At 39.1% G+C, this 288,358-nt stretch overlaps 1 protein-coding gene across 1 annotated transcript; it reads left to right on the top strand.

The window, feature by feature from the left end:
• Positions 1-57,041: 57,041 nt before the first annotated feature.
• Positions 57,042-281,234, top strand: fuss (SKI family transcriptional corepressor fussel). The gene is made up of 11 exons (XM_090389915.1): positions 57,042-57,053; positions 57,305-58,927; positions 110,207-110,246; positions 144,206-144,304; positions 165,593-165,652; positions 186,485-186,559; positions 212,067-212,141; positions 269,787-269,852; positions 271,656-271,699; positions 272,536-272,578; positions 281,143-281,234. Exons 1-11 carry the CDS (start codon positions 57,042-57,044, stop codon positions 281,232-281,234), a joined length of 2,229 nt encoding a protein of 742 aa, XP_090246041.1.
• Positions 281,235-288,358: the final 7,124 nt, after the last annotated feature.

Below are 288,358 nucleotides of genomic sequence, written 5' to 3'. Positions count from 1 at the left end.
AGTGAAAGAACTCTATAAACACGAACAATAAGCGCTATGTGAAAAGAATTCCCTACAATGGCTTTCCTGGATTCACCATTGTGTTTTTTTATTGTTTGTTATTTATTTATTTATTTTATTATTTATTATTTTATGTATTGATTTTTACTTTGTTATGTATTTTCAATCTGTTTTGATCTCTTGCAATTCCAAAGAATGTAATCAACTGGAATTTGCATAATATACACCCTTTTAGCCGAACAAGGCTGTTCCAGTGGTGCCCACTTATGTGGAAATAAAATGATATTAATAATAAAAAATATCTTTGGGCCCTTTCAAGAAGCTCGAAGTCTTTTTCAGGTGAGGTCTCCATACTTGAACACAGAATTCCAAATGTGGTCTTACAATTGCCTTATAGAGTAGGATTATGATCTCCCTATCTCTAGAGGATAGAGTTCGATAAATCATCGATAGGGCACCATGGGCTTTCCTGGCTTCCTGTTTACACTGTTCAGAAAACTTCTGACAATGTAAACAAGAAGTCAAACTTCTAATGAAGAGATGTGTCTACCTAATAAACAGAAAAAAAATCCAGATATCCTGTAGCATCCAAATGTTACTCCACGCATATTGATCCCGTTAACGGGATCAATACGCACCACGAAAACACTCCCCACGCAGTTGTATTGCCACTACCAGTCTGCACTGATGACACCTATCAGTCATCAATGCAGACTGGTAATCTTGCATTATGGGTCCAGGGGCTCACGCTATTTTTTTCCATATTTCGGTCCTCCCATCAGCGTGAAACAGCAGAACCAGGATTCCTTTGGCCAAACCAGGCAATGTTTTTCCAATTCTCCACTGTCCAGTGTTGCTGTTCCCGAGCTCACTGTAACCGCGTCTTCTTCTAATTCTGCTTCTTTTTTTTTTTTTTTTTTCCCTTGACAGGAACCCGTTTCGGTCTTCAGCTGCGAATCGGGTTCAACTTCTGTCCTGCGATACCCCATCCGTGGCAAGATACAGGGAGTTGTGCGTTCTGAAATACCTCTTGCGTTACCAATGTTGTATTGGGTTGTTATTTGGTTAACTGTAGCTTTTCTATTATCAGCGACCGTTAGCCTCTTGCAGCAATCAGTTTCTTCGGACAACAGGATCGTTTTGGGCTGACTGTTATTTGTCTAGTAGGCCAATCCCGATGCAATCAAGACGCAGTACGTAAAACCCCAGCATGGATGTACTTTCCCATAACCATACTGACGCTTCTGGCGCCGACTACCATTCCACGTTTAAGATCATTAAAATCATTCACCTTTCCCAGTCGCGTACTGAATTCAGAACATACCGGGTCCCTTTATAACCGCCCATCCGTTTTATATCGCATGGAACAAATATATGATATTCTTCATAGCAAAGTGATGATGAAGGAGCGCTCCATTTCATGGAAACAGTAGGTGTACCTGATAAAGTGGCCATTCAACGTACCACGTGATGATATTCTTATGCAGCTAATAGAAATAAACATTAAGAGCGTTTTCAATCTGTATATTTTCCGGTATGACCTATTATTTTTTTTTCCTACTTAACTCTTAAAATTGTAATCACTGACCCAATTTCTGTCTAAAATACCTGAGATAAATCAACGTCCGCTATCTTTTGTAATGAGAAATGGGGATAATGGATTTTTACGCAGAAACTATTTTTGTTCTTTATTATCTTAACAAATCTTAAATCAACATTCGCCTTAATTGTTAATTCAGGTAAAAATTCAATTTTTTCCATACCTCTGCGCGTTTCAGTTGCGCATGGGTGTATACGCATAAGACGGGAAACATCTGATAATATGTGAAATTTTACAGATGATTCATATTTTCCTACTGGCAAAAAAATAAAAATCAATAACATGTCCACACAGCAACATCTAACAAGCTAATGCACGACTTTGAATAATGACAGTTTAATTCAATATGAACGAAATTATTCCAGGAAAATAGAAACTTCAAGTACAGATTGACGTACTTGAATGAATTTATGCATCCATTGATGGGAAATGATCGATTTAAATACCATTATCAACTGTTTTTAAAAGGCAGGATTTGGAGATTCCTTACTCCAAGAAAATACTGGTTGTGCCATAGTAGACTATGGGATGTGCTGATGATCACATTTTACGCGCGCCAGTATCCTATTAAAGATCCTTCTTATCGAAACGGAAAAGTTCAGACACTGCAGAAAACAAACAAGATCAAAGAACATTACCTGCAAATAGGTGACTAAACACATCTCTTCCTAAAATGCAGCATACTACTTTTAACCAACCATTTCGAGGCGTTTAAGGTCTTGAATAGATTGAGTAAGTTCAGTGTTAATAGCATTCTTCCTCTTGCCGGGACTACACACATGAGGCGGAATAAATTCAAATTGAGGAAGAATGGTTGCAGGATAGATGTGCGGAAGTTTGCCTTCCGCTAGCAGACGGTTAATTGTTGGAACAGGCTTCCATGTGTTGTTGTGGAAGTAGATGGTATAAATAAATTCAAGGAAGAACTGGACAAATTCTTGGAGGGTATGGATGGATGAAGTGAGCAAGTTTTTTTTTTTTTTTTTTCTGGCTGATGCTATATAAGCTTGCTTTTTTTCCTCATTTTCCACTACTATTCATACGTAACAACAAGAATCAATCACTGAATCTATCCAGGCAAATACAACAGAAAGGCAATTAGGGTGACACCTGAAAAATATAAAGAAATCAAGCTGATATTCCAAAACTTTAGGAGCATAGGCAATAAACTGAATTCTCTAGAAACAATTCTTTCTGGCTAAATCAAAATCGTTGCACGTGTTGAAACCTGGCTTACCCGAAAATTACAACTAGAGAAAATTCAGTCTCATTCATTCAACAAATATCTTCTGTCTTCTGCCAATACACGATACATTAGTACTATACTTACACCTTTCGTATTTATCATAAAAAGTTAGAAACCAAGCAAAAAGGAAGTAAGGTCGAAAGCTAACGCTCTCGATAACATAGTTTTCACTAGAAGTAGTTATAATTAGAATAATCAGAATTGATAGTTATGATTTAGAGGATATTTTTATTATAATACTTCATTTCCATATGACTTAAACATTAAGTTTAATTATGAAAATATCTCAAAATTAGATAAAAAAATGTATCTAAAAAATAGAGGAAAGTTGGTGGGGGAAAGGTAGGAAGCGAGTATTCAAGTTCCATAGATTTTAACCAAGTTAACTAGGAAATGTAAATGGCACCGCACGTTTAATCTCATTAAAGACATTGAAGATAAACTAATTTCATTTAAACTAAGTGCACAGCCGATTTCGAGCAATGCAACGCTAGCAACTGTTGGGAGACGTCATTTTATACGGTCATCAATTTTAGCAAGTTTGACTATGTAAAACTATTTGCCTAAAGAAGTATTGGTCTGTTTAATTGGTCTGACTTTTTTAAAGCGTGTTTCTCCTTTGTTCATCTTGTTAGCTTAAAATTTTACAAATACTCTTTAAAATAATTAGATTGTAATTTTAGAAACTAAATTATAATTAGAAATCCAATTAGATTTATTCTCTTTATCTGCATAAAGAGCTATTAGGATAAATATGATTTCGTAATTAAAATATTTCTATGGTGTGCTCGGAAAATCCCATTCTCCCCCATAAAAATGAAATAAGATAGATGTGAATAAAGAGAAAAATCTCTAACGGCAGTTACTCGATGAGTTGCTCATCGAGTAACGCATATGCATAATATATATATATATATATATATATATGTGTGTGTGTGGGCCTAATGTCTTCACCACGTCCGACCGTTTGTTTGTCAGCATATAACAATTCGACTCCCTGTAGACGGATTTTGATGAAATTTCATATTTAGTTATTTTAGAAAGATTTCTAGATTGTCTAGATTGTCAAGATTGTCTAGCTATCCTAAATTTCATTAATATCGGACAAATAGACACTCATAACTCAAACGTGGTTTTAACGCAGTACTTTTCTCTTTTGACAGTCCATAGACGCTTCGTGTTATGTAACACTTGTGAACGTGGTGTTGCTTGTAAAGTAGTAAAGTAGAGAAGAAGAAGAGGAGACTTAAAAAACTATATAGGAGAAGAGTAATAAACACAATTAATTTAATAGTTTATACAGTCGTAATTAAATAGTGTTAGAGTGTATATAGTGATCGTGCTGAAATAAAAGCTGGCTTAAAATGAAAGAAAAGTGATCAAAACTGCAATTCGACTCCCTGTTGCAGAGACGAAACTACAAATTCCAATCAACCACAAGATAACTGAATGCCACCTCACCTATGCTTAAAAACATACTACTACCACAACCATCCTCCACAACTATTTGGGCGTCCCCACGGCAGCAAACTTGACAGTAGTTCCTCAACTGCAAAACTGCCTCCCATAACACTGGTCAGCAGCAATTTGCGAAATAATTTCAACAGATTCGCATTGTGTCCAAATATCCGATATGTTCAAAACCTCAGATATGTGCTTAAAAAGTTCTCATTACCCTCACTTTTCAAATATCGTAGGTTAATGACCGAAAACTAAGACCTGTAGTTTCTTTAATCATCTTTTCCATCTATTTTACCTATTTATTTATTTTTTATCTTTTTTTTTCTAGAATATTTGGTGGATTTATAGAATACTCGGGAAATTTCTACAACATTCGGGAGCTTTCTATAACATTCCTGAATGTTCCGAAATATTCTAGAAAATTGTTGCGCACGGAAGAAAGGTCGGGATGTTTCTGGAAGGTTCTAGGGCTTTCGACGGAGTTCCCTAGAAACATTGTGAGCCTTCTAGAAACATCTCTACCAGTTTATATGCGAGTGGGTTCCGAACCAAGCAAGCATTTTCGTATTTCAAAAAGTGTATGTGTTTCAGAGAGCGATTGGTGAACAAAGTGAACAAGTGTTTTAGTGAATTAGTGCTTGTAAAACAGTGTTGCGTGCATAAGCGTAAATCGTGAACTGAGTTTAAATTAAAAATAAAAATCTACAATTTCTTAATTGTGTTCTTATGTGCGCGTACCTCAACCGTACATGAAATATGCGGCGTTCTTGCCGAAATAAATAAGCCTGATGGCTTTTGCTACATTTGCGGAGAAGTGGTATTAAAATCGCAGCGGAAGCCACTGTCACAACTTTTGAGAAAAGCCTATGAACTCTATTTTGGATGTAACGTCGAAGATCAAGATAAAGGCTCCAAAGATTTCCTGTGCCTCGTGTTCAAGGACATTAACAGGCTGGCTAAAAGATAGTCATAAATCGATGCCTTTTGCCGCTCCGGTAATGCGGCAGGAACCTCGAGACCACAAAAACGATCGTTACTTTTGCATGACCAATATTTCTGGTTTTTCTGGGAAATCCAAACATAAAGTAGAGTATCCCAACATACTTTCTGCACTAAGACCGGTTCCTCAGATGATACAGCGCCAGCGCCAAAGCCAGCAGAAACTTATGGAGTTGACTCTGATGCAGAACCCAGAATGAGTACAGATACAGACTTTTCAACTCTTGACACTGCAAAGTCGCATCTACTCACTCACTCACTCAGGCAGAATTGAACGATTTGGTCAGAGATTTAGACCTCTCCAAAACCAAGGCTGAATTACTAGGATTACAGCTTCAGCACTGGAATCTTCTTGAAAAGGGTGTCGAGATGTCTTTTTATAGAAAGAAACAATATAACATAACGACCTATTACTCCATGGATGGTGCTTTGGTTTATTGTAACAATGTCAAGGAATTAATGAAAGAGTTACATCTGGAGCACGTCCTCAAGCAGTGGAGGCTTTTCATTGATTCATCCAAGGTCAGTTTGAATGCAGTTTTACTCCATAATGGAAATAAGTATCCATCTATACCATTGGCCCATGTAGTTCGCATGAAGGAAACGTACCAGAACCTACAGGTTCTTTTGCAAAAAAATATGCTATCAAGAATACAAATCGAATATCTGCTGACTGGGTTGCAAGATGGATACACTAAATACGCTAAATGTACTGCTGCTTTTTATGCGAGTGGGACAGCCGAGAGAAGGATGCCACTACAGGGTAAAAAAATGGCCAGACCATTCAGAAACTACGCCAGGCTAGAAAAATGTAGCACATCCTCCATTGGTGGATAAGTAAAAAATCTATTTACCTCCATTGCACATCAAGCTAGGTTTGATAAAAATATTTTGAAAGCGATAGACAAAAAGAGAAGGATTTTCCTGTTTGAGGCAAAGGTTTCCTGGAATCAGTAAGGCCATGATAAAAGAAGAAATTTTTGTGGGTCCTCAAATCAAACTGCTGTTCCAAGATGAAGAATTCACTAAAGAATTAAATATTACAGGAATAAAAGCATGAAAGGCATTCGAAAACGCCTGCCAGAATATTTTATGCAATGAGAAATCGCAAAATTACAGTGAAATTGTAGATGAGATAATTTTAGCGTATAGACAGTTGGGGTGCAACTTGTCGTTAAAGATTGGTTTCCTACATTCCCATTTCAAAATTTTTTTCCTGAAAACTTGGGAGCGGTCTCCGATGAACACAGTGAAAGATTTCACCAAGATATTTCTCAGATGACAAAAAGACACCAGGGAAAATGGTGTCAAAATATGTTGGCAGACTACAGTCGGAATCTCGTACGGGAGACACCAATGGACGATTATAAAAGGCAAAAAACGACGAAATTATTTTGTAGAGCAAATTTCGTTTTGTTATCAAATAAACATTCTTATAAATAGAATAAGGTTAATAGACCCATTGTTCAATATTTAGTACTGTATAATATCGGTGTAAATACACCATAGTTTAACTACATACGTAGTGTAACGGCATCGTTTAGATTTTATCTCATATTGTGGCTACCTTCACAACGAGATACCAGGCATTGCACTACTTCAAATAAATAACGCTTCTCTAGTAGAGAAGACTACTGTTATTTATTCTCAGTGGGCACCACCACCCAGACGCATTTCGGAGCTTGTTGGCTCACTCATCAGTGGGTGGACACGATGGCGTTACACTACGTATGTAGTTAAACTTATGGGTAATTATGGTGTATTTACACTGATATTCTATAGTTCATTTCAACTATATAATATCGGTGTAATGTATTATGCCTTTAGCATTTAGTCTTCAAAAAATTAGTACTGTATGTAATAGTTTCTTCAAATGTAATAATAATAAAATTCTTTATTCGCAAAATTTCTTTCTCACTTTCTTGGCGCTACTAAGAAAAAACGCGTACCGTTCTTTCAAAAGTGTGATCAAATAGCACAATACACAATTTTTAAAGTTGTGACAATATTATTTTTTCTGATTACTTCGCATCATGCAAATATGGAAATATTTCATTTGAATGCAGAAAAGAAAGAAATTGAATAGAAATTTCTACACTGGAAGCGATTCTCCAAGTAGCAACTGATTACAAATTGACTTGCTTGGAATATTTTAACTTTGCTATTAAAAAAAGTCTATACAAAGCAGCACTAACAGTTAAAATTTGGATTATGTATTGTTCTTTTATGTAAAATGTATTTTGACTATCTAGATTAAGAATTTTATGTTACTGAGATTAAATGATTGATAAGTTTACGTAAACCGAAAACAAAATTACAGATTTTTTTATGCATTGTTATCATTCTTCATTAGACGATGTTTTGTCTCGATTTTTCTTTTCCAAAATGCGTTTTTTATCGATTTTTTCACCTTCAGAATTCGTTTTGTCCCAATAATCCCTGAAAATCTGATCACACTCTACTCATTCCCATCGCCAAAAGGTGATTAACAAAATTGAATAAAAGTGATTATTCAATTAAGCAAACTCTTTGCCAATTTATTTCAGTAGTCTACGACACCTTATCCAAATACAGGCAAATTACACGAGATCCTGCTTTCCGCTACTCCTTTAAGGTATTTTTATTTGTGTAACCCCGCCCCCTCGCTTCCCGGATCTTGCATCTCCTACCAGTGAATATATACCTCCATCCTTCATTTATTTATCCCATTCAAGACTTTACATTGCTCCTCTGGTAACATCCTATATGTCTAGTTTTAGCCCTTCAACGTCCTCTGAATCCTCTTTAGAAGCTCTTGTCATTCTTTAGCTGCCACTACCAGACCTGAATACAATATTCCAAATGCTACTTTGCTGGATTTGAAATATTTTATTCTTGTAAGGGTCATATAAATCATAGACAACGCCCCATGTGTCTTCCTAGCCGCCTGTAAGAATACAGGGTAAATTTCGTGTTCCATGGTAAATTTCATATATCATATCAATGTATTTTATCTTTTAGAACATGAACGACATTTAAAAATGACAACAGAAGAACACGAAAAATTAAAAAATGGAAGGACCTAACAAAATATCAAAAGACATGATAGTCGTATAAAGCAATCAGAGATTACCAGGGAATTCATTATGCGTTTGAAATTAATTTCCGGCTAATTTATAATCGCCTTTATAAGACAAAGTATATGTGCATGTTTCGCAGCACACATTTTCCTGCAATCAGAGGGATATTATATATATATGATAGACGAATGACTGATGACCAACTGAGTCCTGTATCTCGATTATACACTCTGTTAGCCAGCCTGGTGCTAATTCTCTTTTGCTTTTGTTAATCCCCTTCCCTCAGCCCTATGGCCATGAAGAGTAATAGTACCCATCTACATGATATGACCAAATGTATTCGAACACACATATAGGCTATATACATATGATACACAATATGTTGTTCTACGATACAAAATATACTGTGGGGCAACCTCTTTGGCCTGTATGATAGCCTCAACAGACCTCAACCTTCCAGGCAACACCTACTAACTTCCAAATGGTGTTGGCTGAAATTCACTTCCAGCCCTCCTGCAATTCCAGCCGATTTGGAAGAAGGCCATTTTGGCTGCAGTCACTTCCCTCGCGCCAATTCATCCTGCAGACATTCGATGTGATTCAGGTCGTAGCCCTGAGCAAGGAGAGTCCCATTTTTCGAAAGCATGATTCACGCGATGTGTGATTTGTAATGTACTCGTGTTGTCAGTATTTCAGAAACAAGGCCCGTTTCTGGAATGCTCACACACATGCGCTCCAGAAGGAAACACCCTCTGGAAATCTTCATAAGCAAACACTTCCATCAGAACGAAACATTGCGTAGAGAAATTCGTCACTACATAGCACCTTCTGCCAGTGTTCAGAGTCCATGAAAGCTGCGAACGATATCACTCCAAACATTATTTCTCATTGGTGATCGTAATATCGGACTTATAAGCAGTTTCCGTCCCACTGAATCTAAGACTATAGGGTTCTTTACGAATGGATGATGTACTGACGGGTGTTCTTGAAGCCCCATAGGATCTGCTCCGATGTTTTCCTGCATAGGACAACAGTGAGGCGGAATGTCTTTATGGTCCATCAAACGTGTTCAATGTGTTTGTAAGGACATTTTTTTTTTCCATTGAAATGCTTACGATGTTCCATCTTTGAATAACATCCACCACAGTAAATTTTGATAGGTTCAGACGAGTCGTAGTTGCCCTCACAGAAAGGTTATTGACGTGCCATCTATCAACAACCGTGTAAGTCCCGATCCTCCACCCATACTAGTCTCAGAAGTATTGTTGCTGTACAGGCAGATCCACAAGATTTATACTTGTATGGCTAGCCGAACACGCAAATCCGAATGACTTGCAACGAAGTTAAACTAAATTCATGGAGGGGCAATAAAGCGTTTCCGTCGCTTCTTCGCATCATTTGGCCTTGCTAATTAATACTAATTCACTCATCCTGCATTCGTTCATACATACAAGTAACACCAGACGGTCACCGTTACCAGTTGGTTACCGTGATATGGTGAAAACATTGGTTGTGTACTTAGGTATATCATGTATATATCCACGGTAGCCGAGAAGTAAAACGCGAGGGTGAAGTATTTTACGCGTTTCAGTTGACTGTAGTTCTAACCTACCCGACTACTAAAGACGGTGTTGTTCTCGTATTCTCTCTATCTTATTAACTCCTCTGACCCTATGTGGTCGTGCCGGAGTGTAAATAGAAAACCTACATTTTATTTTCAGGTCCTTTAATCGTTCTATCTTTTACATTCTTTGTGTTCTATTCTTATCTCTTCCTCCCATCCGTACATGAAATCAGAGGAAAAAGAAGAAACTCTGTACTGAAAGTACTAATACATCAGTTTAATTTTCACAGTTTGTAGACGAAAAGCTTCAGAAACAGAACTCAAATGATGCTGCGAAAGGATGAAGTTCAGAAATGAATGCGGCTCTTAAAGGGAATGGCAGTCATCTCTCTCTCTCTCTCTCTCTCTCTCTCTCTCTCTCTCTCTCTCTCTCTCTCTCTCTCTCTCTCTCCCAGACAAACCCACTAGTACTGCACTTTATCACTGCCTCGCCGTTGAGCGTTCTATTATAAGCTTCTGCTCGCCTCCACGTTACTGAACTTCCCTTTGACTGCCCTGTGATCATTACTGGTCCATAGTTGTGTATTGAAAACTGCAACATTATAAACAACTGATGTGAATGACTAAACTTGTCACTCCCAGTGCAATTTCCCTTTGATAGGAATGGTAGATACATCTAATTGAAGATATATTCGTCATTCTGCCTATGACTGTTATTTTGTTAAACGGACACCAATGTGTTCATTTGCCAACGGAATTGTCTTGAATGTTAATCTCCTATATAAGGAAATCTGGGAGCTCAAGGACTGTGCAAGGGCTTTATTTCCGCCAATTGTTGTTTGACAAACAAGACACTACATTCCAGTATGCTTAATAAACAGACTCCATAAAATTCTATCCGTAGCGACTGAATACACGTTTCCAAATTTCTGAGAAGTGTTTTGTTGTGATCCTCATTAAATCAAACACCACTGTGAGAAAACAGAATATAATGTAGGTAACGTTAACATATTCTTGTCGTTAGCTGGTTCGTTGTTTAGAATTAGAGTCAAGGCAGCTAAAAATATGAGGCTTTGGTATATATATATATATACTGACTAAATTGCTTCTATTCCTGTAGTAATTTTACCTTTTTTCAAGAATGAAATGAAAAAAGTTTATAGGGGGGATATGCAACCCACACCCGAGTAATTCCACCAAGGTGTAAGGTGAGGTAAACGTGCAACCCTCGCCCGAGTAATTTCGCCAAGTCGTGAAAAAAAAATCTCCACCCTCCCCTTCCTCAATATCACTTTCTTTTTGTTGATAAACGAAAGTTCACATAGGTAATTACAGTATGTACATATTCTGCTAATCAATTCTCCATATACAATATTTGACACTGACAAACCTCTCAAGTTAAAAGAACATGTTCCCGGGTAATACCCTACAATACTTCTGCAGCTTTGGAATAAAGTCACATAAATTTAATAATGACAGGATTTACAGACGACAAATACTTAATGATAACTATCGGTAAGACAGCTTATTGGATCTGATAGGTTGCATCCTGAACTCTAGTGCTCCCGTAACTCTAAAATGACAAAATCGTTTCGACTGTCGACTGCACAAAACAATAACAACTTATGCTATCCCTTCATCCCACCTTCATCTCACATATTGTGTACCTACCCACCGATGAGATTCCAATTAGTCAAAACTCGGGTCTGGGCAGTGGCACTGCAGGAGTGCCTTTTGTTTTGAATAGTGCAATACCAAATTAACTCGTGGCGCAGTGAATCCACATCGGTGCACTAAGTGGCAAAACCATATCCGTGTAGAGAAAGCAGCTACGCTCAACGTGTACAATAGGATACATAGCGTTATACCATCCTATTATGGCCATTGTTAATAGATCTGTTTTCCGAACATTGTGCATCCCTCTAGCCAGCATGATGTTCGGCGACGAAACGAGAGTTATAAAACTGATTTAATAATAATATAATTACACCTTCAAGTCTAGAAATAAAAAAATAAAAAAAATGAGGATGCGTCATTATCCTCCACAAGAATAGGATGAAAAAGAATGAGGGTTTACGATTCTGCCAAGCATGGAATTTACCATGCAGTGTAAATCAGCGGCTGGGAAGGCAAACTGTGTCCTGTCTATGATATACAAAGTATATACATACAAGACCATCGCAAACAGGGAAAAGGATGTCATTATCCCTCTTATGTAACACGATGGTGAGATCGCATTTAGAATACTTCGTTCAGGTCTACAGGCCACTCTTGAAAATTACACAGAAACTATAGAAAGAGTTCAGAGACGGGCAACAAGATTGGTAAGGGATATATATTTTCACTAACAGAAGAGAGAAGAACCAGGGGGAAAATACAAAATTTCAGGGCGTAACAGAAGGCTGGATCCCATGAAATTTACTTCTGCGCAGCGCTATTGTTGATTACTGGAATGAATTCCAGTAATCATTTCATTCTAGGCAATTCATTCTAGTTAGTAACAAGTGATAGAGGTTGACAGTTTGAAAGCGGTAATGAATAGGCACTATTCGGCGTCGGGGAAGATAGGAATTTTTTTTTTTTTTTTTTTTTTTGTTTTTTGCCAGATGCAGAAAAGCCCGGTTCCTTGCATTAGTTAGCCATTATAATACTAACAGTATGAAATCATGCATATGAATAATAATTTTTTTCTCTAATTCTGAAGCCCTCTCAGTGACAAACAAAGCGTTGCCTAAATCTTTTCAGCTGTCAATAGTCTATCTGCCACTCGGACACGGATTTGATAGCAAGAATGAACTCATCACATAATTATTGTACAACTCTATTTAGAATGCCTGGAATATTATCACATCGGATTTTAGCGTTTCTCACGTCACTGACGAGATTCGAACTCCAGTCTTTTCCAGCCGGTGTGGGAAGGATGGTGATTATAACCACTGTGCTACTCGAGCGTTCGAAGGTAACACTTGAATAATAATAATTATTATTATTATTATTTTAACTGTTCTCGGATGTCACCCAAATCCTGTGTGTGTGTGTGTGTGTGTGTGTGTGTGTGTGTGTGTGTGTGTGTGTGTGTGTGTGTGTGTGTGTGTGTGTGTGTGTGTGTGTGTGTGTGCGTAGAAGTGTTTGTTCGTGAGCTGATCTGCATGTGGTGCTGGCTGAAAAATCCTCTTTAACATTTGGCAAATTCGATGGGATAACTCAACACTGGGCATTGTCAAAAGAAGATTCCTACCTGATGTAACCTACGCTGCTATTAAGTCTATACAGTCTTGGTTAACCCCTTCACTTGAAAAGTCATACCTAATTACCAGACACGGATCCATGAATGAAAAATTACACCATCTGGGTCTCCACCCAACAGATCTCTGCCATTGTGGAGCCAAAGAGAACTGTTTTCACGTACTATTCGAGTGCATTACGTATGCGGATCTGAGACACAACCTTGTCAGCTGTACACAGATCTCTGGCGAGCATCTAGAGCTCTTCCTACAGAACCCTAGCAACCTCCCTGCACTGCAAACCTACTCAGCTGAAGTCTTTAAACGCAGACGAAGGTTTAACAGGCCCCCAGTGGCCAACATCGATGACCCAGCAGTGAACTGAAACCGACCATGTATTTCCCCCCCCCCTCCCGTCATGCTACATGGGCTGTACAGCTTGTTTCTGCGGCCTGTGTGTAGGACGGAAAACACCATCTCCCTTTTTTTTTTCTTTTTTTCCCCCTTCCCATCTACCTAACGCGATCTTCAGTGTGGCTGTCACATGTTTTTTTTTTTTTTTTTTTCCATCTCTTTTCTTTTTTGGGTTCTTTAGTCTTGCTGTCACATTGTGTTTTTTTAATTATTATTTTATTTCTTTTTAATTTTTATTTATTTATTTTTAATTTTTTTTATTTTCTTTTAATTCTTTTTAATTTTTATTTATTTATTTTTAATTTTTTTTATTTTCTTTTAATTCTTTTTAATTTTTATTTATGTGTTTTATTTATTATTTTTTATTATTTTTTTTGTTGTTGTTGTTTCGCGTTCTACAGTGATATCACTTTTTTTTTTTTTTTTTTTTTTTGCACCACGGGAAATTAATTTTTTTTTTTTTTTTTTTTTTTAATCCTCTGGAGTGGGCCCCAAGAGGAATGGCAACATCAGGTGGGTCAGAGTCTGGTATTTAGACAATACATGTTCCATTGCGACTGGCCCACCTTCCCGTGGTGTGGACAAGTACCCAGAATCATCTGTCCAGGTGACTGGGCGCCTCCGTAGCCAGGAGGGCAGGAACAGCAGTGTGTAGCACACGCTTCTTGATTAGACCGGGGTCCCGTGACCACCAAATACGGAGGATGCGGAAAGGTCAGGGAATGACCACCGCATATCCCCGGAGCAATATGGCCTTAGTTGCTAATGCTCCTAAAAACCATATAACAACAACCAGGTGACTGATGCTTCTGGGCAGCCAAGTGATCAGACACAACAACAGAACAAACACATAATACTGTACGCACAAACCTACGTCACACACATATCTGGCCCATTTGTAGTGATACTGTTCTTCACAGAGATACGAGGCGGAGTTGAACTAACGTTCTAAGAGCCGCCCCTTACAAAAACACATGTCCACACATCATTATTTATATGATGCAATCATCAGAATTTTTTGAATCTGTGTCGCAGCTTCAGTCACAGACTCGTCAAAATGAGAGTTAGACAGTTTGGACAAATCAGCATTTAGAGTATTCAAATATGTCCCAATTAATACTATTAGTTAAGAAGCGAACGAAATCAGGCACACGGATATTGGAAACTGAGGGACGAGAAGGTATGAAGACCGAGAAAGAAATTGCTCGATGGTCACTAGTTGTCCAGTTAGGATGTCTGCACGGTGGTATCGGCACCGTCCTCCCCACACCGTGTGGAAAAGGACAGAGTTCGAATCCCGTCGATGACGCGAGGAACTTTAATGGGCTTTTTTCACTCCGTGGCTGAGTTAGTCGGTTTCAGACGTAGAAAGGATTTTTCGTCCAGCAAAACAGGCAAATCGATCAGAGAACACACGCAATTTACAGAAACAAATACCGGTAAATGTATTCAATTACGGGTAACAACAACAAGAAGAAGAAGAAGAAGAAGAAGAAGAAGAAGAAGAAGAAGAAAGATTCCTCTCCCGTCAGGAGAGGAATCTTTCAGGGAGATACCCTGAGTCCATTGTGGTTCTGTCTAGCACTTAACCCACTATCCACCATGCTCAACTGTCGCAAGTACGGATATAACCTCAAAGAAGGAAGGGAGAACCTGTACACCCTCACCCACCTGATGTACATGGATGACATCAAACTCTACGCGGGAACCGAGAAGCACCTCCAGCAACTACTCCAGATCACCGAAGAATTCAACAATGATATTAGGATGGAATTTGGTCTAGACAAATGCAATACCCACGGATTGTGACCGGAAAAATTAGTCAACCGAAACTAACATCTGCAGACTGGTAAACAGATCGAAGCCATGACAGAGGGAGAGGCCTACAAATACTTGGGGATGATGCAGGCTCAGCAGTTACAGCACAAGGAAATTAAGGCCTGCCTGATCCAAAAATACCATCAGAGACTCAGAAGCCTGCTGAAAGCAAAGTTGAACGAAGGGAAACAGCTAAAGCCATAAACACCTATGCAGTCCCAGTGCTAACATACTCCTTCGGGGTCACAGACTGGACTAACATCGAGCTGGAGGATATCATGAGAAAGACAAGGACAATGATGACCAAGAACCGCCAACACCACCCGAAATCTGCCGTGGAGAGACTGACAATTACCCGGGAAGAAGGAGGAAGGGGCCTGATAGACTTCACTGAGCAACAGAAGACAGCGATAGTTAACCTGAAGGATTACTTCAAGAAACACACTCCACCAGGCCATAAGGAAGATAGACAAGCAGTATACCCCACTCAACCAAAGGAGGAGGTCCCCCCCCCCAAAGCTAGAAAGATGGGCAGAAAAGACATTGCATGGCAGAAACTAGAATGATCTCCATCAAGATCACATAGATAAAATTGCTTTCAATGCATGCCTCACGAGCGGGACGCTCTTCCCCGAGACTGAAGGATTCATGCTCGCCATCCAAGACTAGGTAATCAAAACCAGGAACTGTAGAAAATACATCTCCAAGGTGCCCGAAGTGTTCGATGACAAATGTCGACGATGCCACCTGGCCTCAGAAACGATCCAACACGTCACCACCGGATGCAGGGTGATCACTCAGACTGAATACACTAATAGACACGACCATGTAGCCAGGATAATACATCAGAAGCTAGCAAGGAAATGCCAGTTGATCGAAGAAAGTGTATCGTACTACAAGTACGCACCCCAGGCAGTACTAGAGACCCACAAGCTGTACTGGATCGCCATAATAACGGAAAGGACAATCCCGCACAACAGACCGGACATAACTTGTGGACAAGAAAGAAAAGGCTAACTCTCTGATTGACATAGCGGTACCCAACACTGGCAACCTGCAGAAAACCCATGGGGAAAAAATCAAGAAGTACACAAACCTAAGACAGGAGATCAAAGAGATGTGGCATATGCAACAAGTAACGACCATCCCGATCATCGTGACAACAACAGGTATGGTGCCAAAGACCCTACATAACAGCCTAACAGCTATAGGTCTCCCAGCGAACACCTACAAGGAACTCCAGAAAGTCGCAATCCTGAATCGACCAACAGTAACACCAGACATCATAACAACAAACACCATGAGTACTTGGTAGCAATACCCGTCAGGAGGTGGAATCCCCAATAAGAGAGAAATAATATAAGATCAATAATAATAATAATAATAATAATAACATCCAATTAAGCTATACAGTCTGATCGTTGATAGCTAGATTACTGAAGGAATCTGAGAAAGTGATATCAATGTTTGATTCGCCGGAGACGCTGGAGACCGTAGTAAACTGTTGAGGTCTGTTAAAAATCTTCATTTTATTATTAATAATAAATTCTTCCAGTAACTGTCCCCGAGCCTCAGAGCGTGCACTAAACCAAAACTTAGACTTGGCGTTTACATCCGCTGAAATAGGAACATTATGAGGACCCAGAAAATTCAATGTGGATTTTATTTAAGTCTTCAAATTTATACATTTCACGGCATAAAATTCTGCTCCCTGTGCCTGAAATTGGCTAACTACAGTCACGATTAAATTGAATCCGCCTTCTTTCAGGTTGAATTAGAGGCCGCAAGACAGCACAAAAATTAACAAATGCCCTGGACTAGACTTATTGGAGGTAAAGGTTGTTACGAAATTTGCTTCAGCCTCCCCAACCAACTACTTCACTGTCTTGTCCATGGGGCGTTCCCCACCCTATAGAAACAAGTAAACAGGTGTACCCATACAAACAGGTATTTTAAAAAACCCAGAGAAGCTACCTACCGAACTCAGATCTTATCGGTCGAGAATTCTACTAACTGTGCTGAGTAAGCTCCTGGGGAGACTGGTATTGTGCCAGCTACTTGACCACTATCAGACAGCAGCTCTACATTCTGACAATTTAGCTTCAGGCCAAGCCACTGAAATGAAGACGCAATGCAACAATTAATAAGTGCAACGAATAAATACAGCAAAATTACATGCAAGCCATTTCTGTACATTTTGTTGATGCCTTTGACACCCTGCGATGGCCCAGCATTCTCGAAAGTTACGCCAAGTTGATGTGCCAATTAATCTGTACAATACTATCCGCAGCTATCCTGATAATAGAAATGTAATAGTTTGTACCAGGTACCGAGATACGTTCAGAACATTGGAAAAATGTTGTCCACGGGTGCTCGTGATGGGTCCATTCTTTTGGACTATAGTGCTTAACGAGCTCATGAACAAGGACTTAATCCTTGCAGATGATCTTGTTATCATTATGAGGGCGAGACCCGTGCGGGGCTAGAAAACCAGACAAACCTCATCCTTCAAACACTACCACAGTGGGCACTACTCCACAAATTAAAAATGTCTCCAGAAAAAACTAACACAATTCTGCTGAAAGGCTCACTTAAAAGATCGCCTGTCCAAAAATCACAAAAATCTCAGGTACTGTTATCAAAATGGTTCCGGAATTAAAATACCCTGGCATCATTTTTGATAGTAAGCTCTCTTCCTAATTTTCTAGCTAAGAAAATTAGGAATTATGCAGCCATAATCTCCAGGATCATTAGATCTGACTGGGCACTTAAAAAGAAAACACTTACTCTGATCTATAAAACTGTTTTCATTCCAGTCATCTTACGGATCTGGAATCTGGTATAACACAACTGCAATAGACATAATTAAAAGAAAACTAGAGTATACAGGGAAACATCCTACTGGCCATAACCAGAGCTTGCTGTACGGTATCTCTGCCCGGCAAGCCATGGCAGGTACTCTCCCTCTGGATTTGGATATATTACGCCGAGATCTTTATTATAGACTTAGAAAAGCTAAACCCATTAAACATCTGGGTATCACCTTAGACTTGGCAGTTAACCCAAAGAGAGAAAGAAAAAGAACTGCTACTCAGCTCACATGGCAGTGGCAAACAAACTGGGAACAGTCCATAAAGGGAGAGGTGACAAGGCAGTTCATACCTAATGTGGCTATGTTTCCCACAAATCAACTCCCTGGCTTGCCCAGGACTGTATATGACATTCCTATTAACATGTTATGAGTCCTTCAAGGCCAAGTTGACTAGCTTTGGCTTATCTGATGATCCACACTGCGCTTATGGTGCACCTGAAGATTGGAAATACTTGCTATACGAGTGTCCAATCTATGACGACCCCACAAAGCCTATTTATCTTAAGGATTGGACTGCTCCATGTAAATCAAGAACACCTCTTTATCACTGAAGAGGAATACTATAAAGCTCTCACACAGTATGCCCAAACTATATTTGAAACAAGAAGGCAGAACTTTAGACAAAATACAAATGCCACCCTCCCAGCCATCTGGAACCACTATACTACAAGATATACTATACTATACTATACTATACTATACTATACTATACTACAAAACCTTAAGGCTGATCCGTTCCCAGTCTTGACATTAACAATAAAAAAATAAACCATGCTTGACTCTTGGAAGCCCTGTTTAGTGTGAATGCTGCTTGTCCAACCTTAGCCTGGAAAAAAAAAAAAAAAAAATTGTGTGCTGTCTATATTCGGAGTGCCGTGACAAATGGAGATATGTGTTAACTGAACGAGAATGTCCAATTAAGTGTTTAAAGTATTAATTGTGTAACCCGAATATATGTCCATTTAAAAAATAAAATCTTTCCTTGCAGGCTAAGATGTGTAATTACAGAATGAATGAATATGGATTGAAATGGTATTGCTATAGAATTTAATGAATATGGATTGAAATGGTATTGCTATTGAATTTAATGAATATGGATTGAATTCTTATTGAATTGAATGAATATAGATTGAATTCGTATTGAATTGAATGAATATAGATTGAATTCGTATTGAATTGAATGAATATAGATTGAATTCGTATTGAAATGAATGAATATAGATTGAATTTGTTCATTGTAGAATGAATGAACGAATGAATTGGTCATGTGTGTAAACTTTGTGATGACCAAGTGAATGCTATGTGTCCCGTCTACGGGACACATAGCATTCACTTGGTCATCACAAAGATGACCACGATTAAAAACGTATTAAAAAACGAAAAAACGATTAAAAAACGATGACCAAGATTAAAAACGTCAGATTAAAAAACATATCTGACGTTTTATACGTTTTTATTCAGGTGCTGTTTGCTCTGAGTGAAAACGGTAGTGAGGTGACGAGCAAATGATAAACGAGTGCAACTGTATCAGTGTTACGGTTACTTGTGCATCTGAATATATGTTTTAAAAAAATGTGCCTTGCATATATATAGGAATGACAGGTGTGCGCCAGACTGGTGTGGATATATTGTGTTCTCGTGGCAATCAGGTGCTCCACCCGAATATGACTACGATTGGGAGACAACCTATCTCGGAAGCGCAACTGTCCTGCTAACGCCATGCTGCTTCCTTCTCTTAGGCAGAATGGTGTGGGATGCTGACACTGGTTTCAACTGGCCTGACTAGTGTGGTATATCTCATTTTGACTGAGAAATCAAAATGGTAACCTGTACCCCAGCTTAGAGCACTCTGACGCTACGATTTTAACCCCTCCTTCTTTCCCCAGGGCCATGCCCACCTTCCCCCTTAACTTTCTCCTGGTGGGCTCTGGGCTCTACCATCCTTAACGCTTTTTCTGCTCTTAACAGCTCCCCCCCTGTGGAGAGGCGGGTTGCCTTTACGGGGATGCCCCTCTGTCCCTTTATCTTCTAATTCTTGATGGAAGTATTTTTACCATTCACCCTCTTCACCCAAACAAATTTCGCCTGAAGAACTGGCAGAAACCATCCAAATCGCCATAACCAAGGCATCTTATAGGTCGGCAAGTAAGAAGAGAGTTTGCACCAGACCCTGTGCTTGGTGGACAACAGAACTGACCAGTCTAAGGAGAGATGTCCGCAGAGCGCGAAAACAATATCAGACACACAGAGACTGGCCAGCTCCTGATGTCACAAGGCTCTATAGAGACTACACAAATAAGAAAAATACATATACCAGGGAAATAGCAAAAAGCAAGAAAGAGACCTGGTCCTACTTTGTAAATGAATCAGGTAAAACGAATCCATGGGGATTACTATACAAGTTAGCACGAGGCAAGACTCTCGTAACTGACGTCTTTGGAACAATCAAATCCGGTCAGCAGGAATCCTCTAACTGGGCTGACTCAATCAACGCGATTCTCAAAAAACTCTTTCCTGATGATAACCCCCTGGAAGACCTTCCAGAACACAGTACAATCAGAAGAGACATTGAAAAATACCAAACGTCTGTGCAAGCTGACCCATTGACAAAACTGGAACTTGAAGCAGTTCTTAAGAAGATTAACATCAAAAAATGCCCAGGACTGGACATGGTGGAATATGCTTTTACCATCACACTACATAAAATTAAACCTGAGCTCCTGCTACTCTTACACAACAAATGTCTCACTCTTGTTTCCCACAAATCTGGAAGACTGCACTACTCCGTCTCATCGCCAAGCCCAATAAACCAATTACAGAGCCGAGATCCTTCAGACTCATAGCACTTCTGGCCAACATGGGAAAAATCCTAGAACGGTTAATATCTCTGCGCATTACAAATCTGTTTCTTTCTCAGAATCTGATCTCGCCTGCACAATATGGATTTACCCCAGGTAGGTCCTGTGAGGAGGCCCTCTCAGACCTGGTCCTGCATCTGGAGATGTCTAATTACAAATACGAAATGACCATGTTCATTGATTTTGAGGGAGCCTTCGACAACGTGTGGTGGGAAAGCGCCCTGGAACGTCTGAGATCAGCAGAATGCCCCCACAATCTCTATTGGCTAATCCGAAACTACTTTTCAGAGCGATCGATCATCGTAAAATCTAAATACCAACAGATCCATAGGCCTGTTTACATGGGGTGTCCACAGGGATCGGTTCTGGGACCCCTGGTCTGGAATATGGTGCTTCAAAACTGGCTACACAAATCATTTGAACATACTAAAGTCATTGCATTTGCCGATGATTTGACTGTCATCATCTCAGGTCATTCAAGATCGGTCCTTGAACTGAGAGCGCAGAAATTCCTTGATAGTCTCACCTCCTGGGTGGCAACCAACAAACTTCAGATTAATCCCACCAAACCAAAGATGATGATTTTCAAAACCAAACTTGATATAAGAAGGCCCCCCCAGGTCAAAATTAATGGTATCCAGCTACCCCTGGTCGTGCAGGCCAGGGTCTTGGGCGTGATCACAGACCACAGGCTTTCATTCCTACCTCACCTACAACACCTTCGTGAAAAAACCAGGAAGTTTACAGCCTCAATCATTAGAATTTCAAGAAATTAATGGGGCCTGTCTAGGAGGACCCTGATACCTTACTATAAAGTGGTATTCCTTCCCATAGTCTCATTCGCGGCCGGAGCTTGGTTCCACAGAGTGGTAATCGTCAAAATGAAGCTAAAACTCAACTCAATCCAGAGGGCTATGCTACTAGCAACACATCGCATCTGCCGAACGATGTCCACTGCGGCAATTCAGGTTATTGCTGGGACTCTGCCTTTAGACCATTATATAATATTTAGAGGATTATGCTTCAGGCTCAAAAAAGGAATACCTACCTCCATCATGGATATAGACCTATCCCTGAATGATGACAATAAAAGGAAAAAGCTCAATGCTTTAAAGAGCTAATAAATGTCTGGCAAACAAGGTGGGACAATTCAACTGTTGGCACTGTAACCAGAAATTTCCTACCGGATGTCTCCTTTGTGATGTCGAAGAAGGTTGCTCATGGTTTACAATTAGTCTGGAAACATCGTATCTTATTACTGGGTATGGATCCCTTAACGAAAAACTCCACCAGCTAGGCTTGTTAAACAATTACCTCTGTTTCTGTGGAGCAAAAGAAAATTGGCAACATCTTCTCCGCGAATGTGCCTGCTATGAAGACATTAGGAATGAGCTGCGAAATGAAGTCCCATCCTTCAGCATAAATCAAGTTGACCAACTTGTTCTGACCCCACATCACTTGTCTGCACTCCAGACTTTTGAAGCTGCTGCCTTTGCCAGAAGGAAAGATATGCTTACAACTAATGCGGTAGCAACATAACCTCAAGCACCAATCAAAGATCAACCTATTGACCTTTTTGGCATATTATTATTCTATTTTATTTTTATTAAATAGAATATTTAATTTATTTTTAATTTATAATTTTTCCTTTCCTCACCTCTCTTTTTTTTTCCATCTTCCCTCTTTTCTTTTCTTTTTTTTTCCCTTCTTTTTTTTTGCCCTTTTTTCTTTTTTTAAATATTTTTTTTATTAATTTTTTTTTTCTTCTCTCAAAACCTGCACCACGGGTGAATGTTTTTTTTTTTTTTTTCTGAAGTCCCTCTAGAATGGGCCCCCCAGAGGATCCTGGTCCGCCTGTGGCAACACCAGGTGGGTCAGAGTATCTTTTGAGACGTTACGTGATATACTGGGACTGGCCCACCTTACCGTGGTGTGGACGAGTACCCAGAATCCCAGAAGCACCAGGTGACTGATGCTTCTGGGTAGCCAAGAGGCCAGAACAGAACAACAGAACACACACATAATACACACAAACCTACGTCGCACACACATATCTGGCCCGTTTGTAGTGATACTGTTCTTCATAAAGATACGAGGCGGAGTTGAACGAATGTTCCAGGTGCCGCCCTTTACACATGTCCATGGCATATAAAATGGACAGCTTAATCCATGGCTGAAGTGACAATGGAGCCATCTAGTTTTGACAGAGGTAGGAGCAGAGATGGGCAAAAGTTGCGGCCAATAGCTTTGGCAAGAGACCAGAATGCTCGGCTACCATTAGAGCAAGAAGCAAGTTTTCTACTCTTGGCCTGTTCAAAATCTCGTTTGGACGCCTTTCTCATGCGTTATACTTGCAACTTAAACTGCCAATCAAAATGGCTCATCCTTGTCTATCTTTCTATCTTCGTTTCAAAGCGTTGTTGAGGGCGATTAATTAAATCGTTTCGTAAGCCGAATATGACAGAATCAGTGACAGCGGGTATAGAATAACATTTATCGTTTTTTTTTATTATTATTTGAAAAATTTCCCTTCATATGATTTCAGATTATAACAAATATAACCAGTGATCTTTTGAATTATATTCAGTGAATTCTGTATATACTGTAGTTAACTTTTTTCTACAAAAGCCACTAAGCAGGATTCTGTGATATTTCAAGTATTCGTTAGTGGGTTCGGAGTAATCGGTTCACTATGGTCAATTCGCCTGTTTAATCGATGAAACATATCTGCAACATTATCAATTGAGCATACAACATGACATGTTTGAGAAAGAGGTAGATATCCAAATTTACATCAGATAAGCCAATTGCCATACTCGACTCATCATTGGTAATACCCATTCTAGATTATGCATCAGCTATTTGTAATCTACATCTCTCCACATCACTGGAGATGTAAAAGGAGATTAATTGACCTTTGTTACAGGAACAAGATCCACATACCACACACCAAAGATTATGAAGATATACTTTGTATGTCTTCAAACTCGACGACAGAAAGTTTCGTTCAAGTATACAGCGAGCTAATTATGGACGATAGTTCCTTAATTCGCATGATGTGGGAAGCGAATTCCATGCAACTTGATTATAATTTTTCTTGTTTGTACTCTGGCACGATCACCAGATCAGTGGAGTTTACAATAAATCATTAATTCAACGTTAATCGTATTTAGCAGTCATGGGCTTGAACCCCGGTCCACTAAAAGAGCGCATGTTACTGCACTCCATCTCCTGATCACTCGGTTACGTCAAACTAATATTATTCTAAAATTGAACATTTTTAATATATCTCTTGTATGCTTATATTTTAAAACTTTCAACTTCGGGGTCACTGTTAAATTCTGTTAATCCCTATTTACTATGTTTATATATATTATATTCTTATAAACACATTGCTTATTTATCATCGTACTTTTCTGGACTTCACACAGTAATACTTTGTATATATATATGCATGTATGTAAAGAGTTAAAGCAGTTAATGGTGGCCGATTACTAGCGCCATCGACAAAAATAAACAAACAAACCGAAGTTTTCGGGGATACGATACATATGAAAGATACGAAATCCAGGTATGAAGAAAACTACCTCCAGAACACCCATGAGGAATAAATCAGGCAGTACACGAACCGAATACTGGAGTTCAAAGAGATGTGGCATATTGAACAAGTAACGATCATCCCGATCATTGTGTCAATGATCGGGATGATTGACACTTAGTAGCAAGTCTCCCAGAGACACCAAAAGAAGTCCAGAAGTCTAGATAATAACCAACCTGTGTACTTGGTAGCAATACCCGTCACGGGGTGGAACCCCCCCCCCCCCAATCAGGGAGAAATAATATCTCCCTGATTCGGGGGGAGGATTCCACCCCGTGACGGGTATTGCTACCAAGTACACAGGTTGGTTATTATCTAGACTTCTGGACTTCTTTTGGTGTCTCTGGGAGACTTGCTACTAAGTGTCAATCATCCCGATCATTGACGCAATGATCGGGATGATCGTTACTTGTTCAATATGCCACATCTCTTTGAACTCCAGTATTCGGTTCGTGTACTGCCTGATTTATTCCTCATGGGTGTTCTGGAGGTAGCCAGTGTTGAGCACCGCTATGTCAATCAGATAAGTAGCCTTTTCCTTCTTGTCGACAAGGGCTATGTCCAGTATCTGTTGTGTAGGATTCTCTTGTCCGTTATTATGGTGCGGTCCAGTATATCTTGTGAGTTGGGGTCTCCAGTACTGCCTGGGGTTCGTACTTGTAATACCATACATTTTCTTTGATCAAGTGGTGTTTCTTTGCTAGATTCTGATGTATTATCCTGGCTACCCGGTCGTGCTACGCGTGTACTGTCTGGGTAATCACCTTGCACCCCGTGCTGATATGTTAGATCGTTTCTGAAGCCAGGTCGTCGACATGTGTCATCTGACATTCCGGGCTCCTTGGCGATGTATTTTCTATAGTTTCTTGTGTTGATTACCTGGTCTTGGATAGCTAGCATGAATCGTTCAGTCAGGGGCAAGAGCGCCTCGCTCATGCACCATGCATTGGAATCAATTTTATCTGTGTGCTCTTGATGGAGGTCATTGTAGTGGCTGCCATAGACTGTCTTCTTTACCCATCTTTCTAGCTTCGTTTGTGCTGTCGTTCGTTTGGCGGGACGGAACTCCTCGCTTAGGTTGAGTGGAGTAAACCGCTTGTCTATCTTCCTTATGGCGTGGTAAAATGCTGCTGTGTTTTAATGAAAGTAATCCTTCGGGAAACTTTAGGTTAGCTATCGCTGTTTTGTGTTGCTCGATGAGGTGTTTCAGGCCCTTCCCCCTCTCTTTCCGAGCTATTGTCAGTCTCTGCACGGTTGACTTCGGATGATGGCAGCTCTTGTCAGCATTGTCCTTGTCTTTCTCATGATATCCTCCAGTTCTATGTTAGTCCAATCTATGATCCAGAAGGAGTATGTTAGCACTGGGACTGCATAGGTGTTTATGGCTTTGACTGTATTCCCTCCACTCAGCTTTCCTTTCAGCAGGCTTCTGGGTGTCTGGTGGTATTTTTCGGCCAGGCAGGCCTTGATTTCCTTGTGCTGTACTGCTGAGCCTATATGAACCCCAGCTATTTGTAGGTCTCTCCCTCTGTCATGGCTTCGATGTCTTTACCAGTCTACAGCTGGTAGTTTTGGCCGACTAATTTCCCTTGATGCAATCCGTGGGTCTTGCAATTGTCTGGACCAAATTTCATCCTGATATCATTGTTGCTGAATTCTTCGGTGATTCGCAGTAGTTGCTGGAGTTGCTTCTCTGGTGCCGCGTACAGCTTGATATCATCCATATACATCAAATGGGTGAGGGTGTACAGGTTTTTCCTTCCTTCTTTGAGGTTATATCCATACTTGCTGCTGTTGAGCATGGTGGATAACGAGTTGAGTGCTAGACAAAACCACAGTGGGCTCAGGGCATCTTCCTGAAAGATTCCTCTCCTGATGGTGACCGGTCTGATTGTGATGTTCTCGACCTTAATGGTGGTATTCCGTTTCGCCATCGTTGCTTCTAGGAAGTTTGTCACTGTCGGTTTGACTCTGTAGATCTTTAGCTATGTGTGTGTGTTGTGCCTTTTGTAGCTATGGGGCACGGAGTCGAAGGCCTTGCGGTAATCGATGTAGGCCGTGTACAGGTTGCAGCGCTTCTTGTAGGCTTGCTCTATAACTGTGCCATCTATGGTTAAAAGCTCCTAGCATCCTTTACTCATCCGCTTGCATCCTTTCTGCTGTTCGGCCAGCTCCTTGTGCACTTCGTGATTCTACAGGGTTCAAGCTCCTTTTTCTGGCAGTTCTTATCTTCGTTAGGGCCTCGGGCGCCTTAACCTGGACTTTAAAACCTCAAGCTTGAACTTGAATTGTTTACTATGCTATGCATATTCCTCTTTTCTAATTATTATTGTTATTACTTACTTTTTTATCTTCTTAAGGTTCTTCCAACCTGCAAATGAACAAACGGGGGGGGGGAAGGTAATTGGTTTGTTATTCTCTAAATTGACTAGCGGATAGTTTTAGCAGATACCGCTTTACACAATAAATGTAAATGTAAAATGCTGTTCGGCCATTATGTTCTGGCTCTCCAAGTGGTCTGATATCTTCTTGGTTATGCAGCTGGTCAGGATCTTGTACATCCTTAGGAGACAGGTGATTAGCCTGTATTTCGCCTGGTTTCTTGTATCTTGGTCTTTAGGGGTTTCAGCTATGTGATTCCTTGAGTGAGAAGCTTCGAGATTGTCTCTGGGTGCCTTATCATCGGGTGAACTACTCTGCTAGGTGCTTGTGTGTGTGTGTGCAAGTGAGCTTCTTGTACCAGTAGTTGTGGACGATATCTATTCCTGGGGTTCGCCAGTTGTGGGGTTCCTGATCGACTGTTTTACTTCTTCCTCCCGAATTTACCACTCTCTCATATCTTGTACGTCCTTGGTTTTCTTCCGTTCTAGTTCTATCCAGGGGGCTCGGCTGTTATGCCTTACTTCAGTGCTCCATATGTTGCCCCCCCAGAACTCCTCGATCGTCTTCCGCTCGGGTGGTCCGTTTCCGCCTTTTCTGTCTTCTCCGAGACTTCTGTAGAAGGCTCTTTGGTCCTCATCGAAGATTAGGTTGTTTATTTTCCTCTGGGCGTTCTCTTTATTATTATTATTATTAACTTTTTTATTTTGATATCCAATTCTTTCAGTTCGTTTAACAGCCTACCTGAAGGTTGTACATTTATGGAGTTATATAACATAAATCATTTACAAAGAAGTGGTAGAATGGCCTTCTATCTGGTACGTAAATAAAAGGAACTGTTTACAGTTTTCCAATTAAACAAGGTGTTATATATATACAATTAAATATATGAATCTCATGTATTTCCATATACACCTGCTTATAGTGGAATTAACTCGTCACGATTCTGACATTTTATAAACACAGAACACTCGTAACACTTAGAAATAATGTATAAATAGATAATGAATATGCGTAATTCAAAGGTTCGAAGTTTCTTTTATTTTATAAATAAAATAATACATCTGAATATAAGTACTAAGGATTTCACAAATTTATATCGCCCATTGCTTCCAAAATTAATCTTGGTGTCGCTTTATTAACATTCTAGAAAAGATTGACGTATCGAGCATGCATAATATTAAGCAGAAACACTCTGATTTGATTTTTAAAACAATGTCGAATTCCTGAGTATGCTAATATTCAGTAAGAAAATTTTTAAATTAAAAATTTGGCTAAGGAGCTGCATTTCTTATAGAAACATGTGAATCTCATAAGGGAGCACAGTCTATTTATGAAACCGTAAAATTGAATACATAAACTTTTCTATTCCTATTCTGTTTATTTTGTCTGCGCTAAGGAAATGTTTCGTAGGTTTAATAATTCATTAGTGGAATAATTACCGCAGTTTGCCGCTTTATTAGTTTTTATTCCTAGACAATATTTTGTCACACTAGATGCAGACACTTTGACTGATTTGCATATATTTTAAGCTTTGGTTCACGTGTAGAGAAATAAAAAGTGCCTCTATTATGATGTAAATAGCTGATTTCGTTTACATTTGATTACATTTGTAGAAATATAAATACATATTTATGATGTTTAAATACATTTACGTAAACCAACTGACAATTTTCAATAAAATGTCCATCCATTTGAAGATAACTGCAATATTACAAATAAATAAATAAATCACAGAACATAAACGAAATCACTTTCTTTTTATTAAAAGTAAAAGTTTTCTACTGTCGATGTAAGATTCAGTAGCAAGTAAAATTCGAAAGAGTGATACCACCACAACCAGAAATCAATAACAGCAACATGAACCTATTATAGAGAAGTGTTAGGTTATTTTACTTGACATTATCGGAGATACTGAGATTCGAGACAGACCAAACTATAGTCCAATCAATTTATTAAAAGAACTCTCAAGACCACAAAATGGAATAAGGGATATCGGTTAACAATGGTTTAAAAAATCTACAAAGCTCAGCAGTCAACAAAAATAAGACAAGGGTCTTTTTTTTTTTTTTTTTTTTTTTTTTTTTTTTAAATCTTAACTCTAAATCTTTCTAGTGATGTGCTAGATAGGCAAAGATCATTATTATTATTTCTTCTTGATCGGATCCCGTGGTACCAGTACCCGTCCCGTGACGAGTACTAGTACCAAGTATATAGTGCGGTTGTTTTGTTCCAAACTGAAACTGTTCTGTCCGGCTATTTTTACTATTGGTCGAGGAACTCTATGACTGTCCTACAGGTGTTCAGGATTGTGACTTTTTGGAGTTACTTTTAGGTGTTCTCTGGTAGGCCTATTATTGCTAAGCTCTTGTGTGTAGGGGGCTTTGGCACGATGCACGTGGTTGACAAGGTGACTGGGATGATCGTTACTTGTTCCATCTACCACATCCTATCTTAGATGTGTGTACTTCCTGATCTTTTCCTCGTAGTTTTCCTTGAGGTTGCTAGTGTTGGCACCGCTATGTCGATCAGATAGGTAGCCTTTTCTTTCTTGTGGACGAGGGTTATGTCCGTCTGTTGTGCTCGATCACCTTGTTTGTTATTATGGCGCGGTCCCAGTACAGCTTGTAGGTTGGGGTCTCTAGCACAGCCTGGGGCTCATACTTGTAATACGGTACACTTTCTTTGATCAATTATTATTTCCTAGCTAGTTTCTGATGTATTATCCTGGCGATCTGGTCGTGTCTATGAGTGTTCTCCATCTGGGTGATCATTCTGCATCCTGGTGATGTGCTGGATTGTTTCTGGGCCAGATGATATGGTCGACGTGTGTCGTTTGTCACTCCGGGGTCCTTGGCGATGTATTTCCAGTAGTTCCTCGTGTTAATTGCCTGTCTTGGATGGCGAACATGAATCCTTCGTTCTCAGGAAAGAACCTCCCGTTCGTGAGCCAGATGTCAAACTAGTTTATCCAAAGTCGCCGCCTTGATTCTCTCCTGGCTTCTACTGTACATATATTATAACTGGACACGGCTCTATAAATCATAAGTCGACTGCCTTTGGGAATCATCAATAACCCCTACTGTACATGTGGAGAAATTGAAGATTGGGACCATCTTCTTTATAATGGCCCAATTTATGACGATCTTCCAGGAACACTGTACACCAGACTCCAACACATACCTCAAGGACAGGAGCACCTGTTAATTTCTGACGAACAATATTACAAATTATTAACGAAGTACGCACAGAACCTCTTTTCTAGGCGCAGGACTCTGTTGTTGTTGTTGTTTTGGTTTTTAGGAGCATTAGCAACTAAGGCCATATTGCTCCAGGATATGCGGCGGTCATTCCTTAACCTTTCCGCATCCTCCGTATTTGGTGGTGACGGGCTCGAACCCCGGTCTAATCAAGAAGCGTGTGCTACGCACTGCTGCTCCTTCCCACCTGGCTACGGAGGCGCCACCGCGCAGGACTCTACAAACAACTCAAGCTACGGATACAAACCTGTAAGGAACTTGCTCAAACTTGAAATAAAAAATCTGTATTCGACCGTTTTACCAGCATCGACTTGCTAACCCTGGAACATCCAGGGTAGGATTACCTGCTAACTTTCCACATAGTTGGTAGGTTCCAGTGGTCTTGAACACTCCGCCGCAAAATATAAGTCACACTCAGCACTCTCGCTGAGTGACTTTTCTACCCTTCTGGAGTTATCCACTCCCCCCTTTTCTCCTGGTGGGGCATACGCGCCACTGTCAATTTAGGGAAGGCCCTCACCTACATTGCCCTTATTCTTACTTTCATCCCCCATCTTCTTCCGTACACCCTGTACTGCCGCACTCTACCTTATTTTTTATTTATTTTTTTTTATATTTTTATTATTGTTCTTTATTTTATTTTTTATTATTTAATTTATTTTTATTTTAATTTTTTTATTTTTTTATTTATTTTTTATTTATTTCATTATATATATTTTTCTATTATTACTATTATTATTATTTTTTATTATTATTTATTATTATTTTTTATTTATTTTTTTTTTAATTGGTCTCCGTTCAGAAAGCTCAGGCGACCCTGACGGGGACCTGCCAGAGAATAATGGGCAGCCTGGCTACCTCCTAGTGGTGTGTGCGGGCAACGTGGGGTCCCATCAGGGATCCCGCGGCCAAATTCCAGGACACACAACAGAACCCAACACAATACTACACATTCAACACACTACACTTTTTCTGACATTTACAGTGTTCTGTATTTCTTCACAGTGTACATATGGCGCAAACGTGGGAAACCACAGGTGGCGCCCGACCCTAACACTATGCACACTATATCGAGAGCCATGTCCTCTCCCCCTCCCCACCCATACTTTTCGCCTGGTGGGACCTACCACCCTAATTCTGTGTCTGCAGCTTAACAGTACCCCCAGCAGAAGATTGGCTGCTTCTGCAGGGGTGACTCGCTATCGCCTTCTTCCTATTTCCAGGTTGGAAGTCTTCCTATCATCCACCTCTTGTGCCTTCCCCCTTTTGTTCCAAACTCAAACTGTCACTTCCATGCACCTTTTAAGCATTTTTCCTTCGCTTTTACCCCTTTCCTCTTCCATTTCTTCCCGTTTCGTCTATCTTGTTTTTTTTTTTTTTTTTAATTTTTTTATCGGACCCTCCCTGACAAGCTCAGGCGATGTCCAGGGCTCGCCCCCTGCCCAGAATACTCATACGTATACTTACCTACTGCCCTGGTCCACCTTCCGGAGGTAGTAACGGCAATAGGGAGGACTTGATTTTCAAGAGTCCACGGATAAGAGGCCAGGTGAACATAACAACACTACACTACACAAACCCAACACTTACACGTACACAATGTGGCCTTTACAGTGAACTGTATGCATCACAGAGATACTACGCGGAGTTGGGGAAGACCCCAGGAGCAGCAAGATAATTAACAATATAGTATGTCACTATGTAGCGAGCCATGCGTTAGGTCATCTAATCTATGCAGTCTTGATGGAAGTCATTGTAGTGTCTACCATGGAGTGCCTTCTTCGCCCATATTTCTGTTTTTGTGTTTTCACCAAACAGATGGCTAATAGGTCATAAAAAATTATTCGAATAAAAAAATAACTTTTATTTTGATAATATTAAAAAATATAAGAAAATGATAAATGAAAAAAAGATCAAGTAGAAATCGAATTGGCGAATCTCTTCCATAAAGAAGGTGGAATAATGTTCAAAGATCTATAAATTTCAGTTCCATAGCTAGACCAGACAAGGTTCTGTAAAGAGTATTATTAAGTGGAAGCACACTGTGAGAACAAACAAAAAAAAAAAAACATACATGATGATATTCTCTGAAGTATGAGTAGTAATGAAAGATCAAGTAGAACGTCAAACCAACTAAATGTAGAAGAGACTCGTCACCTTTTATTTCCTCGAGTGAACAATACTGCTGAAAATAAACTGTAGATTTTAAGCTATCAAGAGGGCGACTTGCATTATCCTAAAATATGGCTGTAAACACTTATTACCGTACGATTATAGATATCACTTGGCTCCAACTTTCAGTCTTCGTGTGAAGACTCAAAGATATTATCAGTTATAATGATTTATGCACCAACATCGAGCCATGATGATGAAGAGGTTGAAGAAATGTAAACCGAAATTGAGAGTCTTCTAGATGAGAAAACCAACTACACTATAATTATGGGGGACTTCAATGCTAAAGTTGGAAAAAGAAAAAAACAGTGCAGAAAGGGGTACTATACGAAATTTTGGAATTAGTGAAAGAAATGAAAGAGGTGAGAGACTTGTGGAATTTGCAGAATCTTGAGGATTGTCAGTAATGAACACTTTTTTCAAGAAAAGGGTGAACAGGAAGTGGACATGGAAGAGTCCAAATGAATTAACTACTAAAGAAATCGACTTCATCCTCACTAACAGAAGATATATCGTGAATGATGTCACCGTCCTGAACAAGGTAAATGTTGGAAGTGATCACAGAATTGTAAGATGCACACCTGATATAGATGTAAGAAAAGAAAGGAAAAACTGACAAGAGTAAATAATACGAAGGTCTTTGAGATAACAGAAGAGGAGAAAAGGCAGTATGTACTGGAACTTAAGAATAAGTTTGAGCTTCTGCAGACTGCTCAAGACAAGAAACCTGTAGGTAAAAAGAAATCCAAAGAAGAAAAAATTAGTCAAGAAACACTTGTCATAATGAACCGAAGGCGACAAATGAAAAGCAAGATAAACACTGACAAAGAGAAAATTGAGAATACTGAGTTATGCAAAGCCATTAGAAAGAGACTCAGAGAGGGCATAAGAAAATTTAACACAAGAAAAGTAGAACAAGCATTAAGGGAAAACAAAGGACTTAAATCAGCAGCCATGAGCAGTAACACAGAAAGACAAATGATACTGAAACTGAAGAATAGCGATGGTGTACTTATAAATAGCAGGAAGGCATAATTCAAATAACAGAAGACTACTATAGAGAATTATACAAGGAACGATGGAATGATTCCAGCAGTGAGGAAGATGGATCGAAAATTAGTAACAGGTATGACATACCCGATATTCTTCCTGATGAGGTAGAACATGCGTTGAAGAAAATGAAGAATCAGAAAGCACCGGAAAAGATGAAGTCACTGTAGAGTTGTTAAAATTGGGAGGAAGAGACATGACACAAAAACTGGCAAGACTCTTCACAAAATGCATTAGAAAAGGTGTGACGCCTAAAGAGTGGAATAATGCAATCATAGTTTTGCGGCATAAGAAAGGAGATAAATCGGAAATTATAGACCAATTAGCTTGTTATCCCACATCTACAAGTTGTTCACAAAGGTCATTACTAACAGATTAGAAAGAATACTTGATGAGAATCAACCGAAACAGCAAGCTGGCTTTAGGACAGGATTCTCAACTATGGATCACCTTCACGCAATATCAACAACTAATGGAGAAACAAATGAATAAAAAACACCATTATGCCTGGCATTTGTAGATTACGAAAAGGCATTTGACTCCATACAGCATAAGGCAATGTTTCGGGCACTGGAAAGACAAGGCATAGATGCCCCATATATTATGATTTTGAAGAAAATATATGAGAATGCTACCTCCTTTATTAGACTAGACAAAGACAGTAGGAAATTTAAAATTGAGAAAGGAGTTCGACAAGGAGACACAATATCTCCGAAATTGTTTACAGTTGCCCTTAGAAAGCGTTCAGAAGATTAGACTGGTCAAAGAAAGGAGTCAATGTGAATGGAGAGTAACTAAACCATTTCCGATTTGCAGATGACATTGTGGCCATAAGCCACGATCCCAAAGAGTTAGAGGAAAATCTTAATCAGTTATGCACAGTTAGTAAGGATTTTGGACTAAAGATGAATATGGCTAAAACAAAAGTAATGATGAACAAGTATGCCACAGAAAGGTATATAATGATTGAAGGAGCAGTAATTGAAAAGGCGGAGTCATATACTTATCTGGGACAAGTTATTAGCTGTAATAATGATAAATGGCTGGAAGTCAAGAGAAGAATAAATTTTGGATGGATAGCATTCAGGAAATATAGTCATACTGAAGAGCAATATCCCAGTTTGTCTGAAACGTAAAATAATGAACCGATGTATACTCCCCACCATGACTTATGGAAGTGAAACTTGGGCACTCACCAAAAGAATGGAAGAGAAGCTCAGAACTACACAGCAAAGAATGGAACGAATTATATTGGGAATCAGACTGTTAGATAAGAAGAGAAACACATGGATTAGGCAGCAAACTCAAGTAAAGAACATTCTTATCAAAACTAAAGAACTAAAATGGTCTTGGGCAGGACACATAGCTCGAAGACATGATGACAGACGGACTAAGAAAATAACAGAATGGTATTCAAAAGGAACTAGAAGAAAGCCTGGAAGAGAACGATGGAGATGGATAGATGAAATTTATGAGTTTGCGGGTAGTAGACAGATGAAATTTATGAGTTTGCGGGTAGTAAATGGATGGCCATTGCACAAAACAGAAGGAACTGTAAAGTTGCTGGAGAGGCCTTCATCCTGCAGTGGATTGAAAATGGTTGATTATGATGATGATGATTATCAGTTATTTGGTATACCATCGCTCCAATCGCCCAATTACATGCAGGATCGTAGCCGAATGGTCAATGAAAGCACAGAGATTATTTGAATTCCCGTGACGGTAATAATCATGTTTTGTATGATTTTCGTAGTTTACAGACAGAGACTATCTGTAAACCACGAAAAATTATTCAAAATTTGTAGTAGTGTAACTGCAGGTCTGGTACCCTGCAAGATTTTAAAAAGGGGTTCTCCTTCTCTTTAAAAGCCACACGATATAGTAATCACGAATAACTATGCATAGAATGCGGAATTATGATCGCCAATGCGGAATTATGATCGCCAATGCGGAATATGATCACTTTTGATGGGTACGCAGATGTCCTGTACTTTTCGATATGTAGCTATTCACGAACGCCGAACTCTGTGGGCAAAATAAACTGTCATTTATGTAAAAAAAAAAAAAGAAAAAAAAAAAAAAAAAGAGAATCAGGAACACCGCTACCCTTAAAATGTCTCAGTTATGATTTATTAATTTCACATGTATCTCTGGACAGCGAGGGAGTATCCATCGAACATATGAAGAGAAATGTGTTAATGGTGAAGCCACTAATCAGCATTAAGGATTAATATGCGAAGGAACTTGAACAAAACCATGCTTATTCTGAATAATGCAATTTAACATCCATTTAACTTGGAGGATCTAACTGATAATATCCGTGTTGCTTTTTCACAATTGATGGACCATTGTGCGATTGCCACGTTCAAGGCTTACTGCCGTCACTGCCCTGTATGAGTACAGCCGGATGAATGAATAAAAACGCTGACAACAAAAAACCGAGTTAGAAAATAGAAGCCTTATTTTACTGTAGAACCGGGCAAGACGGGGCGTTTTTATTTGCAAAAAGGGAGCGTTCTCAAGTTTGACTGTTCTTGAATAAGTAGAGGCGCCTTTTTAGTGAAAAAAATATTCGCAACTAGGTAGGTGTCCAGGCGGCGTTTTCTCTGCTGCGTCATTCGGCGGACTTTCATCATATACACAAAGATAGACTTATGGAATATTTTGATAGAGAACAGTTGATCACATAGGTAACAAAATATCCATGCTTATTTGAATGGGATGAATCCACCAATTCCATAGTATTCGCAGCTGCTGCCATCGTCGCACGAGCAATAATCATACAATTAATTTCACATCTAATTCACAGCTGCATTAAACAAACTGTTGGAGATGGAAACATTATTCATGTATATCCGTTTTGTCCGCCGTGTTATTCCCCAATCTGGCCTATTCAGTGTTTATTTCTAGTAGTTTTTTTCATACCACGTGAAGGCACCTCAGGTGCATCAGAAAATGACACTTTCTTTTTTCTTTCGATACGTTCCAGCGTTTTTCATTTGCCTCTCTGAAAATAGCTTAAGCTAACAGAACGCCGGCACAGACAGTGGCGTAGGTAGGAATAGTAGGAATAGAATAAAAATCTCACTACAGGCCCATTCCAGACCAATATAAAGTGTTAGCGTGGAATGGAGGGGGCGGGGTTATTCTTTAGACGTATGCATTTTCACACCTTGCCCTCCCCATTGTTACTTCACTTGATACTGATGATGAAAATAAATCGAAAATACGTGATATAATGAATAATAGTACTATTTCAATGAAAAAATGTTCCGCTGTGTCATACTTTCTAAGAACACATTCCTGTCATAAATAAATGACTATTTGTAGTTTATAATTTGTTCAAATGACTAATGAGCATTACTTACTTCCTTAAATCATTTAATTAAGAAGTAAATCTTCCTAAGGAGCATTAGGAAACTTGAGGTTCCCTAAGAAAATCGAAGCTCTATTAGCCCATCAAGGTGTTACAAAAGACATTTCTTTATTTATTACTATTTTAGAACAGCTGTCGATACAAAAGTTATCTAATATTGTAAGTGAATTCTTTGCCAGTTCCATATACAGAGTTACAGCTCCACTTGGCCTGGTCAAGTGAACTGAATGCTTGCCTACTATGGATTATCTCACGTCATCCGCAGCACAGGGTGAATCTCACGCAACTGCCGTGGCAACACTGACGTCATTTATTAAACAGAAAGACAACAAATAGAAAGAAGATTAGCTTGTACAGTAATAAAATGCAGAACGGATGGCATGTCTGTGCTTAAGAACAATTAATCTACTTATTGCCTACAGATAAAAACAGAATTAGACCTAAGGCTGAAACAAACCACCTTATCTTTATGACTAGTAACAGAATAGCAAACTGACTATGGAATAACAGCAGAAATCTAGCAGTCGATTATCATTCTATGTATTGAAAAACAAATGAGGTTTCAAAAAAAAAAAAAAAAAAGGGACTTCTGTGTAGCAAATACTAAATATAAGGGCAATGCCATGGACCATTGCACGTACCTACTATATTTGTTCTTTTGAAAATCTGTGGACCACAGAAATTTTTCGGGGAAAAAACACTGTATACGGCGTGTAGCGCCATGTTCGCTATTAATATTACTATTGAGTAACGATAAATAGTTATATTAAATAATCATACAGCCAAACTCGGTTAAAGCAACATAGAAAATAACGACAACTCGGCTATAACATCATAATTAAGTCAGTTAAGAAAAATCTCCATATAAATTGTGCCATTTTTCCTTGTTTATAAAGTCATTTCAAAATTGCATTTGTGTGGCTACAACGTCAAACTTTCCAGCGAACTGATCACCAAATATGTGTTCACCGTACAACTTGATTCCCTTTTCAGGCGCGTTAGCATATATGCATAATGCACCTATTGTCTTTACCACGTCCATCCGTCCACATGTAACGACTGGACTTCCAGTGAACAGATTTTCATGAAATTTTATATTTGGACCTTTTGAAAAGATTTGTGGAGCCATTCCAAAGTTTATCAAAATCGAACCAATAGAAATATGACAATTATTATTTCTTTCTTCGTCCGTTCGCATATAATAACTCCACTCCCAGTGGATGGATTTTCATAAATTTTATATTTGAGCCTTTTAGAAATATTTGTCAACCCTTCCCAAATTTTAACCAATAGAAATCCGGCCAATAGAAATCCGGCAATTATTATTTATTTTTTAATACATATTACATAGGCTATCCATATTCCGTCTATTGTAGCTGATGTGCTAGATACTATGTTTGTTGACGCGCGCTGATTGGATGAACGAATGGGCATTGTGGCGAATGCGCAGAAACAAAATGTTCCCGGTTTGCGCATAAAAGTCGTCGCTTTTTGCTCATTTTTTTGTTATAAACCGTGAATAATTACTATTTGTAATTATTCATGATTTCTCTGTAAACAATGTCTCAATATGAAAGTGCACTTACTCTAATAAATTTACAATATCTTAAGTTTATTATTCGAGAGTAAACTCTCGAGCATTTATTATAACCCACTTGAGAAAAATTGTTTTCGTTTTGAATTCCAATCAGGTGGCATAGCTCTTTTGCAATTATAGTGTATACACCATACAGTAGGTGGTAGATGAGTTCCATCAACCGGTGAAATACCACCACTTTGCTTATTGGAGGCTTGAAGTGGTGAAACCCTTGTTTAGTCTCTAGAGCAAAGTTTCTGGCATTCCCCTCCCCCCATACTTCTCTTTCAACCCATGAACGGTACTAAGTACTATAGGTTTTGATACCTTTCGTGTTTAGGGTTTTCATTAAAAAAAAAAAGTGTTTTTACAATGGACGGCAGGCAAAAAGTTGTGTTGAAAATAAAATGAAAGTTGAGAAATAGAAAATGGGAAGAAAAAAATGTTCTTGCTAATGAATTTAAGTTATCAAACACAATTGTGTACAAAATTTGGAATTCAAAACAAAAAAATTACTGAGTCATGTGAAAATAATTTTAGCAAAATGAAAAGCATACGTAAGTACAGACATTCTCTGATGTCGACAGCAGAATGCTAGGGTTTAAGAAGCAAAGGAATGAAAAATCCTAGTAAGTGGCCCACTTTTGGTGATTAAAGCAGAACATTTTGCTAAATTATTTGGAATTGGAAACTTGTGTGTTCTGGCTTGATAGATCGATTTAATGTACGTATGTGAATAGGGTGGGCAATGCCTACGAACGTGAAACATTATTTTGTGTAATTGGAGTCATAACTATGTGTGAGGTGTATGCATTCTGTATCTGTCAATCAGATTTTATTATTAAATTTCTACTAATTAGAATGTAATTTCTTTAAAAAATGTCAACCTCTGTTATAACGATGTAAGACGCTATAACGTAAAGAATATTGCCGACCCCTCAACGACGCTATAACCGAGTTTGACATTTTGCGATCGTGGATCCTGTGTAGTTGTTCTTTCTCCAACTTTCTTCTTCCAAGTATAATATAAACATGGGAAGAAGAAAGGTAGCTACACGCAATCATATAAAATTAAAATAATACCAAAATATTCCGTTATTCGTAAACTCCATACCTGTCAGCTTTTAGAAATCGAAACCAGTAAAGCTTTTAATACAGACAGATCCGTCTTCCAGCAGAATATTTCGATAGTTATCTACCAAATTAAAATTAACCATAAGTAATTATTGTGTGCCATATGATACATCGTGAAGATTATGCATGTCTGAAAGTGTATTTAAAAATAATTTTCTTGTTTTTATGATAAAACCAATTTTTTTTTCAAGATTGTTCAATTATACACAAACACACACGTGAATTTTTAGTTCCAGGATCTTTGCCGTTGACAGAAGGAGACTTGCCAATATTTGCAATTCTATAACTAGAATGCATGTTTGCCAACATGCATTCTAGTTATAAGATCTCCGAATTTAAGTTCCTCAAATATGTTAATGATTGTGAATATCATCAGTTATATATAATAAGATCTTTATTGTACAGTTCACCGGTACACGCAGGTACCACGACCATACAATACCCTTCACGGCACCATGCCAGAGGTACTGCTGGCTTCAGGTGTCTCTCATAAAGAACAGATCTATGCAAGCCAAGGAAATTATACCGCTCCAAGTGAGAACGTGTGTTGTTAACAGTGAACATTGCGTCATTTTTGGATCTGAGCAGAGAACGGTCTAATCATCACCATGGATGAAAGATGTATGTATCCCGTTAGTCAATCTAGAAATCAGGAGTCAGGAAGCGCATTTATCCATCACTGCCAAAAGAAATTCATGTAAGTGCATCATAAAATCACGATCACAATTTTTGTGATGCTGATCGCACCCACACACTTCATTCATTGGGCCGTACGGTTACAGGAAACAAGTGTCTACCTTCTGAAGAAGAAATTCCTCCAAGCTTTAGATAAATTTAAAAGCGCTTCTTCAACGGCAATGTGGTAGAAGCGCTACTCCATAATGCTGCACAAATGAAAAAAAAAAAAAAAAAAAAAAATTAAGGAATACCAATTTGAGCTCATCCCACAACCTCCATACTCACCGGACCTCGCACCAAGTGACTTCTGGTTATTTATGACAACAGTAGGACATTTCCAAGACTATCAACAGCACATAATACCATTTACCAGTGGGCTAAGCACAGCCCCCAAGGACGCTTCGCTCGCTGCATCTTTCACAACTTGGGGAACCCTCCCGGGTAGCAAACAGTGGTTATAATTACCGTCCTTCCACACCGGCTGTAGAAGGTCTGAGTTTGAAACTCATCGCGAGGAAGTGACCTTTCTCAAATTTTTTTCACGACATGGTAGAGTTAGTCGGTCTCGAGCGAGAGTTGTATGGTGTTATCTGCCAGAAACTCGGGGTTTACGTCTAGCAAACAGGCGAGACTGACGCCTCACAACCTTAATTGCTTTGTCGTTTAACACACATACAACTTGGCTTCGATTATTAGGAATAATAAATGTCCTGCGCTTTCGGATAAATAATTTTTCCGGTTAATCGAATAATGATACATTTTGAAATGTACACATTTATTATACTGTATTAAAATAAATGTGTACCACACATTTATTTTACAGTATTTATTTTTATTATTTTTAATATATTTATTTTATTACAGTATAAATGTATTATATTGTATTAAAATAAATGTGTAAGAGACATTAAAATAGCAGAGACAGGAGCTTCGAAATGATCCCACATTGCGACACTCCAGCTGTAATCACAAATGGAGAAAGAGAGGTCGGAAGGGGTGTAGGTTAAGCGTCAATGCAACCAGACCATGCGGGGTCGCTGTATTATCTGTAACTATATGTGTTCTTCAATCGGTTTGCCTATTTTCTAGACCAAAAACAAAACTTGAATTAGGGTTAAAAGCTATGCGATCCTCGCCTGAGACCGAATACTATGCTGCGATATAAAATAAAGTCTATCAAATATCTTGTCTTGAAAAATTCGGATCTTGACCCTTTACTCACAGCGTAAAAGGACCGCGTTCATAGACACTACTACCGCGATAGAAATTCATACAGAAGATATATATATATATATATATATACAATATATACATAAGAGAGTATGGCTCCAAAACAGAGTATAACTGACATTAAAATTAAACAAGTTAGTTAATATTAGCTACATTTCAGGAGAGTTAGCAGTAAAAATTTATGATTTATAACGAAAAAAGAGCAAAAAGCAACGTCATTAATGAGTGAAAGGAGATTTCTTTTCTAATATCCAGGGCTTTAACTTCAACGTACGGTATATGGCTAGCCTATGTGATATACTGTATATGAAAAAAAAGGAAATAACAATTGCAGGTTTCTGATGGTCCGATTTTAATTAAATTGGGGAAGGGTCAACAAATCATTCTTAAAGAGCGAAATATGGATTACGAAAATTCATCTACTGAAAGTAGAGTCGTACATGCAGAAGAACAGACAAAGAAATAATAAACTGCCAGATTTTTATTGGCCTGATATTAATGAAGTGTGGAATTGTTGACAAATTTTTCTAAAAGAGACAAATGTAAAATTTAATGAAACTCATCTACTAGGAATTATTCAATTCGGACGGACGAATCAAAATAGTGAAGATAATAGGCACTTTACGCATATATGCTAAAGTGCCAAAAAACAGATGGATTAAAAATAAAAATTTGTACATCATTTCAATCATGTTATTATATTAAGATGCCTAAGCCTCAGATTTATAGTTCTTGCGAAACCTACAGGATAAAGAAATATGCTAAATTACATTAAATCTTCTGTGAAAGGTGAGGGACTCTGTCGTTCCTCAATAAAACTAAATTTTTGTTGTGTCCTCTCCAGGACTTGAATGTTGGCAGTGCCATCCGGGAACCAAACAGGTACTCAGTATTCCAGTATAGGAAGAACCAGAGTAACACAGGTAACGGAGTATAGGTACAGTCTTAAACAGAACTGAAAATCTGTGAATAAAGCCTGGTATTTTGTAGGCTGATCTGGAAATTTGTGCATTGAGAACACTGAAAGAAGCGCTACTAATGAAGAGAATTCCTAAATTGTTTAGAAATTCGATACAGAGCAAAGTTATTTATTTCAAATATACTATAGTTTTACATTTAGCAATATTTAACTCTAAACTGTTATCGGACGACCAGTCAAACAGCAACTGAGCAGCATAATTCAGACTAGCAAGGTCGTTAGAAGAACGAATAACTGAAACAAGTTTTACGTTGTTGGCATATGCCAATAGTAAGACGAAAGGGTCCATAAAACGCAAAGGGCGAAACCCTGAGGAACATCCCTTTCCAGAGAAAATACCTCCGGACTAAATCCATTGGAAAAGACTTGCAAAATTCTATTAGCTATATAAATAAATTCTTAAACCAACTTCATAAACGGTTTATAAGACCACAGGATTTATTTCATTTTTTAATTTAAATATCATGTATGACTGAGTCGAAAGTTGGTGACAAGCCATCGTAAATCACGCTGACCTGTCCTTCCCCCATCTAGGTTCTTTAACGTGTACTGCCAAAATGTGTCAAGATTAGTAAAAAATTATTAAAGGGGTGATTTTTTAACTACGAATGCATCAAAATTGTTTGCGATAGAATTAAGCTGTAAAATAGATTAGAATAAATATAGGATTTCAGACATTGTTTGGAATCCTTTTTCCACGTAAGGGAGTTACATATAGGCCGACTTGAACCATACAAGATAAGTGCCACTAGTTACTGACTGATTAAAAATTTGTACCAAGTGTGAAGCTACACTGAAATCGATTTTTCCGAAATAGCTGGAGAACACCATAGGTCTCCGAGCTTGCTCCTTTAATGTGGCTAAAGTTTGCATCATCTCTGATTCAGTGACAACAAGGTATCTTGCCTTACCTCTAAGGATTCATTAGATCTCGCGTAGGTGACCCTATCCTATCAAAATCAGGTGATAATCAGCAAAAGCATTACAAATGCTATCAGGATCCGTAATAATTTTGTCATCGACCTTTACTGAAGATATTTGATTGCACTGTTTTATTTTTTGCGATAGGTATCGGTGAAATTTCAAAATGGTAGAAGGTCGTGGTATTGCAGTGCGCTGTTTTTTTAATATTGCTTGTGCAGCTGTATTTACAGAACTATCCTAAGGGCAACGGTTGAACTCGCCTGCAGCGTGTATCTGGAATGACGGCATGAAATTTTGCCGATAAGCATCTTTACTGTAGCGACGAGCCTGTTGATGAGAGTAGGCGAGCTGTGTATCTGCAAGGCTAGAGCGTTGTAGTTGTTGTTGTTGTTGTGCTGCGCTGAAGAGAAAGTTTGTGCATGTGAATGGTCCATTTGAGATCCCAGAATTCTAATGGAAAGATGGGCTTTATTGTAACTAGACAAGCCGATGCTAAAACTTTGCATATTAAAGAGATGGGTAGACAATCATTTGACTGAAGTTAACTATTGTTGCTCCCGTCGTCGACATACTGCAGTTGACTGGCTGTCTATCTAAGGTCAAGATGGTTGCTGAACCATCATTTGGGGTTAAACAGTAACCACCCTCCTCAGTGGGTAATAGAATGAATGCAAAATTGTGTCAAGTACAAGCAGGAACGGTCCCAGGATTTTCTAAAGGGAAAGGGGGCTAAAGCAGTGTTTCGGGAAATCATTAAGCTCTAATCAACACGTAGCAGTAAAAATAAATCTTTATTATTTTTCATAAGGAGAATGGGGGCTACAGCAGCTTTAGCCCCTACCTGGAATTTCCCCAAGTATACCATATTCTTAATACTAAATATGAACATATCTTGAGCCGCCTAACGGTGGGCTTTGCCTTTAACCCACGTCGAAAAATTCGACGTCCTTATCCGTAAAACAGAAAACGGAAAACCATCGGCAAAATCATGAAGGACATATAATTTATTTATATGTCCTTCATGATATTACGAACCCCCAGGGAAATGAGAAAACGGTCGTTATATCGGAAGGGCGTTATATCGATTGTTATTAAAATAGCATTAGGTTAATGAGAAATTGGCAGGGGCCAACCACATAGGACGTTATAAGATGTGGGACGTTAAAAAGGGAGTCACCATAAAGAGCTCCGACTGTATTTACATCAAGTACATAATGGGATATTATCACATAACAATACGCAGTTTAAAGATGTAAGTACATACATTGTAATACAATAATAGTTATTTGCGGAAATCTAACAGGAAAATTTTACACATATGTATTATTATCATAATGTTTTATATGATAATAATACAAATTTTCTGAAAGGGAAAATGCAAAGAAATTTCCATACAGGATTTCATTTGTTGTACGAGTTAGAATAAGTGCCAAGGCAGCAATCTAGAAGTCTGCATACCGTGTCTGAAAATTGCGTGAATGCTATTGTCGGTTTGCTGTTTCACGGAATGAAAAACCCGAGTTTCAGAAGGGAGAAAGAATCACGAAAACCTCTCTCAAAACTGACTATCTCAGTCACAGAGTGAAAAGTCCATACCGGTTACTTCGTTCTCGAAGGAAAGTATATCTTATCTTCGGCCGGCGAGAAGAATCGAACCAAAGCCATTTCCACACTGTGTATGACTGAGTGCAGAAGAGCAGTGACGCTATTCACAAAATTACACGCGAGGGTGAACTGGTAATGCCGTTGGTACTGTGTGCGTGCATATAATACTCATATAATCTGTACGAAGATTTAGATATAAAAGATTTCGTAATTCATCAGTTGATGGGTTATACACTATATCCGTATACTGATCATGTTTTATTTTATCCAAAAACTCATATGTGTTCAGTAGATTAGTACAGCTAATGCCAACAGTAAAAATTGCACGAAGCTTTTATCAACAGTATTACTTTATTTGGACTAAATTCTGTTCATTGAACATCTAATTAAAACTTCGTCGTGAATCGTGTATAATAAATATTGGGAGATAAGTAAAATCACACAGCCCAGCCAGTGATTTCACTTATCTATAGTCATTTAATTGACGGATCATTTTCTCATCCGAGGTCTGGAAATTCAGGTCTAAGAAAGACTACAAACGAACTAAAATGTAAAGGAACTCCCATGCTCAATGAGAACCCCCCCCCCTCTCTCTCTGAAGTACCACAGGTGGGGGTCCTTTCGGAGATCATCTTCAGTGCGATTTTAATGCCATTTTTTTGCTAACAAGCAAGTAATGGCAAGTAATGGTATTAAAATCTGAGAAGTATGCTGGCAAGCTAAAGTTCTATGCAGCATACGTCTCAGCCTTTGATCTGCAAATCAGCCTAAATATTATACAGAAAGCTCTACGGTCAAATTCAACACTATCACCAGTCAATTCCCACATCTGAGTCCGTGGATCACTCAGAAATATTGTTTTAAGGGGGGGGGGGCTCGTACTTTCCACATTGGAAACTTTTAAAAGCATCAACACATTACAGTACAATTATATAATATATAAAAAACAAATTTCTTGGTGGGTTTTAGCTCCCCTCATTTCCCCATGCGTTCGAATATACCTGGGTATTATAAAGAAAGCGTTTCTTTAAACAGCATACAGAAAAATTAAGGGCTAAATTCTGCTCCCTGAGATGGGCAGCCAAACAGCAACCACTTCACATGAAGAACCCATCTATCCACAGGAAACGTTGTAACCAAAGTAGTGTATTTTAAAATGGGCCAACTAAAACTTGTAGCCTGCCCACCCCCGCAATAGAAAAGACAGAATTTTCCAAAGTTTTTAATACAGGAAGACTACACTCTTAACTGTTATACACCGCAAAGATGGCTTACGCATTAATCTCAGAGCTTAAAATAGGGAGGAAATGTCTCTGGAGGATCCCCAAGCCGTTCCGAAGATGTAGACTTGCCTCCAATCCTGATATAATATGTTAAAAATATAATATAATATTTAATATGTATATATAATATAATATTTAATATGTATATATAATATAATATTTAATATGTATATATCATATCATATATATAGTATATAATATATCATATCACCGCTATATCACAATATACATATTATATCACATACACTCAGTGATCACAGAATTGTGACTAATACCGTGTGGGATCACCGTTCGCAAGGATAACAGCCATTATTCGCCTACGCATTGACTTTCCACTAGATGTCTGAAGACGTCCATAGGGATCCATAAGCCTCACTTCCCGTTCCAAAACACCCCATAGGTGTTTCAACTGGACTGAGATTAGGAGAATTTGGAGGCCAATCAAGATAGTGAAACCTTCACTGTGTTCCTGGAACCATTCGTACAGATTCGGTCAGACGACACGGTGCATGTAGTTCGGATGCAGTAATCTTAAGACAAAATGAATAAAACGAGTGATCTATCAGGCTTTGAAAAAGGTCTTATTCTTATCGTGGGTACACGTTTAGCAAGAGCCACGATTGAAGAAGTGAAAGGCGTAACTTGTTTCTAAAACTATCCATCTCAAAGGTTTTTAATGACTGGAAAGCAAGTGGTTCTTCCACATCACAAAGGCGTAAATGTGGAAGAAAACAATATTTCAAGAGCGAAGCCGTCGTACTCTAAAGAGGACTACGTTAAAATAAGACATCTAGTGTGCAGAAAATAACACCTAAATTCAACCAAGCCCAGAACTGTGCTATTTCATGCACAAAAAATCGAAGAAATTGGATATTAGCAGTCGCCTGCCTATTCGAAAGCCAATCGTTTCAGAGAAAACAGAAAAATCCGCTTGCAGTGGTGCCATGAACGTCGTGATTCGACAGTGGAACAATGAAACAAAAAATGTAGTCAGACGAATCATGTAGGCAGAGAGTGTGACGAGAACCTCACGAAGCGATGCAACCTGCTTACCTTGTTAAGACAACCCAAGAATCTGGAGGTGGTATCATGGTATGAGAAATATTTTGTTGACACGGACTGGGTCCGTTGATCTGCTGCATCCTGTAATGTTATACTTTTATCTCGAAAGTAATGGCTAATCCATGGATGACAATGCAACAGCGCATCGTGCCAGAATCGTGCAAGAATGGTTCGGAGAACATGACACGGATTTCCACCATATTCCCTGGCACCATATTCACCTAATCTCAATACTACTGAGAAAGAGTGGGATATGCTAGAGAGAGAGAGAGGGATATTTGGGAACGAAGTCCTCTTCCTTCAACTTTGCCGCAGCTACGCGATATTTTGCTGGAAGAATGTTTACAATTAAAATAAATGAACTAAAACACCTATAGAATCCACGCCGCGCTGTTCTGTTATTAGAAACAAAGCCGGCCCGATTCAATATTGAATAAAATGGTGTTCTTTCCAGGACCTATCGAATGGGCGCACCGCTCGGTGAATTTAACTGACCACCCGGCTAAAATTTAAGCGGTACCGTATGGTACTGCTAACTGATCTCGATCAATATTAACTCGAACATACTATGCGAAGTATTAAACTTTCCCACCCGGCTACTTTATAATGCCACCCAGCTGGAAAAATTTTCTGGGGAGAACACTGAAAAGGTTCCTATTTTTTTGGAAGCCGAGTGGGTAAAGTACCTGCCCGGCAACCCAAAGGTCGCGGGTTCGATTCTCGCCTCGGGCTTGGATCAAAGTACTGCAAAAACCTTGGGAGGTGCAATATGGCCACAGAAGCCGATGCGCCAATAACTACCAAATCATATTTTTTTGGAAGGTGTATATATATCGTAGTCGTCCATTTGTTTGGAAAGGTCTGGGTTCGATTCCAGTCGATAACTGAATGAATATCTGAAGCCCTTTTCAACTGAGGCTGTAGTTAGCCGATCTCAAGCAGAGAGAGTAGGGTTCCCTTCCCTGCGTGAGTTATTCTCGGTTTTTTGGCGGGCACAACATGCGAATTGATCCATGAACACCCGCTTCTACTCTCATGAGCGGTAAGCTCTGGTGCAGTTAAAATAAATGAATTTTTTTTTTTACTGCAATATGTTACGGTGATGCTGTAGGCAGACTCATGACCAGTGGCGTATTATCATGAGCTTGGACCTGTGTAATTAATTTCTTTTCCATGTAACTTTCTCTTTTCCTTTTGGATCCCCGTCAGATTAGGGTCCTGGTGCAACTGCATCACAGAACGATACACTACTGCCCACGAATGATATTCAGGTCCCTGGCCACTTTAAGCTTAAAGAAACCTAGTAGTCAGAGCTGAAACCGCGGTCACGCATTAAAGTTGACCTCGGTTCCAGCTCATATGACTGCTAAATACCGAAATGACCGTATTCTTGTCGAAATGATTAGTTGTAACCTCCTCTAAAATATGTAGTCGCACTACGCAATATAAATTTATTCCTGTATTTTTATTTATTTATTTATTTTTTTATATATCAACTTCGATTGATGAAGCTCAGTAGTCGTGAGTGCGATACAACGATCCACCTTAAAAGACATTGTCTGCCAAGACATTTTCTTCTGTGACAACTGTGTGACTTATTCTGACAAGTGTCGACCTAAACCGTTTTATCTTTATTCACGATAACGACATGTTCCATGCATGGGTGAATTTTTGATGGAGATAGGCCCTCCGTTGCAACAAACTAAATAACACTGCGTTGCGCTAGCTTGGACGTACTTATCACTGTTTACGCCACATTGTCTCTGCTGCGAATAAATCACTCCCCGAGAGCACAGTTCAGCCAACGTGACCTATCATTTAACGAAAACATTAGTATTACGGCATAATTTAAACTTAGCAAACGAAATTGATAATTTTTTTATCCCTATTTTATGTTACACTTGTTGGGAAAACGCATAATCTAAAGGCTTTTTAGGAAATCTCTATTTCATTTGACTCATCCTCATCTTAATTAATAATAATGAATAACAGAGTTACTTATTATTAGACGCATTAACATATATGGGTAAATCATCTGTCTTCACTGTGTTCGTCTGTTTGTCTGTCCGTCCGTACAAATATATACCTAGACTCTTATTGGATGGATTTTCATAAAATTTTACATTTAACTTTTTTTATAGATATTTTCCAAACAATCTCAAAAAATTCTTTAAAATCGGACCAACAGAAAAATCGACAATTATTATTTATTTTTTATATACATATCGCACAAGCTATCAATATACCGATATACTGCTGCTGAAGCAGTGGCAGTGGATATTCTGTTTGTTGTCATGAGCTGACTGGAGGAACGAATGAGCAATGTGGCGGATGCGCAGAAACGAAATGTTCTCGTTTCGCCCATAAAAGTCGTTTCTTTTCTTTTTTTTTTCTCTCTAAGTTTACCAAATATATAAAAAATGAATTATTACTATTTTCTTATTATATTAACCACAGAAAAAACGTTAAATACATGATATATTTCAATTGTTATTAAAATCCTGTAAGAAATAAGTAAAATTGTTTAATTTATTAAATCACAGAGCCTGAAATACGTGTTACATTTCACGCGTTGTTGACTACAAAACATGGAGTGAATATTACACAAATGTGAAGTGAAATGAAAATAATTAATTATATATATTTTTGGCTAATCAATTAGTAATTAATTAGTAATAATATAATTAGTTATCCACTTTTCGCTTCTCTTAATCTCAGAAAAAGAAAAAAATAATTTATATAAGAAATAAATAATAACGCACTGCTTACATAAAGTAACTTGTTGCTTAAAATTTAGAGTACGCAATAAGCAAATAGTACTGAGTGAAACTACAGTCTAGCAATTGTTACAGCACGCAGTATTACACTGTCTGCACCTATAGTTTATCAAACTGTTGAACACAAATGTAGGTTTAATACTGTTACACACGTGAACACTGGACAAATATGCAAAAACAAACCTGTGTTTTAGTAATAATGTGAGTTATAATCTTCGTGTGTGAGTGCACAGTTATCCAGTTCAATATCGTGCGCTGAGCAGTGAACATGAGCGGAGTAACAAAAAGACCTATACCGCGGTAATTGCTCCGCGTTGATTAAAACGTTTTAGCCGTTGGCTAGCAGTCGTTCGTTTGTTTATTGCCTATTATCCATTACAAGGATACCCAAGGACTATAAAGCCGTGCAAGAGTACATAATGTGCGGACTCTATCGGCTGTTAAAGCGACGAGTATTAAAATTCGGTAAAACACAATTCGAAAGCAAAAGATAATGGCCGGCGTGATGGCATATCTACCATGAGTATACCGTCACTGTTCTGTACTCGGGTACTTCATTACAAAAAGATCTTTCTGGAAGGCTAAAGCATATTACGGTCGACGCCGGTCTGCCTTATTGGCATATAGTAAGTGATTCAAGTGGAGTTGCGATGTTTGCAAATGTTTTACTGAATATGTTGAGGATGCAGAAGTAGTGTTGCACAATATTAAGTATTTATTCTCAATAAAATGTCAATATTATTGTAAAATTTTATTGTAAAATCTCAATAAAATAGCAAATAATATACTATTAGTGAAATAATTAACTTAATCTGATATTAAATTCAATAAAACTATTTATACCCATGAAATGTGATGTTGAAAAAAACACTTAACTCCGCGGAGCAAAATTATAATAGTTTATTGGTAATTACCAAATGAAAGTTTGATAATTTATTGTTAATTGCAGATAATTAATAGTTAATCGATAGTTTTATTACAGAATTGGTAATTACAGAAAATTCCAACCCACGTAATTTTCCATTAATGCGACGACGTTGCAAATTTCTTTTGGAATATTTTATCAAGTTTCAGGAAAGAAGAAAAATAAAATTTTTCTCTACAAATTACTGGTCTGTACTTATACTCATATACAAAATATAAGTACAGAACAACTCTAAACGTCTGCTAATGACGCGAACACTAAAACTTGAAATGAAAATCAAATGTGACAAATGGATAACACTTGACGTAATGTGGTTGGCGCAATAGCATCATTGTTATTACGTAAGTAAATCACGGAAATGGTGAAAATGGCGTCGTTTTTATCATTTCTGATATTGTGAATATCTTCACAATGGCAAATCGTTGTGAAGATATTCACAATATGGGTTATGATAAAAATGATGGCATTTTCACCATTTCGGTGATTCACTTACGTATAACAATGATGCTATTGCACTAACCATTACGTCAAGTGAATTCTGCGTAGGTTGAGGCCATAGCCCTTCCAAATTCTTTCAAATGGATGACACTCCATCAAACTGCAAAACTCTTGCTTCTTCTCCGTTAAACTTTAGAAGAATTCCAGAAGGGTCATTTACATTACGTGACACAAACTTCTATTACAAAGGTCAACAGTCTTCCACTGAGCTGGAACAAGTACCTAAACAATCTTGCTACATTTGAAAAGTATTTAAGAGTATGTCACTATGCACTGTGCCGGCTTTGTACAATCAAACAAGAAATTTGGAAAATAAAGGAAAGAAAGTCATCACAGATCCCGGAATACCGGGATCTGTGAGAGTAAAGAATAAATTACCGGAGTAAGAGTAAATTACTGCTTTGCACATTAAACAAATTAGGCAACGTACGAGATGTGTTGCATTTCAGGAGCGTTCGATTTCTTAAATTAATTGCATTTTTTTCCTTTTCTGTTTTAATAAATAAAAACAACAGTTATTTCTTAAAACTTTTTCTGTTTTAATAAATAACTACTATTTTGTTACCAATAAATTACTAACCATTAATTAATAATATATAAAAGTAATTGTTTTCACTTTACTGCAAATGCCTCAATCTAATATTTCAACAACATTTTGTAATACTTTGTAATCAAAAAGCGAGAAAGGTAATGTATTTCACGCTCTGTGATGTAATAAATTAAACAAATAGTAACAGTACCTCAGACGTAGGTAGGTATTCCAATACTATGATTTCATAATGCACTATTTTTTATTCATGGAGCTTAATAATAATTTAAATATAACACCCATTTAATGTTTCTGCTGTGGTTAATATAATAAGCAAATACTAACAATTTACCATTTATGTATTTAGCAAACTGACCTCAAAAAAAAAAAAAAAAAAAAAAAGCAGCGACTTTTATACGAAAACAGAGAACATTTAGTTTCTGCGCATTCTCCATATTACCCATTCATTCCTCCAATCAGGTATGACATCAAACATAATATGCAATGACTTCAGTTGCAATACTGTATATACTGTAAGGGCGTCCAACCTTTTTTGTCGCTGGAGGCCAAAATAGACGAAATGCTGAAGGTCGTGGCAGGCGGGTTGCGGCCGCAAGGCCAGTTCCTTAATACTAATAATGCATTTTGCGAAACAGAATTTAATTTTTGTTGCCTACTTTCATGTTTACAGTTTTTTATACAGTTAAGAATTACCGCATTTGACGGCATATAAGATGGCATGGGCATATAGGATGCAACCCCATTTTAGAAAGGAAAATTAAGGAAAAAAAGTTTTAGTGTATTTAGGCATTTAATATTTATTCTTATGTGTACAGTAGAAAAAAACTCATCATAAAAACATGTGATCAGAACAGCAAGAACAATACTAATACTGTATAATAATACATTATTTAATTATTAATTTACCAATACGGCAATTTAAAAGAGAAATAAAAGAATCTTAGCTAAATTAGAAAATATTTTATATGAAGCAAACTACTACTAGAATTGAAAATGAACAAAAAGACAGTGAGGGAATGGTAAAAAAACATTAGTATTCTGCAAAGGGAAAGTTCAGTCATTTTGAAAATCATCGCCTTCAAATCCCAAAAACTCTTCCTCGCTAATGTTGGTATCACTGCCTTCAAATAACGCAGTGTCTTCAGTGCCATCAAGGGCATTACTAATTCCAGTCTTCTTGAAAGACTTTATAATTATTTTACAACTTATATTTCTCTAAGATTCCTTAACCCATTCACACAGCTGTGCAATGGTGGGCCTCTTCATTCTTCCTGTGGGTGTGAGGTCATGATCGGGGTCTCCCATCCATTTGTTCCACTGTTCTCTCATATCTTTCTTAAGCTTGTTTATGGACACATCCAAAGGCTGCAATTGGCTTGTCAGTCCACGAGAAATGACAACTACTTGTGTATTCAATTCCCTTACCCTCTTTTTAATGACTTCAGTTCTATGGAGCTCTGAACTGGTCCTAAATGAGAAGAGATGGTTTCCTTAAGAGAGCACCAGGACGCCTTGCCCATATTTTTTGGAGCCATAAATTCATTCCAGATTCATCCATCCATCCTTTTGGATGAACATGAACAAATACACCTTCTGGAAGTTTTTCCTTAGTGGAGTTTTTCTTTTAAATATTAAAAAAGGTGGTAGTTTTGTGCCATCAGCACGGCAGGCTAGAACTACTGTGTAACGTGTTTTCTCATGCAAGGTTTTTATTGACACCGTTTTAGACCCTTTGATATTCACAATTTTGTTGGATGGTGCATCAAACGTTAGTGGGACCTCGTCAATATTTCCTATTTGGCCAAGTTCAAAAGAAGTTCGTTTTCGTGCCTTTATTACAAATTTATGGAATTCCAGTATTTTTTCTTCATAATCTGCTGGTAATTTTTGTGCAATTGATATTTTTGTACGCATTGATAAACCTTTGCATCCAACCTTCTGTTCCAGAAAAATTCGGAATTCCTCGTCCTTCTGCTAATATCCTGGCCTTATGCATAATCATTTCGGTAGAAACACTTTTTAACTTCCTTTCATCTACTATCCACTTTTTTACATCTTCTTCAAGTTCTGGCCAATGCGGGGGTGGGATGACGAAGGTTATGTTTACCTTTTTTAGCAGCTTGAAGTTTTTCTTGCTTCCGCCAGACGCGTATCATTTTTTCCGCATGCGGTGGTCCAAAAAACCTTTCCGCAGCTCTGTTACCATGTTTTTTTTGCGTGATCTATTACGTTTAGTTTATATCCGATAGTGTATCGGATATAAACTAAACTTAATTTCTTTTCTCCTGCAGCCATTTTCTGAGGGTAAAATGCTTTAAAATAATGTCAAACGCCAAGATTAAACAATATTGTTACGAAAGGGGGTTTGATTAAAAACAACTGTATACAATTAACACTGTTCTTTACTTTATTTCAGTCATACACTATTAAAGTACACTACCGTACACGGAGACACACTCAACATCACGAAAGTCCCCACAGAACTAACTGGCCCGCGGGCCGTGCCATCTTTTAAAGAATCGGCGAACTATTGAGAAACCTGGAGAAGGATCTTGAAGCTTCCATCGCCTTCTAAGGCTTTTCCTGTGTTCCCTGGCTTTAGAAACTTCTTGGAACGGATTACAAACAACTCTGCAAGTCCAAAAGTACCCTAGTGTGTCCCGTTATCCTTCAGAAACGAAAATATTCTAACCGAACGGCGAAATACAACCTGCCCGCTCGCCCCGACGCCGATGAGGGAAGCCCACTTCCGCATATATAGGACGCAGAGTGATTTTTCAAGGTATTTTTACAAAAAAAAAACGTGCGTCTTATATGCCGTCAAATACGCTAAATACGAAAATCCACAAAATATTACACTAATAACATTCCGCGCGCGCGCGCGTGCGTGCGTGCGTGTGCGTGTGTGTGTGCGCGCGCCCGCCCTCGTAGGTAGCACAGTTGGTAGAATCGCTGTCCTCCCCACACCGAGTAGAAAAGACCTGAGTTCGAGTCCCGTCGATGACGTAAGGAATTTTCATGGGTCTTTTTCACAACGTGGCTGAATTAGTCGAACTCAGGCGAAGGTATCGTGGTTTTTTCTCACAGAAACGCTGGTTTATTTTCAGCAGACAGAAATTCGACTATACAAAATACGCAATTTACAGACAGCCTTAGTTGCTGATGCTCCTAAAACCCTATTACAACAACTATTGTATGTTATAATAATATTGCTAAATTCTGAGGAAGATACATAAAACACATGAAAAAGAACCAAATATGCGCAAACCTACTGATAAGAGCCGAGATATCTAGGCATCTCACCTCGCCATCAGACTTGAGAAGCTGGGTTTGGAGTTGCGAGCGGAAAACCTACAAGTATTTCAGCGACACTCAGAAAGCTGTATGCAGGGGTGTGTGCTGCCAATTTGTTAATAATGGGCTCGCTCAAGAAGAATTTCAGCTAAGGGTCATCCCCCGATTAAAAGTCTGTTAAAATTTATCAAACTAAATTGTTTTAAACAAGGGTCTAGGATAATCCATGAAAAGTTAACAAGCGGCTCGCGTGAGTCCTCCAGAGCTGCCTCCAGTACATCCCTGGCTGCATGCCATGGATTTTTACAGAAGAGATGCAGTTCACACATCTGGAATAACATAAAAAATGCACACTACCGACAAGAATAATGCAAAGCACACCGAACCTGCAATACTGATCAATGGAAATAGGTTCTCTGCAGCAATGAGCAACACTGCACGCTCTTCCAAGTACGTGTGTTTGGCCATGGAGGTTACCTGGAAAACACTTACTACAACTTTGAAGTTGCGAAGAGAAGGTATCATGATCTGGGAATGTTTATCATAGTACGGACTATCTAGTGGTCACAGTGCATGGAAACCTAAATGCTGCGCTCTAGATGGAAATTCTGGACAAATCCAGAGGGAATTTTAAAGAAGTAGCCCACCTATACACCTTCCAACATGACAACACTCCAGGTGATAAAGCAAGGATGTTAACGCGTAGTCTGAAAAGAACAACATCGGAACTTGAAGTGGCAATGAGCGCCGTCCTCAACCCCTTTGTGTTCCATTTCATTCCTCAATGGAATGAAATGGAACACAGAATTTGGACAAGTCCAAGAAAGTCCTTTTTGTTAGTTGAGCTCACAAATTCTTTAAAGGAGGAAGAGTGGAGCGCAATACCACCAACAGTCTGCCAGAAAATACAGAAAGTTTTCCTTGACACACCGAAACAATCATTACAGCCAAAACACTTCAGAAGTCTATAAGACCAGGTACCTCTACTGCCAGGGAAATTTTATTGACTGAATATATGTTTTTTTTTTTTTTAATTTTATTATTTTATTAATAAATAATAAAAAAAATTTTATTATTTTTTTAAACTGTAAAGTGTTCCATAGCTTATGGCAAGCTAATGTACCAAGAATGGTTTTGCTAATGTGAAACACGCTGGTGGCCAAAACTATGCTTCTTTTAAATTTGAATTGTGGCTTTCAGATAAATATCGACTGCGAAAATTCATGTCTCAAAATAATATTATTTGTCTTCTTAGAATTTAATTTCGAGTGGTTTAATCAGTGTTTCCATATAGGAAAGTTGTGCGGAAAAGTTCAATGCACTTACGAAGCTGATTAAGTGAAAAAAGGAAACGAAAAAGTAACAAAAACTAAAAATTTAAAGTGCTAAGTGTTAAAAAACGTTAATGAAGATTGTACGTGAAAAATTACCACAATCATGAAATTAAGGTATTTTTGGCTGTATTTTTATTTATTTATTTTTTTGTAATTACGGTTTATACGATATAGATACTTTATTTATTAATAAGCATAATAAATACAGTTTAAACGAAGCTATCGTTCATGATTTTGAAATGATGACCTTGAAAGTAAAATTTTATTGCTCACATGAATTTTATTTAATAGAAATATAAAAAAATATAAAAATATATCACGTCTTTGAAAAAATCTTCCGATTCCCTTATATTCCCTGGGTAATTAAGCTTGATTATCCTTTACATAATGAATTCGTATTATTTAAAAATCGCTGCCCGTAGTTACTTGTATAGCTTAGTCATGAAATTAGTGTTTCCTTTTAAAAGTATATATTCTGCGACTTACATTTTTGTTATTTTTTTAGGATCCACGTGCTCCCAGACAACAAACCTCCTCATCCCCGAGCTCCTCTAGTACGTGTAGTCTAACAGATCGTGGAGCAACGTTCGTAAGTGGACCAAGCTTACGAAATAATGAAGTGAGGTCGGTAATGCTTTACGGTATTCCAATTGTGGCTCTAGTTATTGAGTCACAAGAACGGCTGTGTCTTGCACAGATTTCCAATACTTTACTCAAGACCTTCAGCTACAATGAGATACACAATCGGAGAGTGGCCTTAGGTATCACATGTGTGCAGTGTACTCCAGTCCAATTAGAACTGCTTAGGAGAGCTGGTGCCATGCCAGTATCATCAAGGCGATGTGGTCTCATCACGAAACGAGAAGCGGAACGCCTTTGTAAATCATTTTTGGCAGACACTCGTCCACCCAAACTTCCGGACAACTTTGCTTTCGATGTTTTTCATCAGTGTGCCTGGGGTTGTCGAGGCTCTTTTGTACCTTCACGCTATAATAGTTCTCGAGCCAAATGTATCAAATGTGCCTACTGCGGGCTGTTCTTCTCCCCAAACAAATTCATCTTTCACTCTCACCGTCTGCCAGAGTCTAAGTACGTTCAGCCTGATGCTGCAAATTTCAACTCTTGGCGACGGCATATCAAACTCAGCAATTCTCCACCCGAAGAAGTGATGTACGCTTGGGAAGACGTCAAGGCCATGTTCAATGGTGGCAGTAGGAAGCGAGTCATGGCTTCCTCACTGAATAGCGTTTCACGTAATCATGATATCAAAAGACCTCGTCTGCATCCTGCACCTGAAGTGACAGCATCAAGCGTCGAAAGTACAGCAAATGCCAAACAATCATACTTTCCAGTGGTTCCACTACCAAATAAAACTTATCCTCTATCAAACACAGCACCATTCATGTCTCCAGCGGCTCCTTCTTTTACATTGCCTGGGAAGCCTCTTTCACCAGCTGACATACGACAAAGCTTTGCGGAATATATGTGGGCGAGCAAACAACCTTTTCCGATCCCATATGGAGGGGTGTTGTGGCCTAGGCCGGCTGGATTAGTAGCTTCAGCAGTAGACCTGCGCGATAATCGAACGCCAGAAGCTTGCAGTACGAGTAGCATTCCCTATAGTTTAGCAGACACCACCATACCTGATCCTGGACATTCCCGCCCTCTCTCCTCTGCAAGCGAAGGAACATCGCGGTCATTTCCAGCAGAAGCAGACGAAGGGAGTCCTGGAAGTCCACGTCGCAATGGCGGCTCTCAGTCATCACCCCAGCACACATCCGCTTTTCGACCTGTAGGTAGAAGCAGCAGTAGAACGCTACATCTAGAGTCCGTTTCTTCGGACATCGCTGTGGACACTACATCTAACGGCTACGAGGACCATTCTGTTCGTCATTCTAGTCTCAGACATGATTCTCAAAGTTCAGATGAAGGAAGTGACCATGATGAGGTGGACGTAACCGATATTAGCACTGATGGCGACAACACTCCACTTCTACAAGAGGACGTCACTTCTATTGTTTCATCAAATGAAGACATTCCTGGAACGCCGCCTGCTCTCATTGCTGTTAAAGAAATGTCATCACCTTTACCAGAAACGAATTGCAGAAACAAGAACTTGTGGAAAGAGGTATATAATTTTTGCCAATTAGCTTTATAAATAATTTCTATTTGGTATACAATTTTTCATTATATTTAGTTAGAAATATTTGATCTGAATCACATTAATAACTGCATATACGAAAGATTTCCCTCTATAACATTTTTAATCAAGGGGTTTGGCATGAGACTATAATTTATATTAAATTAATCTCTAATTACAACAGATAAAAAAATATATAGGTTTTGATATTTACAAATCAAGCTATTATTTATATATTGACATTCCTTATTCCTTTAAGGGTGATACGTTATGAGTTCCGAATGCGAGGCCCAGATATTTTTCACATGTATAAAAGTTATAATTGCCAGTATGAATACGACAGTTAGGGGATGAACTGGAGCAGGCAATAGCAAATTAAGAAGTTAATTGCGACCACCACCCTTCCACAGTGTGTGGAAAAGATCCAGGTTCGGTCCTGTTTAGACGAGAGGAACTCTAACTGCCTTTTTTTTTTTTTTTTCTTTTTTTTTTATGTGGAAGAATCAGTAGGTCTCGGGAGAGGGTCTCACACAAACTCGGGTTTTCGTCCAGCAAACAGGCAAACCAAATAGAGAATACACGTTGACATAATACTAATGATACAATAAACCGACGCCTCCTAGCCTTAGTTGCTTCGGCGCTTAACGCACACCGACCAACTGAAACAGAAAACATAGTATGCCACATAAAAATTTTGATAATGAACATACGTATATTGAGAAATACGAGGGGTTTCCGAAAAGTAAGGTAACACATTTTTTTTTTCTTAATAATGGTGAAAGGGAATGAGATGAAACGCGGTGGACAGGTGGACAGATAGACCGGTTAATAACGTTCAAAAAGACCGCTAGTGCAGTGTTGCGGTACATCGCCTCACAGCAGATTCCAGTTGCAAAATGGCGGCTGCCGTGCGAGTGTGGTCCAAAACAGGTGTTCGTGAAGTTATTCACATTTTGCAAGCAAAAGAGTCTTCACCAAGTGACATTCACGGTGAACTGGTTGCTGTGTATGGCGAAAAGGTGATGATAAAGAAGCAGGTGCGTTTTTAGTGCATAGTGTTAGGGTCAGGCGCCACCTGTGATTTCTCACATCTGCGCCATATGTACGCTGTGAAGAAATACAGTACTACTGTAAATGCTAGAAAAGTGTTGTCTGTTGTATGTGACATATTGCGTTAGGTTCTGTTGGGTGTCTTAGCATTTGGCCTCAGGGGACCCTGGTGGGACCCCACGTTGCCCGCACACACCTCTAGGAGATAGCCAGGCTGCCCTTGATTCTCTGGCTGTTCTCCGCCAGGGTCGCCTGAGCGTCCTGGACGAAGACCAAGTTAAAGAAGGTAGAGAAATGTCCGTGACATTTAAAGGTAAAACCTCATATCCTTTCAGTCCTGAAATTGGTGTCCCACAGGGTTCATCCTTAGGCCCGCTATTATTTCTTATCTACATCAACGACCTGCCAAGCACCCTTGGAGCCTACCAAATCAAAATCAACGTATTTGCAGACGACATAAAAATCTATAAAGCAATTCGCAGTACCAATGACTGCATCATCCTAAACGAAGCTCTTCAACGAGTTATTCAGTGGCTGAAGGAGAACAAAATGGCAGTCAATGAAAACAAGTGTGAGCTGATGAGCTTTGCTAATGCACACAAGAAAAACAAACTTAATTTTTCTTATTGTATCAACAACAAGGCAATCAAAAAAGTTAGTACAGCCAAAAATTTAGGTATCTTTATTAAAGAATCATTTTCCTTTGATGTCCATGTCTCTAACATTGTAAAGGCAGCTAGCAAAAAACTAGGTTTCCTGAAAAGAATTAACCGAGACTTCAATCAGTTGGCACTTTTCATCTTTCTTTACAAAATCTATGTTAGGCCAGCCCTAGAATTTGCCTCACAGGTCTGGTCCCCACATGTTGCGTACCAAAAATTAGAAATTGAAAATATTCAAAAGAGAGCAATCCAGTACGTTTGCTTTAAAAGTGGCCTTGAATACTATGAGAAATCCTACCAAGAGTGGTGTGTATTCTTTGGACTCGAAACGCTGGAAAAAAGAAGAGATAAAGCCGATTTACTCCTTCTTAACCAACTATTAAATGGTACCCTGAATTGCCCTCATCTCGTCTCACAAATAAATTTCAACGCTCCGACAAGAGCGCTAAGAAACCATCCACTGCTGAAACCATCCTATGCGAGAACAAATTATGGATACTACAACTTCTACAACAGGACTGCAAGATCAATGAACAAAGCAAATATTGAGATATTTGGTACCCCCGGACACTTCAAGAGGCAACTGAAATTGCTAACCTCATCCGGTACCTGACTTAAAATAGACTCTTCTTTTAAGTTCTAAGACTCTGATTGTGTGTGAAGAAATACCAGTGCTCTGCCTGTTCACTTAAATAGGACGGATGAGTCCTTTTATTTATTTAGTTTATTTTATCTGTACATATACTTTTTTCTTTACTTTGGGAAATGTATACTCCAAGCTTTTTGAAGCTATGTAATAATTCTTTGTAGCTGCACCCTCAGGCACGTTGTTTGCTGTTTTGTAGCTGTTAATAATAATAATAATAATAATAAAGACCTAAGAAATTAAAAAAAAAAAAACAATGAAGAGAAGGCCTGGGGAACAAGAGGACGGGAGGTCTGAATGTGGTCTGAAAGGGAGGTCTGAATGTGTTTTTGGTGCATAGTATAGTGGCATAGTATTTTGAGTCAGGCGCCACCGGTGGTTTCCCACATCTGTGCCGTATGTACTCTGTGATAGAATGCAGAACAACTGCAAAGGCCAGAAAAAGTGTAATGTCTGGTTTATGAAGTATTGTGTTTTGTTCTGTTGTTATGTCTCTGGCTGCTTGGCCGCAGGGCCCCTAGTGGGAGCCTACGTTGCCCGCCACCACCACTGGGAGATGAGCCAGGCTGCCCGTTATACTCTGGCTAGTCTCTGCCAGGGTCGCCTGAGCTTCCTGACAGAGACCAAGTAAAAAAAAAAAAAAAACTTTTCGTTGAAGAGAGCAAACTAGGAATTAGAGTAAGAGTAGAGTGGGTCAGAATGTAAGGAACGAAGATGGACCAAGGTGAAGAGCCCACCCGGTGATTTAAGGCGAAGTGGGGAGAGGGGATAGGAAATTAAAGTCACAGGGGCAGGTGCCCCTGTGTGAGCGCGATTGGCCTTGCGCTCCGAAGGGATATCCCGCACTGAGCAGAGTGCCAGCAGCATAGATCCTGCACCCACAAGAGGGTACCAGCATAATCCTACTCCAGAGTGGGGTTTGCATGATAGCTTGGTTGCTATAATTTCCTGCACTCTGTGGGTAATGCATTTATTCTACCCCTGTTGAGGTTTGCAATGGTGGTGGAACGTTCCGGTCAGGCCTGTCATGGGTGTGATAAACCCGTCTGGTGGTAACGACTGCCTGTGCAAATCGTGTGAAGGCTGCATATGATGTTTCATCGTTAATGAGGATGTTCTCCTGTTGGCAAGGGTTGGATTGTATCTCGGTGAAGAGTCGTATGCGGTGATCATCATATGAGGGGCACTCGTACATGACGGGGACCCAAGACTCCTCATCTCCACAGTAACAGTAAGGATTGTTTTCGATACCGAGCGCTGTTAACTTTTGCTGGAATGGGCCGTGCCCAGTAAGCAGAAAGGTTGCCTGCAGTCCAGGTGAATACCACGGAGGGGGCTTGGGATTAGCAAGGACGGTTGTGAGGAAGAACTTCTTAGTTACTTCTCCATTATTTGCTGCATTCCAGGACTCCTGCCATACACGCTGCAGATGGCTGGCGACACGCCTTTTTTCTTGCGTATGGTGATTTGTGAGGTCCAGATGCAGATCCAGTAGTTGGGTAGGAATAAGTAGTTGAATCCTGCGATAACTTGAAGCGCAAGGGTGCTGATTGTGCGGCACGCCCTGGTAACAGACAGAAGCATAAATCGCTGAATTGGATCGAGTTTACGCCTGTTCCGCTCTAGGCACCATATGGAGGCCCCATAGCAGACAATCGGTACGAATACCGCTTTGTAGATTAGAGAGAGAGAGAGAGAGGGCTTTGAGCTTCACTCCCCAGTCAGCTGGGCTTATTCTTCTGATCATGGCTGCGTATTTTCTTATTTTAACGGCAAGGTACTTTAGCTGTCTTGAAGACGCCTGTTCAGCGTGAAGAGTAAAAGACCAAACCCTCCAGCATATGAAAACACGACGAAAGAAATGGCTCTCAGTCCCCAGCAGCTTTCACTCTCCCTCTTACGGCAGCGAGAGGATCAGAGTGGAAGCAGAGGGTGCTAAGAATCTCTGGGTACGACCAGGCTGCCATGCACGGAAACTGAACTTGGCCTGTTATAACGTATGATCACTCATCGGTGAAGACAGGATATTAGAACTGGAAAAGGAATTAGAAAATGTGAATTGGAATATCATCGGTTTGGCTGAAACAAGAAGACGAAATGAATAATTTATAAGTTTATCAAGTGGAAATCTGCTGTACACCAATGGAAACAGTGAAAGGAGTGAAGGTGGAGTTGGGTTTCTGGTCCATAAAGATTTTAAAAACAACATTTTGGAATTCAAAAGTACATCACCAAGAGTGTCAAGACTAATACTCAAGATTTCTAAGAGGTACAAGCTAAAGATTATAATGATTTATGCACCAACATCGAGCCATGATGATGAAGAGGTTGAAGAAATGTACACCGAAATTGAGAGTCTTCAAATGAGCAGAAAACCCACTACACTATTATTATGGGAGACTTCAATGCTAAGGTTGGAAAAAGACAAAACAGCGCAGAAAGGGGAACTATAGGAAATTTTGGAATTGGTGAAAGAAATGAAAGACTTGTGGAATTTGCAGAATCTCAAGGACTGTTAGTAATGAACACTTTTTTCAAGAAAAGGGTGAACAGAAAGTAGACATGGAAGAGTCCAAATGGATTAACTACTAATGAAATCGACTTCATCCTCACTAACAGAAAATATATTGTGAATGATGTTACCGTCCTGAATAAGGTAAATGTTGGAAGTGATCACAGAATGGTAAGATGTACACTTGATATAGATGTAGGAAAGGAAAGGAAAAAACTGACTCGAGTAAATAATACAAAGGTCTTTGAAATAACAGAAGAGGAGAAAAAGCAGTATGTACTGGAACTGAAGAACAAGTTTGAGCTTCTGCAGACTGCTGAGGACCAAGAAGAGGTATATTACAACTTTTTGAAAGTGATAAAACCTATAGGGAAAGAGAAATTCAAAGAAGAAAAAATTAGCCAAGAAACACTTGTCATGATGAACCGAAGACGACAAATGAAAAGCAAGAAAAACACTGACAGGGAGAAAATTGAGTATACTGAGTTATGCAAAGCCATTAGAAAGAGACTCAGGGAGGACATAAGAAGATTTAACACAAGAAAAGTAGAACAAGCATTAAGGGAAAACAAAGGATTTAAATCAGCAGCCATGAGCAGTAATACAGAAAGACAAATGATACTGAAACTGAAGAATAGCGATGGTGTACTTATAAACAGCAGAGAAGGCATAATTCAAATAGCAGAAGACTACTATAGAGAATTATACAAGGAGCAGGGGAATGATGCCAGCAGTGGGGAAGATGGATTGCAAAGTAGCAACGCATACGACATACCCGATACTCTTTCTGATGAGGTAGAACATGCATTGAAGGAAATGAAGAATCAGAAAGCTCCGGGGAAGATGAAGTTACTGTAGAGTTGTTAAAATTGGGAGGAAGAGACATAACACAAAAACTGGCAAGGCTCTTCACAAAGTGCATTAGAAAAGGTGTGACTCCTAAGCAGTGGAATAATGGAATCATAGTTTTGCTGCATAAGAAAGGAGATAAATCAGAAATTGGAAATTATGGACCAATTAGCTTGTTATCCCACATCTACAAGTTGTTCACAAGGGTCATTACTAACAGATTAGAAAGAATACTTGATGAGAATCAACCGAAAGAGCAAACTGGCTTTAGGACAGTACTCTCAACTATGGATCACCTTCACGTAATATCACAACTAATGGAGAAACAAATGAATATAAAACACCATTATGCCTGGTATTTGTAGATTATGAAAGGGCATTTGACTCCATACAGCATAAGGCAATGTTTCGGGCACTGGAAAGACATGGCATTGATACCCCATATATTATGATTTTGAAGAAAATATATGAGAGTGCTACCTCCTTTATTAGACTAGACAATGACAGTAGGAAATTTAAAATTGAGAAAGGAGTTCGACAAGGAGACACAATATCTCCGAAGCTGTTTACTGCTGCCCTTGAGGAAGCTTTCAGAAGATTAGACTGGTCGCAGAAAGGAGTCAATGTGAACGGAGAGTACCTAAACCATTTACGATTTGCAGATGACATTGTGGTCATAAGCCACGATCCCAAGGAATTAGAGGAAAATCTTAATCAGTTATGCACAGCTAGTAAGGATTTTGGACTAAAGATGAATACAGCTAAAACAAAAGTAATGATGAACAAGTATGCCACAGAAAGGGAAATAATGATTGAAGGAGCAGTAATTGAAAAGGTGGAGTCATATACTTATCTGGGACAAGTTATTAGCTATAATAATGATAAATGGCTGGAAGTCAAGAGAAGAATAAATTTTGGATGGATAGCATTCAGGAAATATAGTCACATACTGAGGAGCAATATTCCAGTTTATTTGAAAAGTAAAATAATGAACCAATGTATACTCCCCACCATGACTTATGGAAGTGAAACTTGGGCACTCACCAAAAGAATGGAAGAGAAGCTGAGAACTACACAGCGAAGAATGGAACGAATCATATTGGGAATCAGACTGTTAGATAAGAAGAGAAACACATGGATTAGGCAACAAACTCAAGTAAAGGACATTCTTATCAAAACTAAAGAACTAAAATGGTCTTGGGCAGGACACATAGCTCGAAGACATGATGACAGATGGATTATGAAAATAACAGAATGGTATCCAAGAGGAGCTAGAAGAAAACCTGGAAGACAAATGCGGAAGTTAAATACCTAGGCCACATCTATGTGGAGGCCTAGGTATTTAACTTCAGTATATAATCGGATTGGTTTGTTGTTTATCTTCATGACTGCGGATTTGAAGTTTCCCTTTCGAGGCAAACGACCAGGACTCCTGACAAACGGAGTGATTTTGTTGCACGACAACGCAACTCCACACACTGCCCACACCACTCCTGAGTGGCTGCGCCGTAATCGTTGGGAACATCCTCCTACAGCTCAGACTTAGCGCTTCAGACTTCCATTTGTTCAGCCCTCTGAAAAAACACCTTTCAGGAAAGCATTTCACCACGGATGAGGAGGTTAATCAGGTGGTGCGATGTTGGTTACTGCGTGTGGGCACGGATTTCTTCAGTACTAGTATTGATAAACGGATCCATCGTTGGGACAAGTGCATCAATAAAACTGGAGACTTTGTGGAGAAGCAGTGCTTGTTCACTTATTTCTTGGTGTGTAATTTTAACTTCGTATTATTAAACATCATCGAGAGAAAAAAATGTGTTACCTTACTTTTCGGAAACCCCTCATATCAGCATAAATTGGCTTCGCGTTATAATCACCGTTATCCCCACACCGGTTGGAAAAGCGGGATTGAATCCCATTAATGATGCGAGGTACTTTTATGGGCTTCCCCCCCCCCCCCTCAATCCCTGTCTGAGTTGATCAGTCTCAGGATTAAATAGCAAGGTTGTTTTTTCTCACCCATAAACTCGGATTTTTCGTCCAGCAAAACAGACAGACCAGAGAACCCACATTATTTTCACACATGACACACAAACTGATAGATGAAGTAATTCTCGAGTGGCCTTGATATGACGGTTTATGAACACAAACTAAGAAATGTTTACACGTACTAAATAGGGCACGCCAGTCGTGTGTGTGTGTGCTTTTTTCATACAGTTATTCATCATTTTTTTGAATCCCCAGTGCTCGAACTGCCTCGAAGAGTCTAGAACGGCGGTTCCAGACTATTTTCAAAAAAAAACCGTTTACCATAATGCTAAAATATTCATTGACGATTACAATATTTGTAATCAATCGCGGTGTTTGAATGCCAGAACCAATAAAAACTGATTTATGTTTGCATGTGGATTACATAAGCGTTTGCCAAAAAAATATATATGTGTACAGTATTTTACTTGTTCGAAAGGGCACCTCCGTAGCCAGGTGGGAAGGAGCGCAGTGCGTAGCTCGCGCTTCTTGATTAGACCGGGGTTCGAGCCCGTCACCACTAAATACGGAGGATGCGAAAAGGTCAGAAAATGACCACCGCATATCCCCAGAGCAATATGGCCTTAGTTGCTAATGCTCCTAAAAAAAAAAAAAACAAAAACCAAAATCAAACTTGTTCGCAAATATGAGCGTGCCGGTTGTTAATATTTACCAATTCGAGCACTGGGAAACCTTATATACTATTATACTGTAAATCCTCTATTTTACGAATGGGGGGGATGTCCATTATTGTCGAATATTGTTAAATCAAAAATTTTTTTTGGAGAGCATATGTACCCCATATGAAATAGTTACTCTGTATATGTAAGTATTAGGAACACCGAAATAAAGTTAAACAATAAAAAAAGCAAGCTCTTATTTACCCTGATTTTACTGGTTAATAAATAGTACATAGAAGATAATTTATCGAGACCGCATAGTAGTGCCTGTAAAAACTATTCACAGTCAGAGCTAGAAGTCGAAGTTGAGACACTGATGAGCCTTTAGACTCCTTGAAACTCAATCCTTACATGCAACAGTTGGTATTTTTCCGTATTCCTCACAGACGCAGTGATTGTTTTCCGTTAGACATCAAAGTCTAACTTATCTTAACAGCATTAATTTCTACGCAACACTCAGAGGCACACGCTTTTCTTTAGCAGTTTTCGTAGAGACTATAGTGATACACTATAATCGAATTTATAATAAAGTGACAAGACGCAAGCGAATATTTATTATATTTAAATAATTGCTGGCGGCTGCCGTGACTCATGAGTTCCCTATCACATGAGCACACTCAGATACACTCTTGTGCCAGTGAATTTTTTTAGTCCAATAAATCCGAAGTCCGTTAAATAGAGGGTTTACTGTAGTTAGTATTTTTATTTGTTTTTCAAATATTCTATATCACAATGAACAAGAAATCCTTTGCGATCATATTATACAATAAATAAGGTTGTATAATGGGAAAGAGAATGGAGAAAACAAATAAGATAGAAAAGAGAATGATACATGTATAAAAATACTGGAGACTCACAGGCAAACAAGTAGAGGAAGACCAAGAAGAAGATGGAAAGATGGTCCATCCTAAACCCAACAAGCAATATGCTTAATGCGAAAAGAAGAGAAGAAGCTTATGGTTGCCTTTGCAGCCACTTTGAAATACAGGCCTACGATACGCACCAAACTCATTTCATACACCCACTTCTCTTCTCTTAAAGTGTACCGAAGAAGCCCCTCTAGCTGAAAGCCACTGAGCAGCGTTACCATGCGAGATGCTTCAAAAGACAGCATCATACCAGATAAGATTTGGCCTGGATCTCACCTGATTTTCATTAAGAATAAAAATTCTCTTAAAATACACTCATCTCTTTTAATCTATGACAAAATTTTCTATATACTATCTCTATTCTCGCCCCCGTGTAATGTTGATCTCTTGATTGAAATACAAATCTTGGTCATTCCACTGGAGCCACTGCTACTTCGTAGTGGCATAGAGCTCTATAAACTGTGCTCCAACCTACTGCTGCACCACTCCAATATCATTTATCTTACTAAATTGTATTTTTTTAGCAATCGAACTGTTACAGGTCTACCTTATTTGTTACCGTCTTTCATAGCTGCCGGCCCCTGAGGTCACGGTAGAGTTTCTTCCCATTATGACGCCATTCGGAGGCATTCCACGTAGTTGGTGCACTATAATTAACCGTCCCTCTGATTTACGTAGTTGGGTCGCGCGCTTCACCTGCTAAACTACGCTGTCATGCACCGCAGCTAAAGGCTGTGCAAGGATTACAGTGATGTGTCACGGTCTGTCCCGCACCACACGTAGCTTGCCGGAACAGCATAACGTGCTTCAGGAACATCCCAGTTCGCGGTGAGCGACGATGGCCACTGGTTTAATGATTGACGAATGGTGGCTCATCTAAAACCCAGCATACAGCTTTCAATTATTGAACAAGCCACCACAGGAATGGGCAGGGCGGATGGAAATGTTACGGACCCACGCTCATTCCGTAAGCTTCATCATAATTAAACACAGAAATGACACACGCGGTTGTCATTCGCTTAGAGATTATGTGTCTGCAATATGGTTGATATAGCCGTAAATTTAGTAAGGTGACCTAGATTGTTATGTCCGGTTAAGTGATTTTTCTATCCTACACACCATATCACTCTTCAACTAACAAACCTTGTCTACTAGTGATTAGTATTAGACGTACATGACTGATACGGAACGTACTAAAAAAAACAAAAAAAAACTCATGGACTTCGGGAGAAACTGAAGGCGAATGGCTTAATGCGCTGAGTAGTACCGCTTTGCAAACAAGAAGTAATACTGTTGAGTTAACGATTTCTACTGTCAGATTAATGCTGTTTATTACCTACAGTCATCATCGCCACCTGTCGTGATGATGACATTAGTTTCAGTCAATTCCGAGTATTTTTAGGTCACCCAAATCGGAACTTATAAGCCTATGTGTATTATGACCATAAATTTCGTGTGTTCGATGATCAATTTGACTGTTTTGCGGGACTGAAAACTCAAATTTCCGGGGAAGGGAACTTTGCTATCCACGCGAAGACCTACGAACTCAGCCACGGAGTGAAACACGCCCATAAATAAAGTGACCAGACGTCCCGGATTATGTGGCACAGTCCTGAATTTTAGTTGTTTGCCCCGCATTGCAAACTGTCCCGGATTGGACATGTAGCCTCCATACTTAATGGCAAATCATTTGCATTATGTTTGCCGGAAATCAATAGTATAACAGAAAGAGTTTTTTTCGGTAGTAAATAAGCTGTGGACGTCAACAAAAAACACAACTGACCGTAGAAACGCTGAAAGCAGTACTACAAGTGCAATTTTGATATTCTTGTGAAGAATTTTACGAAGAAATAGCAAATAATGAAGAATTATTAAAGAAAAATTCACTGAGCGGAAAAACATATTTAATTATATTATTTAATTTCTCTTGTTTTTATTGTTAAAAGAAGTATGTATTTTTATTATTGTTTCACAGAAAAAAAACTAACCTTTATTCACTAAACAAAAATGAAAATCGATTAAAAACATGACCCCTCAAATAAGTGGTTTTTTTTTTTTTTTTTACTTCTAATTACAACTATTTTTCTCAGTTCACGTCCTTCACGCAACCTTCTGTTCGTTACGTAGCGTACCAGGAGGGGTACAATATACTGAATATCAGCCTTTGAACTAAACATTTGTTTAGTTCAAAGAAGTATATTTATTTAATTTATATTTTGTATGTGAATATTTTTATATATAAAAATTTAAAAATATATATGTGTATATTGTTTCTGGGGGGTTGAAAATTCCCCCCTAGATGTCCCGCATTGGAATACTAAGGATCTGGTCATTTACCATAAAAGGAACTTTTAGCTCCTCACGTCACTGACAGGATTCGAACCTTTCACAGGATTTCAACAGGATTCGAGCCTTTTACACCCTCTAGGGGGAAAACCAAAATCATAACCACTGTGCTACCGCACAAACAGTTCTTAAGTACGCTCACCGTTTAAAAGGAAAATGTTACATACCTACTCAGGGTTAGTTTATATTATTAAAACAGAATAAATGCAGCGTAAACAAAGATCGACAAGAATCAAATAAATAAGTACATTTATTTAGAGAAAAATAAAGAAGAAAGACACGAAGATCCTAAAACAGAATTTGACACAACAAAATTAATAAACCATTATAAAATCAAGTTCAGTATGTTAAAATACAAAGTTAAAATTACGAATACAAGCAACTGTCATAAAATAAATAATTAAAAATGATCATTAACCGTAAATCATTTGTAATCGGGTTACAACCGCAACTGAATATTTTTTGAGACGTTTTTGAAAGAAAAAATAATAATAATAAATTAAAGAAAAAAATATTAGTAATGTCTGATGAAAAAGATTCTGACTCAAAACAATATCACTTATACTAAATGTCTCTGAAAGCAAATTATCTTATATTTTACCAGCTGCAAAACACATAGCAGTGATACAAACTACAAACTCTTGTGGGGCCCCCAGTTCAAAATTCAATTTCTACACCATTATTGTTAATTTGATCAGTTGCCCCCCCCCACCCTTAATTAGCTGAGATGTTCGTTAGATGATACATCGGTTCGTTAAATGTACACTACGCCACTGAGAAAGCTTTGTCATCTTTCCACCCTTGGAAAACAATACTGAAGAAAAGGCTGCAAAATCTTCTCGCTCCGATTGCGACTAAGATAAAATTTATCTTAATTAGTTAGAAGGCAAAATTCAACAAAATTGATAGAATTTGTGAGAATATTTCTGTATTAACCCCTTGTATTCATTTTCTGAATATCACTGGTTAATTATAAAGTTATTTATGTAAAGCATGTAAAACAGGTTGTACCTTGGCCTAATCATGTGTTCCTCCCACACAGATTTGTATATATACAGTACTGTATATGAAAATAGAACCTTAATATAATAATTATGCTACTATTTAGCGTCTAATGCTTCCTATGCATCTTGAAACTACACCTGTATTATAAAATTTATACGTATGCTACCTGTGAACGTACAATCCCAATTCCCTGCTAGCTATTGTTGTTCAGGGAGGGAGATGTACCAACTATTAAACTGAATAAATATATAAATAACATTAGCAGTGAACAATAATGTAAATTGTGCAAAAATCAGCTCTAGTGCAAAAATAATCATCATTCCAAAACTATTACGATACGTTACAGGTTGGAAACACGCAAGTGTTATTACATATAGGTTTCACTTAACAAAGTAACATCAATTGAAGTATTTTATTAGGAAGATGTTACAGGAGAGTTTAAAAAGTAAAAAAAAAAACATCGACTTATGTAATTTATAAATAGCTCCCTAAGGCTCCCCTTAAGTTTATTATTCCCTTAGGGAACATACAAGGTGTGGCTATTAAATAACGAGACTATTGAAATAAAATAAATATAATGAAATATTTCATACCTTACAAGTTATCCCCCTTAAAAATACGAGTAATTGCCTTGACTTGCACACACACACAGTTCCATACGTTTCTTACAAGTAGAGAAACATTTCCGGAAGTCATCATCTGTAAGCTCTTTTAACACTTCAGTCTTTTCTGAATGTCTTCAATAGACTGAAAATGGATTCTCTTAAGTGCACTTTTCAGTTTAGGGAAAAGAAAAAAGTCACAAGAGGCTAGGTCTGACGAGCATGGTGCATGTTCACACAGAGGGATTTGTTTTTTGGCTAGAAATCGGCGAACAGAAAGAGCGTGTTGAAGGAGCATCCAACTATCCTTCCACAATTCAGGTCTCTTTCTTCGAATTTTTTCACGCAATCTTGCCAGAGCTTCAATCTAATACGTTTGATTGACAGTCAATTTGATTGTCAGTCGTTTGATTGACTGATTTGGTGGGACATATTCAGCCATAATAATTCATTTAACGTCGAAGAAAACAAGAAGCATAGGTGTCATTTCTGATTTTGACATTCTTGCATTTTTTTGGGTTGGTGAATTCCTTTGTCTTCCACTGCATTGACTGTCTTTTAGTTTCTGTGTGGTACTAGAACAGCCAATTTTCATCGCAAGTAATTACAGTACGTAGATAGAAAGTCTGGTTCTTCTTCAATCTTTTTCAAAACATCTTCACAAACTTGCAGTCTTCTTATTCTTTCATCTTCATTCGAAATTTTTGACACTATCTTGGCGCACTTTTCACATGCCTAAATATGTCTAACTGTTTCTTTGTCCATATTGAGTTCTGATGCGGCCATTCTAATGCTTAAACAAAGATCACTTCTAATCAATGTCCTTAACCGGTTCACATTTTTATCAATTTTCGTGGATACCAAACGGCATGGTCGTTCATAGTCGTCCACATTCTCTCTTCCTTCTAAAAATCTTTTACGCCATTCAAACACACGAGCTCTTGATATACAGTAGTAACTTCCCCGTAAACTTGACGTAATATTTCATAATTTTCAGTTGATGTTTTCTTTCGTTTTGTTAAAATTTTGAGGTTTATTCGTTGTTCGATTATTTTGGCTGTCATTTTTCCGGCAAACTGCAAAATCACAATGTAATGGCAACCTACCTCACTGCAAAGCGAATGAGCATGTTGGAACTTGACTTGACAGACAACTAAAGAAAGGTTCAAGGTCAACTGTTGTGCCTTTGTTTCGCAGGTGGCGCTTGGTGCGTAGTGGCTGCGCGCACAGAATCGTTATTTAATAGCCACACCTCGGATGTGTTTATTGATTATGTAAATAAGTAAATATGTGGAAATTAGTATGTAAATAAGACTATAAATAATAAAAGGAATATAGAATATAACTGTAGCACATATTTACACATTTTAATAATTACTGAATATGAATTATTAAAAACTGTTTACGGAATTCTATTGGACAAGGTGACTACCGGGTTTGGTTCTGAGATAATCTTGTGGTAGTTCGCTAGTAACGCATTTAAAAAATCAAAGCGTAAGATGTCTTACGACACAAATCCTTTCTTCTCTTTTTGTGTAGTATGTTGCCATAAAGTGTACATCTTTTTAAGTTTTACACTTTATGGCAATAAGACCTGCACGTATAATATATTGCTGACTCAATTCCGCTTCCAGTTGTACAAAGGAAGAAGCATACTTACACAACAGTCTGCTTCCGATACGTTCCAGTGCTAAACTCTGTGGTGCAATGTATATTTTTTTATTTATTTTTTCTTATTTCTAAAGACTCGATTTGTTTCCTCTTTAACAATGGCTGATAAAAGATTAGGATAATGCACAAGTGGAACAGTTTTAAAAACGCAGCAGAAAGGACTATATTACAAATGAGAAAAGTGAAAAACACTTACGAGTGGGTTGTAGAATTAATATACATATAACAATATTTTTAACAATACTCTTATAGACACCGACCAGACAGGAAATGTGACTTTATTTTTTAAGTAGTAAAATAAAGTCCGTCTATATCTAAAAAAAATAAATAAAATAATAGGAAAAGAAGCAAAACGCTAGAAACCACTGAGACGAAATGCATCCTCGATTCAGTATGTGACAGCTTTAGCTAATCATGTATTTCACTCCCGACGTCTAAAAACAAAAGAGCCATTATGGTGTAACATACTTTTTTAAATTGTGGATGACACTCGAGAGTAGCGAAGTGGTTACAATCGCACTCCTCTCATTTCGACAGACTTGAGTTCGAACCCCTCAAGAAGAGAGGAAATTTAACTGATTTTTTTTTTTTTCCCCTCCACTCAGTGTCCGAGTTAGCCGTCTCGGGTGATAGTTGTTAAGCGGTTCCTTACTTCTCCCTCAGAAACTGGAGTTTTTCATTCAGCTAAACAGACGTAGAAATTTAGGACTATAAAATCTCAGGCCATGAAAAATTAAATTAGCATATAAGGTGAAATATAGTGAATTATTTCACTATATTGAAAGCAGAAACACCCATTTCCCATCGTAAATATAACAGCTTAGGATGTGAAATTAAAAAAAAAAAAAAAAGCAGAAAGATATCGGAAGTGAAGGGAAAGACAGTGTAAGCCAATTATAATTCAGGTTTTCCGGGTCATCTGTTGTTTTAGCGCTTTAGGCGCGTCAGCAAATTAAACTGCGTGCTTAATGTGTCAATACATTTGAACACTTGAGTTACTACGTGTTAATGTTTATTTAAAACAATGATTCGCACATTAAATAAATTTTCTGTTTATACTCCGGCACGACAACCAAGTCAGTAGAGTTTACAATAAATCGTCAATACAAATATTTATCGTATTTAGTAGTCAGTGGCTTGAACCCCGGTCCACTCAAGGAACGTATGCTATGCACCCTCGCTACTGACCACTGGGCTACGTCATTCAAAGTAATACCGATGAAATATTTTCAAAAATCAAAAGTTAATTTTGAAATAATGTATGGTCATCAGAAGTACAGTATAATAATGGAATGCTTAAACCTCAGTAAATTACGCCCTCGGCGTAGCACAGTGGTTATAATTACCGTCCTCTCACACTGGATGGAAAAGGCCTGAGTTCGAATTAGATAAATGACGCGAGAAACTTTTTTAGGCGTTCTGCACAACATGGATGGTGGATGAGTTAGTCCATCTCATGAAGGAAATGCACAGTTTCTCCTCCAGGAAACGTGAGTGTTTTCGTCCAGCACAAAGCAAACAGACCGAAGAATACACGCAATTATTGACACAATATGGCCTTAGCTTTTATTGTATCAGAGCCTTAGTTGCTTACCTTAGAGCTTACACAGAGACACAAACACATTTAACATAACCTAACCTAAGCAATAACTTATGTTTAAGGCTTGCAATAATATCACAGAATAAAAGAGAAACTCAATTTCTTTTGAGAAGAAAAAAAAAACATTAATAATAACATTTCAGTTCGGAAAAGTCGATCTTTTGGCTTCGAAAAAGTTTATTAATGAGTGGAATATTAATTTATTTGTTTTATTCATTCAGGCTTTGAGACATTCTGTCTCAAAGCCGGAGCAGCAATGTATTAGGGGAATCAACATTAGACTTATAATACATACAAAAGACATAACAATTTGATTAACTTACAATAGATGTAGTCAGCAATAGATCAAGACTTGGTTACACTGATTTAAATAGTGTTCGCAAACAAAGGATCAAATATGAAAGCATAAATAAATGAAAAACCTTTTCTTAGATTATGACGAAACGTTAGTGGAGCATTATCTAATAAAAGCATTATCTTAAATAATGCATAAACACTACAAATTTACAGCTGAAATTAGAGTTAGGCAAATGAGTTTAAAAGCAACCAAAAATGGCCTGTTGATGATACACAGAAACATATCTTAATGAAGTGATCACCATAGTTTCATCTTCAATTTATGATAGTTCCTTTGATCATCATCATTTTTTTTGGCCTTTCAGTATCCTCCTCTCATCCATTTTCTGCAGTAAAATATCTGTGATCCAAGGCTTCCTCCTGATTTTCACCCTCCCCCCCAGAGCCTCCGATGCAGCTTTACAACTCATCTCCTTGATTAAAGACCAATTTTGCTCTAAATCGCTCGTAGTCTCCTCAGTAGCGATAATTGGTCAGATTTTGAAACAAATTTTTTGCACTCTCCTCTCTAAATTTCTCAATGTTCCATCTCATGAACGATTTCCTTTTATTCAGGCGCTTCAATTTTAGTTCCACATTCATCTTCACGGGTGAATGGTCTGAATCTCCGTCCGCTCCTGGATAGAATATTGCTTTCTTCACTTGGTTAAGGTATCTCTGTTTAACTAAGATATAATCAATTTGATACTTTCGTGAGTCGCCAGGATTCTTCCATGTATATCTTCTGTGGAATGATGCCTTAAACCACGTATTTGCTACCATTAGACTCTCTTCTGTACTAAGCGTACAGAAGAGAGCTTCTTCACTAAGCGTTGACCTCTTGCGTTTCTCACACCTAGACCAAAGTTCCCCACAGTATTTTCTTTCCTTCTCTTTCCAACCATCGCATTCCCAATCCCCAATAATTATCACGTTATCTCTTGATCTAGTTTTCCCTATTAATTCCTCCAACTGTTCATATGTCTACTCAACTAATTCGTCAGCACTATTTGAGGTTGGCATATAAACTTGTATAATTACCATGTTGACCGGATTTGCCGCAAATTTGACCATGATAAGTCTATGTTCCAACGATTCCACATCTACTAGTGCTCTCATGAACTTCCAGAGTGCACAACTTTATAGTCTCCAATTACAAATTCGCCCACTTCACTCCATCTTGTCTCTGCCATTCCAAGCACATCAATGCCATTCCTGTGCATTTCTCTTTTGACACTCTCCAGCTTTCCACATTTCAACGTTGTTCGTAAGTTCCATGCGCGATTCCACAACAGAGATTTCGCAAGTTGACGACCTAGAAAGCCCTGACACATCTCCTGTCGTGCCCCATCACCATCAGCATTCTGTTGGGTTACGATGATTTCGTAACTATCAGATCTTTCAGACTTCTCTAGCTCGCCCACCACAGGATTACTTAGGATATGCTTTTTTCACCTAAATAGAATCATCTAAATAGCGTCTTTATTTTCATAATTACAGCGATCTTGGATCCGATAAATAGCGATGATAAAATATGAAATACAACTGTTCAGAAATCAGTTTGTTTTTACCTGGCTATCCATCTGAATGTTGTAATAAGTATTATTTACTGGATCAGACAGGGTTTGTGACATGGTTTGTTGTGTTTCCTAAGTAAAAAATATCTGATTCTGTTTTTTGTATTTAAAATAACATGTAATTTAGCTTCGCGATTTTGTGTTTGTTCCATACCCTTTCAACGCCAATTTAAGTAAAAAAACAAGACGTCACGTAAGGGTCAGCAACAAATAAATATTCTCTCTATATATTACATTGCTGGAAATGTGATCTAAACGGTCCAAGGCCTCTTCATCGGGGTCGGTCGTAACAGCTATTCTTCTGAGCTCCTAAGTTTGAATCCCGTGAAGCCAATGGAATTATTATGGCTATTTTTCACATCGTGGCCTCGCGAAAGAGTTGTACGGATATTACCGCCGAAAATTCTGCAAACCGACCACACAATGCACGCAATTTCCCAAAATATAACAACAATGACGCCTCATAGTCTTAGTTGCTTTGGTACAAAATCAAAACTAAGGAACTCGAGGTAAAAGCCCTAATGCTGACAAGTAAGCTGTACCAATTATAAAAGGAAGCATGAATGGAGAAGGACAAACCCCAGATATGTTTCAAATAACATAAGTTATCACACATCCCACTGCCTACACAGGAGCAACATTATTAGCATGGTCCCCAGGTAAAAGGAAATGGAGAGAAGCGGAAAAGTATGCACTTTAGCATGAGCACAGTGAAATATAATTTCTTAAAATGATCACAGATAATGCTCAGACATTTCGTGGTTCTTTCTGTGTCCTTCAATGACTATATTGCTGTTCTTACCTTTAATTTCTTAAAATGCGTTTAAGAAATTAAAAACAGATTTTACTCTATGAAGGATGAAGTGCTAATTTTCCGCTTTTCTCCAGTGTCATTATCGCCAGATTAAGACAACTGGATGTAAGATAATTCGTCTTACGACAATTTGAAGAGTATGGCCACTCGGTTTACTCGGCCACCCATGGTATATATATATATATATATATATATATATATATATATATATATATATATATATATATATATATATATATATCAGGGGTGATCATTTAATTCGCGGACTGGTGCAAGATCTTATCTTAATTGTCATTATCTGAATCTTCTGTGGATTTCTCCTTTTCGAAATACTCTCCCTTGAACTTTACACACTTTCGCCACTATCGTACCCACGCATTAAAAATGCTTCTTGCAAGCCATTTTTCGAAAGACTGCGAAGTGCTCCCGGTGTGGCTCTGCGAGTATCGTTGTGAAATACGCGAAACGCTTGCTTTTCAGAGCGTCCTTCAGACGTGGAAATAGGAAGACATCACACGGGGCTAAGTCCGGTGAAAAAAGAGGATATGGCAGAACCTCGGCACCTATGGCACTGACCACTGCTTGCACAATATTATTCGTATGGATACTGGCATTGTCTTGATGGAGAAATCACGTCACACCGGAAAGTTCGTTCACATCAGAATATGGCTGTCCTACCAAGACACTCATTACCATGCGTTTCATTCATCTCTTTATCTGTTTCCAATGCATTTAAGCCTGTCTGATGAAATAACGAATCACATATAGCCGTTCAATCTGTAGGTCCGACATGATACTTGCTTCAAAACGATTGTCAGTGACACGCGGCTATAAAAAAAAAACTCTTCACGTAACACTAGCTCGACATGTACTGGCATGCGCACAGAGAGTCTGCTCAATAGCGATCAGGGATCACCCCTCGTGTGTGTATACATATATATATATATTTTTTTTAATTTATTTATTATTATTATTATTATTATTATTATATATTTTTTCTCTATTTTGCGTGTAAAAGTATTCAAGCCGATATCACTCTAGTAACACCGATTGGTTGAAGAGATTAGTAAACATTTGTTGAGAGCGCCTTTTCCTATCGAGGAACCGAGGGAGTAACCTTCGGGCACTCTCTGGTCGATTTGTCTGTTTTGCTAGAAAATAAAACACCCAGAATTCTGAAGAAAAATACGTTGCTGTCCTCGTGTGAAACCGACTAACTCAGCCACAGTGTGAAAAAGGCCCATAAAAATTCCTGGCGTCAATGACAGGACTCGAACCGTCTCTCTCTTCCCATTGGTGTTTATAACTATTGTGCTAATCGCGAGGACAAGAAGTGAAATTAAAATATGAACCAGTTTTTTCTTGTTTCTCTACTTTTAACTTGTCTGTGATACTATTTTTATATGATCACCATAATAAAGTAGAATGCGCATTAAAAAACAAAGGAACAGTGCGCTCAGTCAAAAATATCAAGAACCGTATCTTGTTCGCTAAATTAACTATTTACAGCATATCATGTTAAAAGTTTCATTTTCAGTCTTGCTTTTTCATACACCGAATTATCGTATAGAATTCACCAAATCGTCGTACTCTCAGAATTGTCGCCCTTTCCACATTGTCTTTCACAGGCAGCGAACTTTCGTGCACCGAATTGTCTATATTATGAACTGTCATGGATCGAACCGCTGTATAACAAATTATTTTGCATCGAATTGACGCGGACTTCATCGTTGCCATCCGAGGCGTTGCAGGGAACCTACCAAAATCTGGATAGTACACACCAGTTTAAAATCCTGGTTCAGGTCCCATACTTACATGACGAGCATCTAATTGAAGGGAGATAGGGTTGATTGTTGTTGTAGGACTTAAGACATATCAGCGACTTATATTGAGCCATTTTGTATTATATCTATACAACTGTGTTAACGGGCCAATTTGCATGTTGTGTGAACAACCAAGAATAACTCACGAGGGAGACCCAGAATAACTCACGAGGGAGACCCAGAATAACTCCCTTCGCCTGAGATTGGCTAACTACAGCTTCGCGTGAAGGGGACTTTAGAAATTCCTCAATTCATAAACGGGAATCGAACTCATACCTCTCCTAACGGGTGAAAGTAGCGAAAGTACTGTACTGTCTCAGAGGATGATATAGTTGAGCCTGGTTAACTCCTCAATTGTAGTTGGTTATATAATTCGATAAATATCTAAGTTTTGTTAGCTGCGTATTACTTTGGGCCAATATACAGAAAAGCATCACTATGTTCGCAGGGAACATACCTCATAGGGTAATCAAAGTTTGTCAGGTTCATCAACAAGGCGATGATAGGTTAGTTTATTGATGTGGATAGGTTAGCTGCAGCATCTGGTGTTAGGGTTAGCGATTATGGCATGAACAGAAGGAGCATCTATCCTACTTGTTAATAGTTTTTGTGTCAGTCTCCCTTCTGACACAAGGGAGGCATGTTTAGGTTTGCATGTACAATGGGGCTTCATATAATGAACGAGAATCCTCCAACTAATTCAACCATCATGAGATCGAATATGTCATGCCAATAAATTTATTAAATAATATGTCCGCGCTTATAACCAAATCTTTGAGCGATGGGTTGGAGATTGGCGAAAGGCATCTGAGGATGTTCTGGTTGGTTAGGGATGGACTGTGAAGATCCCTGACGAAAGGCACACGGCACAGAATTAATTAAAAACGAATAAAAAATACAGGTAAAAATCTGTATTTGTGAGTAACTTGGGGGGGGGGGAGAAGACGAAGTTATAGAAAACATACATAATTATTATTTACTAAAATAAGATGAGCAAAAACAAACGAAAACATGAAGAAGCAACCAAACCAAACTACTGAATCCTTACTCAGCATGGATACGGATTGAGTATAGCAACATAAAGAAAATATTTAGGAAATAAGCAGATGTAGTTTCAAAATCCAATGCTCTGAATATTGGAAGCAACGAAAAAATAACTTCGAAAGGGATTGTTAAGTGTAAAATGGAATTATATATATAAGAAAAAAATTACTTTTATATTACGATTGATGAGCGAATTATGATATTGATCAAGAACAAATAAAAATTTTACAAACATAATTGAAAAATATCTTTGGATAATTTATACTGCTATGCATAAATAACTCCGCTGTTATAAGCACAAATCACTCTTTTCCACTGAGATTAAAAACAACAGAAAATCGTCTACTGAGAGACCGCAATGCAAAAAAAAAATTAAAACCAAGAATTAGGTAAACCGTTTAGAAAAAAAGTGCGTTAAAATAAAACTGCAAATTAGCATTTAATCTGAAAAAAAAATGCAATGTTTATAATCTTCGCAAAATCAAATGCATTTTAATTACAACAGAAAGTAATAGCTACTAAAGGGGCTTAAACATTATTAATCTCTCTGTGAATTTTATCAGTGGGTAAAGTCCCTCGGTTATACACAAGACATCACGAGAGTTGGTACATCCACACTTGTATAGCTTAAAAGTGCGTTCAATAGTTCGTTAACGAAATTACCAAGTCGTCAGAAACTAATTATTGGGAAATTCAAAAAAAAATCTCCTATTTCCCTGCGTCTCTATTGACATTCTCTTATTATCTATTTCCTTATCTCGCTAAAGATCAACTACAGTCACGAGTTCGAGATGGAAGTAATGAGATTACTGAGAATATCACACGCGATCACTGTTTGCCTTGTCGATGTCTCTAATTTACATTTAAGTCTACTACGGAAGTCTCTCTCTTCCCATTAGTAATTGACTCTACTGATTCCACAGCTCAAAAGAAACAATCCCAGTTTACTTTTCATTTTCTTGATCGTGTCTTCTTGCTTATGTCATGTTCACGGTACCCTTTATTTTTATTTTGAAATTAACGCCCTAACCGCATATAATCGAATAGTCTCTCTCGAAAGAAAACAACAGAAATTGAACAGTCTCCCCATATAAGTAATTTGACGTTTTATAATTTGACTTCTTGATAATATCTGATTTTTCCACAAGTTAGCTAGACACTCTTATATTTGAGTGGTTGTCCCTCTCTTCTCTTCAGATTTGACTTTTATCTTGATTTAGAGACTAACTACAGCCACCTCTAAAGGTCCTTCAGAAGTTACTCTTATTCACAGGAATAAAAGACAACGGCCAGGCGAAGAGAATAAAATCGACTTTCTCAAATTGGAGAAAAGTGATGTAGCCACTTTACTGTTGCGTTCTGGGGAATTTCCGGCACATCAACTTCTCAGACAGTTTTCATGGTACCTTAATTCACTGGCATTTCAGTTCAAATGCTCAAGAACCAGGAAAACTCACAAAGTAAAACCCTAATTCCTCGGTCTGAGATCAGCTAACTGCAACAGCTATTAAAAAAAAGGGCAAATAATGGGTGAATGAGGCTGTTCTCGGGTAAATCTAACTTGGCAAAAAAAAAAAAAAAAAAAAAAGGTGTCATGTTAGGGTTACTCGAGAACAACCTCCTCTACCCATGTGTATTATGCCCATAAATTGCCTGTTTTCTAGATAAAAAATCCTTTCCGGGAGAAAATATCTTGCTACCCTCTGAGAACGAATAACAAAGCCATGTAGTGAAATCAAGCCCATAAAAATTCTTTGCATCATTGAAGAAATTCAAACCGGGCGTTTTCCATTTGTGTGTGGGGAGGATGGTGATTATATCCACTGCGCCACCGGCGAGAGCCTGGAATATTGTAACCATGGTGGAAACGGCACTTAAAAAAAGCCGGGAAACCCACTTAGTCAGATCTGCAAAAGGGTACCCCCCACCATATGAGGAAAGACTTCGAACAGGTAGGCTGCAAAGCTTGGCAACAAAGCACTTTAGCGAAGACCTGACTGAGGTCTATAAGGCTCTGGGAGGGGAAATAAAATGAATTAAGACACATTTTTCACTGTTAATAATAATTCCAGAACTGGGGGTCATAAATTAAGGAGAAATAAATTTACAGTGGATTATACGAAGTTTTCTTTCAGCCAGCAAGTTGTTAATTACTGCTCAAAAGAAACAATTTTACCTCCGTGGTTAGTTTGGCTGACAGCTTGCGGGAAATTCAAAGGTTAGCTGGATAGTTACTATGTGAATAGGGAAATACACATAGGTTGTTCACTCTCTCTCTCTCTCTCTATCTATCTCAGGGTAACTAGGAAATTTTTTTAGCTGGTGCAGCATAAGCCTCAGGCTTCCTTGCACTATATGGCTAGTAATAATAATAATTTCCTTTTTTATGCATTTATTATTAACTTGATTATTTAATTTTGTATATTTTTATTTTCATATATTTTAGTTATTTATTTTATTATTTACAGTTAGTGTAGCAAAAACTTGCGACTTCCTTGCACTATATGGCTAATACTAATAGGAATCTCTCCATTCTTTGATAAGATTCCAACACAGACCCCCTCCAAACGAATGACAATTGGCGAAACCACTATACCACCATGAGTAGGGTGTCAAAAGCACATCTTTTAGGGATAACATGGTTACACAAGTACCACGATTTAGACAGCGATCTAGCAAAAATTACAAACGATATGATTTTTTTTTAAATTTTCAAACCATTCAGCCTCGTACATGATCAGTCCAAATATCGGACTTTTCAACTACGAAATAAAATTTCACGGATGACCAGTTGTTCTAAACGTCCAATAATTATTAATTATCAAAATAATTAAAATCAGAGTATAGTAAGAAATATTCTTGCACATAAACTGCTGAGCGCAAAAGGTGGTTCCCAATAATTAAAAGTAAACCCGTTGTGTCTAACTATAGATAGGAAAGATGTGAGCCTAATAACAAATGTTAAAACATTTGTATAAAATTACATCATTCCTAGATTAATTATGTAATGAAACTCTCATACCACACGAACAATCCACCAATCCACATTTAGTTTATTACATGCTTATAACCTGTTTATACTAAATTTGATGCAAAGGCGACGTTTCACCTTTATATGAAATCTCTTAACTTCCTAACCAACATCTCCATAACAGCCTTAAGAACGTTCAAGATCCCAATGCCAGAGATTCGATCAATCTAGCAGCTGTAAGACATGCAAGAATACAAACTACAAGTAGATATACCAGAATATCAACAACCTTCCGTCCCAGAAGGAAAAACATTATTTGATATTAGGAAAAATAATTCCATCCAGATATCAAGAGTAGACAAAGGCAGTAGACAAAGGTCATCATCGATACCAATGACTACACAGAAAAATCGACAACTTGCTACAAGATTCCAGCAAATATAAGCAGTTAGAAGCTGACCCTACCAGTCAGACTGAAAAGAAAGTAAAGCAGAAACTAAAATCGCTATTATATAAGAAGTACACCGACAAAGACCTAAAAGAGCTAAACTGATAACTCCTAATAACTCAAAAACCCCATATATGTTTGCCAACATAAATCCTGTTTTCCAACTAGACCAATTACTAATGGAGGTATTACCCTGGGCAAAAGATATTCAAATGGCTAGCAATTCCTAGAAATCCGCTTTCCTTAAAAAACAGTCAAGACCTTATATCCATAGCAAGCGACGTCCAAATAGATCAGAATGATATCCTGAGATCCTTCGACGTTTACTCAAGTTTACTACCACACTGTAGAAGAAGAAATCCATTCATAGCAATTACTGCATGGCTATATTTATCACGGATGAAACAAACGGTTTCCTGCACCAAATATGTTGGATCTCATGCTCCTATCGGTTGAGAAAACTAACTTCTGTTTCAATGGGCCATCTATTCCCAAGTTTCAGGTCTAAGAATGGAAAATTCTCTTTCTCCATTCTTGGCTGAAATATTCATGGCCAAACTAGAGAACGATTTCATTGACAACCGTTCGAGATTTCTCGGAAAGACATGTCGATGAAGACATAGCCATCTGAATCCATGCTATTGATGAATTAAGCACATTCTTCAACGCCTTTCGCCCAGCTATAAAATACAAGATAGAGATAAAAAAAAAAACAACGGGAACTTGCCATTCCTGTACATAAACTTATCCAGAAAACCACATGTCCATCTACAAAAAGCAACGAATACAGGCCTCATACTTAACTACAATTCCTGTCATCCTTTCTCAACCAAAATAGGCGTTCTCGAATCATGCATTTTGTGGATCATTCGGATATGTAAAGACGATACTTTAAAACAGGAATTTTCATTCATTTTGACAACTAGCTTAGTTAATGGATTCCCACTGCGTGTCATCAAGAAAACGAGAGATCAAATCATCAGTGCCTCCAGCCAAACTAAGCCATCCGGGAACATTTTCATCCCTTACATTCCAGTAATCGGCGACTAAATAGGCAAAGAAGCCAGAAAAAACGAGCACTTACTAAAAGACTCATTCTTGCAGAAGCAGAGTCCACCATCCAGTCAGCGACCCTAATAGGCCCAGAGAACCGATTTACTAAATAGACTCTATTGAGGAGGAAGATACATTGAGGAGTTAACACAATGTACATTCGCGTAATATTTGGCTAAGGGGAAATCCAATTGCATTTTAGCCTTGTCCCTTTAATCATAGCATTATTGATTATCAAACGATTACTGCATACTGTTTACTCAATGAAACTCCCTTTTTTTTTTCTAAAATAAAAAGGAATCATACGGAAGTCTCTCTCTCTTTTCTAGATTGGAAGAGCAGCACAAAAAGTGGTACAGTGTGGCAAGTCGCATAAGTCGGACGCACAGCAATCCACGCTTTCCGCTGCGGGGACGTATGGAGTTTCGATAACACTGCAATTTTATTCCATGGACTATCAATACAACAAGATAAAATTTACAGAAACGTTCTACATTCAACTTTTGATACAACTCCATAAACAGAACACAAAGAATAGTATTCAACAAGCGATATTACAATATATTCAAGAGCACAGTTAAAGAATAATTCAGAAAGAAGAAAAAGAAACCTTGATGCAGCATCGCGTCAACCCGCTACGAATTTCTGCCAAATGCAGTAATAGAGAAAGAACTGGTATCGTAGCTTCATTAGTTAACAATACAATTAAATCGAATTTAATTCTATGGTATCTCGGCTTCATAACCGTCTCATCTTGTAGTCAATAAGCAGTATGTTGCCATTTAGTCTGACCTTGGCATAACATAAAAAAACCTCACAAGTCCTTATGCAGCAGTCTTAGTTTGACAACCAAGGAGTTAGGAGCTGTTAACAAGTACGTTTTATTAGATTCCGAGGTTTGTAAAATTAAATAATTATTATTATTTAATTAAATTGCATCATTTTCGTAACAATGGCTTTTATAATTTACAAGTTTCAGTACTGCTGTTTTAAGTTCATATACAGTATTAATTTTCCCCCTTTTAGTTCATTTAAATTTTAGCTCATGTAGTGGTAATCAGACCAATACGTGAGCGAAATTTTATGTCACTTTTGCACCAAATTTAGTGTAATTACGTCATGAACACTTAAACTAACTTTGATTCACGTGATATAAGAGTGTTTCATTACATAAAATTAATCTATGCATCTATGCATAACCACCACGTATCATCGTTCTCAAATTACGTTACAACATTCCTTGTCACATTAGCGATATAGCATTTCTATGGTTTCGCAAAACCTTTATATATGTTACTGTAAAAGTCCGAAATCCTAGGATTTACCAGTTTGCGTTAATAGTCGAAAGTGCCAGTTTTCGTTGCTTTTTTTTTTTTTTTTTTTTTTTTTTTTTTTGGTAGTTGTTGGCGCATCGGCTTCTGTGGCCATAGTGCACCTCCCAAGTATTTTGCAGTACATTGATCCAAGCCCGAGGCGGGATTCGAACCCGCAACCGTTGGGTTGCCAGGCAGGCACTTTACCCACCTGGCTAGCCCGGTCGGCGTTTTCGTTGCTAGTCGAAAGTGCCAGTTTTCGTTGCTAGTCGAAATATCAACGGTGTTCACTTTCTTTTCAACTTTTAGTCAGTAAATCCTTACATTACAAGGTTCGTTGTGGTAAAAGCGTGATGAAGGTAATTTTTAAAACACCAACAATTCAAATTAAGTAAAGTTATTTATTTTTTAGGAAACGTTTTTTCGCAAATTCTAGTGTAGAAACACAGAAATTATATAAACAAAAACCATAAACAAATATGAGTGAATACCTCATTCACTTTATTCGGAATATACTAAATATGTTATCCATCAATTTTGTGGGACAGCAGATACCGTATATCGCTCCTATGACTTTGTTTAAAAATCGGAAAAGTGAATTAAGCAACAAATTAGCATTGCTTCCCTTTCTGCACTGTTCAGTCATCTTTTTTTTTTTTATGATTTTTAAACACTTGCATAAAGGGATATATCTGCTATCCCTGCAAGGTTATCCGGATAACGTATTCACAATGTTTCAAACACAGTGAATTCCTCTCTATGTCCTTATTTAAAATTTAAAAATCGGCAAAGCGACAATCGCGGACAGTGCGAAGAGGAAGCACCGATAATTTCCTGCTTCATTCACTTTTCCCATTTTAAAACAAGGGCATAGGGGGATGTATCTCCTACCTCCGCAAGGTTGTCTAGATAAAAAAAAAAAAAAAAAAAAAAGTAAACTGCAACCATTATCAACCCACTGCAGGATGGAAGCCTCCTCAACAATTCACGCTGAGGGAAATGGACCATAATCTGCCACGCTGGTCCAGTGCGAGTTGGCAGATCGACCGTATTTAGAAGTCACGGGCTTGAACCCCGGTCTACTCAAAGATCATGTGCTACTGCACTTCCGCTCCTAATCACTCGGCTACGGAGGCCATAAGGTTGTCTAGATAACATATTTACTACGTTTGGAGTGTCCGATACACAGTACTTCAGTCATATGGAAAAGAATTCGCAAATGTGATTAAAAAACATTTCGCAAATTTAACAGTTCGCGTTTTTGACAAACGTGAACTGTTAAATGATAGGATTTAGTGTATTAGTGCAGTAATAGTGCGAAAGAAAGCGAAAAATGTTGATATTTCTGACTTTTAACAAATTGCTTTTGTAAAAGTCCGAATTTCGGGGTTTTATCAGTGAAAATTTGAAATTCTAAGCTTTTCTAGATTTCGGGCTTTTACATTAGTATATATAACAGAAAAATGGGCTTTGTGCCCCCCCCCTTCCATTTTTAAATGCAGTTATACTTCAAATGGAGCATGAATTAAAATTACCTTTATTAAAATGATACGCTGTCCATTCCTTCAAAAATGAATAAAGGGATGAATGCTCTTTAAAATTTGCAGAGTAGGAAATATTACATTATTTAATCACGTTGTGCAGAGTACTTTTATTGCAACTATACTTAAAGGGAAGCAAACGGAAAAGCAGCACGCAATAGCAGATAAATCCTTTGCAAAACATAAAAATGTGAGAGGCAGTAGTAACAGCATATAGTAGGGTAGGGTGAAAACAACTACATTTTTGGAAACCTTTGAGGACCACCTACACAAAACGTTCACAGACCACAAGTGACCCGCGGACCATAGGCTGAAAATTGCTGCTCTCTTTGGTCTATATTAATGCGAGCTGTTCTGCTGCACTCGCTGTCTGCTAATTTTGACGTGGTCAGGCAAGTTATTCTGTAAAGTACTAGACTGTTTCCGCACACATTATTACCGTGCTCAGGTGAGCATGGACGCCCATCCCGTGTCCATTTATTGAGTACCAACCCAGAGAGATAGAGAGAGAGGCAATTAATTTGAGGCTCTTTAATTGTTGCTCTTTCGTGTCGCAGCAAGCCGACTAAACACACTGCACATTAAGATCACTCGCTTATGACGAAAGTCTGCCTTATGCGGCACTCGTTTTGCTAGCCGTAAAGAGGAAACTTAAATGATGACACGCAAAGCGTGCATGATTAGCACTGCGTGCAGTCTGGCTGCTGCGCAGCCCGCACCGGTGTTAACTTTCAACGGGGAGCGATGTTTATTAATCGACAGTAAGTAAGGTCAGGATATGATTAAAACGGAGGCAATGAGTTTGATATTTACCGGCAAACTGCCACGCGCACATCAGCAGTCACAGTAACGGACGGTTGGCAAAGTGCACGCGACAGTGTTGTCGCCGGCGATACGAATTGCATCTTGTTGCATTGCGTTTCTGAACTAGTCCCTTTAATCAGAGCAAAGAATACGATTATTGCATACTGTTTACTCGATGAAACCCCCACCCTTTTCCTTTAAAAAAAGTAAAGACGACCCCAAACGCCCTGTTATTGCATGGCGTCTGCTTATAAACACCAATCAAGTCTGAAAGTGCAGTCGCGTTTCTCGGCATCATCAAATATTCAGATTGTCTACGGGTGACAAGCACGGACAACATCGGCCGTACGGAGATCTGTGTATTTAAAGGCGGGTTATCTGTGTACGAAAGAAAATTAGTGCTCGATCCAGTGAGTTTCTACTGCTAGCAGCATTAATAAGTAACAAGCGTAGTCGTAAGGCTCTGGGCGCGAGAAATTTTCCTAATTAATGGTAGAGTGACGTTAAACACTCTCTTTCTGTCGCTTTCTCTCGGACCAAAGGAGATTAAACAAATTTCCCTAACTGCCGGCATTTCTGAAAGGGCGCTTTGGATCCAAATTTCCATACTGAAGGAAAGCTTTTCGAAAAACTGCTACGTAAGGCTGTCTATTAAGAACAAATTTGAACAGCGTTTCTTTTTGTTATTCGGTCGTTATCACTTGCAAATAAGAATGCTGTACGAACCTGATATGAAGTTCTCTTGAAAAGAATTACAAATCTTTTTATTTCTTAATTCAAATAATAGACCTATATCAACTAAAATTTACTAAATACTTATTTAATAAGATAGAAAATAGTTTACTTTTAATTACGAAGTTGTACACTGCAATACGTGAAAAGACAGACGTGAATATACATAGGGTACCACATATAATATTGTTCCAAAACCTTCCGCTTACTAAACCCCTCGAATATTAAAAGTGGTCACGACCGTTGTCCATGTTCAATAGAAGGGCAGCAATCGTTATTCGCCCAAGCCTTTTCCACACCCCGAGGGAAACTGGACACCGTGAGCTCGTGTCCAGTTTCCTTTATGGTTTTTTTTTTTTTTTTTTCATCCTGTAACTTAATAAGTTTTGAGAGAGGCCTGCGTGTTCCCCCCCGAAAACTCAGGCTTTCCATCTAGTAAAGGAGGAAAACCGTTCATAGAACACAGTACGCGCAATTTACAGACAAAACAACTGACGCCTCATAGCTACTTATACCACGTGAATATTCACATGATATTTGTGTTTCTTTAGATTATCTAATCTATTGATAATCACCACGTATATCATTCCCAAATTACAAACAACCAACTAGCCGAATTAAATATCAAAGAACTTAGAATCACAAAAATAAAGGTAATGAAAATATTGAAAGCTAGTTTTAGCAATTTAGATGCTTTAAAGCAAAGATTTACCTGCAAAACGTTTTAATCTGATGGCCTCTCTACAGGGTTATTTTTATTTGTCAAACGTTTTATTCTTCTGAAAAAGATAAAACATTGTTTAGAAGCAGAAAGTAATACTTGACCTACATTTAGAAATGTTAGGAAATTCATATCACAACATGTTTAATGTGTCGCAATCGCAGTGTGATGTTGCGACCATTCTCCAACGTTTCCTCCGACAAAGAAGAAAAATTTTCATCTCCAATGCTTTCTTCAGCGCACGAATGTTTCGTGAATCCTTCTGAAACACTCTCTTTGACACATCACAGATATCACATGAGTTTAAATTTTTGAGTCATACCAGTCCTTTGCTATACACTGTCAAGGTAGCGGTTATAAACACTAGTGGGAACTCCAATACAACTGCAGTTGGAGTACGGGGCTGCAGTATGGGGCTTTGCACTCTCATGTTGAAATCAATTGTCATCCACGTTAACATCACAGTCATACAAAAAAGCACAAAATTGTCCACAGTGATACTAGGCTAAATGTCACGTGATGTTTCCATCCGCAAACACTTTGCAAAATATCAAATGCCGGACATGCACACTACACAGTGACCCTTTGTGCACATAATGGATTATCAACAATAACGGTTTGGTTCTCCAGGGAGCCCAAAATCTTGCACTTGGCTTATTCATAATTACCCGCCTAAATGAAAGTGCCCATCGTCAACTGAACATGCCGTTCTTTCGCATTTGGCATTTAGTGGCTGGCTGAGTTGGACCGTTCTTTCGCATTTGGCATTTAGTGGCTGGCTGAGTTGGATTTTGTAAGGATATGCAGATAAATCACTCTGATAAATTTTCTTTACTCTGCTGTATGTGTGTGTGTGTGTGTGGACATGTGTTTTGTAAAGGGCGGCTCCTAGAACGCCTGTTCAACTCCGCCTGGTATCTCTGTGAAGTACAGTATCACTACAAATGGGCCAGAATGTGAATGACGTAGGTTTGTGTGTATTATGTGTGTGTTCTGTTGTTCTGTTCTGGCCTCTTGGCTACCCAGAAGCATCAGTCACCTGGACAGATGATTCTGGGTACTCGTCCACACCACGGGAAGGTGGGCCAGTCCCAATAAAACACGTACCGTCTCAAACGAAACTCTGATTCACCTAATGTTGTCAAAAGGTGGACCAGGTTCCTCTGGGGGCCCATTCCAGAGGAAGTGAAAAAAAAAAAAAAAAGATCCCGTGATGTAATTAATAAATAAAATTAAAAAAAAAATAAATAAATAAATAAAAAATCCCGTGGTGTAATTAAAAAAAAAAAAAAATCCCGTTTAATTAAAAAAAAAAAAAAAAAAAAAAAAAATTGAGAGAGAAGCTACACTAGTGGAGAGTGGGGAGACGAAAAAATAAAAAAATAAAATAAATAAATAAAATAAATTAAAAATAAAAGTTTTAAGCTGCTGTCTGGGGATCCCCATTCGCAGCCTGCGTTATTCTGTAGGAGGCTTTCCTGCGCGTGAAAACTTGCATTGAGAAGTTCTGGAAGGCAGCACATCCTCATCGGTTGTGAAAGTTTATGCAAACTCTTCCATGGGCTCTGCAGCAAGATTTCTCGAGCCTCACCAACCCTCTCCGCTGTTTTTAATAACGGACAGCCTTCATGGCCTTTTCTTTCGTCTAAAACATCTATTTCTTTCAAACTGACCATCAACCACAACTCTGTTGGTTTTTTAATCCGCCACGCACGCCGAAGTGTGGTTCGCTATCTTCTCCGAGCAGAAATAATTGAAAACCCACTTCTGTAGCATGCCCTAACAACAAACGTATTTTTGCTCAGTGCTGTACGCTGTCATTTCTTCATGTCAGGTGGAGAGTATTTAGAGTTACCAACCAAATCTCCAAACCTTTCTCTCTACAGAGTAATAATGTTGCTGGTACTAAAAACATGAAGCTTGCGGAACTACAAAGAAAATAAATACTATAGTGAATAAAAAATTATCCGTATTTGGTAATCCAAATAGTAAAGAAAAGAAAAATGAATACCTAGCCTCCCCTCACAGCGAATGAATGATTGCGTTTCAAGATTTTCTGTTTGTGAAATTCTAATCCACTGACATCAAACAACTACCAGATCGACATTGGTAAAAGAAAGGGCCGAACAATTAATCATGTGACTATTTCCCTGTTTCTATGTTCATATTATGCATTTATATAATATTATCATATACTATGTCGCGGAACAGAGATTATTCCTTAACTGTCACTCTCCTTGTGTATTAGTCATGTGACTGTTTGACTGCATATGTATTCTTTAACTATTTATTCATATTCACTCATGTAATGTTTATGTATTCGTAATGATTCATTCAAGTAATATTGTAAAATACTATGTCTATTGAACTGAGACAATCTCATAAATGGTACTCTCCTTGTATATTAGCAAGAAACCCCCCTGGCTTCGTATGCTGTTTCCTGGGTAAGGTGTACGTCTCAATCTGATTTAAATAAAATAAATCAGTATACAAATAACGGAAAAATAGACTGTGCTGTAAAAGCCATGATCAGCTCATTTATTCACAAAAGTTTCTAGGGGCGTTAGCATATTATGCGTAATGTGCCTATTGTCTTCATTATATCGTTCGTCCGCTTATAAAACTCGGCTCCTAGTACACAGATTTTCATGATATTTTATGTTTGTGCCTTTTAAAAGTTTTGTCGAGCCAAACCACATTTCATTAAAATCGGACCAAGAGAAATCCGACAATTATTTATTTTTGTCATACATATCACATAGGCTATCCGTGTACCGTATATTGCAGTTGATATTACATTTGTTACTATGCGCTGGTTGGAGGAATGAGTGAGCAATGTGGCGGATGCGCAGGAAAAAATAGTTTTGGCTCACGCATAAAAAGTTATTGCTTTTTGCTCGTTTTTTTTTTTTTTTTTTTTGTTATAAATCATGAATTATTACTACTTTTTAATGCGCTAAAATGTAAAGAACTGCGTTCATAAACTTTTTTTAAAAGATTCCTAGCTCATAACTAAATGCAATCAAATTCAGCCAGAATGATAGAACAAATAAATATAAATACAAACAAATTTTTATTCATTGTAGCATTATCAGCCACAAATAAATTCCTGACTGGAATATTTTCCATATTCTACTGTAGCCGGAGAGGGAGGGGGGATTTGTTGGGGAGAATGAATTTGTTCATTTGGTTTATCTCTGGCACAACGCAATAAAGCAAGGAGTATCAACGCGCAGCTCAGGGATAAAACTACGAGACAAAATACTTCGAAAACCATTGCGTACAGCAGTTTAAATTCTCTTAACTTCAGCAACTATATCGTAGTCACAATTAGATGCACCAGATTAGCAGTGACAGAAATGCAGACTTGAAATTATTTAGCACGTCAATCTTCCAGAAAAGTGTAGACATATCATTTAATGTTACGAATGTAGAAGAAAAATAGTTTAATTGGCCGAAGTCAACATTCGCACGTAATCTGGGGAACACAAATCATCTCACCCTCCTTTCATCCACGTTTGAAAGGAGAGTGAAAGAAAAAACTTTCTCCATCTGGATGAAACGCATTAAAAGGGGACGAAAAGCCTTTTTCGAAAGGGTTGGTCGTGCAGTGTTCCAGAAAAGAATATATTTAGGAAAGATCCCGGGTTTGCAGCTGTGCGCCGCGTGTTCTAGGGAGAGCAGACTGTATTCCACTTCGTGGGTCGTTGCAAACAAGGGAAGCTTACAGGACGTTATATTAGAATGATAAGTGAACTTCGAATTGATACAATCAGTAATTATTGAGTGTATTCTGAATCGTGGTGATAAAAACTTCGAGAGCCTGGAACCAATCCTAAGAGCAACGAAATGGGATTTCATCAGCATTAAACATGGGAGATGATAACGGATGAGTTCGTGAGATCTTCAAAGGCTAAAGCGAAAGAACCTTTATTTCATGAAAAATCCAGAGCATCCATACCCCCCCCCAAGGTACCAAATTGATGGATATCCCTATTTTTCTTATGCTAAGGCAAGACAATGAAGACCTGTCCTTCTACCTATAATACTGAATGAAAAAAAAAAAAAAACCTGTGGTTATATGGGCAAGTACAGTGAGGTACTCACTGTACTTGCCCATATAACATTGATCATTGTTAAGTTAAAGAAATCTGAATTGAAAAGAGTGCAGGATACTGTATATGCACGTGACTATGAGAAGTAATAAATATAATGAGCAAAGAGAACATTAGCTCATGAAATAAGCGACCTGATAAGCTGAAACAATGCGCAGAGCGCAGCAAAATGAACTCAATAAACTATATACGCATTAATTATATACACTAAAGCCCAATATCAACACAAAATATTGAATAGCACGTTATCAAGGGCAAGCACTATTCAATGTATCCAAAAAATAATTAGCTGTAGCGCTCTGTTTCTGATTGTTATCTGCCGGATATAGCTAGACCTAAAAGAATAAAGTCGTAATTGTGCTCGCTTTAGGCTACCAGAACCCCATCTTACAATAATAATAGCGAAATGCTAGAATATTAACTGATATTCTAGCATTTTGCTATTATTATTATTATTATTATTGCTCTTATATTATTTCTCTCTGATTGGGGGTTCCACCTCGTGACGGGTATTGCTACCAAGTATACAGGGTGGTTGTTGTTATGTCTGGTGTTACTGTTGGTCGAGGAACTCTCTGACTATCCTAGAGGTGTTCAGGATTGCTACTTTCTGGAATTCCTTGTAGGTGTTCGCTGGGAGACCTATAACAGCTAGGCTGTTATGTAGGGTCTTTGGCACCATACCTGTGGTTGACACGATGATCGGGATGGTCGTTACTTGTTGCATATACCACAATTCTTTGATCTCCTGTCTTAGGTTCATGTACTTCCTGAATTTTTCCCCATGGGTTTTCTGCAGGTTGCCAGTGTTGGACACCGCTCAACCACATAGGTAGCCTTTTCCTTCTTGTTCCAAAGAGTTATATACGGTCTGTTTTGCGGGATTGTCCTATCCGTTATTATGGCGTGGTTCCAGTACAGCTTGTGGGTTGGGGTCTCTAGTACTACCTGGGATTCGTACTTGTAATAAGGTACACTTTCTTCGACCAACTGGTATTTCCTTGCTAGCTTCTGATGTATTATCCTGGCTACCTGGTCGTGTCTATGAGTGTACTCAGTCTGGGTGATCACCTTGCATCCCGCAGTGATGTGTTGGATCGTTTCTGAAGCCAGGTGGTATCGTCGACATGTGTCATCGAACACTCCGGCACCTTGGAGATGTATTTTTTATAGTTCCTGGTGCTCATTATCTGGTCTTGGATGGCGAGCATGAATCCTTCAGTCTCGGGGAAGAGCGTCCCGTTCGTGAGCCATGCATTGAGAGCAATCTTATCTATGTGATCTTGATGGAGATCATTGTAGTTTCTGCCATGGAATGTCTTCTCTGCCGATATTTCTAGCTTCGTTTGTACCTCCTGGTTGAGAGAGACTCCTCGCTTAGGTTGAGTAGGGTATACCGCTTGTTTATCTTCCTTATAGCCTGCTGGAGTGCTGCTGTGTGTTTCTGGAAGTAATCCTTCAGGTTAACTATCGCTGTCTGTTGCTCAATGAGGTTTATCAGGGCCCTTCCTCCTCCTTCTTCCCGGGCAATTGTCAGTCTCTCCACGGTAGATTTCGGGTGGTGTTGGCGGCTCTTAGTCATCATGTTGATTACCTGGTCTTGGATGGCGAGCATGAATCCTTCACTCTCGGGGAAGAGCGTCCCGCTTTTCCTTGTCTTTCTCAGTGTTGGCCCAATCTATGACCCCGAAGGAGTATGTTAGCACTGGGACTGCATAGGTGTTCCATCCGTTCAGCTTTGCTTTCAGCAGCTTCTGAATTTCTAATGGTATTTTTCAGTCAGGCAGACCTTAATTTCCTTGTGCTGTAACTGCTGAGCCTGCATCATCCCGAAATATTTGTAGGCCTCTCCCTCTGCCATAGCTTCGATCTCTTTACCACTCTGCAGCTGGTAGTTTCGGTTGACTAATTTTCCCTGTCGCTATCCGTGGGCCTTGCATTTGTCTAGACCAAATTCCATCCTAATATCATTGCTGAATTTTTCGGTGATCTGGACTAGTTGCTGAAGGTGCTTCTCGGTTCCCGCGTAGAGCTTGATGTCATCCATGTACATCAGGTGGGTGAGGATGTACAGTTCTTCCTTCCTTCTTTGAGGTTATATTCGTACTTGCTACTGTTGAGCATGATAGATAGCGGGTTAAGTACTAGACAGAACCACAGTGGGCTCAGGGTATCTCCCTGAAAGATTCCTCTCTTGATGAGGATTGGCCTGGTTGTAATGTTTTCGACCCTAATGGTGATACTCCATTTCGCCATCGTTTCTCCTAGGAAGTTTGTCACTGTCGGATTGACTTTGTACATGGTCAGCGTCTTATTATTATTATTATTATTATTATTATCTATACATTAAAAAAGTTTTCCTCCTAGTGATATTTATTCGAGATAATGAGAGAAGAGCGCGAGGTTAATTACATCTCTATAAATTCAATTAATTATTGACAACTGCCTCCATAACGTTCACTAACCTCGTGCACGTGATTCACTGTCTAACATGTGATGTTCCATTGTAACGTTTTTTGTATATTAATGAATACTGTATATTTGTAAATAATGTAGTTTAGTACTTTGTAAATATTTTAATTATTTGTATAGTTTGTAAATATTTCAGTTAAACATTTTAGTCCTGCTCTTTCGGGTGCAACAAAAAGGGCCTTTTCCTCCGTCCCGCTGTTTTAAAATGGGAAAGCGAGTTCCCGATTTAAAACAACGGCAATTGTGGGGAAAAACACCCTGGGCATTTCAACCAAGGAGGACAGTGGGCGGGGAAAGCAGTGGCATCTGCCAATCACTGCTTTGTTCCTGTCCGTTTGTCGAAATATGGGAGTCACAAGTTGTCAATCACTGCTTTTCCACTGTTTTGCTTGCCGCCATGTTGGAGGGTGTACACCGTTCTGGAATTTTACCGTGATATTTATTCGACCTTGAGAATGCCGCGCACTATAAATGCACAGGTAAATAATTACATAGGTCATTCTGATTAGATATCGACCAATGTGTCTTTTACGTGGAAAAGATTTGACTTACTCCGTATACATCTACATTTTACGTAGAAAAGCGTGCGTGCGGGTGGGCGAGCAAAGCTGTTTGTTTGTTATTTGGTTTTTAGTAGCATTAGCAACTAAGGCCATATTGCTCCGGGATATGCGGTGGTCATTCTCTGACCTTTCCGCATCCTCCGTATTTGGTGGTGATGGGCTCGAACCCCGGTCTAAGCGAGCAGGGGGCCAATTCCCCTAATTATTATTATTATTATTATTATTATTATAAGATGGGTTCCTTGTATAACAGTAAAGTTATACCGTGATGGGCTAACAGTAAAGTTATACCCATCACGGTATAACTTTACTGTTAGGGGGCAGGCTGTTATGCTCCTGTTATATCTGGGTATTATTGCCAGATACTGTAACCCTTTCCTTTATACCTTTTTGCTTTCTATTTCAAAATTTTTACGCCCCGTGATCTATAAGAATACTCGAGGAAGAATGGGGTTCTACCACTTATCACCTAATTTTAATATGTGTTCATAACACCCCTTGCAGCTTTTCCGTCCCTTCTTTATTTATAGATTACGGTTGGCTCGAACGGTGCTTACTATATACTTGTTTTGTCTGCTATTTGTTGGGCTAGCCGACCGGGCTAGCCGAGTGGGTAAAGTACCTGCCCGGCAACCCAAAGGTCGCGGGTTCGATTCCCGCCTCGGGCTTGGATCAAAGTACTGCAAAAACCTTGGGAGGTGCAATATGGCCACAGAAGCCGATGCGCCAACAACTACCAAATCAAAAAAAAAAAAAAATTGTTGGGCTAGAGGTTATTCTTCCACTTATCTGCTAAACTGTTTCAGTTATAGTATAATTAATTTTTATGCCCTACTATATCTAGTATTAGTATTTAGTATTAGTATTGGCCGCATGGTGCAAGAAAGCCATAGGCTTTCTTGCACCATGCGGCCAATTTTTTTGGCTGGTGCAAGAAAGCCATAGGCTTTCTTGCACCAGCCAAAAAAAAAAAAAAAAAAAACCGAATAAAACAATGATAAAAAATAATAATAATAATTAATAAAAGAAAAGGAAATTAAACCTATCATCCTATGCGTTTCCCTCACCCGAAGGTACTATCCAGATGACCTTTGAATTTCCCCAAACTGTCAGCCTCTACCACCCATGTAGGCAACTTATTCCAGTAATTTATAACTCGCTGGCAGATAACAATCAGAAACGGATAGCTATTATTAATTATTATTTCGATATACTGTACATATAAATATATATACACACATCCAAATAATAATTAGCAGAATTATTCAATGTTTTTCTGTTATTAACAACTGGCCTTTTGTGCATATAATTAATTGTTTATATATTTTATTTATTTTATGATGCATTGCGCATTGTTTTGGAACATGGCACACTTACCCGGCTACTTATTTTACGAGCTTACTTTTCTACGTTCTTAAGTGTATTAACACTTAAGAACGTAGTATCTTAAGTGTAACTTAAGACATAAATGTCTTAGGTGTTAATACTAGTAACTTAGGAGAGTGTTAATAGTTGCCGACAACAAAGTGATAAAATCCAGAGGAGCATACTGTGGTTATTATTAAAATTAAGCAATCGTGGAATGAGGTGACTCCTGTAGGAAGCAGAATTATTTACATTGGCACTCTCATATAAAAAGCTAGGATGTTGATGTATTTTATCATTTCATTAAACATGCTACAGATCTCAAAAAAAAAATAAGCGTTGACTGCCTTAATTTGTCTCACTCTACACCCCCTTAGGCTGCAACATCAGTAATCAGAAGACCAAGTGAAGTTTATTAATTTACTGTAACAAATACGGGAGTAAATTACAAGTAGGCACATCTCGCTTGTGGAGTTAGGAGGCAACGCCTCCCTACCAATGTTTGAATACCAAAAAATGGGTCAAGCAGTATAGTTAGCTTTATCTTTGATCCTCACAGTTGGTTTTAACCAGCCAGAATAAAAGATTCAATTTAATCTTTTATTCTGGCTAAAAATATTTTACAGAAATAAAATAAAATAAAATCTTCATAAGGATTGTATGATCATAAAAAGAACAATTGCAAAATAAATAATGACAGTGGCAGATTTTTAAAAATATTCTGTTTGTTTTTGCCTTGTCAGGCCCCTTTCGCTCACGAAAAATATGCAAGCACCTATAGCCCTATACAAAACTACCTTCGCTAATTTAAAAAGCAACAAATACGTGATCCTAGTAAATTTGGATGTGCAGAATTTAAATATTAAATATACTTGAAGATTATCACCTGCCGCTTTCAAAGGAAAAGAAATGAAAGATTAATATATGAATAGAGTGTTATTCCAATCAAAAAGAAAACATAAATAAATGTACCTTTTAAGAAACCAAATGTAGCAATCACCATCATTTTTGCCCTAACATTGACTATAAAACTGGCAGTGACCATATTAAGCGTTCGATGGTTGAAACGTGCTATCCTTCCAAAATTATCTAATATATGGGCTGACAAAAATACCCTATTTGTCGCTTCATGTTCTCGAAATTTATAATTTAAAAATAAAACTCCATCACCTGATTTGTGAAATCAAGCAAGGCGTAAATGATGTGGACAGCTGAAAATCATGATCCATAAATTCAGACGCAGCAGTCGGTTCACTGTTTGAGTCGGCTTTATTCTTCTTTCAAAATCCGTCTTTCAGGTGGCTGCGATACGGCAGTTTCTCATCATGAGGTATTGATCGCACAGCTTACAACTAGTTCGAGTGTTGTATGGAATATTTCGATTCTGACTTTAAAAAAAAAAATTGAAATATACCACTCAAACAGAAACAGTAATCACAAGGCCCTTCGCTCTGTTCATACCATTAGAACGCCAAATGGCACTGGTAAATGTAAATCCTGCAACATCATCAGCGGAAATATTTCTTTTATAACTTTCATGGCAAACAGTTCAAAGTCTATTTTTACATTATCCATTAACCACTAAGAAACTCAATGTTTAATTAAATTAAATGTATTCTTATATATGTTAACAACAGCCTTGCCCGTGAAAATGAGAAAATCATCACACGTGCCGATGACAAAAATTCTGACATCCAATACTCCAAAATCGACCATAAATCCACCACAAATGAATCAGCAATAGTCTTTTCCTCATCTCCTGGTCAATTTAACAGTATGGTTTAGCGCTTAATCCTCCATCTCCCCCAAAAATTATGGTATTTCCCCTCAAGCTAACCCCAAGAGTAAAGCTCTAGTTCTCAATGGAATCACGATCCTCGCCGTCACAACCCGCTCAGACTTGAGAATAGTATTTGACTCCAAACTTCTGTTTTGTGCTCATTCAGAAAAGCCCATTTATACAAAGCCACCATCATCAAAATGAACAACCTTTTGATGTACATCATTTTGATTTACATCAAAAGCCACCTGTCTTCAATGAACAACCAAGTAACATCTAAATCTATGGCCCCAATTAATGCTGCACGGAAGATAGTTATATATCAGATCAATAACCTATCTTCCACTCCTCCATGCAGCAGAAACATGGGCATCAGTTGACCATGTATAACAAAACCATTCTCTGCTCCTTGTGATAGTGAGGTAAGAACGACAACAAGTAAGTATATATTTTCTGAAGAATATGTAAATATAATTCAACCTTAAATGACAATTTTAACCTTATGTAAGTAATTTATAATGTGACTTTGGACACTCTCAACTCTCTGAACATCAATGTTCTATTGACAAGTCATATCGCGATGACTCTTGGCCTATCTTACTGTATGAAAAGGATAAGGGTGCTAGTGCCGGTCCTAGTATGCTGATGTCATTTTATATTATGCCTAATTTGTAGTCTTGTTTGTTTTAATTACGATTAATCTCTATTCTGATATTTTTGTTTTTGTCTTTAATGGTTATTTTGTAGCTTAACTTTGTATTTCTGTGCTTAGTCACTTGTATAGTCAATGCTTTGTAAGATTCCTCTGGTTATCTATGCATGGAATCACGAATGTATACGATTTAACTTATTAAAGAATTTTATTATTATAAGACAGCAGATCAAAGAGATGTGGCATATGCAACAAGTTACGGCCATCCCGATCATCGTATCAACCACAGGTATGGTGCCAAAGACCCTACATAACAGCCTAGCAGCAATAGGTCTCCCAGCGAACATTTACAAGGAACTCCAGAAAGTCGCAATCCTGAACACCTGTAGGATAGTTAGAGAGTTCCTCGACCAACAGTAACATCAGACATAACAACAACCACCCTGTGTACTTGGTGGAATTACCCGTCACGAGGTGGAACCTCCAATCAGGGAGAAATAATATAAGAGCAATTATTATTATTATTATTATTATCATTATTTACTAGAGTAACAATTTCCCCATTTTCTTCATTAATTCACTGACGATTAAGTCACTTATGAAGTTGTAGGAACACACCATGAAACGTCTGATTTCCATATGTACATAATTTCCAACTGGAAATAAACAGATATTCAGATCTCACGAAGGTTAAAAGTGCTTCAATCATCTTATGATATATTTGCATTACCTGCGCACCACGCCGTTCACGCAACATCTGTGAGGCTGCTTCGTTTTGCACTTTGAATTTTTTTTTTTTTTAATTTCTAAGGACTTCATTTTATTTAATTTATTGTTATATATATATATATATATATATATATATATATATATATATTTTTTTTTTTTTTTATTATTTTGTTTCTTTCTGTATATACTTCTATTACGCCATAATGTTTTTGCAAATCCGCTATTTGCTAGAGCAATGTTACCACTGTTTCCCGTTCGGACAAAAAAAATTAAATAATAATAATAAATAAATAAATAATCACATCAGATCTTTTTTGGCGCCTCCGTAGCCATGTGGGAAGGAGCAGCAGTGTGTAGCACACGCTTCTTGATTAGACCGGGGGTTCGAGCCCGTCACCACCACATACAGAGGATGCGGAAAGGTCAGGGAATGACCACCGCATATTCCTGGGGCAATATGGCCTTAGTTGCTAATGCTCCTAAAAAAAACAAATAATAATAATCAGATCTTTTATTTTATTTTTTTTTTGTCTTGATGCGCTGAACAATGATCAGAAGCAATCAATGATAGCTAAGCAATGATCAGAAGGAACTGGTTGCTGGAGAGGCCTTCATCCTGCAGTAGATCGAAAATGGCTGATGATGATATGCATCTTGGCCAGCAAGTAAATTTTGATATTCAAATATCAAAAGCAAATAATTAAGAAATATATGAATGCTGTTGTTATAAATCCTTTTTACTTCAATCATATTAAAATAAAAATTATCTTCAGCAGAAACACTGAAGAGGCACAGAAATATAATTCTTTTTTTTTTTTCCTTTTCTTTTTTTTTTTTTTTTTTTCTTGACAGGATGAGACAACAGAATAGTAGTTTAAGCATCAGGGTAAGGTCATGGACGTGAGCAATATGCGAAATCAATCTCAGAAGACGACGCAATCTCAACAATACAGTGAACTGTAAGACGAACTAGGGTCCATATTATATTGGCACCCTCCGTGTACGGTCTCAGTCTTTCTTATTTACCGTCTATCCTTATACAACCTGAAAGGCAATAGTCAGCATGCACAGTGAACACAGCCAAGGAACGGTAAGAACACCTGCCTCTAGAACGTTTCCAGCAGCAATGCCGTTGCAGCACTTGTTCCCCCAACATGGGAGGCGGTATTCATTCTCGGACAAACGGCGCGGTCCTAAGTAATTCATAGAGGGACTACTTTCGTACCTGGGGCGCTTTAATTTAAGACGCTGTTTGCCCGCTCCTCCCCAGGGATAGTGATGGAACTGGTGTTGCTTCGGTCCGTGGTCTCCCCTGAGGTCAGAGCAGCGAAGAGAAGGCCTTAGGTCCTAAGTAACTCCTTGTGCAAGCCGCTCCGACATTGAGTCCTCAAATAAATATTAATACGGAGCCAAATTTAAATGAAGCTTTAGTGACGAGAGACGCGTCGGATGTGTTGCTGCTGAACACCCGCTCCTACTGCCAAGGGACTTGTTCGGTAACGGCAACATGTTTAACTAAAGCCCAGTGTAAGGTTAAACCGTCTCGCGCTTTAATTCTGCTCCGCATTCAGTTCTAAAGGCCTTTGTATTCTCAAACTCGAGCTGTCAGTGACAATTATGCTTCACGAGACTCATCGCTAAGAGTTTTTGTCGGTTCCTCTTTAGAATACTGCTTCCGTTTCGCCGTAAAAACAGAGTAAACGTTAGGAAGAGGAGGGGGAAGGAAGTGAAGTGGAACGACAGAGAGACATGATGTTTAAGTTCTACTAAAAACGACGTCATTCACTGACACTCACATGTCAATTACTGCAGCTAAAAGCGGCGTCTTTACACTCAACAAGACTTCCTTTTACTCAGTGAACAGTTTACTGTTTTACGAGCCTCAAACACAAATATTTTCTTAAAGCGTTAACTCCGAGTCGCTTTTGATAAAGTTCGATGGATCAGAACATCGCCATTGGGCTTTGATTGTGTGCATGATGATGTTGATTACATCTCCGAGTGCTGTACAATATCGACGGAATTAAATCCGTCGAATTTGATGACACTGTAAAGTGATGAACTGTAAATTGCTTCTCTCTGGCATTGTCTGAAGTCTCGAGCACCGCAGGGGACAAGCTGCTATTGATGAAGTGTTCCTTTCAAACAGGAAAAGAAGAGGAAGCAAAAAAAAAAAAAAAAAAGTTTTCCGAAGAACTGTTAGAGATGCGCATGCATTGAAAGATTTGAGCGAACAAGACGAGCTAGAAATCGCTCATTTTTGACGCTTCTTCGGAAAGATAAATTTTTTTCCTGTAAGATTTGTAGAGCTTTATTTAATACGTTATTTTTTTGAGTGTAGTTACTAGGAATAACTATATGCAAATACGAATATATAATAATCCGTGCATTCGTCTTTATATACATGCTATATGCCTGTATTTGCCTATGCATATTGCACAAACGTCTATCCTTAAACGCATCGAATCCGAGCATATAAAATTGATATGAGCGGTTCTAAAATACACAAATGTCCGTTTGTACTCTGGATGGCTCAGGCTATAAAATTCAATAACGTTATCTGTTTTATTGCAACCGATTTACCTCCGAAACAGCTAATAACGGGACGAGTAATTTTTGTAACAGCGGCACGGGCTCGATCTTGCAGGTACAAATTTACCTCTGCGTACGTTATCTCCCCCCCCCCTCTCTCTCTCTCTCTCTCTCTCTCTCTCTCTCTCTCTCTCTCTCTCTCTCACCTAGTCCAGCCCATAAACACAAGAAGATGCATAACAATCGTTCAAAAACAAGCAATTTCCATCTCCACCACAGTTTCCGACCGCTAAAGTAATTTTTTAAGGATAAAAAAAAAAATCTAATAAAAAAACTTATGTAAAAGCTGATGCATGTCATGCGCACGGTTAAAGTGCACTATCGAGGTGGGGGGGATAATTGAAGTAAAAAGTCTTCAAGAAAACAAAAGTATATCTAAGTGACTCAGTGAGTAAGTGTATCAAGAATCAATATTCCAGGGTCTCCAGAACAGCTAAAACTTACAGATATTTTTCTCAATGTCTTCCTAGTACAACCGGAATGACACTCAGAATACAAAAATGCTAGCCTAATTCGACCTACCTCACAAATACTGCAGGAAGCCTATAAATAAATGGAAAAATAGTGTTTGGGAGAGAGTAATCACTCATGGACAGTCCGCACTTAAACGTGTGCACGATGAAATAAGAGTACCACAGCGCGGTTTTACCATTCTCTTTCATATTTTTGATCTGTATCCATTAAAAGAAAGGTTCTAGTCGTTTCAAAAATGAGTCAACATGTCTTTAAACTCTTGAAAATGTCCTAGTATTTTTATGGACACAACTTCAGTTCTTTTTACGGATGGAGGTGGATCCAGTTTTAAAAAAAACAAAAAAAAAAAAAAAAAAAAAAACAAACGGGGAACACAAAGAGTCTTCACTAAGAGTTTTTAGGCGAAGTAAAAATTTCCAATTTTTTACACTGAAGAGACATTTAACCAACGTGTTGAATTTAGATTTTAGATTTAATGAATTATATTTAGAAGATAAAATTCCACTGTTCAATAATCGAAACTACTAAAAAAATTTAAAAATTACATCATATTGTAACCTTGTTATTTGAACTAATAGAATTGTATTGCATTGTGATATTATTAGTTATATGTTATTACTAAAGCCCAGATTTTCAGAAAAAAATACTATAAATGCCTATTTTCATATTTCTGTGGAGGAAAAATGTCTGTTTTTGTCTAAAAATACCTTCTTTATTTCGTCTACTTTTCCCCTCTTATATATTTGAACTAGTCTCAAAGCAATAATAAACTCAGAAAATTTATACCGTAAGAAAACAAATATACATATGTTGCCATTGTAATTAACGATAAGAATTAGATATATGCTAAGCAGAAACAAGTTGTGCAAACAGTAGCAAAAATAGCACATACAAGAGGAATGAGTTGCAGCAGTGATGTTTCGGAGGCACAATCTGTGAATACCATATACTGTAAACACTTTTGTCACTGTGTGCGACAGCCACACGTCTGAATCCTCGCAAAGTCCATTGTAGATTTTAGTTTATAGTGGTTCGTAGTAGTTCGTAGATGTAGAGAAAAACCGATGGCGATGTACGTGCACGTAAACGGCCAAATAGGAATCCATGAAGAAAGTGGTGAAAGCAAACCGAGAAATGTCCTTGGAAAATGTTACGCTGGCGTTCTCATGTCTACAGAAGTATCCATAGAGAGCTCAACAACTCAACGTTCAGGGCAGAACTGCAGCTGCTGCTCAGAAGTTCTACACGCCACTCTAACGAACGTCAGATGTCGTTTGCAATGTCACCTAACCAATCATGCTGGGATTATGGAACAGCGAAAGTAAGTCCCATGGAGAGTTGAGCTGCGCTATGTAGTGTTCGTATCAAACAAGTATGAATTTGTAGCATTCCTGGGGAAGTAATCTACCGCAGTATATAGTGCTTACTGAAATTCAGAAGAGGTTAGTTCATGGTATGGATTTGCTTCTCGTTATTCGGACTTGGACCTTTGGTTGTAACGCCGAAACCATTAGTGGCAAGTCTTATACTAAAATCTTGGACAATTCCGTGTTGCCCTCACGAAATTGCATGGAACCGGGCCCTCCGTGTTCCAGCATGATAATGCTTCATCCCATACAGCTAGCAGTGTATAAACTTGGCTTCAGGAACACCATTAAATCCAACAAATTTCCTGGCCGCCCACAGTCCAGACCTGGATCCAATTGAACATCTTTCGAATGAACTGGAACGCAGGATCAAAGCGCGGGCAATATACTCTTCTACACCTGAACTTATCAATGCACCGAAGGAGGAACGGACATGAATTCCTGCTGCCTGCTACTTACACAACTAACTGGTCGAAAGCATTCCACTATGGACTGATGCTGCCACTGGGACCAGAGGTGGGTCTACCTTATTGAATATACATTAGTTAAAAAAATTTCATGTTTTTAAAGCTTTTAAAGGGGCGCCTCCGTAACCAAGTGGAAAGGAGCAGCAGTGCGTAGCACACGCTTCTTAATTAGACCGGGGTTCGAGCCCGTCACCACCAAATACGGAGGATGCGGAAAGGTCATTCAGGGAATGACCACCGCATATCCCGGAGCAATATGGCCTTAGTTGCTAATGCTCCTAAAAAAAAAAACCAAATAACAAAAAAAGCTTTTAAAGGGATATGATCCAAATATTCTTGGTAGGGTACGATTGTTTGCTCAATATTTGAACTGAATTGAACAATAAGATTTATTCAATTCAATTCCTTTTAAGAGTTTCTTGCAAGAAAAGTGTTTTAATAGTATAAATAATGAACGTGAGAAATAGAAAAGCTGCTTTTATGTTCATGAATGCTGTGTATTAAAATGTATCGGAAATACCAGATAAACTTTGTATTTCCAACTATCTGATTTTAATGTCACACAATATTATATACCGAGTGAATGAAAGCTTGAGCAATGCCAGGCTGCTTTGGTCATTTGATACTTTACTCTAGCACCTTTTACTTCTTTTCTGTTTTCAAGGCAAATGATACGCCAAAAGTGAGTCATATCACATTGTCATATTGGGGTTACCCGAGAACAACCTCATCCACCCATATTGTCCATAAATTGCGTGTTCTCTGGTCTGCTGTTTTGTTGGATGAACAACCTGAGTTTCTGGGAGAAAACCTTGTTACCGCCTAAGACCGATTAACTCAGTCACGGAGTAAAAAAATCCCATAAAAGTTCCTCGCGTTATTTAACGGACTTTGAAACCGGGCCTTTTCCCGGTTTGTAGGGGTGGACAGTAATTATAACCACTGTACTACACGCTATGATGGGAAGGCACTGAGTATTTAGAGATGTTGTCATTGTGGATGTGCCAATTTTACGGAAAAGCCGGCTTTTCGACAACATTAGGGACAAATTCATAATAAACAACGCTCTGTGATCCAAAAATAAGATAAGCATAAAGTAGAAAATCTCGATCTTTACATTTGATCGAGATTTTCTTGTTTATCTGGATATAAGAGAAGGCAGAGTCTTCCATTAAGAGAAATGGGCCTTTGATTCTGAACTATAGCCCTGCGCCCTTGAATTGTCACTAGTAATGACAGAAGAAACAAATTGTAGGTCAAATAGCAGCATGCTGATGAAGATCCTGTATAATCGAGAACTTGTCACTCTTTGTGATCGTCAGTGAGAATGTGAAGCATAAAACTGGCTGAAACGCATCGCATTTCCAAATCTTGTGTTAAAATTGATTGACAAGTCCCATAAGAAATACGAATTTTACTAGTAACTTCGCGGATAGTTAAACATCAGTCATTTCTGATCAGATCAGATGGAATGAATCTTCTTCACGAATTTTAGTCTGTGCAATCTGGGCTTTGTGCACGGGTGCATTGTCATAGTAAAGCAAACCCGATGACACCACTTTCGTTATCTTTTTTTCCCGAATTGTAGAAATTTCCTTTTAATTTCAGCATAATGTTAGCATAATAATCCCCTGTTACTGTGATTTTTAGGTGCAACGTAGTCAATTAACAATACTTTGGTGTCCCACAAAACAGAGGCCAACAATTTTTAACAAGTGATGGCTGGATTCGATAATTTTTTGGAGTTAGAGATCCCTTGTGCTTCCACTGCATGCTTTCTAATTTGAATCGAGGATCATAAAGAGGTAATCAGATTTCACCATCAGTCACCAAACGGCATAAAAATCTATTTGGATTAGCAAGAATTTTAAATTCTCTTTAGATGACTCTACCTTCTGATGTTTGTCATGAATGTAAAAGTTTTCTGGGAACCCACCTTTGTAAAAAATGTGGACTTTCCCAAATGCTCGTGTATTATTGCTTCCATGGGAAATGTCAAATACTTTTTTCAAGCTCAGAAACTTGAACTGTTTCTGTTTTCTAAAATTTTTTCTTAAACCATGGCAACTTTAAGTACTGATTGTTTCTGATGGCCAACCAGACCTTGAATCATCCTCAACTGACTCGATCCTCTTTTCAATTCTGCCACCTATGTTGCAACAGTAGCATAACTGGGTAGCTCCTCAAACATTCTGGTCACTATTTAATGGATTTCTTTAGGACAATGCCCTCTTTGGTCAAAATTTGGATTACTGAACGATGCTCGATTTGCTGGATATTTATTCTTCCACCTAGGCCAACATAAAAAATTAAATTTTAGAAACTGCATAAAACATTGGCAAACAATTCTTTTCCTATTATTTCATATGACATTAAGCCATCAAAATAAGCTAGTCTATAATTTATTAATACACTTTATACACGAAATTCTCAGACCTTTTTGACTCGTATTTAAACTATTTGAACAGTCTCCGAACTACACATGGAATCCTCTCCGAAGGCTGTTTTTAACATTTCGTAGGTTTGCATTTTATCTTTTATATCAGAATATCGTAGCACAGTGTTTCCTAACCTATGGGTTGCAACCCAAAACTTACACTTTCATAATGGCTCAAGTGGAATTCTATATGAAGTTAAAAAAATAAAATAATAATAATGAATGAAAAAATTAAAAAAGTGCATGATAAATTAAATCGTAATGCAGGTTATAAAAATTCATAAAAACATCACTCATTTTTGGTAAATATTTTTATATTTACCAAAAATTATTTACCTCACACATATATTTTTGGTAAATATTTTAGTGTGAAGTCCTTTAATATTACAGGACCTCACATTGAGCCGCGAGTATTGGTGAATTATAAATATTGGTTGCGTCCTAAAAAGTTGGGAATCACGGTGAACTAACATGATATCAAATTCTCGAGATGTATCATATAAATGGATAAGTTTGAAAGAGAATTATATATCTATTGTTTTTGTGCGTTATTGCAGGATAAACAGAAGAGCGATGATCGTACCAGGGATGCCGATGGTAAGTTTTATTTCTCTCTCTCTCTCTCTCTCTCTCTCTCTCTCTCTCTCTCTCTCTCTCTCTCAAATTCAAATCATGATTACGAATAGGGAAGGAGCAGTAGGACACTCAAATTCCATGTTAAATTATGAATTTCAATAATATCATAAGCATTCAATATAATGAATGATTAATTAACATGATTGATTGTATAAGCATTCATTTACATAGAGATTTTAAGCAGCATGCTTACAAATTTAAATAAATATGTACGATACTTAATTTGTAAAGCAATACATGGAAAGTAATATTTAAATGTTACTTCATACATATTTCTATAACATATATATATATATATATTATAAATAAATAATATAAATAAATAAATATAAAAATATATATATATATATGATGGCATTTAAAAAAATAATAATAAATAAATAAATACCGGAAAGCGTTATATGTTGAAATGAAAATGGAAGTTTTGGAAATACTGGTTGCCAATATGGATCCAATTATCGAAAGAAGCTGTATGTTCAAAAGAAAACTGGATGATCTGATAAGCAGTATAGTTATTTCAAAAGAGGAGGAAAAAAACTACACAGTGACTTTTTAATATCTTGAATACCAGTAATAGTAATACATATTGATAAAATGGGGTAAGTATCGGCAATTTATAGCTTTAATGCAACCTATCCCAAACTGTTATATGAAAATGTGCATGCTATAGCGCGCAATTCTACTGCGCACCGTTTTTTCATAACGTCCATAACGTCCTCTGTCTATTAATTGTGTCCTCTATCGATTAATTGAGAAGGTAATATATTTAAAGACGAAATGCATAAGACATAATTCCGTATGGGTTTAAATTAACTATATAATATCAGTGTAGATACACCATAGTTAACCCATAAAATTTTTTTAAAAAATTATTCGAAGTAGTGTAATACCTGGTATCTATTTGTGAAGGTAGCCAGCCATAATGAGATATACACTGGTATTCAAAGAAAGTGCATCACCCCTTAAAATTGTAATCGTTGTCCAAATAACGTAAGTATATGGCAATATTTCTTACAGATTGCATCAGATAAGATTGACACGCGTAGGTCATGACGTAATTTTGCATCATTGTTATTTTCAGCTAATAAGCACGCTCTGTAAGAGTTGCAGTCATTCCTCGCTTATGTCAGGATGACGAATTACGTGCAGTTCACGCTAAAAAGAAAGAGTGCTATTGTTACTTTTACGTGAGGAATGATGCTCTTCCCGTCATATTGCTTATAGAGTGTCTTGTAATCAGTCGACAGTGAGTAGATTTCTTTCCAAACTCAAGAATACATGTTCTGCTGATAGGAAAAAAAAACAGGACGCAAACGAGTCTCTACGCCAAAACAGGACCGCGTTTTGAAGCGCTTATGCCTTAAAAACCGTAAAGCTTCTTCGTCTGAGCTGAAAATAGAATGGGAAGAACATACAGGAGTGGCAACAAGGGCAGTAACAGTCAGAAGACACCTCTTCAAAAATGGACTTGTAGCCCGTCGTCCTAAGAAGAAGCCCCTCCTCACACAAAAAATGAAAAAGGCCCGATTAATTTAGTGTAAGGAGCAGGTAAAATGTACCCCCCCCCCGAGCAGTGGAAGTCAGTTATTTTCTCGGATGAGAAGAAATTCAACCTGCATGGCTCTCTGATGGGAGATAAACGATTCGCCATAGACGTTGTGAAGAATACCATCCAGGCTGTAGGGTGTTTACAATGAAATTCCTGCCGACCGGGCTAGCCAGGTGGGTAAAGTGCCTACCTGGCAACCCAAAAGTCGCGGGTTCGATTCCCGCCTCGGGCTTGGATCAAAGTACTGCAAAAATCTTGGGAGGTGCATTATGGCCACAGAAGCCTATGCGCCAACAACTACCAAAAAAAAAAAAAAACAAAAAACAATGAAATTCCCTACCGGCCAAATGATATGGAGGTGCATTTAGTATTTTTAGGCCTGACGTAGCCCAGTGGTCAGGGGCGAGAGTGCATAGCACGCGTTCCTTGAGTGGACCGGGATTCAGGCCCGTGATTGCTAAATACGATAAATATTTGTATTGACGATTTATTGTAAACTCTACTCACTTGGTTGTCGTGCCGGAGTTAAAACAGAATATTTTATCGCGAGTAGGTCACCTGCAGTTTATAAAAGGTTCCGTAAATGCTATTGGATACCTGGCTATATTGGAAGGCAAATTTCTGCCAACCATTAGAGACCATTTCAACCTGCCAGGTAACTGCATCTTTCAGGACGACTCTGCTCCTTGTCATCGGGCGAAAAGTGTAAGTAGGCACTTCTGTAGTTACTTTAGCTTAATTTCTGCATTAGATGTTCGACAGTAATGTGTTTACATTTGTTACAGGTGAAAACATGGTTGGAAGAACAGTCCATTACAACTGTTAGCTGGCCAGGAAACAGCCCGAACCTGAATCCTATAGAGAACTGTTGGCATAGTGTGGAATCTGCAGTTGCCAGAAAGAAACCAAAGACCCTTCGTGAAATGAAATCAGGAAGCCATAATTCGGATTTGGAACCACGAACTATCAGTTTTTTATCTTCAGAAATTGATCTTGTCAATCCCTCGACGTTGTGCTGCTGTCATCAGGGCCACAGGCGGTTCAATTCAATATTAGTTTGCAGCTGGTGAACTTTTCTTTGTTTTCCATTTAAAATGATAAACTGAAGCAAACTGAGGGCTTCTGATAACATTTCAGCCATAATTGTGGTGTTTACCAAAACTGTTGTATAAAAGTTGCAAATGCTCATTTTGCAATATTTTAAGAGCACCTGTCAAATATTACTTAGCTTTGTCTTAACTATTAATAAATATCTTTTGTTTATATTTCTATTTGTGGTGATAGTCATTAATGTAACATACCATCGCGAAAAAGGGTTAGAAATGTGAAATTCCTAGGTGATGCAGTTTCTTTGAACACCAGTGTAATTTAAAAAATGGCTTTACACTACGTACATAGTTTAATTTTATGAGTTGACTATGGTGTATCTACACCGATATTATAAAATTAATTCAGAAAATTTCGAGGGCAGTCTAACTGTGAAGTGAATTAACTGCTGTGATGCGTCTTCGTAGTTCTCTTTTAAAACATGATCTGCCACTGAAATAGCGCATTCTGACAGGTTATTTTAAAGACATGATCATGAATTCTGGATCAGGAAATTTTATCATGATCATGATGAAATTTCCTGTACCATTTACAGCAGACTTTCAGAATAACGACACCTTCGGGGATTCAAGGTGCCGTTATTTCGATTTTTACGTTATCTAGAAGGTTTTATTTTTAATATATTTAATGCAGAAATAATGAGGATAAATAAGAACTAGAGAGATTAATAATGCAATTTTAGTAACTGCACATAAAAACAAAAACTTGTTGACGATCCAATGTTATACTTTGCCATTAATACACTCCTGCTTACGCCCCGTTCTATTTTATTTATTATATCAAGTTTAGTCTGCTCAGCACAGTGGTATGGAAAAAAAGGTCCGGGTTCGAAACCCGTCAATGACGGAAGGAACTTTTATAGGCTTTTTCATGGCTGAGTTAGTCTGTCCTCACGCTTAGTTGGAAAGTTTTTTTCCCAAGAAACTGGGGTTTTCATCCAACAAAACAGGCAAATCGACCAGAGAACGCAAGCAATTTACAGACACAACAGACATGGGTATATGGATTAACTTTCCGGGTGACCCAAATGTAATAGTTTGGATTATGTCAAGTTTGTCACTAAGCTTTAATGTTGTTCTTCTTTTCTTCTTTGTATGAGATTTATTAACTTTAGGAGCCATAGCGAGGGGTTTTTAATTTAAAATAAATATAAAACGGCGGTATAATTCGTGATATCAGTAGAGAATTCACTTTGAAAATGGCGAACGTAAACAAATACACTAATCACGTGACTTGCCATTTTCTTTTTTTCGTCACTGCAAGATACCTGCGCTATATGTAAACATACGATCTCAATGTGCCGTTAGCTCGAATGTTCCGTTATTTGGGGTGCCGTTATTTCGACAGCCTACTGTATTTTTACAGTTCTAAATCGTATAATCCATGCAAAATATACAATCTTCATTTTTTGTTTAATACTGTAGTTCGTATTCTGAATTACAGTATTAAACATATATATTATAGAATAAACTATATTGTATTAGTAGAACTGCATCAAATGTTTTGAAACATTTCTTTGTTCTTCTGATGATTTCATGAACCATCAGTATAATGACCGTTTGTTTCATTCCCCTGGAGTTCGCTGTAAAGTGCTTCGACTGTATTTATTAGAGTCCAGAAGAAATAAGTACATTACAAAAATGTAAGTGCATATACACTTTCAGAAAGTTGTAATATTCCTCGTCGATGAGCCGTCTGCAGAAGATTTAACACAAGAAAAGTACAACAAGCATTAAGGGAAAACAAAGGACTTAAATAAGCAGCCATGAGCAGTAATACAGAAAGACAAATGATACTGAAACTGAAGAATAGCGATGGTGTACTTATAAATAGCAGAAAACTACTATAGAGAATTATACAAGGAACGAGGGAATGATGCCAGCAGTGGGGAAGATGATTGCAAATTAGTAACACATATGACATACCCGATATCCTTCCTGATGAGGTAGAACATGCTTTGAAGAAAATGAAGAATCAGAAAGCCCTGGGGGAAACACGAAGATAATGTAGAGTTGTTAAAATTGAGAGGAAGAGACATGATACAAAAACTGGCGAGACTATTCACAAAATGCATTAGAAAAGGTGTGATGTCTAAGGAGTGGAATAATGCAATCATAGTTTCGCTGCATAAGAAAGGAGATAAATCGGAAATTATAGACCAATTAGCTTACTAACAGATTAGAAAGAATACTTGATGAGAATCAACCGAAAGAGCAAGCTGGCTTTAGGACCGGATTCTCAACTGCGATCACCTTCACGTAATATCACAGCTAATGGAGAAAGCAAATGAATATAAAAAACTATTATGCCTGGCATTTGTCGATTATGAAAAGGCATTTTACGCCATACAGCATAAGGCAATGTTTCGGGCACTGGAAAGACAAGGCATAGGTACCCCATATACAAATTTATGATTTTGAAGAAAATATATAAGAGTGCTACCTCCTTTATTAGACTAGACAAAGACAGTAGGAAATTTAAAATTGAGAAAGGAGTTCGACAAGGAGACACAATATCTCCGAAGTTGTTTGCTGCTGCCCTTGAGGAAGCTTTCAGAAGATTAGACTGGTCGCAGAAAGGAGTTAATGCGAATGGAGAGTACCTAAACCATTTACGATTTTTATATGACATTGTGTTCATAAGCCACGATCCAAAAGAATTAGAGGAAAATCTTAATCAGTTATGCAGAGTTAGTAAGGATTTTGGACTAAAGATGAATATGGCTAAAACAAAAGTAATGATGAACAAGTATGCCACAGAAAGGGATATAATGATTGAAGGAGCAGTAATTGAAAAGGTGGAGCCATATACTTATCTGGGACAAATCATTAGCTGTAATAATGATAAATGGATGGAAGTCAAGAGAAGAATAAATTTTGGATGGATAGCATTCATGAAATATAGTCACATACTGAGGAGCAATATCCCAATTTGTCTGAAAAGTAAAATAATGAACCGATGTGTACTCCCCACCATGACTTATGGAAGTGAAACTTGGGCACTCACCAAAAGAATGGAAAACTCAGCGAAGAATGGAACGAATTATATTGGGAATCAGAGTGTTAGATAAGAAGAGAAGCAAATTGATTAGGCAGAAAACTCAAGTAAAGGACATTCTTATCAAAACTAAAGAACTAAAATGGTCTTGGGCAGGACACATAGCTCTAAGACATGATGACAGATGGACCAAGAAAATACCCAAGCGGAGCTAGAAGAAAACCTGGAAGACAACGACGGAGATGGACAGATGAAATTCATGAGTTTGTGGGTAGTAAATGGATGGCCATTGCACAAAACAGAAGCCACTGGAAAGTTGCTGGAGAGGCCTTCATCCTGAAGTGAATTGAAAATGGCTGATAATGATGATGAGTGCGTATAATAATATCAGCTATGTATTGCTATTTGCTTATTTTATTAAAATCACAGATAGATTTTGTTATATATTTTGATTTGTGAAGAACTATGATATACTCGTTCCATTTCAGTTTTTTTTATTAAAAGTTAGGATGAAATAACTAAAGTATTACAAAAAATTAAATGAATATTACGTCGTAAGGTACATATACTGCTTATTTAATTTTCACTTCTGTTAATCATATAAAATTGAAAAATTCAATTCAAATAGCTTTTTTAAAAAATCGAATGCCCATCAAATGTTACGCAATGCGTGCATTGCTTAACTTGCTTATTGTCTCTAAAAACAATTTATGCTTCAGATCGAGGCGCCTACATTTACTACGTAATCAGTCGTATTTATTTTAAAAAATAATTACATTAGTTATATGTTATATTCCTTTTTTTTTTTTCTTCTTTTTTCTGATCAGTTAATGTCCTCGTACATACTATATTAACAAAATATTGCAAGGAAGCAAGCTTATCATCTGCCAAAAAAAAAAAAAAAAAAAAAAACTTGAGCGTAACCAATGTCACTTCATTTACCTATTTTTTTTTTTTTTTTTCAAGTATTTGTGCAATCGTTCTAATTTAAATAAACTTCCAACTTTCACAAAAAGAGCAGATGGGAATTTATTTCAATCAGTGTCACTGTGACTAAAAGAGAATTTTGGTCTACTAATCTAATATTGCATTCGCAGTTTAAATTTATGCCCTCTTGCGTATGTCAATTAACTAAGTGCAAAGATACCTTCGGCATTTATTTTACTTAACTATTTTAAAGCCTCCAACACCTTAATCAAGCCAATCGCTAGCTTTCAAACACTGCTACTCACAGAAATGAAGTTTCTCTTGATAATCTTTCTAGAGTCCTGGGCAGGTCCTGAGCCTGTATTAGACTCAAACCCGCAATAACTAGAACCACACTCGAACTAAACCTGCACTGTTTGTATCCCCAACCCGACCAACAAGCCAGTAATAATACAATCGTTAGCTTTAAATTAAAATAAATAAATCAATCAATAATATTAATATTGTATTGTATATAATACTTAAAAATAAAAATAAAAAAAACAATTAAACTGACCAAAAAAAAAAATTAAAACAGATTCGTAATACAATTTACAAATTTTTGCAAGCTGCTGTGCTGAAACAGGACATCAACAGTTTCTGGGTCCCTTTCTTCCTTGGAAAAATTCAAATCAAATAAAATTTTTATATCCATAATTATATCTTATTACTTCGAAGCGATCTCGATATGAATATATACTTTGTAAAAATAACTTTCATATATAGTAAAAAATGAAAATACAGACGATTTTGTGCGTATTTGACCAAAAGCTAATTACATTATATAGTAATTTTGAATTTCCTTAGATGAATGCATTGCAAAAAAATTAGTACTTTTTAAGCTACAGTTTTTAGTCAACTTTTAATGTTATTCTTTCAGCTTTGTACTGGAATATTCCACTTTTACTGTCCATTAAAGTTTTAATTCTGCGTCACTGAGAGTAATTTTTCTAATCACAAACGCGACATGGGCATAGATACTAATGCGCTATATAATAATAAAAACAACAACATAACATCATAATCAAAAATAATGTGGAAATCAGAAAAGGACGTCCACTGTTTTCTACTTTTCATATCCGCATTATGCAATACTGAGAGAGAGAAAGTCAAAAATAATAGTTTTAGGTCTAGAAACCTAATCCCTCCTTTCAGACGTATGTACGCAATTTATAAAGATATCAGTAGTAGAGTAATACCGTATGTAATTCAAATTACACAATAGGAATAGTACACACCTAATAATTTAGCAAATTATTACTTAAACATAAACTAATAAAAACAGCTACTTTATGAATTATTATATTAATTTTTAGTATTATTAAATTTACATTCAAAACCTGGGACCAGCAGTACGGATAACTCGCGGTACCAAATCCGATGGCACAAAGTTCCACATTGAAAATCTTGGGTATATATATTTATTATTTATTTAATCAGGTAAAGAAAAGTTACATCTAATGCTAGGAAGCTAACAGAATTATAAAAGTGAATACAATATCAATATTGGGTAAAATGAAATACATCTTCTTAAACATCATATTTCTTTAACGTTAATCTTTACTGAAGGACATTCTTAGATCGAATTCAACTTCATACCAACACACAAAGAAAATAAGGTTTAACACTTACAATATATCTAACATTTTGTTTCTGCATACATCACATATTTTGTACAACACAGATGCGCAGTATCCCTTGTGGTTAGCACAGTGGTTATAATACCGCCTTCTTTTCTCCCATCTCTGGTGGAATCTCTCTCTCTCTCTCTCTCTCTCTCTCTCTCTCTCTCTCTCTCCATGCTGCTCTGAGAAATTATACATACTAAATGCAGTGGTACATCTTAAAAAAAAAACACCAGCACACTTGAATATTCGTTAATTCATTTCTGCCAATTCTTTATAACTGTAAAGGTGAACAACGAAATTACACGTACAAATTCAGAGAATTTTGTTTTCTACATTTTTTTAGAAGTTCAAACTAAGCATACAGAATATTCTCTATGTTTGAATTTCTGTTTTATATACTTTAATTTTTGGGTGAAATCGTTCTGATCAATTGTATTGCATTGTGACCAGTAAACCTGTGAATGTGTTCATTTTTCGTATAAGGTATCATTAGCCCCACCAGACGTTAAAACTCAGAAAATTTATAATGTTATTTTACTCTACTTTTATCTTAGCTGTATCGTAGATTTAAATTTATTTGCATAAGCTATTTAGATAAATTTATAAATAATTTATATTTATTAAGTATACCATTGCGTGAGAAGATTTAACATAAAATTACATTGGTACATATTACTTTTTTTTTTGAAAACTAAAAATAATGACATTAGCTTTCTTCCTTGGTTTCCCTTCGGCAAATGGTTACCACATGAATTTCGAATCATAATTCTGTAAGCGAGAGCGGAGTATCCTTGTGTTCCACGCACTCAAGTGGAGACTCATTAAAGTTGACACTTTAGCACCTTTACATATTTGCTAATGAGTTGAAAAAAGTTTTTGTTCAATAGAAAAAACAACAATTTTCCATTTTGACATGATGAATGTGCGAGAACGCAAATTAAAAAAAAAAAATCTCGGAAAATAATGTTAAAATTAACCTACAATAATAAAACTGAGGGATTACTGAAATGGAAATTACTGAAAAGAGAGAGAGAGAGAGAGAGAGAGAGAGAGAGAGAGAGAGAGAGAGAGAGAGAGAGAGAGAGAAAAAGAGAGAGAGAGTGTGTGTGGTCAGCTAAAAGCAAGTTTGGAAGAGGTTGATGAGAATTCAAGCGTTTTCTCCGGAACGTAACAAAATGTAAACAAACAAACACCTGTAATAGCCTGTACGTGTTTCTTTTTGTTATTCCATTTAAATGTCCGCTGGCAGTAAAGATCACCATCAATCCGTCCCCAGAGTCTACTGCATACTTGTTAAACCTGCTTAACAAAAAAATGTATGACAACTTATGTCCTATAATAAGTAGCATACATATTGTACACAAAATCATTTATTACCAATAAAATAAGGTAGCGGCAATAGCCCAGTACAGACAAGCTAGAAGGGTTAATTATATAGTTAAAGATAGTAATTTATAATTATATAGTTATATTAATTATATAGCTAATATTATATACTTATATTAATTATTTAATTATATATATATATATATATATATATATATATATATATATATATATATATATATATATATATATATAATTATAGACAAGCTAGAAGAGTTATTATCAAAATAAAATTAAACTAACATAAAATTAATAATAATAACTGTGAAGTAATTATAAAACACTGTATGGCAGTTCAAAAACATTTTTAAAAGAAAAATTACAGGCGGATAAAAAGCGATAAACATTTTACTACAACTGATGCAAGTAGAAATGATTAATAGTAATATTTATTGAAGGGGATTAAAAGGAAAAGTTTAAATTAATTTCAGAAAGACCCAGAAGGCTGAATAATTAGGATTATCAATAGAAGAAAGAGCACACTTCAGTCTTAGTTCTGATTGACTGATTTTATGAACTAGTCAAAAAGCAGTCAAGAGAAAACTATTACAAAGGCTTACCTTTACAAATCATCATAAATAAAATAAATAAAAAAAAACATATCATATTAGTTTACTATGATGAGAAGGTTCAGCGCAAAGCCGCTGGCAACAAGGTAATCCTCTTACCATAGACCTGTATGAGAGTAATAGAAAAGTGAGCAGGTTAGATCAGAAGAACGAAATTCCAAACTCTGTCTGCTTCTTCTGTCTGGTATGCATGCCATATTAATTTAGGAAACACTGAGAAAATGGCTTGGCGTTGTAGGTTTGTAGCGCATTCTTGTGAAACTTGACATACATGCGGATTACGCTTAGAAATAAGCACAGCGCATGGAACATTCCAGATGCTTACTGGTCAAGGCGAAGGAGGAGAATTCCAAAAGTGGCTACTGATATAATTAAAGTAATTCAGAAGTATTGATTAAAAATTCAACGTTTAGACTATCAAAAATGTGTACGCCATGTACAACGGAGGACAATGGCAGCCATAAACAACTACCACCTGAGGCATCCCTCTACAAATCTGATCTACACTAGCCAACAAAAAAATATATTTTTTTAAACCTCCGCAATGAAAATATGTGATTATGGAGGAAATAAACGCGCTGATTCCGAAAATCAACATAAAAAGTCTATCTTTATCACGTCTACATCAAAAGATGTACCAACGTTTAGTGTAAAAATAAAGGGATATATAAGTATAATTCAAGTTTGCAATACAAGTGTAAAAACTATATTATATGTTCTATTATATGTTTGGAGGATATATTTACAACCCTGAGAACGTGTCAAGATCAGTTAATACTTTGAAAACCTTGGCACAGCCTACAAAAATTCTCACCAAAAACGCCAAGTGTAGTCTCTTCAAATTGTAAATTGTTGCATCGGAATTTGAACCTAAGAAACATAGGTAGAAGTGTAATATGTTTATCACAAGAAAACCCAGAGCAATATGGCCTTAGTTGCTAATGCTCCTAAAAACCAAACAAACAAGAAAACCGAGGCCAGAATCGATTGCTAAAATTAAGAGAATTAGCTTATATCTTTTAAAATAAATCGGTATGTCATACATTACTGGCTAGATTATGCGAAATTGGCATATTTTGTAAAATGTAACTCTCTATATTTAATAACTGTGGCGTGATGTGAAACTATCATGGCGATTTTCGAAATCTACGCATAAAAATTGGTTAAAAACAGCATTAAGTTCTTGTAGGTAAAACTCGTGTTGGCTAGTAAAATTAGCACAGAACGGATACAGAATTAACAGCTCCCCTCTGAACTACCTAGGAGGTAGGATCAGAGGGGGCTTATTATAGATTTAATAAAAAGTTTAAGATTGGCAATTTTTCTAAGAGACCGAAAAGAACCCTTCTTGAGAGAGGTATTACACACACTCAATAAGACTTGGACTTTTTGTCCCATAGAAGTTTTATGTCAACACCCCCCAAGCATGGGCAGTTGCCATTTCTGATCTTAATATCATCTTTCATTTCTTAAGGAGTAAATTATGTTTGTTTTTGTTATTTATTGAATAGTTTTAAGACTGACAGACCTTACTTCATATTGAGCTGCATTATCTGGAATGGTATCCTTCATAAGAACTATCGTCTTAATGACGTCAGAGAGAAGAATAAAATTATTTATTAGTAATGTGGTGTCCGCCTCAGATGACAGTTTCGGTGTCATCTGAGGTGTCATCTTAGTACCCACGCACGGTACTAAGTACTATAGGTTTTAATACCTTTCGTGTTTGGGGTTTTCATTGGCTCCTCATCGGTGGTAGGTTGGAAATTTTCATCAGTATAGCATCTGACAACTCCAAGGAGCGATCAAAAAGAAAACTAAAGACTACCAAATTGCCGTCCTCCCGACACCGGGTGAAAAGGACCTGAGGTCGAATCCCGTCGATGACGTGAAGAATTTTTATTGGACTTTTTTGCAACGCGGCTGAATTAGTCGGCCTCGGGTGAGGGTAGCATGGTTTTTCTCCCGAAAACTCGGGTTTCGTCCAGCAAACAGAAAATCCACCTCAGAACACACGCAACTTACAGATATAATGAAGAATTTAAAGACAATGCACACGAGGATGGCGTTAGTCGCCAATGCTCCTAAAACTCTACTACAATAACATCAACAACAACGAATACCAAAGTGAAGATAAAATTAGTAATTTAACTTTACTTTGCAGTAACAGCTGCAGTTATCAGCAGTAACTGCTGCTGAATTTGAGATTGCTCCCAATAAAGCTCTTAACTTATCTAGTAATTAAGGATGCAATTTACAAAGCGGACAGAAAGCATCCAATCTCTTAGTAGGTGGCAGATGACTTTCATCAACCGATGAAATACCACCACTTTGCTTATTGTAGGCTTGAAGTGGTAAAACCCATGTTTAGTCTCTAGAGCAAAGTTTCCGGCATCCCCCTCCCCCCATACTTCTCCTTCAACCCACGCACGGTACTAAGTACTATAGGTTTTAATACCTTTCGTGTTTGGGGTTTTCATAAAAAAAAAAAAAAAAGTAAGAAAACATTCCTTTAAGTGGCAAATTTATTAAAAATAGCTGTTATAATTTGCTAAAGAATAAATCACATCATGAATAATTTAAGGAATGTGGATGGGTAGTAAATTTACAAAGATTACATGGCATCTGAATTAATTTTAAACGTGAATGACATTAACAAATCACGTGAATTGTTATCGAGTGAACTTTATTGCGCACAAAGTATTACACTAAGTTAAACTCCCATCCAATAGAACCACTTAATATGTGACGACGTTTCTGGATTCCATGTTGAATCCTGTTATCAAGTCTACTTGCTAAAGGTTTAGAGCAATCACGCTATGTCTTCTCTCAACACCTTGAAACATGATTTCGTTATTTGAAACATTTGAGGAAAAAATTCAAAAGTTAGTGATGATAATTGTAAGGAATGGCGCAAAACCTTATCTGAAATTTATATAAAAGATTGCACCTTTAATGTGGTATTCAACGCAACCGAGGCGAGTTTGTTTTACAAGAATTTAGGTAAAAAAACTAACTTTAAAATGCGATGCTTGTCATGGCAGTAAGCGTAGTAAAGAACAATTCTTTTCGGTAGTAACATGAATGACACACAGAAATTATCCTCTCCAGCGACTGGAAAATCTTTGAAGTCACCATGATTTTCTTTGTAAAAACCCTCCTTTTACAATATGTAAAAGGAGGCCATAATAAAATAATAATCATATGAAAATAATAATGGTATGTAAAAATAATAAGCCATTTTTCTAAATGAGTATGAGTATTGAAGCGACATCGAATCGTGACGAATTAAAAAAAAAAAACAGAAAAGAAAGAAAAACAATTTTGATGAAGATTAATTACTATATTTAATAACTACATGAAATTAATTTTTTTCACGTGGTATGAGGGTGATTATTAAATATAGCAATTAATCTTCATGGAAAAAAATGACGAAACGTTATTCCCTAACTACTGCATATTAAAAATCGTTTTGTTGTTGTTAATTGTAAAGCTCACAACGTTCGAACATTAAATGCTGCTTCAGTTCAATTTATATCGCAAAACACCACAGCAATGTTTCGACTCTTGGACCAAGGAATTATTCAAAAATTTAAGGAAAAAATATCGCAAGCAAGTCGTAAGTGTGTAGAATCTATATACTATAAACTATGAGAACAAGCAAAGCATAATACGCTGTTACTGTTCCCTGAAACAGTTTGTTTCGGATTAGCTGGATTATCAATAACCAATTCCGTTATAGAGGATTAGATGTAGTCAACGCTCCAGGCAACGGCTGAAAGCTGACGGTCCTGCAACTCCAACAAAAATTTTTCTGCAGTAAATCATATCGAGGACATTGTGAAACAGAAATTGATAAAAAAATTCACCAGAGTATATAAGTTTACGTTTACACTTTTAATATAGTATAACACAGTTCTGTTAGTTTTAAAACTTTTCTATTTTAAATTTGTGGTAAAACAAATTTAGGGGTAAAACTGTATCAGCATATGCTATTGTTGCAGTTTTGTTTATACTGTAACTTGATTTAAATAGAAAAGCAGTAAGCTTTTCTATTTAAATCAATAATCGAAAAATCGATAAGTCAAATTTTCGATAACTCGAGACGTTTTTCATCTTCGTTCGGTTTCCAAGAGTTCGCCGCACTAACGGGAAGGCTTAGACCATTTTATTTGCTCGATTTATAAACTTAATTTTCATATCTTTTGGCATCTCTCGTCTGGTGAATTAAACCATCATAATGAGTTGCCTAGCCTCCACCGATGATATGCCAAATTCCGAAACGTCGGTCTGGAGAGTTGACACCGCATTACTAATAAGTGCAAAGTAGGCAAACAAACAACAAGCGCTAAAGGTCACTCAATTGACTTTCCCCCTCCGTATTAAAGCTACGGAAGAAAAAGGCCTAGTACGTGACTTTGAGCCGCCTGTTGTTTTCTCTCTGCTATAACATTATACTTCTTCCAAAGGACCATAACTTACAAGCAGAATAAAAATGACATCTCGATCTCTGTGAACGGGTCTAGTGTGGAAAAAGTGCACTCTCACCTGCACCTGGGTGGTCCTTGGGGTTGTCACAGACATTCTCTCAGATATGCCAGACAAGCTGTACTTGCTACCTTGGAGTCTAAAACGCTGATGGAACTGATATTCGGGTGACACTCAAGTCAAGTGGACCCAATTTCGGCGAAGTCCGGACGGTCTGTGACAGCCAAATCCTCTGCTTGCACCTTCACGATGGTGGGACTGTTAGTAATCCTGGGTATAACCTCCATACACAAGTACATGGTGGGTGACCACCCAGGTGTGAACCAACGTAAGCAGGGGTCGAGGTGTGCGCCCACACCACATGGAGGAACGCCGCCCCTCTATGTTACCAGGCAGTACTAGGTGGTAGATGACTCTCATCAACCGGTGAAATACCACCACTTTACCATGTGGTGGTATTCCACCTCTTCCATCATGCAGTATGATTGATGACTTTTGAGGTTATGATGAACGTCGTGGAGAGATCCAATATTCCTTACATTTCGAGGGTACAGCTCTAAAACGGTGTTCGCAGGCCGGCCGCTAGTTAGTACAGCGGACTGAACCTATTGGTAACTCTATAGGAAGATTCCGGATCAGCTAGTGTATAATCTTGCTACCTCTACTCTGCCAGATAGTGACTGGAGGGAGTCCGAGTAGTGTGTATGCGGGGCGCATTGTTGAGGCCACGTTATGTCAAGGATCTGGGTATATTCTTACCACATGTACGCCATATCCAAAAATTTCATTACTTCATACAGCATGTCCCACCCACTTTTTCTTGCTATTGAATACACCATGAATTGTCAAACTACTAGAGCAAGCTTATCTGCGAAAATATCTAAACCTCCCAAGGACTTCCTAATTCATTTCACAAATATACGTGGTCTCAATTCTAATCTCAACGATGTCCATTTCCACTTCCAGTTTGCCAAACCCCACGTACTTTTTCTGACAGAATCTCAGTTATCGGTTGAGTCATCTACTGCTCATCTCAGATGCCCAAATTATTCGCTGTATGATTCCTTTCGCCTCAAAGGTGGTACTTGTGCATATGTCCGTTCTGATATTCCCTTTCAGAGACTTGGCAATTTGGAATCTCCTCTCTTTGATCTTCTCTGGCTTAAAATCTCTCTACCTCATTGTGTCAAATTCATCTGTTGTCTCTACCGTTCTCCCGACTCCACTAATCACTTGCAGCTCTTTGACCTCCTCTCTTTGCAACTTGACTTTCTTCAGTCCAACTTTCCTAACAGTGAAGTAATTTTCCTTGGTGATTTTAATGTTCACAACTCCAGCTGGCTTCCGTTTTCTAGTCACACTGACCCAGCAGATCGAGATGCTGAGGCTTTTGCAATTACTAATGACCTAGCACAGATTGTTCAAATACCTACAAGAATACCGGAAAATCCTAATCATACAGCCAATACGCTTGATCTTTTTCTCACAAACAACCCTTCTAAGTACACGATAGAAGTGAGAGGTCCTTTAGGCACTTCAGATAACAACTTGGTGATTGTCTCATGGCTATTCCCAACCACGTGTTGTTTGGCATTACAAGAATGCAAAATGGGATGACCTGCGAGACTTCTTTTCTTCTTTTCCTTGGTCGGATTACTGTTTCAAAACTTCTGATGTCAACGTTTGCTCAGAACGTGTCAGTGAAATTATTCTTGCAGGAATGGAATCCCTTATCCCACACTCCACTTTAAAATCTCGTCCTTTATCTAAACCTTGGTTTTCCAATAAATGTGCTAAGGCTGTCCAAGAGAAGAATGTTGCATATCGTGATTGGTTTGTTTCTAATTCTTCAGTTTCATTTTCTGCCTACACCAAAGCTCGCAACAGTTGTAAAGCAGTTATTAATCAGTCCAAACTAGAGTTTGAACAGGCTAAGAGTAGAAAACTTGCTTCTTGCCCTAATGGTAGCTGGGCATTCTGGTCTCTTGCCAAAGCTATTGGCCGCAACTTTTGCCCATCTTTGCTCCCACCTCTGTCCAAACCAGATCGTTCTGTTGCCACTTCAGCCAAGGATAAAGCTGACCTGCTAGCATCACATTTTTCTTCCAGCTCATGTATTAATGATCTTGGTAAAACACCACCCACCATTCCCAGCACGCTCCATTCAATGCCTCCTGTGGTCGTCCGTCAAAAGGATATCAGAAGGATTTTGATGAATCTTGATGCTAAGAAAGCTTCAGGTCCTGATGGCATTTCTCCACATTTCTCAAAACCTGTGCTCCTGAACTTACTCCTATTCTTTGCCGCCTTTTTTCACTTTCTTATTCCAAAGGTGGTTTTCCTTCTGCTTGGAAATTTGCTCATATCCAGCCAGTTCCTAAAAAGGGCGACAAATCCCTCCCATTCAATTATCGTCCCATTGCAGTTACTGCTACTCTTTCTAAAGTAATGGAGAAATCAATTAATTAATTCAATTAATCAATTAATTACGAACCTACGGGGACATAAGTTCAAATTAAGAAAGGACAGATGTAGAATAGATGTGCGGAAATTTGCCTTTAGCCAGCGGGTGGTTAATTGCTGGAACAAACTTCCATCTGTCGTTGTGGAAGTTGATAGGTTAAATAAATTTAAGGAGGAACTGGACAGGCATTTGGAGGGAATGGCGTGATGATTTTTTTTTTTTTTTTTTTTTTTTTTTTGGCTGATGCTGCATAAGCTCCTACACTTGCTTTCTTGCATCATGTGCCACTACTACTACTACTACTACTACTACTACTACCTTCTGTCTGATCAACGATTGCCAGTATAGATTCCGTCACTGTCGAGTCACTGGTGATATTCTGGCTTATGTTACCAATTTATGGACTAATTCAATGGAAAAGTTCGGTGAAACACAAGTAGTTGCTCTTGACATCTCAAAGGCTTTTGATCGTGTTTGGCATAAATGTCTTCTAAACAAGCTTCCATCTTATGGTTTGCCAACTGTTTATAGTAATTGGTTATCCAGTTTTCTCTCTGATCGCTCACTGAGGGTGATGGTAGATGGCTCTCTGCCTTTTAACTTCTCCACTAATGCCGGTGTCCCCCATGGTTCCGTTCTTTCCCCCACTCTTTTCCTCTTGTATATCAATGACCTTCTTCCATTGACTGGAAATCCTATCCATAGTTTTGCCGATGATAGCACATTGCATTCCACTTTCCATTTTGAGAAACCTTGTCCTGCTCAATCAGCTTCAACTTCTCGAAACTCTGCTACCAATTCATTAAATGCCGATCTTCAGGTAATTCTCCAGTAGGGCAAAGACAACTTAGTTGATTTCAACCCTTCTAAAACTCAGTCTTGTCTTATATCTCGCAAAAATGATTCTACTCCTATGCTTATCTTTAGTGACACTCCGATTTCTAGGCAAAATGATATATCTCTTTTGGGGATTACCCTGACTTCTAATCTCTCTTGGCTCAAGCACATTACAAATATTGCTTCCTCCGCATCTAAAAAACTGGGTTTTCTTTTTCGCTCTCGGCGTTACTTTTATTCCAAACAGCTGCTCACTCTGTATAAATCGCAAATCCGCCCTACCATGGAATATTGTTCCCACATCTGGGGTGGTGCCCCCAAAACCTCTCTCAGGCTTCTTGATTCCATTCAGAAGAGGGCAGTTAGGTTAATTAATGATTCATCTCTAACAGAGTCTCTCCACTCGCTTTCTCATAGACGCACTGTTTCTGCTGCATGCCTCTTCTACAGATACTTCCATGGGCTTTGTTCTTCTGAATTGGCTTCTATAATTCCTGCTCTCTCTTTCAAAACAGTCCGAACACGTGCCGCCACCAGCCAACATCCATTTACTGTCCAACTTCAAACCCACAGAACCAACTTTTCATCTTCCTCATTTATTCATTCAACTGCCGTTTTCTGGAACAACCTTCCTTGTTACATATTTCCTGAAAATTACAATCTACAGAAGTTCAAGTCCAATGTCAACAAATATCTTCTTTCGTCTTCTTAACCTCAAACCCAAGCAGGGTACTAAGTACTATAGGTTCTAATACCTCTCGCGTTTGGGGTTCACATAAAAAAAAAAAAAAAAAACGTGGGATGACAGATTCACCTTTGCTCAACACTTCGCCCATATGAAGACAAACGTATTCGCTGCTCTATGGTAAGGTAGGGTAAGGTAAGGTATACTGATGCCATGGGGCACCAGGGGTTTCCTCCATCTCCGCGTTGCTTTCATTGTGGCTTTACCAGTTTGCTGGGAATGAAATTTAAAAGTGTGTGGGTATTGTACATGTGTAATGTCATGTACCGTTGTTCATCTGGTCATTTAGCCGCTGGACCCCTGCTGGAGCCCAACGTTGCTCCACCTTCACCCCGTGGAGGCAGACCAGGAAAACAGTAGAGTTAGCTAATCTGGCAGGTCCTGCCGCTTGAGATTTCGGCGGCTAGGACCTAAAAAAAGAAAAAAAGAAAAAAAAATCATATGTATGTGTATATACACATATACTCATTTCACTTGTCTGCATACAACATACGTTGTATGCCCGTACACACAGCTGGGGGTTTGAAATTACGTAGATGGATAGGCCGAGACACTAGGCAAAGATTATTTTGAGTGTTGTTAAATTTAGTGTGTGGGCCGTTCGCGTTGTATATAGATAGAGTAGGAGGAGAGACAGAAGACTGTTGGGGGGGGGTAAAAATAGAAGTATGGGAGCGATAGAGGAGGTTCCCCCAGTTGGTCAGTGAGGCATGCCCATGCCTCACCAGAGAGGAAATGGGGGAGGTTCGGCGGGAAAGACAAGGTGTCTCCTCCCCGCCATGGTAGGGTTGGAAAGGAATCGAGTCAGGTGCTCCATTCTGATCCCCAACGAGGCTTGATGGCAGCGAAGCTGCATGGTTCAGGTCCGTGTGGCCCCTTTGCAGATTCAGGGTTCAGTCAGTCACAGAGTTGTAGACCACGTGCTTTTATTCTCGTTGAAGGTATGGAATTTATTGTGGGAATAGTAGCTTGTCCCATTTTATATTGTCGTTATGTTGCTTGTTCCATTCTAAGTTGCCTTTTGTTACTTGTTCCTACCGTTTTGGTCTGCGGGTCTTTCTGCATTTGTCACTCCATTTAGTTTCCAGTTGTGTTGTTATTTGCTTGTTGGGCTACTGTGGCTCGGCGTCTGTTAAACAGTTTCTGTGCAAATTCGGTGAATGCCATATATGGTTCTTTATCGTCCAGGATGAATTGCTCCTGGTCCTTTGGTGAATGATGCAGTCTTGTCACCAGCTGGCAGCGGATGTCGTCGTATTGGTGGCAGTCATACATTATGTGCGACCAAGTTTCTGGAGCGCCACAAGTACAATTTGGATTTTCAATTATTCTCAAAGTTGTTAGTTTGGCGTTTAAGGTACCATGTCCTGTGAGTAGGCACGTCACAAACAGACCAGGTGCGTACCAGGTTGGTAATTTAGGTTGAAATCTATCTACATTTGGAAAGAATTTCTTTGTTATCCGACTTTGATGAAGACATCCCATCGTGCCTGCCACGCCTGCAGCAAGTGGGTCTGGAGTCTTCTTTTTTCCGCAATGCGGTTATTTCCTGGATCTCCGTCGAAGTCAAGGTGTGTACAAGCATTGCCTTTAGCGAGTTCGTGGAGGATGTCTCTCCTCACCACCTCTAGGTCTAAGGGGAGGGTTCCAGCGATGACTTGCAGAGCGTGTGTGCTCACTGTGCTGCAGGCGCGAGTAGCAGTGAGTAGCATGATTCTATTTATGGAAACAAGTATTCTTAGGTTTGCAGCTGTGCTGGCCTTTTTGTACCAGGCACCAGCTGCGTATGTCGCGATTGGTAAGAAGGCTGCTTTATAATAAAACATCATCGTTCTCTGTTTCAATCCACAGTCTCTTCGGGCAATTCTGTTTATTAAGGCAGTGCAGTTTCTTATTTTTCTTCATACGTAGTTTAGGTGCGGTTTGAAGGAAAAACGGGTATCCAAGATGACGCCCAGGTATTTGAGCTCTCTGCTGAGCCTTATTGTTCTAGTGCCAATTTTAATTTGGGGTGGTCTGTGAAAGTTCAGCGTTCCTTTTAAGAGTATGGAGTTCGTCTTCGTCGGTGAGATTAGCATTAATAGAGGCATATGATGCAAGAAAGCAAGCTTTATGCAGCATCAGCCAAAAAAAAAAAAAAAAAAAACTTGCACTTCACCCCTCCGTTCGTTCGAAATACATGTCAGGCTGAGCCTTAAATTTATTTAGGCTATCAACTTCCACGACAAGGGATAGAAGTCTGTGCCACCAACCAACTACCAGCTGGCTAAAGGCAAATTTCCGCACAGCTATCCTACATCTGTCTTTCCTCAATTTGAGTTTATGCCCTCTCAGGTGATTATTCTGAGCAAGAGGAAGAATCCCACCAGTATTGAGCATGCACAAACCATTCAAGGATTTATAAACCTCTATCAGATGACCTCGCCGGTGCCTAGTCTCCAGACACTGTAATTTGCAAAACTTAAGTCTTTCTTCGTAAGAGCAACCCTTTGTTCCATCCACTAATCTTGTTGCCCTTCTCTGTACTCGTTCCAGCAGCTCTACATCCTTCTTGAAATGAGGCCTCCAGACCTGTATACAGTACTCAAGGTGTGGGTTGACCATTGCCTTAAAGAAGGGAATAATCACCTCCTTATCCCTGCTACAAAAATTCCTGTATATCATTGACAAGACACCATGAGCTACTCTTGCACTGCTCAGAGAACTTCATATCTGCCTGCACAATTACCCCCAGGTCCTTTTCATTCTCTACCACTGTCAGTGTGGTACCACAGAGTTGATAAGTTACTCTGGGATTACTGCTTCCCATATGTAGTACTTTACATTTGTCAATGTTTAACTTCATTTGCCACCTCTCAGCCCATCTGCACAACTTTTTTTTTTAGATCCTGTTGCAGCAGTGTACTGTCATTAGTGTCATTACCAACCCTGCCAACCTTCGTATCGTCTGCAAACTTGGACATTAAGCCTGAAATACCATCATCAACATCATTTTTAAATACAGAAAACAACAATGGACCCAACACTGAAGTCCCCTGAGGGACTCCACTAAGCCGACCGGACTAGCCGGGTGGGTAAAGTGCCTGCCTGGCAACCCAAAGGTCGCGGGTTCGAATCCCGCCTCGGGCTTGGATCAAAGTACTGCAAAAACCTTGGGAGGTGCACTATGACCACAGAAACCGATGCGCCAACAACTACAAAAAAAAAAGACTCCACTAACAACTTTAGTCCACGATGAGCCGTTCCATTGATTACCACTCTCTGTCTTCTCCCCTCAACCACCCCTTTATCCATAGCAGCAATTTGCCTCCAATGCCACACTGCTCCAATTTGTGCAGCAGTCTTCCATGTGCAACAGTACAAAAGCCTTTCTAAGATCCGAGTATATAATATCAAAGTTATTCCCTGCATCCAGTTCTTTTGTGACTGCATCACAGTATCCAATCAAATTGGTCAGGCAAGACTTCCCCTTAACAAAACCATGCTGTGTCCGAGCTATAACTGAAGTCTTGTCTAGATGATCCTGCAGTGCTTCTTTAACCAGTGACTCCATTAATTTTCCTCGAACAGAAGTTAAACTCACAGGTGCATAATTACTTGTGTCAGCCTTTGATCCTCCTTTGTGAATTGGGGCTGTGAGTACCTCCTCTGAGTCCGAGGAAGCTCTCATAATTATGGCTAAGGGTTTGCTTACTTCCTTTGCTACCTCCTTTAATATAACTGGATAGATCCCATCCACCCCAGGTGCCTTTCTTGTGTTTATCTTCGACAATTTGTCCTCCACTTTCTTTCTGTTATTACAAGATTATCTAGCTTACTACCAGATTTGAATACACCTCTGGCATTCCCCTCGCTGAATAACTCCTCATGTGTGAATGTCGATGCAAAATATTCATTTACTTTGTTAGCTACCTGAGCAGGATCATCAACAGTTGAACCATCGATATCAAGTGGACTAATCTGATTCATCCCCGTCCTTCTAGAGTTTACATAAATAAAGAACTCTTTGGTGTTTTTCTTTGCATCCCTTGCCAAAGATTTCTCGTAATCTGCCTTCGCCTGCCTAGCCTCCTTCGTAACTTGGTTACAGATCAACTTATATCTACCATAGGCTTCTGTGTCACGTGTTAATTTATATTCCCATGCATTTTTCTTCTCTGCCATATGTCTCATTAGTTCATCTTTAATTTCCATTTAGGTCTAAACCTTGAAAAATATTTCTTAGTTGGTATGTAAAGCCTAGTAGCTTCCAAGATAAGTTCTTTGAATGCTTCCCATTTTGAATTGGCTGTTGGTAACATCATCAGTTGGTCCCACTGTATAGAATTTAAATACTGTCTCAGACCATCGTAGTCGCCTTTACGAAAGCAATAACCCTTCCCTTTACCACTGATGGTACTTACCTCTTTCAGTAAATCCCACTTGAGCACACTGTGATCACAGCCACCTAGTGGTTCCTTTATCTGCAGATTCTTAATGCATGAAGAATCACTATTGATAATCAAATCAAGATTATTACTCCCTCTAGTTGCCTCCCGAACATGCTGATGTAGAAAACATCAGCATGTTCGGGAGGCACATGCTGATGTAGAAAACAATCATCCAATAAATCCACAAAAGCCTTGCTAGTGTGTGAGTGACCACCCCACAAATTCCAGTCGATATTTGGGAAATTAAAACCTCCCATTATAAGACTCTCTGATTTACTGGCCCACTCTATTTCCATGTACAATATCTTATTATACTCATCAGAGTCATTAGGCCTATAGCACACTCCTACTCTCAATTTTGATCTCCCAATGTTTATGTCACACCAAAATGACTCGACACTGCACTGTCCAGCGATGTCGACTGGCTTCACTTCCTTGGATTTTATGTGTTTCTTAACTAATAGCATAACCCCTCCTCCCTTCCTATCCTGTCTATCCTTTCTGTAGACATTGTACTCCCCAAATTCCAGTTCTGCATTCCTTATATCTGTGTGACATCACGTCTCTGAAATCCCAGCAATATCTGCCTTTGATGTCCTGAGCAACACCTCAAATTCATCAAATTTATTTACCAAACTCCTAGCATTGGTGTACACGCAAGTATACATGCACCTGTTTCTATTCTTAGCTACCTTAACACAACCCATGTGTTTACTTGTACCGCAATGACTCCCAGCAGTCTCTGAAATATCCTGCATCTTGTTTTCCAGGCTTCTGCCTCATTCCAATAAAAGCAGTACAAGAATCACTTTCACCTCTGCCAGTGGCTACTGTTAATCTATTAGTCCTTGTATCCCCCAATCTAGCAGTTTTCCGACCCACCTAACACTGCCTCGATAGCATTAGCAAATATTCTTGCACCCTTTCTATTTAAGTGTATCCCATTCCTGTAAAAGCAGTCTCTCCTGTTAACAAGTACAGACCAGGCTGAAAAAAATTCTACCCGTTGAGCCTTGCACAATCTTTCCAGGGCCGAATTGATCGACAAGGCCCTCATCATGTACTCCCTCCTATCGTGTCTGGGCAGAATTGCAGACACATTCAAATTAAACCCTAATTCACGGCTTTTTTTCAACAGTGACCTGTACTTGTTAAGTAATTCTGCCGGTCTCCTACTCTTAATATCATTAGTGCCAACGTGTACAACTATATCACCTTTTGTGCCCTTAAAAGATGATATCCGCTCTGCAACATCATCAACCTTTGCCCCTGGCAGACATACCTTGATCCTATTCCACCTATCCTTTTTACAAAACATGTTTCCCGTTTCCCTGACAATAGTCACCAATGCACTGGTCCCACTAGTTCCTGTGGGATCAGCGCATTATGCCTTGGGGGGTTGCCGCTGTGTTGCGTGATGACCAAGTGCAGGCTCTGGCGTTGATGTGAGCAGCTGAGAGCTTGATGGGCCCTCAATTTAGACCCTTCGAGGTCATCCACCCTGTCCTTCCAGCTCTCATATAGGCCCATAACAACGCTGAGTTGTCGCCTGATTTCGTTACACTCCTTGCATCGCGCGCACACACACAAAGACATCCCCTTTGGCAATATCATGCCCCTACCCGATTGCTCCACAAACATCATGCAAACAGCGCATTTTAAAAGGCTGTGATTCAGAGGGCAACTGCCCCCATCAGTTCTCCTCTGAGCCACAGCACTCCCATTAGTTTGAGCCTTTTGCTTTGCTGCTCTGGTCTCAGTCATGATTTCGATTTAATTTCAATAAAATTTCAATTTCAGTACAAAATTATAACCCTAAACATGTATCCCAACACAGTTATAACGCTATATATATTTTTCAGTATCAAGTATTATCTACGAGTTCTGTTTATATAACTTCCGTATCGAGTTATGTATTAATTACTTATGTTATGTTTGTAATCTAAGTCGTTATATGTATTTAGTTAAAAGTACAATTTAATTGCAACGAAGTTTAACCAAATTAATAGATTTTACTGATTAATTGACAATATTATATTATATACTATACTATACTAACGCTATCTAGTTCGGGATATAACGTTGTATCGTATAACAATGGCCGCAAGTTATGAACGGTAACTCTACGGACACTTAAGTATTAATTAACTTCCAGATCTCGTTGTCTCAATTCAGAATAAACTAACGATCCTGACTAGATCTATCAGCTACTTATAGAAAATAATTTGATGTAACAATTGGTCAATAAAGCGGCTAAATATGGCTAAAAAACTTCTCTCGTTCAGCGGAGCTGCAACTTGTAACACGTGGATTTGATACTCTTACCGACACTTTATGCAATTACAAGGCCGAGTAAAGAATAAATACATCAGATTAACCAGAAAATCACAAAATAATGCTGTACTACTAAATATAAATCAAAAGTTTAGAAAAACAATAATTTCAAATCAATAAATAAGAAAATCCACTTAGAGGCTTTGAACACGTCTGGCTCCCACCAGCCTCGTCAGATTTGTAGTAAATAGTGTGTAGCCCAGTCTTGAAGAATTTGCAGAGCACGGTTTGCCAATATTTCCAGTTGTGCCCTGGAGTTAGCTTCTATTGTTAGGATGAGGTCGTCCGTGAAGGCATGTGATCGGACCCCTTCCAGATCCTTGTTTAGAAACTGGTCCATCAGGAGGTACCACATTGTTGGTCCAAGTACTGACCACTGTGGGCACCCACTGTATATTTTTCTTTCTAATTCTTTGTAGGGAGCTTTTATCTTGATTGCTCTGTCGGTGAGATAGCTTTTAAGCACATTGAAGGGGTAGCCAGGAACCCCTGCCTCACGGAGCCGGCCCAGGACGTTCGGCCACCATAGGGTGTCAACGCCCCGGCAAAATCAAATGAGATAGCTAGCACGTATTTTTTCTCAGATTCTTGTGCTTGGGCAATTAGGCTTTGGAGTGTATCAACTGTGGATCGACCTGGTTTGAATCCGTACTGGTTTGGTGAGGGTAGGTTTGCTTGTTGAAGGTTGTGATTTATTCTGGGGTAACAGTAGTCGGTCAAAAAGTTTACTTAGTACTGTGAGTAGTGTGATCGGTCTGTAAGAAAATGGATGTTCTGGTGGTTTGTTTGGATTCTTAATTATTAGTTTAACGTTGGCCATTTTCCAATCTTGCGGGTATGCTCTCACTATCAGGCATGGGTTAAAGAGTTGGAGCAAGAGTTCCGGTTCTATTTCTACGACTTTTTTGATTATTTCCAGCTCGGGGAGGTCCGGACCCGGGCATTTTTTCGCCGCTATACGTGAAGCCGCCAGTGCTGCATGGGCTACTAGACAAGAACTGGTAGGAATCAGAGATCCCCAGATAGCGACCAAGAACATTTTAAAGTGTATCCTGCCAATTGCAATGTACGCCTCTCAAATCTGGTCCTCAGCTCCCGATTCACATTATAAGTCCGTCCTTGGGATCGAGTACTGGTTCTTGTGACGGCTTAACAGAGTTGCTGGCGAGCCTTTTACTATCTCAAGGGCCGTTCTCTACTCAAACCTTAACATCACACCCTGGATGCAGCGGACAATTAACAGGAACATACACACTCTTGCACAAATGCTCACAGGCAGAGTGGATTCTCCAGCCCTGGATAATATTCTGGTCAAACCACGTGCCACTGCTAGACGTTGCGGAGGAGTAAATAATCCACTGCGTCCAGTCCTGAACAATCTTAGTAGTCTGCAAAGATTCTTTCCATCAAATGCAGCAAAAATATATAACTCTCTGCATATAGATGCGGAAAAACTGTGTGAGAAATCTTCCAGAATTCTTACAGACTTACCGAAATATGAATCGGCTACAAAGTACCAAAGAATTGAGAGTAAAAGTGAAACTTTCTGCTTTAAGAACAATAAAAATTTGGTAAGCTATTGACTGGTAAAATCCCTAACAGTTATGTAAATATATAAGTTATATATGGAATTATTAGGGAATTGTAAATATATGATTTGTATAATGTATGTACAGAATCATTAATGTGTAAATACTGTATATATTAAACATAAATGTGTAAATAATATTTCGGGACGAGACTACGTGTTCAGTATATGTAACCCACTGCACGTAGTATCTCGTACCCTGATATGTACCTAGCACCCTCCTGGCACTTCGCCGTCCCGGGGTGGTTTCCTTATGGAAATAAACAGATAATAATAATAATAATATCTTTATAATTAGACGAAAATCAATAGGAGGTTGAAACCATTTATTAGCTCTCCTCTTCTCTCTAACTACGTACACCTTTCACCTACAATTCACGGGTGCCGACTGCTGAAGATTAAACATTGGTGTTCTTAGATAAAAAATAAAATAAATTTCTGTTTATACCCAGGGACAACCACGTATTGTAAAAGGAGCTCACAAGAGAGAATACATGAACATTATACCGTATCTCGTAGTCGCGCAAGCTTGAACAATTGTCACCCAAAGCGCATGCGCTATCGTACTCAACCTCTCGGCTGTGAGGATCAAAAGTTTGTGATGAGAAGGGATAGCGTTTCAGCGTGAATGCGATGCAAAGAAACTAGTGAATCAGACTTTAACCTTGACGCTTTCTGCCTGTACTACAAAATATGAACGTTAAGTACTGTTATAGTTAAAATATGTTATTTTCAGATAGGCTTGAAGCAATTTATTAGCTCATTTTGGAAAACTAAAGTGAAGAAATCAAGCATATCAATACATGTGAGCGTTACGCCGATTCACTAGATTTCTTGGAATAAATTCTAGATAAATTTGAAACCAAAATAAATTTTCGGGAATTCTTTTAAATATTACGCTAGACGTCTCCCTTTTCAAAGAGCACAATTTGCAATCATGATTACATCCACCTTCCCCGGTTTTAATCTCGGTGGAATTTCTCACCTTGTTTCTCGTTGAATGAACCAAGCTTTTCAGTAAAAAAAAAATCTGTGAACTCTAAAAAAATTTCTATAAGCCATTTCAAAATACTAATTCATTTTGGTATGGAGATACCATAGAAACAAAGTAAAATAACTGAATAAAAAGAAAGGAATATGTCAGAACGAAGGGGATTTTTTTTTTTTTTTTTTTTTTAATTGTTGGGCAGAATGTTCCTTGTGCACTTCATTCCGATAGTTTTGTCTCTCTCTCTCTCTCTCTCTCTCTCTCTCTCTTGACATATATTCATTTATAGTGCATTTTAATATTAATTACATTATATTAATATATTAATAACATGATTATGTTATATTGTTTAATATATTAATTAATATATTAATATTAATAATATTATATTATTATATTATTATATAATTATTAATTATATGGTATTTAATGTGATTATTAAATTAATATTAATTAATTACAAGTAGGTTTTTTGCAACTGGATGTATAAAATACAAATCGTATTAAATAATTAGCATAATTACCAGTTCGAGTTTTCTGTGCAGGCCCTTAACCGAGTAATCCAGCGCGAGGGTAGAAAAGTACATGAGCTTCAGTGACTATTGAATACGATTATGCTCTTGTATTCTCTACCTTGTGTGAACTCCTCTGACCTCATGTGGTCACCCTGGAGTATATATAGAAAATTTATTCATTTATTTTATAATCGTATTTTTACACCAAATTGGAACTAAAATTGTATTCCCGCTTACGGTGTTTAAAATGCTAAATCCGCTACTGATCATAAGTAAAGCCTACTGACAAGTGGTCAGAGTCAAAGTGTAGAGTTAACGCATTCAGCGTTTTAGAGCCCATGCGACTATAAGTTTATTTGTAGTTAGCAAAACAAAGTTGTTTTCACTTTGTAATAAAATAACATTTTTGAACAAATGCTTATATTAATCGGCTTATGGACTATACTGAAAACACGATTAGCAGATGACTTATTCATTAATCTAACTGATCCGAAAAGAAAAACTCAAAAATTAGTTTTCCCGAAGAAATCAGGCACAAAAGGAGGGGCGTTCTTTAACTAAGTAGTATCCTTTCCCCGAGCCCATTTCTCCCACTTCAGCATTCTCAATTTTGTTCGTTTTATTTTTAAATTAATTGTTAATACAATACATGATGTTACAAAGAATTACAAATCGGTTTATATAAATATGGGTATGTACAGACAAGTAAGAAAGTTCGTCTCTATCCCCCCCCCCCTTTTTTTTTTGTTGTTGTATATAACAACCCCAATTCACACCTACTAGGATATTATCGATCACGCCCTATCAGCCTACATTTGTGCCCTATAGCACATCTGTTTTCTAGACTTCCCTCATCGTGCTGAGTCGACACGCGCCGCTAATCCTGCGCACCGTCGAATCGTCAACCGACCACAAATTTTGAAGCTGGTGGCGCTCTGACAATTTGGGGGTGGAGGTCGGAGAGGAGAGGTTCGCGAGCCGATTGTGATTACGGAGCTCGTTATGATGTAAATGGGAATGATGCTTTCAGGAAGAGTGTTTGTTAGCGCAGCTTAGTGTCCAGCATAACGGAAAGGCTCCTTAAATTACTTAGCGTTGCGATAGCGGATCAGCTGGGTTCGGTGTTTCCGCCTTCACAATAGGAGGATTTACTGCTCTATTCAAAAGGAGCTTCCCCCCTTGGTTTGGCATTCAAAGGCCGATAGTGATTGAAACATCTTTTAACAGTGTTTGGACAAGCACTAATCTAATAACATGACCCATTCCTGGCTCACTCGTTGGATGACATTGGAAACATGTCTGAAAACGAGGTATTGTGAAAGAGTTCAATGTGTGCTGGATATACAGCTTCAAGAGACCTGGAGAGTCCGTTATAAGTGATTTATCATGATGATAAAAATATTAACTGTACATCGCTCAATGTCATTATAAATATCATTTTAAAATAAAAGAAATTTTATTATAACTTAGCAGCATCCGCAACACACGACTGCTGAACACTTCGTTGAGGCAATGTTAATCCCGTCTCACTTTTAACTACACCTCTATAAGTATTTTTCTTTCTGTCACACTGTTTATATTTCATAAGGTTTAATGAAAGCCTTTCATCTAAATGCACAGAAAGCGTTATGCTGATTCTCTGACAGAGACTTGTAAAGTGGTTTAGTTTTGCCTTTCATCATTATTTTCATAAATCCCTATATATGTGGAAACGTTCCCATGCATCATGAAGATAAACACTGATTAAAGCAAATAGATGCACAACTTTTCTGAGAATTAATCTCGTTTTCCTCTTCTGCAATAGAAATATGATCTAGTCCTAAAAATTGTCGATATATGGTATTTGTTGTAAGATAAACAGGTACACAAAGGTACAATGACTTTACAAAACCCTTCACGGCACCATGCCAGGAGTTAACATCAAAGGCAACAAGTAACTGATAAAATCATTGGCCCTTGAGGGTGTGCAGATATTCTCTCAGATGCCAAGCTGTGAGTCTAAAACGCTGATGGAACTGATATTCGGACACTCAAGCCAAGTGGGCCTAATTTCGGTCCGATTGGTCTTTGACAACCAAATCCTCTGCTTGCACCTTCACGATGGTGGGACTTCAGTAATACTGGGTATAACCCCCCCATGTGCAAGTCCTGAAATACAGCAACCTAACACACTTTGGGTGACCACACAGGTGCGAACCAACGTAAGCAGGGGTCGAGATGTGGCGTCTACACCACACGAAGGAATGCTGCCCCTCTGTGTTACCAGGCAATACTAGGTTGTTGTTGGGTTTTTCAGGAGCATCGGCGACTAAGGCCATGTTGCTCCGTGTATATTGTCTGTAAATTTCGTGTGCTCCGAGGACGATTTTCTGTTTCGCTTGACGAAAAACCCGAGTTTTCGGGAGAAAAAGCCATGCTACCCTCGTCTGAGACCAACTAACTCAACCACGTTATGAAAAAGACCCATAAAAATTCTTCCTGTCATCGACGGGATTCGAACTCAGATCTTTTCCACCCGGTGTGAGGAGGACGGCGATCCTACCAACTCAGCTACCAACGAGGGCGCAATACTAGGTGGTAGATGACTCTCATCAACAGATGAAATACCACCACTTTGCTTATTGGAGGCTTGAAATGGTGGAATTCATGTTTGGTCTCCATAGCAAAAATCCTGTAAATCCTCCCCAGCTATTCCATCATACAATATGATCGATGTCTTTTGAGGTAATTATGGACATCATGGCAAGATTCAATCTTCCTTACATTTCGAGGGTACAGCTCTAAACTGATGTAGGCCGGTAGTTCGTAAACTGGACTAAACCTATTGGTAACTCTCTATGAGACATCCGGATTAGCTAGTGTATAATCTCGTTGCCGCCCTTTTGCCAGATAGTGACTGGAGGTGTGACGAGTAGTGCGTATGCGGGGGGGGCATTATCATTGTCGGTTATGGTCCTCTGAAGTTCATCAGGGTTGCCAGCCGTTTTGATTTCTCAAAATCATCACAGACTGGATGATTTTGATCATCCAGTCTGCGATGTTTCCTGCTATGTTTCGAGTGGCAAGAGAGACATCTATTATAGCCTCCCATCGGAAGATGCGAAAGGTTGGCAGCTGGTTTTGTTTATTGAGGACTGCGATGGATGAGCTCGTAATAAATTCCTCAAGTCTCTGGCCATTCCTAGTACCTTGCGTGTCGGGGGTATGGCTGTGCCACGCTGGGGATCTACAGTTTGCATCCATTCCGATGATAATTCTTACTCCTCTTAGTAAGTTGGTAGAATGTTGCAGGTATCTGGTGGCTGTGGTTATGTCTTCACAAGTTCTGCAATATAGGGAGATTGTGTAGAGGGCTCCTAATGCGGTGATAATTTGAGTGCAGGTCGGCCAGGCGCGCACACGTGGGAGACTTTGGTTGCAGTGATATCGGGATTTCTAATTAGGATTGCAGCGGACTGGGCGCCTGCACTCAACTTATCACAGCAGATGCACTCAAATTATCACCACAAACTAATACAAGCAGATGACACTACCCATGGGGTAGTGTCATCTGCTTCTATTAGTTTGTAGTTGAGGAGGCACCCCTCTGACTAGTTTCGATTGGGTATATGGCTCTTGTAATATGATTACATCTGTATTAATTTCATCGGCCTTGAGCCTGACTTGGTCGGTTACAGCCCTTTTCCGTTGTGCATTCAATTTGATGAATTTGATTTTTGTGGTATTATAGTGGTTATGGTGTGATGCCATAATTGATTCTAGCTTGGTCTAAACTCTTGATTTTGACGTAAATAGGACATTTATTGGCAAAACTGGTTGTGAAGCGTCCAACTTCTGACTCTTACAGTTTGCACATGTTGGTTCTTTGTCTTTCTTTGGGCAGTCCTTGTAGTCATGGTCTTTGTCGGCACAGTGACCACAGGTTGGGGTGTTTTGGTCTGCAAGTGTGGGTAGTGTGGCCAAACTTGCAGCATCTGTAACATTTTGGAACTACTATATGTTCGTGGAATCTATGGCTGCTCCAGTTGATGGAGATCTCCGTTTGCTTTGCTAGGATCTGTCACGCTGTGGGGCTGAGCTCAACAACCCAGTTCCTTGAGTTTCCTGTCGCCGGTTTGATAGCGAATCTAGGCATTATTTGTTCATTGATGTCGGTTTCCGGTAGGGATCTCTGTAGGTTTCTGACGTATATTTCTGAAGCTAGGTTTTCTGGTGTCATTCTGGCATCCAGTCCATAGATTTTTATGGAGGGTCCTTTCCTTTTTGGTTCCTCCGCTTTTAACCCTATGTTTGTTACTTGGGGTTGGTTATTATTTCGGTAGCTTCCTCTTTGGTTTCGGTCTCCACGACTATACCCGGGTTCCTTGGTTTCCTTATTGTTTTAATTCTTGTTGACTTTAAATCATTAGCTAGTTCCTGTATGAATTGTATCTTGATACTTTTGCTGGAGATATTATCATCTGTGGTAAGCAGTCTCAAGACAACAATGTTGGGAGTAGATAGCAGGGTTTTCCTTGAGGCTGGTTGGCTTTTTATTTGTGGGTTTTCCGTTGTATTTGGCAGTTTCGTCAGCGTTTCCGCGTATGTGGGCGCACGCTGTAGAATTTTGTTTGCCCCACACTCCATGTAGGCTTGAAGTTTAGCAGTCGACTTTAAGAGCAAAATGAATTAGGGGAAATCTACAGTGCCTGTCAATTAGTTGGTTATTGTAAGGTTTTAGGCGCATCAGCAACTTTGACCATATTGCACCATATATAATCTGTCTGTAAATTGCGTATGGTTTGTGGTCGGTTTGCTGGACGAAAAACTCGAGTTTCCGACAGAAACACTATGCTACCCTCGCTTTACACTGACTAACTCAGCCACGTTGTGAAAAAGACTCATAAAAAATCCTGACGTCATTCGCGGGATTCGAATTGAGGTCTTTTTCACCCGATTTGAGGAGAGCGGTGATTATACCACCTGTGCCACTCACGAAGCCAAATATACTCTATCGGCTTTAATAAAATGCATATATCCTGTAAATCATTGCATTATTCAAACATAACTGAAGAGCGCTTTAGCATCTTGTACATTAAAAGTTAAACATAAAAATATATTCCATTGTTACTGGAGGATCTAATGAAGTTTTTGATACTTAGTGATATCTAATAAATAATAACTGATTTTTATCACTATTGGTTGCTACTAAATCACAATGTGTCACACTGGCGCACAAATATTTACTGGTGAAAACAAACCGGAAACATTTTCATAAATTCCTACCTGTTTAGCCGCAGGCAGGAAATTAACCCTAAACGTTTAGCTAACAAATACTTCTGAAAATTAGTTACAGGTCAAAAAAGTTCTCCTATGAATTCAAGGAGCAAAGAGAGCAATGAAGAAAATGTTTCTCTGTCGACTTCTCCCCAGCCAGTTTCTCCACAAGGTAAGTAACATATACAAAATCAAAAAAGTAATATTAGTTTTGTAATTATTTCTACTCCACTAAGATTTTTTTTTTTAAATCTGATTACGCCTTAAAATAGCAATACGCCAAGCCACCGAAACTGAGTGGAAAATATGATGAGCATTACTGAGATATTAATCTGTTCGCTCCCACTACAATACTGTATTTAGCTAATGGGAATCTATTCACATAGAAAATGATTTTTCCAGTATTTTCAAGAGTTACAGATATGGTTAAAAATATACTGGTTTTTAAAATTTAAGCAACTAGCTAACTCTGTAATCATATTTTCTAAACAGATCATTACATTCCTTATTCAAATTAAAAGGGGCAGAAACCACAATTACGTAGACAACATCAGGCATTCCAATGTGTTAACAATGTCAAGGAACCACCTGTCGGAATATGTCGTCATACTAACGTCGACTGTTGGTACGACGACATAGCTTCACAACACCATCTAGATTGCATCTGGAACTCATGACTACCATAGAAAAGTCCATGTCTGTTTCAACCATGCAAAAGGGGATTATCTCTGAGGTCCGATGGTGTGTGTACTTCACGCTCCCTTTACAGGGCATGTTTTGTTCACTGATTAATTTTCTCCACATATTGATTCAAGAAATAAACTCATCTTGCGAGGAGCCAAGGACAAAGCATTTAAATTTCCTGTTTATATTCTAGGACGACCACACGGTCAAAGGAGTTCAGAGAACAAGGTAGAGAGAACACAAGAAACAGCACCGTATTTAACAGTAACAGGCTTGAACCCCGGTCACACAAGACAGATGTACTTACGCATCCTGGCGTCTGACCACTCGGCTACGGCGGCCTTTTCCCTATAGCATCATTGAAATCGGCGCTTATGGGTAGTCGACATTCATCTCTTTTTGGATGGATGGACCAACATATATTTGATTTGGGGCAGCACAATGAAACCTTTTGTGATGCCATATGAAAAGGGGAAAATTCATCATACAAAACGTCAATGCTCAATCATATAGCGTCAGATTTCTTGACCGATACCGGGAGATGAAGACAGGCTATTATCGGATATAGCGTGATCAGCACGATCTCTCGACCGCAATTCTATATACATTTTTTTTTTTTTTTTAGGAGCGTCAGCAACTAAGGCCATATTAGAAACCAGACCTTGTGCGTCGGGTTGCATATCATTCAAGTTTCTTGCGACGACCAACTAACTGGTTAAAATATATTTATTAAAATAAATAAATGATACGTACATAAGATAAAACGGAGATAAAATAAGATAAAAGTGTTAAAATACAATAAAGCGTTAAAATATAATATAATAAATAAAAGCGTTAAAATACATGGAAGCTTTCGAAGCGAAGTCCCTCTTCATCAGCTAGTCGGTGAATTGTGTACTTCAGTATATATTGATGTTTACATTAGCAAGAGTCAGCTGGGCCCGATCGTGCATCACGAGTCTGGTATGGGTAGAAAAGAATTACGTACACGCGATGACCGCCAGCGCTAATCGCATTGCAACACAGTACATTCTACAGGGTGTCTCAAAAATATTGGTACAAACGTTTAGGGGAGGTAGGTAACATCTAAATGAATGTGAATCGCATAGGAACCCATAACCGGAAACGTCACGGGAAAGTAGTAGCAGAGGCACAAGAAGCAGAAATTACACAAGACAGTAATTAGTGGCAAACATTTAATTGACGTAATATTAACAATGAAGTACGAGATGGATGCATTTCATGATGCTAAAACAGATGCGCGAAGGTTCCACCATGAGACGCGATGCATGCGTGACACCGACGCAACATGGATTGGCGGACACGGTCGAACAAACCTGGAGTTTCTTTGACAGTAACAGCAGCGCAGACGAATCTCGCCACGAGATCCAATTCCGTCTCCACAGGCGATTCATACACTATAGATTTGTGCCCCCCCCCCACAGAAAGAAATCAAGGCTCGATAAATCAGGTGAGCGTGGGGACCAGGCAACGGGTTCACCACGGCCAATCCATCGACGCCCAAAACGCCTGTTCAAATGGTCACGAACACACCTTCCATAATGGGCAGGCGCCCCGTCACGTTGAAACCAAATGTTGCATCTCACATTTGCTGGGACATCGTCGAGTAACCCTGGTAGAACTTGTTCAAGAAAGATCCGATATTTAGCGGAGTTCATGCGGGATGGTAACAGGTATGGGCTGACTTAGCAGTCACCGACCATACTTGCCCACACATTTATTGCGAAGCGATGTTTTGCCGCATGGGGACGCATGCCGTGCAGGCCCTCTGCTAATCCATACGCTAGGTGCCTGTCTGCCGACTCACAGTATATCGATGTGGGGGAACTCTTCGTGGGGGAACTACTGCTTGAATGAGTAAACCAGAAAATTTCTCTCTCTGGACTGATGAACAGCGCCGTATACCGACTTACGGTGATCTTTCCGGTTATGGGTTCCTATGCGATTCACATTCCTTTAGATGTTACCTACCTCCCCTAAACGTTTGTACCAATATTTTTGAGACACCCTGTATAATAGGGTTTAAGTGCACTCCCCTCGTGCGATTCATAGTATTATTATTGGTAGCTATGTGCAGTGCTTCAAGCCATGAGCGCTGGCGGTATTCTATTAATAGAGTCTCTATCCTCATCAACTTGAGAGGAAGAAGCGCAGGAAAAGTATCCAACGACTCATTCGGTGCATCCCAATACATTATGGTCGTAAAGATTTTAAATTTATATGAATTTTGAGATGTTTTGTAGATTCTGTGGAAAGTTATGAATTTTAAAACTAATTAGTCGACGATTTCAATATCCCGTCTGGGATCAAGATTGTACTACTCAACCCAATAATGGTCGGCGACTGCGGAGAGTTCAAAATTAGCGGTTAGCAGAGCCATCTCATGCTCAGAAACCCAGTCTTTCAGTCTTCTACCAGACTCACCTACAAGTTCATCCCGGACATTACCCAAGTGTATCCCGAACAGCCAAAACTGGTTCTCACCGGGGCTCTACACCACCTTTCTTCTAACAGGGCATGGCTCTTTTAATGCCAAGCTGTCAACTTTCGGCACCAGGGATTCCCCATTATGCCACTGCGGAGAAAACCAAACATGGTCACACCTAATGCACGATTGTCCCCTCTTTGAGGACATCAGATGTCATTTCATCACAAAGATACGCTTTAATCCGAAGGAACGGGAGTACCTTATATTACATGAGGAGGAGCACTACAAGGCCCTCTCGTGCTTTGCACATGAGCTGTTTACCCGGCTAAGGGCAATGACCCAACCTCCCCAGGCCTGATGCAGGACCTGACTACAACTACAACTCATCTGACGGGACTCTGCTCTCATGAGTGCCATTACTTTGTCAACTGTACCAGAAAGATCAAAGTACCACGACATCGGACGGGACTTTGCTCCCACGAACATCACAATCAAACAAGGACACCCTGTCAACTGGACCGACAGCGCATGTAATTTAACCAACGTACTACCCTAGGATGTGATAATCACCATATGCAGGACTGACAACACTGCATCGGCGCCCAGACAACAGAACAAACAGTGGAAGTGACCACATACCAACAATGACCACCCAAAATGGAAATAGAATGACCTTGATCCCATGACCAACGTCGGCATTCAACCGATCTGTGAACAAGTCGGTAGAGACCTTGTCCCTGGATGTACCTCCTGGTGGGGCCAGTGTTGTGATGCTGTCCTGAACCTGCTGACCTAGCCACTCTGCAGCCAGGTTGCACACACGCCATATTGGCGACCTGTGCCGGCTCCCTTGTCCGGCCCTTTCTACCCCACCCCGGCAGGAGGGAGGAGACGGTCATACTGTTTCCTCCCCTCCACGCCACCCCCATTCTTCCTTCTGGCAGGGCATGGGCATGCCCTGCTGACACCAAATTGAGGCCTCCTACTCTATTGGCCTTATCCTTCCTCCTTTAACCCCCAGTCTTCATTCTACCCCCCTCTCTATCTTTACACAAGCGAATTCCCCCCCACACATAAATTCAATGAATCCAAATTAACTTACGCCCATATTCGGTCTATCCTTATTCAAGCGACATCACCCTACGCAATCGACATCACCCTACGCAAGCGACATCACCCTACGCAATCAATATCTTGTATATGTGTGATATTTCTATACATATATGTGTAAAAAAAAATTTTTTTATTTTTTTTATTATTATTTTTTTAAGGTTCTAGCCACTGAAATCTCCGGAAATTAGGTGGCAGGACCTTCCAGAGTGAACTAAAGACTATCGGGTACCTGGTCTGCCTCCGCGGAGCGTTAGTGGGGCAACGTTGGGCCTCAGAAGAGGTCCAGCGGCTAAATGGCCAGAGGAACAAAGGTACAAAACACCACACGTCCATAATCCATACACTTTTAAATCTCTGGCCTTCCCAGTGAACTGGTACACCCACAATAAAAGCAACCCGGAGATGGAGGGAACCCCTGGTGCCGTTACACACTGAAAACACTTACACACGTGACCTGCTGCTCCAGTTGATTGAAGATCCGCATTTTCTTTGCTAGGATCTGCCACGCTGTGAGGCTGAGCTCGACAACCCAGTTCCTTGTGTTTCCTGTGGCTGGTTTGATAGCGAATCTAGGCATTATTTTTGATGTCGGTTTCTGGTAGGGATCTCTAGGCTCCTGGCGTATATTTATGAGGCTAGGTTTTCTGGTGTCATACTGGCAACCAGGCCGTAGATTTTTATGGAGGGTCCTTTCCTTTTTGGTTCCTCCGCTTTTAACCCTATATTAGTTATCTTGGGGTTGGTTATTATTTCGGTAGCTTCCTCTTTGGTTTCGGTCTCCACGACTATACCCGGGTTCCTGGTTTTCCTTATTGTTTTAATCCTTGTTGACTTTAAATCATTAGCTAGTTCCTGTATGAATTGTGTCTTAATACTTTTCGCTGGAGGTATCATCATCTGTGGTAAGCGGTCTCAGGACAACATGCTCGGGGTAGGTAGCAGGGTTTTCCTTGAGGCTGGTTGGCATTTAATTTGTGGGTTTTCCGTTGTATTTGGTTGTTTCCTCAGCGTTTCCGCGTATGTGAGCGCACGCTATAGCATTTTGTTTGTCCCACACTCCACGTAGGCTTGAAGTTTAGCCGTTGCTTTCTCGCTGTCGAGAAAGGTTTCTGTCGGTAACGCTTCTAATTTATTAAATATGGTAACGATATGGGACCGAACTCCACTCGATACTCTATTGGAGTAGTCTTTAAATATAGTTTCTAGTGCCGTTTTGAGGTACACCGTTTTTGGCCTGTAGCGTACCTTCTGGTAGGGTGGGGTCCAAAGGTTGATCCTGTGGTCTTTCCTCGTTGGGGTCCTTTTGAGTTGGTTGTGGTAAAGATTTACCTGAAATACCTTTGGTATTCATTTTATGCCCCGGAGTGTATAGCTGAGTAGCCTGAGCATAAGATAATGTAGGCACAGCTGGCGTGCGATGAACGTCTTCTGATTTACCAGAATTTTGTAAAAGTTTGTCCGTTTGAGAATCTTTTTCTTCCAGTTTTGCCTTGAGGCGTTCATTCTCCATAATTACATTAAATAGAATCTGTTCCATGGCAGACCAGATGTTTTGGATATCTGTGGTTACTTGCTTGGTGGGTCTACCACCATCGGATATAATGCCAGATAGAGCAGACCTGAGAGTAAAAGCTTGCTGCATGTGGACACTAATAACAGGGTTCGTCAAAGATTGGTCTGTAACTTCAGACAAAGCCTCCATAGAAACAACATCCTGATCCACATGAGGAAGTGGAGGAATCTTCTCTTTAGATGATGACATTGGATCAAGCCTAGAAGTTTGTATCCTGGTTTCTTTACTTATAGCACTTATTATATTACTAGAGTCTCTATCCTCATCAACTTGAGAGGAAGAAGGCAACGTAGGAAAAGTATCCAACGATTCATTCGGTCAATCCCAATTCATTATGGTCGTAAAGATTTCAAATTTATATGAATTTTGAGATGTTTTGTTGATTCTGTGGAAAGTTATGAATTTTAAAACTAATTACGCTTAGTGATCAGAGAATCTTGTGGAAAGGGTAAGACATAAGTTTTAAGCATTCTTGAAATTAGTCAATTCTAGCGATCACCGTGGCTCCCGCACTAGAAGTAGCAGGGAGAAAAGCGCTTAGTAGCAGGAGAAGAACAATAGCCCAGGTGGATGAGTAATCGCCTTTAGGCATTCAACGGTCAACATTGTTTGTGTCTTTGTCTGACATTGAAATGATTCAATGAGTATCACTGTGCGTACGGAAGTCATACTAAAAATTTAAAATAAAATGTACTTAACTAGGGACTCTTGATTCGGTTGTCATCTCGATAGCTTCTGGAGACTTTGGGCAGCTGCTATGATAATATTAATAAGTTGGCAGGATTCAGTAAATCACTATTTTTGACAATAAAACACAGGGAACAAAAATCACATAACTTACTAGACTGGCCCTCTAGCGGGAGTTCCAAAACGTTACAGATGCTGCAAGTCTGGCCACACTACCCACACTTGCAGCCAAAACACCCCAACCTGTGGTCACTGCGCCGACAAAGGCGATGACTACAAGGTCTGGTCAAAGAAAGATAAGAAACCAACGTGTGCCAACTGTAAGAGTCAGAAGTTGGACGCTTCACACTCAGTTCGTGACAACAAATGTCCTTTACGTCAAAAACAAGATTTTAAACCAAGCCAGAATCAATTATGACAGCACACCATAACCACTATAATACCACAAAAATCAAATTAATCCAACTGAATGCACAACGAGCAAGGGCCGTAGCCGACCAAGTCAGGCTCAAGGCCGATGAAATTAATGCAGATGTAATCATATTACAAGAGCCGTATACCCACTCCAAACTAGTCAGAGGGCATCCCCTCAACTACAAACTAATACAAGCATATGGTACCACCCCGTGGGCTGCAATCCTAATTAGAAATCCCGACATCACTGCAACCAAAGTCTCCCACATGTGCACGGACTGGGCGGTCTGCGCTCAAATTATCACCCCACTAGGTGCCCTCTACATAATCTCGCTATATTGCCACCACAGCCACCAGATACCTCCAATATGCTACCAACTTACTAAGAGGGGAAAGAATTATCATCGGAATGGATGCAAATTGTAGATCACCAGCCTAGCACAGCCATACCCCCGTCACGCAAGGTACTAAGAATGGCCAGAGACAGGAGGAATTTATTACGAGTTCATCTATCGTAGTCCTCGATAAATCGAGCCAGCTGCCAACTTTTTGCAACCTCCGTTGGGAGGCTACAATAGATGTCTCTCTTGCCACTCGAAACATAGCAGGAAACATCACAGCCTGGAGGGTCCAGGATGCCTGGACCACTTCAGACATTCCAACTCAACAGGAACGTAAATCGACAACCGCCAGCAGAAAGAATGCCCCAACGCTATGCGTTGCAAACTGCAAACTGGGACCTGTTCCAGAAAACCCTCACAGCCAACAAAAACAGAAAGCTGCAAGAAATTAAAACGGCTGGCAACCCTGACGAACTTCAGAAGACCATCACCGAAATTATAACATTGCCTGCAAACACCTCAATCAAACGGACACGGCCCAAACCTGGTGCTGTACCTTGGTGGAACCAATGAACTTCAACAGCTTCGCAAGGGTGTCCAGACCAAAAGGACAAACTTCCAAAAGGCAAGGAGGACTTGGCCTGAGCGGGAGGTGGACGTGCTCAGAAACCTGTATAGAGAAGCGCGATATGTTTATACAGCTCTCATAAGAAAAAATAAAAAGGAAACCTGGAAGAGAGTAGTAGCAAATTCAGGGAACACTGACCCCTGGGGTGTTGTGTACAAGGTTGTCACAAAAAAGCTCCACAGAGGTGAAGTGCTTACAACCACTGTCACGCCCCAAGGAGAAGAAACCTGCTCGTGGGAGGCATGAATAAACAATATACTAGATATCACCTTTCATCCCCTCAAAGAACCACAAAGGGAGGAGCAGATCCAGACCTGCAGGGAAAATGATAAGTAAAGAACAGATAATGCAGAACCGCAATTCACTACGGCTGAGCTCATCCTGGCGACTTCACGTATAGCGGCGAGAAAATGCCCATGTCCGGACCTCCTGGAGCCGGAAATAATCAAAAGAGTCACAGAAATAGAACCGGAACGCTTGGTCCAACTCTTTAACCTATGCTTGACAGTGGAGCATACCCGCAAGATTGGAAAATCGCCAACGTTAAACTAATAATTCTCTCTCTCTCTCTCTCTCTCTCTCTCTCTCTCTCTCTCTCTCTCTCTCTCTCTATCTCTCTCTCTCTCTATCTCTCTCTCTCTCTCAGGAATATATATATTTTTTGCCTTTCGCAGCATAAGCCTCAGGTTTCCTTGCACATTGTACGGTTAATGATAATAATAATAATTAAGAATCCAAACAAACCACCAGAACAGCCAACTTCCTACAGACCAATCACACTACTCACAGTACTAAGTAAACTTTTTGAACGACTACTGTTATCCAGAATAAATCACCACTGCCAACAGGCAAACCTACACTCACCAAACCAGTAAGGATTCAAACCTGGTCGATCTACAGCTGATGCACTCCAAAGACTAATTGCCCAAGCACAAGAAGCTGAGAAAAAATACGTGCTAGCTATATCAGTTGATTTTGCCGGCTTCGGGAGGCAGGGGTTCCTGGCAATCTCTTCAATGTGCTTAAAAGCTACTTCGCCGAAGAGCTATCAAGATAAAAGCTCCCTACACCGAATTAGAAAGAAAAATATACAGAGGGTGCCCACAGGGGTCAGTACTTGGACCAACAATGTGGAACGTCCTGATGGACCAGTTTCTAAACAAGGATCTGGAAGGGGTCCGCTCACGACCCTTCGCGGACGATCTCATCCTAACAATAGACGCTAATTCCAGGGCACAACTGCTAACTCCAGGAAATACTGGCAAACCGCTCTGTGCAAATTCTCCAAGACGGGGCTACACACCATTCACTACAAATCTCACCAACGAAGACAAACTCCATACTCTTAAAGGGAACACTGAACATCCACAGACCACCCCAAATTAAAATTGGCACTAAAACAATAAGGATCAGCATAGAGCTCAAATACCTGGGCGTCACCTTGGATACCCACTTATCCTTCAAACCGCACCTAAACTACGTATGAAGAAAAATAAGAAACTGCACTGCCTTAATAAACAGAATTGCCAGAAGAGACTGGGGATTGAAACAGAGAACGATGATGTTTTATTATAAAGCAGCCTTCTTACCAATCGCGACATACGCAGCTGGTGCCTGGTACAAAAAGGCCAGCACAGCTGCAAACCTAAGAATACTTGTTTCCATACATAGAACCATGCTACTCAGTGCTACTCGCGCCTGCAGCACAGTGAGCACACACGCTCTGCAAGTCATCGCTGGAACCCTCCCCTTAGACCTAGACGTGGTGAGGAGAGACATCCTCCACGAACTCGCTAAAGGCAATGCTTGTACACACCTTGACTTCGACGGAGATCCAGGAAATAACCGCATTGTGGAAAAAAGAAGACTCCAGACCCACTTGCTGCAGGCGTGGCAGGCACGATGGGATGTCTTCATCAAAGTCGGATAACAAAGAAATTCTTTCCAAATGTAGATAGATTTCAACCTAAATTACCAACCTGGTACGCACCTGGTCTGTTTGTGACGTGCCTACTCACAGGACATGGTACCTTAAACGCCAAACTAACAACTCTGAGAATAATTGAAAATCCAAATTGTACTTGTGGCGCTCCAGAAACTTGGTCGCACATAATGTATGACTGCCACCAATACGACGACATCCGCTGCCAGCTGGTGACAAGACTACAACATTCACCCAAGGACCAGAAGCAATTTATCCTGGACGATAAAGAACCATATATGGCATTCACCATATATGGCATTCACCGAATTTGCACAGAAACTGTTTAACAGACGCCCAGCCACACGAACCCAACAAGCAGATAACAACACAACTGGAAACTAAATGGAGTGAAAAATGCAGAAAGACCCGCAGACCAAAACGGTAGGAACAGGTAACAAAAGGCAAATAAGAATGGAACAAACAATATTACGACAATATAAAATGGGACAAGCCACTATTCCCACAACAAATTCCATACCTCCAACGAGAATAAAAGGACATGGTCTACAATTCTGTGACTGACTGAACTCTGAATCTGCAAAAAGGGCCACACTGACCTGAACCGTGCAGCTTCGCTGCCATCAAGCCTCGTTGGGGATCAGAATCGAGCACCTAACTCGATTCCTTTCCAACCCTACTACGGTGGAGAGGAGACACCTTGTTCACCCCAACCCCACCCCTTTTTCTCTCTGGTGAGGCATGGTCATGCCTCACTGACCAACTGGGGGCACGTCTATCGCTCCCATACTTCTATCTTTACCCCCCAGTCTTATGTATTTCCTCCTACTCTATCTAGGTACAACGCGAACGCCCAACACACTAAATTTAACAACACTCAAAATAATCTTCGCCTAGTCTCGGCCTATCCATCTACGTAATTTCAAACCCCCCCAGCGGTGTGTACGGGCATACAAAGTATGTTGTATGCAGACAAGCGAAAAGAGTATATACACATACATATTATGATTTTTTTTTATTTTATTTTCCTTTTTAGGTCCCAGCCGCCGAAATCTCAGGAAACTAAGCTGCAGGTCTGCCGGAATAACTAAGTCTACTTGGTTCCTGGTCTGCCTCCACGGGGCGAAGGTGGGGCAACTTTGGGCTCCAGCAGGGGTCCAGCGGGTAAATGACCAGATGAACAACGGTACATGACATTACACATGTACACTACACACACACTTTTAAATTTCTGGCATTCCCAGCAAACTGGTACAGCCACAATGAAAGCAACGCGGAGATGGGGGCACCCCCTGGTGCCTCATGACATCAATATACCTTACACCTTACATACGTGATCACCTACATACAGTATGCACAGGACCTCTTCACAAGGAGAAAGGTGTTACTTGCCATACATCGAGACTGATAGTACAGTATCATAAACAAATCGCATAAGACAGAGGCAACTCCTGTAAAAGAAAAGAGAACGAACGGAAAAGAAATGAATAAAGAAAAGAAGAAGAAAAAAAAAACAAAAGGACGGGGAGGGCCCCCTGAGTGTCCCAACCTCAATAAAGTGGACAACAATAGAGACAGCAAACTGCAGCCTAGCTCCCAAAGCCTTACAGCAGCCTGAAGAGGGCACCCTACTCCCCGGAGGACAATTTTCCGTCCCCCACCCTAATTTCTACTCTGGTGGGGCATGAGCATGCCCCACTGAAACTTGGGGGCTGTCTTCCCTATTGGCCCCATACTTCCGTCTTTCTTCCCCCAGTCTTCAGCTCCCCCTCTCTAACTTCACGCTAGCGAAGTCCAACACACCTAAATTTAAACACATCCAAAATATCTTCGCCCAGGTCCTGGCCTATCAACTCAAGTGACATCAACCCCACGATTGACGCTGGTATGTGTATATATGTAGGTGTGTGTATGTGTATATATGTAGGTGTGTGTATGTGTATATATGTAGGTGTATGTATGTGTATATATGTGTTTGTATGCACGTTGTGTGTATATATGTACGTGTGTGTGTATGTGTATATACGTTGTGTGTGTATATATGTACGTGTGTGTGTATGTGTATATACGTTGTGTGTATATATGTACGTGTGTGTGTATGTGTATATATGTATTTGTATACACGTTGTGTGTATATATGTACGCGTGTGTGTATGTGTATATATGTATTTGTATACACGTTGTGTGTATATATGTACGTGTGTGTAATGTGTATATATGTATTTGTATACACGTTGTGTGTATATATGTACGTGTGTGTGTAATGTGTATATATGTATTTGTATACACACATATGTATATACATGCGATATAAAAACAATATAAGAATTTTTTTACTTATTTATTATTTTTTTTAATATTATTTTCTTTTCTTTTTTTTTTTTTTTTTCTTTTTTTTAGGTCCTAGCCACTGAAATCTCAGGAAATTAGGTGGCAGGACCTGCCAGAGTAACTTAAGTCTACTGGTCTTTCCTGGTCTGCCTCCACGGGGCTAAGGTCGGTCAACGTTGGGCCTCAGCAGGGATCCAGCTAAACGACCAGATGAACACCGGTACACGACACTACACATATACAAGATCCATACACTTTTAAATCTCTGGCATTTCCAGCGAACTGGTACACCCACAATGAAAACTACGCGGAGATGGGGGAGACCCCTGGTGCCTTCTGACACTAAATACACCTTAAATACATGATCAGGACATACGCAGCAGGTGCCTGGTACAAAATGGCCAGCACAGCTGCAAACCTAAGAATACTTGATTCCATACATAGAATCATGCTACTCACTGCTACTCGCGCCTGCAACACAATGAGCACACACGCTCTGCAAGTCATCGCTGGAACCTTCCCCTTAGACCTAGAGGTGGTGAAGAGAGGCATTCTCCACGAGCTCGCTACAGACAATGCTTGTACACACCTTGACTTCAATGGAGATCCAGGAAATAACCGCATTGCGGAAAAAAGAAGACTCCAGACCCACTTGCTGCAGGCGTGGCAGGCACGATGGGATGTCTCAATCAAAGGTCGGATGGAAATCTACATTTGGAAAGAACGTCTTTTAACAAAGAAGTTCTTTCCAAATGTAGATAGATTCCAACCTAGATTATCAACCTGGTACGCAACTGGTCTGTTTGTGGCACACCTACTCACAGGACATAGTGCCTTAACGCCAAACTAACACCTCTGGGAATAATTGAAAATCCAAATTGACTTGTGGGGATCGAGGAACTATGGGTGTGGAACCATCTCTCGAAAGGCTACCTGAAGAGACTGCTAACTTAATTCGCTTTAAAACAGCTTCTATTTTGCAACACATCCGGCCTATCACTAATAACCTTAGACGATGTCAACGGGAAGCTGTTTCTTCTTTGTGCAAAGACGGCACTATTGTAATCTTGCCTGCAGATAAGGAACGGCGCACTGTTGTCCTGGACAAGTCGGAGTATATTCGCAAACCCTCGCTCTATTACAGGATGGGGAGATTTATAAAATTGTGCAAGACTCCCCTGTGAAAGTGTTGGACAAGCTGAATCTAAAGTTAATAAACTTGTGCATTCTTGGTTTTTAGTTAAGATTACCAAGAACGTCCACTGGAAGCTTCATACGACAAATTTTCGACTCCCGTAGTTTTATGGACTTCCAAAGATCCATAAACCTGATATTCCCTTACGGCCCATTGTTTCTGTGAAAAATACCATGCAACCTTTGCCTGACTTCGAATAACCTAGCCATTGTGAAAAAGATCCATAAAAATTCCTCGTGTCGTTGGCGGGTTTCGAACTCAGATCTTTTCCACCCGGTTTGGTGAGGACGGTGATTGCACCAAACGTGTTATGCATGAGCGTTAAAATAAATAAAAGCGTTATTGTATACAGGGTGTTTCAGTTAAACGTTTCAGAACTTCTAAGAGGGGTAGGGTACATCCTGACAACTCGAAATCATATAGCAATGTGGGGTCGGAAATGCTTTCCTGAAGCGGTGTTGTACACAGAAGCACCATAAAGAAAAGAGACCGTAAGTGAGAAATCGTTTTAATAATACATGAAAAGAAGCAAAAGGTACATGGATTAAAGTAAGTGTTCGAAGTTTCTTCCACGGGCTACAATGCACGCCTCACATCTCCGACGCATGGACATCCGAACATTCTGGAATACTCCAGGCGAATTTCGAATTTCTTCGGCAGCTACTGCGATTCTTGCAACCAGCTCCTCAGCATTGTCAACAGGGGTGTCATAAACTAGCGATTTCATATGACCGTGAAAATTCCTTCACAAGGGAAGGAATTTTCAACACGCATAACGACCATATCTGGGCGGTCGAGAACCCGCATGCAATACGACGTCGTGCAGCACAGATTCGATTTTCGGTCAATGTATGGGCCGGTATTATGGGAGATCACCTCATCGGACCTTACCTGTTACCGTGTCGTCTAACCGGACCTATCTACTTGATCTTTCTGCAGCAAGTATTGCCACAACTTTTGAGAGATGAACAGATTTCTGCATCGACGCAACAGACAATGTGGTTCCAACACGATGTGGTTCCCTGCCCATTATAGCGGAGATGTTCGTAACTACCTGGATGTCACATTTGGTCAACAGTGGATCGGACGTGGTGGTCCCGTGCGTTGGCTTGCTCGGTCACCCGACCTATCATGTCTTGATTTTTATTTCTGGGGTCATATGAAATCGCTAGTTTATGACACCCCTGTTGACAATGCTGAGGAGCTGGTTGCAAGAATCGCAGTAGCTGCCGAAGAAATTCGAAATTCGCCTGGAGTATTCCAGAATGTTCGGATGTCCATGCGTCGGAGATGTGAGGCGTGCATTGTAGCCCGTGGAAGAAACTTCGAACACTTACTTTAATCCATGTACCTTTTGCTTCTTTTCATGTATTATTAAAACGATTTCTCACTTACGGTCTCTTTTCTTTATGGTGCTTCTGTGTACAACACCGCTTCAGGAAAGCATTTTCGACCCCACATTGCTACATGATTTCGAGTTGTCAGGATGTACCCTACCCCTCTTAGAAGTTCTGAAACGTTTAACTGAAACACCCTGTATAGATGCAATATATGGAATATTTTTTTTCTTTATTTTATTTATTTACTTTTATTTATTATTTTTTTTGAAACGCAATAATATTTTGTCCATTAATTTTTTTTTTTTTTTTTGCTCGCCCCTTAGGGGGCAGGATTCGCTGGTCTCCAGTTTATTAGAAAGACGGGATTTTAAACTGCTTGTACCCAGATTTGGACTCCCTGGGTACGGGAATCGCTGGCATCCATTGCTATTACACTTTCTGCAGTGGATGGGGATTCTTTGTGGTATTCACCACCGTACGTGATTAAAGGAGAATGCTGCACCCATAAGACTTGCGCTTATTCCTGATGAAGAGGCACTTCGCTTCGAAAGCTTCTATGTATTTTAACGCTTTTATTTATTATATTGTATTATATTTTAACGCTTTTATTTATTATATTGTATTATATTTTAACGCTTTTATTTATTATATTGTATTATATTGTATTATATTTAACGCTTTTATTTATTATATTATATTTTAACACTTTTAGAAATATTTTAGGTGCTTGAAATATTACATTTAGTTTACTACGTGTATGGTTGGGCCCGCCTCCTCGTGGCGTGGACGGATTGTTGTTGTTATTTTGGTTTTTAGGAGCATTAGCTACTAAAGCCATATTGCTCCGGCGATATGCGGTGGTCATTCCCTGACCTTTCCGCATCCTCCGTATTTGGTGGTCACGGGCTCGAACCCCGGTCTAATCAAGAAGTGTGTGTTACGCACTGCTGCTCCTGCCCACCTGGCTACGGAGGCGCCTGTGGACTGGTACTGGGAAGCAGCCTTCCTGGTGATCGCTGCTTCCTGGTAGCAAAGCAGCCAGAAACAGCTATACAACACACCCACACTACGCAAACATAACACTACACTAATTTCTGTCCATTGTATAGAGTCTTGTATATCATCCCCGAGAACCATGGCGGAGATAAACTAACGTTCAGGGGCCACCTTGCATAAGACACAACACATGTCCACACACACAATATCTGGAATATTGTCTGCACGGTAGAGCAGTCAATACCGTCACCGTCCTCCCCACACCAGGTGGAAAAGGCCCGGGTTCGAATCCCGTCGATGATGCGAGGAACTTTAATGGGCTTTTTACACTCCGTGGCTGAGTTAGTCGGTCTCAGGCGTAGATAGGAAAGTTGTTTTGTCCAGCAAAACAGGCAAATCGACCAGAGAACAGATGCAATTTACAGACAAAATAAATATATGGGTAGATGTAATCATTTAAGGTTACCTTAATATTGTAATAAAAAAAATAATAAATAAATAAAAATAACTGGCATGTTCTTGAAAAAAGTCCTAATAGCCTGCATAAACCTCCAGGAGCTTTAAAGTGCTCTCGTAGACTAGCAGGCAACATTACCATCGAGGCATCTTTAAAGCTTCGTCAACGGCAGCATCGCTATGAGTTATCTATTTCAGCCCTGGGTTGGGGGAAGAGGAACATAACCGTTATTGATTGTTAACTAGCAGTCCATCCAAGATTTCACTTTTGAACAATATGTCAAATTTTATGAACTATATAAGTCTATTAACTGTTATTTCCGTTTACCAATCTACAGTCGTCATTATGGATAACCTACTTTCGAAGTAGCAGCTAAATAATTCCGCAGGTTTTCGCAATATCCTCCGTTTTGGAAATGTTCCTTAACTGTGGAAACCATTGTATATTGTTCAACAAATGTGGTCGAAATATTAAATTTCATCACTCGACGCTAAATACCACATTCTCTTGAAAATTAAGTTTATCCTTATCATTTCAATTTATCTCATTTTTAACAGATTCGCTCTCTCTTGTACTCGCTCGTCTATACTCAAGGATTTTGAAAACTTTTAGCAGTGTCTCCCGTGACAGTATAATGATTCCGCCACTTGCCAGTCCTTTGTAGATGTCTTGGTTTGAATTCCATGGCAGACCGGAGAAATTCTTTTAGGCCACTTGACTCGAGGATGAAGTTAGCCGATCTCAAGTGGAGGACGCAAAGCGACCCTCATGATTTATTACGGGTTTTACATCCCGCACAACACGGAAATTCCCCATACACACTATAGCCTGAGTTGCTGGCTCACCAAAATTTACACCGTTAATTCATTCCAACGGTTTGTAAAATATATTTTTGATATAAAAAGTTCGTTTTAATGGATTGTTAAAGCGGAAAAAGTAACGTTTATAAAAAATACTACTGTAGTAAAGTAAATAATATAATTAAAATATTATAATATATAAACCCTTAGAGTTATGAAAGTATCTCGGGGGAACACATGGAGATCTGTATGATCGCTAATAGTGATTGCAGCCCACACCATTACACTACACTCTCCAAATACGTCTCGTTCAGCGATTTTAAGCAAGATAGAATCTGGTTCCATGTTCTCTCCAGTTGACATTCTATCGAGAATTCGAATGAAGACTGCAGCACTATTCAATAGTAAAGAGCACTATGGCCCATTGCCTCCAGTCCAAATGCTGCTTGCACCGATTCACCTCCATTCAAGATAACGATCATCTTGAATGGAGGTGACAGGAAGACGGCATCGGCCAGGTCTTCAAGAGACAGTTTTCATATTTTGAAACTAGTAACAAAATCGGCTTACAATGGTGTGACTCACATTCATCTACTCTGACTACTTCCGGCTGCATTTTGTGGTGAGTTCATTTTCCCTATCTCCATATCAAAGAAGGATATCATTATGACACTTTTACAATAATGGCTATCTCAAAATTGACAGTGAGAGAGATAAAACGCGAAATACTCAAGGTTTGAAAACAAGCTGTTTTTATCTGGTTACCATATACAGTGGCGGATAAAAACTGTATCACTTGTGAATTTTGCAAAAAATGTGTTTTGCGCTGCATCGTGGGTTGCAGAAATGTTCGAAATGCATTTGTCAGATGAGATATATATCTCTGTGAATGAAATCCAATAAAAAGACTCCACCTGATATACCTAATTGCCATAAATATATTTCCAAAGGGTAAATTGCGTAATTAATGGAAATATGAGAAATCATGCAAATGGTAACCATGACAACCAAACATACATTTCATTGCATTTACGTGTAAAAACTGAAATGACAAGTTAACGTAATAATATTATGTACTGTAAATCAGAAAAATAAGTTCTCAATATTTTGTTGTTCCTCCTCGAACTGCAATTACAGCCTTGCAACGATCTGGCATGTAGAGTTAATCAACTTCTGGATATACGGTTGCCCAATTTCGTGGTACCACCCTTAGAGTGCTCTCCTGCAGCTGAATCTTACTTGTTGGCTGGCTTCTTCTGAGCAATTTTAGACGACATTATATACCAGCAATTTTCAATAGGGTTCAAACCTGCACTGTTGCCGGGCCAGTCCAACGCTGTAATGCCAGCATTTCTGAGGTATGACTGCACCTTAAGGGAGAAAAACGAGGGATAACATTGGTGTAAGTATGTTTTAAGCCTTGTGAGACAAGAAGACAAACTCATTTTATCAGCGATAGCCCATTATTAAACCTAAATAGCATAAAACTTACCAATTTTGCTGTGTGGCAAGGTGCTGAGTCCTGTTGAAAAATGCAGTTTTGGGAGTCTGTGTGGTGATCCCTAATAACAGGTTTCAGGCACTCCTCCAAGACAGCAGCGCAGGTTCCTGCATTCAGCGTTCCGTTAATAAACTTAATTCGCCCCACCCCTTTGCTTGTTGTGCATCCACAGACCACCTGACTGGCGAGCGGGGAACTTTATAGTCGGTGTTATGCAGTCAAGGTGGTATGCTTTCGATTTTCGTCTTCTGACATATCGCTTCCCATTCGAACCATGCAGGTTGAATTTCGATTCGTCAGAAAAGATGACGGTGTCCCATTGCTCTTTTGTCCATGAAACATGCATTTTAGCCCAAGAAAATCCCTTCTTCCTCATTTGTTAGGTCAAAGGCTTCTTCTTGGGCCGATAGGCATGCAGACCACATTCCGAAAGCCGTCTTTGGATAGTTCGTGCACTTGTTTCAACACCAGGGGCCATATCAAAGTCCAGTTTTAGATCAGAAGCACTAGCATGGCGATTACGAAGACACAGCGTGCTGTTTCTTGTATTCTGTCTATCTTGTTAACTCCTCTGACTGTTTGGTCGTCCCGGAGTATAAACAGAAAATTTATTTATTTATTTAAATATCGATCTTGGGAAGGGGTAGTCACTCTCTTACGGCCTGCCCCAGGTCTTCTCTTCACAACACCGGTTTCACGCTTTAATTTCAACACCCGGGATACTGTTGACTGGTGGCAGCCTATTTTATCAGCGATAGCACGCGTAGAAAGCCCTTCCTGGGACAGAGCAACACCTACACTTTTTTTTTTTTTTTTTTTGGTGTCAACTGAACATATGGAGCCATGCTGACACCTCCGCAAAACAGGATACTAATGAGCGTGTATACCCTTCCAACGCCGTATTTATAGAAACGGCTTTTGCAATATCTTGCAATTACTGTCTGATGCAATAGAAGCGTTATCCGACGCAATACCTTTACTATGCGACAAACAAAATGACTGTAATCAAAAAATGCCTTAATACGTTTCATTACAAATGTTACTTTTTTTTTTTTAAGGTGATGCAATTTTTTTTTGTCCACCACTGTATATATCTTTTAACGGATTAATGCTCGACTTCGTTTACCGGATCAAAGAGAAATAATTCTGTTTCATAAATGACGAATATTTGTTGAAACCGGCTGCCTGTTCTTTCTATTATTTGTATTTTTAAAATATCTTCGAGTTTTTTGTGTTTGCTTCTTAGCTTTTGAGTACCTGTGCGTGTATCGAGTCACAAAATACAGTATTTTCGATTTAATACTATAAATGCCAGACTGAGCTCAGATCCAGGAAAATGGATAACCTGAGAAACATGCGCAGTTTTCTAAATGTTTGAAGAATGCATATTTTTGATATTGTTTTGTTCAAAAATGCTTTCGCCCTTTATGATATTAAGTCACGGCAACTAAACATTCGTGTATACGCATCAGGGATCTCAGGGACTCTCTACAAACCATCGCTCAAACCATACCAGCACCACTGATGCTTATTATCTACAAACTATTCGGGCTTTATAAAAAATGTTTCTGCACCATGCAGGATACTGTTTTCTGTGATGACGGGTTATCCACAGGATGTCGCTGGGCGCCTGCCATTATATTTAAGCTAGAAGAGGGAAGACATGTGTCAATGAACGCAGACAACACAATGTTGTAATGCAGGGAAAATTCTTAGATTACCTTCCTGTTGGCTCGACCCAAACGCTCCACCCTTTTCCAACCCAGTCGGATGATATTTTTCTACTAGGTCTGTGATTGCAGCATGTTTTACCATCATTTAGCTACTTCTTTTAGAACTTTGCAAAAGCTGTACAAAAAGCAGGTTGCCACCGATGGAAATCTGCTTGTGATCTGCAAAAGCACATCACACGTATTACTTCCGCTGCAGAAAACACTGTTTTCTTTTTCGCCCTCGGCATTACTTTTCTTCTAAACAGCTACGAACTCTATACAAACCTAAATCTCAAATCCTCGCTACCATGGATCATTGTTCCCACATTTGCGGGGTGCCCTACCAAAACCTCTCTTTCTCTCTCTCTCAAGATACTAGACTATTCAAAAGAGGGCAGTCAGGTTAATTAATGACCCGTCCCGTCTCTTACAAAGTGCCCTTGCGGGTATCACAGTTGGTAAAATCACTGTCCTCCCCACATCGGGTGGATGAGACCTAGTTCGAATTCCCTTAATGCCACCTGCAATTTTTATAGGTCTTTTTCACAACGTGGCTGAGTTAGTCGGTCTCAGGCGAGGGTAGCATGATTTTTTCTCCCGGAAACTCGGGTTTTTCGTCCAGCAAACAGAAAATCGACTACAGAACACATGCAATTTACAGATAGTATACACGGAGCAATATGGCCTTAGTTGTTGACGTGCCTAAAACTCTACAACAACCAATCAACTTCTTAAAAAATCTGTCCGCTTTCTGCCTCACATATTTTCAGTTTCGGCTGAATGGTTATTCTTCTGAATTGGCATCTGTACGTTCGCCACTCTCTCCCAAACAGTCCGAATATGTGCTTCAACATCTATTCGCTGTTCAACTCCAACCTCACAGAACTAACTTTCTTTGTACCTAATTATCGCTTCTACTTCTCTTCTCTTGAACAACTTTCCTTCGCATTTTCTTAACATTACAACTTAAAGAAATTCAAGTCTAATGTCAGCAAGTATCGTCTGTCATCTCAACCTTCAACCTATGCATAGTAGTAAGTACTATACAGTAGGTGCTAATACTTTACGTATCTGAAGTTTTCATAATAAAGAAAAAAATAATAATAAATGTTGCGTACATTGGGCAGATCAGTCTTTTATTGCATTTCGTAATTCAGTATCAAATGAGCGTATAAGTAAAATTTATTAGCACAACTAACAGTTATGTATCTTTGACAGATAAAAAATATTATCAAACTATATAAATAATGCCAATATTGCAAAGCAGTACCAATCATAACCATTTCCATATTTTCAGAACGCCTGAGAACAGCACCGCCAGCACTTGATCCTCAAAGGATTTCGTCTCTAAGCAAAGGTAAGCAGGTGCCATAATAAAAGTTAAAATTAGGAATTATGAAATCTTGTAAAGAATATGCTCTTCGGTTTATTTCTTCATACAAAGTCTGAGAATTAAATTCCAGGACGAAGTTAACGGCACACACAACAAAGCACACAGGGCAGTGATGAGCAAACCGTGGCAGCTGACCTACGCGACTTCTTCCTTCTACAGGTTCATTGCGTACTATACTTCGTTCGCAAGTAATCGTGTTATTGCTGCTGTGTTGTTCACGGCGTGGTCACTGTATTAAGTGATGTAACAAAGAACGATCATTAAATTTTGTTTAAAATTTGGAAAAAGTGTGACTGAAACCTACGAAATGGTAAAAAGTATATGGTAAGGATGATTTTTTACGCTCGCGTGTTTTTCATTGGGTTGGAATATTTCTGGAAACTTTCAGGATCTAGGAGATGACGTGTGCTGCGGACATCCGAATGAACACCCGAACTATACAAACGGTTAAAGAAGTTGGCACATTCATTGTGTCCGACCGTCGAATGACGTTTTTGGATAATAGAAGAACAAATTCGCATTAACAGAAAAGCAATTCGTGTAATTCATTTCGACAAATGGAAGATTTGAGCTAGGTCCGTTCTGTACCGTCTAATGAACAAGAGATTTTCAGACTCAAAACCATGCGATGAGCTCGTCCAAGTCGCTGGTCGTGATGATCCCTCTCCCCTTTACTCGATTCAGTCGTAACAGGTAACGAGTCGTAGTGTTTCGAATACAATCTACAATGAGAAAAAGCAAGGAAGAGATCAACAAGACAACCGAGACACAAGGAATTTATGTCCCTGAGAAAATCGTTCACAAGAAATTTGTTCCACTAGGTAAGAAAGTGAATAAGGAGTACTATGCACTAGTTTTGGGTCGTTTGGTTAAAAAAAAATCACTGAACAAGACTATAGTTTCGAAAAAAAGACAACTGTTTCTGTTACACTACAATGCTAGGCAACGTTATGCGCTGATTATCAAGAGAATTTACGGCAAAGCATGACACAGTGGAGCTAAATGTTCCTGTAATTTTTCTCTCTCAGACTATTTCTTATTCCCCAAAATCAAATCCTAGATGAAGGATGATGATTTGATGATGTAGAGGACATTAAAAGAAATATGGCAAAGGAATTGGTGGCGAACAGTTAAAATGCAATGGAAAATATCTCCAAAAGCACCCGAACGATCTCACAAATATGCAGCTGCTCAATGAGATTACTTTAAAAAAAATTAAAAGCTTTTTCGATTCTACACCTTATTTCCTTTAAATCGGATGAATTCTGCAACTTAATTACTAAATCTTAAAGTCTAATGATAATTATGGTGAACCTGTAAAGAACCAACCAGCAACAACCAAAGTTTGCAAATATACGATGTTAGTAATCTCCCAGGTTCGCTCCATATTTTTTATTAATACACTGGTGTGCAAAACTTAAGGACCAGTCAGGTTTTCACCTGTAGCTTCTCATAGGAGTGGCCTGCATATGGAAAAAGCATACCAAAGGAACCCCGTGAGATACAGAAATGATGAAGAAAACAACACCTACCCAACAACGGAAACAAACCGGTACAGAGGGACTTTATTCAAAAATGGTAACATAGCACTGGCTGCCATGATACAGATGCATCACTTCCAAAGATGGAACAAAGGGAAGAGGCGGTCCTCAGTAGGAGATATGGCCACCCCTAATGTCGATGCAGGCTTTGCACCGCCTGTCCATACTTAGAACAATGTTGTTGATAAGTTCTTGGGGTAACATCGTCCATTCCTCTGTCAGTGCCATCTTCAGCTGGTGAACATTTCTGGTGGGTGTGGACGCGCCGCTAGGCGTCTCCCCAGAGCCTCCCATATGTGTTCGATGGGATTTAGATCGGTGGAAAGGGCAAGCTAATCCATATGAACAATGTCCTCACTTTCCAAAAGCATATCAACAGCTGCAGTGCGATGGGGTGTGGCGTTATCATCCATAAACAGGAACTCGGGGCCAATGGCACCTCGGAACAGACGCACATGGGGAAGGATTACCTCAGTACAGTAGCGTGCACCGGTTACAGTACCGCCTTCCAGTATCTGGAGTTGTGTACGTCCATCCAAGATAAGGCCTCCCCAGACGAGAACACCTCGACCGCCATATCGATCCCTTTCAGTGATGTTTGAGGGGTGATACCGTGTGCCAGATTAGCTGACGTCCAGAATCGCTGCTGAGACTGAATCTACTCTCATCAGTAAAGAGTACCTTATCCCATTGCGCTGCTGTCCAGTCCTTGTGTTAGATGCATCACTGTAAACGGTGTCTTCGATGGGCAGATGTTAAAGGGACACAGCGTACTGGCCGTCGGGCAAACAGTCCACCTTTGTGGAGTCGCCTGGCCACATTAAACCGCGATATCCTGAGTTCTGTGCTCTTGTGCAGCTGGATTGCAATGGATACCTCTGTCTGGTGTCGGTCCCTCTTGGAGTATAAGAGTATATAGCGGTCAACATTGGGCTTTGTCTTTCGTGGACGACCACCACTTGTCCTTCGAACAGCTGTACCTGTCGTTCTGAAGGCGGACCACGCACGTGAAACGATGCTATGGGCGATATCGAACTCTGAAGCCACACTCCTCATACTTCGACCTTCCTCGGGCTTCCCAATTTTTCGATCCCGGGTAAAGTCATCCTACTGGCCATTTCGTTGTCTGTAGCACTGTATGAAACCAATCGAACGTCTGTAACAATCGTGATCACCATTCGGTAATTTGCGCATAACTGCTGAACTGCTGCTTTTATCTGTTTATGTGAGCCCTCTCAACACGATTCAAATTTTTGCATGTGCACCAGCTTTCTACTGAACGGCCACGGTTATGCAAATCGCCACAGGCTGTTTCGTTTGATTTTGTGGTTGTAACCTTTAGAAATAGTGTTGGTCCTTAAGTTTTGCACAGCAGTGTTGTATTAATCTGAAAGCAGAATTTTGTCAAACGTCAAAAGTAGTTGGACTTCTCTTCCAACGTGATGTGCACGGTGCGAACAGGATTTATTGAAAGTAGGAACAACTTTAAAATGCTCAAGCAGTAGTAGAGATATCATAACCAAGCAGAATGAGTGAGCGAAAAGGCGCTTATGAGGTTTCAAATCGTCAGAAATTCGCAACGGTGTGCGACATCCACAATTTTGAGCTTCGCAAAATCAACCATGGCTTATGTAGTTGAAAAAAAAAAAAAAAAAAAAAAAAAGGAGGGGGGAACTGCCGATGTAGATATACGCAAACGGTTAAGTAGGTGAAAAACACTGACGAACAGGAATAGTCCATCCCACAAAGACGCAAAGAAAAGCAAACCGAGAGACGTCCTTATTAACCGTTACATTGGAGTTCCAGATGTCCAGATAGGGGTGTCTATAAGTGTGACCAGCTCTGCCATGAAAAAGCACTGCACACCATAGATTTTCATAGTAAAGACACTAATGACAAACCCCCACAATTTATTTTATTTTGTTTCTTGCTGTGCAGCAAAAGCGAAATTATCTCTACTCTGCATCTTCAAAAGGAATGGAGAACTTATAAGGTCAACAACCTTCTAAGGAAGTCAAGAATGTGTGAAGCCAATTCAAACGCAGTCCAATAGCCAACAGCCAAAACATTCACAATAGAAAAATCACAAAAACCCTATACACAATTCTTCCTCAGCAGCAATATACCCAGTAACAGGGTAGGTATATTGCTGCAAAAGGATGATATAAACTACAAAGGCACAATCATAACAGTGAAACGGTTCACGACATAATAAAGAAACAGCTCCTTTTGATCATTAATGATCATGTTGAGTCGCTCACTGTCACTGTCTTAGTTGTCATTGGATGAGACATTATTAGCAAAGTGTATCCCAGTGTTCAGCACAATCCACCTCCTCAAGACCCAGCATTCCTAATACCTGTGCCTCCCCACCCTATGGTGTAACTGGAACATAATCTTCAAATAGCCAATATACCTTCGAACCAGACAAGTCCTCCTACAGAGTCTACCAGATCCATTACCAGTCACCCAAGCTAGGCTTAAGTTGCAGCAGAGTCTACCTACCGCCTAACTTGATAAATAAACCAGTGGAACGCAAACGGCTGCAACCACTATACATTTGACCTATCTCCCAGGTCAAGATCGTCGCCATTTAACGACTGACAGTGTACACAGTGTTTGGGAGTGAGGCGCCACCTGTGGTTACCCACAACTGCGCACGACTAACACTTCCTCATCTTCTAACCTTCCGGCCAGCCAACCAAATAGTACAGTGGCCTGAAAGAATCTATTTGTGCCGAGACTTGACCCTCGCACAATACCTGAAGAAATACCACAATACCAATAAGGAAGCCTCGATCTCTCTGTAACAGTACAATAATTACCGGAAAAAAATTCCATCATACTCTTCGTTTACAACCGTTTGTGATAGAAGTCATAGAAAGAGAGAATTCCATCTATGTGCCCCACTGGGAACGTTCATAAGGCTCTACTTTAACAGACCAATATCTTAACTCCCTCATAAGCCATTTGTGCATCCGAAAAGGACAAAAAGACCCTCTATATGACTCATGACTAATCAACATATGACCATCTGCTCCACTGTTCATCAGTCAAAACACTGCAACGATTTCATAACGTTCATTCTTACATGGATCTCAGCCTTCCTACAGCAAATAACCAGAACAGGAGTGCCTATGAGACCAGCCACTCTGGTAAAAATTCCCTGCTCCCAAACGCTCAGAATTGTTTATCAAAACATATGTAGTCTGTGCAACAAGCTGGAAACCGTTGAACAGATACTTCTTTCAGACGTATTGATGTCCTGTGCCTTACAAAAACATGACTTGGCCGGAATCAGGGGTCACTCCTTTATGCTTCTCTTTAGTTCAAGGGATCAATGCAGAGGTGGCGGAATAGCAATCTGCTATAAAACCTCACTATTTTCCCTTGTTCACTCCACATCCAGATAGAACCAACTGCATGAGGCATTCACACCAACTGTTAAATGCAATACTGCTCTGATTCATATTGCTACCACCTACGTTACTCTAGCTCACAGCTCTAATACGACTGACAATGCATCAAATTGATTCATCAACCAGTTACATCCATTGGCATTGCACTTCATCTGTGAAGATTTTAGTCTCCCTCCCCAATTAACCAATCTCCAGTAATGCTTGCTAAAAAATCTTGATTTACAGAGTCAAGTCAAGCGTATGAATGATAGCCCAACTAGAGGAGAAAACAAGCTTGACCTCATTCTTGCATCACTACCCTGTGCATTTGACAGCCTTCCTGAGACTGCCTTCCAGTCAGAACATCAGCCAATCTCTGTCCTCCTTCAGCTGCCAACTCCAGGTTTTTAATCTTCAAAACCTGAAACTAAGGTAATTACCTCACTAAAGTTTTTGAATATCAAAAATTGCATAGAAGCTGCTTTCAACATCCCCTGAACAGTATTGCAGCAGTGTGATGTGGAGCGTGCCATCTGTTTAAGGATCAGCTGGCTGAATTCGATTGCTAAGTATGCTGCTTCCAAAACAGTTACAATACCTCACGTTCACCAGACTGGTGGACTCCAACGCTAATTAGAAGTTTCCGGCTCAAGCAAGATCTCCATAATCAATGGAGGCGATATGAATCTGTTTAAGATTAAGTGGGTTGTTCAAGAGCTCGTACCATATTCAATAGGCAAAAGTCACTGGCCATTACGCGATATCTTAATTTGACCCTAGTGTGAGAGAGAGAAATCGCCCTACTCCAATTCTGGCATAGGCCTTTCTGTTCCAACAGATCCTTCTGAATGGATGGACTTCATTACTTGATTCTCTCACGCAGGAGACGGAAGGAGAAGTAACACTCCCTGAAAATTACTTTTCAATAGCTTCCCTTTCATCCCTATCATCTCTAGGAACTAATTGCCTGCTATTAATACCACTAACGGTGCTGGTACATCAAGAGTGAAAAAGTACCACAGTTCATTGTCAAGTGCTTCAACCAATTTATTTTGAACCTGCTGCTCTACATCTTCATTGACATTATCTCTCAGGATTATTTCCTACCATTTTGGAATAGGTATTCTGTGAGATCACTACCAAAAACTTTGCAACCGAAACTCCCAAGCTATTTCAAACCTATCGCTACTGCATCCACTCTGCTGAATTATTGGAGAGGGTATTACTCCCAATTCTGACAGACAAACACTCCCTCACAAGCCTGTGCAAATTCACTATTCCCTCTTGAACAGATCAACAGTTACAATACCTCTAGCAGTCACCAATTCCATTCTGACAGCTTTTAATGACAAAGCAGACATGACAGTGGCATGGCTGATACTGTCAGAGGCGGCCCTCGAGGCAGCCCCCGACAGTATCAGCATTCCAACACTCATCACTCTTCTTAAACGCTACTACAACATGGAGGTATGTTAAGATTCCTGACTTCACTGCTGTTTAACAGGATCATTCAGCTCTGTGCAGGCATTCACATACACACACCATATTTTTGCAGGGGGGCCACAAGGGGGATACCTCTCACGCCTCCTCCTCAGCACTATCATTGTCATAGTTAATAACAAAGAGGATATCGTTTATGCTGATGATCTGAAAATCCTTACCAAGAGATCACTCAATCAGACAACACCGAAAGTATAACCAACCAAATCAACGAAAAACTCTTTGTGCTGGCCAGCAATCTGTCCCAATTTCGGCTGAACTTGAAACCCTCCATGTGCGTAATGATGATATTGTCCCTGAAACCAACGCCTCCCCAAATCCAGCCTCTGTTCTGCAGGACTCCAATCCCTGTGGCTAATAGTCACACAAATCTTAGGATCACTTTTGACCCCAAACTAATATTCAACTCCCACATTGAAAAGAAACGGATATGGGCTTGCCTGACGCACTTATAGGAGGAAAGGTGGAATAGCAATGTCAAAGCACTGATAACAAAAGTTTCTTGCATATGTTGACAAGGCTGGCAGAGATATGCCTGCTTGGTTCAATCCAAATATGCAATCCACATTCTTTATTACTGGATATGGCTAGTTTTTAAATAAACTAAATTCCTTGGGGACCAGTGAACGCACCGTGTGTGTTTGTGGAACACGAGAGGACTGGGAACACGTCTTGTTTAACTGCCACGCGTATCAAGACCTGAGAGAAGGTTACGTGATTAATCTTCAGTCGTTGATACCAGGATGTGAGGCATGCTTTCTTGCAACTAAGGAAACTTTTTTTGGAGTTTAAAACTTTTGCCTTTAAGGTTTTTCGAAGAAGAAGATATGTACTTCTGCAATTCTAGTAAACATAGAATGATTAGGCTAAAGAGTAATGACTGACATAGGTCTGAATACGTAAGAATGTTGGAGGCCAATGGCGGAATACGTATCAATTGGCCTCTAGCTATGGGAAGGGAAGTCTTAATTGATTAATAGTCACACAAATCTTATGATCACTAGGCATAGGATGTGCAGTACCGTTGAATAATATCATTTTTGGCATCTGGAAGGCAGAGGAAAGTTATCACTCTAAGCATCTCTTGGGGTGCTGGGTACTGTGATCGTCTGGACTGGGCAGCTCCTCGTGCTATTCGTCTCAATATCTCCTTGTGGTGCTGGGTGCGGTTCTTGCCGGATTGGGCAGCTCCTTGTGCTGTTCAGTTCTGGACTGCCAAAACGTGCGGATGGACTGCAGTTGTTATTTTTGCGAGAATGAGCCAGACAAACTTCAGACATTGTTGCGTACTTTTAAATGGCTGTACCTCATTTTCTGCACGATGGTGTAAATTGTATCTATAAGATTGTAAGTACGGTATTGTAATATACAGCAGGATGCCACAATTTGGCAGGGAACGCCTTGTACAATAAATAAAAAAAAGTGTTGCTAACCAGGAACTCTCAGATGCACTGGTTGGCAAAGCAACATCTGCTCCATGTTCTTGACATTGCAACAACAGAAAAATACATCACGACCATTTTCTATTCCACAGTATTCTATGCTGCTGAAATCTGGGCATCTGTGGCACCCATTTAAGCGACTGTATACAGCTGAGTTTTGGTTGCTCAAGTGGGTCACCGTTAAACACTATCTACTATCTCAGGCTAGGTCAGTGCATAACATTGATATAGCCCGATCATTTCATGTTCCACATCTCTCAGCACTCACTAACACCAGATGTCTAATTACCACCACCAAATTCCTCATTGGAATGATTTATTCACTAGATTTATAGAAAACGTGTCAATGTCACATTTCACAGCCATCACTTCAGTCACTCCCAAACGTTCCTTCATTCCTTGGATGCTGACCTCACAAAGTTTGCCACAGACAGAACAAGTGCATAGGTGAAAAATACTCCAGCAGGTTGTTGTTGTAGGCGCATCAGCAACTTAGGCCGTACTGCGCCAGATATATATGTTGTAAATTGCGTGTGTTCAATGGTCGATTTTCTGTTTGCTGAAAAAAAAAAAAAACGAGTTTCCGAGAGAAAATACCATACTAACCTCGTCCGAGACCGACTAACTCAGTCACGTTGTGAAAAAGACCCATAAAATTCCTCGCATCATTAAAGGGATTCGAACTCAGGTATTCTTCCAGGTGGTGTAGGCAGGACGGTGATTACACCAACTGTACTACCCACGAGAGCCCTACAGCAGGTCTTCCCTGTCTAAACCTCACTGGGATGGAATGGAACATCTGTGCACCTCCGAACGCTGCTGTATTAATTTTTATGGTTTGTGCAACTATCGTACATGTTGTTGAAACAGTCTTGTGTGATTGTAAATTTCAGAACCATTCACCGTTATGTGAAGTCAAGACTCTAGATGTAAGACTCTCAGATAACTAGGTTTTTTTATTTTAATTTGATTTATTAATTTTAATATATTTGTTTTATTAAGTACTGCTAAATATTTTTAATTTATTACTATTTTTCTTTTGTTAAGCCCCTAGCTTCTAAAGCTGTGGTGGGCATTTATTGCTATGCTGTATAAATATTCCTGTATCAATAAAGATTCTTATTCTTATTATGACAACTTAAACCTCAAAAAGGTCTTAAAAATCATCATGGAAATATTTCAAACTTAACAATAAAATCGTATAATACCTCCAATACAGCCATAATAAAAGAATACTGGTCTTTTTAATATCAACAATGGATGTCCATTATCAACTTCCAGTGCCGTAAGTCAAGACAGTGTACAGTCCAGCCCAATTTTCACAGAGCACTCGAGTCAGAAATCAGTATTCTGGCTAGGACGACCCTGGGATCGCCTAAGCTTCCCCACAGAGGACCCTAGAGAAAAAAATTATTACAAAAGGAGCACGAAGGAAAAATGATTAAAAAAGAAGCACCACCAGGTAGCAGAGGGTTGGAGTGGAGCAGTGGACCCAACAAGTTAAGCCACTGCTCCACTAGGCGAAGTAATAGTAACTGTGGACAGAATTATAGCAGATTGTAAGGGGGGAGGGGATCTTCATCACCTTAGAGATGGAGAAGGTAAAGTTACAAGGCTAAGCTGCCGGGTTTCCATGTTGGCGTCTATGATTTCTGGGGGAATGCCCCTCAGCGTAATGCACTCTTTACTAATTTTCATATAAATGTTCTTCAGAACAAGCGACAAACTAACTTTATATAATTTGACATAAACTTCGCCTTCAGTGCTGTCAACCCATATGCACTTTTACATCTGTCAGTTCTTCCTATCTTATTAATGATGATCTACAGAAGATTCTGTCTTTAACATTTTATCTCATCAGATCCTTATTACGAATCTATATGGCTCCTGGCTCTGAGAATTCTATTTTGTTAAGCTGGACGAACACTTCACAAGGACGAACACTTTCTGATGTACTTTTCACTGCCAGTACTAGCTTTCTTCAGTGGCATGGCAATATTATCTCCTACGCAGATGCTGTTAACTGGTTTGGTACGCCAGACTCTGCAACATCTGCGAGACAGTCTGAAATTACTCTACGTCAGTGATACCTCTTACTTAAAAGATTCTAATCAGATTTAGCATGAATAATCATACTGAATCTGAGCACATTCATATTTCAAATAAAAACTGCCCTTCAAAGCCAGTAAAATTGAGTGACAAGTCTTGGGTTTCACTGTAAAGTCTCATTAAGAGCTTGGAATCATCTTCGAATCCAAATCGAATTTTGGGCCTCATTTTGAAACTCTGATCAAAATTCACCTTCATATTTTGGTTGCTGAAACAAGAACTGCTTCATGTCTTAAGTTTCAACTCTGTTACCATATTTTTCACTTGATGCATTCATTCATCGATGCAGTCTTTATGCTACCTGCATTTGAGCTGAAGTTGCTAAATTTCATTTCCAAAAACTCGGTGCGTTGAAGTACAGAAGAGGACCTCTTAACCGACGCTCCCCTTTCCTCTTTAAAACATATTGTCTGATTCACGGCATACTACAATGTGCCGTTGATCTTGTTGTTGTTGTTGTTGTTGTTGTTGTTGTAGGGTTTTGGATGTACCAGCGACTTAGAGCATATTAAACCGTATATATTATAATATATAATTATGTATGCACAATTATATATTATATTATTATACATAATTATGTATGTAAACTGTGTGTTTCGTGGTCGATTTACCTGCTTTCTGGAAAAAAATCGCAAATTTCTGGAAGAAAATACCATGCAACCCACGCTTGAGACCAACTAACTCAGCCTCATATGAAAAAGCTCGTAAGAATTCCTCACGTCATTGACGGATTCAAACCCGTGCCTTTAACCACCAAGTGTGATAAGACGGTGCTTATATGCACTGTGCTGCCCGGGTGGGTGCAATTTGCTTGGGGATAGGTAGTACAGTACACTTGTCTGTGAATTTTATGTTAATCGTAAGGGCAGTTGTGTGCTCGTTCCAAACCATATTTGCACCAGTAAAATTATTCGATATTGTATTCACAGCGCGTAATTTAATTAAATATTACATCAATTAATGAAATATGGGATAAAAATGAATAAAAGCCGTTATTTCTATGAAAACTAAGTTGAATGCTCTGGAAATACTCGATAAAGATGAATCTCTAAAAAATAAAAAAAATCCTGTTGAATTAGATGTGAGCTAGACAAATAAAGATTGGAAAAAAAATCATATGCAATCTACACTCAAGTGATCACTGATTGTGACCACCTACCTAATAAAACGTTGATTCCCCGTTCGCACGGATAATAGTCGCTGTTCGACTAGGCATCGACTTCACTAGACGTTTGAAAACGTCCACACGGATCTGAAACCATGCTGCTTGCAAGCTTTCCACAGTGTTGGAATACAAGACGGGTGCCTGTCCATCCGCTCTAACTTCCCGTTCCAAAACGCCCCACAGGTGTTCAATTGGATTGAGGCAAGAGATCTGGAGGCCAATCAAGATGGGTGATACTTCTGTGTTCATCAAACCACTCGCACACAGTGCGATCCGATGATACGGAACATTATCGTCTTGGAAGATCGAGGTTCTGTCCAGGAAAAATGCAACATGACAGGGTGCACATGGTCTCCTAAGAGATGGGTGATATCTTCTGTGTTCATCAAACCACTCGCACACAGTGCGATCCGATGATACGGCACATTATCGTTTTGGAAGATCGAGGTTCTGTCCGGGAAAAATGCAACATGGCAGGGTGCACATGGTTTCCTAAGAGCTTCTAGTATTTGGCCAAAACAGGGGAGGGAGAACATTTAATTACCTAAATTACCTGTAGATTGAACAGTGGTGTTGCCAAATTTTGGCAGCAACCACTAAATAAATATATAACAAATTAAAAAACCTCACCAGTGAAACGTTGGTCCAGATGCACCAGGGGTCCTAGTTCTCGCCAGCAATACATGTCCCATATTAACCAACCACTGCCACCTGCCTAGATAGTGGCCCCCATGCACGATGGATCCATGGACTAGTGTTGTTTGCGCCACACACGACGGCGTCGGTCGGCGTGTTGCCCCAGGTATTTGGACTCATCGGACCAGCACACACACACACACACTCGTTTCCAGCCGTCCTCCAGTGTCCAACCAGCGTCTTGTTGACACCACAGCAAATCTAATAACGTTCAAATCTAAATCACGCCTGCATAAACCTCTTTCGGCCTTTTCTATTCCCAGCGCTTACCCCCCCCCCCTTTTATTTGGCCCTAGCCACTGAAATCTCAGGAAACTAGGTGGCAGGGTCTGCCAAAGTAAATATAAATCTCCTAGCTACCTGGCCTGCCTCCACTGGGCAAAGTGTGGAAAAGGTGGGTCCCAATAGGGGACCAACGGCTAAATGGCCAGAAGAACAACGATACACAACACTACACATATACACAGCCCACTCACTTTTAAACCTCTGGCCTTGACAGAGCACTGTCTCACACTCACAATGAAAATTACGCAGAGATGGGGAAACCCCTGGTGCTGTGAAACCCTAAACACACTTTACACGTTACCACAGCATTCGCCGTCGATGATGACGATCAGTGGTCAGGAGAGGGTGTCTCTTGGGTCGCCTGCTGTGGAACCCCATACGTCAGTGTGCGGCGTCGTCATTTGGGATATTGATCTTGCATGCATTCCCCAAATTCTACTGCGATGTCAACTGTCGCACAGTGACCTGCAGTTGAGTCAGCACAATGCGCTGCACCCTTCGCTCACCACGAATATCCACTTTTCGTAATCCTTGAAAGTTCTCTCAGCGGGAAGTGGTTTGACCCGTTCGACACCATTCTTTGTATACACTTTAACCACAGTGGGTCATGAGCAACAGTTTCCTATATGGAATGCCGTTTCCTACATGGAAGCATCCGACGCACGAGCTCCCACAATCACGCCTTTTTGAAACTCCATAACATCTTTACTAAGTCCCATACTTGTTACTTATCACTTTCAATTGCACGGCCAGATGCAAATTACCACTGCTCTAGCGTACGAAGCTATTCGCTTTTTATACTGCGAGCTATGCGGCATAGTCCGTTATTAATGGGGTGGCCATAATTCAGTAAATACTGTACTGAGTGTTATTTTCCAAAAATAACAGTGAAATTTCAAAAGGTTGTTGTTAGGCCATTGTGAAGAGTTACAGAGTTTACCAGCACTGAATATTATGCATTACCTGCATTCAATATGAAATATTATTCAGTGCACTGAGTGTTTAGGCTTTTACTAAATTGCGGTATAAAAAAAAAAAAAAAAAAAAACACGGAAATCTAAAGATTAAAAAAATATATATACAAAAACGACGCCTGTCATTCACACCCTCAAAATCTATTAAAAACGAAATTTTGCGAAATACAGAACTTGAATTGGCATCAATTCACGAAAAAGTGAATTTACAGATTTATACGCTAAAGGACACTGAAATAGGGTGTGTCACCCTATTTCAATGCCTTTGGGGTAAGTGTACTGCATCATGAGAATAAAAGTTCTGTTGGGTGAACAAAGTCAACAGTCGATGCATGGAAAGAGACCATAATATAACGGAGATGGATGCACCACCTCACAAGTTCGGGATGTGCGTCCATCTTCGAGTATATGTATTAAGCGGCAAAGCAACTACCATGAGTCGTCAGTATATTGCGCCCATCTTCACAGTGAGTCTTGTAGGTGGCTTTTCTTAATTTACCTATAGGCGAGTTGTAGCAAGAGTACCGTCCGCGCAGTAGCACTGTGGTTATAATCACCGTCCTCTCCACACCGGGTGGAAAAGGTCCCATTTCAAATCCTGTCAATGAGCATCTTTTATGAGCTTTTTGCACACAGTGGCTGGGCTGCGTTAGTTGGTCTCAGCGTGAATAGCAAGGTTTGAAACTCGAGTTTTTCGTCCAGCAACACAGATAAACAGACCAGAGAACATACTCAATTTATGGACATGGGTAGATGAGCTCGTTATGGAGTGGCCCTAATATGACATTATATATATATATATGAAAGTGATATATATATATTTTTTTTGAGACACCATATATATATATATATATATATATATATATATAGGGTGTCGTGTATATATATATATATATATATATATATTATGTGAGGTAAAAGTTAGGCAAAAGTGATAAAAATAAATAAATATGGTTATGTAGCTATCATTAGAGGCAGCAAATGCACATCCTCCACATGATGCCTAATTATATCTGATAATTAAAATAAATATGATATTTAAAATAAAAACATCAGCCAGTAGTACGGCAATAATGCAGAGCGAAACGAAACGTAAAATAATATAAAATAAACAAACAGGGAAGGGAAAGTAGCGGTAGTAGGACAAAAGGTAGTCGATAATCCCCTGTATAATTTAGTCAATTAAGTCATTAAACCCAATTAATAAAACGATGTAAATTTAAAATAATGCCAATTATACATAATTTAGCGGAACCCCCTCGAAGGTACCATTTCCAAAAGACGTGAAATATCACCAAAAAAAGGGTTAAAGAAACTACCAAAAAACTAAAATATCAAAATAATAGACTGACCATCATGCCCCATATCGACAGAGGACCACGAGGCCAATAATGGTCATGGAATCGCTGCATTTCAATCGTCATACAAATCATCGCAAAGGCGATGATTTTTATGACGATTTTTATTTTTATCACTTTTGCCTAACTTTTACCTCACATAATATAAATTAATGGTAGTAGTGGGTTGTTATGCTAAATAAGCAGCGCCTGTGCCGCCATCTATTTCTTTCCTTTCTATTATATAAGCTGGTTAAGCTTGCATTATGTCAGTGGTGTGGCTCTGATCTAGAGTGCTGTCTGTTCTATAGATTATTTTTCGCTGCATAAGGACCACCGCCATGCAAATCCTTTGCATTGGTTGATCTATCGGAGAATGGAGGTGTGGTTTGGTTCTTCGATATTTCCGCCTTTGCGATGATTTGTATGACGATTGAAATGCAGCGATTCCATGACCATTATTGGCCTCGTGGTCCACTATCGATATGGGGCATGATGGGTCAGTCTATTATTTTGATATTTTAGTTTTTTGGTAGTTTCTTTAACCCTTTTTTTGGTGATATTTCACGTCTTTTGGAAATGGTACCTTCGAGGGGGTTCCGCTAAATTATGTATAATTGGCATTATTTTAAATTTACATCGTTTTATTAATTGGGTTTAATGACTTAATTGACTAAATTATACAGGGGATTATCGACTACCTTTTGTCCTACTACCGCTACTTTCCCTTCCCTGTTTGTTTATTTTATATTATTTTACGTTTCGTTTCGCTCTGCATTATTGCCGTACTACTGGCTGATGTTTTTATTTTAAATATCATATTTATTTTAATTATCAGATATATATATATACGACATAACTTCAGGAATGAGTTCCTCATAGGTAGACAAAAATATTTTATATTAACATAATTCCAGAAATACTTGGTTTCCCAGTTTTGAAGGTCTGTCTATGACACTTAACTGTTCACATCACCTTATAGTAATTGTTCAAAATTTCCACCTTCTGCCTGAATACAGGCCTCACATCGACGTCTCATGGACTCGCGAAGACGATGCCAAATTCCTGGCATGTTTCGTATTGTCTCACAACCTGCCACAATTCGATTGCGGAGAGTTTCCACATCAGCTACCGGAGTCGAATACACCAATGACTTTAAATGGCCCCACAAGAAGAAATCTAGTGGGTTTAAATCAGATTAGCGTGGAGGCCAGGCAGTTGGTTCACTCTCTACTTCAGGAGTCGTAGATCTTGGTCGTCCTCTGTCGGCAGCACGAGGTGTAAAGGTCCCATGTTCACAAAGACGGCGATGGATACTTTCAAAAAAAAAATTCCTGTCTGGACATCTTCATTCTGGGAACCTTTCGTGGTACAAACGACGAGCTTCCAGAGCATTGCCGTCCGCCAAACGTACATAAAGTGCATATCCACTTGCTCCTGATTTGAGTACATGATCGGAATGGAAAACCACCAGATTCTGTCAGTACCTTGTGATGAAGGAAATCACCCGCGGAAGATAAGACATTCCGGTTAATAACTCGGGAACCAAGCATTTCTGAAACTATGTTGATATAAAATATTTTTATTGTCTACATATGAGGAACTCATTCCTGAAGTTATGCCGTGTATTTTTGAGACACCCTGTGACACCACTTTCATTTTTCTTTTTTATACTTTAGAATATAATTTTCTAATAATTTAAAATATGACAATTCATTTAAATTTAGCGGCGCCCAGACGAAAGCACCAAGTCCACATTACGTGAAATATCACTAAAATAGAGACGAAAACAAACTACAACACTTGACCAACAAAATAAATAAATAAAACAGACTGACTATCATGCCCCATCTCGACGGAGAACCATAAAGCCAATAATGGTCAGGGATTTCGAAATGCAATGATTCCCTGAGACCAACTAACTCAACCTCTCTGTGAAGAAAGCATATAAAAATTCCTAGCGTCATTGACGGAATTTGAATTCAGGCCTTTTCCACACGGTTTGGGAAATCGATGGTTATAACTGCCTTGCTCCTGGTGAGGGCTTTAATAAATTCAGAAGAAAATCTTTATGACCATTGTTAGCTATCAGCACTGCGGAAAATATCTCAGATGCTCAGCACTATCTTGCTAACAATGTTAAAATTACAAGCAAAAAAAATTACAAGTTAGTGCAAAGCGTCATTTTAGTTCGTAGTAAATCACCGAAGTAGTTGAAATAGCATCGTTTTGCTACATCTGATATTGTGAATGCCTTCACGAGTTGCCCTAATATTGCACTACCTCGAATGAGCAACGCTTCGCCAGTTTTTAAGACTAATGTTACTTATTCTGGGCAGATACCACCACCCAGACGGCACCGTTTGTAAAATGGTATGGGATAAAAAAAACTCTGTTCTCCACACATCTGTCCTAATAGACCTAGGAAAGCAAAAAAGTAGAAGAAAGCGATAGTAGGAGAGGAAAAAGAAATGTCGTCGAAAGAGAAAAGGGGCAGTTACTCTTCATACTCACTCAATTAGTTCACTCATAAATCCCTCGAATAGACAACGCTTCTCTACTAGAGAAGCGTTGTCTATTCGAGAAGCGTTGTCTCTAGTAGAGAAGCGTTGTCTCGGTAACTAAGGGAAACATCAGGCTCCAGAAGACGCCACTGCGAAGCTTGTTGGCCTCTCATCGGTGGGTAGATAGGTACCCTGGTGACACAATGAGCGACAACCCAGTTATGAAGTATAACTCCACAATATGCGAGATGCCAGACGGTGTGCGACAGTAAAATTACAAGCAAAACAACTGCTAGACTCTGACAGACCCATTAGCATAATTAAGGGGATAAACATTTAAATATCTGCAAAAGTGATGGAACTCTCTCTCTCTCTCTCTCTAACTCTGTTACTTTCATGAAAAGCTTTGCCTTTCTCTCTTATGGAGAAAGGCATACCTTTTCATGAGAAGGTAAGTAGAAGGTCCTCATTATGCAGTGTTAAGATCTCGTTGAAACAACATAATCTAGACTATGTGAGACAAAAAATCCAATGGCAATATTAAAATGTTTATAAAGAATTCACTTATTTGTCTTTAAATTTCAACTAAGCTTTTAACTACACAATTACTTCCAATTACATAACGATTTTATCTTGGCTAACATCATCGGTAATATGAAATAAATTTATTCAAAATAACATAAAAATAACGTGATTGATGGATATCAATTACTATACAAAAACCATAAACATAAATATACAAACAAACATCAATAAAAGCAAAAAAGGAACAGAAAAGTTTTATTAATCGAACGATTAATAAAACTTTTCGAATGAAATTATGTGATCCGGGCTTGTTCTTTTACAAGTTCTAAATAATGAAAAACAGGACTATTATAATTTAAATACTGATTACTAATGCAAAATATGATCCAAAATAAAGTGAATGTGCTAAAAGACCGAGATTCCAAGTTCAAAGTACTGATATAGTCGTTTTCTATATTTTAAACCATTTTTAAATGGATTATGTTATGTAAAACACGTGCACTCCTCAAGATCACAAAAATAATTTATTCTGACAACTTCATACAAACAGACGGTGGTATTGTTTAAATCATTCGAATGAGCCAGATACAGAAATGAGACAGTTGGTGAAATGTTGTCGCAATACGTCCAGAGCTAAACATTGCCGTATGGGTAGTTACTTCGTACTGTTAAAAAGTTCCTTTAAAATCTTCTAAATTCCTGGAGCGACGAAATGGTTATGATTATGATGAGCATTATCACATCATCATTATGTGATTATGCATGCACCACTCTCTAGAGTGAAGTTCTTTTCATGAGAACTTATTCAGTTGCTTCGCGATATATCGTTTATTTTTCTTGGAAGACTGAAGAATTTTGTCAAAGACCCCTTCTACAGACGTGTTGCCAATAACACTTCATCTCCTTCTCGAGTGGTAGCTGTGTCAACACACTGCCAATTTGATGGCTTAGTACTGCTCACTTTGATGGGGCTGTTTACGACATTCATTTTCGTACGCGGCCTAACTGCGTTAATGCCTGGTTCACAAGCACGTTCATATCCCTTCCAGCAGCCGTTGGTTGTTGTAGGGTTTTAGGCGCATCAATAACTTATACCATATTACGCCGTATATAATATGTCTGTAAACTGCATGTGTTCTGTGGTCAATTTGCTGTTTGCCGGAAGAAAAACCTGAGTATCCGGTAGGGGGGGACCATGCTACCCTCGCTTGAGACCGACTAACTCAGCCACTTTGTGAAAAAGACCCATAAAATTCCTCCTGTCATTGACGGGATTCGAACTCAGATCTTTTCCACCCGATGTGGGGAGGACAGTGATTATACCAACTGTGCCACCTACGATAGCAACCAGTATTAGGAGAAAAAATGTGCAAAAATAACAGCTATTCACAGATATTCACTGCGCTTTCAATGTACTTCAACCCAAGAGTATACTAAAAGAAGTAACATACGTGTTTTGCAACATGGCCTGATTCAAGTTAAGTGCATATGCACTGAGTTTCACGCCGCCATTATTTGGGACTACTCTATTTTGGGCCATATTGTACGTACAGTAAATTATGAGTATTAAGTTGAAAAATAGTCATTAGTTTTTTTTTTTTTTTTATAAACTAATTTCATATTAAGCCAAACAATTCAATTTAAAAATGCAGATATCAAATCAACTATGTGGCATACGTCACGTTTTAAATATACTACGTGTATCACTTATTAATAACTTATATACTTATACGTAATTACTTATATTAATTAATTATACGTAATTATTTATATATAAATAATAAATATAAATATTCGTACAAGGGCGGCTCAATAAGTAATGCAAAATTACTCACACAGGCACATGCATAAGGATTGGTTGGATTGGAATTTTTGAATTATATCACACACTGTTGCTGGCCTTTCCAGCAACAGTGTGTGATATAATAGTTCCTGTTCAAACCGGGTAATCAGTCAGTCACATTTAACCATTGAAAATTCCTGCCAGTCTATGACGACCACACAATTGATCAAAATCTCCTTCCCAAAAATGTTTTCACCGGTTTTGGGAGGGTAATTTCGACGTCAACGACAAACCAAGAGCCGGAAGACCAACATCTGTCACAAACGGTGAAAACGAAGAATTCATTAACCAGCTCTGGTGGTTATGACAGGTGCATAACCACCAGACAAGTAATGTACGCTGCTGCGAAAATGTCAAAGGGAAGTGATTTGACCAGCATCAACAGATCGGAGTGGAGTACAGAAAAATCGGTGGCTGCATGTTGCTCACACGAGAAATCATGGCTGCGAGGACAGAGATCTGAAGATCTGGAGAGGTCTGGTGCTGGCGGTCCTACGTGCTTTAAAGTGCTCAAAATGCCATTATTTTTATGAATTTATTGGAAAGTAGAATAACCAGCAACAAAGAAAGATACTGATTGTCACTGGAAAAGCTTAAGCGAGTTTTGAAAAGCATAAGAAACTGAATCGCCAGAACAAGTTTCATTAGGATAACGCAAGGTCGTAAAGAAAAAAGTTGACAATGTCAAGGATCACCCACCTAGGGTGGAGCATAATGCCTCATCCACCCTATAGTGCTGACCTCACCCATCAGTTTTTTTTTTTTTTTTTTATTTATTTTTTTGATAGACTGACGGCATACGTGCGTGATAAGTGTTTGAAGTAATACAGAACTAATTTCTGACATTAAATATTGGTATAAACGTCAACCACCCAATTTTTAACAAAGTTTATTCACTGCCTGGAAAGAGAGCTGGAGAAAATGCAGCGACTGTGGTGCTTCTTACGTTGAGTGATATTTTCACAAAGTTGAAAGACAAATAAATTTATGTATGTGAAGTACGGTTACAATATCTCAGATAATAAAGATTTTATAGCTTCTGGTGCGTTACTTATTGACTCGGCCTTGTAGTTTTGCTTCACTGAAATAAAATAAGCACCTCTCAATGCACAGAATGTAAGGTGTGACGAATTTTGAAGTATGACGTGTGTTTCAGCAAATGGTTTAGAATTCAAGTCCAGAAGAATTAGCAGGCACCAGCTACATTTTACCACTCAAATCGTAAAATGCCACCACATCATATTTCGAGGCAAAATGGAGCCTACGTAATCAGTACAAAACAAATATATAAATTCTGAACCATTTGTTAATAAGCATGCGTAATCAAGGACAAGAAAAATAAATTTCCAGTCTTTTCATGAAATATACCTCTTCGTACATTATTTTATATTCATCTTTTATACTAACGTTCTGCAGACGGTATCTTAGGTTTAAGGGGCCTAACTTTATATTTCTTCTAATTCCCCGGTCCATCCAGAAGAGTTACGCCAAGTGCTGCTCCAGGAAGCAGAAGCAAGACAACAGGCTGAGAGAGAATATCAGGTGATCAGAGGTAGGCAGCTCATTTTTTTTTTTTTTTTTACTAGTGATAATTCCCTAAACAATCACCGAGTAGGTTGCATAAACAGAAAAAAAAAATGACACTGTTCAGTTAGCAGCTATCGCACAGAGGAACTATTATCGTATCTTAAAATTAAATCAATGAATCAAACTCTCCGTTTTCCAAAGGAAATTTATAAAATAAGAAAAAACTTCTTCGTTTAATACATATTCGTTTAATGATTTAATGGTTCAAATTCCTTAATTGTTTCTATACCATCATGTGCAGATTTAGAGAACATTTTCGGAAAAATGCAAATTCTATAATTCAGTATGTATAGAATATTAAATTTTATTGATTTTTTATTTAAAATTGAAATGTAGCTGTACTACATCGTTACAGTGACACAGATAACCAAAATGGCGTTATAATGATGCAGATAATCCATCCCTCATGGTAGTACAGTTAGAAGAATTTCCGTCCTGCCCAACCGGGTAGAAAAGACCTGGGTTCGAGTCCCGTCGATGACGTGAGGAATTTTTATGGGCCTTTTTCACAACGTGGCTGAGTTAGTCGGTCTCAGGCCTGGGTAGCATGGTTTCTCCTAAGGAACTCGGGTTTTTCGTCAAGCAAACAGAAAATCGACCTCAGAACGCAGCAATTTACAGACAATATGCACGGAGCAAATGGCCTTAGTCGCCGATGCTCCTAAATTCCTACTACAACAACAACAACAGATAACTGAACAATACAACCTTGTCACTACAGTACTGTAGTAACAAAATTGTGTCTATTAGTATTAGCAGTGGCAAACGATGCAAGCTTATGCAGAATAAGTAAAAAAAAAAAAAAAATCCAACACCCCGTAGCAAGGAATTTGTTTTGTTTCAAAATCCATGCAGCAGACATAGCTAATACCAACTTCCTGGCCAAGTTTCCACAAAGATTTTTGGGGATTCCTGTTAATGGTTTCAAGAGTAACAGCAAAGGTTTCATCACCTGTGCATTGTAGGCCCTCACTGGCAAGCTTAGAAAACTCCAGGGATGGCCTAGCAAGAATAATGATTCCGGACTGGTGATCTGTAGTGCTTCATGGGCCTCTATGCTAAGGAGCCAAAAGAACAACAGAACCTCACAGCAGCATTAACAACACATCACTCACACTTTCTAGCTTTTACAGTGAACTGTATCTCAAAACAAGAGAACCGATAATGGAGTTGTCGTCAACCATCGGTGCTGCTTGACCTATGTCCACTTTGCCCACCTGTGGATGTCTGAGGATTACCACTACGTGGCTTATCAAAAACACTACAAATGTCTTTAAACGGTCAAGGTAGTTCCCAACAAATCGCTGACAGGGTTTGTTTTTATCAGGATACCTTTGGTGAAATATCTCGCACGCTTCCCTCTAGCTCTTACTCGCTACATGTAAGAGCACCAGTTCTACCTTCTCTTGTGGTGTGCACTCATTTTTCAATATCTACAAAATAAAATTAAAATATAATAATATTTATTAATGTTATTAATAATAACGCAATATACCCTATAAATACGGACGTTTGTGACAACCTGTATAATATGTCTGTAAATTGCGTGAGTTCTGTGGTCGATTTGCTGTTTGCTGGACGTAAAACCCGAGTTTCCGGGAGAAAAGCGATGCTACTGTCGCCTGAGACAAACTAACTTAGCCACGTTGTGAAAAAGACTCATAAAAATTCCTCACATCGTTGACGGAATTCGAACTCAGGTTTTTTCCACCCGGTATGGGGAAAGATGATGATTATATCAGATTTCTACCACGAGAGCCTAACATCTTTATTGCGGCCCATCTTTCGTGGTATAAACCCTTACTTTTCAAACGCAGCTGATAAACCTATAAATAGAGAAAACGGATTAACTTCTACTCTAAGTTCAGTACTGTAAGCAACAAAGAGTAGAAGATATACGTGTTCAATCTGCTACATACCATGAATACCACAAAAAAAAATTATATTAGGGTCCCCTGTAAATGATTACATCTACCCATATTTATTTTGTCTGTAAATTGCAAGTGTTCTCTGGTCGATTTGCCAGTTTGCTGGACGAAAACACCCCAGTTTTGGGGGGAGGGACCTTCCTATCTACGTCTGAGACCGACTAACTCAGCCACGGAGTGAAAAAAACCCACTAAAATTACTCGCGTCATCGACGGAATTCGAACCCGGGCCTTTTCCACCCGGTGTGGGGAGGACGGTGACGATACCACTGTGCTACACACGCAGACCCATGAATACCACAATTGAGTATTTTTGTCTGGTTTCTGTATATATACACACACACTGGCCAAAAAAGAATACGAACCTTTATTCAATATCGTATAGGACCGCCTTTGTTTTTTGATTCTATAAGAGGTTTTGGTCTAATTGTAATCATTCTTCCAGCAAAATATCGCGTAGCTGCGACAAAATTGAAGGAAGGAGACGTCGTTGCAGAATAGCTCGCTCTCTCGCATATCCCACACATTCTCAATAGCATTGAGATCAGGTAAATTTGGCGCCAGGAAAGATGGTGGAAATCCGTGCCACATTCTCCGAACTATTCTTGCCCGATTCTGGCACGATGTGCTGTTGCATTGTCATCCATAAAGTGTCCATCACCTTCGGGATATAATTGCAACATTTCAGGGTGCAGTAGATCTGATACAAAATTCAGGTACTCCTTGGATGACATTCGACCTTCCACGGTATCAACGCCCCAGTCCGTGTCAAACAAAAACTTTCCTCATACCATGATACCACCTCCAGATGCTTGGATTGTATTAACAAGGCAAGCAGACTTCATCGCTTCGTGATGTTCTCGGTACATTCTCCGCCTACCATCAGTGCAAAAGTGTATCGTGATTCGTCTAACATGACTTTCTTCCAATGTTCAATAACGACGTTCTCGGCACCACAGCAAACGGATTTTTCTGTTTTTACTGAAACAAGTGGCTTCTTCATAGGCAGGCGACTCCCAATACCCAATTTCTTCAATTCGCTGCGCATGGCTTTATATGGCATTTAGGGCATTTCTGGGCTTGGTTAGATTTAGACGTAATTTGCTGCACATTGCATGTCCTATTTTTCCGTACAGTCCCCCTTTGAGTACGACGGCTTCGCTCTTGAAATATTGTTTTTCTCCCACATTTACGCCTTTGGGATGTAGAGGAACCGCTTTCTTTCCACTCATTAAAAACCTATGAAACAGATGCTTCTGACGAACCAAAAGTATGGTGGTGCCGTCATGTATGGTGAATCCCTTTACCGGCAAATTCACGGTACAGCTATGGGTTCACCCGTTAGCTCAGTCACGGCAGACATCGCAATGGAGGAACTGGAGAGTCGCGCATTTGCGGGTTTGTCGGATTCTATAGCCTTTTGGTGTCCTACGTGGACGACGTGTTTTTTATAATTCCCCGCGAGTCAGGAGACCGACTTTTGCATCATCTCAACTCTCTGTCACCCTTCCTTCAATTCACTATTGAACTAGAGTCGGACAGATGTTTGGGTTGTTCCTATTTTGTGTTGGCAATAGGGTGCTACGTCTTGTGAAGAGGGCTTGTGCAAACTTGGTAAACTCATAGTAGTAGTGTTCTTCTGTGATGAATAAGTGTTCATTTCCTTGAGGGTTATCTTGGATACGAGTAAACAGGATGCTGCGGAGGTCCTCATAGTGTTGACAGGTATATACTAGATGGTTCCAGTCTTCTATTTCACCACATGCACAGTAGGGGTTGTCAATGATTCCCATGGATGTTAGTTTATGGTTTAGTGATCCGTGTCCAGTGATGAGGTAGGTGGTATAAAGACCAGGAGAAAACCAAGTTGGAGATTTAGGAAATACGGCATTCACATACGGTATAAATTTCTTGGTGATTAGGCCCTTGTCGGTAGCAGTCCATCTGTCCTGCCAGGTCTGAAGTAGTAGAATGGCAATTTTTTTTCTTTTCCTGGCTGATTTCATTCAGGTTATTGATGGAGTGTCCAAGGATACCCCTGGATAGACAGTAGTGGAGGCCCCTTCGAATAACCTCCAGATCAAGCGGAAGGACGCCCGCAAGAACCTGAAGGGCTGGGTTGCTAACTGTGCAGCATGCCCTTGTAATAGTAAGAAGGATGGTGCGCTGGATGGATCCCAGTTTACGTTTGTTGTTGTAAAGAGTTGCCCTGCGAAACCAGACTCCTGATCCATACGTTATGAAGGGAAGGAAGATTAATTTATACAGAATCTTAAGGGTGCGTCGGTTCAATCCCCAATCGCGACCACTCACCCGTGCGATGAGAGCAGTGTAGCTTCTCACTTTCGCGTGGAGGTGTGTAAGATGCGGAGAGAAAGTGAGCTTAGGGTCAAGTACTATTCCCAATAGTTTTAACGTAGAAACTAGCTTGACGGTTTGGCCTTGAAGTTTGATAGTGGGGTTTCTAGTAGGCTGCAGTGATCCCTTCAGGAGAATGGATTGTGTCTTTTGGGGTGAGAGTCTTAGTTTGTGTAGGGCTGCCCAGTTCTGAAGGATTTGAAGTGCCTGGTTTCCTCTGGCTTCCAGAGAAGCTCTGCTGTCAGCCTCAATCGAGATGGTCACATCATCAGCAAAGGCTTGTATAGCTACAGGACCTAGGTCCAGTCCAAGGAGCTCATCCAGGACAATGTTCCACAAAAAAGGACCAAGGACTGAACCCTGGGGGCAACCTCTGTAGATTGACCTGGTAATTCTTCGGTATGTTGAGGAGATTGTAATTTTCCTATTTGATAAGTAGTTTTCGATGCATTTGTATAAATTTAATGGTATATTTGCTTGCCTAAGTCTGCGAAGGATACTTGCCCACCAGAGCCTGTCAAATGCTCCTGCGAAATCTATTGCTATTAGTAGGTAGTATTTGGAGGTAGAAGTTGAGACTGCAGAGATGATCATTTGCAGTGCGTCTTCTGTGCAACGCCCCGGTCGAAATCCAAACTGGAAGTTGGACTGGAGCCCAGCATTGGTGTAATGGTCTTGGAGCCGTACTAGGAGTAGTCGTTCAAACAGTTTACTGACCATGGATAAAAGGGCAATAGGTCTATATGACTCTGGTTGTTGAGGCGGTTTAGACGGATTTTTTATGATCAGTTTTACATTGGCGTTTTTCCATTCTTCTGGGAAAGATCCATGGGACAAGCACTTATTGAAGAGGTCGAGTAGAAACTGGATGTTAATTTGGGCGGTCTTTTTAAGGACTTCAGCTTCAATGAGATCTGGTCCGGGACATTTCCTCTCTTTCATTTTGGTAAGAGCCTGCTGCAGTTCATCGGTGGTAAATTGGTCTTATACAGCATTGTTGAAGTAGATGTTGTTTGCCTGGCATATTTCTTGCTGTTGTACTGTCAGAGGATCAGTATCTGTACCAAAAAGTGTGTCCAGAATATTGGCCATAGACTGCTCCCACGATGTAGTCATAGTGCCGTTTGGTGTGAGAGTGGATTGGATAACTTTGCCCCTCGGGAGCTTGTTGGTGGTGATGCGGTACACCATCCCCCAGGGTTCAGTATTGCCAGTCGTTTTGACGAGTCGTTCCCAAGATGATCTTTTACACTGCCTTATAAGGGAGGTGTAGTCGTTTCTGACTCTTCGATATTCTTCACGGAGGGTGTTGACCTCATTTGGGGGCCAAGAGGTACGAGCTCTCTGAAAGGCTTTTCTTTTGGAGTGTACAATTCGGCGAAGGTGCTCCAGCTCTGGGGACCACCATGGGACGGCGTTAGGCATTGGTCTTTTCTTTCTAATTGATTGATTGCAGGCCTGGATGATGATTTCTGTTGTGAGCTTTTGATGTTGGTTGGGGTCCAGTGCTGGAAGATCAGAAGAGTTGTGGTTCTGGATCATGGTCTGCATCGTGGAGCAAAAGATTTCCCAATTGGCCTTGTTAACGGCATAGCGACTAATATTGTAGTGAGGTGGTGGAGTTGGATCAATGGATCTTGTGAGTTGAAATGTAATAGCTCTGTGATCTGAGGTGGTCCAGGCCTCATTGACCTGCCACCCAGAGATTTTGCTGGAAATGGATCGTGTAGCTATGGAGATATCTATTGTGGATTCCCACAGAGTGCTGGAATAGGTAGGCAGGTTATTGGGCTTGTTCAGAACCAGGAAGGGAGAAGTGGCCAGGAAATCTTCAAGAAGCTGCCCATTGTGGCACCCAGAGCGATCAGTGGTCAGGCTGTACCAGGTAGGAGAGCGGCAATTTACATCTGCCCCAAGGATAATCTTGCTGTTGGGAAGTGTAGCAAGGACTGTACGTAGATAATTTATTGTTGGAGTGATATCTTGGCCAGGTCTGCAGTAGAGGGAGATGAGGCAGAAGGCTCCCAATGGGCAAATTACATGGGCACACGCCGCCCATGCAGTGCATAGGGAGGAAATCCTTGTAACCATGATGTTAGGGTTACGGACAGCTATGGCAGCCCAGGGCGTGTCTTCATCTGTATGTATGATTTTGAAAGTCAGGGGGTATCCCCTGACTAGCTTTGAATGGGTATATGGCTCCTGTAGAATTAATATGTCAGCATTTTCCTCTTCGGCCCTGATTCTAATCTGGGCACTTACTGAACGGGCTCGCTGGGCGTTTAGTTGGATAAACTTTATGATATTGCTGTTGTATGATTTAGGGCGTGCTGCCATAATCGGTCTTTATTTGTTGGTTCCTCTTAGCTTTTAGATAAACAGGGCACTTACTGTCCCTGAGAGAATGTGCTGCATCGAGCTTTGCTGCTTTGCAATTTGCACAAACTGCATCTGTGGATCTGTTTGGGCAAGAATTATAGTCATGCCCTTTTTGGGCACAGTGCCCACAGGTAGACACGGTTTGCTTGCATGTGTGGGTGGTGTGCCCAAAATGGCAGCATCGGAAGCACTTTGGAACAGGCACGTGCTCCTTGAAGCGGTGACTGCTCCAACCCATAAAGACTCTGTCCTGTAGTTTGAGGATGTTCCATGCCTGTGGAGAAAGCTCCACCACCCAATTGTATAGCTGGGGAGACTTGGAGATAGTGTGATATTTTGGTTTGATGTGTTCCTTGGCATTACTTATGTCAGTTAATTCTTGGAGGTTTCTGTTGAAGAGTTCATCTGTGATGTTCTCTGGAGTGATATCCTTGCCCACATCAAATATACGTATGGATGGGCCTCTCTTTTTAGGGATTTCTGCTGTAAGACCTAGGGTACTGACTGTTGGATTGGTGATGATAGAGTGAGCCTCTTGCTTGGTTGTTGTTTCAATGATTACTCCAACATTTCTTGTTTTTCGGATGGACTTTATTCTTGTGGTTTTAAAGTCCTTGGCCAGTTTCTGGACAACGGTAGTTTTTACTGCTTCGCTACTGTCTATTGTCGAATTTTCCATTGGCTTTATTATGACCAGATGTGGCGTGCTGAGTAGTGTTTTCTTCTTTGTTGATGGTAGTTTTATGCTTGCGGTTGTATCTGGAGTTGTCCTCAGCGCTTGGGCGTAGGATAGGGGGAGCTGTGGCATTTCTTTCCCCCTTCCTTCAAGATAAGCTTCTAGCATAGCTTTCGTTCGCTCATGTTCTACATGAAGATTTACCAGAACATGCTCCATTCGGGACCATACTTCTATGATTTCTCCTCTGACAATGGTAGTGATTTGATTGCTCTGTTCTGCCATTATTGCCTCCAGGTTTAGGCGCAGTGAATGGATTTGTTCTGTTATAGATCCCTCTAGTGACTGTATGGTGTTAGCATCTGTATTCAGTGATGTAGAGTCTTTGGGGTCGTCATTCTGCTCTGGCAGCATGTTAGCTTCTGTGGCGACCCTCGGGGCAGGTTTGCACTGGCATCGGGCACAAACGTAACGCTCTTTAGTTACCTTTGTCATTTTAGATATTAGTGACCGTCCTGAGCAATTTCCGCATAGGGATCGGCTGCAGTCGCCATTGCATATTATTACGTGTTTTACCTTCTTCAGGCAGGCCTGACAGGTGTGTAAAAAATCTTCTGACGACATATTGCTCATAGAGTGATTTTGGTCAGTTGTAGTGCTGTCTCTCTCTCTCTGCGTTGTTTTTTCCAGCACTTGAAATGCCGCTTTTGCATTGGCTGCAGTAGTATCTAGATCGAGCCGTGGAACTTATCTTTGGAATCGCAGATCTTCCAGAACAGCACTCCCCTAGGGTTCTTTTGCAGGGGCCATTACAGTTCAAAAAGACTTGAATATTTTTGCCGCAGCAATCACAAGTTTGTTGGCTTGCGCGACCAGGCATGATGATGATTAATAAAAGGAGGGAGAATTGCCAAAGAACAAATGTTTAAGGTAGCACTACAGTTGGGGCGGAAGGCTTCTGCAATTTTTATTATTTTTGTTTATTTATTATTATTATTATTATTTTATTTTATTTATTTTATTATTTTTTTTTAATTTATTAGAAAATTACTGCAATTTCTATTTAGTTTCTCAAGTTCCTTATTTTTAAAGTGTTCAACTGCTAGGCAATAAAAGCACTTCCTACTATGTGAGGAGCGTTTGTGTTCAGTTATATTTAGCGTTAGCACGACTTTCCCTTCTTTAAGTGCCCCAGCGGGTAGCCGATGTCCGCTGCAGTGAGACGAAGTAAACAGACCACCTGCCGGTTGACCTAATTTAGGCGATCTCTAAAATGCTCCTTGTACTGGAAAGCATTCCGCTGGCTATAATGCTTGGACTGAACAAAATAAGATATGTATTCAAGTTTTTAAATTGAGAATAAAGTTGTTTACCTGATCATTTAGTGGGTACAACTTGCCTCAGGAAAAAGCACACCAGAAACTGGTTCGCTGGATATCAGAAACTCGACAAGATGTTGAGCACAATCCTTTAAACTATTCATTGAACAGGAGCCTGAAAGCATGCGACCGCACCGTGGTAAGCTGGAAAGGGAATCTCCACTAGAGTCGGACAATGCTCTTCCTTTCTAGGATTCCCTTGTTCGGCGCGAGAGCACGCGTTTAAAGACGTCAGTCTATCGCAAGCAAATGTGTGCTGGGCAATTCACTAACTACCAGTCATCACACGCTAGCAGCCAACTTCTCAGCACCGCGTGAACCCTACTAACCCGCGCCTGGACCCACTCCAGTTCTGTGGATGAGATGCGCATTGAGATCGTTAAGGTAAAAGCAAATCTGGCAAAATGCGGCTACTCTACCAGTACCCTAGATAGGTGTGACCTACAAGCCCGTGACCGCGTTGCCAACCCTAGGGCCACACGCAGCGATGACCCCAACCTTGATTTCCTTTATCCCCTACTATCCGAACCTGTCGCAACAACTTTCTAGGGTCTTACGGGCTCACTGGGAGAAGGTGTTTGCAGCTTCCGAGCAGAAGATTGCGGTCCTTCGTTTCGAGGGTTAAGACATCGATTCTCTCCCCCCCTACAGAGCGGCTTGGTGTACCGCATTTTCTGCCGTGACTGCACTGGCTGCTACGTTAATGAAACTGGCAGAAGACTCAAAAATCGCCTCCCTCACCCGAGAAATCAATTCGTTCCGCGGACGTGGAACACTCAGCAATCACTGAACACTTCTGGTCTACCCAGCACGACATCGATGTCGAGATTATCGAATGATCCCGCCACTACCGTCGTCGTGTCTGGCTGGAATCGCTCCACATCTCGTGTTGTAGCGATTCCTTTAACAGGAACAGAGGAGGTTGCATCCATCCCATCACTGAGGCAACCATCCTCCAAAATGACAAACGTTGGCGCACGCAGCATAGCCAAGCGTTGCAGCTACAACGCAAACCTCTACTTCCAACAACCAATTGTTGTCTGCACCTGTATCACACGGTTTTCGCCTCGCATGACACCATAGCTGAGCATATGACATTCTGTATTCTTTGTAATAACGTTTACAACGGAAGGGCGTCCTGCATCCGAAAGCTATTGTGATTTATTACTTTTATCTTATTTTATTTCAACTTGTTCCCAAGTTTATTAAAGAAATTTTTTACTTCAAACCTGTTTTATTTTATCTGTTTTCTCAGCAATACTACATTATTATACACCGGTGTTCAAAGAAAGTGCATCACCTAGGAATTTCACGTTTCTAACCCTTTTTCACGATGGTATGTTACATTAATGACTACCATCTCAAATAGAAATATAAACAAAATATATGCTCTCAAATATAAAAATAATATATGCTCTCAAAATATTCAAAAATGAGTATTTGCAACCTTTATACAACAGTTTTGGTAAACACGACAATTATGGCTGAAACGTTATCAGAATCCCTCAATTTGCTTCAGTTTATCATTTTAAACGGAAAACAAAATGAAAAGTTCGCCAGGTGCAAACTAATATTTACTTTAACCGCCTCTGGCCCTGATGATTGCAGCACACCGTCGAGGCATTGACAAGATAAATTTCTGAAGATAATCAACTGATAGTTCGTGGTTCCAAACACGAATTATGGCCTTCCTGAAGTTCACGAAGGGTCTTTGGTTTCTTTCTGGCAACTGCAGTTTCCACACGATGCCAACAGTTCTCTATAGGATTCGGGTCCGGGCTGTTTCCTGGCCAGCTAAGAGTTGTAATAGACCGTTCTTCCAACCATTTTTTCACCTGTAACAAATGTAAACACATTACTGTCGAACTTTTAATGCAGAAATGAAGCTAAAGTAACTACAGAAGTGCCTACTTACACTTTTCGCCCGATGAGAAGAAGCAGGGTCGTCCTGAAAGATGCAGTTACTTGGCAGGTTGAAATGGTCTCTAATGGTTGGCAGCAATTTGCCTTCCAATATAGCCAGGTATCCGATGGCATTTAGGGAACCTTTTATAAACTGCAGGTGACCTGCTCCGCGATACGAAATGCACCCCCATATCATTTGGCTGGTAGGTAATTTCACTGTAGACACCATACAGTTTGGATGGTATTCTTCACCACGTCTATGGCGAATCGTTTGTCTCCCATCAGAGAGCCATGCAGGTTGAATTTCTTCTCATCCGAGAAATAACTGACTTCCATGGTCATTTGACATGCTCCTTACAACAAATTAATCGGGCCTTTTTCATTTTTTGTGTGAGGAGGGACATCTTCCTTGGACGCGGGCTACAAGTCCATTTCTGAAGAGGCGTCTTCTGACTGTTACTGCACTCCTGCATGTTCTTCCAATTCTCTTTTCAGCTCAGACGAAGAAGCTTTACGGTTTTTAAGGCATAAGCGCTTCAGAACGCGGTCCTGTTTTGGCGTAGAGACTCGTTTGCCTTCGGTTTCTCTTTTCCTATCACCAGAACCAGTATTCTTTAGTTTGGAAAGAAATCTGCTCACTGTAGACTGATTACAAGACACTCTATAAGCAATATGACGGGAAGAATATCCTTCCTCGCGTAAAGGGACAATAGCACTCTTTCTTCGTGGCGTAAACTGCACGTAACTCGCCATCCTGACACAAGCAAGGAATGACTACAACTCTTGCAGAGCGTGCTTATATAGCTGAAAGTAACAGCTGATGCAATATTACGTCATCACCTGCGCGTGTAAATCTTATCTGATGCAATCTGTAAGAAATATTGCCATATACTTACGTTATTCGGACGACAATTACAATTTTAAGGGGTGATGCACTTTCTTTGAACACCAGTGTATATTTGAGAAACCAGTTATTTCTTTCGTTTCTTGAATCGTGGCTCCTACTAAATATGCACCCACGATAACACATTTTTCAAAGTCTGGTAGATCACGCGTTTCCCCCTATTTTGGCTTCAGATTACTGCAGTCGAACAGTTGTGCAATTTTTATGCTCAAATGAGGCAACATCATCCCACGTCACAGTTTTCTTTGCAACTATTTGCATTTCTTCTGTCTGTGACTGTCTTAATACAGAGGTTCGTATTTTTTTGGCCAGTGTGTGTATGATGAGTTTATAAAGCAGTTGGATGCAAAAAAAAAAAAAAAAAAACAACTCTGATATCATCTCGTATTTCTGGATTTTAGTAAGACCTTTGATACGATTCTTCATGCCGACCGGGCTAGCCAGGTGGGTAAAGTGCCTGCCTGGCAACCCAAAGGTCGCGGGTTCGATTCCCGTCTCGAGCTTGGACCCAAGTACTGCAAAAACCTTGGGAGGTGCATTATGGCCACAAAAGCCTATGCGCCAACAATTACCAAAAAAAAAAAAAAAAAAAAGATTCCTCGCGAGAGGTAATTATATAAATTAGAGCAGGTGAAACGACATGGAAACTCCATCGGTAGTTAGGAGTTGCTTGAAGGACAGGAGACAAAGGGTGGTCACATAAATGGATATTCTCCAGATTTGACTAGCGTAGCAAGTGGAATCCTTCAGGGATCAGTGTTTGGACTTACCTTGTTCTTTATGTTCCTAAATGATACTGATGAAGGAACACAGTGGGAACTGGCAAAGTATGCTGATGACTTAAAAATTGGGAAGATGGTTAACGATCAGAATCAAGCTTTGCTGCTTCAAAAGGATTTAGATCGACTACAATACGGTCTGGAAAATGACAGCTAACGTTAAACACTACGAAATACAAGATATTGCCCTTGAGAAACAGAAATCGCTGAGTAAGCGTTGGTGGGGGGGTGAAATGGAGGACTACAACACAGAAAGACATGAAGTTCAACAAACAATTGTAAGCAGGCCGAAAGAACAAATAGTGTTTTATCAGAATTTTGCAAGTAGACAGGTGATTATCTCTCTTTCTCTCTCTCTCTATATATAGAGAGAAAACGAGAGGAATGCACTTGGTATACTGTAATTAGATCTGGAGACGGCACCTAAAGAAAGATATAGAACTTCTAGAGAACGTACAAAGAAGGGTGGCTAGGTTGGAGAAGGAAGCTAAGCATTATCCTTAGGTGGAGGTGTCGTCGATGACGATCAGTCAACATGGACACATAACAGACCGCCTACTCTGTAGGCATAACCACAAGAGTGTCTGCTGGATGGTGTGCGCCCTGGTTGTTTGTTGTTGTTTGTTTGTTTGTTATTTGGTTTTTGGGAGCATTAGCAACTAAGGCCCTGGTTGTAGTCTACCGTTAACCGAAGGATCATGAGCCGTCTATTGTCTCGGACAGCACGTTCCAACCACCGTTCACCTCGACTGTCAACTAGTGGTGGTCTTCCCGTCCTGGCACGTTGGGTGGTTGTGTGTCCCTCTTCGGCGCATTCCCGCAATGCTTTCACTACGGCGGCAAAGCCATCGGGTGCCGAGATGCTAGTCACCGCCTTCCTAGGGCCGAAAATTATTCCCGTTCAAACTCCATCAGGTGTTTCTCTTTCCCCATTGCACGAGTTCCGTACTAAAGAACTTACAAGCACTACCGTGCCGTCACTATATATGCTTCGCTGGTCGCTGACGTCACTTCTGGGTGCTGTGTCATGCGTCCACTTGTGGAGACAGCGGTGGTCATAATGTTTTGGCTTTTGAGTGTAAACTGTCTCTCTGGCTAGTCGACAATGACAGGCTAGCAATTTAAGTAGCAGCTGGATCTTTACCTTCTGGCTGTGAGAAGGGTTTGTTAAGAAAGAATACAGGTTGAACATACAAGTTTTTTTTTTTGGCCGATGTTACAAAAATTTGCATTCCTTGCATCTGTTGACCTTTACTAATACTGAAATAGCAATACCCAAGCACAAAAAGAATGTCTTATGATGTAAGCTTGCAATTGTGTAATTGATATAGTGCGGATACGAAAAAAAAATAGGGCGTACAGAGACACAGTAATCACATACAGCAAAGCAGATAAACCTAATAAAATTTTAAATGGCATATTGTGTTAAAGTCTATAAAATGTTAAATCATTAACTAATAGCCATTGTAAAATTATGAAACGTACAATAAACGTAGAACATCAGCAGTAATCGTCACGCTTCCTAATAATTTTTTTTTTTTAAATTGAACCTCTACCTAATGTTATTGGATATCGCTGGCGTTGATTTTATTATTTTGAAAACGTCAACAGAAAGTGAAGTGTCAAAATTTAAACATGAATGAAGGTGGTAAATGTACATACCACCTTTATAGATGTTTAAAATGGCAGCTAAGTGAAATCAGGCAATGATTAGGTTACACCATTTTTTTCTAAACCTGTATACTAAATTGTCAAGACAGAAAAAATTTGACTGACTAACCATCAAGACAGGGAAAAAATTTGTGGCTGAGAGAGAGGATATATGATGTGAATGCTTGTCACATGAAATATCATCTCACAAAGGAATTTTAAAGGCATTTATTTAAGGTTTCAACTTTAACATTAAGTATTAGAATCAATAACTGCCTGATACCTGGAGTGATAGAGAGTTCGCAGATAGCTCATCCTTTTGCTCATACATTAATCTAATATTAAAAAGAAGCTTTTTCTATTTGTAATATTAGATTGGTAAGACAGTAACTAACAGCCATTGGTCTATAATTAATGGTCATCTTATAGACTGATGTAATTTCCCCTGTTTTTATACCAACATATGAAAAATTTGGATCAAATATATGAAAAGAACTCGTTTTAATTAAAATAAAATGCATGTTTTGCAGCGGCAGCAGTGCACTTCGCAATTCTTTTTTTAAAATTAATATACAAGTATTCTCACAAGGATTCTAACCAAACAGCATGATTTTTCTGTTTAGAGCTTACCTTACCCATGATTTGCAATAGCAAACATGACAACTTGATTAAAAGTATAGCGATCATGACTATAACGAACAAAGTGGGACAAATTTTCAGCAACTACGTTTGCAATTTTCTTTTGCAACTTTCATGAAAATAACATACAAGAAAGAAAGGATTTACGCTATTTGTGAAGGGATAATAATATCACTCTTTTCAAGAAAGGTCAGAGTGGCAGTGGGAAGCACTCAAATACCAATGAAATCAGTACATGGACTACACCATCATGTGCGCTGGCAAGTTAGCCTCAAACATTCACTGGACTAATGGGCTTTCGTTCCTGCACCCAACTGCATCAAATCATTTCACATTAATTTTATTGGGTGATATGCTTATCGATAAATGATTATTCGATTTTATTCCTTTCATGCTTATTCGATAAATGATTATTCCTTTCATGCTTATTCGATAAATAATTATTTGATTTTATTCTTTGCATGCCTCAGCACATTCTATTAAATGGATAAATTATCATAAACGGTCTGCATTTTAAGAAAAATTCTCAGGTGTTTTACTACTGAGAAGAAATCTGAACTATATTTCTAATGGAAATGTGAGAGTTACTTGAAAGTTTCTCTATCGCGCCAGATTTTTTTTACAAAAAAATAAAATAAAATAAGAAAAACAAGGAAATATTGGTGAAGGTGCTTCTTGTTTATTTTGTATTTTTACAGACTTTATAGTTAGCTTATTTATTTTTATATAAAAAAAAATACGTAAAAAACATAAATGTCCTCCTGTCAAGAACAAATGGCAAACAACTGAATTTCTTATGCACTACACTGGGTTAAACTTGCTCCTTTTTGACTTCCTCACGCAGATAGTTTTGATGGTTGGTCCGCTTTTTTAGCATCCAGCAGTAGTCGACCATCATATTGACATTCCATCTCCCTTGGTACCTTTTATCCATTTCTTTTATATCTTGATGGAATCTTTCTCCCTGCCCTTCATTTAAACAACTTATATTTTCTGGAATAAATTATCATAAACTTGAAATGAGAGTATAGTAACTGTACCTTAACACTCATACCGTAGCTTAGTTTTCTTAACTTCTCCAGCATGTCACTCACGATCCTCTCATAATCTGAGTGTTTACTCTTTCCCAATAAATGGGTACTACTTTTAAAGACAGTCCAAGCGTCTATTTCAGTTTGGTTTAGAGATTCTTCAAACACAGTCTGGCAGCAGCTTGCGGATTTAAGTCCAACAAAAATTCCTTTTTTTTTATTTATTTATTTTTTTCGTATGTACGCGATGGGAATTTTTATTTATTTATTCAGTTTATTGCTTTTTACAAATACCCTTAGAACAGCATGCAAGCTAGAAGGTTGCAAATAATAAATAGTCATTGATTATTTTATTGTAATTACAGAAAGTAATTACAATAAAATAATCAATGACAGTATTGATAAATAGAAATATGTACAATTGATATTTTACATTCACATAAATATAAGGAATTGGATCATTTAGATAGGAGAGTTCATTGGTTCCTCGGAACAACGGAAAAAAAAAAAACACAGTTGGTTCTTTCTTACTAGACGTCTCCAAGGGGTTAGGCGTGGCTCATGCTGGAAATATATTGTTATATTGTTCAGGAAGGAAAGGTTGTTCAGTTTCATTCTTAATGGAAACCGAGAATTCTGTTTGCTTCTGTAACGGAATCTGGGACCACTTGGACAATGGACTCTTTTTCCATTCGAGAGGCATCCGCTAGAGGTCAGCAGCTGACATCCGGAACACAGCATTCCTGAGATGTATGATTAATTGGTCTGGACCTTTCTTTTACCAATCTCGATCTGGCAGTTGTTGGGCAGGATGGTGTACACGCAATGCAAAACCTCAGTCTGGTAGTTCTTTTCTTTTATGAAATCGGTCACAGTCAATGTCCAGGATGAGGAATATACCTATAGTATTGGAAGGGAACATGCGGTCTGCAGATTTTATCCTGTCCTGGGTGATGCACTGTAGTTTGGCTATGTCGACAGGGGTCTGCTGGAAGTTGGGTGGTGAAAGACAATCTCAGCCATGCTAGGGATTTCTATCTTTTTGCTGATTAGTTTTGAGAGGGTAGAAATGTTCATTTTGATTATTATCAGTTGCCAGGGTACCCAATCTAGATTTGCTTGAAGGGTACTTCTAGAGGTGGTAAACGTGTTTCCTAGGTAGCGGTTTAGCCACCTCAGGATCCAGTATTCCACAGTCAGGAACCTCCTGAGATTTTCTACTGGCGGGGAAGACCATACAGGGGAGGCATAAAGAGCGATGGGAGCGACACATCTCACCACATAGCGTGTTACGAGATTAGAACTTCGTATCCCTGTCAGTTCCTGTTTAACACGCCACAGAGCCCCAGGGGTTTTATTTCTTGCCTCTGCGAGGTGAGGGGCAAAGGTGAGTTTTTCATCCCATATCATACCAAGGTCTTTGTATTATTGCACTCTTTGAACGGGATGTCCATTGAGGAAAACACTGATATCATTTCAGCTTACAGCTAACTTAATTGAAACTATTTTCTCCTTAATTCAAGGCTTGGGCAACCTGTTTCATTAAATGCAGCTTTATATGCAGAGAGGGTAACAGTACTCTGCTTCGATTTAATAGCGGCTCATCTTTAAATGTTCCTTGAATTTGGTGTAAGAGATAAAATGTCTTGGTGGCCACACTTTACTTTCCCAATGTTTTCTTCTTTCTCGACTATCCCATTCGCACAGAAAGCAAGGCACTTTTGTGTAACCAAGTTGTTGGCCTAGTAGCAGCCCAATAACTTTAAAATCTCCACACACTAGCCAACCATGATCCTTGCACTGAATATTTTTTTTAAAAAGAAGCTTATGTGTGCTGAATGGGCTACAGAAATGGATGCATATTTTTTCAGTTCTGAAGAACTGTTTTGAGCCTCTGCTTCGGTGAGTCAATAAATTGCTTCCACTCCATTGGCTGGTTGAAATTTACAAAAAACTACACAATTGCAGGAATGTTGTTATCATTGAGAGTTCTTTGGAAATAATAGTGAAACAATTCTTTTCCACTATGTCTATACCAGCAAATTCTTGGATTTTAGTCTTGACCCAGAAACCTCTACAGACCCTTTTGGGTAGACTAAAACTCTCGCAAGATCGTTGCGTTCACTGTGTGCAAACAGCTGTGCTCCACAGTTGCGAGTTTCTTCGTCAAAATAGTTAATATCATCCCTCTATAACACAAATGTCAGATTCGGGAGCCGACAGCATATGTTCAAGAATAACTGGTGAAAGAGGCACCAGTTATTCAGGGTCCATGGAGTACTGGTCTCCCAGATGATGTAATATTGTTGGGGTACACATTTGGTTGGTTGGTTGTTTTAGGATTTTATGGCGCATTACGGGGTACACAGAACTGTTTATTCTTTGTTTTATAAACTACTACATTTACGGAACAAAACGAGCAGCCAACAATATGAACTGGAGTTTCACCTCCATACCATGGGAATGACAAACGTCACGGCTTTCTTTTTTACCACATTTCCACAATCGCAACCACATTCCACAATCGGCACATGTACGGTGCACTTTAGGGGGTCACAAATTTTATCTTGGTCACTTGGCTGTTCGTTTGTTTGGGTTTTATTGGCGCATTTGGTCACCTGGCTTGTGACATATAATTTTTTTTACAAATGATGTTATATCCTGCTTTTGTTTCGCCACAACATGGTTACCATGGTTGTGTGAAAAATACAAATTTAATAAAATATATTTGGATTGTTCACACAACCACAAGCTGCCATTATCAAAAACACGAAATAAGAAAATCACGTTAGAAGTAGAAACTAGTTTGCACGACTGCACCTGAAAACAACTGAATGCAAAAGAAACACTTCACGAGTTTGTAAAGCTACCCGACTTTCAGATCTCGAGATGTTTAAAAACGTCTATCCCTGTCAATCACAAGGGAAGTAGTATGCATATTGTGTATACATGGAATATGTATCTAAAGAAAACAATTCTTACTGTTTGTAAAAAAAGAATAATAATAAAAACTGTTCGTGAAACGGTTAGATTTGTAGAATTAGCACAAAAAAGTACACCAAAAAATACCATCAATTTGGAAACATCAAAATTTGTGCAGAGCAGTTACGAAAGACAGTTAATTTATCTCCCATCTTAGGTGCAATATGTGCGGCTGTCATTGTTGCGGTTTACATTTCGTTCACACAGTTTTCGTTTATCCATCCTGCCCCATTTGACCGATATCAGAGGGGATAAAAATAGTTCTACTCATACGTAAATACAAGACAGAAGAATCAAATAGGCCCCTTATAAGATGGATATGGAAAATTCACAGGCAACTAATAACGAAGTTTTAGATGAATAGATATATTGCAACGATCTTTATGACTGATTGTAATTTCAATTAGAAAGAAACAACAGAGCTGTAAAATAAAGGGTATAACAATCTCTGAGAATAGTTTTTTGGAAAGGACAGATTAATAAAATGTAGAATAGCATTCAGAAATCAACCAGCAGGTACACGAAGTGAAAATATTTAAAAATTCCGACGATTTTAGTACCGGATGTGGTACTGGGGAATTGTACGTAATATCCATATTGCGAGAATGAAATCCTAAGTTGCTACAAAAATGTACGGTGTACTGTTAATTGGGCGGACGGAATTGGTTACCAAGGTACTAGGGCCGTGCAAATGGGGGTACACTGAATGCACCGCACCAGGCTCCCCGAATAGGGCTCCAATCGAGGGAGCCATCAAAGTCTCAACAAAAATAAACGTGACCCCTTAACCTCTTTTGCATCCGGGCTCCCAAGTATCTTTGCACGGCCCTGCAAGGTACAGTTACAATAAGTATGTAAATCCTTCTGGCAACGATGGGACTGTATCCGGATATAAAAAGGAATTTTTTTTTTTTCACAAAAGTAATAAATAATGATGGTTTGCAATACTAAAATCATGGAATCTAACAAAAACTGGATGATTATCTTGTAGGAATGGGAAATAGCATGAATATTCTGTTTTGTTTGAATTATTACTGTTATTATTATTTTGTTTATTTATTTTGGTTCCTACAGAAAAAGTTAATTTTCTTGCATCTTTTTTTTTTTTTTTTTTTTTTTGTTAGTTGTAGGCGCATTGGCTTCTGTAGCCATAATGCACCTCCCAAAGTTTTTGCATTTTACTCTAATCCAAGCCCGAGGCGGGATTCGAACCCGCGACCTTTGGGTTACAACCTCTTCAATGGGCTTAAAAGCTATCTCACCGACAGAGCAATCAAGATAAAAGCTCCCTACACAGAATTAGAAAGAAAAATATACAGAGGGTGCCCACAGAGGTCAGTACTTGGACCAACAATGTGGAACCTCCTGATGAATCAGTTTCTAACCAAGGATCTGGAAGGGGGTCCGCTCACAAGCCTTCGCGGGCACAACTGGAAATACTGGCAAACCGCGCTGTGCAAATTTTCCAAGACTGGGCTGCACACCATTTACTACAAATCTGACTGAAGAAGACCAACTCAATACTCTTAAAGGGAACACTGAACATCCGAAGACCACCCCAAATTAAAATTGGCACTAGAACAATAAGGCTCAGCACAGAGCTCAAATACCTGGGCGTCATCTTGGATACCCGTTTAACCTTCAAACCGCACCTAAACTACATAAGAAGAAAAATAAGAAACTGCGCTGCCTAATTAATAAACAGAATTGCCCAAAGAGACTGGGGATTGAAACAGAGAACGATGATGTTTTATTATAAAGCAGCCTTCTTACCAATCGCGACATACGCAGCTGGTGCCTGGTACAAAAAGGCCAGCACAGCTGCAAACCTAAAAATACTTGATTCCATACATAGAATCATGCTACTCACTGCTGCTACTTGCGCCTGCAGCACAAAGTGTAAAGTGTATTCGTGTCAAACGGCACCAGGGGTTTTCCCCCATCCCCGCGTAGTATACATTGTCATGTGAAACAGAACACTGTTGAGGCCAGAGATTTAAAAGTGTATGGATATTGTACATGTGTACTGTCGTGTACCGTTGTTCATCTGGTCATTTAGCCGCTGGGACCCCTACTGAGGCCCAACGTTGTCCACACTTGGCCCCGTGGAGGCAGACCAGGTACACCAGTATTACAATTATTTACTCTGGCAGGCCCTGCCACCTAATTTCCTGAGGCCGACCGGGCTAGCCGAGTGGGTAAAGTACCTGCCCGGCAACCCAAAGGTCGCGGGTTCGATTCCCGCCTCGGGCTTGGATCAAAGTACTGCAAAAACCTTGGGAGGTGCAATATGGCCACAGAAGCCGATGCGCCAACAACTACCAAATCAAAAAAAAAAAAAAAAAAATTTCCTGAGATTTCAGTGGCTAGGGCCCATGTAAAAAAAAAAAAAAAAAAAATGGAGTAGACAATAGAGGTTTAGGTAAGGCCGAGATAGGTTTTAAATGAAGGTTAGGTTAATTTTTCATATTGAAGTTTAGCAGCTTGCAGTGGGACATTTACGGTCCATAAAGGTAGAGTGGGGGAAGATTGAAGATTGCGGGGAACAGGTAGAAGTATGGGAACGAAAGAGAAGGCGATCCCAGGAGTGTCAGTGGAGCAAGCCCCACCAGGGAGAAAAGGGGGCAGGGGAGGGGATGAGACAGAGGCCCATCTCTTCCCCATCCCTGCCTAGCGATGGGGTTTTAAAAGTGAACTGGGAAAACGTGCCCAGTTCAGAACGCCAGGCGACGTGCTGCAGCAGAGTTGCTGTGGTCATGTGGTCCAGTCGTTGCGTCGCACATGGGAGAAAGAGTCCCGTCCAGAGAGAGAGAGATCATTGTCTAGTAGGAGTCCGCATATATGGTGTCGGATCGTCTATCATTTGCGATGGATGTTCAATCCTAGGAGAGAGAATGAGGTCCCACCATAACGGCCATAGTCTGGTTCAGTTTGGATGCTCATGTGCAGGGAGCCCTGGGTAACGGCGTGCATTATTGATTGCAATTTGTGTTCTCTTTCTTGCAAATAAGTCTTGTGCAATTTGGCGAGCGCACTATATTCATCGAAGCTGTCCAGAAGATGGTGTTCCCGATCCTCAGGTAAGTTAGTCTGGTGATTAGGATTCCACGTAGGTCGTCGTACAGTGGACATTGGTGCATCAAATGTTGCCAGCTCTCGCGTTCGCCACATGGACAATGTGGATCCTCCACAAGCCGAAAGGCTGCAAGTTTTTCATTGAAAGGTCCGTGACCCGTCAGGAGGTAAGTGGAGTACAGTCCTGGGTGGAGCCAAGGCAGTGATTTAGGGTACACTTTGTGTATGTCCGGAAGAAATTTCCTTGTCACTTCTCCTTTGGTGCTGTTTGTCCAGCAGGTTTGCCATTCTTGTTTTAGATGCCCCAATAATCGGGTCTTTTCTGTCTTTCTGTCATTTGTAGGTTCGATAGTGTACCCCATGAATGTGACGGGCATCCCTTTAGATAGGTAGTATGACAGGCCACACCTGACAATCTCCAGGTCCAGCGGGAGAACCCCCGCCAGCACCTGGAACGCATGCGTACTGACAGTCCTGCATGCGCGGGTTATTGTTAGAAGGATTGATCTCTGGATTGAATCAAGAATTATTTTATTTACGGCCATGGCTGTCTTGTGGAACCAGATTGGAGCAGCATATGAGACTGCTGTTATAAATGTAGCCTTATAGTAGAGAGAGAGAGAGTGTTCGCTTTTTCAGGCCCCAGTCACGGGGCAACCAGTGCAGAGTAGTTTCTAATTTTTATTCTTAGTTGCTTGAGATGAGGTTGGAAGGAGAGATTGTTGTCAAGGATGACACCTAGATATTTCATTTGGGTGGTAAGCTTTATCGTTTTTCCTTTTATTTTAATTTGCGGAGGTCTTCTGATATTTAATGATCCTTTGAGAAGGATCGACGTTGTTTTTGTCGGTTCAATTTGTAGGAAGTTTTCTTCTGCCCATTGTTATAGGATCTCTAGGGCATGGTTTGCCTGTATCTCCAGTTGGGCTCTGGAGTTTGCCGCCACCATCAGTGCAAGGTCATCTGCGAAGGCTTGACACTTTACTTCCCCCACGTTGGTGTCAAGGAAGTCGTCGTGCAGCACAGTGAGCACACACGCTCTGCAAGTCATCGCTGGAACCCTCCCCTTAGATCAAGAGGTGGTGAGGAGAGGCATCCTCCACGAACTCGCTAAAGGCAATGCTTGTACACACCTTGACTTCAACGGAGATCCAGGAAATAACCACATTGCGGAAAAAAGAGGACTCCAGACCCACTTGCTGCAGCCGTGGCAGGCAAAATGGGATGTCTTCATCAAAGGTCGGATAACAAAGAAATTCTTTCCAAATGTGGATAGATTCCAACCTAAATTACCAACCTGGTACGCACCTGGTCTGTTTGTGACGTGCCTACTCACAGGACATGGTGCCTTAAACGCCAAACTAACAACTCTGAGAATAATTGAAAATCCAAATTGTACTTGTGGCAATTCAGAAACTTGGTCGCACCTAATGTTTGATTGCCACCAATACGACGAAATCCGCTGCCAGCTGGTGACAAGACTACAACTTTCACCGAAGGACCAGGAGCAATTCATCCTGGACGATGAAGAACCATATATGGAATTCACTGAATCTGTACAGAAACTGTTTGACAGACGCCGAGCCACACTGGCCCAACTAGCAAATAACAACACAACTGGAAACTAAATGGAGTGACAAATGCAGAAAGACCCGCAGACCAAAACGGTAGAGGAACAAGTAAGAAAAGGCAATTAAGAATGGAACAAACAATATAAGCAAAAAGGGCAAATATAATCTGCAAAAGGGCCACAATATAATCTGCAAAAGGGCCACACGGACCTGAAACATGCAGCTTCGCTGCCATCAAGCCTCGGTGGGGATCAGAATCGAGCACCAGACTCGATTTCTTTCCAACTCTACCAGGGCGGGGAGGAGCCACCTTGTCTCCCCCCCCCTTTTCCTGTCTGGTGAGGTATGGGCATGCCTCACTGACCAACTGGGGGCACCTCTATCGCTCCCATACTTCTATCTTTACCCCCTAGTCTTCTGTCTCCCCTCCTACTCTATCTATATACAACGCGAACGCCCCACACACTAAATTTAACAACACTCAAAATAATCTTCGCCCAGTCTCGGTCTATCCACCTACGTAATATCTAACCCCCCAGCGGTGTGTACGGGCATACAACGTATAATAAGTCTACTGAGTTCCTGGTCTGCCTCCACGGGGCGAAGGTGGGGCAACGTTGGGCTCCAGCAGGGGTCCAGCGGCTAAATGACCAGATGATCAATGGTACACGACATTACACATGTACAATACCCACACACTTTTAAACCTCTGGAATTCCCAGCAAACTGGTACACTCACAATGAAAGCAACGCGGAGATGGGTGAAATCCCTGGTGTCTTATGATATCAATATACCTTACACCTTACACCTTTGGATTGCCATGCAGGCTGTTTACCCACCTGGCTAGCCGGTCGGCCAATTTTCTTGCATCATCCGGCCTTTCTAATACTAAATCATGTTTCACTAACTTAGTTAGCTGTTCTGACAGAGTCTCTCATGAGCAGGATGTAGGAATAATTTCGACTTCATTTACATGAGAGGTTGCTGTTATAAGCTGGAACAGGTTGAAATCACGTAAAATCCATACATGGATCGCAAAATGACTGCAGGATAGGAGGCAGGTGGTTGTAATTAATGATTACTCTACAAACTGGGCTAATATTCGAACGAGGTATCCCCCAAGGATCGATTCTGGAACCACTGTTGTTTTTGATTTTCATGAATGACATAGATGGGATACAGGGCGTGACGTCAAAATTTGCAGGTGATGTGAAGATTGGTAGATCAAGACGACTTAGACTTAAATGATGGTTAAAAAAGTGGCAGCTGTGCATTAGTGCAAAATGCAAGGTCTTGCAGTTGGAGAACAGTATTTCCAAAACAACTTATACACTTGGTGGGTTTAAATTAAAGACAGTAGAGGAAGAAAGGGATTTTGGGAGTTACGATAAGGTCGGACATGAAGTTCGTCGAGCACTGCAGACAAGTGGCAAGGAAGGCCCATGGTGTCCTATCGATAATTTATCGAATATTTGCTTGTAGAGATAGGGAGGTCATAATCCCACTGTATAATGAAATTGTAAGATCGCACTGGTATACTTGTTCAAGTATGGGAACCGCACCTAAGAAAAAAAACACATTAAGCTTGTTGAAAGGGTCCAAAGACGGGCTACGCCTCTGGTGAGATCGGCAAATAGCGCGTCCGTATGAGGAAGAACTGCGAATATGTGGACTACACAATCTGGTAACTAGTCATCTCAGAACAGACTTTATTGAGGTGTATAACGCTCTGAAACGAGAAAGTAAAATGAATGAGGGTGAAATTTTCGCTGTTATAAATGATTGCAGAACTAGGTGTCATAAATTAAAATTTAGGGATACAGAGTTAAGAAGTTTAGACTGGACTGCAGGAAGCTTTCTTTTAGATAGCAAATCATTACTTAATGAAATAAGCTGCCTCAATGGCTAGCGACTTTGAGAAATTCAAAGGTCAGCTCGATAGATGCCTACGCGAGGAGGTGGTAAAATTTTATTTTACTTTATTATTTATTTTTTATTATTATTATCGTAGTACTGTAAAAGTCTCAAGACTTCCTTACACAATATGGCTAATACTAATACGAAACACTGAACATGACGAAAATTATTCGAAATTTCAATATTGTAATTGTTAAAATACATAACAATATGTATAAGTTTAACATTAACAAAAGTATTTGCTAATTCCTTTGAAAGATCTAAACAGCTGTCCGAAATCTTTGCTTTCTGTTTTAAGAAACCTTCGAGGAGCAAGTGCGAAAGGAAATTGCATACCGGGAAGAAATCGCTAAACAACTCCAGATAGTAAGGGGTAAGTTACTATTAAATTCAGTTTTAAACAGTAAAATTTTATTTTATCTCATGACCTTGGTTACTTTATGATTGTTTGTTGCTCATCTCACTGTTCTAACTCTTGCCAAGTCAGCTGTTTTTATAAAGCAACCTATGTTTTACATGAATGGCATTTAGTAGAACTAAATTTTAGCTGAAATATTGTTCTTACACCACCTAAAATATACACTTTATATAAAAAGCAGCACAGAATGGACGGAATACATTTCAGCTCGAATATGTATAATGTCGGCACGTGAACATAGTGGATTTTAACCCGATAACCTGACATTAAATCAAGTCGAAATGAATATCATCAATTCATACTGCCTTTCTGCTAATTCTATGTAGTGTAAGTGTGATTTTCCAGATAAAAGTTTGCTATCTATCTATACATTAAAAAAGTTTTCCTCCTAGCGATATTTATTCGAGCCAATGGGAGAAGAGAGCGTGGCAATTACGCCACTACAAATGCGCTTACATTGTTGTTGTCGTCCATGGAAAGAACTTCCTCCATAACGTTCACCAACCTCGTGCACGTGCTTTACTGTCTAATACACGACCACGTCCGGCATCATTTGATGTTTTTTGTAATGTCAGCTGATGAAGGGACCCGATATAGTTTGTATATTTGTAAATAGTTTATTATTTTGTAAATATTTTAAATATTTGTATAGTTTGTAAATATTTCAGTTAAATATTTCAGTCCTGCTCTTTCAGATGCAACAATATTCGTTACAATTATTGTTATAACGTTGTAAATATTTGTTATAATTATTGTTCATGTTTATTAACGTAACATTTTTTCAAAATATATTGAGTAGTCGGTGTATCGACAGCCCTGATTCCTTCTGAGATACCTGTGAAAATTTATGCCATGAAATCAAAGGCAAAGAACCGCTAACATAAAAAAAAGTATCATGTTTGTTTTTGTGTCAGAACTGGCAACCAAGACAAATCATTGATCCCCATTATGACTGTCATCCCTGTACTGAAAATTTAAGGCAATGGGTTAATGGAAGACGAAAATCCTTAGCCTATGGTGTGGCGTGAACCCACAGACAAAGCATCGGACTGCTATTTTTGCACTAACACAATTACAGGATACAACCCCAAAAACAAAGCTGCAATACAATATCCAAATCTGCTATTAACTATTCGTTTCCCCCACAACACTGATGGTAGTAGTAGTATTGGCAAATGATCTAAGAAAGAAATCTTATATAGCATCACTCAAAATAAAAAAAATAAAAAAAAATACACGCTTCACTTATCCATACTCTCAAAGAATTTGTCTAGTTCTTCCTTGAATTTATTCAAACTATCCACTTCCACAACAACACATGGAAACCTATTCCAACAATCAACTACAAGCTGGTGGCGCCTCCGTAGCCAGGTGGGCAGGAGCAGCAGTGCGTAGCACACGCTTCTTGATTAGACCGGGGTTCGAACCCGTGACCACCAAATACGGAAGATGCGGAAAGGTCAGGGAATGACCACCGCATATCCCCGGAGCAATATGGCCTTAATTGCTAATGCTCCTAAAAAAAAAACGAAATAATAACAATAAATAATAAAATAACTACACGGTGGCTGAAGGCAAACTTCCGCACATCAATCCTGCAACCATCCTTCCTCAAATTCAATAATGCCCGCTCCTGTGTAGTCTCAGCAAGAGGAAGAATACCATTTATATTCAGTTTATTCAATCCATTCAAGGCCTCCTTAAACACCTCAATCGGATCACACCGCAGGTTCCCTGACTACAGATGGTGCAATTTGCAGAACTGAAGCCTTTCTGGGTAAAAGTACCCTTTCATCTCATTTCACTAACCTGGTTGCCTTTCTATGCGCCCGATCCAGCAGATCTACATCTATGCTAAAGCGAGGAATCCAGACCTATATACAATACTCAAGATGCAGACTAACCGTGCCTTGTACAAAAGGATAATCACCTCCTTAGCCCTGCAGCGAAGTTTCTGTATCACTGACAAAACCCTATGAGCTGTCCTAGCAGCATATCTACACTGTCAGAGAATTTCATATCTGACTGCACAATTACCCCATAGGTCTTTTTCATTTTTCACTACCCTTGGTGTAGTACGCACAGTTGATAAGTTACTCTGTGATTACTGCTACCCATATACAGCACCTTGCATTTGTCAATGTTAAACATCAACTGCCATTTTTCAAACCCATCCACCCAATTTTCCTACAACTTGTTGCAGTACCTCACTCTGATTACTGTTGTGAACCATCCTGCCAACCTTTGTATCATCTGCAAACTTAGACATTAAGTCTTCATCAATATCATTAATAAATATTGAAAACAACAATGGGTCCAGCACTGAATCCTGGGGGACTCCACTAATAACATTAGTCCATGAAGAGCAGTGCCCACTGATAACCCCTCTCTCTCTCTCTCTCTCTCTCTCTCTCTCTCTGTGTGTGTGTGTGTGTGTGTGTGTGTGTGTGTGTGTGTGTGTGTGTGTGTGTGTGTGTGTGTGTGTGTGTGTGTGTGTGTGTGTGTGTGTGTCAGTAACTTGACCTTAATGCTACATAGCTCCAGTTTTTATAGCACGCATTTTGTGCAACAATATCAAAAGCCTTCCTGAAATCCAAGAATATGATATCAAAATTATTTTTTGCATCCATTTCCTTGGTTACTGCATCAGATCGATTAGAAACACTATCAGATTGATTAGAAAAGAACGACCTTAACAAATCTGCTGTGACTACAGCATAATTGCATTCCTGTCCAGATGGTCCTGCATTACTTCTTTAACCAGTGATTCCATTATTTTCCCTTGAACAGACGTTAAGCCAAGAGATCTGCAACTGCTCATATCGCCTTTTGATTGCCTTTATGAATTGGGGATACATTCGCATATCCTGAATCCCATATGGCCCTCTGCTGAATCCAAGAATACTCTCATAATTACGGCTAAGGGTTTGCTTACCTCTTTTGCTGCCTCCTCCTAGTATGATTGGATAAAACCCATCGACCCCCCCCCCAGGTGCTTTTTTTATGTTCAGTTTCAACAATTTCTCTTCACTTTCCTTTCAGTTATCACAAAGTCATTTAGCTCCTTGTTAGAGTTTGATAAACTTCTGGCAACCCTGCCCCCTAATGAATCCCTCATGTGTGAATGTAGATGCAAAATGCCTATTCAATTTGTTAGCAACCTGAGCAGGAACAGATAACACATTGACATCAAGTTGCCCAATGTGATTCATTCCCTTCCTTATACTGTTAATATAAGCATAGGTGTCTTTGCATTTTTTGCCAGAGACTTCTCATACTCTACCTTTGCTTGCTTAACCTCTTTGTCACTTGATTAACACTAATTTATATCTACCATAGGCTTCTATATCACCTGATAATTTATATGCATCCCATGCACTTTTCTTCTCTGCCACTTGTCTCAATAGGTCATCTGACATCCATTTAGGCCTAAACTTTGAACAGTATTTCTTTGTTGATATAAAAAACCTAGTAGTTTCTATGTTTACTTCCCTGAATGTTTCCCATTCAGAATTTGCTGCAGGTAATATCATCACTTGCTCTCACTGCATAGAATTTAAAAACTGTCTGAGACCACTGCAGTCATCCTTGAGAAAGCAAAAGCCTTTCCCTTTACCCTTGACAGTAGTTATGTTTTTAATTAAATTCCACATTTCCACACTGCGATTGCTTCCACCCAGTGGGTCTTTCACATACAGATTCTTAGTGCATGAAGAATCACTGCTGATAGCCAGAGCAAGATTATTGCTTCCTCTTGTTGCCTCTGCAGGGGCTGGCTGTCCCGAGGGTACAAGGGCGCCAATGTTCAAGGAGCGCCTGAAAATCTGAAACTTACATACACATGTGAAAAAAAGAATATGTTGGTCCCGGGTGCTAAATTTAAATTGGCACCCGGGATCAACATATCCTAGGAACGCCACTGTGCCTCTGTAACATGCTTCTGTAGAAAACGGTCATCCAAGAAATCTACAAAAGTCTTGCTAGTGTGTGTGACGAAACTACAAATTCCAGTCAACGTCTGGAAAGTTAAAATCCCCCATTATAAGACATTTTGATTTCCTGGCCCGCTCTATTTCTCCGTACAGCTGTTTAGTATACTCATCACAGTCATTAGGCCTTTAACACACTCCTACTCTCAATTTAGTTTCCCAGTGCTGATATCACACAAATTGACTCAACACTGCACTATTTGTCCTTAGATTCAATATGCTTCTTAACTAAAAACATAACCCCTCCACCCCTCACGTCCTATGTGTCCTTTTTGTATACATTGTACTCATCTATATTCAAATTCAGCATTGCTTATGTCTGAGTGACACAATGTCTCCACTATCCCTACCATGTCTGCATTTGATGACTTAATCAATACTTCCAATTCATTTACAATTCTCCTAACATTAGTGTACATGCAGGTCTTAGTTGCTAATGCTCCTAAAAACCAATATAACAAACAAACAAACAAACATGCAGGTATACATGCACCTGTTCTTACTCTTAGTTGCCCTAAAACAGCCCATGTATTTACTTGGTCCATGATGACCCACAGTAGGGGCTCAAATCTCTGACACCTTGCTCTCCAGGCTGCTGATTTTCCAACAGAAGCAGTGCAAGAATCACTTTAACATCTGCCTGCGGCTCTAGTTAATCTATTAGTCAGTTTGTCACCCCAAGCTAGCAGTTTTCCGCCTCAATTATCAGTGCCTCCATAGCATCGGCAAATATTCTTTCAGCCCTTCTATTTAAGTATACCCCATCCCTGTAAAAACAGTCTCTGCTGTTAACAAGCACAGACCACGCTAAGAAAAATTGTACCCCATGAGCCTTGCACAATCTCCATTTTAATTTGCGCCGGTTGCTTTCCTGCTCTAGTCTGGAGCATGATTTCTGTTTAAATACAATTTAATTGATGAACAAATAAAATTAAACAATTTAATTGATTAACTGACAATACTACACTAAGCTAATATATTCCTAAATGCAGTGCATACGTATTACGATATCAAGTTTTTCATTGTACCTTACGCTATCAAGTTTAAGATTTACGTTATACTATATCGTTATTCTCGCAGAGTTTTAAATTAGTTATATCTTTACTAAGAGTAAAATTTCTTAGCTAAAATCAAAATATATATATGACTGACAAGTGATTAGAACTTTGGAGCTACTTATTTATCACACTTAAAACCTTAATAGGGTTTTAAGTGTGATAACAGGATGCTTTGAATCCGTCCTCATTGCACAAGGTGGCACAGCGGCCCCAGTAACCGACGAAATTTGCTATGCGAGGCAGAGCTACCCAAAGAAAAGTAGAAGTGATATGCATGGATTGCACAGGAGGATAGAAAGCATTGAAAATCACAAACAGAAGAAAAGAAACGAATGTAATTCGGGGGAAAACATATCAGAACGAATTGAAAAACTACAATACAGCCAAATAATATATGATTTCAAGCCCAGCCGAGAACTGTCTGTTTGCGGCAGGACCTCACAAGCAATAGCACCAAACCCAGTGAAACTTTAGGGACAGCACAAGGAAATGACTTCACACATTCCACTAGGAAAAGTCGAAACCAAAATAAAGGAGTCTCAGAAATATTAGGACAACAGGAATCCACTGAAATGACTGGGGCATGCATGTATTCCGAGAGTACGAACGCCAGAGTTACCTCTTCCCCCTCAGATCATGTTACTGCAAACCCACTCACCTATGCGCACATCACTAAGCTACCTAAAAAGCTTAACACTTTTGTGGGTAGAAAAACCCGCCCATCCCAAAATTTCATTCCGGCTCTCGCCGAGGACGTAATCGTTCACAGAGAAAGTATTAACGTGTCTTCCTGTAACACACCTGAAACAAACAAACAAACGGTTTTCTGAAATCTACAACATTACTTCCGTTGCAACCAGAGAGCAAATTTTTGTATCAAGGCTGGGGCCCACAACACAGCCCAGAAACATTAAAGCCATGTGTGAGGGTGAACATGGGATAACTGTGGAAGTAAAGCAAGTGAAAACACGACATCTAGCTTACTCCTCCTTTATAATCTCTTGTCCACCAGATAAAGCAACTCGACTACAAGACGTAAGCGCCTGGCTAGTAGGTACCTTAGTCAAGCCCTACAGAGAGAGAGATGGGCCAGACCACTGGTTAAAAATGATGCAAAGAATCGGGCTCAATGGCAATCAAAAAAACTACCCCCCAGCTGAGGATGCAGAACATCATATCCACTTGTTTGCACAAAACGTGAGAAGCATCTCAAATAAGCTCCACACCTTACAAACGGTGATGATGCACGAGGACCTGGATTTTATTTGCCTAATCGAAACCTGGTTGGGTAATGGAAAACAGTTAGATCGGCTAACTGCGGCAGCAAACTACAAATGTGTGGGAACCGGAAGAACAGATAGACGAGGAGGGGGGAGTTACAATTTGCTATCAAAATAAATACCAGCCTACAAGAGAACGAACAACCAATTTAAATAATTTTGAAGGGATTTGCGTTACCTTTTCAAAAGAGCACGTGAAAATACAGTTGTGCATCATATACCTCCCACCTGAGCACACAAAGGAGACAAGAAGCGAACTCTATGCGTGGCTTGCTGCAAATCTAAAGCCATCAGTCGACACAATAATAGCGGGAGATTTTAATTTGCCTCTTCCGAAACACAGGGAAGCCAAGAAAGAGCTGGATGCTACATTGGGTGCATTGCACTTAACGCAGCTTCCGACACCAGTGACAAGGGGAATGCAGCAACTTGACCTGTTGCACCATAGTCCTTAGACATAAGGCTAACGCACTTCAAAAATTTAAGTCTGATCACAAACCCATTGAAGTAGAAGTAAAACTGAAGATCCATAAATACATGCAGGGTAAGCACACGAACTTGGCAAAGCAAAGTAAGTATCTTTTCTGCGTGAAGTATATTAATGCAGAAGTCATCCTCAATCATCTAACTAGTTACAACTGGAATGACCTGCAAGAAAAGCTTTAGAAATGATCACTAAAAAGCTAATACCAAACAGCATTGGAAAGAGCAGCAAAAGAAATCAAAATATCTGAGAGAACAAAAAAAAAAATCAAATTATTATTTTAGGGTTGCCCGTAATTAAATACATTAACCCGTATTTGTGTCTGTAAATTGCGTATGTTCTATGGTTGATTTGCCTGTTTTGCTGGACGAAAAAACCCCAGTTACTGGGGAGAAAAACCTTTCTATCTACGCCTGAGACCAACTAACTCAGCCACGGAGTGAAAAAAGCCCATTAAAGTTCCTCGCGTCATCGACGGGATTCGAACCCAGGCCTTTTCCACCCGGTGTGGGGAGGACGGTGACGATACCACTGTGCTACCCGCGCAGACATATCTGCGAGGACAAAAGAATGGTTCAACCTACAACTGAAAGCAAGTTTCCTCAGGAAGCAAAAACTGTATAGAAAATGGCAAAGAACCGGTCATCCCGCCGATCACGTTCGTTATAAGAAGGAAAGAGCACATTTCATCAAAGCAAAACGACAGGCACACTGCAATGTTGTTCATAACAAATTAAAACAAGCAAAAAAGAATTACTAGCAATAGAAATAGCACAGAGAATATGACGGAATGCATTTTCAAGGAATGGGCTAATAACACTTTTGGTAACCTGCCTGGACTGAATCAAATTCAGACCACTGATAACAGTAACAAAATTTTGGACCTCCCGAAAAATTAAACAAGCTAAACTATTTTTTTTTTTTTTTTTTTTTTTTTTTTTTTGGTAGTTGTTGGCGCATAGGCTTCTCTGGCACCTCCCAAGGTTTTTGCAGTACTTTGATCCAAGCCCGAGGCGGCAATCGAACCCGTGACCTTTGGGTTGCCAGGCAGGCGCTTTACCCACCCGGCTAGCCCGGTCGGCCGAAACTATTCAACAAGAGAGGAACCAACAAGACCTCCATTGAGTGAAATACAAATCACCAAAGAGAGCGTAATGAAAGCAATCAACGATCTGCCAAATAAGGCCACTGTTGGACCAGACAAATTTCCAATGTTCATCCTTAAAATAAGTAGCCCCATTTATAATAGATCTATTACTGCACATCTATCAGAAAATCATCAGGTCAGGAGCGTTCCCACAAGCTTGGAAAAATTACATTCTAACTCCAATACCAAAGATTAAAAACCCAAAATTGGCTAAGGATTACAGACCAATTTCTGTTAGTTGCACCCTAGAGAAGGTATTCGAAAAAGCACTGCTTCAGCCATAGACCACCACATTTGCACTCAGTCATTTCGGGGAGATCAACAATAACAAACTTACTGGAAACCCTTTTTCGCGTGCAGAAAGCACTAAATGAGAAAAAACAAATTGATATTATTTTTTTTTTTTTTGATATCTGTGCAGCCTATGACAACGTCTCAATTCCAGCGCGCATTGCCATTTTAAGGAATTATTTTAATGTAAGAGGAAATTTCTTAACTATAATAAGCAGCCTGCTGGAACAAAGAAAACTTAACGTCAAACACCAAAAGCTACAATCTTGCTTTACCATTTCACGAGAAGTGCTACAGGAGGGGGTTGTTTCGGCTACTCTCTTCGCAGCCGCCCTGGAGCCGTTCCTTGCACGGTACTACAATTTTATAACATATGCTGACGATGTAAAATTCTTCATCACTTCCGAAGACCATGAATCAGCAGACGGTATTTGCCAGGTAGCAAATAGCACAATCCGAGAATTTGAGAGCTATCTGGATTGCATCGAGCTCCGTATTAATGCGCAGAAGTCTGCCCAAATGACCATAACTTACAAGCAGAATAAAAATGGCATCTCGATCTCTGTGAACAGGTCTAGTGTGGAAAAAGTGCACTCTCACCTGGATCTGGGTCTTAAGTGGGATGACAGACTCACCTTTGCTCAACACTTTGCCCATATGAAAACAAAAATATTCGCTACTTTATGGGCTAGAAGACGGGAACTGGTAGGAAATAGGGATCCTCAGCTAGCGACCAAGTACATTTTAATGTGTCCTGCCAATTGCAATGTATGCCTCGCAAATCTGGTCTTCAGCTCCAGATTCACATTATAAGTCCGTCCTTGGGATCGAGTACTGGTTCTTGCGATGGCTTAACAGAGTTGCTGGCCAGCCTTTTACTATCTCAAGGGCCATTCTCTACTCAAACCTTAACGTCACACCCTGGATGCAGCGGACAATTAACAGGAACATACACACTCTGGCACAAATGCTCACAGGCAGAGTGGATTCTCCAGCCCTGGATAATATTCTAATCAAACCGCGTGCCACTGCTAGACGTTGCGGAGAAGTAAATAATCCACTGCGTTCAGTCCTGAACAATCTTAGTAGCCTGCAAAAATTCTTCCCATCAAATGCAGCAAAAATATTTAACTCACTACACATAGATGCCGAAAAACTGTGTGAGGATGCAGCATACCGGAAAGAGATCTTCCAGAATTCGTACAGACTTACCGAAATATGAATCGGTTGCAAAGTACTACAGAATTGAGAGTAAAAGTGAAATTTACTGCTGACAATAATAATTTGGTAAGTTGTTGACTGGAAAAATATACCTTCTCTAACAGTTATGTAAACATGTAAGTTACAGATGGAATTATTAGTGAATTGTAAATATATGATTTGTATAATGTATGTACAGAATCACTAATGTGTAAATACAGTATTGTATATATTAAACATAAAATTTGTATATAATATTTAGGGACGAGACTACGTGTTCAGTACAGTATATGTAACCCACTGCATGTAGTATCTAGTACCCTGATATGTACTTAGCACCCTTCTGACACTTTGCCGTCCCGGGGTGGTTTCCTTTTCTGGAATAAACAGATAATAATAATAATCATAATAATAATAATAATAATAATAATAATAATAATAATAATAATAATAATAATAATATTCCACTGCACTACTAGTTAAGTGCTACGATATTCAAAACACCGATATAATAGCAGTACGAATAATAAGTTGTAACTTACAAAATCACTAGCTAAATTTAAAAATAAACTAAAGAACATAACTGAGACTATTAAACTATTTGTAAAACACAATTTAATATGTCATTTAATCAAAAAGAGTAAAAATTTCCAAAAAACGTTCCCTCCCCCCCCCCAAAAAAAAATTCCCACACAATACGAAAACCGACTACAGAATACAACTAACCTCCCGACGATGTAACTGACCCATCTGAACCTTTGCTTTTTTGAGGCTTATTCTATAAACAACCAATCAACCAATTTAAACCGAGCGGTGAAAAAAATTAGAAAGTGTTATTAGAAAAAATTAGAAAGTGTTCAGAAGATCAAATAGTTCGATACAGTAATGGACAAAAGTAAAAGCAGAGTCGAGTTCCTCACGTACCCTTCGTAAATAGAACTGAAACCGCGCACCTATATTAATTAGGCGTAAGCTATGCGAAGGAAAAGGGCACAAGTGCGCATCGTCCTGATCTATAAATTTGGGTGGTTTAGTTTTAAACAGTGCCATCAGAAGGTGCATTTCATTTAGATTGTGCACGTTACAAAGAACGCCTACGTAACGTTTCGTGGACCAATGGCACAAAGCACTTGATTGCGGTTGGAGAGCGCTCGACAGGAAGGAAACGGCCAAGCAACAGTCTCAAATGTCCACTCAAATGTGATATCTCGATTTCGGTGACAGTTCCGGGATAAAGGAGAATTGGCCTTGACGAGCTGTAAAAGAGTACTCCTATTCAAAATTTTGAAAAATGTTCTAAATCCACAGTAATACTGATAAATATTAATCTTATTAATTATTAATATTAATTAGTTAAGGTTGCCAAACTTTGGTCAAGGACCCCTTCACATACATTGGCTCTGAGCTTTTGTACAGTTCTGAATACCACATTCTATAGATTAAAAATCACAATTTTGTTTCACTTGTAATTTCACCACTGCATTAACTTACTGTACTGACCTCAAAAAAGAACATTACCGTAGTGTTCGTATTACTAAAACTGCCTATAATAAAATGTTTCATTATAGGCAGTTTTCGTAATGCAAAGTTAAAAAAAAAAAAACAAAAAAAAATCACAAAGTCCATAAAACATTAAAAAGCATTTAAGCAGATAATTACAAGCACATACCAGATTTCCGTCGGTGATGAGCCCGGATCCTAATTATTTATGCAAGCATACAAATTCATCCACGGAATAAGAAGCCTATAATTATAAGTTGAAAAACAATATTATAAATATCATGCCATTAAATACGTTGGTTTTATATATAAAAACATATTCCTATATTATATATATATTTCTGAATACTCCTATTCAAAAATTTGAAAAAAAATGTTTTAATCGTCTTTGAAAAAAAAATGTTTTAATGTTTTAAATGTTTTAATAGTCTCAGTTATGTTCGTTAGTTTATTTTTAAATTTAGCTAGTGATTTTGTAAGTTACAACTTAATATTGATAAATATTAATCTCAATATTAATATAAATACAGTATATATATATATATATATATATATATATATATATTAATACAGTACTGTATATATAAAAATTAAAACAAAACAAATAAATAATGCCTACATAATACCGTTTGTTTTGTTTTATTACAAACGGTTTATTTTTACTTTCGCTCTACTGGTTTTCCATGCTATGGCATTTGTTTTAATTCCTTATGAGCAGCATGCGTATATATATATATGAAGAGATAAACCACAGGGAACCGATACAGCTAACTAGTACACCACATCAGCAAAACAAAAGCACATTTTATTTACCAACATCAGTATATAGTAACAGCCACAAAAATTACGTTCCCCTTCGAGTTTATTATTTAATTACTATCTTACTGCATACGTGAAATTACGTTTCCTTCATTATTTTATTATCCTACAATATTAGCAATCTATTATTTTATCAGAAAACTGCTACCTTGGGTATACGCAGGCTGACAGATTAACAGCAGCTGCAGACAGAGGTGTAAATGATTCTTGCACGGCTTCTACTCGAAAATGCAGCCGCCTGGAAAGCAAGGGGTCAGAGATTACAAGGCCTGCCGGGGATTTCCATGAAACAAGCAAATACATGAGCTGTGTTAGAGTCACTAAGAGTAAAAACATTTCCATATGTATGCGTACACTGAAAACTAGATAGAAGCTAACGTAAAAACTAAGTAGACTTCCAAAAAGGTCCTTGGCCAACAATATCCTGGAAAGCAAGAGTTTTGTCATTGCATTTTGTCTCATCCGCTGAAGGTACGAGGTCGGTGATGTTTCTTTCTACGATGGCGTCTCAGAAGCTCATCTGTGGAAAATGGTGATCGGGTTGAGTATTCTGCCTGGGGGCAAACAGGCCAGAAAATCCAATTCCCAAAGACATACGATGTTTTTTTTTTTTTTTTTATTTAATCCCCAAACACGAGAGGTATTAGAACCTACAGTACTTAGTACCGTGCTTGGGCTGGAGGTTGAGAAGACGAAAGAACATATTTGTTGACATTGCAATTGAACTTCTGTAGACTGTAATTTTCAGGAAATACGTATGAGGGAAGGTTGTTCCAGAAAATGGCAGTTGAATGAATAAACAAGGAAGATGAAAAGTTGGTTCTGTGAGTTTGAAGTTGGACAGTAAATGGATGTTGGCTGGTGGCGGCACGTGTTCGGACTGTTTTGAAAGAGAGAGCGGGAATTATAGAAGCCAATTCAGAAGAACAGCTCCCATGGAAGTATCTCTAGAAGAGGCATGCAGCAGAAACAGTATATCTATGAGACAGCGAGTGAAGAGACTCTGTTAGAGATGAATCATTAATTAACCTAACTGCCCTCTTCTGAATGGAATCAAGAAGCCTGAGAGAGGTTTTGGGGGCACAACCCCAGATGTGGGAACAATATTCCATGGAAGGGCGGATTTGCGATTTATACAGAGTGAGCAGCTGTTTGGAAGAAAAGTAACGCCGAGAGCGAAAGAGAAAACCAAGTTTTTTAGATGCAGAGGAAGCAATATTAGTAATGTGCTTGTGCCAAGAGAGATTAGAAGTCAGGGTAATCCCCAAAAGAGACATATCATTTTGCCTAGAAATCGGAGTGTCACTAAAGATAAGCATAGGAGTAGAATCATTTTTGCGAGATATAAGACAAGACTGAGTTTTAGAAGGGTTGAAATCAACTAAGTTGTCTTTGATCCACTGGAGAATTACCTGAAGATCGGCATTCAAGGAATTGATAGCAGATTTTCGAGAAGTTGAAGCTGACTGAGCAGAGACAAGGTTTATCAAAATGGAAAGTGGAATGCAATGTGCTGTCATCGGCAAAACTATGGATAGGATTTCCAGTCAATGGAAGAAGGTCATTAATATACAAGAGTAAAAGAGTGGGGGAAGGAACTGAACCATGGGGGACACCGGCATTAGTGGAGAAGTTAGAAGACAGAGTGCCATCTACCATCACCCTCAGTGAGCGATCAGAGAGAAAACTGGATAACCAATTACTAAAAACAGTTGGCAAAACATAAGATGGAAGCTTGTTTAGAAGACCTTTATGCCAAACACGATCGAAAGCATTTAAGATGTCAAGAGAAACTACTTGTGTTTCACCGAACCTTTCCATTGAATTAGTCCATAAATGGGTAACATAAGCCAGAATATCACCAGTGGATCGACATTGACGGATCCATACTGGCGACCGTTGATCAGACGGAAGGTTTCTAGGTAGTTTAATAGTTGGTGGTTAATTCATTTCTCCATTACTTTAGAAAATGTAGAAGTAATTCCAATGGGACGATAACTGGATGGGAGGGATTTGTCACCCTTTTTGGGAACTGGATGGATATGAGCAAATTTCCAAACAGAAGGAAAAACACCTTTGGAATAAGAAAGTGAAAAAAGGCGGCAAAGAATAGGAGTAAGTACAGGAGCACAGGTTTTGAGAACAAGTGGAGAAATACCATCGGGACCTGGAGGTTTCTTAGCATCAAGATTCGTCAAAATCCTTCTTACATCCTTTTAACGGAAGACCACAGGAGGCATTGAATGGAGTGTGTTGTGAATGGTGGGAGGTGTTTTGCCAAGATCATTAATACATGAATTGGAAGAAAAATGGGATGCTAGCAGGTCAGCTTTATCCTTGGCTGAAGTGACAACAGAACCATCTTGTTTGGACAGAGGTGGGAGCAGAGATGGGCAAAAGTTGCGGCCAATAGCTTTGGCAAGAGACCAAAATGCTCGGCTACCATTAAGGCAAGAAGCAAATTTTCTACTCTTAACCTGTTCAAACTCTAGTTTGGACTGATTAATAACTGCTTTACAATTGTTGCGAGCTTTGGTGTAGGAAGAAAATGAAACTGAAGAATTAGAAACAAGCCAATTACGATATGCAACATTATTCTTTTGAACAGCCTTAGCACATTTATTGGAAAACCAAGGTTTAGATAAAGGACGAGATTTTAAAGTGGAGTGTGGGATAAAGGATTCCATTCCTGAAAGAATAATTTCACTGACACGATCTGAGCAAACGTTGACATCAGAAGTTTTGAAACAGTAATCCGACCAAGGAAAAGAAGAAAAGAAATCTCGCAGGTCATCCCATTTTGCATTCTTGTTATGCCAAACAACACGAGGTTGGGAATCGCCATGAGATAAAGGTTCCATTGGAGAAGAGACAATCACCAAGTTGTGATCTGAAGTGCCTAAAGGACCTCTCACTTCGACCGTATACTTAGAAGGGTTGTTTGTGTGAAAAAGATCAAGCGTATTGGCTGTATGAATAGGATTGTCCGGTATTCTTGTAGGCATATGAACATGTGCAAGGTCATTAATAATTGCAAAAGCCTCAGCACCTCGACCAGCTGGGTCTGTGTGACTAGAAAACGGAAGCCAGCTGGAGTTGTGAACATTAAAATCACCAAGGAAAATTACTTCACTGTTAATAAAGTTGGACTGGAGAAAGTCAAGCTGCAAAGAGAGAAAGTGAAAGAGCTCCAAGTGATTAGTGGAGTTGGGAGAACGGTAGAGACAACAGATGAATTTGACACAATGAGGTAGAGAGATTTTAAGCCAGAGAAGATCAAAGAGAGGAGATTCCAAATTGCCAAGTCTCTGACAGGGAATATCAGAACGGACATAGGCACAAGTTCCACCTTTGAGGCGAAAGGAATCATACAGCGAATAATTTGGGCATCTGAGATGAGCAGTAGTTGAATCAACCGATAACTGAGATTCTGTCAGAAAAAGTACATGGGGTTTGGCAGACTGCAAGTGGAAATGGATATCGTGAGATTAGAATTGAGACCTCGTATATTTGTGAAATGAATTAGGAAGTGCTTGGGAGATTTAGATCTTTTCGCAGATAAGCTTGCTCTATTAGTTTGACAATTCATGGTGTATTCAATAGTAAGGAAAAGTGGGACATGCAGTATGAAGTAATGAAATTTTTGGATATGGCGTACACATGGTAAGAATATACCCAGATCCTTGATATAACGTGGCCTCGACTATGCTTCCCGCATACACACTACTCGGATTCCCTCCAGTCACTATCTGGCAGAGTAGAGGTAGCAAGATTATACACTAGCTGATCCGGAAGCCTCCTAGAGAGTTACCAATAGGTTCGTTCCTGTGTACTAACTAGCGGCCGGCCTGCGAACACCGTTTTAGAGCTGTACCCTCGAAATGTAAGGAATATTGGATCTCGCCACGATGTTCATCGTAACCTCAAAAGTCATCAATCATCCTGCATGATAGAAGAGATAGGGAAGGGTTGACCGGAACTTAGCTCTAGAGACTAAACATGGGTTCCACCACTTCAAGCCTCCAATAAGCAAAGTGATGGTATTGCACCGGTTGATGAGAGTCATCTACCACCTAGTACTGCCTGGTAACATAGAGGGGCGGCGTTCCTCCATGTGGTGTGGGCGCCACACCTCGACCCCTACTTACGTTGGTTCACACCTGGGTGGTCACCCACCTTGTACTTGTGCATGGAGGTTATACCCAGGATTAATAACAGTCTCACCATCGTGAAGGTGCAAGCAGAGGATTTGGCTGTCACAGACCGTCCGGACTTCGCCGAAATTGGGTCCAATTGGCTTGAGTGTCACCCGAATATCAGTTCCACCAGCGTTTTAGACTCCCAGGTAGCAAGTACAGCTTGTCTGGCATATCTGAGAGAATGTCTGTGACAACCTCAAGGTCTTCCTTTTGAAAGAGATCTCACACTGAGGAATCCAGCGTCAGTATTTCATCCCGCCAGATAGCCAGACCAGCAAGTAGATATGATACCCCAAATGGGGTTAGCAGGACGTCACCCATTTGGCAAGTCACCTGCTATTCATCCCGATCAGAGGTTAACATTTGCCATGTTCCACAAAGTCCTCAGATGCGGAGACTAATCTCCAGGACCACTCTCAGCAAAGTATCCCACCTGGAATTACCAGGTCAGCAAGAGTCGATCGTGTTGAAAGTCGTCAGACCGGAGACTTCCATCCTTGGAGTAGTCATATATCTGGTTCGAGTAGCTGGAAGTTCTGCTATGGTGGTCATGGGATGGCTGCCAAGAGTTTCGTTCTCCACTAAACACATTGATAGCATAATCAGAAAAGACGAGAAACGCCTTGTTTGTTTCAGTTAGGCAGTTGACAGGCTGTACGTCGTATTTCGCTTTCCAGAAGTTGTTCTCTGAAGTCTAAGAGAACAGTACAGTGGAACATGACGTGACTCCATTCTTCCACGTCACCGCAAACGCAAAGATTATCATTGAAGAGGCCTGGTTCCTGTATTTAGCCTTTATGGACCCATGTACCGAGAGATTTGTCGTTTCTAGGTTAGGGATGAATCAAGGTCAGGGTGAAGTCGACGAAGGGTGGGTGGATTTTGTTTTATATTATATAATTGTCCTGTCAAGTGCTGATGCTTGAAAAAGCACCAATGTAGTGCACCACAGGGTGCGACAGCTCTGCTAAGAAGTATATGTGTTAGCCAATGTTAACTAACGCAAAAGTTGCTAACACCACAAGCAACAGTATATAGTGAATAAATATGAATGAAGTGAGTGGAATTACTAAAAAGGGACAAGGTGTGGAAGGCCGACCGGGCTAGCCGAGTGGGTAAAGTACCTGCCCGGCAACCCAAAGGTCGCGGGTTCGATTCCCGCCTCGGGCTTGGATCAAAGTACTGCAAAAACCTTGGGAGGTGCAATATGGCCACAAGAAGCCGATGCGCCAACAACTACCAAATCAATCAAATCACAAGGTGTGGAGGTGTGTTTGTTTTAATTGCGGTCTCCAGGGTTTCTTCTATATGCCACTGTAGCACCTGAAAAGGCATAAGGACAAGGCCGGTAAGTGTAGGTGTGTAAGTATGTGTTGTTGAGTGTTGAGAGCCGGCACTGGCGACTTCGTAGCCAGGTGCCGTCTGATCCCCTGACTTCCAACCTTGGCCGCAAGGAGGCGCGCCAGGGACTACTTTCTAGCTGAGACTCTTACTGGTGCTATCAGGCAAGCCTGGGAGCCCCAAGGTATTGAAGGAAAGGAGTAGGACGGAAAACAGACTGAAAGCAAGGGGATGAAAGAAGAAGGCAACCCCTGAAACAGAAGAATAGGACTTAGACAGGGTAAAGTAAGGAGTACATTAGTGCAAAGTATTCGTGTTTTTTTTAAGGCGGTCTCCTGGGTTACTCGTAAACGCGGCTGTAGCATCTGTAAAGTAAAGTGTGTAAAGTGTAAAGTGTGTTTGGTGTCAAGCGGCACCAGGGGTTTCCCCCATCTCCGCATTGCTTGCATTGTGATGGGTGTGCCAGTTTACTGGAAATGCCAGAGATTCAAAAGTGTATGGATATTGTACATGTGTAGTGTCGTGTACCGTTGTTCATCTGGTCATTTAGCCGCTGGACCCCTACTGAGGCCCAACATTGCCCCACTTTAGCCCCGTGGAGGCAGACCAGGAAACACCAGTCGACTAAGATTTACTCTGGCAGGTCCTGCCACCTAATTTCCTGAGATTTCAGTGGCTAGGACCTTAAAAAAAAAAAAAAAAAAAAAATATATATATATATTTGTATATATATATATATATATATATATATATACACATATATATATATATATATACACATACACATAAAACACACACAGGTGTATATATATATATACATACGTGCCACACACAAACATATATACATATATACACACCCTCTATGCGCTTGCGTGGCAGGGAGGCGCTAGGAATGGAAGGCCGAGAGAAGTGGGCGAAGGTGATTTTAGATTGTGTGGGGCATTGCGTGCAGGTAGAGTGGGGAGTAGATTGAAGACTGGGGGGGGGGGGGAAAGGCAGAGACATGGAGCCGATAGAGAAGACAGCTCCAGTTTACAGTGGGGCAAGCCCATGCCCCACCAGAGAGTAAGAATGGGGGTGTCGCGTGGGGGGGATACGGTGGAACCGTCACCTCCCCCACCCACCGGGGAGGGGTGGAATAGTTGAGACAGGCAAGGGAGCTGGCTCAGGTCGCCAATACGGCGTGCATGCAGAGACTGCGATTTGTTCATGTGGCACTTGGTATAGACTAGTAGGATTGAGCCACTTGTAGGATTTAACTCCTCTTCTCTGATGTCCGTGTGAGCCAAGTTTGGTCGCCTATTTGGAGGTCGCTCTTTGGAAATGGGACCTGTCCAGTTAAATCAGATTTTAGCATCCATAGGGTAATGCGTAGAGGGCTGCTCGCCGCTTTTGGTGTATACTCCGTCTGTAGGTCAAGATTGAGTATTCAAGAAGCAAACCTGGTCCATTTGATGCTGGAGATGTAGGTTCAATAAGTCTGTCAATTCAGTGCAGTTAATGCAGCATTTGTTGAGTAGTCGCTCAAGGGACCCATGTCCCGTCCATGGATATTTGGAAGAGTAGGATTTATTGTCCATTAGGGCGGATTCCGTTGTTGTTTGGGAGAATGGATCTGTCAACCAAAATGCAAGTCCGGGTCGTATATTGTGCACGGAGGCTGTGCTTGCTCTTTTGTTTGGAGGTTGCCCTTGGGAGCCATGTCCCGTCGGTGAGTCAATTTGCAGAGAAAAGGAAGTGAGCATGGTTCAGGTGAGTTTCAGTTCTGCCATGATGTCCAGCGTTATCCACTGGGGTAGAATTGGGAGGTTCTCCCCCCATACTCCTCCTGTGACACGTGTTCCGTTTGGTTTTAGTTGGTGATGAGTTGGGATATTATGGTCCTACCCCAGTAATCTGGTATGGATGGAATTATAAAAGTTTCCACTTGATCATGGAGCTTTCAGATTTGGAGTGCGTGGAGTACTACATTTGTCCTTGTTGTTCGTGATTTGGAGGCAGTGGAAGGGTTAGTCGTCTAGTGTATAGGCTCTGAGCAAATTCAGTTAAGGCTTTGTAGGTTGTCCCATCCTCCAGCAGGTGGTGCTCCTGGTCTTTGGGGTTTGCAGCGCACTTGTGTGATCAGCTGGGCACGTAGATCATCATACAGTTCACACTCATGCATCTGGTGATCCCAGGTCTCGGGGGAGCCACAGGCACATGCAGGATTGTTTGTGATTCCAAGGAGATGAAGCTTGTGACGGATTGCTCCGTGTCCTGTAAGGAGGTAGGTGACATGCAGTCCGGGGCAAAACCATGTCGGAAATATAGGGTACACTTGCTCCAGATTTGGAAGGAACTTTCGCGTGACTTCTCCCTTATCAGAGTCTGTCCAGCGCTGTTGCCAGATTGATCGGAGGTAGATTTGAAGCTTGTTCTTCTCGGCTTTCCAATTGCTTGTCGGATCTGTTGTATGGTCCAGATATGTTGTAACCTTTCCCGGTCCAAGCTGCTGCAGCATGCCTGTTCGGGTAGCCTCGAGGTCGAGGGGCAGAGCCCCTGTAATCACTTGCAGTGCGTGGGTCGACACTGTTTTGCATGCACGGGTGAGGGTCAATAAGATCGGTCTATGTATAATTTCAAGCCGTCGGCGATTTACCGCGGTTGAGGCCTTGTGGTACCATGCGCCAGAGGCATATGTGATTGCCGGGATGATTGCTGCTTTATAGAGGGTCGCCAGAGTACGCCTTTTCAGCCCCCAGTCTCGGCGTGTAACTCTGGCGAGCATAGCTGCATAATTTTTTATATTTTTCTGCACATACTTTAGGTGTGGAGTGAACGACCGGTTCCTATCCAGGATAACTCCCAAGTATTTCAGTTCAGTAACTAGCTTGATAGTTCTGTCTTGTATTCTAATCTGTGGTGGTCTGGTTGGGGTTAGGTAACCCTTCAGTAGGATGGATTGAGTTTTGGTGGGCGAGATTGTGAGACGGTGCCTTTCCGTCCATTCTCGGAGTTTGGTTAGCGCTGTGTTTGCAAGAATTTCTATTTGGGCTCTTGAGTCTGCGGCTAGCACCAGGGAAAGGTCATCGGCATACGCCAGTGCTTGTACGTCCCCTAGGTCGAGGTGGAGAAACTCGTCCAAGACAAAGTTCCACAGGAGGGGACCCAATACAGAGCCCTGCGGGCATCCCCGGTGTACTTGGCGCTCGACCCTGCAGTATGGCGCCTGAACTAAGACCCTTCTTCCGCTCAGGTAGCTTTTTATGCAGCTGTACAGATTTATCGGCAGATGAGCTGCCCTGAGTCTTGCGAGGATGCTCGGCCACCAAAGGGCATCGAACGCGCCCGCAAAGTCGATAGAGATGAGAAGTAGATATTTCTGTGAACAGTTTTCCGCCATGTTCAGGATGCGCTCCAGTGGGTCCAGGGTGGATTTTCCTGACTTGAAGCCATATTGTCCGTTGGCAGGAAGATTTGCTGTAGAGTAGTGTATTTCGATTCTCTGTTTGAGCAGTTGTTCTAGCACTTTACTGAGCACAGAGAGGAGTGCAATTGGTCGGTAGGATTCTGGTAAATGTGGCTGTTTAGTTGGATTTTTGAGAATTAGTTTCATGCTAGCAACTTTCCAATCTGAGGGGAATGCGCCAGAGTGAAGACAGTGGTTGTACAGTTCCAAGAGCAGGTCCGGTGTAAATTCGGCCACCTTCTTGACCAGTTCTGGCTCAAGCATGTCGAGTCCAGGGGTTCTTTTGTTTCTAATTTTGTTTATGGCAATTTGGAGTTCTAGGTGAGTAAAGGGATCCTCTACCTGGGGCGACTGGTAGGCCTCATTGGCCTGGCATATCTGTTGTTGTTCATGGGTGTTGTCTCCTTCTACTGGTTTGAAATTGGCATTTAATATATTATTGATGGTGTCCTGCCAGTTGTTGGTCATGGTGCCTTGGGGGGTGATGGTGGAGGGTATCACCTCTCCCCTGGGCAGCTTATTTGTAGTTATTCGGTAAATGATGCTCCATGGGCTCGAGTTGCCCACAGTGGAGACTAGATGCTCCCAGGACAGCTTTTTCCGTTGCCTGATCATTGCAGTGTATGTGTTTCTGGCCTCCCTGTACTGTTGCCTGAGGAACTCTAACTCATGGGGGGGGGGCAAGTTTGTCTGGCTCTTTGGAAGGCGCGCCTCTTCTGATTCGTGGTTCTCCTGAGTATGTCGAGTTCCCGCGACCACCATGGGACAGCGCCGGGCATCGGGATCCTCTTCTTGATTGTTTGATTAGCTGCACTCACAATGGCATTGGTGACAGCACGTTGGTGTTGATCCAGGGTTTGGTTCTGTAGTTGGTCGGTTGTCAGATTGTATACATTGTTGATGATGGCGACTTTGAACGCATCCCAGTTGGCTTTGTTAACTGCGTACCTGTTCTGTTTGAAGCTGTTTATTGGAGCTCGGTACAGTGATCTTTGCATGGTGAAGGTGATGGCCCTGTGGTCAGAGCTGGTCCAGTCCTCCTGCACCGTCCAGTCTGTCAAGTGGCCGGCAAGGGTTCTGGTAGTCATGGTGGCATCGATGGTGGCCTCCCATAGGGTTGAGCTGAATGTGGGAAGGTTGTTAGGACGATTAATGACAACAAAGCTGCTGTTTGCCAGGAACTCCTCCATATGCTGGCCGTTTCTAGAGCCTCTGCGCTCCGGAGTCTCGCTATGCCACAGGGGCGAGCGGCAGTTGAGGTCAGCAGAGACAAGAATTTTTGCTCCTGGGAGTTCAGTTTGGACTTGTTGTAAGTACTGAATTGCTGGAAGGATATCCTCCCCTGGATGGCAGTATAGTGAGATCGCATAGAGCTCCCCTAGGGAGGAGAAGATGTGTGCACAGGAGGCCCACTCAGAGCACAGGTGCGAGATCTTAGTGACCGTTATATCCGGATTCCTGACCACCACCGCAGCCCAGGGGGTTGCGCCATCCACCTGGACGATCTTGTAGTTAGGTGGATATCCCCGGACAGCACCTGCACAGGTGTAGGGTTCCTGTAGCAGGAGGATGTCGAGGTTTTCCTCCTCAGCCTTCTGTCTGATCTGTCCAGCTACAGCAATTGCACGGTGTGCGTTAAGTTGGAGGAATTTCATGCAACTGGTGTTATATCTTTTAGGCAGAGTCTCCATAATGGATTCTTAGTTGTTGGGCACTTCTTGCTTTAATATAGACAGGGCATTTGTTATCTCTGGTTGAATGTGCGTGGGGAAGCTTTTGCCAATTGCAATTTGCACAAACTGGATCATTTTCTCTGTTGGGGCAATTTCCAAAGTTGTGCCCTTTCTCAGCACAGTGTCCACAGGTTGCCTCCCGTTGAGCACATGTGTGAGTGGTGTGCCGAATCGGGAACACCGGAAGCACTTTGGCACGGCAATGTACTCCCTGAAGCGATGTGAGCTCCATTTGATGTATAGTCTCTCTTGTTTTGTTATGAGTTTCCATGCATCAGGGGCCAGTCCGACCACCCAGTTTGTCCGGTTGTCATTCCTACTCTTGGTTTGGTGCTTGGGCATTAGTAGGGTAGTATGGTCTCTATCGGGTAAGTCTTGCTGGAGGTTGCGTGTATATATCTCTTCAGATATGGCAGTAGGAGTCAGGTCTTTGTCGATATCAAATATGACAATGGAGGGGCCTTTTTCTCTGGGCAGCTCAGCAGAGAGTCCAAGCGTCGGAATCTTGGAGTTATTGATAATGAGATCTGCATCACTTTTGGTTTCAGTCTCAATAATCACCCCTGTGTTTCGGGTCTTCCTAATGGCTCTGATTTTAGCCGTTCTAAACTCTTGAGTTAGGGAGTCAATGACCTTTTTCTTGACTTCTTCGCTAGTTTTAAGAGTGTCGGTGGTTGTAGGTTTGAGAATCACGAAGTGTGGAGTAGGGAGCAATGTCTTCCTGGGTGCCGGTTTGGTGGTGTTGACAGTAGTAGTGGCAGGTTTGGTCCTCAGCGCTTCAGAATATGTCGGGGCGCGCTGTGGCATTTGTCTTGCCCCGCATTCGATGTAGGCGTGTAGCCGTGTGATGGCTCTCTCATTTTCTACATGTGTGTCATGCAGAATTGTCTCCATCTTGTGAAAGATGGTGACAATCTGTGATCTCAGGCCAGACGATATCCTACTGGGATTCTCCTTAAAAATGGTTTCGAGGGCCGTTTTCAGAAAGAGAGTTTTCTCGTATACGGAGCCCTCTGGTATGGTATGGTCCAGACATAGTTCTTGTTGTTTTTCATCATTTCTTTCTTTTTGCGATGCATTGGCTTCTGGCTGTTCTTTTGTTTCAACCCGAGATCGTGTTTCGCGTTCCGGTTCGGGAACCACTCGCTTGCGGGTTTTCCGCTTGGTTGGGGGGGTCTCAGGTCGGGTGTCCTCTATATCCTCCAGTTTATCAATAATGATGGGGTCATCATTTTGTGTCTCTGTCAGGGGGTGTTTGTGCTTGTCTTTCCCCTCCATATCCGTGGATTCCGGATTACCGGGACTGTTCGGTTAATCGGGTTCACAATGTTGGGGTTAGATGGTTTGTTAGAAATGATGGCGATTGATGCCAACCACAAGTTCGTGGGTGTATTTGGAGGCACACAGTGGACTGTGGAAGTTTTGGGGGCTCCCCACAGTACTTGGAGGGGGGGGGGGGACGCCGGATATAGAAATGCTCCTAAAAGGACGGGACTACCTTCCCAGCGGGATATCTAGTAGCGGCGAAGACGCTCATGGCATTCAGATTTCTGGTAGAAGCACAGGTGCGAAGATAGCCTCTCTCTTTCTCCATGGGGAGTTTATGGTGGGGGGGGATCACATTAAAGTCATATTTCTTTGGTGATATTATTCGGTAAAGGCACAGATTGATAGAGCACAACAACTGCTCAGTTTGCACTAGTTGGGGCACCTCCCCAGTCAAGGTGTCAGGTGGAAACGCGGCCGCCGTGTTATATCGGCAGCCTCTCTATAGCCCTGTTGTCAGCGACATGGTGACCATGCGGTCTGGCAACAAAGGATACAGATAAATAACGCTTCAACCTGACCAAATTCCCAATATATAGGCAAAAGTTTCTCACCAGTGGAATCCAGTCCAGTTTGTCTTCAAGTGAGGATACATTTCATGGCACTGACGGAAGTAAAACACATTTTTTAAACTGAAATTTCGCGGAGCGATGAAACACACGTCTGTTCACAACATCTGTAAGAGCAAATATGCCAAAATCCGGCAAGTGTGATTTGTGTAGGTATGTTATGTATATGTGTGTGTTACGTTGAGTGTTGTATGCCGCCACCTAGTAACTTCGCAGCCAAGGGGCAGTAGACACCTGGTCCAGTACCCCCTGACTGGACCAGGTGTCTACTAACAAGGGACAACGCACAACGCCATACCAAAAGTAGCAACAGACAGAACAAAAGAGAACAGTGAGAAGTGATCAAAAAGGCAATACAAGGCCTTGGCTGATACAGGTAAGTGGTACAAAAAAGCGATATATGTACAAATGTATGTATATCGCTTTTTTGCATAATAACTGATATATATATATATAAAAATGATATATATATATATATATATATAAAACTGATATATATATATTTATTTTATATATATATATGCATTGTTTGATTCTTTAATGTTCTTGGTTTCTATATTTATTACTATTACACCCAAGGACAGAAATACTTTAACGGCTGTCAAGTTTTGTTTAAATTTTGAAGGTACAAGTAAAATTTTTTTCGGAGACCAGTTTTCCACAACAGCAAAAAAGTTCTCTTTAGGGAAACTTAAACAAAAATGTAAAGTTACTTTACCACTTTAAGTTAATGGCGAGTTTGCCGGACTAAGGTGAATCTTCTGCTGACAGTCTGTTATAGTGTCCGAGCACAACTAGTGGGTACGACATTATGATCTCTGGACTCTAATCGAGCTAACCGACCGGCCGAATCCCTTAGAGATACGCAAGTCCCTGGGGTCCAATAGTTGCTTATCGATCAAGTAGAACAAGTCGATAGAAGGAGATAAAAGTGTGCTGTTCCAATAATGTAGGAAAACCTTTTTCCGGAACTTGCAATAGCCTGTAGTCCTTTGTTAGAAACAGCGCAGTTCTATACTTATACAGGATGGACGTGGACACGGTGAATAACTCAGTGAAATGACCAAGTTTTGTTGGAGTACGAAAGCTGAGTCACGTGATATAGGCGACATTTATATAAGACAATCACTATTAATTTTAAAAAATGCCCTTATACGGAGATTTTATTAATAGAAATAAATAAAACTTACTACTAAATTAGTTAAAAACCTACGGTTGAATCCTTTAAAAAAATGTCTCTAGGGCTGTAGAATGAATAATGTAGAATGAAAAAAAAAAAAAAAAAAAAAAGCTACAATTTAAAACGTCCCCATATGGCTATTTCTTTATAAATTCCAATTTCGTTTGTTTGTATTCCGAATCATAGGGAAAAATTATTATAAAATAGTAATTCCTTCCTATGATTTTTAGTGTTGAACTGCATATTTTTAGTTATATTGATTTCATATAATTTATTCTGGCTACTCTCTATTTGACAATGTCCACTTCATATCGACTGCAAGATGAATTAATTTCTACAATTTCCATTGCTACTTTACATATATATATATAACCATACAAATAAATTAGAATAAGAATTAAAATAAATAATGCCAGCAGTATGGCACAAGAGCGAAAAAAGTCGAAATTAAACCTAAATTAAATCAAACCAAGCAGGGAGGGAAGAGAGGGGTAACGAGTGTAAAAATATTGCAGCAGAAAATCTCTAAAATAATTTGGAAAATCTAAATGTACGAATAATAATTCATTGAATTTTAAAAGCCAATTAAATAGAAATTTAAGGGTGCCCCCTCTGAAGGGCACCAGGTCCAAATTTATGTGAAATATCACCAACAGAGATGTAAACCACTACAATAAAACAAAACAAAAATAAACCAAAATTATATATATATATATAAGAGTATATATAAGTAATGTTATTTATATAATTTAACATTAATTAAAATATTTTAATTTTTTAATTAACAATTCACGGAGGTAGGATTTTAGGCATATGAGCGAATTACACCATATTGCGCCATATATATTTTGCCTGTCAGTAAATTATGTGTATACTGTGGTCGATTTGCATGTTTGCTGTACGAAAAACTGGAGTTTTCAGAAGAAGAAAAAAAAACCACTCTACCTCGCCTGAGACCAACTAACTCAGCCTAGCTGTGAGAAAGGCCCATAAAAATCTCTCACGTCACTGCCGGGATTCGAACTGGTGTGTGTGTGTGTGTGTGTGTGTCATGGTGGAGCCAAGGCAATAATAGCCCATCTCGAACTGAAGTATTTTCCATAGGTGTGAACAGGCTGCTAATTACAGTATATTAACAGTGCTACCAACAAAATTTAATGAACTATGAAGCAAATTTAGCCCACTAGTAATAAGAGGTTGAACCTTGCTTTCGTTTATCGATGCAGTATCGGATAATCATACTGAAATACTGAACTCAAGCATTTCTGTTCTCTTTATAATTTGTTGTTCAAATTCTGTACTTAAGTCGTGTTTACAATTCCTACTGGTATGAAGAAACTGAAAGCAAATCCAATTCGTGAGCCCAGCATCCTTCACCCTTTTATAAAAATTTATCGACTAGGAGTCGAGTTATTGTATGCGGACGGACAGACAAATTGACGAGCATGACGAAGACAATAGGCGCTTTACCATATAATGGAAACGACTCATAAAAACAACAGCCTATTACAGTTTCACTACACTCACGTTTCTAGCGCCATGTAGTAGCAGATTTTCTTCCTTTTTTTTTTTTTTTTTTTTTTTTCATAAATAAAACCGCAAGTTCTGGAAGTTATCTCTTTCACTCACCAATTAGTCCATTCATTGTTAAATAATTCCTGTTTAAAATTGTGGAAATGGTATATAATTTTATAATCAGCGTTTGAAAAATATAGGCAAGAGCAACTTAAATTTTCAATGTGACAATGAACAAACTATAAATTTTGCTTGACTAATTAATTTAGTTAACAAGATTACCAGATTAAAAACTGGATCCCGGGGATTTTTTGTTATTAATCATACTTCGAAGTTCGTTTGAACGAAATTACTTCCATGAAAAATTTAGTACAGGGCTATGTACCCTATACTGAATTTTTCATAGGAATAATTTCTATATGATTTTTAAGCCCCGGATGCAATCAAGAAAATACCACAGTCACCACTACATGAATATTTCCATATGGACTCACATCTGGTGAGTATGGGCTTGGCAAACCCAGGGTCCTGAGTTGAATATCATCATTCTTCTCTTTCTTGGTGATCCCCTTCTACTTTTCGCTCTCGCTCTCTCTCTCTCTCTCTCTCTGAGGGTAATTCAGATTTTTTTTTTTTTTTTTTTTTTTTTTTTTTTGGCTGGTGCAGCATAAGCCTCAGGCTTCCTTGCACCATATGGCTAATAATAATAATAATATGACGATGTTAATTCTCAGCCCCTGAATACTGGCCGCTTCTGTATGTTCTCTTCCAGGCAACTATATTAACAAGACCAGTCAGCAGTGCGAACGTTCACTGGAACCGCTACAAATATCCCAAATAAATAAATAAGCAGTACTGTAATTCGTACAAAAGCCAGTTCCAGTTCAACAAATTTTTCGAAATCTACCAATATATTTTTATTTTATTCAAATAATAAGAATCTTGATGTACTTCTAGGTGGATTCATAGCATGGATTCGGAAATATTTACCAAGGAAGATATGCTTGTTATGAAAATAAAACTAGTCATCTATTAAAATTTAAAAAATATACACTGAAAGGACAGAATTCATGGGACACCTGGTTCATGGGCAAAGCGACGCCGACGCTGTCACCCCTCTCGCTAGTGGACGAACCCACCACTTAGCAGGTATATAGGTACACTGCATTCACCTATACGGTAATTCGATGTCAGTATAGACAAACGTCGTGTTGTTGTTGTTATTTGGTTTTTAGGGGTGTTAGCAACTAAAGCCATATTGCTCCGGGGATATGCGGTGGTCATTTCCTGACCTTTCCGCATCCTCCGTATTTGGTGGTCACGGGCTCGAACCCCGGCCTAATCAAGAAGCGTGTGCTACGCACTGCTGCTCCTCCCCACCTGGCTACGGAGGCGCCCAAACGTCGTGAGTTAACCGACTTTAAAAGAGGGTTGATAGTGGGTGCCCAAGCATGGGTCACTCTATCGCGCAGGTGGTACAGAAATCCAACTATCTCCGTTGGACAGTATCAAGAGTGTATCGGGAATACCCCATTTCCGGAATAACATCCCATTGCGGACAGCGATGTGGACATGTGTTTATGTAAGGGGCGGTTTCTAGAAAGTCAGTTCAACTCCGCCTCGTATCTCTGTGAAGAACAGTATCACTACAAATGGGCCAGATATGTGTGTGACGTAGGTTTGTGTGTGTTCTGTTGTAATGTTCTGGCCGCTTGGCTACCCAGAAGCATCAGTCATCTCCTGGACAGATGATTCTGGGTACTCGTCCACACTATGGGAAGGTGGGCCAGTTCCAGTCCATGGGACACCTATGGTCTCAGAGTATGAGACAAAAAAAAATAAAAAAAAAAAAAAAAAAGAATTCCTTCTCTGGGGTCCACTCCAGAGGGGGGAAAAAACCCAAAAGGAAGAGAAAGAAAAGAATAAAAATAAATAAATAAATAAGATAAAAATATACATATAATAAAAACCAAAAGGAAAAAAAAAAAAAAAGAGAGAGAGATAAAGAAAAGAAGAGTAGATCTTCCAGTTGTGCAACCAGCATCAAAACGCTTCGATGCCTCCAGCCAGATGGATTTTATCAACCTCGTATCACTGGAACCATACTTTTCCTTAGTTCAAACGCTTCTTTAGCAAATATCTGGAGCAAAAGTAAAAAAAAAGTAAAGTGCAGCCATTATCAACCCACTGCAGGATGGAAGCTTCCTCAACAATTCATGCTGAGGGAAATGGACCATAATCTGCCACGCTGGTCCAGTGCGGGTTAGCAGATCGACCGTATTCAGCAGTCAGGGGCTTGAACCCCGGTCTACTCAAAGAGCGTGTGCTACTGCACTCCCACTCCTGCCCACTCGGCTACGGAGGCCCTAGGACATCTGGAGCATCTGACACTTACTACGGTCTCTTAAAAACATAGCTTCTCCTGGAGCTATACTCTCAAGAATTTTACGTATCGTTGTCCTGGCATTGTCATATATTTGACAATCATATAGTACGTGCTGCCAGCCTTCCATGGCCCCGCAAAAACAAAGGTCCGTGTTACTTAGTCCTAATGCATATAATTTCTCATTCATTGGGCGCTATCGGCAAAGAAAGGTGGTGGATAAATGTGGCCGTCGACGTCTGTATCATACTGTTTCAACCAACCGGAGAGCGACAGTGGCACAAATCTCCGCCGACTTCAACGAGAAAGGTGCCAGAAACGTCTCCACCAAGACCATCATTAACCGCAATAGATTATGGGAGCCGCCGACCCATCAGAGTATCATTGAAAGGAATACAAACTAGAATATTAAATTTAAAATAAATCAGTTTACGTCTGCTATGCATTGCTATAACGATATCATTAAACTAATAATTATTTTCACTTGCTGTAAAATTTTTGAATACATAAAAATGCTTTAAATAGGAAAATGTATAAATTTTTAATGTCTTTGATAAATAACTTTAATTTCTTAAAAACTATAAATTAAATTTGAATAATAAAGTAACGAAATGGGGAAATACAGCTTGACACCCTATGCGGACGAACTACTTCCGAACAACTACGCAGTGTTGAATGCACTGTAAACACTACATTTTGTTTCACCAATCATGTCCGAAACTGATCAGCACCTATACAACGGTATCGAGTGAGTGCACTTAATATTGCAAATATGGCCAATGAATGGAAAAAAAAAAAAAAAAAACGTGGTAAGTTTTTGGTAAGAGAGAGAGAGAGAGATGTAATAAAAAAAAAAAATCATCAGCATCGCACCTATTGACTGAAGGACCAGCGCTTTCAAGGTTTCAAGATGTGACATTGAACATCCCACTAAGTCTTCATTTTACGCAATTTTTCTATTTTACGCTCCCAGAATTTAATTTTAAAAACTATTATGTTTATATTCCGGTACGACCATAATGGTAGGAGCAGTTCACATCTAATTATTTCACAAGAACATTATTATTAACATATTTCACGATCACATGAATTCGAACCACGGTCGAGTTAAACTCGTGTAGTACTGCTATAGATATCTTTCTGTTGCCATTTCCCTTGCTTATTGATACTGAATGAATAAGTCTTAAAAGCATGAAAATTATTTCATCAGAATTAAATTTAACAAAATCTGCAAAAACTATGTAGTGCCAGAAAGTTCCGAAAAATATATTTTATATGTAACGTGCAACTGATGTTCTTGTTGTTTTTGTAGTTTTACAGCGTATCATCTTAAATCATATTGCAACCGAGTGTTACGTCAGTACAAAATTTATGTTCGTGGGTCAATTTGTATGTTTTGAGGATTAAATCAGGGCTCATCACTGCCCTGACCAACCGAATGTTAATTCGAATCTCTCCAAAAGCCAATATACTTTCACGTATGACTCACATGTCATACTAGATTAATGTGTTACGCAGAACCTGGAAGCAGACCGGGCTAGCCAGATTGGTAAAGTGCCTACCTGGCAACCCAAAGGCCGCGGGTTCGAATCCCGCCTCGGGCTTGGATCAAAGTACTGAAAAAAAAAAAAAAAAAACTTGGGAGGTGTATTATGGCCACAGAAGCCGATGCGCCAACAACTACCAAAAAAAAAGAATCTGGAAAGTTATATTTCTGTCTATTATACTTTTAAAAGTTTAAACTATTTTTGTTTGTTATACTTAAAAGATCTGAAATAATATTTTATTTGTTATAAAAAAATTATAATACAAAATGAAATTAATAAATATAAGTTATCATTTAGTGCCCCTCCCCTTAGGGGAAGTCCAGCAGTTTGAGAAAGATGCACTAAGCAGTTTCCTCATACGATAAATCGCATTAGAATTGGTAATCCACTCCAGCATTAGCACCAAATAAAATCACAGATTATCAAAATTTTGTATTAATGCGCGAATAATAACATAAAAATAATATTTTAGCTAGTTGATATTTAAGTAAAATAAGGTCGAATACTATTTTCTGTACGTCAAAAATGTTCGTAGTAATCTGAATAAAAATGGATATTTTAAAATAATTTTATGCAATATTCATTACGACCAAACGATCACTTCGCCCCTTCATAATTATGCTAAATATAGCATAATTATAAATATTATTAAACACAATTCGTTTGTATTTGTTAATAGCACAAGTAACAAAAATAAATAAATTTTTAAAAATACATAAATAAATTATATTTTTGCACTTTCTTGTGCAATAAGACTATGAAAATAAATATATTACCTTAATATGATAATGGTCAAACAAGAAATGAAGGCCCAGCAGGAATAAAGCACATTAAATAATAATATAATTGCATGACGCAATAATCGCTTTTTATATATATATATAACACAGTATTTATATAACAAAACTTACTGATAAAGTTCTATTAATTTCGGTTCAGCAGTTACACATAGTTACAGTGACATACCCTTTACACCTGGATACATTACCGAGATATCGGTAAGATATGTAAAGTAACGAAGTTTTGAAGCGTTTGGCGCGCCTTGAAGCATTTGCTATAAATACAAAATTTTGAATAATAAATTAAATGTAACAATCTTACCTTCCTAAAGTCACATAAGAAAATTCGTAATAAACTAATGATATCAATATGAAAAAAAAATCTCTTTTTAAAAATATTTCACACCAAAATATTCACTAGCCGCACACTTCAAAAACAAATCTGGGGGGAAAATTCAACGACAGAGGGCGGGACAAAACGCTCACATACCTATAAATCTAATTTCGAACTAAACACAAAATGCTTAAAATTTAAATTAAATTAAAATGCATCGGATTAAAATTCATACAGTCATAATTATTTAGGATCCATAATATTTATACTTCATAATTAAAATATAGAGAAAAGTAATTACTTATAATCTTTAATGCTTAATATTGATAATTAAAAATATATAAATTTGTTATTACTTATGATTATTAATATTGTACTTCGTAATTATATCGTATACAATCAACTCTTCATATGTGGAAATGAAACTTATCATAAATTAAATATTAATCTTTTATTTCTCCACACAAACATAACAAAAATTTTAGGATGACAGAGCCGAGTGGGCGGCGATGGTAAACTAAGCGGGCAGATTTCAGGAAGTGAAAAATAATTTTGTAAGAGTGGCTGGCGATTTACTTCAATTTATTAGTGTGGTTCTGGGGTGTAGAAGGTAAAATAATTAAATCAGCTCAATTTTCCAGCTATCCCAAAATATCCGTAGAGCTAAATTAGGATTTAATACAAGGCTAGAATTAACAATAAATACAAAAAGTAAATGTTTGAATATGAATGCAGCAATCAAATTAATGCTGGTACAAAAGAACTGTCCAAAATAGATTTTTTTTTTTAAATACTGACTGTACTTTTGTGTCACTAAAATAATAATTTCAACTGTACGAAAATTATATTGATAGTTTTGATTTTGCAAAACATACACATACATTGAACCAAATGATGACGTTAGCACAAAAGGACAGGGTCAGAACTATAGGTTCCTCAGGTTTCTTAACAGTTTCATCAAGGTTTTAAGTTTCAATGACGAACCATGGGAGGAGAGTGCATTTTTTTCCCTAAGGGATTCAGAGTTAAAAATTCATCGACAGAGGTCAAGACAAATAGCTCGCTTACTATAAATCTAGTTTCTCGCTTAACACAAAATGCTTAAAATTAAATTAAAATGCATCTAATTAAAATTCATTTAAACATAATTATTTTAATTCTTTCCTTGTATCTTAATTTTCATTTCTCGCTACTCATATTTTGAACCAAGCGGTCAGGAGGTGAGTTCCACCTTCTAAAGCCATGCTGATTTATATAATTGTAAAAATTTATCGAAACTTAAACATAATGCTGCAAATCATTCTTATTGAAATGTGGATAATACAAATCAGGTTGTCTTTTCGCTCGTGACCTTAATCTCTTCTTCTAAACAGCTGCCAACTCTGTAAAAATCTGCCCTAGAATACTGTTCCCATATCTGGGATGGTGCTTTCAAAACCTCTCTAAACCAAGGGTGGCATTTAAACCAAGATAACTCTCTAAATCAAGGGTGGCTAACCTGATGCACACGCAGTTCTCAGTGATTTTTAACAAATCTAATAAGAGCTATGGGTGCCTCCAATTTGTTAAAATATAACGTAATTATTCAATTGATTTGAAAAATAAGAAATATAAAGGCTGTTAACGTCACTTTAGCGCAGGTAGCTAGGGGCGATAGTTAGCTGCTCGTGATATGAATTGTGTAAGGACGACATTCGTTCGTTAAATTTTAACGAAATCGTTTTCATTTTTTTTAAATTGTTTCTAGTGTTTAGCATAATTCCTTCATTTACGCAGTTATCAAAAATTGTAGGTGGTGGCAGGTGCGGATCGGTTGAGGCGGAGAGATGATTGATGCCCTTTAATACCCCAACCTTAAATTTTTTGTATGGGATTTTTTAGATTTAAAAAATAAATAAATAAGTTGTAACTGAATTCTTAAGTCTGCGACATTTTATAATTATTATTATTATTATTTTTTTTTTTTTCTGATTTGCTTTGAGAGGAGATTCTGGTTCCGGTGGCACGTGACACATTTACAACATAACATGTGGTACGTTGTAGGAAAAGGTTGACTATCACTGCCCCAGCTTCTCTCCAAAAGAAGGCAGTAAGCTTAATTAATGACCTCTCTAGTGCCTTCTTCAAACGTTGTTCACTCTCTGCCACAAGGATGTTCAATTTCCATTACCTGTTTAATGTAGATATTTCCTTCGGAATTGTTCTTCTGAAATCGCATCTGTACTTCCTCGCTATGTTCTAAACTAGCCTGAACATGCATTTCAAATAGTCAACATCCATTCACAGTTCAACTCCAAACTCACAGAACTAATTTTTCCTCTTCCTTATTTTTTTCCCTTTTGCTTCCGCTCTTTGGAACAATCTTCCATCGTTCTTCATATCTATTTCCAGAAAATTAAAGTGTACAGAAATTCAAGTCTGATGGCAAACAAATACCTTACGAGTTAAATCAAGGCTTGTTACTAAATATTATAGGTTCTAATACCTTTGGTGTTTGCTATCATCTTATAAAAAATAAAAAATAAATAAAAGAGCAAGCCTTTAAATGCTTTAAAACCATAAATGGTTCCCCAATGCCAACATAATTTACTCTTCCAGCAAAGAGGAGGAGGATGTCGAATAATTAAATCGGCGCAAACTACCATTCGAGCCATTTCTGACTTCAGAATAGTAAATGCAGTTTATCATCCAGAAGAAGAAAACGTCAAATAATTAAATCGACGCAATTTACCAAAGCCCAAGTATGCAACGCGGGATTACGGTGGTATCCGCCTTTGTATTTCCAGTCCATGTTTCAGTCTGTTAAATACGGTAATCTTGAAATCTCTATCATGTAAACTGCTCTTACCATACGCAGCCGTCCCGAAGTATAAACAAAAAATGTAATTTGTTTATTTATTTAAAGTTACTTAAAACAGCAGAAAGATCAGAAAGTTATTTACAAGCAAAACAGATATTAGTTAATTCTATGAACGTCCAGCATGCGGCCAACGAGCCAAATGAGACCCACCTGAGATTTTAGCACAAAGAAATTACCCAACTAGCTAGCACACATGAATTAGAATTTTGTACATTTGTACTAATAAAGTTAAAGTATTTTCTGATGAATTTGCATTACCGTCCAAAAAAAATCGATGTTTTTTAATAGCTAAAAGGCTATATTTCACGACTGTTATCAATAAATATTCCATATATAAAGTAAAATCCATATGTGCGCAGGCCGCACACGTATGAATTTCTGATCATGTGGTCCATCCTTGAAAAAACTTGGACTCTATTGATATAAGAATAATGAATCATTTAAGGCCTTTTTAATCTCTACATTTCAGAATTACTTACTGAGATAAATTTATGTACACTAGGGCTTTGGACACTCTTAAAGAAACATTTCGCGCAACTACAACCCTCGCGAATAGCACAGTGGGTAGAACTGCCGTCTTTCCCACACCGGGTGGATAAGGCCTGCGCTCAAATCTCGTCAATAATGCCAGGAATTTTTATAGGTTTTTGACAACGTGACTGATTAGTCGGTCTAAGAAATTTGCACTATTTCTATTCAGTCGGTAGCCTGTTTGCAGTTATATGCGATACTAGTCCTTCACTGCCCTCGTAAATAGCACAATTGGTATAATTACCGTTCTCCCCACACCGGTATAAAAGACTTGAGTTCGAATCCCGTCAATGATTCGAGGAATTTTTATAGGTCTTTTCACAACATAGCTGAGTTAGTCGGTCTCAGCAGAGGGTAGCATGGTTGTCTCTCGGAAACTCGGGTTTCTGGCCAGCAAAACAGACCACAGAACGCAAGCAACTTACAGAAATATTATATACGGCACAATATGGCCTAAGACGCTTATGAGCCTAAAACCCCACAACAACAACTCCTTCACTGACTCTTCCCTGCTCCTTGCCAAAATATCAGTTTGGCAATCGAATTGTTTACAAGCGCAGTAAATTCCTTTTTAAGAAACCTGTTGCATATTTTAAACTGCATTTTGTTCATTATGTAAACAGCTTATCAGGTGCGGAAGCAAACAAACACACACGCACAAGTCCTCGCAGCTAGCACAGTGGATTTTCTATGTGTTGTTGAAAAGGCCGGATTCGATTAAAACTGCAAAATCAGAATCATGAATGATAGTTTTCAATCCAATGGTCGTCCGATTCAGACGAAGATGACAGGTGTTGCGTGGTTTATTCTCGAGGAAACTATGGATTTTCCTCTTGCAAACAGCCCGTGACTACTGAATACGGTGCTGTTTCTTGTATTCTGTCTATCTTGTGAACTCCTCTGACCGTTTGGTCGTCCCGGAGTATAAACAGAAAATTCATTTATTTAAAGCAACCATAGAATGTACATAGTATAAGAGACGAATATATACTGCCTTAATGACCACTCTGTAGTGTGCATTAAGCACTAAAGCAATGGGCTATGAGGTGCCAGTATATTTTTGGTTGGTTATTTTAGAGGCATCAGCAACTTTAGGCCATATTGCATCGTAGATATGTCTGTAAATTGCGTTTTCTGTATTAGATTTGCTGTTTGCTAGACGAAAAACCGTGCTACTACGCCTGAGACCGACTAACTCAGCCAGGTTGAAATAAAAATTCCTCGCCTCATTGACAGGATTCGAACTGAAGTGTTTTCCACCCGGTGTCAGGAGAATGGTGATTATACCAACTGTGCTACCCACGAGGAACAGTATTGTATCTGCAAATTTCGTGTACTTTATGGTCGATTTGACTGATTTTTCTGGAGGAAAATCATGTACTCCTCGCTTGGGACCGACTAACTCAAGCACGATGTTAAAAAAAGACCAAAAAATCATTGACGAGATTTGAACTTAGGCCCTTTGCACCATGTGTGGGGAGGCCAATGAAAATAAATGAACTGTGTTACTGACGAAGGCGACTTAATGACCAGCAAAAAACTGTGTATAACGAAATAACATTTCGTTACACACATTTTTTTTTTTTTTGGAAGTCAGAACTTACGGCATAGTTCATAACGAAATAATATTTTTAATAAACCAATATCACACCAGTTCCGCATTCTTTTAATAAAATAATGCGGAACCTGTTGCATTTGAACAGTTTTTGATTTTTGAATGCGATTCAAAAACTGTTCAAAATTTGTTTTAATCTTCAATATATTATTAACTAAAAATTTATATAATGACTCGCATATAACCGAATGAAGTGACTTTTTCCTGAAATAGATGGCTAAACCATATTATTAATATTGCTTTTCCATCTCTCTAAGTGCTTACCCACCTAAAGTATATAAAATAGATGAACCAATTAGACATATTTGATCTCTCCAGTGCCCTATCAAATCACATTGGATAAATGATAATCTATTTTTGCTGCTGACGCTTGTTCCAGTGGACCTTGAGAGCATCAAGTGCTCGTCAATCAAATGGAGATTAATTTTCTCAAGAGCAAGAAGGGTGCTTACTAACTCACAAAATATTTCAGTTTTTATCCAAATCTACTACTCTCTTATATTGATGAATAAAAGCGTACGGAATTAACAGAATAAAATCTTTTTTATCAGACATTAATTTAAGAAATAAAAAAAAAAAAAAAAAAACGATCCATTACATCGTTAAATAAAAATGGAGTACAGTACAGTACAAAATATACGAGTACGAAGAGTTCAAATGTTGAGCTTCAAAGTAATAAGATGTGAATGTGAAAACATTTATCAAAATGAGTTAATATTCGAATATTACTAGAAAAGAGAAAAAATATTACTAGAAAAGCGAAAACATATTACTAGAAATATTTGAAATGATGTTTTACGCATCTTGGGCACTACTAACACTGTTTCTACGAATTGTCAAAATAAATATATATACTGTATTGCCATAACTTTTTTTCCTTCATTAAAATTCACATCATGTGTTAGTTCTAGGTTGTGTATTTGCTATACATAAGCTAGTATAGGGCTCATTTTAAAGCCACAGTGGTTAATCGCAATACAGTACTAGAGTATTACTGTAGTAGAGAGATTTTCTTTAGGTATATCAACGTTATTCGTTAGCTATTGTTGTAGTAGGGTTTTAGGAGCATCAGGGACTAAGCCCGTATTGCTCCGTGTATATTGTCTGTAAATTGCGTGGTTAGCACAGTGGTATCATCACCGTCCTCCCCACAGTGGGTGGAAAAGGCCCAGGTTGGAATCCCATCGATGACGAGAGGAACTTTAATGGGCTTTTTCCACTCCATGGCTGAGTTAGGCGGTCTCAGGCGTAGATAGCAAGGTTTTCCCCCACAGAAACTGGGGTTTTTTCGTCCAGCGAAACAGCCAAATCGACCAGAGAACACACACACAATTTACAAATAAAATACATATATGGATATATATTAGAAATAATGGGTGGCCCTATTATAGCAGTTTGAGTTTGACAGCTAAATATGGTTAATGATTGTATTCATAGTCAAAATGAACAGCTGTAAAACTGCCCTGACCATTTTCATTCCGGCATACAAAAAGAACTTTTTTAATCGGTCTCCAGCAAGTACGTTTTCCCCAGAAACAATTTTTTTCATCCCATTCTGGGTGTAAATTTGTTTGAAGACGTCAGGTCTGCATTTTTATCTGCAACTCAGCTTGGAATCAATATCCAATGCATTATTATATCCAGTATATCGCAAAACTTTACAGTACTTACGGAAAACATATGCTGCAGACATATATAGTCCTCAATCATATATGAAGTGAAGAGGCTAAAGCAGTTAAAAAAAAAGGGAGGGCTAAAGTAGTATTCTTGGGGCTTTATTAAGCTTTAATTATCGTGTAGCAATAAAACAAATCTACATTATTTTGATCACGAGAGGTTGGCCCGACGTGTTGCGCCAACATATTATTTTGTACTTGTGTGTCTGTATGTGTTCTTGGGCTGATTTGCGTGTTGTGAGGATTCGCAGAACTTGAAAATCAGCCAGGAGTCTTGGAATAAATCATGGGGAAGCCTACTTCCTCCTCCTAAGATTGGCTAACTACAGCCCACTCTCCCAAACGAGTAACAATTTGTGAGCATATTGTATTAGCTTTGTGGTACGCTGTGTTATCTGAAATTATTACTCTATGAATTTTAATTCGTTAATCAACTCGTGAAAAAACAATACCAAGATGATTTTAATAAAAAAAAATAACTAAAGAAATAAATATAAATGATGGTTGGATGGTTAATTTGAATTGTACCATGAGGCGTCACTATGCTGTAAATATTGTGTGAATTCTATGGTTGGTTTGCTATTTCGCTAGATGAAAAATTGGATTTTCCAGTAGTAAGAAACATAACTATTGAGGGAGACTGAATAACGTCTGTATATGTGCCTGTGTGGATAGGAGCCATCGACTTCTGTTTCATACAGTACTTGGGCATATGGTCCTACAAATGTATGAGCTTTCACCTCAGTAAACACAATTTGGTTTGTATTTGGTTTGTAGAAAATCTGTATGTTGAAGAAACCAGAATTTGTGGTCAAAAATTATTCCTAAATCATTATACTGTTGCACTCTAGAGAGTGAATTTTTAAGAATGCACTTTCATTTTCTTTTTATTTTTTATTATCATTATTATTTATTTATTTGAAAGCAAATGTCAGCTGTTGACTGCTGGGTTGATGCTCAAATCAAATTCAGAAGGCTTATAAATCTTGGATCTTTGCATCTTCAAGAATGTCTTTTTGAGCTTACAGTTGTGAAAAGCTCGAATCATCACCGTACGTTACGATGTCATGCGATCCACCGCAAAGGGGTTGAGAACATTCCAGACAGTGCATTACCTAATACATCTGCGATTATCGTCCTGGTAAAGACAATGTTTTGCATGTTGAACAACTATGGTTCTCTTTATCCACTAAAGTTTGGGTGAATTAGAAGTCTCTGCTAGTGCAGTAGTAATCCTGCAGCAAGAGAATGTTAAAGAAGGCCCGAGCATCACATATGTAATTGTGATTTATGTTGCCTTCTCGAAATGTGAAATAATAAATTAAAGAAACGACTAACTTGAATTAGGTAAAACTTTAAATTTTATGTCAATAAAAACAATAATAGACCACCAAAAAAATTATGCACAACTGAACCTTTAGGATTTTTCAACTTCCTTTTAGGATGCCAGTAACACATGACCAAATATTCTGAATCGTTCGAATACGGTTGCTGTTAATAACTGTTTGAACACGGAATTAGTTGATTTCTCTATTACTATGCACAGCTGGGCAGCCTCCGTAGCCGAGTGGTCAGACGTGGGAGTGCGACAGCACACGCTCTTTGAGTAGACCGGGATTCAAGCCCCTGACTGCTAAATACGGTCGATCAGCCAACCCGCACTGGACCGGCGTGGCATATTATGGCCCATTTCCCTCAACATGAATCATTGAGGAGGCCTGCGTCCTGCAGTAGATTTAAAATGGCTACAGTTTAACTTTTGGCAGAGCTTCCCTAGCCGAGTGGTCAGGAACGGGAGTGCAATAGCACACATTCTTTGAGTAGACGGGGGTTCAAGTCTCAGAATACTGATCTGTCAACTCGCACTGACCCAGCGTGACAGATTATGGTCCATTTCTCTCAATATCAATTGGTGAGGAGGCTTCCATCTAGCAATGGATTGATAATGGCTGCTGCTTACTTTTTATGCACAGCAAAAGGAGGATAAAATAATAATTTGCAACCCCCAAATTCTACTCATTAATGATAAAAAAAAAAAAAAAAAGGTGTAGTTCTTATTCCACTGTTTGAATAATGCAATGACACGATTGTTGTTATGGATGTAGGATAAAGGGACCTCAAATTTAATTATGGCAGAGGGTCTGTTTCATCCTTTATCCGACCCTGTGCAAAAGGAGGATAAAATAATAATTTCCTAACCCCCAAATTCTACTGTTTAATAATATAATAAAAAAAGCTGTAATTCTTATTCCATTGTCTGAATAAGGTTGTTATTCGTGTGATTATGAATGTTGTTGTTATGAATAACACGATTGTTGTTATGAATATCCCATTTTGTAAATATTTTTTGCTCGCTGTAATTGTTTAAAATGTAATGAAGTTTTAAAATTAAAAATAGTTATTTTAAAATTTTAATTAAAAATTTAAACATTAAACAGTAACACAATTTAATGAAGTTGTATTACTGTTTTTAATAATTTTACAAGGTCATTTTTTTTTCTGTACCCACCCTCATGGTGCATGCGGCTCTACTGAAGTTAAGTTTTAATCTTCAAATTGAATAAATTATTAAAAACAAAGCTTCAATGCGGCCTCCTAACCACTGCTCTCGGTTTTTACATATATATAACACTGCATGTCTGTAACAAGATTGATTTCTGGTATATTTAAGCATTCTAATCAAGTTCTGATAAAAGTGTGAGGCAATGGTAGGACAAAAAAAGAAATGAGTAAACGTACAGCAGTGCTTTAAAAACGATGAGCTAATACTTCAGATAATTAGAGTCCACATAGATACATCACGATTTCATCTACATGCGATCTGTCTCCAAACAGTACGAACATTATTACCATATCGGCTTCGTAGGACAACTATCGGACCAGCAGTCGCCACGCGGAACTATGTAAACACGCCCCTTGACATTCCGTAAATTTCAGATAGAACCATGCCAATTACTTGCAAACAGGTTAGCATTAAAAGTTGGGACCTAATGAGCCAGTAGTCTGACTGAGATTGTGGGCGAAACAGGCTGCCAGAGAATACAGACTACGTTACTGGTACCGCAATGTCTAAGTAAACACCGGAACGTGGCGATAACACGCGAAATAGCTAAAGCCATTAATTAGGAGCCTCTAGCAGCAAAAATTGATGCAGAAAACATAAGGCGTCATTCATTTAAAGATAAACAGATTTGAATGGCATTCAGTATTCAGTTGTGACTCATAACCTGAGATTTACACGGACAGGCTCCAAATCAGTTGTTTCTCAAGCTATGTGCGCCATCTATTGGCAAGAGCGGTATCTATTTCATTATAAGTTTTTCAGTTACAAGCATTTTTTAGCGATTAGGCCTCGAATATTATTATTAATATTAGCCATAAGGTGCAAGGAAGCCTGAGGCTTATGCTGCACCAGCCAAAAAAAAAAAAAAAAAAAAAAATCCTGTGTTACCCTGAGAGAGAGAGAGAGAGAGAGAGAGAAAAGTAGAAGGGGATCACCAAGAAAGAAGAATGATGATATCCAGCTCAGGGTTTGCCAAGCCCATACTCACCAGATGTGAGCCCCTGGGGTGATATGGATAGCATGTTACTGTCAAACTATTATTTATGACAAATATTCGTTAATATGCCAATATTCATTATTTGACATATTTAAATATCATGAGAAACATTATTTGCAGTGGCGTAGCCACGGTAGGATCAGCAGGTACAGTATATTGTACCCTCTGACGCCGAAATCTGGTATTGTGGCGCTTTTTAGCATTAGGCAATTGGCGCCTTGTTTGTGAATGTACCTGCTGACAAAAAATCCTGGCAACACCACTGATTATTTCACATATTCAAAGAGCATGAAAAATACCTTTATAACAAATAAGTCTCTAACACGGTTTTCGAAAATGTTGCTTTCTCTCTCTCTCTCTCTCTGGGATAAAACTGACTTTCACATTCTCCCAAAAAAATATGCCTAAGTGCATTTCATAAAAAAAAATATATATATATATATTTTTTTTAAAGTGCACTTTATTAAGGACAACTAAACATGGTCATAGGAGTTCACAAAGTACAGAGAATGACAAAGAGCGTTATGTTGCTCTGCAATAAGATTTTCTCATTGAACGTTTTTTCCATATCCTTCTCTAAAGGAGTGCCACAAGGAGGCATCTTGTCTTCCACACTGTTTGCTGTAGCACTTGGCTACAAAACAGTAAGCAATTCTTCACTCATACAGATGATATTAAATTTTTTATTTCTTCAGAAGATCAGAAATCAGATGACTACTGTAATAAACAGACTAACACTATGATAAAAGAACTTCAGAAATACCCGTATTACACTGGGCTACACCTAAATGAAAATAAGACTATGCAAATTGTCTTTAGACTCTTTACTAAAAGAAATCGAAATGATATGACAATAAATGTGAATGACATCCAAGTCCAGAAAGTTTAACTGCACATTGACTTTGGACTTAAATGGAATAAAGGGCTAAACTTACTTTCACACACTGAAAACGATATAGCCTATATATATATTTATATATTATTATTATTATTATTATTAGCTATATGGTGCAAGGAAGCCTGAGGCTTATGCTGCACCAGCCAAAAAAAAAAAAAATTCCCGAGAGTAAAAAAATAATAATATTTTTTATTATTTATTTATATATTTTTTTTTTTCACAGAAAGGCTGAAATTCAGTATAGGTAACCCTCGTGTTGGACAGATAACTTGTGTGATCGAGACACGCTAATATTCATAAGATCCTTAGTATTCCAATGCAGGACATTGGGGAAGGGGAGAATTTTACAACCACTGTACACATATATTTATTTTTTTATTTATAAAAAATATTCACATACAAAATATAAATTAAAAGAAGTATGCTTATATACTTCTTTTAATTAAATACTTCTTTGAACTAAACTTATAAAACAAAATATCACACTTCTTAATTAATTAACACCGCTCCGGGCCCGTGGTTAATATTAATAATAATTAATAGTATATAAAATTAATAAATAAATAAGCATCGTCAAAGTTGCTCCAAGAGACCCCAAGGTCGGAGTGGCGGCTAAGGCAGATTGTGGCGCCATCTGGTGCCACTCCCGAGAACTACTACTGGACATAAGCCGAAGCTAAACAGGTCCACCTCCATAGATGGATGATGTCGCAGAGAAATGTCAATCATACTGCATCGAGTGTGGCACAGGATAAAGTCACTCGCAATCAGGCCTTAGGCAGAGGGGTCGGTTCGAAAAATCAGAGATGGTCTCCCAAAGAAGACAGTGGAACGAGTGTCGCTGTTCCCTGTATTCTACCACAAGAGAAGGGCAAGGTCATCCATTCCCACCACCTGGAAGTGCATCCTGCGCAACTGCCCTAGTGACCACCTAGGAAGGGAGAAAACGCCAATGCATGAAGTGAAGCATCGAAATGAATACGTACATCATCCAAGCATACTACGAAATAACGAAGGTGTAGACCGATATGACACTTACAGAGCGAGACTACATACCAAGTGGCTGGAACGATTCCCAAATATTCAGGTCACCGAACAGAGAATAGCGAACCAGAGGACCATCGTCATAAAGAACCTGATAGCTCCTGCAATTTTGAAAAAATCAAGCAGGACGTGAGCAATCAGCTACTAAGGATAAAGAATACAGAACCAGAGGAGGAAGAACATACCACCACCGAACCAGAGGAAGAAGAACATACCACCACCGAACCAGAGGAGGAAGAACATACCACTACCGAACCAGAGGAGGAAGAGGAAGAAGAAATACAATGCACAGCAGCTGAAGTGGAAAGAGAAATTACAGGGAATTTCTCAAGGAGTCCTCTATTCTTGATATCCAGAATAGAAGACGAATGGAATAAGGCCCTAACAGAATTCGAAGGAATGGACCCCACAAAGACTCACGTGATACAGAAGCAGAGGTTGAATAGAACCTTGTAGCGTCACAGACCACCTGAATCGGCACATAATACCCCATTATCTCGACAGCAGTGGTGCAACACTGTAGGCCATCCACACAGCCGTATGTTGTTCTGCGGTAGCAGCCACGAGGATTAATGGAAGAGAAGCAAGAGACCAGCAGCAGAAGAACCGAAAACATAAGGAACCAGCAGCTTGGGAAAGAAGACTTCAGCAGAATATAGAAGAATTAAGAGTGAAGATAGGCCAATTGACCCAGTACCAACGGGACAATAGGGGTAAGAAATTAATTGGAAAAGTAAAGAGCATCCTCAAGAGAGACAGTGTCCCCAGCAAACATGAGACAAAAAATCAGAGAACAGGAGAGTACTTGGACACATTGAAGCAGAACCTCCTTGCACTCAGCAAGAGACTACGCCAAAAAAAAAGGTCGATGAGGACCAAAGAGGCTTCTACAAGAATCTCGGAGAAGACAGGAAAGAAGGGAACAGACCACCACAGAAGAAGACAATTGACGAGTTCTGGGGAAACATATGGAGCAGGGAAGTACGACCTAACAGCCAAGCCACCTGGATAGAACTAGAAAGCAAGAAAACCAAGAAATGAGAGGGTGGGAGATTCAGGAAGAAGAAGTAAAACAGATGATCAAGAACTCTCACAACTGGCGAACTCCAGGAATAGACAACGTACCACTACTGGTACAAGAAGCTCAGTTGCACACACAAGCAAGTTGCAGAGCAGTTCACCCGAATGATAAGGCACCCAGAGACAATCTCGAAGTTTCTCACTCAAGGAATCACATATCTGAAGCCTAGAGATGAAGATACAAGAAACCCAGCGAAATATAGGCGAATCACCTGCCTCCCAACAATATACAAGATCCTGACTAGCTGCATAACCGGGAAGATATCAGACCACTTGAAGAGCCAGGACATAAGGGCCGAACAGCAGAAAGGATGCAAGCAGCGGAGCAAAGAATGCAAAGAGCAATTAATCATAGATGCCATGGTTATGGAGCAAGCCTACAAGAAGTGCTGAAACATGTACACAGCCTACATAAATTACCGCAAGGCCTTCGACTTTGTGCCTCATAGCTGGCTAATAGAGGAGCTGAACATCTACAAAGTCAAACCGATAGTGACAAACTTCCTAGGAGAAACAATGGTGAAATAGAGTACAATCATTAAGGTCAAAAAAAACATAACAATCAGGCCAATCCCCATCAGGAGAGGAATCTTTCAGGGAGATGCCCTGAGCCCATGGTTCTGTCTAGCACTTAACCCGCTATCCACCATTCTCAACAGTAGCAAGTACGGATAAACATCAAAGAAGGAAGGAAGAACCTGTACACCCTCACCGACCTGATGTACATGGATGACAGCAAGCTCTAAGTGGGAACTGAGAAGTACATCCAGCAACTACTGCAGATCACCGAAGAATTCAGCAATAATAATAGGATGGAATTTGATCTAGACAAATGCAAGACCCATGGATTGCACCAGGGAAAATTAGTCAACCGAAACTACCAGCTGCAGACTGGTAAAGAGATTGAAGCCATGGCAGAAGGAGAGGCCTACAAATACTTGGGGATAATGCAGGCTCAGTAGTTGCAGCATAAGGAAATTAAGGCCTGCCTGACCGAAAAGTACCATCAGAGACTCAGAAGCCATCTGAAAGCAAAACTGAATGGAGGGAACACAGTTAACATACACACCTATGCAGTCCCAGTGCTAACATACTCCTTCGCGATCATAGATTGAACTAACACCGAGCTAGAGGATATCAGGAGAAAGACAAGGACAGTGATACCAAGAGCCACCAACACCATCCGAAATCTGCCATGGACAGACTGACAATTGCCTGGGAAGAGGAAAGAAGGGGCCTGATAGAACTCATTGAGCAACAGAAGACAGCAATAATTAACCTGAAGGATTACTTCCAGAAACACACAGCAGCACTCCACCAGGCCATAAGGAAGATAGACAAGCTCCACTCAACCTAAGCGAGGAGTCCCACCCTCCAACTATGAGGTACAAATGAAGCTAGAAAGATGTGCAGAAAAGACACTCCATGGCAGACACTACAATCATCTCCATCAAGATCGCATAGATAAAATTGCTTCCAATGCACTCTATCCCGAGAATGAAGGATTCATGCTTGCCATCCAAGACAGGTAATCAACACCAGGAACTATAGAAAATACATCTCCAAGGAGCTTGGAGTGTTCGATGACACATGTTGACGATGCCACCTGACCTCAGAAATGATCCAACACATCACTGTGGGATGCAAGGTGATCACCCAGACTGAGTATACTCGTAGACATGACCAGGTAACCAGGATAATACATCAGAAGCTAGCAAAGAAATACCAGTTGATCGAAGAAAGTGTACCGTACTACAATTATGAACCCCAGGCAGTACTAGAGACCCCAACCCACAAGCTGTACTGGGACTGTGCCATAATAATGGATAGGACAATCCTGCACAACAGACTGGACATAACCCTTGTAGACAAGAAGGAAAAGTCTACCTATCCGATTGACATAGCAGTACCCAACACTGGCAACCTGCAGAAAAACCATGGGGAAAAAAATCAGGAAATACATGAACCTAAAACAGGAGATCAAAGAGATGTGACATATGCAACAAGTAATAACCATCCCGATCATTGTGTTAAACACAGGTATGGTGCCAAAGACCCTACATAACAGCCTAGTTGCAATAGGTCTCACAGCAAACACCTACAAGGAACTCCAGAAAGTTGCAATCCTAAACACCTGTAGGATAATCACAGAGTTCCTCGACAAACAGTAACACCAGACATAACAACAACCACCCTGTGTACTTGGTAGCAATACCCGTCACGAGGTGGATCCCCTAATCAGGGAGAAATAATATAAGAGCAATAATAATAATAATAATAAAAATGATTACGAGCGTTCAGATTCAGTAGCATTTAATAAAATACAATAATTCTGTACATTCTGTCATATAAATATTCAAATAAATTAATATTAAAATCTCCAATCAAAATACCTTTAGAAGAAAGTAAATCTTCATTCACCATGATTCTGTTTTCTAATCCATGAATAAAACCTCCTAATAATAAAGAGGAATATCTATAAACAGCATGCACTATTACTTGCATATTACCATTATGACCTACCAGCTTACGCATAATATAATCCATAAAATATAAAATAAAATATAACTCCACCACCTCTTCTGTCTCTGAGATTAAATTCAACTACAAGCCCATCAATTCTGTAATTGCAAATTTCAGATTCATGTACATTAACAACACAATCTTATCTCTCACAAAAGAAATGTAATCCAAGATATAATACCAGTTATTTCTTCCAGATCTTGTATTACTAGCAATAATTTTAAAGCCTGTAAAAAAATCTTTTGTTTAAATACATCATTATTAATAAGATGTAAAAAATTTTGAAAACATAGAGACTCCTTTAAATCCACAATATAACATAAAATAATACATTCAGTAATCACAGTTCCTCCAACAGAATCACTTCACTCCCATTTAATTTTGCCCAAATCTGTTTGATTTTAGACAATATTTGTATTAGATTGTTCATTCTTTCTAATACAAATTCTGCCTGCTCTTACTCATATAAATTTAAACTTATATCTGTTGGCCTGTTTTTTATGTCTTGTATTCCATAATAATTTCTTATTAGCTAAGGAGAGATGTTTATTAATATAAATGGGGCCAGTTTTGTATAGAGTATCATTATTAGTGATCATTGATTCTTTGCTTTAATGAGCCATTGTTTCTTTGAAGAATAGCCTCTGAGCTGAAAAATCACACATCATTTATTTGTATTCCTGTTATTCTTTTGAAAATATCTTTGCATAATATAAGGAAGCTGATAAGGTACATTGAGCAAGGCTGTTAACTAAGGAGTAAAGCCTTCAAAATCCTACAAATTACCAGACTGCACACCTAAAATCTCATTATTATTAAGCAATTGGTTCTGCTCTAGTATCTTTATTTTTTGAGTATTGGTCATAATCCTTTTATTATGATCTTTGAATGCAAGATCATCATGCATATTTTATTGTTTAATCAGAGATGTAACCATTTCTCACAGTTTTTTTTTTTTTATGAAAACCCCAAACACGAAAGGTATCAAAACCTATAGTACTTAGTACCATGCATGGGTTGAAGGAGAAGTATGGGGGGAGGGTGATGCCGGAAACTTTGCTCTAGAGACTAAACATGGGTTTCACCGCTTCAAGCCTCCAATAAGCAAAGTGGTGGTATTTCACCGGTTGATGAAAGTCATCTATTATGTTCTGCTGTATTGAATCAAAAGAAGATGAAAGAAATGGCCTTGCTTATTTCATCCACACAAGGTTTCAAAGAATATAACTGATAGATACTTCATTTCATATCTAGAATATCATTAAGTAATTCAAATAAATATACTTTTTTGCAACAATTTTTTAAGCATATTCCTCATGTTAGATAAAATCCCTTATAATTAAGCTGGAATTTCAATCACATAATAATAATAAAAAGAAGAAGAAGAAGAAGAATATCTTTCTGATAACCACTAAACTGACAATATTATTATTATTATTAGTAGTAGTAGTAATGGTAAATGATGTAAGGAAGCAAGCTTATACAACATCACCTAAATAAACCTTATCTTAATCACCTGCCCATTGCCTCTAACAATTTATTCAATCCTCCCTTAAATTTATTCAAGCTACCCACTTCCACAATACCAGATGGTGATTTGTTCCAACATGAGCAAATTTCATACATCTATCCTGCAACCATCCATTTTCAATTTAAGTTTGTCTCTGTTTGTGTGCTGTCCAAGAAAGAGTAAGGATACCATCAGCATTTAGATTAATCTGTTTAGTAGCCTTGAACATCTTAATCAGATCTCCTCACAGGTTACCAGTTTCCAAGCATTGTAATTTGCAGAACTGCAGTTTCTCATAGTAAGAATACCGTTTTTTGTCAGTGACTAAACTGGCTGTTCTTCTTTCACTTATTCAAACATATCCACATTTTTCTTAAAGTGAGGTTTCCAGAACTGTATGTAGTACTCAAAGATGTAGCCTAACCATTGCCATGTACAATGGGATTACTGCTTTCTTGTCGCTGTTGACAAACTTCCTATATCTCGTTAACAAAACTCAGTGAACTGTCCTTGCAGCCTGTCTGCACTACTCAGAAAACTCCATATCAGACTGTACAATTACCCCTAACAGGGGCGTTCCTATTGTACTTGGTGCCCAGGTGCCAATCACAATATGGAACCCCTCTTTAAAATTTTCTTCATATGTATGTAAGTTTCAGGTTTACAGGTTCCCTTTGAACATTGGCACCTGGGTGCAATGCACCCCTTGCACCCTCGGGATGGCCTGCCCCTGACCCCTAAGTTTCTTACCTTCTACAACACTATTTTGTTTTTATTAAGTATTTTATTTAGTGATGCTACTAACTTCTGTTAAACAGAGATCGAAGGGCTTCATTTGCAGATAATAAGATGGCGTGAAGTTCCAATTGGTTGTGACGTAACTTGAACCTGATAATAAAGAGATCTGCTTTCAGTATACTATGATATTTGCAAAGATAAGCTCAAGAATTTGGTTGTCTCAGGTACTTGGAGTGTTAGCTCTATAAATTCTAAGGCCAGAGAGACCATTATAGGGGTAGAATTTTTCTCAGCCTGGTCTGTGCTTGTTAACAGGAGAGACTACTTTTACAGGGATGGGATACATTGAAATAGAAAGGGTGCAAGAATATTTGCTGATGTTATCGAGGCAGTGTTAGGTGGGTCAGAAAACTGCTAGCTTTGGGGGATACATGGAATAATAGATTAACAGAAGCCACTGGCAGAGGTGAAAGTGATTCTTGCACTGCTTCTATTGGAATGAGCAGCAGCCTAGAAAACAAGATGCAGGGAATTTCGGAGACTGCTAGGAGTCATTGCGGTACAAATAAACACAGGGGCTGTGTTAGGGTAGCTAAAAATGGGAACTGGTGCATGTATACTTGTGTGTATACTAATTCTAGGAATTAGGTAAATAAATTTGATGAATTTGAGGTGTTGGTCAAAATATCAAAGGCAGATATTGTCAGGATATCAGAGATGTGGTGTCACAGAGATATAAGGAATGCAGAAATGAAATTTGGGGAGTACAATGTGTACAGAAAGGATAGACAGGATAGAAAGGGAGGAGGGGTTATGCTATTAGTTAAGAAACACATAAAATCCAAGGAAGTGTATCCAGTTGACATGGGCAGACAGTGCAGTCTCGAGTCAGTTTGGTGTGACATAAGCACTGGGAAATCAAAATTGAGAGTACGAGTGTTATAGTCCTAATGACTCTGATGAGTATAATAAACAACTGTACAGGGAAATAGAGTGGGCCAGTAAATCAGAGAGTCTTATAAATGGGGGATTTTAATTTCCCAGATATTGACTGGAATTTGTAGGTTGGGCATTCACACACTAGCAAGGCTTTTGTTTATTTATTGGATGATTGTTTTCTACAGCAGCACGTTTGGGAGGCAACTAGAGGGAGTAAAACCCTTGATCTGATTATCAGTAGTGATTCTTCATGCATTAAGAGTCTGCAGATAAAGGAACCACTATGTGGCTGTGATCACAATGTGCTCAAGTGGGATTTACTCAAAGAGGTAACTACCATCAGGTGTAAAGGGAAGGGTTTTTTCTTTCTTAAAGGCGACTACGGAGGTCTGAGACAGTATTTAAATTCTATACGGTGGGACCAACTGATGATGTTACAACCAGCAAATTCAAAATGAGAAACATTCAAAGAATTAATCTTGGAAGCTACAAGGCTTTTCATACCAACTAAGAAATATTGTTCAAGGTTTAGGCCTAAATGGATGTTAGATGAACTAATGAAACATGTGGCAGAGAAGAAAATGCATGGGATACATATAAATTAATGGGTGACACAGAAGCCTATGACAGATATAAGCTAGTCTGTAACCAAGTCACAAAGGAGGTTAAGCAGGCAAAGGCAGATTACAAGAAATCTTTGGCAAAGGATGTAAAGAAAAACAGCAAAGTGTTCTTTATTTATGTAAACTCTAGAAGGAAGGGGATGAATCAGATTGGTCCACTGGATATTGATGGTTCAACTGTTGATGATCCTGCTCAGGTAGCTAACAAACTAAATGAGTATTTTGCATCTACATTTGCACATGAGAAAGGGAGGGGAATGCCAGAGGTGAATTAAACTCTGGCAGTAAGCTAGATGATTTTATAATAACTGAGAGCAACGTGGAGGAGAAATTGTTGAAGATAAACATAAGAAAGGCACCTGGGGTGGATGGGATTTATCCAGTTATATTAAAGGAGGCAGCAAAGAAAGTAAGCAAACCTTTAGCCATAATTATGAGAGCTTCCTTGGACTCAGGGGAGATACCCAATGACTTGAGATGTTCAAATGTGATCCCGATTCACAAAGGAGAATCAAAGGGCGATACGAGTAATTACAGATCTGTTAGTTTAACTTCTGTTCCAGGGAAATTAATGGAGGCATTGGTTAAAGAAGCACTGCAGGATCATCTAGACAAGGTTTCGGTTATAGCTCGGACACAGCACGGTTTTGTTAAGGGGAAGTCTTGTCTGAACAATTTGATTGGATACTATGATGTGGTCACAAAGGAACTGGATGCAGGGAATAACTTTGATATCATATATTTGGATCTTAGAAAAGCTTTTGATACCGTTACACATGGAAGATTGCTGCACCAATTGGAGCAATGTGGCAATGGAGGCAAATTGCTGCTATGGATAAAGGGATAGTTGAATGGGAGAAGACAGAGTGGTAATCAACACTGGGGTTCAGTGTTGGGTTCATTGTTGTTTTCTGTATTTATTAATGATATTTATGATGGTATATCAGGCTTCTTGCCCAAGTTTGCAGACAATATAAAGGTTAGTAGGGTTGTTAATGACAGTATACTGCTGCAACAGGATCTAGAAAAGTTGAGCAGATAGGCTGAGAGGTGGTAACTGAAGTTTAATATTGAGAAATGTAAAGTACTGCATATGGTAAGTAGTAATCCCAAAGTAATGTATCAACTGTGTTTTACTACACTGACAGTGGTAGAGAATGAAAAGGATCTGAGGGTATTTGTGCAATCAGATATGAAGTTTTCTGAGCAGTGCAGATGGTCTGCAAGAGTAGGTCATGGTGTCTTGTCAATGATATACAGGAATTTTTTTAGCAGAGATAGGAGGTGATTATCTACTTGTATTAGCAATGGTCAGGCCACACCTTGAGTACTGTATACAGGTCTAGAGGCCTCATTTTACGAAGGATGTAGAGCTGCTGGAACAAGTGCATAGAAGGGCAACAAGATTAGTGAATGGAACAAAGGGTTGCTCTTATGAATAAAGGCTTAAATTTTCCAAATTACAATGTCTGGAGACTAGGCACCTGCGAGGTGAACTGATTGAGGTGTATAAAGCCTTGAATGGTTTGAGCATTCTCAATGCTGATGGAATTCTTCCTCTTGCTCAGAATAATTGCCTGAGAGGGCATAAATTCAAATTGAGGAAAGACAGTTGTAGAATAGATGTGTGGAAGTTTGCTTTTAGCAATCAAGTGTGTGGTTGATTGCTTGAACAAACTTCCATCTGTCATTGTAGAAGTTGATAGTTTAAATGGATTCAAGGCAGAACTAGATAAACATTTGGAGCGAGTGGATGGGTGAAATTAGGTTTTTTTTTTTTTTGTTTGGCTGATGCTATATAAGCTTGCTTTCTTGCATCATGTGCTTTTACTAATGCTAATGCTAATTTTACAAGAGAAGTAAGTGTGTTTTGAATTTGAGGAGGGGTAGGTTTAAATCAGCAGCAATCATTAGAGTGTTTCCTCCTTTATGTATAGAAGTGATACAATTTAAGATTTCATTGTTGGTGTGTACATTTGTACTGGGTGGGCATTTGATATTGAATAGCAGAGTTACTGACATGCATAATAACAGTGATATTCTGATTGCTTGATGGTGAGATTGTCTCTAATGAAGATTGCAGATCCTCCTCCTTTGCGAGATTTATGTGATGTTAGGAATGGAGAAGAAGCAGGGTGTCCTCCTGCTCATAACTTGTCCAAGTTTCAACAAGACAAATGATATGATTGGCTGCATCAAACAGCATTGCCAGTAGGCTAGGGAACTTATTGTTAAATTGTACATTCTGTACATACAGGTTGAGTGTTGAAATTGGTGCAGAGATAGACATTTTAGGTTTGATGTTTGGTGCACATTAGAGCAGATGTGTTCAGATATTGGGTGGTGAGTTTGTAGCTATGCATCTAAAGGGACAGCTAGAATTCCTGAAAAAGTAACTGTTATTCTGGGTGTCTTGGAGCCATAGTATAGCATGACAAGTATCCCCGCCAGCCAGAGCTCAGGGTTGAGGTATTGTTGGCTCTCTCTGGTGGAAACTGCATTCTGGAATGAGGAATATGTTGGGTGCTTGGTTTTAATTTTAATGATTTTTCTGATATATTTCACTTTGTTAGTAGTTGTTCAATTTCACTGTCAGTAGTTTCTGGGTCAAAGTAACTTATAAAGTTGCCACCTGTTTTATTCCTTTGCTGCACTGTTTTGGCAGATTTTCAGATTACTGGGCTGATTGCTGATTCTGATAATGCTAACTTCATTGTTGGCTTTGTATTGCCTATTATTTACAGATTTTTGGGGGATTTTGTGGGTAGGGAAGGCAGGGGAAGTTAGTGGAGGGTGGAGGAAGTATGAGATTGTACATATCACAAAGGGAATTTTGTGATATGTAGGATTGATATTAGGGTAGGGAGGAGGGTTGGAATGGGGTCAGTTTTAAAACAGGAATAATTTATTTAAAAAATATATATATGACTTTATACAGAATATAAAGTCATACAGATTTCATTACTAATATAATTATTTAGCAAATATTTAACAAACAGCACTTTCTCTGAAGTTTAGAATGAAACAGGTTAACCTAACCTGGAGAAATGTTGGGTAAAATTTAAAATACTGCCTTGTATATGGATATTTTTGAAAATGTGTAAATAACATTCTTTATGCATACCGAAAATATAATCATATCTTATTAGAAGTTGTAGTAATAGTAGTAGTAATGGAGGCATATGAGCTTATGTAGCATCAGCCAAAAAAAAAAACACAATTTCACACATTCATTCCCTCTAAAAATTTATTTAAGGTATCAACTTCCACAACAACAGACAGAAATTTGTTCCAGCAATCAACTACCCGCTAGCTAAAGGCAAATTTCCGCACAGCTATTCTACAACTGTCTTTCCTCAATTTGAATTTATACCCCCTCAGGTTCGTAATCTGAGCAAATGGAAGAATCTCATCAGAATTCAGCATGCTCAACCCATTCAAGGCCTTATACACCTCAATCAGATCACCTTGCAGGTGCCTGGTCTCCAGCCGTTGCAATTTGCAGTACTTAAGCCTTTCTTGGTAAGAGGAGACCCCTTCATTCCCCTCACCAATCTTGTTGCCCTTCTCTGTACACACTCAAGCAATTCAACATCCTTCCTAAAATGAGGCCTCCAAACCTGTATGCAGTACTCAAGGCGTGGCCTGACCATTGCCTTATACAAAGGGATAATCACCTCCTTTTCCCTACTAGCAAAATTCTTGTATATCCTTGACAAAAAAAAAAAAAAAAAATAGCACAACATAACTTGTATTTGTGATCAATGAGAAATTGTTGACACTGGTAATAAAGATTAAGCGTTTTCTAGTAAAAAAAAAAATAATAAATAAATAATTTTAATCAAAATAATAATAACTTCACTTTAGTTCTAATTACATTTCTTAAATCAGTACTTTAGTACTGATTTAAGAAATGATTATAAGCCAATAGATACACTATATTTATTATAACTAACATTGTATTAATTGTACTTATCATTGTTAGTGGCTATGATGATTTATTTTTCTTGATTGTCCTGATTAATTTTTGTATGTGGTTTCAGCTTCATGTTTTAATTCAGAACCAATCACCTAGTGTACCTTTGAGTATTTTCCTTCTGGAAGACAAAAAAAAAAAAAAAAAAAACACACAACATAATTTGTATTTGTGATCAATGAGAAATTCCTGACACTGGTTCAAGAAATAAATCAGTATCCAGATTTTTTTTTTTTTTTTTTGAAGTCTTAACATAAGATTTGTGAATGCAAAAGGCAACAGTTAGTACTACAAAATCACACATCAAGTGTTTCAGTAATCTACAGACACTTACAAAGTGGCTGCTGTTTATCACTTTAGAACCCACCAATCAGAACCAATGAAAACAAAATAGCATTGTGCTGAAATATCCAAGTGCATTCAGTTAATGGAGTCATTGATTATGTCTTCAAACAGGCCTATGGGGCTGGGAAATTCCATACTGCAATAATTAAAGACAAACACCAGCCAAGGAATTAAAAATTTTTACTATAAAAATAAAATATACAGAAATAAAATATAATGAAATACTGTGATACACTATCGGAAGACTAAAATATTACAATAAATTACGATAAAATAAACTAAGATAAAAACGTTAAAAATATAGTTAAAAATACCGAATCAATAAAATTATCTAAAATAAACTGGATTAAAAGCGATAAAACCTGAAGCTTTCGGAGACTGCTGTCTCCTTCTTCAAAAGTATACTATTACTGCAATGACACATCCTGTGTCATTGCAGTAATGTGTCATTACTGCAATGTGTCATGTGTCATCACTGTAATGTGTCATTACCAGGATGTGTCATTGCAGTAATAGTATACTGTTGAAGAAGGAGACAGCAGTCTCCGAAAGCTTCAGGTTTTATTGCTTTTAATCCAGTTTATTTTAGATAATTTTATTGCTTCAGTATTTTTAACTATATTTTTAATGTTTTTATCGTAGTTTATTTTATCGTAATTTATTGTAATATTTTGGTCTTCCGATAGTGTATCACAGTATTTCATTATATTTTATTTTGATAGTAAAAATTTTTAATTCCTTGGCTGGTGTTTGTCTTTAATTATTGCAGTATTGATTATGTCCTCATTACTGTTCAATAAATATTGTCTAATAACAGTCCATTTTTCAAACCTTTATGGAACAAGCGTGAACAAAATGTGGAAAAGATATAGTGGCTTGTGCAAATTTGAGTGTTATCTTGTTGTTTGAAAAAATCTGGGCTACTTTGGCCATAGTGAACCAGTTCATGTTGCCTATATTGTATATTAGATCTGTAAATGGGCAGATCTACATGTTATTCCAGCTGAAAAACCTGAATTCAAGGAGGGGAGTGGGGTATCTGTTTCCTAAGGTCAGTCAAATATAGCCCGAACTGAAGAGACCCTTAAGAAGCCCTTAAGTGTCCAACGGAATTCTAACTCAAACCTTTCCAAACAAGTGGCAACTGGCAAAATCACTATACTCTCACAGAGGATCCCATATAGGGTTCACTGCAATAAAGCTTTATATTGCCTAAGCTAAAAATGGTGTGTAGGATTCTGTATAACCCTAGTCATTTTGCACATATGCTAGTAAAATTAAAAAAAGAGTTGTAGGTAGTCCTTGTATTTTATTGTCATATAACATAACATAGAAATTTGAATAGAAACTTAATTGCATATAATTTTTAAATGGCAATTGTGATAAAATTATTTAATCCTATAAATGACTACATTGCTAAGATGACTGATTATTGTGCTGCCATGATTGTCGTACAGTGTTCAAAGTCAAAAATGCTTGAAGAATTTTACTTTCTGAATGAATGCGTGCTGTTTATATGGTCGAAGTTCAATGATAAAGTGGCATCTTGGTATTTTCCAGATGCTCTCTGTCAGGAGCTGGACCAAGAAAGAAAAGCGCGGCTGGCTGTGCAGGAGAAGCTTAAAGGTGAGATCTGCTTCCGCATGTCTCTTTAGAAGAAACCACACTAGTAAATGTTAAGGTATAATAGAATTTATTATCTGACACACACACAAACAGACACTGTGCATGCAGTTGCACACATTAAAAAGCCAAGAGAAAGAGCATCATGTGTGTGGGTATTATATTCACTTACGCATTATTTGACAAAAATTGTTGATACAACTGGAAGGCATTTCGATTTGTATACTAGATGAAATTTACTTAGAATGAAGAAAGAAAAGATAAAGAATATCTTTTAATAGAAGAAATTTTGAGTTGTTTTCAATTGTGGGCATTTACATTTAAATATTTAGCTCTTGCAGTCAAGGGAGCAAGGTATATGAAAGCAATGCTTTTTTGCATCTGAGGCCAACCTTAAATTTCATTATCCATCACACCAGCTTCTGATTTTTATGTGAAAAATGCAAAAATACCCCTTACATAAAAACAATGGTAAAGATACTCAAAATCCCTAGAGATTGAATTTAAATGTTACGCACCCACATCTAGATTTATGCATAGATAATTGTGAATGACACTGCATTTTTAAGGTTCTAAATAACTTCTGTGCTTACACGAGCTTGCCTAAACAAACCAGGAAACAAGCATTTCAGCATTAGAGTTATGCACCTCTCACCATTTTGTCATTTTCAAATCCACACCCACACACACACAATATATAAACATGAATTAGCATTTTAGCTATAATATACAAATATGTATTTACCATATAACATAAGTAGATATGACAAATCATATGGGCTCACATCTGGTGAGTATGAGCTTGGAACACCCAGGGTCCTGAGCTGGATATCATCATTCTTCTCTTTCTTGGTGATTCTCTTTTGACTCTCTCTCTCAGGGTAACTCGGGAATTTTTTTTTGGCTGGTGCAGCATAAGCCTCAGGCTTCTTTGCACCATATAGCTATAATAATAATCGAATCTAATATATATCTTAGTTAGTATTAGTAGAGGCATATGAAGCAAGAAAGGCAGCTTATATAGCACAGCCAAAAAAAAAAAAAAAAAAAAAACCTTCCCATTTCACCCATCCATCCACTCCAAAACATTGTCTAGTTCAGCCATGAATTTATTTAAGCTGTCAACTTTCACAATGACAGATGGAAGTTTGTTCTAGCAATCAACCACCCACTAGCTAAAGGCAAATTTCTGCACATCTGTTCTACAAATAAGAATATTCTACAATGTAAGGTATAATGTAAAACTAGATAGCGTAATGCATATCACTGCATTAGCTTAGTATAGTATTGTATAGTCAAGTATAGAATAGCATGGTCAATTAATCAATTAAATTTAAACTTATTAATATTCATTATTAATTAATTAAATCATATTTAATTAATTAATAATGAATAATCATATAAAATTAATAATGATAATCAATTGAATTTAAACTTATTAATATTCATTATTAATTAATTAAATCATATTTAAACAGAAATCATGCTCCAGACGAGAGCAGCAAAGCAATGTGCACAAAGTAGTGGGAGTGCTGTGACTCAGGGGAGAACCGAAGGGGCGATTCTCCAATGCATCACAGCCTAAAAATATGTGCAACTTCTGAAACATTTGCAGACATTTCTGGAACAGGACATGATCTGGCCAAGGAGGATGTCTTTGTGTGTGCTACAGAGAGTGTCACGAAATTAGGTGCCAACTCAGCGTTCTAATGGGCCTCGATGAGAGCTTGAAAAGTCATGTAGATATCCTCTAAGGTATTAAAGTGGGGGATCCATCAAGCTCTCAACTGGCCAACTCAATGCCAGAGCTCACTCTTGTGCATCAGACAACACAGCAGCAATCTTCAGGGCAGAAAGCACTGGTCCCACAGGAGCTAGTTATTCTTGGTGACTCTATTGTCATAGAGATGGGAAATATATTATACAAAAAGAATAGGTGAAATAGGACCAGGGTATGTTTGCCAGGGACAAAAGTTGATGTTCTAGAGCAGATATCATCTTTTAAGGGCACAAAGGGTGATACTGTTATACACGTTGGCACTAATGACATCAAGTGTGGGAGATCTTCAGACTTACTTAGCAAGTACAGTGCAATGTTGAAAAAAACTTGAGAGTTAGGGTTCAATTTGAAAGTGTCTGCAATTCTGCTCAGACACAATAGGAGGGAGTATATGATGAGAGCCTTGTCAATAAATTGGGCCCTGGAGAAATTGTGCAAGGCTCATGGGGTAGAATTTTTCTCAGCGTGGTCCGTGATTGTTAACAGGAGAAATTGTTTCTACAGGGATGGGATATATTTTTGTATTATTATTATTATTATTTAAATAGAAAAGGTGCAAGAATATTTTCTGATGCTATCAAGACAGTGTTAGATGGGTCGGAAAACTGCTAGCTTTGGGGGATTCAGAGACTAATAGATTAATAGTAGCCACAGGCAGAGGTGAAAGTGATTCTTGCACTGTTTCTGTTGAAATGAGCAGCAGCCTGGAAAGCAAGGTGCTGGGTCTTTCAAGAACTACTGGGAGTCATCGTGGAACAAGTAAATACATGGGCTGTGTTGAGTAACTAAAAGCAGGGCTGTAGTGGGGTCTCTGCATATGTAACATTCCAGAGTATACCCTCTACCAATGTTATGACTACAGCACTGACTAAGACTAAGATCTCTCCGCATAAATGACATTCACAGAGTATACCTTTTGCTAATGTTATGACTACAGCACTGATTAAGAGTAAGAACAAGTGCATGTATACTCCAATGCTAGGAGTATAGTAAATAAATTTGATGAATTTAAGTTGCTGGTCAAGACATCGAAGGCAGATACTGTTGGGATATCAGAGATGTGTCATACAGATATAAGGATTGCAGAATTGGAATTTGGGGAGTAAAAAAGGAAGGAGGAGGAGTTACTGTTAGTTAAGAAACATATAAAACCTAAGGAAGTGCATCCAGTTGACATGGGCGGACAGTGCAGTGTTGAGTCAGTTTGGTGTGACATAAGCACTGGGAAAGCAAAATTGAGAGTAGGAATGTATTGTAGGCCTAATGACTCTGATGAGTACAATGAACAACTGTACAAAGAAATAGAGTAGGTCAGTAAATCATATTGTCTTATAATGGGTGATTTTAACTTCCCAGATATAGATTGGAACTTGTGGGTTAGTCACTCGCACACTAGAAAGACTTTTTGTTGATTTATTGGATGATTGTTTTCTACAGCAGCATGTTCGAGAAGCAGTAATACTCTTGATCTGATTATTTGCACTGATTATTCATGCATGAAGAATCTGCAGATAAAGAAACCACTAGGTGGCAGTGATCACAGTCTACTACAGTAGGATTTATTCAAAAATATAACTATCATCAGGGGTAAAGGAAGGGTTTTTGCGAGTGGTGGGAATCAAAAATTTTAAAAACCAGTTCTCTAGCACCTTACTACCCCTTTTCAATTTAAAACAAACATAGACCAAAACTAGCATAGCTCGCATGGCGTTTTGGTGTGAAACGGCCTTTGGAGACCGGTTCCATGAAGTCGAGAAATTTTAGGAACAGGATCACGTGTACTGGCACGAACCAGCTAAATCCTACCACTGGTTTTTGCTTTCATAAAGGTGACTACAGTGGTCACAGACAGTTTTTAAATTCTATACAGTGAGACCAACAGCAAATTCTAAATGAGAAGCATTCAAGGAATTAATCTTGGAAGCTACCAGGCTTTTCATACCAACTAAGAAATACTGTTCTAGGTTTAGTCCTAAATGGAGGTCAGATGAACTAATGAAGCTCATGGCAGAGAAGAAAAATGCATGGGATGCATATAAATTATCAAGTGACACAGAAGCCTATGGCAGATATACGCTAGTCTGTAATCATGTTTAACCCCATGGGCTCACATCTGGTGAGTATGGGCTTGGCACACCCAGGGTCCTGAGCTGGATATCATTCTTCTCTTTCTTGGTGATTCCCTTCTACTTTTGACTCTCTCTCTCTCTCTCTCTCTCTCTCTCTCTCTCTCTCTCTCTCTTCAGAGTAACTCGAGATTTTCTTTTATTTTTTTTTTTTTGGCTGCATCATAAGCCTCAGGCTTCCTTGCACCCTATAGCTAATAATAATAATAAGTCACAAAGGAAGTTAGGCAAGCAAACGTAGATTTAGAGAAATTTCTGGAAAAGTATGCAAAGAAAAACGTAAAGACTTTGTTACTTATGTAAACTCTAGAAGGAAGGGAATGAATTAGATTGGTTCACTTGATATCAATGGTTTGATTGTTGATGATCCTGCTCAGGTAGCTAGCAAAGTGAATTAGTATTTTGCATCTACATTTACACATGAGGAGTTATTCGGGTAGGGGAATGCCAGAAGTGTATCAAACTCTGCCAGGGAGCTAAATAATTTTGTAATAACTGAGAGCAAAGTGGAGAACTTGTTGAAGTTAAACATAAAAAAGGCACCTGAGGTGGATGGGATCTATGCAGTTATATTAAAGGAGGTGGCAAAGGATATTAGCTGGCCCTTAGCCATGATAATGAAGGCATCCTTGGACTCAGTGGAGGTCTCCAAGGACTGGAGATGTGCATATGTATCCCCAATTTACAAAGGGGGATCAAAAGGTGACATGACTAATTACAGACCTGTCAATTTACCTTCTGTTCCGGGGAAAATAATAGCGTCACTGGTTAAAGAAGTACTGCAGGATCATATAGACAAGGCTGCAGTTATATATCAGACACAGCATGGTCTTGTCTTACCAATTTGATTGGATATTATGATGTGGTCACAAAGGAACAGGATGAAAAAATTAATATTAATATCATACACTTGGATTTTAGGAAAGCTTTTGATACTGTTGCACATGGAAGACTACTGTACAAGTTGGAGCAGTATGCCATTAAGGGCAAGTTGCTGCTATGGATAAAGGGATGGTTGAGTTTGAAAAGACAGAGAGTGGTAATCAATGGACACTGCTCTTCATGGATTATTGTTATTAGTGGAGTCCCCCAGGGGTCCGTGTTGGGCCCGTTGTTGTTTTCTGTATTTATCAATAATATTAATGAAGGTATATCAGGCATAATGTCCAAGTGTGCACACGACGAAGATGGGTATGGTTGTTAATGACAGTAAGGACGGTATGTTGCTCCAACAGGATCTAGAAAAGTTGAGCAAATGGGCTTACAGGTGGCAATTGAAGTTTAACATTGACAAATGCAAAGTATTCCATATTTGTAGTAGTAACCCCAGAGTAATATATGAACTGTGCAGTACTACACTCTGGGTAGTGGAGAATGAAAAACACCTGGGGGTAATTGTGCAGTCAGATATGAAATTTTCTGAGAAGTGAAGACAGGCTGCAAAATTTCTGTATATCATTGAGAAGACCTTCATGGGGTCTTCTCAATGATATACAGAAATTTTGCTAGAAGGGATAAGGAGGTGATTATCCCTTTGTATAAGGCAATGGTCAGGCCACACCTTGAGTACTGCAATAGACAGGTCTGGAGGCCTTATTTTAAGAAGATGTAGAGCTGCTGGAACAAGTACAGAGAAGAGCAAAGAGATTGGTGAGGGGAACAAAGGGTTGCTGTTACAAAGAAAGGCTGAAGTTCTGCAAATTGCAGAATCTGGAGAATAGGCATCTACAAGGTGATCTGATTGAGTTGTATAAGGCCTTGAATGGTTTGAGCAAGCTTAGTGCTGATGGGATTCTTCCTCTTGCTCAGATTCTGCACATGAGGGACATAAGTTCAAATTGAGGAGAGAAGGTTATAGAATAGATGTGCATAAATTTCCATTTAGCCAGTGGGTGGTTCATTGCTGGAACAAACTTCAATCTGCCATTGTGGAAGTTGACAGGTTAAATAAAACCAAGGCTAGACTAAACCAGCTTTTGGAGTGAATGGATGGGTGAAATGGGAAGGGTTTTTTTTTTTTTTTTTTTGGCTGATCCTGTATAAGCTTGCTTTCTTGCATTGTATGCCTCTGCTAATGCTAATACTGTCTTTCCTCAATTTGAATTTATGCCCCATCAGGTTCAGAATCTGAGCAAGAGAAAGAATCCCATCAGCATTGAGCTTGCTCAATCCATTCAAGGCCTTATACTCCTCAATCAGATCACCTTGCAGGTGCCTAGTCTCCAGAGACACTGCAATTAAGCCTTTCTTGGTAACAGCAACCTTTTGTTCCACTCACCAATCCTGTTGCCTTTCTCTATACTCATTCCAGCAGCTCTACATCTTTCCTAAAATGAGGCTTCCAGACCTATATGCAGTACTCAAGGTGTGGTCTGATCATTGCCTTATACAAGGAGATAATCACCTCCTTATCCCTGCTAGCAAAATTCCTAGATATCATTGACAATATTATTATTATTATTAGCCATATGGTGCAAGGAAGCCCGGGGCTTATGCTGCACCAGCCAAAAAAAAAATTTCTGTTACCCTGAGAGAGAGAGAGAGAGAGAGAGAGAGAGACGTATAAGGGAATCACCAAGAAAGAGGAGAAGAATGATGATATCCAGCTCAGGACCCTGGGTGTGCCAAGCCCATACTCACCAGATGTGAGCCCCTGGGATCCCATGAGTTATTCTTGCAGCCTGTCTGCACTGCTCAGAAAACTTCATATCTGACTGCCTAATTACCCCCAGGTCTTTTTTATTCCCCACTTCTCTGAATGTAGTATCACACAGTTAGTATGTTATTCTGGGGTTACTGCTACACATATGCAGCATTTTGCATTTGTCAATATTTGGTTCTATGGCGTGGAGCCATAGATCCAAAACTGTAAATACTACATAAAATTAACAAAAGTTTCAAATTTATGAAACATTGCACTCTTGCTTAAATAAATGTAATTTATTTTTCCATCTTTACTATCCATAGGTGCAAAAATGAATGAAGGATAAATTAATTCGCACAATAACAAAGTCTGGGAAGAGTCCAGACCTCAATCCAATTATTATTATTATTGCTCTTATATTATTTCTCCCTGATTGGAGGTTCCACCTCGTGACAGGTATTGCTACCAAGTACACAGGGTGGTTGTTGTTATGTCTCGTGTTACTGTTGGTTGAGGAACTCTCTGACTATCCTACAGGTGTTCAGGATTGCGACTTTCTGGAATTCCTTGTAGGTGTTCACTGGGAGACCTATTGCTGCTAGGCTATTATGAAGGGTCTTTGGCACCATACGTGTGGTTAACACGGTGATCGGGATGGTCGTTACTTGTTGCATTATTATTATTATTATTATCCATATGATGCAAGGAAGCCTGAGGCTTTTGCTGCACCAGCCAATTGAAAACTGTTGGAACAAAATGGGTGTTTCAGTAATGTAAAAGAAACCAAAAACAATTAAAGAGCTGTATGAGACATTAATTTGTGTTTGGTACCATAAGACTTCCCAGGAATACATTCAGAACCTTATCCAGTCAATGCCACAATGATGTGCAGCAGTCATCAAAGCAAGGGGTGGGCCAATGAAACATCAGTGCGTATTTTGTTGTGCTTTTTGATTATATAGTATATAGCTGCCTGTCATCCTGATAATGGCAGAGTAATGAAAAAATCACTGCTTTAATAGAATTTTTGTTATTATGTGGACCATAAATAACATGCTATTATTTTGGGGAAAAGTACTTTTTTCATTGTATAAGGCATAAAAGTAATTTTTTCTGAAATTAATAGTTTCGTGTATATTAACATTAGTAGAAGCATATGATGCAAGAAAGCAAGCTCATACAGCATCAGCAAGAAAAAAAAAAAAAAACCTTCCCATTACACCCATCCATTTGCTCCAAAGGTTTCTCCAGTTCTTCCTTGAATTTAAGCTGTTAACTTCCACAACAACAGTTTGTTCCAGCAATCAACCACCCACTGGCTAAAGGCAAACTTCCACAAATCTATTCTACAACTGTTTTTCTTCAAATTGAATTTATGCCCCTCAATTGCATAATCTGAGCAAGAGGAAGAATCCCATAAGCATTGAGCTTGGTCAAACCATTCAAAGCCTTAAACACCTCAATCAGATCACCTTGTAGGTGCCTAGTCTTCAGATGCTGCAATTTGCAGAACTTAAGCCTTTCTTTTTTTTTATTATTATTATCATCATTAGCTATATGGTGCAAAGAAGCCTAAAGCTTTTACTGCACTAGCCAAAAAAAAAAATAATTTGACTTACCCTGTGTGTGTGTGAGAGAGAGAGGTAGAAGGAAATCAACAAGGAAGAGAAGAATGATGACATCCAGCTCAGGACCCTGGGTGTGCCAAGCCCATACTCACTAGATGTGAGCCCTTTGTTCCCCTCACCAATCTCATTGCTCTTCTCTGTAATCATTCCAGCAGCTCTACATCCTTCCTAAAATGAGGAAGGATGTAGAGCTGCTGACCTGTCTATATGCAGTACTCAAAGTTCTTGTCAATGGTATACAGGAATTTTAAAAATTCCTGTATACCATTGACAAGAACCCATTAGCTGCCCTGGCAGCCTGTCTGCACTGCTCTGAAAACTTTATATCTGACTGCACAATTACCCCCAAGTGTTTTTCATTCTCCACTACCCTGAGTGTAGTACCACACAGTTGGTATGTTACTCTGGGGTTACTGCTATCCATATGCAGTACTTTGCATTTGTCGATGTTAAATTTCAGTTGCCACCTCTCAGCCCTGCCAAACTTTTCTAGATCCTGTTGCAGTAGCATATGGTAAATACTTTTATTAGCAACCATGCCAACCTTTGTATCGTCTGCAAACTTGGACATCAAGCCTGATATACCTTCATCAATATCACTGATAAATATAGAAAACAACAATGAGCCCACCACCGAACCCTGGGGGACTCCACTAATAACATTAGTCCATTGATTACAACTCTCTGTCTTCTCCCACTCAACCATCCCTTTATCCATAGCAGCAGCTTGCCCTTAATGCCATACTGCTCCAATTTGTGTAGCAGTCTTCATGTGCAACAGTACCAAAAGCTTTCCTGAAATCAAAATATACAACATTTTTTGCATCCAGTTCCTTTGCAACCATATCATAGTATCCAATCAAATTGGTCAAACCTTTATCAAACCAATGCTGTGTCTGAATTATAACCGCAGTCTTGTCTAGATGATCCTGCAATGCTTCTTTAAAGTGATAGTATATTTATGTTCTTTCAGCTATTTCTATAAGATTTGTTGCTAGTACAAGGTGAACAAACTAAAAGGATGATGCAATTTTTTTGAGTGCTGTATATGGATTTTTAAAAATTCAACAAAAAGTATTATTATACGTTTACACATGACCATGCTAAGGCTTATTATGAAAATGTGCCCGTCTCCACTACATGAAAAGGTTCCATTGGAATTACTCATTTTTGAAAAATCTGATGCATAGTTGCAATTGCTTCCAGCTTCTGTCTTAAGACGACAGTGGCTGCTTTTTAATTCAGTGCTCCCAACCTTCACTATCGTTATTCATTTATTAGCACTAGCGAGAAATGTGTAATATATAATTCCACACAAGAAACAGATATGTAAAAATTAATACAAGTACATATAAAAATTGAATCTGGAACTGTATCAGAATGTGTAGGTCTGGCCAAACGATGGGTAACATTTCTTCCTAAGAAGAATAAAAGTCCCATCGTGGGAAGAAATGGTTATTATTGTTGGGTTTATGGTCTTCCATCGACTTAGACCACTTTGCATCATGTTGTATATGTTTGCACAAGTGTGTGGTTTGGATGTTGTGATGTTTGGATGGTGTGCTGAAAAATCCGAAATAACTCACATGTGGAAATCCTACTCCCTCCATCTGTGATTGGCTAACTACATGTAGCTGCAATTGAAGGAGCCTTTAGAAAGCTGCAAGTTGTCGACGAGAACCGAAAGCCCTTTCCAAATGAGTTACAGTGTGCAAACCACTATACTGTCACAGAGACTGCAAGAAACAGCAAAACAAAGTATATTATAATTAGATTCCATAAAATATATATGCTAGTTTTGGAAAATGCTATTTTACAAGCATTTTAATCCTCCAAGATTCCCGGGATTGAATATTTGGTTCATGCTTGCCTACTTTTTGATATTTATTGACACCAGCCTATTTTAATTGCTGCTGTGCAAATGTCCTCGTTGCCAACTGCAGAGAAAAATATGTGAGCATTCAGGAAAATTGAGACAGGTTAGCAATGTTTACTTGTGATAGTAACTGATATTCAATTGTTCATACTGAGACAATTTTGTTATGTATTAGCATTCTAGTAGCTTCTGTCTGGGCTGGTACTAGCATTTGCACCTTAGGCAAAACCTTGTTAATTTATTTATTTGTTATTGCTCTTTGTTTTTTTTTTTTTTTTTAGGAGCATTAGCAACTAAGGCCATATTGCTCCAGGGATATGCAGTGGTCATTCCCTGACCTTTCTGCATCCTCCGTATTTGGTGGTCACGGGCTCGAACCCTGGTCTAATCAAAAAGCGTGTGCTACGCACTGCTGCTGCTCCTACCCACCTGGCTACGGAGGCACCGCAAAACCTTGTAACGGCACCTAATTCATATTGTATCTTAACATACATATATATATGCAGTTGCACATCTAACAGCACCTGTGGAAAGTGCCTCACTTGCACACCCCTAGCACTGGCCCTGGCTTTTGTATTTCTGTTTTCTAACTAGCATCTCCTATACTTACTTTTTCTAACTATAAAAGTGCTGAATGTTAATTATAGTACTAACCTGTTATTTATTGATTTATAAATTTATCACAACATTACTAACAGCATGCTTGGTGCCTCCATAGACAGGTGGGCAGGAGCAGCAGTGCATAGCACACGCTTCCTGATTAGACCGGGTTCGAGCCCCGTGACCACCAAATACAGAGGATGTGGAAGGTCAGGGAATGACCATCGCATATCCCCACCCCGGATAAAGGATGAGAGTTGGCATTAGGAAGAGCCTTTCCTGATCTTTCCGCATCCTCCGTATTTGATGGTCACGGGCTCGAACCCCGGTCTAATCAAGAAGCGTGTGCTACGACCTGCTGCTCCTGCCCACAGAGGTGCCTTGAAAACGTTACCTAAATGTATAATAGTTTAGGCGAATAGTTTAATAAACTATATTATTGAGTGGTATTATACAATCTTAAAAAAATCTGTGTAATGTGATTTGTGAATGTCCACTTAGGTCAGAGACATAGAGAAAAATTTATTTTATATTCTGTCAGTAAACATTGATTTAATGGTTAAAACAATTCTCTGTTTTTAAAACTAATAATGGTTCTGTTTTTTTTTTTTATTATTTTTTTTTTTTTTTTTTCTTTAGAAGCACATGATGCCCTCCAACACTTTTCATGCAAGGTACTAGCCTCACGTCACTGCGGCGAATGTGGATATAAACCTGAATTACCTGAATGAAGGCTCATGCAGAGTAAACTAAGACTTAGCGGGGCACCGAAATATAGCCATATTTACAAAATTTGGCGATGTGCACGACACTCTCGAAACAGACTGTGGACTTTTTGGAACTGATAGTCAAATAAGATGGAGCGCACAATCTGCCAGCGGTGTTTTTTTTTTTTTTGGTGCCGTCAGAGAAAGAGGAAGAAGACAGGTGCTCAAACTTGAACTGAGTGAGCATACACAGAATGTAAATAAAAATTAACATAACTCCCGATTTTAGACGTTGTAAACGCGTAACCAAATACAAAAGTGAAAAAATTAATTGGATGCCACTGAATTAATATTTTTGCTTGAAAAGAAATGAACCGTTGCAAAACAAAATAAAAATTGTATACAAGAAAAAAAAAAAAGAAAAAAAAAACATAATTAGAATAAAGAAATATATGATTACCAAATACTTACAAAATACAGATGGTGTAATATTTAAAAGGATATTATACCACAAAATATCGAAAAATAATAATATTGTTATATTTATCTTATATCTAACAAAGTGAAGGTAATATTAATATAAATAATGCAATGATTTTTAAGTAAAATAAACAATTCTTTGTTTTAAATAGGCGTAAACAGAATGAAGAAATTACAAACGAGGGAGAAATCTTCAGGGTTCCAATAAGAGGGGGAGGTGAGCCAATAGGAAATAATGTTCTACCCTAATGGTTTCGTAACTAATAGAAAATAATTGCTCTTACTCGAAATACTTGATAACACACAAATGCTCTTTAAACTATGTAGATGTTATTCAGAGTTGTTCTCAGTTTTCTTCTTAAAAATATAATAAATAATAAAACAAATAAATACGCTAGAAAAAAATAGAAAAATAAATAAAGCAGAAACTTAATTTTTCGATACAGTGATTCTATGAGCATCGTAAACAAATTAAATGACATTCAGCTTTTGATGGAACCAACTAATGCTGATGTATTTGAGTTTATTGAGACATATGCAACTCAGAAATGCGAGATGAAGGACTTCATTTCAGTGGATATTGTGTGTTCAGGAACGATGGGGATGCTCTCATAGTCACCCAGCTCCTCTTTACGAGCTGGGTGACTACAGTCCTAAAGAGGAGCTGGGTGACTATAGGTCAGTAAATTTAACATCCGTGGAAAGGAAGATTATGGAGTCTATGGTTAAGGATGCAATTCATAACCAAATTGACAAGTATGGTACCTTAAATAGATCATCATGGTTCATTAACGAAAAGTTATGCCTGACGGATCTAATAAAAAAAAAAAAAAAAAAACTGCTAGTTATTAAACATTTAGGATCTATCCTAAGTTCTAGAAGTTGGTAGCTTAAATAGATTCAAGGCAGAACTTGACAAACATTTGGAGCGAGTGGATGAGTGAAATAAGGGTGTTTTCTTTTTTCTTTTTTTTTTTTTTATGCTATATAAGCTCGCTTTCTTGTATCATGTGCCTTTGCTAATGCTAATGCTAATTTTGATGCAGGTAATAGTCTGTCATACAGTATATCTACAGAGTGTCTCAGAAATATTGGTACAAACGTTTATGGGAGGTAGGTAACAGCTAAAGGAATGTGAATCGCATAGGAACCCATAATCGGAAACGTCACGGGAAAGTAGTAGCAGAGGCACAAGAAGCAGAAATGACACAAGACAGTAATTAGTGGCAAACATTTATTTGACATAATATTAACAATGGAGTACGAGATGGATGCATTTCATGATGTTACAACAGATGCTCGAAGGTTCCACCATGAGACGCGATGCATGCGTGACACCGACACAGCATGGATTGGCGGACACGGTCGAACACACCTGAAGTTTTTGACAGTAGCAGCAGCGCAGACAAGTCTCACCACGAGATCCATTTCCGTCTCCACAGGCGATTCATACACGATAGATTTGAGCCCCCCCCACAGAAAGAAATCAAGGCTCGATAAATCAGGTGAGCGTGGGGGTTAGGCAACTGGTCCACCACGGCCAATCCATCGACGCCCAAAACGCCTGTTCAAATGGTCACGAACACATCTTCCATAATGGGCAGGCGCCCCGTCATGTTCAAACCAAATGTTGCGTCTCAACATTTGCTGGAACATCGTCAAGTAAACCTGGTAGAATTTGTTCAAGAAAGATCCAATATTTAGCGGAGTTCATGCGGGATGGTAACAGGTATGGGCCGACTAAGAAGTCACCGACCATACCTGCCCACACATTTATTGCGAAGCGATGTTGTGCCGCATGGGGACGCGCACCGTGTGGGCTCTCTGCGAATCCATACACTAGGTGCATGTCTGCTAGCTCACAGTATATCGATGCATGCTCTTCGTGCGGCGACTACTGCTTGAATGAGTAAACCAGAAATTTTCCCTCTCGCGAACTGATGAACAGCGCCGTGTACCGACTTACGGTGACGTTCCGGTTATGGGTTCCTATGCGATTCACATTCCTTTAGATGTTACCTACCTTCCCTAAACGTTTGTACCAATATTTTTGAGACACCCTGTGGATACAGTCTCATATGGAAGGCTGGTATATAAACTGGATATAATTTGAGTTACTGATAAGATCCTGGATATAATTTGAGTAAGTGATAAGATCGCTTAGGATCTATCCTAAGCAATCCAGCTTAGGATAGATTCTAAGCTGGATTACAGGCTGGTTAAAAGACAGGAGACAGATGGTTGTCATAAATAGTCAGTCCTTAGGATGGGCCAGTGTAACAAATGGGGGAAGGGTTTTCTCAGGGCCCTCTGTTGGATCCACCTCTACTTATAATTTTCATAAATGATATTGACGAGGGTATCCAACAGAAACTGTCAAAGTCTTCTAAAGATTTGAAGATGAGAAATAAATAAATAAATTTTCTGTTTATACTCCGGGACGACCAAATGATCAGAGGAGTTCACAAGATAGACAGAATACAAGAAACAGCACCGTAGTCAGCAGTCACGGGCTTGAAACCCGGTCACTCAAGGTACGTGTAGTTATGCACTCGCGCGCCTGCCCACTAGGCTACGGCGGCCTCTCCGTATGGAGAAGAATGGTTAATAATTCGATCCAGACCATGATGTTTCAAAAAGATTTGGATCGGCTGCATATAGGGTCCGAAAAATGGTAAATTAAAATTTAATGTTCCAAAACGTAAGTTTATGCATCTGGGGAGCAGAAATTCTAGAGTTATTTATAAGCTAAGGGGTGGGCTAAAAGTAGTTCAAGATGAAAACGACTGATGTGTTACAATTTAGTTTGACTTGCAATTTTCCATGCCTTGTAAACAGACAGCTAGAGAGGTACACGGTGCCCTATCCATGATTTATAGAACCTTTGCTAGTAGGCAGGAAACCGTTATCCCTCTATACCAGACAATGATTACATCTCATTTTGAATATTGTATTGGAGTCTGGATACCGCACCTGAAAAAATTAAATAGAACTTTCGGAGAGAATTCAAAGAAGGGCAGCATGATTAGTGATGGTTGCAAATCAATGCCCATAATGAAGAATTGCCTAGAAGGCTGGACAGCAAAATTTTACAACTACTCATCTAAGGAGAAAGGTGATTTAGATATATGAGGCGCTGAAAGGGCTCAGTTCAATGAATGCAGAATTCAGGGGCACAAGTATAAAATCTCATGGAATTACAGAAGACTGGATCTCATGAAGTTCGCCTGTGGGCACCAGGTTGTCAAAGAATGGGATAAGTTACAAGTAGAATTAGATACTTACCTTAGGACATTGGCAATAGTATGAATATTCTGTTTGTTATATATTTTTTAAATTTATTTTTATTTTATTTTTTTCAGAAAAAGTCCACTTCCGTTAATCGTTTGGCATTACTAATACTATTACTAACATTGCTAACTACTAAATTTGAGAAAAACCAAAATTAAACTAATGAATTGATATATATTGCCACAGATAGTTAAAATGGCCATCGGGATAACTGCCAGATAATGGCCACCACCTATCTGATCACTACGTTCCTTTTCGTTATCTACTGAAAAAAATCATAAGACTGAAAATAATGGAAGGGATAAGAACTTTTTAAATGTAAGCCGTACGCTAACCATGGACAATCATTTGTAAAAACAACAAAATTCGGAACTGGCCGTAAAGTCATAAAAATATTCAGTTGACTGCTGAGTTTTTTTTTTTTTTTTTGTCCTCACCTTTTCCCCATTATATATATATGAGATCAGCGTTTTTACTGTTATGGCATGAAATTTTACGGCCGGATGCCCTTCCGGACGCCAACCCTCACCCTTTTATCCGGGCTGGGGATATGCTGTGGTCATTCCCTGACCCTGCGATCTGTCGTATTTGGCTCGAACGCCGGTCTAATCAAGAAGCGTGTGCTACGCACTGCTGCTCCTGCCCACCTGGCAATGGAGGCGCTAATTGACTGCAGAGTCAAAACTATAAAATCTAATATCTGCCACCTTCCTCCAAATTGTCGAACGGTCCACATGATCCAACCGTACCAAACTGGCAGTCGGGTCCTGTCATTGTGTTGCACCAGGAGGTACGGCAGTTTCCCAACTAGTCTTCAAAAGATAAAAAAAAAAAAAGTACTGTGCAAAGAAATTGTTAGCAGTTTCATGAATGTTCAACTTCAGTATTCTCGCTGTTTGTTTGTCCGTTGCGCCAAAACCACTAGGGATGTGAGGCGTCAATATATTATGTCTGTAAAATGCACATATTCTATGATCAATTCGCCTGTATCGTTGGATAAAAAACACAAGTTTTTAGCTGGAAGACCTGTGCAATCTTCGCCCGAGACCGGTTAACTGCCACGGAGTAAAAAGTCATAAAATTTCCTCCGCTGTTGACGTGATTCCAGTTCGGAACCCATGGTGTGAAAGAACAACCATCGCAATTAGTTCTATCGCAGTAGGACACGATTATTCTCATTTTGATCATTTTTAAAAGGCTCGAAACCGTTCTTTTAATGAATAAAAATGAAAAACGTAACAAAATGACAAATATGCGCAGTGGTAGACACTTGTTTTGCGATGAACACTCAACTGGGGTACGTAATACACACGACTGAATCCCATCCCTCTATTTTTTGCACTTTCATGGCTCCTACAGCAATATCACACGCGCCTGCCTTTAGGTGTTGGTGGTGTGCACTGTTCAAGTCATACACACAACCAACTATGAGCGCTGCTATTTTTAAAAATTATTTACTATTTTTTGCCATTGTAATTTAGGGATTAATATCACTTATGTCCTCTTGAGCTATCTTGATATTAAAGTAAAAACGTATACTTATAAAAATTTTAGATGTTTGTAACTTTTTTCCGTGAAATTTTTGTAAAAATAATTTTAAGCAGATGGTAACCCTGGTTCTGACGAAGGGGTAAATGAAAGTTATATCAATAAGTGTAAACTACAGCCTGCATGGTCCTGAATAACAATACCATAATTAAAATATTAAAAAGCTTGTTTTAAACAAAATTGATTTGATTTGATTTGTTTCTTCGATTTGAAGTCCAATAGTTCTCCATTTCATAATTATTCACTAGAAACAAGAACATTGCTGTTATCAAATAAAATAAAAAATATAAGAGAAATGAAATATGCTGATTAAAAGTAATATAAAAGTAGAGGAAGATGGGCATGAACGTATGATATTGAGTCTGACCATGGGGTTACAAAGAACGTGAAGAGTTCCCTCCTTTTAGTTTCTTCATAGCATTATCCCTAATAAAAGTCACTTTGCTCCACTTTAATATAATAAAAGCCACGAGCTAAGGAATGTTGTCAGTACAGCATTATCCCTTGAACATGTGAATAAATCTGTCAAGTTTCTGAGTTCCTATATACTTATTGCAGTGAAATATTTCGCTTTTAATATGTCTTTATGGACACTGTGATAGACTGTCCGTCTTTAATGGTTGTACAAAGTAATATAAACACACTTTCCACTTTATAACATATTAAACTTCTCGTGTAAAAAGGTTAGTATATCGTTAGTAATCTTAGACTAACTCATCGTGTACAAAATGGATGTCGCAAACAAAAAAAAAAAAAAAAAAAAAATGCTACTTCATTCCAATTTCGAAAGTTAATGGAAATATGTTACAATACTGAAACCCACTTGCTGCTAACAGATTATCAGTTTTAACTAGAGGAAGAAGTTTTAAATAGATCTTTTCTATATGTAATCTAAGTCTGTGCATTTTAGTGCTTGGCGAGATTTAGTTTTGAAAATATTGGCAGAGTTCATGACTGTTGTATGCAATGTATTCTTTGTTTAATTATTCTTTATATTTTATTATACAAATTGAGAGTTTAAAGTCAGAAATTAAATGATCATTCTGTTTATGCTACAGTGTATATTGTCAAAATAAATATGAGACCGATAGATAAAAGCTACTGTAGGTGATGTAAAAATGTTTTCTGCAATTTTTAAACTAAACCTCAATGACATGGGTTCTGAAATTTTTTAAGGTTTTCAATCTGATGTTAAAAAAAAAAAAAAGTTTTACCATAACATGAAAGATTGTTTAGTACATAACATGAAAAGACTGTTAAAGAATTGAATAACTATTTAAACCATTACGAACTATCATGTATACGTGTGTATATACTCACTCTCTCTCTCTCTCTCTCTCTCTCAGTGCCTCTTTACCTTTCAGAGTTGGTTTCACCATTATCTATGAAATGTTGCGTGTCTGCCTAACTACATGCTTTCCTTTATGTCTTTTTTCTGTCTCAATTTCAGTGTGCTGTCATCTTTTGTGGTGTTTACTATGTACATTCTTGTTATGCTGTATTTTATGCTGTAATCATAACTCGGTTTCTTCTCAATAAAACTGACTTCTGAAGTGTTGCACAATAAATTGTACTGTAGACTTATATGAAATGAAGTTAGAACCCATTAATTAAATTCAATGCATCCACAATACACTTACTTTTGTGTGTGACGTAATATACATCCATACTAAAAACAGTTCATGACTGAACACCCCCTCCCATATAATTTTTGTTCCTTTTCCTTTGACTGGCAAATACGAGTATGGGTTTGCTGTACTCGTATTAGCCAGCCAAAACGTATAAGAAAGTGATGCCAATATTGTGAGAGCAGAGAAGTAGTTCCGAAT

The sequence above is a fragment of the Mastigoproctus giganteus genome, chromosome 2 (assembly GCF_048544385.1).
Source record: "Mastigoproctus giganteus isolate SK-2022 chromosome 2, ASM4854438v1, whole genome shotgun sequence".
Lineage (NCBI taxonomy): Eukaryota > Metazoa > Arthropoda > Arachnida > Uropygi > Thelyphonidae > Mastigoproctus > Mastigoproctus giganteus.
Note: the sequence above shows the minus strand (reverse complement) of the source record. Positions and strands in the feature narration are given on the sequence as shown.

What these genes read in the sequence shown, in the direction of transcription:
- fuss (XM_090389915.1), top strand. An exon ending in TCGTACCAGGGATGCCGATG is followed by an intron (nt 110,247 to 144,205) that starts GTAAGTTTTATT and finishes TCTGAAAATTAG; the next exon opens with TTACAGGTCAAAAAAGTTCT. An exon ending in GATTTCGTCTCTAAGCAAAG is followed by an intron (nt 165,653 to 186,484) that starts GTAAGCAGGTGC and finishes CGGTCCATCCAG; the next exon opens with AAGAGTTACGCCAAGTGCTG.